This window comes from Antedon bifida, chromosome 11 (assembly GCF_963402885.1).
Source record: "Antedon bifida chromosome 11, ecAntBifi1.1, whole genome shotgun sequence".
Classification (NCBI taxonomy): Eukaryota; Metazoa; Echinodermata; class Crinoidea; order Comatulida; family Antedonidae; genus Antedon; species Antedon bifida.
In genome coordinates, this window is record NC_136236.1 from 1,329,807 (window position 1) to 1,573,990 (window position 244,184).

A 244,184-nucleotide genomic window follows, 5' to 3' on the forward strand; every position below is an offset into this window, starting at 1 on the left:
ACCAAGGAACAATCCGTAAATCTGTATTTTATCGAATAATTGTTTTTATTATTAACGATTTCTCGATAATTTCTCCGTCATACACAAGTCACAGACATTGCGTGAGAGAGTGGTGGATGTGAAAGTTTTTGGCTGACTCTGTTTACAGTGCAAATTGTCTTAATCAATCGGCAACTTTGCACTATTATACAGAGACAAGGAAGTGACGTATATTGCCGGTCACTCGCCGCTGCAGGACGAGGGATGGGATGCAGCTAAAATGCCCGAGTAGGCCTAGCAAAATAACAGCTCATTGGTTGGTTTATCTCTACAGTAGGCCTACAAGATTAATTAGAATACTACTTTTGAAACTTTTTTTAGGACGTATAATTCATACTTTTCTTAGTATTTTTCCACGGTGACCAGTTAGTGATTGCCGCTTTCGTCGTTTCTGTGTTCAGGTCTTGCTGACCTTAGGACAGATTCTTGCGTGACAAAATTATCTCTCTTATGTCATGTGATGATGTAACGACGCCAACTTCGACACGCGCGTAGTCGCCGCCGTACTGCTACATGGACGTTTCAAAACCGCATATCTTTTACCATTACTGATTCTTAACTATACTCACTTCGATAATTTAATTGTAAACCACAGTTTATAACGTAATTTCAAATTTAAAAAACTGTTTCTTATTACAACTCCCTTTCCTTTTTTATTAACCGATTTTTAAAAATGTAAGTGAATTAGCAGAACAACTGAGTCGTTGGAGACAGAAGTTTCACGCGTACGTACAACAAAATGTGTACAATATCATCATCGTTTGAACGCACGCGTACACAGTGTGTACAATATCATCATCGTTTGAACGCGCGCGTACACACTGTCAACAATGTCATCATCGTTTGAACGTGCGCGTACAAAATGTGTACAATATCATCATCGTTTAAACGCGCGCGTACACACTGTGTACAATATCTTTCGTTTGAACGCGCGCGTACACAATGTATACAATATTATCATCGTTTGTAAGGGCCACTTCCATAATCCCTATGGATAATGGTTGAATACTCTTTAATGAGTTTTAAACTTTTTTTCGTAGATTGTTTGAACATTAAGATTGCTATCTCTACTTAAAGCGTGTTATTCATCGTTTCTGTGTGAATTTTCTTGTTGAATACAAACATCGTCATTAAATTGTCACACGTTAGAATCCTTCCCATCTATCCAGGCTTGTTATCTAAAAACAACGGGATAATTTAGTGACGTAATGCGCGGATAATACGGAAAACACCGATTGAGTAATGTCAACAATTAGTTGGATAAACTTGAACGTAAAAAAAAACACAATTGAGGCCAAGTTGACCAAACAAAACAATTATTATGTCGTATTACTCAATTATACGCAACCAAATACAAACTGTGATGTTGACTTTTGTCTCATCACTACAATTAGCACACATATGTTGACGTCATCAATTTTAATGTTGATAAAACATTAATTTACTTGTTCGATTTGTTCTTGTTAGTGATTGTCTTGTAAAAGATGTTTGTCATGTCATGTATACGTGCCATACCTGTTGAACTCAGATTCATTGAAAAACCAGGCAATCTGATGACGTCATAATATCGGCGCGTGTTGATCTGTCATTTTGTATCGTACAAAATGTATCAAACTAAATTGTTACCATAGTGACGTAACAGCACTACGTCACATATTGAACATTCATCTGTTAAGAGCACGATATGCTGTAGGCCTAAAACTGTACATGCGCAACAAGCGGCTTATGTAAAATAACTGCTGCAGGTGCGCGTATGACGACATTTACACGCGTTTACGTCATCAACGCGTGGATATGTAGGAGTGTGCCGCATGTACCGTACCCTTCTATAAAATAAAAAGCGACTCATAGCCCAAACAAAATTAAGTATATATTTTGTTTGCAACTAAAAAATTAATTTTTGCAAATACGTTAAGCGTAAAAATAGTAATTATCAAATATAATAAGCTACGGTACAAAAATTCGACAAAAATATTTTGTAAATTAAAGAAAAAATACTTTCACTTGACCATGACCGCGACTTTATTTGTATGAAATTAATACGAACATGTTTTTATTTATAATTAAGCTACTCTTTGTGATCATTTGTAAAATACGCAAACATGACAACCGCAGGTCAAAGGTCAAACATGACAACCGCAGGTGAAAGGTTAAACAAATCGAACCGTTTGCCTCTTGTCACCTGGAGAGTAAAAGTGAAGTTAAGGAATGCTGTTCACATGGTAACAAGAAAACAAAAACAGCGCCAAAATCAAATAATCAATTCCTAAGGCTTGATTCCCACTGGACGAAATGAAAGGACGTTACTACAACGCGAGTAAGTTCACCAATTACAAGCGATGGATTATTTGAACTGTCGCTTGTGATTGGTCAACTCACTCGCTACGTCCATTTGTAGTGCTTTTATTTATAAATTTTAATTTTGTTTAGAAAGTAATAAAAAGTAAGAGTAATACTACAGCAAACAGTCAAACTATATAATGAAGGCTAGAAGCATCTTCTTGAATAAACTCAAAACGGATGAATGAATGAAACGGTTTACTACTACTTTGAACCATGATTGTTGTTAAGGTGTAATTATAGAGAGGTATTACGTTGTTGATACTAATTATAATTAGCGCGTGTTGTTATTGATATCATAAATTGCAATGATCGCGTGACTTTATAACGTTCATACTCACTTGTTTACGATATCTTATCGCTTTATATTTGTTTCTTTTTTCGAATTTTGCCGAATCGATACGCCAAGAATTCAACAATTGGTAAACACGTGGGCATATTGGTCAATATCAATACGTATCATTCAATCGATAACCGATCATGTTTCTTGAAGTGATTGTTTAAGCTGATTGTTAATCAATATACTTCACGGCAAAGAATTTAAAATCACTCGCGGTATCTTTTACGTAATCTAAGATTACCAATACGTTCTCCCACGCATTCGCCTACTTAAAGGGCGGAAGTGCGTGAAGGGTAACACCGTGTGGACGCACTGGTAGAACGATTGCGTACGCGCGCGTGCTTTTCTCTGTTTCATATAAATTTCGGTTCATACAATTTGCATTTTTCTATCAATTAAACGAAAGCCAATCATGCGGATATACAACACATTCTAAAATTTGTATTTTATGGGTTTTTTCCACTACTTACTGTATAAAAATATGTAAAAAACTAAACTTGTTTCCTAACATTGCAAATAGGTTAAAGTTATTTTGTCTTGTGTGTAGCATAACAAGTCTTCTAAATATTACATAATTGATTTTTCAACTTGACAGAGGTGGTAAATAAGTTCATTTGACACTAAATTCCCAGATGAACAAATTCATTTTCATTATTCTATAATAAGGTAGCGATCTATTGGACGAAGACGCAGACAATTTGATGATTGATCCGCGCTCAACATCTACAAGATCTGAAGAAGCGATCGCAATCGATCAATTATGGAATCAAATTTAACGAATTAACCAAATATATTCCGGAAGCAAAGGTGTTCAAAACGGACATACACAAGAAGGGTTGATTGTAAACGTTGAATATACGCCCTACATTCTATAAGTGACGTAATACCACACAGTGTGGTTTTAAACATTGATAACTGTCAATATTTCTATTCACATGCGCGTGCAAGTATCGTTAGTGAAGTAGTTGGACGATTTCAAAGATCGAGGGTGACATCCGGGTGCTAAAGAGACACGAATTATTGATTCCCCCTCCCCCTTCGCAACGACAAAACTGACACACGTTGATAATCAACGTTTTTACGTTAATATTATTTTCTAACCGCCAATTTTAAACTTATCTTTACCTTATTCATCTTTTTTATAGCGTGCTCGTTCGTTAAGGTTTGTTGGTTTAAGAGTCTGAATGCATAGAAATATGCCAAAAATGTCACCAAATATTTGCTTATTTGAGTACTTTTTAAAATCACCTGTCTTCCCTCGCACTGTATAACAATTCGGCGATACCTGTGTTCGATCGAGTGGTATACTTTTAACCTTTAATGAATTAGAATCAATGCTGTCGTCGACAATAACTAATTGATAGCGTTTGATGGTATTCCTTTATTAATATTTAAGCGCTTCGGGATCTTGTTATAGTACAAATATATCAGTGATTAACATATTTGTTGCTAGATTAATAATAATAATGAGTGTAGCATAGGCCTTTGGTCGTATAAAGACCTGAGAACAAAATGTATTGTCAAAGTAGTCAAGGTTGACATGCAAGCCGTGCTATTCACACCAACTCCTACAGTCCTAGTCTACATATTCAATAATTCATTTCCAGATTTTGTTACAAACGACAAATAAATGTTATTTTCTTTTCTTTTTATTTAAAAATAAACAGATTGTCCGGAGGTTTGGCTAAAGGCTTAAAGCCGAGATTGATTTCAAAGCTTTTGTTATTATATAAATACTTTGCCTTGTATAATCTATTTTTCCAATCTTTCGGCTGATTACATTTTTCTAGGATCATAAAGAACTTTTAACCCTTTGTTATTAAAGAGTTAGTCCGACCTCGTCTGTCACGCACAGTGCATGGTAACGCGTTTACGCGCACATACATGCGCTCCAATCACAACATCCCATTATAATGTATACAACGCGTTAGAAACCAATCAGAAGACACTTCACAAAATGTTTAAAACAACATTTGTAACATCAAAATTAATTTGTTATTTACATAAAAGGGGTAAAAATGCGTAACTGTCCCTATAAGGCTTATAATTTGATATTTACTTAGCCACCTTTAAGTCAAATGTAAGTACCATTTTGCAATGCTAATAGTACAGCTTGTTTGTATTGTATTTCAGATTTAAAGATAATTTTTGATTATAAGTATATACTTAAAAATAAGCAAGTCATTATAGAACCCGTTTAGCAAAAATAAAGTATTTAAACCACGCAGAAACCTTTGTGTGCACGCCTTCAAATGCTACGATTTGTTTGTAATAACGAACTCAATGAAAATATCTATCTTTGGTGGTGGAAGCCATTTGAATTGTATCTTAAGTTTTTAAAGTAATTTTTCAGAAATTAAAATTGTACAAAATCAGTAAATTTACCAATCACAAGCATCGGATATGTCGCTTGTGATTGGTCAATGAAAACTTGTGCCCACCGTTTATTGTTAACATAAATAACTCAATAAGAAGATAGACTTGTGAACAAAATATTTACAAGATAATATATTAATAATCATACAGGATATTTACTCTAGGAATAAATCTATTTTCCAAAATATTTTGCCAAAAATGAAATTATAATTGTGTCATACTTTGGCGCATGTAGGCCTACTAATCAACTGGAACGACTAAAATAGACTAACCGTAAAAACAAGTGAAAGTATGCAATGAGATTGCGTATCATTATAAGACGATTGAGGAGGGACCTGAAGAGGAACATGTTTAGCTGTTTACCGCTTCTTGATTCAAAGTTGATGATTATGGTGATCAACAAAAAACGCGGCCATGACCTCCTCGCCAGATCATCCCCGTCAAATCAAAAGAAAATCGCAAAAACAAAATTCTTTGAATTTTACAACGTCGGTGAAAACAAAGGGTTACAATAGATTTGGCATGGTTTGTAATGATGATGGGGGTGAGAGGGGAGGGGGATATGAGAGGAGGGTGAGAAGGAGGGGAGGTTGAGTAGGTGGGGTCACCAACCCAACAAATCATTCATCGAAATGGTTTACATACCGTGCCGAAATATACGACAAGGAAGTATAATGTAGTGGTGTTATCTTTTTGTGTAACCTAGGCCTAGGGGTATCACATATTTTATTTCTATATAAATAAAAAGTCTGGCATGTCTATAACAAATTGTGTTTGACAATATTACATTGTGTTGTGTACATCGTCAACTAGCACGCAACATCGTGTCAGTGAATACCAAATGGATGTTACCAGAATACGCGTGCGTGCAAATATTGATATACGAGAAGATCGTCGCATTTTCTTTGTACGCCGCGACGCGCCGTGCGGAGAACATGCTTTTTACTAGTGTGCACACGGGATGTTGTTGATTTTATTTGCTGTTAACGTTAATGTTTTTATAAAATGTGTTTACTTCGAACTATTAGTTGTTGAATAAAGTAGACTGATTATAGCATGAGATAGCATTTAGTTTGGCTCATCTCATTCAAAATCGTTATAAGTTAATCAACTTTGTTTTGACGCGGAGCACCTTTCTGAAACAAATATTTCACAGGGTTTTAAAAAATCTTCCACTAATAACAGAGATAGACGTCCACTTTAACAGAGTAAAAACAAAAACAAACACATTAATGGTAGGCCTGCAATAATCCTGTTTATGTTCTCGTGGGGATAATTCTATATTTAAACGAATTACTACCCCTTGGAGAGTTCTAACCATCATCAATATATTTAAAACCGTTAAATATTAGTGGCATGCTATAATTAGATTAACCTAATTAGCATAATTAATGATATATTGGTATAAGCCTAATGTTAATAGACATTACAAAAGAGAAGTAAAGTAGTTTTTTAGTTTTAATGATATTTTTGTCTAAGATTAGAATAAGATCTTGTTGTAAAAAGCACCTTTCTCCATACTTAGGTTTGTATTATCTTTTATATACAAATGTTCTTGACATTTTTACATAGCTGATTACATTACAGTATTTGGGAGTTAATACACCGTATCGTCTTTCAATTATTGGAATTGATAAATTTAGAATTTGGAATAATAGAGATAGATCTACCACCCACCCATTGACGGAACACCTAACTCCCAGGCTACCTTAAGATAACAAGACAGGTCATCACGGGCAGATCTACCACCCACCCATTGACGAAACACCTAACTCCCAGGCTACCTTAAGATAACAAGACAGGTCATCACGGGCAGATCCACCACCCACCCATTGACGGAACACCCAACTCCCAGGCTAGCTTAAGATAACAAGACAGTTCTTAGGTAATTATCCCATTCTTGTGAATCTTAAAGCATCAGTCAAATGATTGAACAATTTAACAACGTTAGTAATGGTCCGACGGTTATGACATCACATAAATCGATGGTTCCGGTTCAAATCTCTAGAGAGTGGCGAAATATATGAACGTTATTCGGTCTGATGCCCTTTTACCCTGTCATTATTGATAACTTTACATTTTTTTTATAACTTCTAGTTAAAAGATGGTATAATAAATTAAGTGAATCAATTTGAACGGCTAAGTACATCATTGGTTTTTCCCGCCGACCGGGGTTTTCTCAATTAATTAGATGGTACAGTTTGATGCAAAGGAATTTGATTATGGTAATAAGTAACTGCTTAATTTGTCAGTTTTCCTGTTTTCCGATTCAAATGTCTTGAAGTATTGATCATCTATCAAATAATGCGTAATTGATGACGTAACACGGTGCACTGTACTTTTAATGGAAAACAAATTAAATATTTATACTTCATATAGTACTTTTCTTTCTCTGAAACTTTTTATATTAAAATTATAATATTTCGTTTGTATATTCACACGCACGCGTACTAATGATGTACCAGCATTATCAACGTTTGTATGCGCGCGTGTCGTATGCGAATTGTTCGCATTACAGGTACCGACATAAAACACAGAGTACAAGGAACCCGGACTGACTGAGTACGGGTCCGCCGACCCACTTCGTTTTTTATTCGCACGCAAGATTCTTTATTTCTCCACAAATCACTCTTCTGTGACTAATAGAACACAAACTAACCGGTAGATATACTATTCCATTTGAACGTGTACTGATTGACAGAAGGGTTATCAATTTCTTATCGATTAATTGGTAAACACAACAACAGCAATTTATCAAATGTCTCGAAGCGTGAATGGGCGGAGGTTCTGTAAGGTTTGGGGCAAACCTGTTATTTCAAACAACAAAATGAACTATTGTAAAGAAAATTTCTAAAACCAATGCGACTGTGATATTTATAGAAAATCTGAAGTGAAGTTTAATTTGTTGGATTTTGCATTTAAATTTAAAAAAAAAAACAAAGATTACTAACTGAGAAAACTTTGCTACCAGAAAAACAACGTAGCCCCACGAAGTTTAAACAAGTAATGTAAATACATTAAAAAAACGAGCAATGACTAATAACAATATAATATTTGTTTGTCTATTAGATAAAGTTACCGGATTCATAGTTGTATTTATTATCTCACATTTTATTCTAATAATCCAGTAAAGACCATTTAAGTAATAACAGCATTTAGATATAATTGAAAATTGATTGTTGAATTGTTTGTTATTGGTAGTTGGATAACAAACGGACAAAACAATTCTCTTCAATACGCCTACAAATAATCAACAATTGTCTTTTTTTCTGTGATAAACAAGGATGAAGATTATCTATGACTAATGAATACAGTGCACAACAGATGCTGCTGAAAATAACAACAGAACTCCAAAAAAGGATTGAATTTAAATTCAACTATCTTATACAGGTATCTTTGACAGAACCATTTATGGTGTTGAATTAAACACTCATTGTCACATCACGTAGAAAATTAACTGTTCAATCATTAAATAGTATAATGAGGGAGAAGTAAGTTCTCCGTTGTATAATTGATATGTGACATGTGTGTGCTTTTTGGCAAGTAAATGATTCCAGATTTGGCGCGTGTTTCGCTTCAAATTTTCCAGAAGATGAAATGATTTTACACTTTTTAAATTACAACGAATGTAGAGTCCTGGATGTCCAGGGTTTAATCACTACAGTATCCTAGCCTAATCATTCATAAAGATTGAATTGAAAATGTTAATGACGATCTTCATCAGAAGATTGAATTGAAAATGATGATGATGATGATGATCTTCATCAGAAGATTGAATTAAAAATGATAATGATGATCTTCATCAGAAGATTGAATTGAAAATGATGATGATGGTCTTCATCAGAAGATTGAATTGAAAATGATGATGATGATGATGATGATCTTCATCAAAAGATTGAATTGAAAATCATAATGATGATCTTCATCAGAAGATTGAATTGAAAATTATAATGATGATCTTCATCAGAAGATTGAATTGAAAATGATAATGATGATGATGATGATCTTCATCAGAAGATTGAATTGAAAATGATGATCTTCATCAGAAGATTGAATTGAAAATGATAATGATAATCTTCATCAGAAGATTGAATTGAAAATGATGATGATGGTCTTCATCAGAAGATTGAATTGAAAATGATGATGATGATGATGATGATGATCTTCATCAAAAGATTGAATTGAAAATGATGATGATGATCTTTATCAGAAGATTGAATTGAAAATGATAATGATGATCTTCATCAGAAGGTTGAATTGAAAATGATAATGATGATGGTGATCTTCATCAGAAGATTGAATTGAAAATGATGATCTTCATCAGAAGATTGAATTGAAAATGATAATGATGATCTTCATCAGAAGATTGAATTGAAAATGATAATGATGATCTTCATCAGAAGATTGAATTGAAAATGATAATGATGATCTTCATCTGAACATTGAATTGAAGATAATTGAAGTTAATTATTTTAATCAAAAGATTGAATTGAAAATGAGTAAATTCAATCATTTTTATCAGAAGATTGAATTCAAAACATCGTCAGATGGCCTACACGTCAGTCACCATAGTAAACAACAATGTTATTTAACATTTGTTAACTTATAAAGTCTCTTTTACAATATGAAACGAGTTATGCTAATAAAATGAGATAACGAGACAATAACATAGCCCTCGAAAGAGGAATGAATGAATGATTGTGTTTTATTATTCTGTTTGTATGATGCCACCTAAAATGTCAGACGTACACGAATTAAAATGTCATGGGTGTTTTCTGTCGTAGTCAATAAATGCCCGATTACAATCACATATCTCGTAAAATACAGATTATAGACAAGTTTATATATATTTGACAGGTTCCCTTAGAAAGGAAAGTTAAGAAAGAATGCTATTATCACAAAGGGTAAATTTGCAAGGAATTCTGGTGTTAATAATCTACGATGCATCAATCGCTTTCTTTATATATTGCGCTTCAGGTAGATTATCATTACGTCAGACGTTTACTTCAAACAACACCGACGATAGTAAACGTTTGTAATCATCGATGTATCTACATTATTACAAATGCAATGTATTTTATACGCGTTGAAATCATCATCATCATTCGTTTTTACGACGCGCGCGCGAAGCCACTACGAAACGTTATTCTGCGCACGCATTTAATAAAACTAATGTAATTGAGTAATAAAAATAATATCGAATACGTTGATCTTCGTACGCAGCGATTTTTTTGGTACGATTTGAGGTTTGTTAAAAGTGGATTTCAATCATTAATAATACTATTTTGATGTATGTTAGTTTGATGAAGAAACTTTGTTAATTATCAGATAGCATAAAGACCAAATGAACAATGCAATGAGGGAAATGAAGTAATGATAACTGGATTAATTTCAGTGATTTCATTGTTTGTTTTTATTTAGGGTGTTACTCCATTCCAAGCTATGTTCGACGTCATTGCTTAAATTGTTCATCGGAGTCAGTAACTCTGGATAATAGAGGCTCGTGTCGAATCATAGCAGTTAAATATTTCTTTCTCTCAACCGGTGTAATAACCTAACTAACAATACTATATATTTACAGATTATTAATTTAAACAGCACGCAGACACATATTACAAATACCTTTCTATATAAGCACCAACAAAGGCTTCAAATATTCGTATTGTATATCAACCATAATTGATACAAATATTCGTACCCATTCGATCGTTATTAACTTTTTTCCGTTTTATTTGATTAAAAAAACTAATTTTCTGTTATTTGTAAGAATTATTGTAAAAGTCAAGTATTTGTGATTGTTAAGAATTTGAACTTGTATTTATAAATATTTTAGACCCTAATTAACTATTTATCCGTTTTTTTGCTTTTGTTCAGGATAATAAAGTTTAGCTATGGCGCGCCAAAGGTGCATGATGAATGATGCATCATGAATGATGTATGATGCTTTCCTATTAACACCTAGCTTATTATCATTACAACGTTGCGATATGAAGTCAATAAAATAATCCAGTTTAATGATTCAATTATGAGTAACATAAGTAACAAGTAAATTAATATTAAAATTAAATAATTTTATTAATTTTAAAATAAATGATTATTATATTTTTCTGTGTACTGATTTTTTTCTGTGTATTGACTTTTTTTCTGTGTATTGATTTTTTTTTCATTTTAGAAATTGAATCAAAATAATATCTTGATTTAAAATTACAACGTGAAAATATTAGTTATTTTAAAAATTAATATGAAGCGCGCGTGGGTGGGTTATTCTTACTGATTCCTAATCCATGCTTATCGTTGACCCAGTTTCACATTAAGTAATTCGTGTTCTATTTTTAACCCACCCTAAAGAAACAAAACCAATACAAATAAATTGTTGATTCCCGGTATGTATCAAGTCGAAAATAACTTAAAATATTAGTTTGTATCTAATTTAATTATCTAGTTATTTATTTTTTGCTCTTGGGTGATCGAATTTCGAATTTAATTTGGTGAGCGCGCGCAATACGTGTTGTTGGCACGCACACGCAGAAATCATTCAGCGTCTTTAACGTTAACGTTCGAAAGGGAGAAACGAAGATTATCTGTACTATACCAAGTAGGCCTAACCAGTAGTTCTATTAGCATGGTATTGTTAACTATATTATTGTTTTTGTTATTAGTCCACACGCGATAAACAATAGCAGATTGAGTGTATTGTTATCGTATTGATATCGTATTGTTGTCGTCCGATGGCCGCAGAATGAACATTAAATCCGTTATCCTTGGTATCAATGACCGTCGCGCACGCCATCCGATTTGGACGCACACAACTTTTCCGGAAAATAATTACGGCAAGTAGCGCAATTGCAAGTAGCAGTAACACCCTATATGTTGATGACTAGAATTGAGTAATAGCTTGTTAATAGGCGAAAGCATGAAATATCACAGTCCTTTTGCATTGACCAAATTAAGCAAAAAAAAAATCTGCTTACTAATGAGGTGTCATGGCATATTAGTTTTAGCTAAGTCTGATTAAGCGTTAAATGGACGTTAATAGCCAGACGTATTGTACATCTTCCATCGCGTGTGATCGAGTTTTTTTCGGGGCGTTTGCATTTTTGTGGTCGTCGTGTTGCCTAATAAAGGAAGGTTAATCAGATATACTGACCATAATAATCTATAACAATTAACTTTTTATAGCATTAATCTACTAATGAATGAAGAAAGTTAATGGAGATACCTTAATGTCAAAAATATATCAATTAACTTTAATTCCTAAGAATTTGTAAATTGTATGGGACTGGCTCTGTGGTTTAGGAACCGACGGAACCTGCTGCAGAAGAGCTGTCAGTAACAGCATCAATGTGCGCGCGCACGCGTTCAAATTATGGTGATACTATTTAGTGATAAAAATACGACTAGATTAACGAAAAAGTTGTTACTTCAAGAGAGTTAATTTAGAATACATTCCTATGTATTTGTGCTGAACAAAAAAGCACCGATACATACCAATGACTTGTACTTTATACTATTAAAACTGTTAGGATTAAAGTCTATAACCGGCGCTTTTATACTATTAATACCAGATTTCCTATCTCCTTCGTCAAACTATTTGGGTATAATATACTATTAGTTACAGATATAAGGGTGCCATGTCGTACTATCGTCGGAACTAGGCCCCGAATATGTTGCCCTGATATTGGATCAAGAGGTAACGCGCCGACACTGCCTTAATTAGGACAATTTAGATGAATCCCACAAAAAAAAAATCTACCACATTACACTGAGGGGTAAATTAGTAGGCCTAATAGATGATGTCATATCACTACCATATTTGGGACTATCACTACCATATTTGGGCACATCGCACTTATTTTTGTCAATGTTAATTTAAGAAATAGGAAATAATTAATCATGGTTTTGACGTAAGATTTAAGACACCAAATCATATTATTTTGATACACGCCATACGCACACTATAGTAGTATCTACTTACTAAAAATAAAACACACATTGATTTATTTTGTTGCTTCATATTTGATTGCATTACAAAATCGATGTTAAACGCATTGTGTAACGAGAATGCGTCAAAAGGCCAAGTGAAGGTGACGAATGATGCCATTGCGTTTCATTCTTTCCGGAAGAAACAGTTGATGAAAGAAACGCAAAGTGTGGCATTGAGATTTCCGGTTGGGCCAACGAATTACATGCAAAAAGGTGCAAAACAGCTGTGTTATCTTTCAGTTAAAAATGAAAATCGAAATGTTTGAAACGTCAGATATACGAATGATTCGTTACCACGATAATAGGTTCTGTCAATAGACGCGTGTTGAGGGAACACAATTGCGTAAAGAATAACAACGCATGAAATAGATGACGTCACAAAAATATGCAAATTAGCAGTGACGGCATGTAAAATATTAACAAAGGTGCCTAATATAATCAATTTTAAAGGTTCACTTTTTTTAATGTTCCTGAGCATGTTATAAGTTGATGTGAAGGTATATTGTTGTGATTACCATTTTCTCGTGATCTCCTAGATTTTTTTTATGTTTTACGAAAATCTGGTTGCAACCTTTTCCATTTTCTCATGATAGAACCATTTCAAGACTTTGGGGGACTAACACATTATTCATACAACGGATGAGGGTATCACATGTCAAACTATACTCTAATACATGACTTAAGATGCATACACTACCCCAGGATACCAACAACCACTTGACTTAAGTCATGAACTTAAGCCTGGTTACAAATTTACAAAGTTCATGAAAGGAGGGGGTTTTACCTGAAACACATGTGTGTCAGCTATCAATCTTGATATTTCAAGTAATAATGTGTGAGCTGTCATATAACATTCAACATTCATTAACTCTCTGAGGAATGGAACATTACTTGATTTAGTTTGATAAAGAGATTACTATTCTGTGGTTGACCCACTGACTACTACAGAGTGAAAAATAAACATCTAAATATAATAACTTAACAGACAAACTGACTAAGCAACTAACCACATGGCTACCAAAACATGTAAGGAATAAATCAGCTAAAACATCAGCTGAAGAAATAGTTAGGAAATAAAAACTTTCGAAACTCTCCGAACCAACTAGGAATGTTTGTTTGTTGATTTGTTACTGACTGCAATGTAAAAAAAAAACAAAGAAATATAGGTGACAAATATTTGTGACAAGTTTTATTAGCCATCAATAGTCAATGTGGTGACACATTCATGTCACCTCCACATTCATGATACACACATTGGCACCAACTCATGTAACCTGTCGTTGGCACCAATTCTCTTTTGATAAGTGTTAAATTAGAACAAAACAGTACTTACTTACCTTTTAAATCATTTCAAATTGGTACTAAGTTATAGAACAAAAACAATAATGTATTGTTGAAAAACATCCATTACAATATTTTATGACAAAAAAAAGTTTTCAGAGGTATGCTTGGAACAGAACATCATTTTGAGTTCTTTTTTTATTGTGTTTTTGACATTTATTTGACATTAATAAAGTCACTAATGTAATATTGACCCAGACAATTTAACTTTAAGAGTCACAAGGCCAGCAAACAGATATGTCATTGTAGGGGTCGACGTGGATTTACCCCTTCAATCATTGCCTCAGTGTTCCACTTCATTTCAAGTGTTTTCGTCTATTTTTAGGAATGAGATTACATGAATGGAAAAAAGATATAGTTTGTGTGATGATGTTTTAATTGCTTTATGTTGTGAAGAAATGGCCCACATTCACCATCAAGAAAAAAAATGTCTGTGTACGACAGCGTTCACCAAGACTCCTTGAGCCACAATGCACAGATGATGACGACGTTGGGAAAGTTTATTGTGAATGAACTTTCTTTTTTACCAGGTATCAATTGCAAAGTGTGTTACTTCGTCTTCTGGTATCATGTCTTGCTGTAGACGTTGATGATCTTTGTTCTTCAGATTTCCCTGTTATATGTAGTTTGAATGAAATTGTTGTTGGTGAGCTGGGTGGTATTGATTGTAGAAATATGTCAACTGTTGATAATCTTTCCTTCTATATAACTTCTTCTCTGGTTGCAGATGTTGATGACCACTGCTCTTCAGAGTTCCCTGGCATATATTCAGTTTGAATGAACTTGTTGGTGAGCTGAGTGTTATTGATTGTAGAGATATGTCAAACTTCTTCTTCCTTCTACTTTTCCTCATAGAGTCAGAAGTTGAAATTCTCCTTTCAATTGTGTGTCCGAGATATCTCATCTATCATCTCTTAATTGTGTTACATTTTTCTTAAAAAATATTTTGTAGCGCAAAGTAATTTTATGTAAAAAAATGATTGCAAATAAATTGTTTATTTTATGTATTTATTGAGAAACAAAATTGTTTGTCAGACTTAGTACTGTACTTAGTTCAATGACACTGTTCATGCCTTACAATACCTTTCGAGACCCTAAGATGACTATCTTATAATTAGCCAAAAATATTCAGCGATTCAAGATTACAATTTGTGAGAATTGTATTCACAATGAGAAGCAATTAATAGAGTGTGTCCGGGTAACGAACTCCCACCTCGCAAAAATATGCTTTTCAATAAAGTTACAAATATCATAGATATTGACAACGATAAGTTTATACCAATTATAATGACAAAGTGTGCGCTGATCCGCAACGGTACTTTATAATAATATGAACTTAAAATAGAACTAAAAACATTGTTTAAAATAAAATATGCCATAACCACAAACATATATGGGGGCAGCCCATATATCACGGAGAGACAATACATAGGGACAGCCAATATTTTCTTCAGGTGTTTATAATTTTATTGTTTTTGAAAACTAGGTGCGACTGCAAATCAGGGAGAGGACTTATCTTAAAAGCTTGTGGGAAAAATGAAGACAAAAATAATAGAAAAAAATGCCTGAATCACGTATCAAAAAATTATAACTTCCAAAATCTATGAGACAGAAAGAAATTGTTATTTTAAACATTTCAATTAACTGTACATTTTTTCGTTTCAATGGCCTGTTGTAAAGAAAATATTTTTCTTTGATTTTCGTGTATTGACAAATTTATATAATGTAAATACTTACCTTCCTGATATTATTTATATTATTCAGTTCATAAATAGTCCTACTTTTCAAGGCATGCACAAAACTCGAATAACTTTATGTCATTTATGTAAATCATTCAACCAATTACCTCAGTTCAGTTGACTTGATTTCATTTTATTTCTATGTTGTTTATTATACACTAACAAAGGTACAAGGTTTAAACAACAGCACATTTTCGTGGTAACTATTTCGCCGTGGAGGTAACTGTATTATAATAGTAGATATTAATCCGTATAAATAGTCATTAAACACCCACAAAAGGCAATTTATTTCAGTTTAAAGATAAGCCATTGTGAATGTTAAATATTTAGTAGGAGTGGTTAAATGTCGTGTAGCCAGGCAAACGGGTCAACAGCCGAAGGGACTTTAATCTCGCAATAGCTGATAATGATACTCTTGATTTTCAATTTCTTTCATTTCAATGATTTGCATAAACTAAGATACATAGAAAAATTTGATATAAAAATTGATAAAGATAGTTAAAATGGTAAAAACACAGTATAGACTGTAGCCGATTTTTCTTTGAAATTACCAAGTTAGTTGTAGTGGTAAACTAGGTATGTAAAATGTTTTTTGCTTCTGGATCATGTAATGTTCCTTATAAATACAAATTTGTCATGACTTTCTGTAATTTTCAATCATTAAAAACAATTTCAATTCATGATACTGTCAATTTTTATATTGTAATTTGTAAATATAATTTGTATATAATTCAGCCACTGTTTTATATTATAGATTTTTATTTCGCAATTTGTAAGTTTTAATTTGTAATTCCGCCACTATTTTATAGATGAATAATTACTAAGGGAATATTGTAGTGTCTGGATTAGCCACTTTTAAATAATTCATTCAAACATAATTAAAAAGTAAACACACAGTAAGTATACTCTTAAGTATAAGCTTAATCTAAATATGTATCATCATTCACTTACTAACCAATTTCTTATCTCTCTAAAAATAAAAATAAGGAATCTCTTTTACAATTATAAACATTCCAACACTTCACTTAAATTCTTGTGTCTGTAGTCTGAAATGATCTTTCACAATGATTATGTATTTTGATTGAAGACTTTATATTGTTTATCATGATCAAAATATCATTAATAATATCGGTTGTTTGATAATCATATAAGATTATGTTTTTTAAGGTGAACTAGTTATGTTGTGCAGTGTAGAAAAATACGGCAATAGCTGGAGGATACTACTTACTGCAAGGTCCACTAGTTAACCCATTTACGTTCTTCGCCTCGTAGTAATAATTTCTCTGAATCCAGTAACGGCCCTTTCCTTTCCTGAAAGACAAAAATTATAAAAGAAAAACAATTAAAAAAAAATAGTATTACTTTCAAGAAAATACAAATAAACATGAGAAGAATTGCCAAAATCATGACAACCTCAGACATGTATTCTATAGGCGTGTTTGCCCCTAGTTTGCACCCTATATCCTTGAGGGGCTGTGGTTGGTTAAATCTCCCGAGGGTATGCGGTTTGAGCTTCACGCGACGTCACTTAGAGGGGGAAATGGCTCAATTTGGCATTTTGTTCGCCTTGAGCTATTTTGTTAAACAACCCTGTAGTAGTACTCTACTACTTTATCAACAAGATTTGTATACTTTAAAATTTCCTGAATTGAAGTAAAATAAGATAAAAAAATCATTTTTAATATTTATGTAAAAATCTCATTTCAATTACTTTCCTTACTAATTGTTAAACAAATAAAAAAGATATAAATTTATTACAAAAATTAATAAGAAAAAAAATTTGCTGTCTGGTAAAATGTATTGTTGGTAGAAATATTAAACAAGATTTAGATAAACTTGAAGGGATTATAAATATTAAGGATTATAAAATAGGATTAAGAAAAGTTAAGTGAAGGACGTAGGGGATAAGCTGCGTGCAAAGCAGTACTCAAAATAGCTTCGTGGGAGATTCCACGAAAGAAGAACATTATTGCGAAAACAATACCGCGTTGTAATAAACACCAGTAGGTCAAGGCTCAGTTGTCTTCCAATGATATTTGAGAAAACTCAATTGTCATCCGAGAATTGTAATTCTTTATTGATTGTACGAGATTACAAAATGTCTTGGTCTCTAGTTAATTGTGTATGTAAGAATGCTGTCGTAACCTGATACTACACATAACGATAAATAATACAAGTAGATACGACAATGGGAATCAATTGACATCTTTTATCGTCACGATTCACGATAAAACAATTCAGATCAAACCGCTCACGTTCTGTTAATGACGTATTGTTGAGCGCGCCCAGAAAATATCTTTGACAAATGGGAAATTAAACACCGCGTTCTGACACTAACCTTACTGACTAATTAAGACAATTTAATATCTGAATGCCGCCACCCCCCAGGGCTTCAAACAAACGCATGTACTAGAATTTAGAAACCATCTTCAAACGTTTGTATTGATATCATCTCGTGGAAAGACCTCCGCGGAGTCAAGACTGAAGAGCATTGGGATACGTAGATGGAAATAGGAGATGCAACTTTTGTCAGAATTGGTTCAGTGACAATAAGAACGCAGAAATCGTCTGCTGGCTACACACGCTACCATGAAATTTAAAGTCATTTGTAATTATTTTAGACAACAAAATTAATAAGAGAACAAATAAAACGTCTGAAGAAGTCACGCAATTTGGTAGTGTAATATTTATCTTTACGTAATAATATAAGCACTGCGCATGAATTAAAACAATAACCAAAAAGGAACTTTAGTTTTAACATAAATAGTATGGTTTGAATTCATATCCAACATTGGCCTACAATTTATAATAATTAATAATAAAATATAAAATCAATTAGTAACTAATTATTAATTAATAATAAATAATTAATTAATAAGTAAAATTCAGTTATCTATTAATAATAAATAATAATCAATTAATAATCAATAATTAATCAATTAATAATCAATTACATTGTATTTGTATTCAAGTCAAAACATTTCATATACAAAATGCAGGGTTTCCATCAAACAAAATTGATGGTATAATATAACCCAGATCTAAAAATGCATTTGATTGTGTAAGACTGGGAGTCTTATGAAACTCATTGACCATAAATGATGGTTAAAAGTACATATTATTATATCTAATGCATATTTGATAAAGAAACTTCAAAAGTCCTTAGAAATCAAACTTGCTAAAGATCCCAACTCTTAAAAGCGACATTTTATTGGGTCAATTAATTTTTATTTTTGTAGACAAAATTAATGACCTGAAGAATGGCATCTACTATACTTCAGTATGGAATCAAATGAAAGTGTAATTAGGTACTGTCAACTTTCCCAATATTGGACACGCTTGGGCTGGGCTAATATGTTTTGATTTTCTAAGAATTCTAGTATTCTGAATGTGTTTTTAATGGTAAAAGAATTTTGGGACCTTTAGGAAGTTTTGGGAAAGTTTCAGTTTATTGGCAGAGTTTACTGTTGGTATCCTTGTATATCCAAGACATATGTAGTTAAAATTTGTGAGGATATTTAAGTAAAGAAAAGAATCAGATCTACTTCTAATCAAACTATTCTTATTACTAAAATATTTCCACCTTATGTAACAGATGAACATAATACGAGTACTTTACACACAAAGTGAATAAACAAAAGGCTAAATAATTGAGGGATACCTTTAGCTTAAAAATAAATATTGGATTTAAACAATTTAAGGAATAAAGACGAGATTTAGACATTCTTTTATGATAGCAACTAGAGCAAGACAAATCCTGGCAAGAATTTGTAAATAAATTTTACCAATTCTCCGGTAATCTACTGTGTCTATAACAAGAGAATGCTCGGATAATTTTCATTTAGAAAATAACTTCTTAAAAAAGTTTTGTTTGATAGATTTGGATTAAAAGAAAGGTTATTGATAATTTTTTGATTGAAAACTACAGGGTAAAAGTATACTACATTCTTGTTAACACAGAAGATTTTTCACCATAAAACAAATCTTGATAAGAGGGAAAGATTTGGACCTAAGACCTTGTTATTAGCAAGCCAGCAAACCACCAATCTACAGTGCCACTAATTACTCAACTAATGCAAATGACAATAATCATTTCCTATCAAATTGATTGTAGATTTTGCGGAAAACCCAACCACAATATACATCAGGTATTTATATATAGAGTGGTGAAAACCGGAACCTTATGTGGGTGGGTAATCTGTCTGCGTCAAACCCATAATCCCATAGTAAGGAGAGACAATAAATGGGTGTGAGGCGTTGGCATAAACATAGGATTATTGGGCTTAGATAAACAAACAACATCTAATCTATATTTTACTTACTTATATAAGTAATTATGCAGTAATTATTTTTGTTTGGTAATACTGTAGAATATTCAAAGTTATTAAATTTAACATTATAGTTTGCCATTTTAACAGTACAGTATCCTTTATTCCAGTTATTGTACCATTTTAATTCCAAAAATAAATGTAGTGGGTCCACAAGAAATGGCCACAACTGTTGGACTACAAAACGTTTAATATCAATATTGCAATAAAATCTGTATACAATAACAATAAATATATATGGAGGAGGGGGAGCATGTAGGGGTGGGGGGAGATAGATAAGAAACACAGTGCTTGGTACATTTGTACTAAGGAAAGCCTTGAACGTGTCCATGCAGTCACATGATCTAACATATCCCTAGGGCCTGTGACAAATGCCAAATTATAGAAGGTTAATACAACTAAGGAAGGGGGCAATAAAATCTGATGCGATATTTGATAGGGGTAAAGGGACATTTTTATATAATCTTGGACCTTTTAATTCAATGTTATACCCTAGATAATTTGAGTCCAGGGTACTGAAATCTTTAACAATGGGACCCTAGATTATTTTCAACAAGAACGGTTGATTGTAGGACTTTAGATGATTGAAGCTAAGCACCCCAAGTCAAGATACACCGATCTAAATCCTCAATTATCTAACATTTAAGACCTGAGGACATTGGATGATTTGAACCCAGTGCTTTACATATGTTTGGATTTTACAATTAAGGACCCTGGATTATATAATTAAGGACCCTGGATAATACAATGAAGGACCCTGGATTATATAATGAAGGACCCTGGATTATATAATGAAGGACCCTGGATTATATAATGAAGGACCCTAGATTATACAATTAAGGATCCTGGATTATAAAATTAAGGACTTTGGATTATAAAATTAAGGACCCTGGATTATACACAATTAAGGACCCTGGATTATAAAATTAAGGACCCTGGATTATATGATTAAGGACCCTGGATTATAAAATTAAGGACCCTGGATTATATGATTAAGGACCCTGGATTATAAAATTAAGGACCCTGGATTATATGATTAAGGACCCTGGATTATAAAATTAAGGACCCTGGATTATATGATTAAGGACCCTGGATTATACAATGAAGAACCCTGGTTATATGATTATGTCATTAAGTACCCTGAAAATGTATTTCAAAATTTGAAATATTTAACTTGACATAAGTTTAATAATCAACTTTTCTATAATTGAGTCGATACCACAAACGCTGACCTTAATTAAAAGTACTCCAAGTTCCAAAATTAATGCAACAATCAAATTATATGCATCAGTTCAACTAATCTTCTATGAAAAAGAATAGTACATTTGTATGTATCAGATAAGTCTAACATTGTTTGGTTTAACCATCTTTTAAATACAGAAGAATCTAAACTACAAAGTAACTCCGATATACTGAAATTTAACTCTGATAGACTGAAATTTAACTCTGATAGACTGTAATTTAACTCTGAAAGACTGCAATCTAACTCCGATAGACTGTAATTTAACTATGATAGACTGCAATTTAACTCTGATAGACTGCAATCTAACTCCGATAGACTGCAATCTAACTCCGATAGACTGAAATTTAACTCCGATAGACTGTAATTTAACTATGATATACTGCAATTTAACTCTTGATAGACTGTAATTGAACTCTGATAGACTGCAATCTAACTCCGATAGACTGCAATTAACTCCGATAGAAAAAAGAGTGTGTAAACTTTTGCAATTCTAGTGTCAAGGCTGGTTAATGATACTATTAAAAATATGATAGTTATTTAGAGCTCTTGATTTGTCTGTACTATTATAATTTTAGAAATCATTTGTATGGGGCTTAAACATCTTTCTTTCGATGGTTTTCAGAAACAAAACCTTTATTCTCTCACCTTCCCACATACTCTGCTACAACAAGTGTCCTATTATTTACAAATTTAATGATTATTTTGATTTGTGAGGCGAAAAAGTACACAAGTCCAAAAAGGAAAGAACATCCCTCAAATACGTAAGCATCTGGTTTGAACCAAAGCCCAAGAGAAAAGGAGAAAAAATTAACGCCATTCATAAAAAATTAATGGTAGACAGAGAGGCTTAGGATTTTAACCTTTGTGGCCAGAAACAAAGGCACAGTTAACATGTTGTTCCTATCCTACATTTGGGTATGCTTAAATATTTAACAGTAAATTTAATTATGAAAAATATGTTAAAGCATAATTTATAATTTATATGAAGATCTAAAAAGTACAAATTAAGACTTTTTTTAAAATAGTAAATAGGCCTACATTTTTGGTTCATTTTAGGAGATCTTTTTATCTATGCTACTTTCAATTATTATTAGTTTTGATGGAAAATAACCAAAGTCAATGAAAGAGCTAATATCCAATAATCTAACTTGAAAAAATATATACATATATAACCATAACTGAAAGGTTATTGAATTGTAAACAATCGTTATTTCACAGAAAGTGAAAAGTGTCCCCCTCTCAACACCCACACTCATCAGCGTTAGTCATAGCATTTCAGGGACATTTTATAGCTTAGAGCTTTCCATCTGGCATTTATTATTTCAATTTATGTCGTCATTTTGAATAGTTTTCTTTTGCTAATAAAAAGGATAAAGTGATATTAATAAAATTACACAATTATTGAATGAGGACTGATCAAAACATTACAACAACATCGCAATTTTATTTTTTCCCAATTGGTAAAGCGATACAGAAATCAAGTCAAGCAGCCTACCAAAATCATCGGGAACGTATGCCCTTGTCTAAATTATTACACAACGGTTTATTGCGCAATGTTCATAACAATTACGAATGAGTCAGTGACTCGAACCCATGCTGTTACAACCCAAGGAAACAGTTCACTGAACCCAGACCGCTAACCATAAGATATTGTATCAAGTACTGTTTGTTTGATTTTTAAATAAATAACAAGAAAGTAAGAAGAATTAGAGAAAAAAGTGCAAGTTGTCAGCACAATCTATTCACATGGTTTATTTCTACAGGAGACACTTTATTTATCATAACCTTGAAAAACAAATTATTTTATACAAAAAAAAAATTGTGGTCAGAAAAAAACCAGTATTGGAATTGAGAGAGCAGGAAGCCAAAAAAGGCTACTCACTCACTAAAGTACATTCAAGAGAAACTCAAAGATGTAATACTAAGTATATACTTAAAACAGTAGTTATATAATTGAGAGTGATATTTGAGCATGCTCAGACTGCCGGTATACTAAGCAGGTGGATTGCGGAGAAAGTCCAGAATTGCGTGGCACGGATTGTCAACCTTGGATAATGCCAGACGCGTAACAAGGCCGAAAAAAGCCAAAAGCAATTAACATCCACTAACACTGATAGAAAACTAGCTAAGATTCTATGAAGTGTGATGCTCCCATGGGATCAAACAGCAAGTCAGAATTTAGTAGGGGTGAACTTGTATGCGTCATCTGGCCCACTTTGTACCCCTATATCCAAATGACATTGAAGTCTGATGAGAAACTGCGGAAAACATTGTACGATTTGAATAAAACGACGCTGGACAAACACAAACATCAGATAGAATTAAAGTAGCAAGTACGAAGATCTAGGGAAACATTCTTAAAGTAATTTCCAACATTCAATCACTCTCTTATCACGTTACACATTGGAAATAAAACAGAGACCCACATGGGGCCTACCCTGGGAAAACATCGGCTCAAATTCAAAAAAACTAATTTTATCATGTGAGCATATCAAACATAAATACATAATACTAACATTTATTTGAAAATTAAAATGTTTTTGACATAAAAGAAAAATAAAAAGTAAAATTGCCAGTACCTAAAAAACAACAAATCAATTTATGATATTCTATTAACTTAAATAAAAATGATACTTAAATTTGTTAAGATCACATTCTAAATTTCTTTCCAATTATTTCAAAATATAATGTAGAGTAGTAACATTAAAATACATTAAAGACATGTATGTTATTGTTATTCTACTCATTTGGATACAGATTATTGAGAGCCCATCTTAGCCAGAACATGGAAGCAGGTCTTCATAGCCCATTTAATACCGTACTCAATCAGCTCCATAGCCCATTTCAATCCTTAAGCTATGTCTATACTATAAAACTAAAAAATATTATGTGTCCATATATAGGCACGATAAAGTCATACAGTAACTACCACATTTGGGCACATCACATTTTTTTGTCAAATTAGTTTGATAGTGTAGAGAGAGCTTTAGTTATAATTTGTAATACCATACCATTACAATACCATTAAAACATAAAGTATATCAGGGGAACCATGGAATGGAAGATGAACTCTTTTGTCCATTTAGATCCTACCCAGCCTACCTAGCTCTATAACTCATTTAAACCAAAGTTCTGTAATGTTTAAAACCATGTCTTATCCTATAGCTAACAGAAACATGGATTGAAAAGTGAGCTCCGTACCCATTTAAATCATAAGTTCTATAATGTTTAATACATGTCTTTTCCCATAGCATATCCATGGATTGAAAAGTGAGCTCCGTACCCATTTCAATCCCTAAATAAATGTTCAATCTCATTCATTACCTACTTACAAAACTATTTTAGGATAGGAAAAAAAAATCGATCATAATATTTGGAAACCCAGCTTGCTTGTATCAGTAACGCTAATGCCTTCAAACCCATTTCCTGTGAAAACTGACAGTATGGTGCACCCCGCTAATACCGCAAGCGTACAGCCTCCTGAGCACTGGCGGTATGCACTGCACACACATACAAAACAAACCATTTAAAAAACCTCTTTTAATCTAATTATGTGTATGTTGATGTACATTACAAAGGCACACAGCCATCATTTCTGAACATTGGGAAAGAATGTGATATTAACAAGGAAGAGCCACACACCAGAACTTTTATCAAGTTCATTTATGATATGAAACACTGAGAGCAACAGACAGTAAATGGCAAATCCAATATTTACATCAACTCTAATTAAGATAATGTTGGGCATTACGAGTTTTAAATTCCAGAATTGAAACAGAATAAAAGTGAATGGATTCCACCTGCTAACATTATTTATAGATTAAATCAAAAAGCAGATTACTGGAAAAATAAGTGGGTATGAGTGGTTGAGAGATACAAAAAATAAGAACTGAAAAAAATGACAATGCTTAGCAAATACAGAATCAAAATGAGTAAACAGGCAAAAAGAAATTGTGAGAACTTTCGGGGATAGATTAAAAAAAGGATATTAAGAATTGTTTTCAAATGTTTCAAAATGTTAAATACTGTATATTGTTATTTTTCAAATTAAAAAAAAAACATTTTGGAAAACTTTTTTTCAACATGGAGGGCAGCAAACACATTAACTGACCATCAGTTAAACGAATACAGAATTGCATGTGGTCATGCAGGATGACCGCTTTAACCTAAGAGTTAGCATATCAAGTGCTTTATTACGTCAACTGTTCGCAAAATGATAGTAACAATAATGGAATTGAAGAGGCCATTAATAATTGTTGAGAATATTGAGCGTTATTTAAATAATAATTTATGGTTACAAAATCTAAAAATAGATTGTCCAATAAGTAGTTCATAAAAGTCATAGCCAATTATTCTAAATGTGCTTTAATAATTAAAGTTGTCAATTTTCTGTACTGTATACATTAATGTATATGTTGGACGAATATGTATATTATGTATATATATAATATATAGGCAGAATCTGTAATACAGTATCACATATGTATCACATGTGGCATATGGTTAGATTAGTCTTGTGGCTTGTTATACTGTATGTGACACTGTATACAGACTTTGTTTATGATACTGCAGAATTAAAGATACAGTACCAAGTATTTGGTCTTTAATTAGAAGGGTTTAATAAAGGTCACTCACGCCCTATTTACCAAAAAAAAAACTACTTTAGTGAAGAGATAGTAATGCAAGTAAATGCCTTAAGATAAATGGGTGACATTCTTATCATTTTGCCTTTTTTTTTCTAACTCATATTTTTTCATGTTGAATACAGATTTTGTCAATCACATTTTCATGTCACATTTTTGGCTCAGAGTTGAAAACATGAAAGAATGTTGATGTTTGATGGGTCTGTCAAAAGGCAAACATTCACTGCAAACTTGCATTTCACATTAGGAGAACATTGCATGCGAACTATAATAGATTCCACATTGTACCAGTCGCTGGCAACACTTGTACAAGTTTGATTCAACCAAACGTAAACTGTCAAGCGACGATTGCAAGAGAGGCTGTCATAGTCCCCAAAAAATCATTCCCTAAAACGCAAGCAACCTAGAAATGGGTTTATTATTGCATTTGGAGAATGATAATTTTTTAGATAGAATATGTTACAAGATTTTTGGATAAGACCCGGTTTAAAGACTTTCCCTTTTTACCATTCATTTTTTAAAGTTGTTCCTTAGAAGTAAGGTAATGGTTAAAACGATTGATAAAAGTTCATGATAAAGTTTAGGATAAATATTATGTTCTCTGTTACTATTAACATGTTACTTTAAAGTAGGTGTAAACAATGGCCTATTCAATGCAACAAGTTAACAACAGTGAAAATACTAATACAGTAAAAAGTAATAAAAACAACAAATAACTAACAAAAAATCTTTAATTCGAGATTCAAAAAGTGGAAAAAGGTGTAAAAAAGTTTGTAGAAAGTCATTTAATATAAAGTGCACAAAAAATAATCTTTAATTTGCAATTCAAAAAGTGAAAAAAAAAAGCTACAAATTGTGGAAGAAAGTCATTTTATAAAGTGCATATTGAAATTTTCGACCACGTGAGAATTAACAAATCAAAATCGATTTCAATTAAACATACAACTGTTAAGAATGTTCGGGTAAGTACCGGTAACTGCCGCAATAACGACGGGAGGGGTAAGTGAATGGATAATGTGTTAGGCCTCTAGTGGGTTGTTAGAATTCCATCGGGCTTCATTTCACAAACGCAACCTAGATTCATCGTAATGCTTCCACCAATAATAATCAACGATTTAAAAGGGAAGCGTTTGAAATATTAATTAGGTGAGAAGGCAACCTAAATCAAAACATGTAGGGTGTAGAAAAGACAAAATCATAACAAGTTGAGGCGAGGAAAGTAGAAGTAAGGGTTGTGAAGGGAAAAGGAAATAATGACAAGAGTAGAGACAAAAAAAATAAAAATAAATAGGAATCGGGAGGGGGATACAAAACTTTAGAGGTGGGGGCTGGGGAACAGTTTCTTCTTGGTGGTTACTTTAAAGTTTTCCTTTATACATATGATTGCAGTAATATTTCCAATTCTAGTCTAATAGAGCTTCATTATTTAAGGCCTTATGTTTGGTAGTATAAAACAAATGTTAATGGTTCCCATATTTTCATTTAAACCAATAAAATAATTTATTTAGACTTTCTACTTAATTTCTTCCTTGTTTTAATTTCAAGGTTCACCATGTGGTTCCATTAACCGAACAACGGAATACATACATCTGAGGATTACTGAATAAAACACAAACCTTCAGATGAAATTAAAATCATTAGTACCACTATCACACAAAGTAGAGAAACCACAAATTTGTAAGTTTGTGTGTGGTTTGGCAAATCTAAATTTGTCTACATGTGTGAACTCTCAAACATGAAATCTTAATTAAGAAAGTACTTTGCTAATCTACCATTAATTATAGACTAACGTTGGTATTACACACAGATTTGTTTAGGCAACACTAAGGTATTGTATGTTTGAATGGTGTGTTACTGTGTTTAGTACAGGCAACATGATAATAATATATTAGATATATTATCGAATCTAAGCAAGGGATATTAAGACACAAGTTGGGAAAAAAGGAAACAGGAGCTAAACACCTACTGTATGCTATTCGGTCAACCAAAAACAGACAAGTAAAATCAATGCAAACATTTTCAACATGGAAACAAATTTTAAGTTTGCTATAGAATTTATAGGTAAAATTAAAATGTGAATGTCACATTTATAGACTGATTTATGTTTATCGATAATTTTTGCAATTAAACATTACATGCTGGGTATTTAAAATTGATGACCGGAAGTAGAATATAAGTGAATAGAACAGCATGATATTGAAAACAGGCAAACTTAATGAAGAGACAAGCAAACAGTACACTAATTAATATGCACTAAATCAGATTACGTACTTTGCAATATCATCAACCAATTAGCACTCAATCTGCTGAATAATTACCCACAAGTCAAGTTGATTTAATCAACCAATCAAAACACTTAAGTCGTATATTTAGAGGAAACGACAAAAATAAAGTTACAAGTGACTGATATAATTATAAATATGTTACATTTGGAACCTGAATAAGTGTGAAGGGGGCGATGTGAGAAGAAAAAAGCTGGGGCGACAATTTATTGATCTAATGAAGTAACAATATCAAAACAAAAATATGTGTCATTATATTGTAATGAAAGTCTGAAAAAAATATGACATCAACAGCAGCAGTACTGTTCTGACTAAATTAAATAGTTAAATTAATATTAATGTATTCTCACATTTTTTATTTCATATGCATCTAAAAAAATTATCACGCTTTTGAGGCTTAGGGAATGGAGTTGAAAGAGTCGTGTGTTACAACTCTGGCACTAGGTCAGGATTGAACCCTGGACATTGGGATTGGAAGGCAAGCATGTTAACCACCAAGCTACAGCTCCACATTCTTAGAATTTAAATATTAACTCTTATAAATACCAATAGAGACTATTATAACCCAGTGACTTTTCAACTGTACTTTAAAAACTTAAATTTTATTGATTTTTTTTTATTTTAATGTTCTTTTTCTAAATCAATTTCCTTGGTATTCACTCATCCCTATCATTCAACGTCAATATTTATAAATAAATATGAAATTCCAAATTAAATTTGACTTTGTTGCACCTTAGCTGATGATGCCGCAGACGTGCTTCTTCAAAAGCAGGATCAACGATAATATAGAAATGTCAAACATAACAGGTTTAAAACATCACCATTATTCACCAACTCATTTTTTTTCAAAAGTCAAACATGAAGGGAAGAAAGCTTTTCATTTTTCCAGCCAACATAGTTCAATGCCTAGATATATTATTGTTACCTGTCATGTCATGAACAATTATTATAATTTACTGTGAATATATTTTATGAAACAATTTCAAAATGTGTTACTGCTTGCAATGGTAGATTCAGTTCTACGCCCTTCTTTTAAAATTCAAGACAAAATGTAAATGTTTTGGATACAGTATAAAAGGTAAAGGTATTATACTGGTTCTCAAACATAACTAGAAAATGACGCAATTTGAATTAGGTCCTCCACGGATCCACAGCATCCAGCAGTGTAGCGCCTACCAGATCAACACACCGGGAGACGATCCCCTATACCTCACTGAAATCATTATGGGACCTCACTGAAATCATTATGGAACCTCACTGAAATCATTATGGGACCACTGAGGCAGGTGAAGTCAGTCAGCCCTTTCTCTTCTAAAAATATTAAGCTATAGCCTCTTTAGCCAAAGTTAATATTATACATATGTATTTTATATTTGATTGGTGACTACTATGAGATGCTTGATTGGTGGCTACTATGAGATGCACTTTCCAATCCAAGTCTCACATTTCACTGTTTAATATTGCATTAAAATCTTGTCAATTATCACCTTATGTTGATTAATTTTTCTAAATTTTCATTCAAAAAAGTGCAAAAATGTCCTCTAAATTACCACCTGTGTCCACTATTAAAAAAAACTAATCTTTTAACACTTGGTGAGTGGCTAAATATTGAATATGTTAACTGAAAAGATTATTCTTACATACCACAACAAATAACGGTTGAAAAACAATTTTCTCATTTGCAGCCTAATGTGTTGAACAGTTAGGATACCAGAGTGATGACAGGAAGTTTGTAGGTAACCAATGGAAGGAAAAAGAAGCAGGAGGAACAGCGTAAACGATGGAAAACGCTAATATTGGGGATACGCAAACTGGTATCAGAGAGTGAGAGGTGGAGAACTCTAAGCTAAAGGTTTCCTAAAGCAGTAGACTGACTATTTTGACAACAATAACTTTTGCAACCCACTATACTAAGCTTCTTTTAACTACATTCCTAGCATCCAATAAACTAGTTTAATATTTACTAAAAAAAGGTATTAAAATAAAAAAAATTGATGTTTCCTAATGTAATTCTCTCAGCATGATACTAAACAACATGAAATTTTAAACCAAATTTCATTTATGAACTATATTTTATAGTTCTGTAAATCAATTGAATCATTCAACACTTTTTAAAACATTTTTTTTTTCAACAAACAGCTAGCTAATCCATCAAAGTTGATATAAAAAAATGTTTAAAAAGCTGCAAAAAAAGAAAGATTTTAAAAGTTTGAGTGGGCATATGCCCATCAATATGTGTCAAAAACAACAAATCAATCATTAAAAATTAATATAAAAAGACAGAAAAAAGAGCAAGGAAAGAAAACAGTTGTATTTTTATTGGCACCCATTTTTAATTCACTCAATAGAAGGAAACACTTGAGATTTTAACAGGTGGCGTTTTTCCCACTTTCTTTGGCTAAATAACTTCAACATATTCAAAAAAGCAAGAGAGTTTTCGGCTGTTAAAAGTAATAAATATGTTGATAATGATTTAGAAATTCTGTTTTTGAGTGATAATAGCAGTGAATTGCAATTAAAACTTTAAAGATTTTGTAAGAGATAAGAAAAAGAAACACATGGTTACTAAAATGAAAAGTTTTTTTTAAAACAAACATCTTTAAAAACCGAAGAAAAGTTCCAATGTTTCTCACCTTTAACATAGAGGCTCTCTCAAAGTGTGTTCCTTTACAATGCCTGCAAAATAAAAACAAAACATTACTAACTTATAAACATTATGCGAAAAATAGAGGAAGAAAGAAAAATGAGGAAACAAGGAGAAAATGAACAACACAAGTAAAAGAAAAAAAAGATGACAATGAACGGTGAATAGGTGAAAAGATAATTATGATAAGATGGAAAAGAAGGGAAAGGATGAAGAGAAAAGAAATACGAAAAAAAGAATGAATGATAGAAGGGATGAAAGAAAGGAATGTAATAGTGATGAAGGAAGGATAAAGAAGCTAAAGAAGATGAAAAAAATGAAAGACAGAGGGAATGGAAAAATGGATGTAACACAAATGAAGGAAGAAGGATAAAGAAGGTAAAGAAGAGAAAAGGTGAAAGAGAATGAAAGAAAGAAGAAATAGAAAAAGGATTTAATAGAAATGAAGGAAGAAGGATAAAGTAGGTAAAGAAGAGAAAAGGTGAAAGAGAATGAAAGACGGAAGGAATGGAAAAAAGAGATGTAGTAATAGAAAATCAATGATATAATTACTGAATCTTTCAATTATGATTGATAACGTAATAAAGAAACTAAAGCTCAAATAATAAAATCAGTTTCATTAAAAAGGAAACATAAACTAGATTGCATGAATATAATCCACTCCTCCTACACAATTTATTAAAAATCAATCATCCTAAATAGATTAGTACTGCTCTAATCTCTACTCATCATTCTGCCTTTTAAAAGCAGAATCCTTAAATCATATTTTAAATGACTTTTTGAACGCCAACAAGAATATTAAAAAGTTAGTTTGAGCGGGGCAGGAAGTGGTGTGGCGGATTGGTGACATATACTGTATGTTATTGACATGTTCCACTTTGAAGGTTAAACTTCAAGTTGATTTTACAGACAGCTGAAAGATAGCTTATTTTCTCCTCGTCACTCTGTCTTTAAATGTTCAATATAAATACATATTCATTATTAATGTCATGTCATGTATTTCATTAACTTTTGAATTATGTTGTATTATGTGTATGATGTTTAATTATAATGGTTTTTTAAATATACTGTATACAACATCTTAGTTCAGCACACACATCTAGAGCAATTATCAAAACCTAATCGACACTCTTGTTAAAGAACTAAATGCAGTGTTCCTATAGTTTTAATTATCAAAAGTACTTTCTTAAGTAAACAAGCAATAATGATTTAAACAAAAACCACATAATTCTGAAATAATTAGAATCATAATAACAACATTTTTAAACAATAAACAACTTATTTTGTTTATTAAAAATGTGGTTAAGTTGGAATAAAATGACTGAAACACAAAACAACCATAAAGTGTTAAAACCCAAAGTACGATGACTTTTAGTTTACAGGTTCAAAGAAACAGTGGATAAGTTTCAAGAATATCAGATAATATTTGATACAGTATTGACGGACATGGGGGACTTAATATTAATCATGCTAATTTGGTAACTGAATCATTGGGATAGTGATGAGTTTGATTGACTAGTAGGATGACAGTGATGGGCAGGTTACAACTTGCTTAGGTAAATTTACAAACGAACATGTACACCATCCCTAAACGTATGAATCTCACACAGTACGCATTTAGACTTGACTTTATAATATAAATTTGGTTAAATTGTAGATTTAAAAAACAATATTTGATTGATTTGATATTAATTATCTTTTAAAGTTTTATAATATTATTTCTTTTTAATTTTAAACAGCAATTAATATTAGTTTTTATTTTTGTGTTTTTGGTTTTTCTTCTTTTTATTGTTAGTTAAAATGTTATAGTTAAATCATCAAATCGCATTACAACTGTGTATAAGGTATCACTTACAAATACATATTATTACATAATAATTAATGGATTAATTATACATAATTATAATCACTTGTAGGAATTAATTTTAAACTTGACATTTTAATTTTATTGTAATTTAAAACTTATTTATAACATTAATTATGAACATTACGAAACAAATCAATTAACCACAAATATTAATTATACTTCTTCATAATAATGTTATTGTGCATTAGAAGAAAATCAACCAAAATACTTGAGAAGAAATTGATTGAAGAACCCACCCACCCACTCAAAGATGACATTAATATCGCATCATCAATATCTATATCTGATGTAAACAGATATAAATATATGGTTGCCATGTTTATTAAGCGATGCTGTGAAAATTACATTTCTATAAATTGACCGAGAACACGACACAATGAAATATCATCACCTCTGAAAAAAAGAGTTTAATAGGTAAATAATGACGTTTGTTAGCCTCAACAAGAAAACAAAAGGAAGGGGTTATGGGGGAAGGAGTAAGGCGTGAAGGTGACGAAGGGTGAGGGTTAACAAAGTGGTGTTGATACCCTGACCTTGCCATGACCCACGTGGCAGGTGTACAAACTGAATTGATGTTGAGACTAGAGTGGCTTGCTATATCAACATGTTTACAACCCAGCTTAATATGTTTCCACTTAATTTTTAGTTAATTAAATTTAATTATTTAAAGTTCTTCCTACCTCGGTAGGTGTTCACCTTTTACTACGTATTCTATTCAATTAAATTCTATTTTATTTCCATAAGATACATCATTAGGTAATAACCAAAAGTACTTATGCTGGAGAAACTTAAATGATATGAAATAGTAAGTATGTCAAAGACTAAAGATACTAATCTGAATTATTCAAGAAGGCAGCGGTATAGTTTTTGTTAAAAACTTGTTCCTTGCGTAAGGACCACAGTCTAATTATATTCACACATCACATCACGAATGCTGAACGTATAATCAGAGTGATTATTGGCCAAAGTATGTATAGACTAATTTTTACTGAATTTTAATGTTTTTTTGCTGCCATAGATTATAATCTATTAACATTTTAATCATCAATCTGTATGAAGTGTCTATTTTAAAATGAAAATCCAAAATAAATCCTGTTTGATTACAGAAATACCAGACGTGATCAGCACGACATAACTCACAGGCCGAGGATGTGAAAAGGATAACAATTTGGGAAGAATTGATGTCATACCAAAGACAAGAATAACCTGTGAACCTGTCACCAGCAGCTGACATCACAGATGACCATGTATAAATGGATTCAGTCTTCCTCTTCATTTAACAAATTGAATCTGTCGTCTAATATAATAAAAGAAAACCCCCATTCTTGATAATTGAATGTATCCCGTCGCTTCTCTTGAATTGATCAACACAATCAACTTTCCGTCTGATTGGATCGATACAATGAACAAATGCGTTGCTCCTTAAAATAATTTCACCAATAACAGATAAAAAGATAGGTTATACAACAAATGTACTTGTTTTGTAAAAATAAGGACCACAACAATGGACTTCCTGGTGTGAAGTGTAAATGTCACGCGTGCAACGTACGTGCACCGTTAAGCACTGGTTTAATTTGACGTGTAATAAGAATACCTTCAATGTGTTGACATTTAATCATCAATCTCTTTCTATATTTAAAATTTATTTTTATTGCCATTTTTTTAAATTTTAATGTATAGATAGTATAAGCATTTATTTTCCTCCCAAAAAAAAAAAATTATTTCAATTGCAAGATACATTTAACAATGATTGAGAAAAAAAGGAACCCCATTTATCTAATCCTTGCTATATGAACTAAATAATATCTTACAAATAATTTATAGTAAAGTAAAAAATAATAAAAAATAAATAAAATTGGAATCTGAAATATTTTTCCATATTTAGTTTTGGATTGTTAATGAAGTTTTCGTTTATGAAAATTCCAAGACGTCAAATAAACACCTACAAAGAACAAATTCTTTAGGCAAATTGGTGAACGACAAAGTACAGACAACGGGCAGATGTTCAACGTGGAAAGAAACAACAGTTTGGCTAAACAATACCAATGAACGAAGGATGACCTGAGATATGCATTCAAAAATGCCAACTTGATGAAACTGAAAAAGTGTTTACAATGAGAGCGTGGGAAGTAAAATGAATGAAACGAGGAAGATCAAACAGATAGGAAGATGGAATAAGATGGATAGACAAGGGATGAGTGGGAGGTAAATAATTGTTATTAAAAAAAGAGGCAAGATCAAAGGTGTAATGTTGTGTAATAAATACGAATGAATAAGACACGATTTTGGGAGAGTTACTATTCTTTGCTTTATTACTAGCAACAACAACCTATGGTGTGCCAAACGCGACACAACTAACTATGGTGTGCCAAACACGACACTACATCCCTCCATCTTTTACATAAAAACTAGAAAAATAAACTTTAAACACAATAACTTTAAAAACAAAAACTTTAAACAATTCGGTTGCCAAGCATTGACAATCTGCGGTGTTATAGAAATGTTATTATGAGTTCAGATTTGTGATTATCAGTGCTGATCATTATTAATACTATCAGAGTTACGATTAACTTATGGAACATAGTCTTTGAGATAAACTGGTGGCTGTCGAACTCTTTGAGGATTGCGCCTTGCATTATTTGTTGTTATGGGATGTTTTCCGGGAGAATCATCATCTGTGAGATAGTCGTCTTCGCTGTCTGTATTTGTGTTTGCGACATGATTGTTGAGAAGTTTGAAGAATGATGAGTTTCGAGTGATCCCGTGCCGTCCTCGCATTGCGGTAATCATTGTTCCGTTTGTTTTAGTTACCTTGTATGGTTTAGTTTTATATGGTGTTTTCGTTGATGTTAGTATGCCGCTTTCTTTTACGAGGACCATGTCACCAACTTCGATTTGTTTCTTTCGAGGTTTCTTTCGTCTTTCTGCGTAGTCCTTCATTTTTGATTTTTGAGCGTTATCTTTGTCTCTGACTGCATTCTGATTGATGCTTGATTGTTTGATTATTTCTGGGAGTCTTACTTTGAAGGTATGTCTAAAAATCAGAGATGCTGGAGGTTTGCCTGTGGTGTTGTGTGGGGTGGCTCTGTAATTTCTGAGGTATTGATTGAGTGATTGTTTATAGTTAACACCTTCGGCCACTGCGGTTTTGTAGACCTTTTTCAGATTACGCATTACTCTTTCCACCTCTCCGTTTGCTTGCGGCCATAGTGGAGTTATTTTGCGGTGATGAGTGCCAAGGTACTTCGTGAATTGAGAAAACTCGTGACTGTTGAATGGTGGTCCATTGTCGGTGCGAATTATACTGGGTATTCCAAAATTAGCGAATACTGTGTCTATCTTGGGAATAACTGTCTTTGCTGATGTTGATTTAACAACTTCCACTGTGATGAATCTGCTATAGTCATCGAGAATCACTAGAAGATGCTCGCCAGTAGGGAGGTCTTTAAAGTCAATACTAATTTCCTCCCATGGTCCGTTAGGAAGTTTCGACATCTGAAGCGGTTCATTGTGGTTCTTTTCAGTCACCGTCGCTTGACATGGTATGCAGTGTTTTACTTTTGATTCGACCATGCGGTCTATTCCGGGAAACCATATTTTTTCTCGGAGGAGTTGCTTCGTCTTTACTATGCCCTGATGTCCTTCATGGGCGATGTCTATTACTGTGTTTCTAAGTGCCTTGGGTATGACTATGCGGTGATCACGTAGGAGTATGTTGTTTTTTTGGTCGAATGTTAGCTGATTGCGAACTTTGTGCATGCACTGGAGATCGGAATGGAGGTCATCTTGATTTTTTAGAGCCTCGTGCCATTTGTTGCGAGTGATGGCCTTAATGCATGTTTGTATGAGACCATCATTTGCCGTTTCACGTCGAACTTGTTCCAGAGTAAGTGATTTAGGGATTGCGTTGTTTGTTACAAGATTGACATGTTCTTCTGCTGCGATGTCCAGTTTCGTCTTGTTGCTCATTGTAAGGCTGTGTCTTGACATATAGTCAGCCGGATTTGTATTGCCTGGTTGGTACTTCAGGGTGTAGTCGTAGGCTTGGATTTTTAATATCCATCTTTCGATACGTGGTGGTGGTTTCGATGCGGGATTATTGAATAGCGTAAGAAGCGGTTTGTGATCGGTCACTACATCGAACTCGCTGCCACATAAGTACAAGTGGAAGTGTTGGATTCCCCATATGACTCCTAGTGCTTCACGCTCTATTTGAGAGTACCTAGTTTCGACACTTGTAAGCGCGCGACTCGCGTATGCTAGCGGTTGACCGTTTTGGCTCAGTATGGCCCCGAGTCCACTTGGACTCGCGTCAGTTATGACCGTTGATTTCTTTTCTGGATCAAAGTAGGCCATGACGTGCGAGCTGGTTAGCGTTTTCTTTAGTTTGTCGAATGCCTGCTGTTCTTCTTCACCCCAGAACCATGGCGTGTTTTTGTGAGTGAGTTTTCTGAGCGGTGTTGTTATGGTAGCATAGTTTGGAATGAATCTAGCAACGTATTGTGTCATGCCTAGGAGCGATCGCGTTTGTTCTTTAGAAGTCGGTGCTGCAGCCTTTTGGAGTGAGACAATCTTTTTAGGATCTGGTGATACTCCGGTATCACTAAATATGTGTCCGTAGAATTCAACGCTGCGTTTGAAGAATTCGCACTTAGCTTTATTTAAGGTAAGGTTTTTATCTCTCAGTCTTTCCATACAGGCTTTGAGATTGTTTGCATGTTCGGCTTCAGTGTTACCAAACACTAGTATGTCATCACTTATATTTATGACTCCTTTTAGTCCACCTAGTGCAGACTGAATGACGTTTTGAAATTTTTCTGCTGCTGAACAAACTCCGAAGCTTAGTCGTTTATACCTGAAAAGGCCAACGTGTGTTGAAAAGACAGTAATGTATCGCGACTTTGGCGCTAGCATTACCTGATGATAGCCTGCGTTCATATCGATCTTTGAAAACATCACGGCTCCATTTAGTTTGCCGATTATGTCGTCGATTGTCGGTGTCACGTGTCTCTCTCTGCTTATGGCTTTGTTCGCGGCCCTCATATCCACGCAAATGCGAATTTCGTTAGGTTTCTTAGGCTTTGCTACAACAGTTATTGGTGAAATCCATGGAGTAGGTTCGTTGTCAACTGGTTCAATGATATCTAACTCCTGTAATCGTTTGAGTTCGCTTTCAACCTTCTTCCTTAAATGAAACGGTATCCTGCGATGCGATTGAGCCACAGGTTGTATTTCAGTATTTATGTGTAGATTGCACATAGTGTCGTTAAGCTTACCAATACCAGTAAACCTGTCTTTGTATGTCTCAGTTATTGTGCTTTTGTTTAATACCGTTGCATCTGCGTGTTCATTCAGGTTATACGTTACTTGAATTAGGTCGAGTGCTTTCGCTGTGTTAAAACTGAGTAGCGTTTCGACTCCTTTTTCGGCTACGCTGAAGGACGCTGATATTGTGTTCGTTTTATAGGTTATGTTTGCCGTGAAAGTTCCGGCTAGGCACAGTGCTTGTCGGCTTCCATAACCGAACACCTTTGGTAGCTTTTCGGTATATAGCTGTGGTTTGTGTTGCAGGCGTTTGTATGTCGACATACTCATTATATTAATAGTCGCACCGGTATCGATAATTGCGTTGACAGTGCTACCTTGAATGTTCAGATTAACTTTGGGTTGTTTTTCAGACTCAGTACCTGTAATATGGAATGAGTATTCGTCTTCGCTTGTTGTGCTGTCGTTTTCATCGTTAGACATGGTGTCAACAGCATGTGCGTTATGTTTCTGTCTACATTGTTTAGCATAATGATTCATTTTACCACAATTGTTGCATTTTTTGCCGTATGCTGGACACGTATTTTTGCCTTTGTGAGGGTACTCACCTCCGCAGTATATGCAGATTGTTGGACTTGTGCGTGATTTTCTTGGATTGCTTTCCCTTTCCTGTTGTGTGTTTTGGTATTTCTGTTTACCTTTTTTGTGTGAACGCACTGTTCTCGCGTGTTGAGTTGCGTCGGAAAAGTCACTCGCTTTGCTTTGTTTCATTTGTTCAATCTGTTCGGATGCTGCCGTTTCTGCTCGTATTTTGGATATTGCTGTGTCTAATGTTAGATTTTCTGTACGCAGTAGGCGTTGTTTAAGGCTTGGCTTATTGATTCCTATTACAATCCTATCAAGAATGAGGCTATCTTTCAAGGTACCAAACTCGCATGTCTCTGCTAGACTTTTCAGCGAGGTAACAAAGGAATCAAATTTCTCACCTTCTTTTTGAACCCTGCAGTTGAAAATATATCGTTCATACGTGATATTGCGCTTCCCATCACAGAATTTCTTGAACTGTGCTAAGACTGGGCCGATCTTTGTTTTGTCAGTTTCGGCGTCCCACGTAAACGTGTTGTATGTTTCCAGGGCTCGCTGTCCGATTACCGACAGGAGTGTGGCGACTCGTGTTGCCTCGGGCTTCGCGTTGACGCCTGTCGCTGTTTCGAAATTATCAAATCTTTGCGCAAATCGACGCCAACTTTCAGCCATGTTGCCTGAATCCATGTCTAGAGGCATTGGTGCGGGTATCGTGAACGTCGCCATCGTCGTCGCCAATGTAATGTTGTGTAATAAATACGAATGAATAAGACACGATTTTGGGAGAGTTACTATTCTTTGCTTTATTACTAGCAACAACAACCTATGGTGTGCCAAACGCGACACAACTAACTATGGTGTGCCAAACACGACACTACAAAAGGGAGGAATTATAACAGGAAATTAAAGCAGAGAACGATAAACTGATTTTTTTTAACGTGGAAGAACAAATACTACGCTACTCCATTATGAATAATCAATCAATTGATCAAGTGGGGTTCAACCGTCACATTATTATTTGTAACGTTTCTCGTAAAGAATGGAAAATAAACAAAGCTTGTTTATTTCTAAATACTACTAACTGTACTTGGAATTTTAGGGTTTCCTTGGTAAAAAGTAAACAAGAAGTAAATAATAAAAGTACAGTTACTTTACACCTAAGTACGTACTACAATGCGAAGATATCTACCCCTAGTGTTGATGTACTGATCAAGCACCAGTCTGAAAAGCAGTAATACGTGGACAGATGTGACCATACCTCTACAAAACCCTGCCCTATGGGAAGGTTACCTTGTAATTTCGTAGGTGCAAGTGACCCCCAAGTGACCCCTCAAGGGCTAATCATCTGGGGTTGGATGTAATGTTTGGCTTAGGGATATTTTTGTATTTATTAATATTTAATGGGTTAAGATTGACTTTGACCTTGACTTTGACAAGAAATATAACATTATTTAAAACAATAACATACACAAGAGTAGATTGAACTTTATGGAACTGAGTATAAATAACAATTTTGTTTTTTCATGAGTTAAATAATGAAGATGCACAAACAATATGGATCTTTTACTATTGTATGCAAGGTTTGTGCAATAATTTGCTCTGATGATATTAAGACATTTATTTTTAACATAAATGTAAACAGCAATGATATTTTGTAACTCAGACACCAAGTTAATTCTACCCCTAATGTTACCTTGGTGCTACACTGGCTTAAGGTATTACCAGCTGTGGCCTAAGTCTGATCTAAACGCTGATAGGCAACACAAAGGGATTCAGTACAAAACAACACCAGTGGTTTCATGTTGAGTTGCTGACAATCAACTAATCAGAATTATCTCTCAAAAGTGGCGAAGATTAAATCATATTTATCAAAAAATTGCAAATCAAAACAAATTAACCTTTAAACAACCTTTCTGAGAATAAATTCAAATTAAAAATAACAGAAAAATATTGTCATCTAAATAGAACAGAAAATACTGTCTGACAGTCTTTGTAATGTAATGGTCCAGGCTTAAAAATTATACACATAACAGTGGACACACCCACAACTAGCTCCCAGTAAAGGTCTGTTAAAAGTGTTCCAGATAATATATATTGTGGTGTGCATTGTATGTCCGTCAACAACACCCATAATACCGGAAATAAGTAGAGGAATGTACAAGTTTGTGATTGAATCTTTTCACTGTAATAATGTGTGAACGTGTTAAATCAGTTAAAATGATGTAAACATTAGCCACTGGCTAAATACAGACAAACAGACACCTAGCAAAGGTCTTGAGAATGTTCACGTAAATAAAAGGCATTGAAAGATTACAATTAATCATTAATTGATACTGATTGATTGATTTATTGATATACGGATTGATATGCTTATTGATTAAATGATGATGATTGATTGATATACAGTCAACTCTCCCAATACCGGACACTTTTGGGCTGGCCTGATACTTCTGGTTTTCTGGAAAGTCTGGTATTCTGAATGTGTAAAAATGAATTTGGACACTTTTGGGCTTTGAGAAAAGTCTGGTTTTAAGAGAGTTCCGGTTTTCAAAGAGTCAGGTATTGGGAGAATTCACTGTATTAAATGATTGATTTATTGATTGATTAATTGATTGATTACTTACCTGCATGACTTGTTTGGTATCCTGTCAAACGTGATACATCTTGTTTTGCAATCCTTACAAGTAAAAAATCGCTGTTTTCCCTCGTGCCATTTTAGTTGATGGTTCTCCTTTTTGCACAGATCAGACGCCTTAAACCATGTGTATTTACACTAACAAGATATAAACAAGTATAATTTAAAATGTATTTAGTACTGTACTTCTTTCCCATCGGTTGGGAGATTCTGAACAAGGAACTTCTGGGTGGTGAATATCATTTTGGAATGGTTTTGTACCATGGTTTTGTAAGTACAATAATTATATGTTTAAGTACATCTTTTCTTCCTGTTGGGAGAGAGGGGGTTCATTCTGAACAAAGAACTTCTGTGTGTCTTTTTGGAATGGTTCTGTACCATGGTTTTTTAAATATAAGAATATATGTTTAAGTACTTGTTTCCACTTGTTGAGGTGGTAGGAGGTATCAAACTGAATAAGACACTGGTGAATATCTTGTTGGAATGGTTTTGTGGCATGGTTTTTAAAATTGCTTATTATTCCAAAGTTCTTATGTTCAAATCTCTATCTCTCTTAATTTTTTCTTGCCCGCTACTAATACTCGTAACGAGACATTAGATAAAAAAATATGGCTACAGTTCACATCGTTTAATTGGTGCTTTTAACATCCAGTCGGATATGTGTCAATATTTGTTTGATAGGAAAACTAAAACATCTTCCCAGGGTTCGTGAATTTATTAGATAAATTCAATTAGATTGTAGATTTGACATTAATCCGCAGTCACCGACTAAGTAGGCTAAATGCCTATAACGGGACAACAGGATTTTTCTTGGTGGTGATAAAATTAGCTAAGGGGATTAAAGTAGCAACAAGTAAGCCAGTGGATGGATGAACATTGCAACAGTACAGGGTAATTACTGTAAGACACATAGCAACCTATACGGCTGTTGCATTCAGTTTTAAACATTTCAACAAGTTATTTATTTGTATCATTCATTTATATATCATATATATCAGTTATGATCAGTGGCTGTGATTTACTAGTACACCGGGGTAACCCCTACTCGTCTCGAAAGATGTACTAGGTTCTTTAAAGTGCACATGAGCTAGATGTGTATACTGGACCTACGGTTTATACTCCTTATCCGAGAAGACTCATTCTACCACCAGAACCATGGAGCCAGTGAGCCTCGAACTCTTGCCGATGTTATGGCTATGTAATTACGGTTCCACTATCCTAACTGCTTGGCCAATAACTCACTCTATATAGTGAAGTATCCCATACTGTACACATCGGTTACAATCAATTAATAATAATAATCAACTCTTTAATATTCAATTTGCTATATTTCTAAAAATCAGATTTCCTCTTCTTTTCACATTTAGTTACTTTACCTTGACATTTAGGAAAAACATGTTTTATTGTAAAATCTATGACCCACTTTTTGAATTTTGAACAAAATAAATCAAACAAAACAGAAATTAGGCCAAATAAATGAAATTGACAGTGTTTAAACAATAAGAAACATCTTTCGGAAATGTCAAACCTATATTAATGTTCAGTATGGCATTTGGTTTAATCAGCGCACCCAGATACAAAGTAATTCATTTGTCACCAGTATATTACCAACTTAATGTATTTGTTTTCTGGGTAATAATACTAACACAGTTTATTTTGAAAGTCAATTAGCAAATACAATCTGATGTAGTTATTTTCAAAACAGACAATTACAATTCTATCCAATTTCAGATGGAAGCTTAAGTAATTCTTTCTTAATATGATGTATTGGTTGAGAGAAACTGGGTACTAGGTCAAACCAAGATGTCTTGTAAATCATCATTATCAATAAAAATTAATGTTTAATGTATTATTAAATATCACTAATAATTTAGATTAAAATATTCTTTATTAGTAAATACAAACATTTCTAAATTTGAATATCACAAACTGCGATTGATCAGGTCATTATCATAAGACGAACTAGTATTTATGTCATTCGCAATAGTAATGAAAAAAAAATATAAGAGCTTTTACTTATTTTTGTATTTTGTGCTGGAGGTATCAGTGGGCGTTACTGGATCCAAACTAAGAGGCTTAAAGCAATTGACATTCTAACTCAAAATCTGATATTAAATAACTGATTTCACATCAAAGACGCGAAGAAAAATTATCTCCACATCAGAATGCATACTTTAACAATTACGTCACCAGAAACATTAAAAATATGATATTAATGAACCGATTCCACTTCAAGATGCGAAAAAAATATATCTCCACATCAGAAGAGCACTTTCTGAATTACGTCACAGGAAAAATAACATGTAATATACACCTGAATTAATTACATACAAAATTGTATGTAATTTCATTAAGTAGATGTTTGTGTCTTTGAATTATTACAAAAATCAAACATCTAGTAATAAATGCGACCAGTTCTTTTTTTCTAGTTCCACAAATTGACAGTATATCATAAATTTATTATCACCTTTTAATTTTAATCATTACTATTAATTTGGTAATTTAGATTTTTTTCTTAATGCACATTTGTAATTTATATGGGCTGCCTCTCACAACCTTCGTTTCTGTTTTAATTTTGGCCCTCTTAGTTTAATAAAAATATTGTAATTTATTATTATGAAATTAAAGAGAAATAAATGTTATTTTTGACTTGATATGTTGAAATTATATTGGTTTGAAAGCTAATAATTTTTTTGTTGTATTCCATAATTATTACAAATAAAAACCACACAATGGAAGAAAATTGGTGAGGAGGATAAGGGTAATAGATTGTAAAAAAATAATTAATGCAAATACCTGTTTACATGACACAATGTTCACTTCTTTTTCTTTCACAGAGTCCATCATTTTTTCCATTCCTTCTTTCACTTCCATCTTCTTGAAATATTCTTCCTGCATTTCTAGTTCAAACTGTAACAAATGAATAATAAAATTCATTATTCAATTCAATTCATTCCGGATTTTACATAACACACATGCTAGACCCGGGCGACTCCAACAGCCAACTTACAGTATTCACTTTTGATGGGACGTTGCAGCCTGCAGTGACACACATTTACATCATTTTAAATAAGTATTGGTGAAAACAATAAATTACTTCAGTTCACATTATATTTTATTAGTGATATTAAATTTGAAAATTAAATAGATTTAACTTTCTCAAAACATGATAACAAATTTAGAATGTTCAATACAGTTTTCAGAATTAAAATGTGGGAGTTTGATGAAAAATTTTAAAAATGTCACTTTATTTAGGCAACAAAAGAATTTTGTTATAGCATTCGACTATTATCAAATACAGTTTTTCAGACGATAGAAATTAAACTTTATTTATTACAAAGATGAAATACAAAAAATCATTTGAAGATTAACTCTCCCAATACCGGACACCTTTGGGCTGACCAAATATGTCTGGTTTTCAGAATGTGTTGCTAATGTTAAAAAAAATTCTTTGGACCACAAGAAAAGTCTGGATTTGGTAGAGTTTTCAGTTTTCAAAGAGCTCGTTATTGGGAGAGTCGACATTTAAAACAGGATAGAGGGCAGCAGATAGAAAAAATGTAAGATCATATGTTAACAGATATTTGCCAGCTACTGTGTTAATTGACATGTAAATACAGCTTTTGACTCAACATAGTTGGTATGCATTACAACCAATGCATTGCAAAGCATTTTGTGATTCATCAATTACGTCAAAATAAGAACGTATTCACAATTATTAATTCTATTTCAAGTAACCTTGCTCCGTTTCTTGCTATGTAAGTTTTAAGTATCTGTTTGCAATATAATGAATGAACTTGCCTGAGATAGAAGAGAAGCATTAAGTGACTTAGTTTTTGCTATTTTCTCGATATCTTCTTTAGTGAATTCAACTTCTTGTCCTAAAATTATTCGTTTCTTGGGTTTAGATGATCCAGGACTTTCATCTAAAATTAAAGAGATACTAGATTAAGAAAACGCCTACAAATATTTAAACCAAACCTGCTTTCTCAAAAGAAAAAAAGTTATGAAAAAGGACTAAAAATATAGAGAAAGAAAAGAAAGTAAAACCAACCATTTTCTTTATCTTGAATAGATTGTGTGTCCTCGGCCACTTTGTTCATAATATCTTTTTTCGCTTTCTCAGACGTTGGTCCTTTGTACAACTTATTAGGGTTAGTTTTTGATAGTTCACCCTTAGCACGAATTACTGCCACAGCTTGCCGCTAAAAACACAAACAAAACTTAAGTTTATTGAAGATTTAACCAAAATAATTATTCTCTCAAAATATGTTTTTTAAATTTATAACTTTACCTTAGCTTCCTCTAAGCTGAAAGGAGTCTTGACCTTTCCAGGGGTCGCGCCAGATTTGAATCCTCTGCCGAGTTGAGGAGTATTTTGTTCCGGGTTTTCTTTCGGTTTTTTGTAGAATTGTATAGGTGAGCCAAGATCAATAACATTATCACTTATTCCACGGTTACTATGAGTATTTTGAATCTTTCTGTCTGCAATTTTCTTCTTCATATCCATCTTATGTTGTTTCAAAAGGTCCTTCGCTGACACCGATATCAACGGATCTTTATCTGGAAATGTTCAATAAAGAGTTTATACCAATAAAGAATTCTAGATTCCAAGGGTAAAAATTACACAAAATAAGAATTTTTTGTTCGTTTATTTGTCTCTTACCTGCAAAAATGACTTAACTTAACAATAACAACGATTTAAAAAAACAACAGTAGCACGCGACCAAAACCATAACAGCGGCAGAAATAATAGGAATAAAGAAAGATAAACAATGCTGTATCATTAGGCTCATTATGAGTATTTTCTTTAGCATTATTATTATTAAATTGAATGTTTTCATGTGCTATTAGTCTAAATAAGCTAATAACTCAATCCTATTCATTGGCTGCCAAACAAGATCAACGTCTCCAATGAAAATGATATCATTTCGTACATTTCTTAACTATTTTCCAGCGAATCTTTACGAATGATGATTCTATATCGCTGAGTTCGTTTACTTTTGTGTGGGCTAAAAATTGAGAAAGTTAATACATTCTATACACAACTCAGTAGGTATTTGCATTCATCATTACCTGCATTATAAAATAATATTACTAACACAAATAATTTTGTATCTATTTATCTCTGTTATGTATGAAATATGATAAATGTCATACTGTGACATTTTGAAGACATCTGATAGAATGTGTGGGTGCAGAAATATGTATCTTGTGTTGAAATATATCTTGCAATGCAATGAATCAAACGCATATTATACACATGAAGAGAATAAACTAATAAGTATCATTACCTAGGTACTGAAGTATTCAAAGCATATGTTATACAAATACTTTGTAACTTATTTATTTTAACTACTTTTATTCATTCAAGTTAAATAAAAGCTATACACAAACAACTATGTCACGAGGAACAAATAAAATCATAATATAAAATGTCAAAAAATGATCTTCAGGCACATGTTTACCGTAAGCAAGAACCATCCAATCTTAAGGAGCATGGTAAGGATCAGAAAAATAAAAAAATAATTTATAAATAACTTACCCTTTTCAGCTTTCACCAAATGTCTAAGAACATTCTGAGCCCCAGGAGTAGGTGCGTTTAATAGACCCTTACTGAAAATGAAAAAACACAAGATCATAGTTATTATTCTTTATTCACCACCAATGGCAAATTGGAGCAAACAAAAATAGCTTTCGCTAATCAAGGGTTTGTCCCATACATACAAATACATTGTATACAGTATGAACAATAGCAATGAAATAGCAATACATAGCAATGAAATTAACATAATAAAGGACATTTAATAAGAAACAATAAACCATAAGAGGTGGGCCACCATAAAGGGTTAAAGGGTTTTTAACAAAATTATTTTTAGATTTAATATTCTTTATATCTAAAGGCAAGTTGGTAGGTTGCTAACAAACACAAGACTACAGCAAATAAACAAACGTACAATTCTGAGGAGACTCCACCAACTTGTACCAAGGTGTCCTTCTCATCTGTTGCCTTTGAGTGCATCACCAGCACGTTCTTCCTTGATTCCTCTTTGTATTTCTCTGCTTCTTTTGCTCCAAGACTTGTCAAGGTCAACTTGCTTTGAGAGCTCTTTTTCACAAATTTTCCCCTAAAAATAAAAAAATCATATTTAGAGAGTGATACGGTGTAATGGTATGGTATGTAGGATTAGCATTTGAGAGAAATGGGTTTAGCATTTGTCTGTGTCATATTGTTGCATTCTTTGGCAAAATACTCATTGCCTCGTCCTTCGGATTGGAGGTAAAGCTGGTGATCCAGTGAACATGTATTGCACATTGCACAATAAAGAACTTTGTACTGTATATTAAAAATTAATGGGCAAACAGTTTTGTATAAAGAAAAGATATCAAAATATTCATCCAACACAAATACCAAGTTAGTAATGTTCGTTTTAAAAAACACCATTATTAGAAAAATGACAGACCTGGAACTTAAGTTGAAAGATTTGCCACCATACATGAATTGGTCTTTATTCAAACCCTTCCAATTGGCTTTTGGTTGTACACCAGCATACCTACACACAAAAAGATAAAATGAATATGCACATTAATCTAAAGCCCTGTCTACACTATCAAACTAGTTGTGTGATGTACCCAAATATGGTAGTGATATGCCCAAATATGGTAGTGATATGACAACATCATGTTTATATATGGGCACATCACATTTTTTTGTCACATAAAGTTTGATAGTGTAGCCAAGGCTTAAGTTTCTCTCAAATAGTACTAATTGTCAAAATACAGTAAAATAATGAAATGTATTGTTTAGACTTTTTTTTATTTCATGTGTAAATTACATTCGTTAAAATCGATTGCAAACAATTACAATCTGAATTAAAGGTCAAAGTTAAACATTAAACTGCTGTGAATGACGTAAATGTATAATTATTTTTCTTTTTATTACTTTTCTACAAGAACTCAAAGTATGCCATATATGGTAAATAATGTTATGGTTTTACTTGCATTACTTCATTATTGCTTTTCTTTGAACAAATCGTATTCTTCTTTGATTAGAAGAATTTAGTTTAGTGAGTTTTTTACAGTTTACTTAAAAACATGATTTAGATTAGAGAAAAATGACCAATTGGATTCAATAATTAATCTCCCATTAATGTCCGAGATTTGAACAGTTTGATTCCAAGTAATGGAACATCTTTCAGCCTGGACACAAAGCTAAAGGTTACTATGACTAAATGTCTCATACATCATAAATTTGAAGAAAAACAAAATTGATTTTTAAATTCTTCAATATAAACACAGAAAGGTATCATCAATGTAACATTTAATTTTCCAAGTCATAAACTAAATCTTATAAGATGGTTTTCATAAATCAAATCCTTTAAAGATTTCATAGGATTACAAGGAATTAGGAGATACTAAATGGGATTAACAGATCCTATGCTAATATCTTTCTTTTCTCTCACTAAAAAGCTTGAATAGTTTAGAATTTTAAAATACGCAATCTTAACAAAATGTTACCCTGTAAATTATAGAACGTTTTCCTTAAGTTTTTTGTTTGTAAATTGCATGGTAAAAATAATAAATTGCCTGAACAAAAATATTAAATTTTTATAATTTCATCTAATTTTTGCTCGTACATTGTACAGTAACGTAAAAGAATGTTGCACAAGTCACTTCCGTGGATCTCATAAAATAAAACTAAAAATAATAACTCAGGAAATGGTTGCTTCAACAAGAACTAAGTCAATTCTAAGAAACGGCATTAAATAAACCGCTTAGTGGGCTGTAAATTACAAATAACATCGCAACCTTTTTAACATACCTAAATTGATGTCAAATTTAAATTGATGTCAAATTTATTAAATTTTTCCCGTTTTTCAATTTAATTATAAGTTATATTGAAAATATTTAAACAAATAAACATGTATACGTTTTCAGTTTTCAAACCACCAAATATAGTTACCATTATGATAAAGATTTTAGTAAAATAACATTACCTGAACTAGTTACAAAAAATAATCTTTTTAAAACTACAGAATTTAAACAAATAGCATTACAAAGTACAAGTTTGTGTGGGTGTTGGCTTGCAGAGTATTTAAAATAAATAGTCCTGCTAAAAAGTACAGAGTTGCGTGAGCGTATCAATCTTAAAACAGTTAATTATTCGCACTAAATAACGATAATTTGATCATATTAATTCCTTTTAGACATTTTGATAACTTTAACTAACTAATCACAAGATATTTTTAGATGCACCTTTTGGGTTTTCAATAAGAAATTCATTAACAGGTCTCCGACAGCAATACATTATATAACCCTTAAGGATATATTATACTGTACTTTTTGTATTTAATAATCAATATGTATTCTTAAAATAAAATAAATGAGGCTAAAAAGAACTGTCTGATTTGGCATTATTGGAATTACAGAGCTAAAAATAGTAAAACAAATTATAGTGACATAAATTGTTAATTGGTTGAAAAGAAAAGTAGTTTTGAAAAAAAAAAACTTCTTTTTCTTTAATCTATTTTATCTTCACTTCTAAAACTTCAGCTGCCTCTCTGGAAAATCAAATAATTATGGAATGTATCTAGAACACTACAGGTAGAAAGCCTATTTCAACCAAGAACCCTGGGATTGGTAAGTAAGCAGACGACGGTAAGCAGACAACGGTAAGCACCAATGTACAGCTTTACTCAAATTTCCTGAATCAATTTTGAGAAAAATAAATTGGCTTTGCCTTGAAAGCTATTGTCACGTCCACACACAATTGTCCTAAAATCTCATTTATATTTGTGTTCCATGAATTTAGTAATAACTTTAATTATTGAGCTTATTTAGTCACCCAGGTTATAGTTGAGTCAATGTTTTAAAGTTGATAAAACAGTTTATACAAAATATATTAGTAATGCTTGTGATATAATTGAAAAGGGACATGAACCACTCACTCTAAAAGGTATTAAAAACCAGTCACTATAAATACAGTAGGTACAACAACCAGCCGGTATGTACAAAATAAATGGCCAAACATATGCTGTTTATGTTTGTTTTCTAATTATTGTTAATAATTTCTAATAATTTGTGATTTTGTTAATGTTTTGTTTATCATGTTAATTACAGTATGTGGAGTGTGGTACCACGTTAAACAGGGTCAGTTTGAAATTAGTGAGTGACTGCCTTCGCTACATCGGTGATTTAAATTTTAAGCTAATAGGCAACTTTAGTGGACCATGGCAATCTCCTTGACTGGCCTGTTGCTATGCCGACTACAAGACATGCCGGCAACCATACAAACAGTTAAATGTTATTTTATTTTCGTCAATCAAACTTAATTAGGATTTCTTTGAAACGGAGAATCATTAATTCAACTTTATTTGTCTGGCTGAACTTAATATCACAATACTCGCCATAAACTAAGCAAATTTGTTTGTGTAAAATTGTCTCAAATTGCAAGCTCCTTAATACGACTACTTACGAAGATTGCAACTCGGCCCGTTTGGACGTCATCTTTTGGTACTCCTTCTGAACGTGAAATTTGCAGTACTCACAACTATGTCTGAAATTATAAGTTTTTAAATTAAGATATATAATTGAAAGTCGTGAATACATTTACAAGTTCCCTTTACATTGCGTTAAGCTCTGTCTACACTATCAAAGTAGTTTGACAAAAAAAAGTGTGATGTGCCCAAATAAGGTAGTGATATACCCAAATATGGTAGTGATATGACATCATCATGTCCATATATGGACACATTACATTTTTTGTCACATAAAGTTTGATAGTTACAGTACTTGTAATCGATGTTAAATTCTCAGTTAATTTAAGAAACCTTTTGACCAGAATCACAACCAATTAAATAACATCAGCTTGAAATTGCTAAGTGCTATCAACATCTACTTATCCACCCACACCCTATCAAACGCCAAATGTTGTAAACAGAAATCATTTCTCATACTGTATTTTAATTTAGAAATGGATGTATAAAAAGTATAAAACTGTGGAAACATGAACAAAATCTAACCTGGAAAATTAATAAAATGAGTATTTTTTAACGGTGTACTTGTAAAGTTTAAGAAGTCTACTACCCACGTATAACATATAATGACGCAACATTTCGGTGCGATGTTTTGGACCTACGCACGTCAATTACTATCCTCATTAACCATTTTAATGGCTATTAATCTTAGAATTGAATTCTTGAAAGATTGCAATTGTTGAACAATTCAAAAACATTTTAATTCAAATGGTTCATTAATGTGAAAGTGCTGACAAAATGACCAATTTATGGACAAATGAAAGCCCACACAACAAAATTAACCTCTAACATAACTCATTTTATGTTGTCAGAAAAGGTCAAAACATGTGATCCATCAATCTCTGACAGAACTACAATGACAACTGCTTGCAAGATGCTGTCTCTAATGTTGCACCTCACATGAAGATTACTGGGGGAACGCTTCTAACATACGGTGGGCTTATATTCAAGGATCACTCTTAAGATCTGTCTACACTATCAAACTAGTTTGAAAATAAAAGTGTGATGTGTTTAAATATGGTAGTGATATGCTTAAATATGGTAGTGATATGACATCATCATGTCCATATATGGGCACATCATACCAACTGATACAGACGATGCTTTATCAAACTTCTAAGTATATATCTAAGCAAATATCTGCTTAGAAAAAAACTATAACAAAATAAAGGTATCTAAATTAATTTTCTTTTCATTGTCATTTTTAAATTTTGAATAGCTTTCAGGTTAATATTGCCTGAATGTTTTCGTTTGGATATATTAAATAAATATCCCAGGCACCCATTTCAACCTTTTCGTTCTCTCTTAACACAATTTATGTATACACAAAGATTCCGCCGGAACAGGTCCTAATTCATAAAGGTTCTTCAAAAATGATAAATTGAAATAATCTGGTATAAAGTTTACAAATGTCTACGACGCTAATCCAAAATGGTAATAATACAAAACCATAGCAAGCTTTATTGGTCCAGTAATGAGGTCAACCTTTATTTAAATGAGGTCAACCTCAATATCACTATAATTAAGATTCCCAACGACTCTGTTAATATGCAGGACATTCCTTTCAATGGCCGGTGAAATAAGAAATAAAACGTCCATCAAACTGCTTACACCGACAATTAAGATGTGTGCGACCACACAAAGTACTCGTTTTTGGAGCGTCGTGGGAAAGGTAACTTTCCATAGTACAACTGAGTAGATATGCTTAAGCTCTGTCTACACTATCAAACTAGTTTGACAAAAAAGGTTTTATATGCCCAAATATGGTAGTGATATGCTTAAATATGGTAGTGATATTACATTATCATGTCCATATATGGGTAAAGTGCACATTTAAAAGTTTCATTTTGGGGCCTATTGTAATCTTCATTTAAATTATTAATTAATATGTATATAATAATTAATTAAATATTAAACAAATTAAGGGTTTAGAAGGTGAAAGATTTGGAAAAAAACAGACAGAAAATAGACTCTCATTAAGAAATAAAAAATTGATCACTATTCGATCACCCACAAATGAGTTTCTTTCTTCGGGCATTTATATTGATTTTTTTTAACAAATTGTGTTAATTAATCATCTTCAACTGCATTCAAATAATTTGTCAAGCCATTTAAATGGTAAAAAAATGAAGTCTTCTAAAACAGGTCACAAGTACAAGAAAGCGATTTAAGAGTTACAGTATTCAATAGAATACAGGTCCACTCACAAATGGCTAACAAAACCTCTCAATAATTCACCCACTCTTGACCAGTCAATTTCTTTTTAAAATAGAATTCAGTATATTGGCTCAATGGGGCAGTCAAACATTATGAAAAATTACACATGCTTAAGTACAAACCAAAACAGAACTTTTATAGTAAAAGAATTTTACAGGCAAATTTTAGAGATAAATAAACAACTTTCCCATCATACTTATTTATAGTAAATCATTTCTGTTCATAATTCAAGGTGAGGAGAACTAGTTAGTATCAAGATGGTACTTGACGCTACACGATCGACAACTATATAATATAGAGGGCTCACTTGTAAAATTATACTATAGAGAAATAAACATCATTGTACACTTGGCAATTTCTAATCTTCTTGAAAAATTACTAGCAAAACTTCAAAGTTTACACAACAAGTGTTGACACCCTGATGTGTGTTAAACTCTGGAGTTTGCATGTGAAAGGGCTACATGACAATCTAATTTTGTGTTTCATTTATACCGTTATATATTAGTCAGGATTAGGAAAAAAAAGACAATGCTGTTGATTTTCAAAGGAATAAGAAGACTCACTTGTTTACAAAGTTTCCACATGGTTGTCCACTTTTCTTTTTAGCTTTACAAAAACCTAAATCTTTCGATCGTCCGAGTAGAAGCAGTTTTTGGTGGTTGTCAACCGTCAGACTTATTTCATCAGAACTCTGCAACGTAAATAATTTAAAGACTTTGTTTTATTTTCTTACTCATTAAACAACATAAACAAAGCAGGAAACCGTAAAGTTTTCCAAAACCAGACTTTTCTTGAGGTACAAGGGTCCCAAATTCATTTTTACCATTAAAAACACACATTCTGAATAGCAGAATTTCTGGAAAACCAGACATATTGGCCAGCCCAAGGGTGTTCAGTGTATATATAAATTAACGCAAGGGCATTGAGAGAATTATTAAACTTAGTTATTATTCACAGATCCGCACATCAACTGTATCAAAAACACTCTTCTCTGTTGCCTAAATATATAAGTTCACAAATTGCACAATAAGTTTGTAAAAAAACACAACTTACATTATCCCGTTGCGGTAAAACAGATGCATTTAGAATGCCGACTACACTGCCCTCCTGTGTTTTCCAATGTTCTTCGTGAACTTTTCCAAACAAAAACAAGGAAGTTGTATCATTACATGACCTGAGGTCACTCATTTTCCAAATACTGAACAATTTTCCCTAGACACGACCAAGGAAGAAAAAAATTGAAATTCTCAGTTTTTAAGAAGAATTGACTGTATTATAATGAATAAATTTTAATTGAAAAGATAGAAATGTAGCTTACATTATCATCATAATTTTTAAAAAATGTACAAATATACAGAGTAATTTATGATTATTTCTTAGAATTTCCTAGAGCTGTGATTAATTGTAACCTATGCTATGATCTGCTTGAAAAATTACTATTTACAAAAATAGCATTATTTATTTGCGTCAGAAATCAAAAAATATTTTTCAAATCTAAATTAATCACTGTCATTCCCATCAAATGTTTCAATCACTGTGACTACACTGTATATTTGAGAATGCATTGTAGCCCCAGCCATCCATAATAGGTGACTCTAAAAGCATGATGTAAAAACATTAATTTGTTAGAAAATTTGTTGACGAACATTCATCATGCATCTTTACCATGATGTTACTTGTATGTTTTGCTCAATGAACTTGGCCTCATCAAGCATTTATTTTATAGCACTGATTTGTTTTTCAATTTGGTCAAATACATCATAAACAGGTAATAGATATTAAGACAATCAAAGGGCTTCTATCCTAAAGGCTGGATGCTAAGCAAAAGGGACACTGCTGCAGAAAGTAACCCTTGTCTGGGGTGAACCTTTCTTTCCAGGGACACTGCTAAACTGCATTAATATTTTGTAATACTCTTTATAAGATAAACTTACTTTAGCACTGGTCTTTGGTGGTGTCTTAGATATTATGACCCCACAAGTGACCCAGTTTCCCTCAATTTCACCTCCGCTCAAGTACGACTTCATAATAGACATTCGTATGAATTTTCTTTCACCAATATATTGTTTAAATGTAGACGACGATATCAGTGGGTTTCTGAAAATAAATAATAATATAAATAAATAATCATAAATAACAATATGGTGGCCTGCTAATTTGTAATCAATCGTTATTTTATACCAGTACATAAATCAAATAGTTATTTCATTTAATTAAACCTCAATATATTCAATATATATATAGGTTTGCATGGTGAATAAACACTAGCAAAGTCAGGTTTGTGGTACAACATGTGATTAAAAAATATATTAAGTAAAGTTGAGAATGACATTTTGGTTGGTATGTTATTACTCCACGGTGTACCACAAACCTCACTTCACTAGTATCAGTAGATATATTTACTTACACAATTCTTATTTGTGAAAAACCATCAGTTTCAAAATTATCTTCTTCTATCTTGCGTTTTTTGACGGACAACTGGCCTTTGAGGGCGCCAGACTCCCTTGACGATGCTATTGTTCTTTTGTTATTGCAATTCAACTCATTTGCCTTACTTTGGTTTCTACTTGTTGTGGGTGTCCTACTCTGATCTGAAGGGCTTTCACTGTGTGACCTTAAATGTGCTTTAAGTGATAGTACACTCGTGAAACTCTTGTTGCAGTTTTTACATTCATGCGAAGGCTCCTTACGGTGTTGGAATTGGTGTAAATTGTACGAGTCAAAGTTGTTGAATTGCATATCACAAAGTGAACACTTGTATGGACTGGCTGTGGGTCAAGATATGGTACACAAGTGGTTAGTTAATATCATTCATATACTCAATAGAAAATTTACAAAATCCTTTTCCCTAAACTTGTTGTTACAATTGCCATATTTGATTTGGGACTTTATCGTTTAAGTAGTGTTTTTTTGTCATTGGGTGCATTACGAAACTTGAAATTCCGGAGACATCTCCGGAAATCTGAGTTATTGATTATTACTTAACAAGTTTTTAATGGTTGTATGTCTGGATTTAGTGGGGCTTTGGAGGGCGGAGTTGACACGGCAAATATGCAGGGTGCACAACGGTCATTCGGGACTGTTTAGTGACCTGTCAGACAACAAAGGAGTTATAAGCGGGTGCTTAAATTAAGGTTTATAATGAAATCATACTTTTTTCTTGTAGCACAGTTCTTGTGTTTGGTGAATGTGCTGTCCTTTGTTTGTTCTTATTGAACATTGAATTTGGTGAAGTATTTTTAGAATTCTCATCATCAGGAGGCGAGTCACTGCATTCAGATTTGTTTTCATCGCCATCTTCTACATTCCAATCATCGTCACATCCAAATAAATCTTCAGAAGTTATACCTACAATATGAAAAGAACTTTCAATATATACAAATAATGAATGTTTATTGAATTTATTCGTCTATTCAACTCTGAAAACAAAATACTCAAAATACAAAATTCCCACTAGGAACGCAATGACGTAACTGCAAGTGTATTGGCCAATGACTAGCGACAGTTTGAATAATCTATTGCTTGTGATTGGTCAACTAACTTACGTTGCGTTAGGTCCTTACAGGTTGGATGTAAATCTCACATGATTTACTAATCTACATGCATAAACAAAATTCTCACAATTTTTTAAAAAGGCTGTAACATAAGGGATGTATTAAGGAAAAAAACAAATTTTTCTAAACTTTACTTACCTGAGAGTTCAGTCATTTTGTCATTTTCAATTTTCTTCTTCTTCACTTTATTTATTTCTTTTAGTTTACATTTAGCAGTCTTCTTCTTTTCTACTTCAGCATCCATTGCTTCTGAGAATTCATTTGCTTCTTCCTTCATATTTGTTTTCTCTTTTATTTTTAGTTGCGACTCCAATTCTTGCATTCGTTTTTTCATTTTCTCCATTTCATCTAAAAAAAATTCAACAAAAACATATCATGTATATGACCAAGTGTAGCCCATCCTCAAGTATAACCCCATCCCTAATTTATGCTAAATTCAAATATAAGACTTTGGTAATCCCATAAGTTAATCCAAGTATAATGCCACCCATTAATTTTTAACAATGTTTATACTCTGTACTGTGTAGTTAACAGGTACTAGAGAAATAACATGTGTGAAACCTTCCAATTACACAATCTTCCATTTAAGGCCATTTTACACAGACGAGTGGTAACGGTAAGCGGAAAACCGCATAGCTTGTCCCACATAGAATCTGTATCTACCCTCAGCGGAAACATAGATTCTATATTTTTATTACCGTTACCGCTTGTCTGTGTAAATTAGCCTTTCCACTAGGTAAATCAATTGAAGTATCATTTGTGTGTCAGGATATATCATTTAGGAATTTTACAAAAATGGCGATTCCTGTTTTTTAACTTAAAAAAAAGGTAAATTATACGAATCACAAGTTACCAAGCAATTCATGCTTTGATTTATCTTCATCACTGCTACCACTGCTCCTTCTTTTTACTCCTCCATCTTGTTTGCTTTTGTCAATCAAACTTAGGCTAGCTTCACCATTTTTAGAAATGTCTGATTTCTTGTATTTAAACTTAACATCTGGTTTGACATCATAAGGGTTTGCATCGCCCTCGTCGTCTCCTAACAGCGACGTTAGAACATCCAGATCATCGTAGTCATCATACTCATCACCCATCGTCCTTAAAAAAGAGGAATGAATTCACCAGGTCTAGCAAAAAAAGTACATGAATAATAATAATAATAAATGTAATGCGTTTTTGCACTCACCGTCACACCATCATTATAATCGTCGATTTCTCACGCACCTTAATCAATCAATCTCTCGAGCTTACCCAATTTAAAAACATTATCCTGCTGCGAGGTGTGGTAATGGTGAGTGACCTTGAAGTCTTATGCCCAGTTAGGTGCGAAAGTACAGTAGTGCCGGCTAGGCCTAGTTAGTAGTACTAGTTACTAGTAGTAGTAGTAGCTACGTAGGCCTCTAGTAGGCTAGCTAGAGTAGCTAACCTAGGCCTAACCTAGCCTCTGGCCCTAGTTCTAAAGGCTCTTTTTTAATCTTATGTAGGTAGCCTAGGTATAGGCCTATATACTTACTTTTTGCAAATAATTGTATAGGCTTAGTTTTAATAATAAAATATCTAAATTAAAAGACATAAACTTCGCGCCAGTCAGTCAAAAATAACATTCGCCCTCTATAGTCAAAATGTTACTAAAGAAAAAATAATATCGCCCTCTATAGACAAAATACTTTTGAAAACATTTTTTATTTTATTAAAAGAACATAGCCTACATTTTGATAGTGAAACGCAATGTTAGTTGTATTTAATATTTTATTTAAGTATTACCAAAATGTTTATAATTAGACAAACATGCGTTTTATATCATTATTATTTTATTGTGTCTGAAGGGTATCAACAATGGTTATAATATGCATGCATTTATTTAATCTGTAGGTCTATATCGTATGTTTACGGTTTTCTTTTTCTTTCCTTTTTTAAACCTAAACATGTGGCTGCACCTCGAAGAGATTGTTCATTAAGTTTTTCAAAAGCGTAAGCCACTTTCAACAGTGTCTTCTCGTCAAACATTTTAGCCACTAGCATCATTCCAATCGGTAGTCCGTCTATAAACCCAGCGTTGATAGATAAAGCTGGATGGCCAGTTAGACTGAATGACCTGGCGTTGCTACCCAAACCTGATACTAGTTCAATGCAATCTGAAAAAGAAACGAAAAATAACCAGAATGACATCAGCCACAAGTAATTTTTTTTTGGACGTAAACCATTGGGTTTTTTTTTTCATTTCACCCATATCATCCACATTATCATTACCCAGAGAAAGAAAGAATATGACTATTTATTTCCTATTGATTAACAAATGTAAATAAATAATTTTCCATTTATCTTTGCGTTCTCATCCTACAGCCACTACATCCCTTCACCTACTACATCCCTTCACCTGTAGTAGAGTACCGTATCAATTATTATTAACAAATAGTTATAGCCAGGGACGAAATTAACTTCCCTGGTAACATTATTTACCACGAGGATAGTCAAAGTATAACTTTTCTGACGTTTTCTAGGAGTATAAACGGAGACTGTACCTTTAACTGACGAATCTTTCTTTGGTATCTTTTTTGGGGGAAACGGTATTGTTGGCATTGCTATGACGTCAACATCTTTAAAGACTTTATCGAACTCAGCAGCGAGAGCTCGTACCAGATTCTGCGCCTTTCCGTAATATCTGCCATTATATTCGTTTTTCATATAATCACCAAGCATCCAGGCTAGCTACAAATGTTTAAAAGATTTTTGTGTAAGTAAAGGGTTCTGTTGAAAATAATGTATTCATTTTATGATCATATCGAAATTAAATGAATGTATACCGTGACAATAGGTCTATATCCGTAGTTCGGCATTCGAATCAGTTAACTTTGTGTTAACATTCCTATTATTTTGTATTATGTCATGTTTTTGTAATGATGTAGATTGGACCAAAAAAAGAGAGACGTAATGGCCCGTTTCTACTAGGGGTGGGGGGGGGGGGGGGGACGGTTTCCGTTGAGCAATTTAACCATAAACTCAATTAATGAAACCCCTCGTTTTTTAGGCCCTTAAAGAATAAGTTTATCAAGTTTCTTGTTGTTTTTGCTAGTAAATCCACACCTTCATTGTTGGCTGTAGGTCGTTAGAGTGCGTCTTGATCCCTCTGCTAACAGCATCCGTCATGCTTGTAGAGTAAAATCCTCTACGGCCGCTTCCGTTACCTATTTTGAAAGAGAATAGAGAAAAACGGAAAAACAATCAATCCAGGTCATGGCAATCAAACATGGAAATGTCATTTTATAACTTTTTCTATAAAGAATGTTCGTGAATTATTGGCGATAGGCTTATGCTATCTGTAGCATATTATATGACAATCCTTCTACTTACCTCCACCTTTTATTACTGTATCATATTCTCCAGTAAATGTAATACAAGTTTCAAGTACTATTCCTGAAATCAATAAAGACAAATGTAAAGATATCTTGTTGAAATAATGTTGGTTTATACGTTACGGTGATACTGAATAATGATGAATGAATGAACGAAAGAACGAATGGATGAATGAATGAAAGAAAGAACGAACGGACGAATGGATGAATTAATGAACGAACGAAGAAAGAGCGATCGGACGAATGGATGAATGGATGAATGAACGAACGAACGAACGAACGAACGAACGAACGAATGAACGAACGAACGAACGAATGTATGTAATCGATGGATGGGACAAGATTTCGAGAAAAAAAACAAACTTTGGAACCGTTGTAAAGCTGTTTTTTTTTATATATATAGTGAAAATGCAATGTTTGTACCGTGTTTATGCATTGGTACCGTGACCTTCTGAAGATCAGCGCCAACTTGCTTGAATTTCCCCACAGACTCTCGAATAAGTTTGTTTACTCTGGCATCAGAATGGCTGTGTTCGAATCCCTCTTTCAGTATTCCTATCTTGTAACTACTCAAATCTGTTGTATCTAACTAAAATACTTGATAAATTAAACCAAGGCAATCTAACAACACGAATCTGATCTCCGGAGATCAAAGGGTTTATATATGACTGCGACACGATCAGTTCTCCACGCCCCCTAAACAAACACAGCGCGCCGCGGAGATGTACGTACTGTTGGTATTTGTCGCAGCCAGACGTAAGATCAAAGGACTGTTCAAAGTTTCTATCTTGGCAAGGCAAGCTTAGTGTCCTGTTATTAAATTGCCTTGATAAAACCAACAGTGCAAAAATAATTGTATTGGAGACAATCAATACATATTGTTTTTTTAAACAACAACATACCGCAGCAGTATATTTTACTTTTGAAATGTGTGTAGGTTGGCGAGCATCAAGTCCGTGGTCATAACCTGCAATCACCTAAGGAAGAGAAAGCATTGTGTTTGTGTGCAATTATGGTGGTGATGTGCCCAAATATGGTAGTGATATGACATCATCCATATATGGGCACATCACATTTTTGTCACATAAAGTCTGATAATGTTGACAGTTGTATAAGTGTGAACATTATTGCTCTTCATGAATTAATATGATTTTTTTTAAATGATAATATGATCCGATCCTCCTCACTTCTAGAAGTAAGGCACAGTCATAGACGTTGCCTGCCATTGGTCCTAGGTGGTCAAGTGATGGTTCCGCACATTGTACTCCGGTATATGGTACAAGACCATAGCTTGGTTTAAGGCCTACGATACCACAGCAGCTTGCAGGGTACCGGATAGAACCACCCTGGTCACATCCAATGGCCATATCAACTTCACCCGTTGCAACCTAAATACCAAATTAAATAAGTAAAGACAAATATATATATAGTAAAGTCTCTTAATTCGTAAGAATGAAAAATACTTTCAATTAATATTTTAACGAATCAATAGGTTTCTTGAATTATCAAGATTTTATTTACATAAGTTACCTTGAAAATATCTAATAGATTAATATTTGGATTTGTATATTTTGTAAATACACGGCGGTACTTCATTGCAATGTCGGATCCAGAAATGTTTGCACAGGAAAGAATGATAATAACAATTAGCTAGCTCTGATGAATGAATATTGTTTTCTGACATCTTGCCACTTTATAACTGTTTTACTTTACCATTTAATATTTCTTTCTGCTTAAATTTATTTGTAGAGCTATCTCTATTGAGATGCTGTAGTAAATATGAAGAATTGAGAATTGAATAGAATGTGTAGGTTAAAATACAAGAGTATATTGCCGCGCATGCGTGGAGGTTGCGCCGCGTGGAGGTTGCGTCCTTTTCTAATTCCGTCACTGCAATATATCTACTAACTAATACTGCACTACCAGCACTGGAACCACCGGCTATATATTCATTGTTGTACGGATTCAGTACCGGCCCTTTGGCGGCAAGGTAACCAGTGCCACCTCTACAAAGGTCATCACAGTTTGCCTTTCCTTTGATAACTCCACCTTAAAACGATCAACAGTATATCATTATCATTATATAAATTAACATAAGCTGATAACATTATATATATTTGTGGGACTACACGTGTTACACTGGTGCTATTTCGTTTGGTTACATAAAACATGGAGGAAATATATAGATATATGCATGAAAGTACAGTACATAATTACTACATTGATACAAATAATGTTTACTAATTTACTAACTAAGTTAAGAATCGTAGTATTTCACAAGTCAACAATACTAAGACTTTTATTATAATAAGAATTATTATTTAAGAAGTTCATGTACTTCAATTTGGAGAGTGTTTTCACACGGCCATTCTCATAGTATGGGTTAACAATCATGCATCTTGCAACCAATTCAAGTTTGGTTCCGTTCCACTCTAGTAACTTTCTTTTTGTGCGACAGGATTAAGCACGTGCGTTTTCTTTTTGTTATTTACTTCTTTGTATCTATAAATAAATTTGGATTTCTTTTGTAATTTGCAATTTTACAAGCAGAGCAGCAATGACCTTACCAGCATCAAGTATTCTTGTCACCACCGTGGCGTCGAACTCTGGCATGTACCCCTCCAAAGTCCACGATCCTGCCGTCATAGGAACACCATACACCGCAACATTATCTTTTATTGCCACCCTCTTTCCGTGTAGAGGACCCTCTATTGCTCCTTGGATCTCTGTTCTCCATGACCTATGGAAACCTTTTATTATTTCTTTATAAAAATAAAACTTGATTCACATTGAAAGAGAACTTGTATAAGGTCCATTGCGTAACGCTATTACTATTAAATGCATTTATTTTTTATTTTTAATATGGGAACAATAAAGACCCAACGCTTAAGCCAAGTTCGCATTTTGACGTACACACAACAAGAACGTAAGCGCAACGCAAGTGAGTTGACCAATAATAAGCGAATGATAATGCATTGCTTGTGATTGGTCAATTACTTGCGTTGAGTCCTAGTGGGAACCAAGCGTCAAGCTCTATCTACACTATCAAACTAGTTTGACAAAAATAGTGTGATGTGCCCAAATATGGAAGTGATATTTCCAAATATGACACCATCGTGTCCATACATGGGCACGTCACATTTTGTTGTCACATACAATTTGATAGTATAGACAGAGCTTTACTTACCAAGCATTTAAATAGTTTTCCTCTTCTGATGGCCTATATCCCGGAAGCCGTAGATACTTGACTGGTAGACTTGGTTCGTTTAGTTTCTCCACTGTACTGAATCCTTCCACAATTCCTTTCATCACCTCTCTATACTCCTTCACTTCATTGTCGGTAAGATCAAAGCCAGCACGTTTGCTCAACTCTTCCACTTTGTTTATGCTTGGGACTTGAACTGGACGAGAGCAGTACAGATCATCTGAAAATAAGTTGTGTAAAGTCAATAGGCAAGAGTGTTTTAGAGCAAAACATGGGGTACGGTGAGAGGGTAGAGGTCATGGGGTACGGTGAGAGGGTAGAGGTGTGTGGGAGAGGATGTGAGGGTGGTAGTAGGGGGTGTGAGGATGGTGGTAGGGGATGTGAGGGTGGTGGTAGGGGTGTGAGGGTGGTAGTAGGGTGTGTGAGGATGGTGGTAGGGGTGTGAGGGTGGTAGTAGAGGGTGTGAGGGTAGTGGTAGGGGGAAAGTAAAGTGACATGAAATGAGATGGAAGATTACTTACCATCATTAACAGTTTTTGTCTCGGAGGAACCACAATTCATAGTTACAAACGTCTACAGTGTTTAAAAAGAAAAACAAATTAATATTGAAGGGCCAAAATCTGTTAAATTAGGTTATGATACTATCGTCTACAATCTGCAGTTCTATTATTATTAGTGTGTTAGACCTTTATACATTCCAATTGTATATTTGGACTGACTGCTGACGGAAATTCAATTCTGGTGGTTTTCCGGTGCCAGCAGCATTTTCCAGGTGCTTAAAAATGATACGATTTTTTTTTCATTACACAGTCCCGAGTGACCGATGTCCACCATGCAAATTTGTCGGGTCAAATCCGGCCTCCACCAAATCCAAACGGAGAATTTACGGTTATCCAATTTTCTGGGGACGTCCCCGATAAGTATACACAACGCATACGGCGAAACAATTACTAATACAAGAGTACATACCCGATTCGACACACATACCCGCAGCTACTGTAGTCCTTTAAAAGAACAACGTAAAATATTTTTGTTATCACTGTTTTAACTGTGCTCATTCATCCATTTTAGTTCAATTGTAAATCAAATTCCATTGGTTGTCTCACGTAGGTCTATGATTACGTCACAGCTTCTAAATAAGTTAGTTGGCTGGCATTCAATCTGTATATTAGCACAAAGATTAATATTTTTATTATCGACATTTAAAACACAAACGAATATATGACTTACCTAATACTATACACTTCTTCTTCCACCCGCAACTTGCCAATAACAAAACAAATAAAACCAATAAACTCGGGTATAAAATAGGTCATACCACTATGCTGGAGGGGTGCGTATGTTGCTGTTACATTTGGAGTTCTCCACTCGGAAAGGAAAAGTTAATCCATGTAGGTACGAAAAAAATGTTTTCCTCTGGGCAAAGAAAACACTTTTAAAAATTTAATGGTGAAATTTGTCCATTTAAAAAGTTATAGTACAGTAATTTTTATTCGAAAAATAGCTCGAGAAAAAAAACTAGATTAAAAATATATATTTTTTATATATTTATTCACATATTATATAGAAAATACATTAAAATGAGTCTACATTCACAAATGACCTTAAATATTATGAAGCATCAAAAGTAAATGACGTGTCAGGGGTTAAAGTTCACAATATATGCACCACTGATATAAAATAACAATATTCAAGTTCATCTACCTACACAATGTTGAAACATTATTTTTCTAAATTAAAATTATCCTTTTAAGCTCTGTCCCCACTATCAAATTAGTCTGACAAAAATGTGCCCAAATATGGTAGTGATGTGCCCAAATATTCTAGTTATGTGCACAAATATGATAAGCTCTGTCTACACTATCAAAAACTTCATGTGACAAAAAATGTGATGTGCCCTATTACTACCATATTTGGGCATATCGCCACCATATTTGGGAACATCACACTTTGTCAAACTAGTTTGATAGTGTTGACAGAGCTTTATAGTAAGTTGTACTCATTTTTTATGGAAAAGTTACGAAAATAACAGTACTGCATTTACAAAAAATATATATATATCGTCTATATCGAAATCAGAGTGCATATAGCCAAACAGTATCCAGGTGCTATTGTTGTACACACATGACATGATTACTGTTTAATAACAATAAAAAACACACAATGGCCTTGAAAAACTTGAAAAGAGTTATTGTTGCCAACGGGAAAAGAAATTACCCTCAAAGTTTAAACAAAAGTTTATTTATAAATAGAGATACCAAAAATAATAACGTATCAAGAAAAAAAAAATTAGTATATGGAAATATATTAACAAGAGAGAGAGGGAATTATTACATTTTTATTATCATTATTATTGAATAAAATCTGTCATTTTTGGCATCTAACTACTCCTCACACCACTAAATATAATTTGGTATTCCTCATAATTGTTATTACATAAGGGTGAAATGTCAGGGGTGAAAGGTCAGTGTGTGAAAGGTCTATTACGTAATATATTGGTGCTTATACATTTAAACTGTATTACCAAAAACACATGACATGGTTTAGTATAACAAAAGGCATTTCACTTTTACAATAATGAATAAAACATCAAAATTGGACCAGCACTATGTTTATACGTGTAAAATAATCAAACACAAAGTATACACTGCCAGTGCTATACACATCAATTTGATATTTGGGTAAAGATTTTAGGCAACAACAATATATTGACACAGACATGGGTTTATTCTACATATGAATTACTATACTGTTGACATGACATTTTATCTATGGTCACATTTTATCTATGGTCCCATATATGGACATACACGCCCTGAACGTGTGTAATGACCTTATCAAGCATAATCATCCATTGACATAGATATTACTTGTTGAAATCCAACCATTCTTTAAAAAAGCTTTAAAATATGTAAATCAAATAATTATTTTAGTCACTCTTTCTCTTAAATGAATTCAATTAATACAGTTGATCGAAAATATATTTGATAACTAAAATTATGAAAGACTTTTGGATTAAAAAATCAACTAGCTGATATAAATAAATGCACCAATACGAACCATTTGGGTCAATTTTGAGTAAGTATATATTGTGTATACTTTATCACATATACTGCGATGATGCAGGTGTAACCCCACATCAACCACACCCACTGTCCCTCAAATTTGGAGAAAGGGTCAGATGCCATGAAATGGGAAGGTGTAGGCTGGCACAGTATCTGTAGAAGGAGTAAGTACAAATTTAATTATCTACACAGAATTACACTCTGTGTACAAAAAATATTACTAATTATAATAAAACAGTAAAATAACTTTATTTAAAATGCATTATGAAAAACACAAATAATAAATAATAATTTAAAATGAGAATATAAAAATAATCAAAACATTATATAAATATGAAGAATTTACAAACAAAATATAAAATATTATCTGTAAGAAACAAAGTGTTTAAACAGATTCAGCAATAAAATTTTATACACGCATCTGCACCATAGATCAATATTTAAAACCTCTCATGGAACAGCCACTATTTTATGTAATGCTACATTTTAGTAGGGTACACTGCCTGGCAATGCCTTTTGAACAGTAAACAGTAAAAGCTTGCTATAGTATCTATCTCTATGGACAGTACAGCTTGCTATAGTATACCTCTATGGACAGTACAGTTGGCCATAGTATCTATCTCTATTGACAGTACAGCTTGCTATAGTATCCCTCAATGGACAATACAGCCATAGTATCTATCTCTATGGACAGTACAGCTTGCCATAGTATCCCTCTATGGGCCATAGTATCTATCTCTATGGACAGTAAACTGCTATAAAGAGAAGTACATGTTATTGTATTCCACGACCAAAAAGGTTTGCATATCAAAATAAATGCATACAAAACATTAGCACACACAAACGACAGCCGAAGTCGGCAGGAACAGAAAGAAGTTGTTAGTTGGATGCTAAATTATAAACCGGGAATGTAGTAGATAATATAATATTACTGTTTTTCTTTCTTTAAAATTACATTGATTAATTAAAGATATTTTTAATAAAAGTATCAACAATCTGTTATCCTATATTACTACCACTAATTTAGATAAAACTTAAGACGTGTTGTCTCAGATAAAACATATATATATTAAATCTAGTTATTAACAAAGCTTTCTTTATTTTAGTTTCAGTCTAAAAGCAACTATGTTCAATTGTTGCCTCGTCTATTTCTATCTTTATTGAAGCCACATCATGCCTGCTGCTTGTATTTATCTCGATGAACAAGCCACGCCTACTTATACAGGGGGAGCCACACCTATCCATTATACGTAAGATGTACAATCACCAGCCCATTTACTAACAGCAAACAACTTCCAATACTTCAGTGTAACGGACAATACTTCAGTGTTACTAATTTGACTATGGCTTAATATATACTATACACCGCTGCCACAAATAGCAACAGTGTTAGTATTGCTATGAACGTTACATACTAAACTGTAGGAGATATTTCGTATTTCTTTTCGCAAACTTTCACAATATTTCACACAAAGCATATTTGTTGCAGTTTACTTTCTAGAATTACATATCTATGTGTCGCAGTGTTCTTACTTAAGTTTGGTTCCTACTGTATGTAAGTACGCTGTGAATAATTTCACAAATCATGACACGACAGATCATCCAAGCTATCACTTGTGATTGACCTTGCGTTGTACTTGCGGCTTGAAAACTTCAAGCTTCATCTGTTCTGACTCGGACTGTCTCTAAATATTTATCAGTTACAAATGCTTTATATCTAATCTGTTCTATTTGCAGACAACAGTTTATTTTATACGGTATAATCAGTAAATTCTTTTACTACAAGTGCACGTCATTATCGATGCCGTTGACCATCAAAGGTTTAAGCGGTGATACTTCATCAACTGATGCTGAAATGTCTTCCATTGGTATACAGACATCATTACCTGGTGCAGACACAGGTTTCCCTTCAAGTGGTGTGTCGTCATCATTCTTACTCGTGTTAAGTTCGGAAGTCTCATTTTCAGTTTCTTCCACCAATGTATTATTCGTATTATTAAAAGCTTCCGACTGCGGCCTAATTCTACCGTTTCCAGTTTTAGGAATGGCAGTCTCACCGTTAATTTTCTCATTGTCTTTTTTGAACTTAATATTATCAGTAATGTAGTCAGATTTTGGTCGTTCTTTTCCGCCAATGTGTGATTTATCGCGAATTTTAAATCCGTCGGGATTGTCAAATGCGGGTGAACTTGGCGTAGATTGCGATTCCTTCATTGTTGATTTCTTTTTGGATCTTATATTTCCGAGTTCGTAAAATTCTCCAGGGATCGATCCCGGATCTTTGTCCAGGTCTGCGGCGTCAAAGCTTTGTTGGGTACGTCTACGCCGATCAAGTGCCTTTTTGGTACCTTTCGACGAACGACTGTTTCTATTGCCGGTTATCGTGTGACTTCGCAACCGGCTACTATTACTGTCGCTACGACTCATCCTAACCGAGCTGACACGCTTTACACTGGAGTCTTTGTGGCTGCCAAATAACGCCCATCTGTGTTTTTCATCCACTGAGTTTTGGTTGTGTAGACTTAACGTTCTAACATTCTGCTCAGCAGCGTAGATACTTTGCATTGCACGATACAAAAAGAAATAGTCTCTCTGTAAAGATAGAAATTTAAAAATCATAAGCGGACCAAATAAGTGGGGTCTTTGAGAGGATATTGTGATGTACCTGGCAAGGCACTGTATTGCTTGCTACCAATTACTGGGTTCAAATCTGCTGACCCAAATATTGAATTTGTTATTTATTTATACTCTTCAGTCAAAGACTGGTCTCCCAGAGCGCCCAGTTATGATCAGTGGCTGTGTGTGTACTAGTACACCGGGGACTTAAAACTGTCGGTGATATCTGGTAATTGAAACTAAAAACAATATCATACCTTGTCTGTGAACATGCCCTTTCGTCGAAACGTGTAAAGTTTGGCAATCTGATAGATATCAATCGTTTCCTCGTTGTTCATTTGTTGATAGAGGGCGCTAAGTGCGCAGAACGTTCCTGCATTTGTACTGCCATATCTGAAAAACGATTTGTTTAGTAGGTTGTGATGTTAGCATATCACATTTTTTTTGTCGCATAAAGTTTGATAGTGTAGACAGAGCTTAAGTAATACAGCGTCACATATTTATCAAATGTGGCACCTGTATTTTTTGTTTATACAGGTTTGATCATACAGGGTTTATATGTGATACATATGTGACACTGTGTTACATTATTTGACTATGATACTTTACAAATAATAGATACAGTAACTTACTTGTCATGAACTGTGATTGGCCCATCGTTATTCAAGCTTCTATCTTGTACAGCTTTAATAAGGTCAAACGCTGTGTGCAATGGAGAACAGCTCTCAGGCCAGTAAGTGCAACGGTATTGCTTAACATCAAGTTCATACTCATCCTAATATTAAGTAATAACATAGCTTATTAAACAGTATATTAAAATAGACATATTCCATGAGTGTGTTAACCAGTGGCGTAAAGGCTATGAGCACTCGCTGTCTAAACTCAGGGGCAGCAGAGCTTAGAGGGGACCAATGCAGCTACCCAGGGTTGGAGTGCTAAACTAAAGCTCTGTCTACACTATCTGTGTGACAACAAATGTGATGTGCCCAAAAATGGACATGATATTTGTACATACCATGTACCAACTACCATGTTTGGGTAAATCCCATTTTTTTGGTCACACTAGTTTGATAGTGTAGACAGAACTTAAGACTGCATTACACCACTAGTCTTAACACAAAGTTGTAAATACAATACAGTATATGCATGGACCTTTAAATTAGGTTATAGGTCCATGGTATAATATGTAATATATAGTTGTAATTCAGTTAAAATGAATGAACGAATCAAGTATAAATGACCTTTGACACTAACCTGAGTCGATTCAAGAACAAACTCTCGGGTCATGAACCCTAAATGATGTTCCTCTTCCACAAAGCTTACTTTGAAATTTCCAAACACCATAGGATTGTCCCTGCTCGTTGGCCAGTACACTGGTTCATCTAGTGCCTAGGAATGTAAGCAGGACATAAGCTAATGATTTCAAACTTCTTTTAATCCTCATTTATCAGTATTTATTCATCAGTATTTGGGAGTGTTTGATTTGTGACAACCCATGGCCTAGATGTGTCATGTTAATTCTTTGTGATTTCTCGTCCCTGTTTTTGTGGATTCTAGATCCAGGCAACAAACACAACAACATGTTATGTAGGTCTTAAGTTGCCCCAAATTAAAAGCTTTCTATTTGATAAAACTGCACTACCTGTGTACTAAAATAATGTAATAAGTGTACTCGGACCTCTTTTAACTTATAAATAATTCTTAAAAGATTTATTTTTTATTTTATCTATTTATTCTTTTTTTTTATGACAATGTGCAATTTATTCACTTATTGAGAACAGTGCTGTGAAAATGTATAATCGATTTAATTTTGTGTTGAGAAAGACTAAACCTTTTCCTGGTTTGTGTTGTGATTGTGATTTAAAAAAATAATCTTAATAATATAATTGTGTTATATATCTGTGCAAAAAATGGCTATACAGTATGCCCAGGTTTTATTTTGTTATATGTAATTATAGATACTTGTTTTGGTTATATATACTTCTTTGGACTGTATACACTTGTTTTGGCTATACATATTTGTGTAATATACAATAATGCTTTGGTTATCTAGAGCTTGTAGATTTGAATCAAACAAGCAAACAAACAAAATGTTTTTTTTAAATATTTTTTATGGATTGCATCATTGTCCACATGATACTCGCTTATCAAAATGCTGTAGCGTAGTTTGTTTATTTACATACATCAAATTCAACAATGCTGTCAATGGTTTCAGGAAGTATTAACTTATAGGATGTTTGCGATAAAGTGATACTTGAGATCACGAAAAAGAAATCATTTATTAAGGATATTAATCATTAAGATCATGCCACTGTGTGTAATTAAGGTAATGCTTTCCTGGACACTTCACACATGCACACTTGTTAACATTCAAAATCATTGTTAAGTAATTATTACAAGATACCACTATTTAAGTGTCATTAAGATCAATCGTCGTTAGATATAGCGCGTCCTAATATCTTGTACTATTTATTTTATCAAGATTCAATTTTATTTTGCCAATTAAAATGGAAATAATAATTGAGTATATTTTCAAATTTTAAAATATATATTAATATACAATGTTTATATTATTTAACTGTAATCTCAATAAAACAGTTAAAGTTATATGAGAAGAATCTTTGTTGGTGTATAGTCAAATATTTGTATGTAACTGAAATGTGTTGGCTATTTTCCAAATTTACAAGTTTTACTTGTCACTAGAGTTTGAATTGTAGTGATTTGTTCCGAATTTCAATTAAAAAAACATGTATGTATATTAATCAGAAACTTTAAATCTTTTGTTAATGTTTTTTGTAAATGCATGTTTTAAATTAGAAAATTTAGGCTTACAGTTAGTTACCCTTTTATGAAAATGTGAATGTGGAAACACAATTATGTCGAAAGGTCTGAAAAAGAAGCTTGTGCTTATCTGTGCTACTGTACCACTAATATTATTAGATTTTAAACCAAATGCAAAGTCTTATCTAATGTGCATGTATTGTTGCCATGGAATTTAGTTAGGATCTGTTATGGGTTGCACCGTGCAGCAAACATGCTTGTTGCAATGTGATTGTACCTGTAGTGGATCCAAAGGAGAATCTTGTGGCAGACATGCCTCATCCTAAATCAATGAAAGTGTCATGATGATTTAAATATTTTAATAAACGAATGTTTTAAATATTTTAATGAACAAATAAGTTATTGTGATTTATTTGTGAATGTTTGTGCAAAATAAACAAATATTTCTTGTCCTTGATGGTAAAAAATAACATGCATTAAAAAATAATTAATTAGAATTAAATTATAATTCACACAACACATCTACATCAGTCTGTCTGTCTGTCTGTCTTACCTAACCACATACAGTACTTATTGATGAAACTATTGACTCACTAACATACACTTTTCTCATTGTTTCTGTCATACACTTACTCTCAAAAACATACCACCCATTAAAACATTCAACAGTGCCTCTTAACAACATAGCCACCTCTTTTAAACACTCAGTGCATGAGCAAGAAATGAATAATAAGCAAGAAATGATAGAAAGCAAGATTTTGTGAATGAAAAGAAGAAAGTGTTGTTAGGTCTCTGTGTAAAGTAGTACGTGGTATTGTATGCTATCAACGTGCTTAACTGACTTTAGTGAATTATTAGTGTAAATAAAAATTATTAAGATTGAATGTATTAAAAATCAAGTAATGCATTGCATACATTAGTAATATTGTATTAATGTATAAATATTTTCTTAAATATCTCCAATATAAGTAGTATCATTCTTTGTTATCATTATGTATTGTAAGCCATTATATATTATTGTTTTGTGGATATATACATTATTACAGACAATGAATATGTGATTTTAATAATGATTATGTACATGGTGTCATTTTATAGTATATATGTTATGCTAACCTATGCACGGCAGTCTATGCTAGCAAAAGCATCTATTCTAGATACCCAATAACCATGTTTGTTATATAGAATATATTAAAATGATAATTTAATTTCTATAACACTATTTAATTGAAAGAAAATATAGGATAACATTATTCTACAAACATATAATATTAAAAACATATAAATAAACCCCTAATACCCCAACCCTATCCACCCCCCTCGGGAAAATCAAACAATAACCCTCCACCAGTAAACAATAACAGTCATACACACAGTATACACCTGAAACAAACAACATAATTATGCCAAAATATCAACATATAGTTTGGTAAGATAAACTGATACCTCTGCATAGGTTTAAAATACTGGAGAGCTGGTTCGCACTTGTATGCAACTCAAGGACGTACAGTAAGCCCACCACAAGCAATTTGTCACTTGTGATTGATCAACTCAGTCACATCCCAGTGGGAACCAGGCTTAAGGGAAATTTAAATTTTTCAAATAATTCTAGATATTGCTTATCAATTTTAGATTCACTGTTTAAAATGAATGCACTATTCAAATAATAAATAATAATAATAATCTGATCACAATGCAATATTGTTAACTCATTATTGGTTTTGTTAATAGCTTCATTCATTTAGGATAATTAATAAAAGAATTTGATTGAGTTGATATAAATAGAATCATTCATTGTTAATTTCTTTTCCTTAGTTTGCCTGCCAATTATAGAATAGAAAGATGATGATCACAACTAAGTTATCTTTTTTGTTGAGGAAGATCACGACAAACATTATCATAAAATGATGATGTGATGATATCAATTTATGATCTATGTCTCATATCACAAACAGCATGATCATGGAAGCGATCATGAGATGATAAAGACGATTATCATGAAATGTATAATCACACAAAGACGATGAAATGTTTCAACATGATGATGAAATGTTTCAACAAGACGATGAAATGTTTCAACATGATGATGAAATGTTTCAACAAGATGATGAAATGTTTCAACAAGATGATGAAACGTTTCAATATGATGATGAAACGTTTCAACATGATGATGAAATGTTTCAACATGATGATGAAATGTTTCATGATGATGATGAAATGTTTCAACATGATGATGAAATGTTTCATCATGATGATGAAATGTTTCAACAAGATGATGAAACGTTTCAACATGATGATGAAATGTTTCAACATGATGATGAAATGTTTCATCATGATGATGAAATGTTTCAACAAGATGATGAAATGTTTCAACATGATGATGAAATGTTTCAACATGATGATGAAATGTTTCAACAAGATGATGAAATGTTTCATGATGATGATGAAATGTTCCATCATGATGATGAAATGTTTCATCATGATTACTTGATGTATCTCATCATGATTCATTAGAAATGAGCGAAAGACACAAGCGAAGCAAGACTTACAAGCGGTACATGCAAATTATTAACACCAGTGCAAGGAGTAGAAGTAGAATTAAGGGGAGTAGTCACGCTAGCCCCTTCACCATCCTCATCATCAACCATGTCTCTTAGCCTTTTCTCCATCTTGGCAACCTCCGGATCCTCATCCCAGACTCTTTCATAGAATTTCTCTTTTACCTGGTCGTCTTTACTCGATATCATCACGATTGTCGGTGAATTTGTGTCCCAGATCATACGCCAAAAATCTGAGATCGTGTTTTCCAGTGGAAACTGCGTTACTATAAACTCATTGATTTTTCTGTACCCCTAAAATAGTTGTTAAAAAATGTAAATAATGTGTTAAGATCATTTTAAAGATATTAGATTTTAGACTTCAAACCAGAGAATTATGCAAGTTGCTGGACTATGGGCTTATACAATATGGTGGGCTACCATCAGGGCTTAAATCTGAGAGCACCTTGACTGACTTTATAGACAATCCTGACTAGTTATTCCTTGTCTTTGCATGTATTGTATGTCTTGCTTAAAGGCAAAATAAATAGAATGATATCTAAGGGGGAGTGAGCTTACAAGATAGACTTAATATCTAATGAGGGAGTGAGCTTAAAGGATGGATGTGTTACTTACTGGAACATAAGTTGCATTAACGTAATCAGATCCCTCTTCTCCTGCTTTGGACGACATGTGAACTCTAGACCGTTCAACTACAAAATAAAATATGCAATAAGACCATGAATGTACTTAAATGTGTAGCACATCAGTGTTGACAGCAGGTCAAATGGCCAAGCGTTTGAACCAGAGGCACCGTTTACCACACCTACAATATCGGCATGGTTCAAGGCCGACTCATTCCTAGTTCTGGTGATGAAACAAGTCTTCTCGGATAAGGAAGTGTACATAGTTTGCCTATGTGCACTTTAAACAACCCAGTTCATCATTCAAGATGAGTAGGGGGTTCCCCAGTGAACTGGTTCAAAAATAATTTAGATTATGCTACACTATTGTCTGTTATACACACGTACCTGGCAAGATATCTGGCCTCCTATTTTTCTTTTGATTAATTTCTTTGTGAGCTTTTAAGAAATCATAATCTTTAAACTTGTGTGTATGTAACAGCTAAAAAAACAAACAAACATTAGTGATATCACACATATATATTATGCCTATATTTAAACTGTTCAGTTAAAAAAAAGTGACTTCAGTTTAGTAAAGTTCAGGTCTTCAATTAAAACTTCTTTTCTTGCATTATAATATTTATGTTCATTATCAGTTGTATACTTATTATGCTACTCTGTATTTTGCTTTATTATTTGTGGAAATAAATATTATTATTATTATTATTATTAAAAAAAGAGCTATGTATAGTGTTCTTACCAGGGAAGAGTAGAATGAAATCCAAACCATATTTTTACTGTAATATTATCTATCCCAGAAGCACCCCAGAAAGAAATGCCCTGATTAATATTATTTAGTATTTGATCACATGTTTTGCAGAAATTATATTTAAAAAAGATCTTGAAAAGTAAAGTGAGTGGTGATATTTACCTCAAAATGTTGATCTAGTATAGATCGCTTAGTGCCTTCTCCTGGAACGCGAATCTTCTCAATATATTCACGAATACCTTTAATAGGAACTTCAGAATGCTCCAGCCTCAGTGCGTCTCGTAGCACGTCATGGATAAAACAATATTGCTCCTGTACAAACAATAATATCATTAATATAAAGTTGGCTACGTGAATTAATTAATTGAAACGGATAAAGGCATGGTTAATAAATAAAACTGTGTACAGTTGTTGTAGACTTTTGTAGAATTTGTTTATGTAGAGCATCTTGTGTATATGTTTGTCTTGTGAACAGGATTGCCACCTTTAAGAAGGATATGGTTATCCTTGGCAATTTGTATAAAAACAAAACAGAGCTTAATTCATACCTCAGTTTGCACCATGTGGTTTCTCTGTCCACGAATCTTCTTCAAAAAACTACAAACATTAACCGTTTTCTTGGCTTTAATTTGTCTCAACATTGACTCTATTGTGATGTATGTACCTGTACGCCCTACACCAGCACTACAAGAAGTAAATATTATTAATATATTATTATATGTTATAAAGCTCTGTCCACACTATCAAACTAGTTTGACACAACAAATGTAAATAATGCAAACAATTAATCAATATAAAATATAAGAATAAAATATCAATTCCCGATTCCTAGGTTTAAATCCAAGCTCTGCTCTTAAGCAGTTCAACTACATAATTAGAATTATAACAACAATTATTTATATTTTAATTTAATTAATTTGACAACAAATTCACCAGTGGTTGTACCAGCAACAGAGCGCCATAACACATTGTGCACACAACCTCTATTATTCTGCAAATGAAAAATAAATTATTGGATGCACTGAAATAAAAACAATAAACAGACGACCAACCTGCAGTGTACTATCATGGGACCAGCATCAGCTGGGTTTGCTTTCACTGATTTCTTAATGAATGTATACACAGGTAGGGTGTAGTTTGGTACCCCATGGTCCGGCCAGTCTGTGTAATGATACTGTATGATAGCTCGTTCATTATTCTTAGTCTGAAATTCAACAAAAATAATAAATGGAAATTCATATTTTTAATTCAAAATTCAAAAGATCTTTTTTAATACAGTTGGTATAAAATATTTTGTATATTTTTTTAGAAGTATTTTGAATGTACTGTATTCAATATATTATTATCTTGCCAAAAAAGACAATTTTCAGATATGTTTTTAAATAAAGTGATTTTCAATTTCCGTAATATCAGGAACATTTTACCTTGAATTTTTCGTTAGTGACAATAATAACAATCTTGTAATCACTTAAATATTTAAATAATAAGATTTTATAACTAAATATGAGCATAGTATTAATTTACAACCTAGGGCATGAGAAGAATTCAATTATTCAAAATGAGTACATCCTCACAGACGACAAGAAATGTTAAAATCTCATAAATTGTTGCTAATTACTTTGGGAAGTAAAAGCTTTCCTCGTTTAGACATTCATTTGACCTTTGACATTAATTTGACCTTTAAAAAATGCATATTCACATACTTTGACATTAAAATTTTATTTTTTTTTTAAAGTTGGTGTAAAAATAATTTATTATCAAGTGCAAAAATGTATTCAATTTCACGCTCTGTTGAACACGTAACTAATCAGAGTGCACCCTCTATGGTATGACTGGATGCTTACGATATTGTGATATTTGGTGAATGTTTGAGGCGAGCAGGTAGTGAAACAAGTTGGGCAATGATTTTTTTTAGGATGTATAAACTATTTTATTATCGTGATTACTTAGAGTCTCATTTGAGGATTAGGGAGTGGAGTTGAAAAGAGTCGTGACTTAGAACTCTGGCACTATATCAGGATTGAACCCCAGACCTTGGATTGGAAGGCAAGCATGTTAACCACCAAGCTACAGCTCCACTCCAGAGGAAGGAGTGATAAAGATATTGAATCAATGATAATGATAACATAGACATGTGATGATGACAATGATAAGATAATTCTGTGCTTACCTTTTTCATTTTAGTGTTCTTTACAACAAAGTTTCTGACAGTAAAGCTCGCCATTTCATCTTCCATTTCACATGTCACTTCAAAATCTCCATATTTTTCTGAACTGCCCTCTATAGGCCAATATTTGTCACACTTTCTCTAAATGAAAACAAATAGAAAACCAAATTAATTATCATTTAATGCACACAATAGGCCGCACCGCATATTGTTGGTGCCACCGATTCAAAGGTGCATGGTCAACAAATAAATAAAATAAATAAATCAATCCTTGGTATGTTGATTGTACCAAATAAATCAAACAAACAAATACATTCATTTAATGCACACATTAATGTGAGGTAACATTTAAAGGTAAACTGTTACATACCCACCCTTTTTCCATTAGATTTGTAATCATGATTATAGTATAACTATTTTGTAGTAAACTGTTACATACCCGCCCTTTCTCCATTAGATTAGTAATCATGATTATAGTATAACTATTTTGTTCCCAGATCATTCTCCAGAAATCTTCAACTGTTGACTTTAAAGGTCCTAAAAAAAACAAGAAGTTGTTAGCTGATTATCTGCTCAAGACAGCCATCTAACTCATATTGAAGGGAAAGAGTTTCATTTTAAATATTGATAATCAAACTGAATTTTGAGTCTAGAAACTTAGTTTTGTATTGCTTTCTATATAATTTTATATATGTGTTTTGTATAGCTATTTGGTATGCTACACTGGCAAAATTATTCCCGATTTGAGTGGATAAAAATAGAAAAAATCCCAGATAATTCAGTGAAACCATAGAGACACACTAATGTTGTAAAAAGAAGACTTATTTCATATTGACAGTATTTTATCAGATTAAACATTAATATAGACTATGACTAAGTTATTTCCACATCCCAATTTCAGACGATTTCCATGCAAGTACAACATTATTGATAATAACAAGGATACAATATGGCGCGTTTAACAGTTCAGCTGTTTAGGTCCAGCATAGCGATATCATAGTGAACTCTATGGGTCCAGTGAGTCCTGGAACAGACCTTGGGTATTTACCTAATTGTACTTGATGCGATACCCACAACCAATGGACACATATCAAGTGTTAATAAATATATGAGAAATAGGAAACGATAACAGACGATATGTTTTCCCATGAGCGCTTACGACAGATGAGCTTCCATTGACCAGGGAGCATCTCAACAATTTAATTTAATTGTTCAAATTTAATAATAATAATAATAATAATAATAATAATCATTATTCTTTTTTTAAGGCTCCCCTGCCACAAGATGTTTTTTTTTTCATCTTCCAAGGCATCTGCCTTCAAACTCTGACCTCATCATTTTTGTTTTGCTTTGTATGCATATCTTTTATGTCAGAGTATGTAAATAAATGTTATGTTATGACAATTTTAATTGTCCCAGGAATGTTGTAATTTTTTCTTTTTAAATAAATATTTCTAACTAAAATACAAAATTATTCATGGACACACCTATTAAGGGGACACTTTTCTATCAATGGAAAGAAAGTACACTATAGCCAACCCCTATATTTGGTCCCAAAGGTGTCCCCTTAATAGGGGTTCTACGTTATAAATAAACAAAAGACTTGACAGATGTATACATGCTGTTTGCCACGTATATATGTCTTAGCTTCAACATGTTTTTAATTCTCTAATTCACTTCTGCTTCATGACTCACCTTGAGTTGCTATAAATGCATTTTTCTTATTGAAACCCTGAAAGAAAAAAAAACATTGAAAAATAAAGTAACATTAATGTGTCTAACTATAAATGCATTTTGTTATCAAATGCCTGCAAGAAAAACACTAAACTAACATTAATCTAAAAAGAACATTATTATTATTAATAATAAAAATGTGTTTCCTTTAGTATATCTTTTTTTATTGTAGCCCTGAAAAAGACATTAACATTAATGAGAAAAAAACAACATAATGTGTCTGAGTTGCTATAAATACTATAAATCTTAGTGAACATTACTGATACTAATTTGTTTGCCATGCTATGTCTTAAAATGTTTAAAAAAAGTAGAGACATTAATGAGAAAAACATTAATAATGTGTTTAAAGCTGGTGCTAAGTATTTGCATATCTGCACTTGGAAAAGGCTACACTTAACAAAAACCCGTACAAATTACGTTTTCTGTCTCACATATTGTCCACTAAAGTGTAAACAAATTAGGTGATAAAATTAAACAATTAATATGCTCTTATCATTTACTTACATCAATATAACTTCCATTAATATAGTGTGAACAGGGTTTATCCCTTATCATTTATTTCATGCACTTACATCAATATAGTTTCCATTAATATAGTCTGAACAGGGTTTATCCCCTATAACTTGTAGTTTCACTCTGGAATGATCATCTACAAAGAAATAACATAAGTATTAATGAAATTACAGTACACATTAAAGAAAGACATTGAAACTGAAATGTTGAGTAAAGAGTACTGTAAAGAATACTTACAGGCTACTAATATATATATGTAGTCTGAACAGGGTTTAAATACTTACAGGCTACTAAAATATATATATATATAGTGTGAACAGGGTTTAAATACTTACAGGCTACTATGTTTGTATAGCGATTTTTTGGCTTGCAAGCAGGATCGGCCGAAGCAGCGGCTGGGTAGTCATTTTTCACGCACAGTTGGATTTCCTGGAAAAAAAATAAGGAAACTCAAACTTTCACTCAGAAATAAGTTACACCTATCATGATAATAAGTCAGAGGTATCTTAAGTCAGAACTATGATGATAATATGTCAGAGGTATCCTAAGTCAGAACTATGATGATAATATGTCAGAGGTATCCTAAGTCAGAACTATGATGATAATAAGTCAGAGGTATCCTAAGTCAGAACTATGATGATAATATGTCAGAGGTATCCTAAGTCAGAACTATGATGATAATATGTCAGAGGTATCCTAAGTCAGAACTATGATGATAATAAGTCAGAGGTATCCTAAGTCAGAACTATGATGATAATAAGTCAGAGGTATCCTAAGTCAGAACTATCATGATAATAAGTCAGAGGTATCCTAAGTCAGAACTATGATGATAATAAGTCAGAGGTATCCTAAGTCAGAACTATGATGATAATATGTCAGAGGTATCCTAAGTCAGAACTATGATGATAATATGTCAGAGGTATCCTAAGTCAGAACTATGATGATAATAAGTCAGAGGTATCCTAAGTCAGAACTATGATGATAATAAGTCAGAGGTATCCTAAGTCAGAACTATCATGATAATAAGTCAGAGGTATCCTAAGTCAGAACTATGATGATAATAAGTTATCTATAATAAGACGTTACATATTTAAATAAGTCTGAACTAAAAACAGATTATTTTGAAGACTAACACGTCCTTTTTGATGATCATGCACACTTTATTGTTTAAAAAATTAACTGATAATTTTGTTTTGGCTGCGGAAACACGGCAATAGACTTACTTCAAATTCCTCTGCAAACCCGCTGTCACTATTGGCATGATTCCTGATGACATGTTCTTCAAACTTTTCAATTGGTATTGGCGGTTCTTCGGGATCTTCTGCAAAATTTAAATGTCAACAAATTTAAATGTCAACAAATATAAATAATAAACATCAAGTCATTAATTTAAATCAACAGTGCGTTTCCTTCCTGACTATTTTCATTTTAAAATGTCTTTAACAGTTAAATTGCGCCAAACTGTGAAAGTGAAATAAAAAGCCAAACTATATTAATAATTGCAAAACAAATAATGAGTTTTCAATTTGCGACCTAGAAATCATTAAAACTGTGTCGAGGGGAGCAAGGAAACACGTCCCAACATCCCAGCATGCACAGCAAAAAAACCACGACGTACTTTGGTCATTGGTCAACACAAATCAAAGCTCCAAGGTAACATTAATGATGTAATAATGTAACAGTCCTTGGCTGAACATTTTGTATCTACAGTTAAGACCATTATTTTTACAAACATTTCTTTATTATTTTTTTTAAATGCTTATTTTAATAAAACAGTTTTTAAAACAAAAATATAAACTTTTCAGAACAGAGTTACCATAAAAAAACGTTAAAAAAGAGTGTATAATATCCTTTCAGTAACATGTTTAATTTGGTAAAAATTATTTAAAAAGTGAATAATCCAACAAAATCAGATGTAATTACAAACACTTTGATAACACCTACATTTAACACATATAAACTTCCATGCAAAAGTTGCATTTCAAAAACAGATAGAGAACCGAGAAATGTATGAACAAAATACTTATCACATTTAGGAATGGAATATTGAGGTTACAGCAGGAAAGTACAATGGTTGTAAATAAAGGAAATAAATTGTAAGCTGCATTGTATGATGTAATCATATAGGACTAGTAGTAGTTGATTGATATGCTAATAGAAATAGATCTACACTAAATAGATACAGTAGCGCTATTGTTATAAATGAGGCAGTTTTAGCTTCCTTTTCACTTGTTAAATTCTGTTTTGCACGCTGCTTTTCTTTTATCATCTTGTAGCATAATAAATAATTCTTTTTGTATAAAAAATAAACTTTTCCTTTTAAATAAAAGATATTAGAAATGTTTAATTCAAAATCTAAATTAAACAAACAATTGCTTTAAAAAATAGTATCATGTTATTAAATTAAAACGACGACACATTTTCTTAAGTTTTATCATGATATTACCCATGATTCACAAAAACAACATGCTAATTAGAATACAGGAGGGAGGGATCTACTTCATTTACATATGCATGCTCCACATGCAGTCTCTAATTTGCACGCAATATTGATAACAGATGTATACAGCTTTGTAGTTTTATTTGTACACTATATAAATTAAATTATTTTTTAACAAAAAATATTTAAAACTATATAAAATGTGTAAAAAATGTTTAAAACTATTTTTATATATATTTAAATATTTTTAACCCGTTCTATTAGTGGCGGGTTTCCGGCTGTCGAATGTGACTGAAACTAAATAATAAAATAAAATGCTCCGGTATCATGCGAATATGCTTAATTATATTTCATTTGTTTTCAAAATGGATGTGTGAGTGATGATGTGAGTGAAGAAATGTGCAAAGCAAACAGTTTAAATAAATAGAATATATAATATATAATATTTGCAGACCCAAGCTACACTAAATAACTACACAAAGGATTCTATAAAAGCAAGACAAAAGGATAAGATTTTGGTTAAAGAACAACAAAGTTAAAACACTCACTATTATTACCTTTGCGTTTACCTAGTAAATCAACAATACAACCATCAACTTCAGAAGGATGAGGAATAAGCAATTAAAAAAGCATAAGGAAATACTAGTATCGTTAATTGATAGTATAGACAGTGCACTTAATCGTGGCTGGGAATTTCCCAAGTAGCTTCAAAACAAAATCGGAATAAATAGCCTCTCATTAAATTCCCATTTTCACAAGTTTCAATTCTTGTTACCAAATTTCACCCAGACAGGATGGTAGACAATCCTTCTCATCCTTGTATTGTATGAAGGCTGAGGTAATCACCTATTTTTAGTCATGAGAATACTGGTAATATAACAGCATTTGAACCCAGGACTGCTAAGCAAGCATGAAAACCACCATGCCTATATACTACCTCAACCTGTGCCGTGTGTTTTAGTCGCTGATGGGTGAAGGCCCAAATTACATACAAGGGCTACTGATAATGGCTTCTGTTAGATGACCAGATCTTCAAATGTATTAATTTAAAACATTATTTTTTCCTCAATTCTAAATAATCAGTAAAACGTTGTATTCATTCATTCATTCAATCTTTTATTTAGGAATCTCTGGTCTATAGAAAGTAAAAATTACATAAATGAATAGGAGAAGGCACTATATCAAATAAATTTTGCTTATGTTACTACACCAAAATAAGTAATTTTAAGAAAGATTTAAAAGTAAATTATTATTGTAATTATTAGTAATCAGTTCCCTAATTAAATCAAAAGGTGTAATTGTACATAATTACAGGTTTTTTACACCCCTGTAATTAATAGATTCTTTGCAAGTTTTACACCTAACAGTGAGAAAGACCAGAAGTCTATTACACCAATGTAAGTAGTGTATTAAGCTCTAAGAAGGAAATAAGGAAATAAGAATTATGTAATTAAAACTGTAAAAAAACAACCGGGAGGAATCACAAGGGAAATTCAATATTTACAATCACTCACATTCGTCGTCGTCACATGCATGTATGTTGACAAGGACACATTTTATTTTTTTAAACAAGTGATCATCATTAGCAGGAAACGCAGTACAGGATGGAGATTACATAACAAAAAGTATAAAAATCTCATTTTTTTCGAAATTGCAATGAAGTGCGCCCTCGATAGCTCGATGACAATGGTACTCTCTTGGCAAAGGAATGGAGAAGAGAAGACTGTACCAGTCAGGTAAAGCACAGATTATGAACAAAATAATGATTACACCGTGACATGACCCACAAAGGCCAACTTTTTTTTAGATAGGAAATCTCTTATTTATACAATCATTTTCATAACTTATTGAATTCGTACGTTTGTTCAATTATTTATGGCACAGTTGTTATTTGACAAATGAGGATTAAAGTCCTTTGTCTGAAATGAATAGGTTTCATTGGATCTTTACTTGTTTTACAAACAAAATAGAAACATATCTTCTCAATAAAAACAAAAGTAACAATTTCAGTGTGCAGTCAGACCTGCTTTAGAAGATATAAGAACAGGACAGATCTTTAAGCGGTTTCATTTACGGTGACCTTGGGGTTTGAGAATAGAGGTTGTTTTAAAAGAGGTACTAATACTGTACACTTACCTGGCTCATCAAATACGCTGGTTATCCGTGGACCGTTGCCAGGCTTATGCGGGTCTGACGGATCATTGCGCCGGATTCTATAAACAAAAATGTTAATGTTAATTTAAGAAACTTTGGCATAATGTTATACAGTACAGACCACATTGAAGAAATCATAAGATATCTTAGTTCTATTTATAACTGTAAATCCTTAATCCCAAAGGGATATCTCTACCAGATGATGCTGCAGAAACCATTATACACATTATAGAACTGATTCCTTTATGATTCATTATATGAATGCGAGTATTTAGAAATCTGTAGATAGCTTGTAGTTAAAATAAGTTTAGAAGAAAGTGTGATACAGGTACAAGATGCTGTCCTATCTAAAAGTATTATCGTCCTGAATTAAATAAAGTTTGTTATTGAGAAATCTGTTTTCTAATCTTTGATTCTGAAAAAAAAATAATCATGCAATTGTAAATTTCTTAAGGTTAATAGAGAAAGAGAGCAAGCAAAACCAAAAAGTTAAATTCAGGTATAAAAACAAGGAATGCATGACCTCTGACATGAATAAACTGTGAAGGATGATGGGAAATCAAACATGTTAATAATACATGCCAGAATTTTTTTATGCAAATTTGACTTTTTTTCATTTTCAGTTTTTTTCTTTACCTGTAAATAACTTTCATGATTTTCCTTCGAGCATGGTCTGATAATCTACAGAGAATATATAATCGATCAATCAATCAATAACTAATCGATCAATCAATCAATAACTAATCGATCAATAAATCAACTAATGAAATCAATAAACTTTTTTTAAAATCTAATATCAATATCATGCGCTCTAAACTATTCAATCAAAAATCCAATAAGTCAATCAGGTATCCAAGGACGTGCTATGAAGGACACCCTCATTGGGTGTGGAGAAAAGAACATACAAACAATTTGAAAACAAGTCTCATGCATTCACAATGCAATATCAATGTTAATCCTTCCCACCATGCATTGTTAATATTTCAAATACAGATAATATTAGTTATAGTTAAATTTGAAAGTAGTTCAATATTGATATTAATAATGAACATTTGTTGCAAAGATTAAAAAGTTAATGGCGTCAAAGGTCGAGCAAGTTCATTCAATTTTGTCCAAATACTCGCAATCTTGTTAAGATGCTAAATACCGGTATAAAAAGTACCTTCTTAAAATTCTAAAGAACCTAATAATAAACTGGAAATGCCTCTGGAAAAATTCCTGAATCATATTAAATAAATCCTCAAAGGAATAGCCAGAACTAAATAAAAATATTGAAAAAAACAAACAAATCTTAATTGAATATAAAACAATAATAATTGGTATTAAAAACTGTGTACAATTATACCCATCTGTCAGATTAAATTTGCAAATTGTAGAAACATGTATATTTTGACATAGTTTAACCATAAAGCAATAAAATTAGATTTTTATATGTCCATCGTTCAACCCAATGTGACACCTTGTCTGCTAGTTCTTCCTTTATTTACCATAAACATTGATATTAGGAAATGAACAATGTTCTATGAATGAACTCAAAATAGACAATTTTAAAATATACAGTACTATCTACTAACCTGTGCATATAGTAAAAGCCTAAAAATACTAACCTGTGCATATAGTAAATGCCTAAAAATACTAACCGTTGCATATAGTAAAAGCCTCAAAATACTAACCTGTGCATATAGTAAATGCCTAATACCACAATGATGACTATAATAAAGAGAAAGACAAATATCAATCCAACAGCTAGGCCAACATTGCCGTCTGATGAGTTATCATTCAACTGCCCTGTGATGGTTGTCATCATCATGGTAGGGTTTGGGTTCTGTGTAGCTAAAAAAAGAAAACAAAAAATACACCATAAAATAACGTTTTTATCATTTCCAACAGGTGAAAACTTAAACTGGGCATAATTTGGGTGTAAACCACCCACTAAAATGTTCTCAAAAGCTGTCGAAATGGATTAAAAACAGCAGAAACGGGTCAAAATTCACACCCTTTACAGTTACGTCCTTTGTTTAACACTGTCAATAATTAGTAAGGTTGTTAAACATCCAATGTGACTCCTGACAGGCTGTTAACCAGATCCTAAACGCCACCATATCTGAACAATTTCCAAACTTGTTTTTGTTGCGTTATCTGCATTTTTGTTCTGTTAGCATCGGTTTTTTTATTTTAAAGGAAGTAGAATATGCTTACATTTCACCGAAGTCATTTTAAACTATACTGATTGAAAGTAAGTGAACTTAATGGGGAGGCGATGACAATTGAAGCGGTTTCAATTTGTTTTAAACACAACAACTTTCAGTTTCCTTATGGCATAGATACTTCAACATAATGTAGCTTAATAGTTCATAAATATTTATGTTTTTTAAATAATATATTGTAAATATTTTTCCCTATGGCAGATCAATTTCTTAATGTTTATTTTTTTATTGCTTGAAGGTGTGCATGGCTAAATCAAATGTTTATATAAAGTTTGCACCAAAAGACCTGTTGAGTTTCTCAACGTTTCGATCAAGTTTATTTTTTTCAATAATAGTTTTCTATTTTATTAACAGTTACCATAAAACGTGTATAGTTCATGGGTATGAAATTTGGCAAAAAATAGGAGGGGGGGGGGGGGTGGTGAAGGGATATCATTCAGATTGCATTAATAATATAATGTCTTGTGTTCAATTTGTTCCTATTTTTTTACATGCACTTCAGAGTCAGTATTTATTTTTGCTTTTTCTTTTAAGTTGAGTTATTAGGTAATACAGTTTAACATATTTATACAGGATAAAGTATTCAATTATTAGTAATTTATAAGGGGTGCGCGACGTAGTGACTTACTGATCGTAAGATTGTGGTTCGAATCGCACTCTCGCCGCATTGCTTGTATCCTTAGGCAAGATACCTTACTTACGTTTGCCTCTCTCCACCCAGGTGTATAAATGGGTACCCGGTTAGATCAAGAAACAACTTTGTGCGGATTACTAGCTGCATTATAGGAGTATGTTTCCATCGTGTTTGGTCCAAAAAAATGACTGGGGTAATAATGTGAAGTGCTATTGTTCGCTATATAAAAAACGAATATTATTATTATAGATTATTGCACCTGTATAACTTACCTATAGGCTTTGTAACAGTAAACACTGCTGGAGTTGATTGTTCGCCATCATATGTTTTTGCATCAAAAGTGCTTTCTGTGACCGGAATTATCGTAACAGAATAAGTTTCTTCAGCAGACATATCTTTGTCGATGGCGTGCTCATAGAATTCTGTCGACACCATCGACATGAACGTACCATTGGTCGAAATATCCACACGTTTAAGTTCAACTTTGTACAGTGTGAAATTAACGTAGAAAATGCTGGGTCGATCCCATGTTACTAGAAAAAGGTTTTGAAAAACTTCTACTTTTACATTTTGGGGCTGGCTTGCAGCTAAAAATAAAAGAGAGATGCAAAATTATAGTTAACGTCATGAGGAGATTTCCTGAATGATCAAAATCAAAACGGTACTGGGTTTGGTCTAATATCGTTCCTGCTCCCAAAAGTCATCCATTCATAGAAGCACTGATGAAGAAAGTCTATCCGTGATGACTAATAGAGTGTGGTCCCGGGACATGACTATAATCTTTAACTTTAGTTGATAGAAGATTGAAATGTTTTGTTAGAGATAGAGTATACGATCTTTTATTATATTAGTGTAAAATCAAACATTAATCTGGAACAAGGGGACACTTTCCCGTAAACGAACAAATGAAAATATAGGAATATTACGGTAAACTCCTAATTTAAGGGACAACCCTATTAAAGGGGTACTCCATTGGGTCCCAAAGATGTCCCTTAAAGGGGTTCTACCATAATTCAAAACAGAACCATAGAATGTGATAAATTGGTGAATGTATAAAACATTTAGAGCTCAGTGTGCACTTTAGCATGTTGAGATACAGTTGACTATCTAACAGGAAGTCAAACTAATTATCGCATCCGTTACTATGACGTTACCTAATTGACGTGGGCTTCCATAACGTTAATAATATGTATTTTATTTTGTTCCACTCAGCTGTACATTAATACATCTCCACCTTTTAAAATTGGTAAATCATTTACACAGTAGCCATAATGTTTTAAAAAAGAACGGCTTTTCTCTCTGATTATTTTAAACTCTGTATACACTATCAAACGAGTTGAACAAAAAAAATGTAATTCACCCAAATATGGTACTGGTAGTGATATGCCTAAATATAGTAGTGATATCACATCATCATATCCATATATGGGCACATCACATTTTTGTCTCACAAGTTTGATAGTGTAGACAGAGCTTTATAGTTTTAAATTAGTTTTTTAAACACTGTTGGTCATGTATTAGATCCAGTCAACAGTCATCATTTTGAAGACTATTCAAATTTGGATAGCTCCTTATAAAATTATTTAGTTTTTAAAATGAAACTATATTATAATTATTTTATTCATTACAAAAAACAAACAAGCATTGAGGATGTTATAAACTAAATAATAAATATATAGTAGATAATTATAGCTAATTATTTTGTATTATTTCTAAACTTTTGGTTTCATAATTTCACTAAGTCTCTGGGTCATTTGTTTCCACTTTCAGCCCTGATATTCCTCAACAACCACCACCACCCCCCTCCCCTACTCCCTTTCAATAAAAGATCCTGGCATGATGCCAGAAGAAGGTTTAAACTTTAAACTATTTAGGAACCAACAGATGTTTCTGTGAAAGCAGATACTCAAAGAAGTAAATACTGAAAAATAACTTCTAAAAAAAAATATTCTATGAGCTAACAAAATGAATGCAAACTTTATGTTCTTTACTTAATTAATATTATCTTTTTTTTTTGTTAAAGGCATCAAAGCTGAGATTTGATCTTAAAAATACTGAGCTGAATACTGGATCCAAGAAAGGTACATTCTCTCAACAAATTTATGTAAAAAAATATTGCAAATCTATATATAAATTACTTGCATTCTCCTTTTATGGTGATAATTGTGAAATATGTTTTTTTTTTCATCTGGAAACATGTTTACCTTTCATAGTAAATGATTCATAATTGATCATATCCTAACAATGATTTGGAGTTTCAGTAAAGCAAGTTGATATTAACATAAAGCACCTTTTATACTGGAGTTTCAATAAAGCAAGTTGATATTAACATAAGGCACCTTTTATACTGGAGTTTCAGTAAGGCAAGTTGATATTAAACATAAGGCACCTTTTATACTGGAGTTTCAGTAAAGCAAGTTGATATTAACATAAGGCACCTTTTATACTGGAGTTTCAGTAAAGCAAGTTGATATTAACATAAGGCACCTTTATACTTTAGTTTTTTACCAACCCCGAAACCAGTTCTAGAAGTACCGCGATGGTGTCCGGCGGGGGATAGTTTCACCATGTAGTTTAAGTTCGCTTTATTTGTTGTTAGCCGAAACCATTCAACTCAAATAACAAGAAACGTATTTACTTAGTCAAAGTTGAAACGGACGTCTATATGCTAATTTACACAGACGAGCGGTAACGGTAATATAGAATATATGTTATTCCTTATGACCATTCACACAAAGGGTGGAGCAGACGGATACATACAGATTTTACGTAGGACAAGCTACATGATTTTCCGCTTACAGTTACCGCTCGTCTGTGTTAAATTAGACTTATATCTCTTATTCTCAAGAAGAAAGATGTACCTAAAATATCTATAACTATATGTCTGTTTGCATTTCTGTCTGAGGTAGAATTAACACTCAAAGAAAAATGTCCACCTAGCACATGATATGGAAGTCATGCATCTTTCTTGCAATCTAGTAGGTCTAGTGGTTGTCAGACCACCTCCCAATTCTCTAAATAATCTAGCTAGTTTCCCATATTTTGAGAGATCTCTCTCCCTCGATCTCGTTGAAAAACAAAGTGGTTTAAACAATGATGTACTTACGGCCAGTGTCTGTCTTGGTGTGAAGTATATCTCCTTTTGGTCCAATACCTATTGAATTTCTAGCTGCTGCTGTTAATTCGTATTCTTGGAAAGTTTCTACAAAAAATCAAAACTTGTTGTTAGTACCATACAATTTATGCGATATGGGTCTATTTAAAAGATAGATGAATGCTCTACTAGGTGTAGGAAGTGTACTAACTAATAGCTACCAACTACAAAAGATAGATGAATGCTCTACTAGGTGTAGGAAGTGTACTAACTAATAGCTACCAACTACAATGTTACTGCAAGGTTACCCCTATAGGACTTTAATTCAAATATTTGCTAGAGCCTTAAAGAATTACATTCAAATGATTAGTAATTTTCTGAAATCAATACAGTATCACCAACCAGGAAATATATTCTAAAGTAAAACAAAAAGGGAAACAGAAAATTAGCAATTAAATTTTAAAAATTAAAGTCATTAATGAAATGAGAACAAGCTAATGCATTCAAAGAATTACTGCAATATAAACATGAAGAAAAGAAAAGTCTAATTTATTGTCATATGATAATACTTGTAATAACTCTAGAAATACAATATACTACTTTGAATGATAAATTTGGAAAGTACCGCCCAAAAGCATTTCAAAGAAAATGAAAACCTAAGAATAAACACAAATGTTTGATATTCGCAAAAATTGATTATTTATCTAAATTGATTATTGATCTAAATTGATTATTGATCTAAATTAATTACTGAACTAAATTGATTATTGATCTAAATTGATTATTGATCTAAATTGATTATTGATCTAAATAGATTATTGATCTAAATAGATTATTGATCTAAATTGATTATTGATCTAAATTGATTATTGATTTAAATTGATTATTGATTTAAATTGATTATTGATCTAAATTGAATATTGATCTAAATTGAATCTGCATATTTGCTATATGAATATGTAACAATGAGTATTATGATAGCATTTTCTTATTCTACCCTGGCAAAATGTTCCCTAGATATGAATGATTAAAAAAATAAATGAATTTATTAAAAAAATAAAAACAAGTGACTCATTCTGCTGGCTGTAAAAGCAAAGTTTTTTTTTAAGTGACCCGGATTAGTTATGCACTGGTTTGTCTGAACAAGCAGTATCTAATTAGCCATTTATAATCATTTGATTTCCAATTAATTTATCAGCCATGACTAACTCAAAATGTTTAATGAATATTTACTATTCTGTAATTTCTAAATATTTCCTACATAATTGGAGAGCCAGTGACGTGTAGAAGTCCTGCTTTGGGAGAAATTAAAGAGAGCACACCCTTCCAAGGGAATCTAAGCCATTGTACAGTAGACCACTTCAGCCAAACTAATTGCAAAAGAATTTTTAACTACTATAATAAATTTCTTTGAGGTCCGAAGAACGCTATACTAATGATATGTAATTTTTAGAAATCCAAAATTGCTGCCTGAACTTTATCCTTTAACATTCGACTTCTAGATGGCCTATATGAATATTTTTTGAAGATCTAGAGTGGAATATTGGCCCATGAACTTTCATATTGTAAAATGGTTACAATTTGCAAAGTAATTTGCATATCAAAATAGCAGCCGACTATTTATACTGATCATACTATCTGCTGGTTTTCAACAAATTAAAATGACTAGACTATTGGTTTACTACTAGTACTACATACCACTGGAAATACTTTAAGACGTGACAGCCTACAAATGAGTACCAAACTGTAGTGTTAGGCTTGATATGATTTCTTGTTTAGTTTTTTTGATTAGTTTGTGTTGGCTTGTCTGTTCATCCTTAAGCTCTGTCTACACTATTAAATTTTATGTGACAAAAAAATGTTATGTGCCCATATACGGATGACATGATGATGTTATACCACTAGAATATTTGGTTATATCACTACCATATTTGGGTACATTACACTTGTCAAACTAGTTTGATAGTGTAGACAGAGCATTAGTTTACAGTATACATACAACCTTTAACTTTGTTGGCATACAAAATAGAGAAGTGACTCAGAACACACATTTTAGTCTGAATCAAATTTAAATTGGTATTGTTAGTGACCTCAGCTTCTTTCTGTATCAATTGCTGCATTCATAACAAAATTGATAAAACGACTAAAAGTTTAAAAGTACAACAAAAAATTACTGAGTTGTAAACGACCTTGAATAGAGGATACAGTGTACTGTACAAACATAATGACTCTAGTTATACAATTCTTTCTACTAAAATTATAACAGCATGGTATTATGATAATATTGTCGATCAATTATTATAATGCACATTGTATTTATGTTTGTATTTTACATCTGAATTGTTTACAAAACCATTCACACAACCTATTGTCTGTAACATTTACCTGCTAACATTTTTCCCACACTCCACCAATCTTTTGTGTCCATTTAAAGATTAAAGCTCCGTTCACACTGGAGTAATACTCCTTTTACATCACCTAGCCAACTCCCGAGTTTACACACACAGGGTCGTTGACAACGGCGTTTTGTATGGTGGCCGTGTGTGCGTCAACTCCAGAGTTTTGCTAGGCGATGTAAAAGGGTATAATTGTAATGTTTTTAATGGGTGCATTCGGGCAGATAGCTATCTAGGTTAGTTTTCACTTTGGTGGGAAATAACTTATCTAGGTGTAGGTAAAAATAACTAAGCCTAAACCGGCCCAATGTGCCATAGGGCAACTCAGTGAGCAAGGAACATCCTATCCAATATTATTTTTAACTACTAAGCATTTCAATATTACCTTTTATAAAATGAACGCCAAGGTACGAAGCTAAGACAACACATAATCCAATAATATCTAGCACTGAAGTATTTTATAATTCCTTTAAAATGATTCTCATTGAACCGTGAAGTAGATTCTATACAAATATGAATCTTCATTGACAAAGCACTAATCAGGCATCAATGATAACAGGCTGTGAAAATCCATGTTTGAACTATTTGATTTATTGATGATCACTGAGAAACACCAGTGGGTTTGTTTTCCTACTACCTTTCAATTTGTGACGATCGACCTATGAACGCCATGTTATCATAGTGCGTATTGTGACGCGCTTTTTCAGAAGATTAAAAAAAATGATTTTTGTTATTTAAAATCATGGTTTGTTTACACAATTCACCTGACAGCAGGTTCACCAATATGAATCCTACAAGGCCATTATCCAACAATTCAATCCTGATCTAGTGCCACGGTTAGCCTCAAATGAAACTTACTTTATAAGCACAATAAATTATAAAATAGTTTATCTATCCTGTAATTAGCGAGTTAATCGCTGTTGGATGCGTATGAATTTTTAAAAAAGTTTTGAGTGGTTGTACAAGAACTACAACCTGTACGGTCAGTCGGCAAAATAAAATTATCAAACCTAAAAGAAAGTATTCCTTTCTATTAGAGAGCTCAACTAAACTGTAAGTATGAAACCTAAAGAAAGTATACTACTTTCAAACCTAAAGAAAGTATTGAAAAACATAAAGGAAGTGTTTAACAACATAATCCACTCACTGCTTTGTACAAATATATCAAATGACAGCTATCCAATAATAAAAGCAAATAGTATTCCAATCCGAGTATTAGAATTTACTAACAGTGTTTATAAATTAAAGACATTTAAGACAACTCACCGTTAAAAAAAACATTCACAATTTAAGTTACATTTTCCTACGGCAGGAAATGCTTAGGTCTCAAGATAAGTAAGCTTAGACATAACAGAACATCCTGCATGGAGACTAAACTGGATGTGACCTCACCACTCTTTGATGATGACCTCATTCAGGATGCTTTTGTGAATAGAGGGCGCTGCATTATATTATGCCCTGCTCAGGTTATGGATTGATAGATGGCGCTATAGTTATTATAATTTGATCAGACGATTTTAGGCTACTGAAAGTTTTTGTTGTATACAACAAATTTTGTACCTTACAACAGTCGCACGGCAAGAAAAATTTAATACATTTTTTACACACTCTTCTGCACAAAAAACCAATGGCTTAACATCTCATCCAAAGGGAGAATCATTATAATATCTATTATTATTATCATAAAAAAGACAGCTGTGAATTGTCCCATGGGATTAACTGTATGACTCATTCCTTGGGAATATCCTGATGACTCATGTCTGGAAATAGTGGAATGACCTGAGGTCACTTTAGAAATGTATACTATAGGTCAAGGGACAAGGCTTCTGTACTGAAGGTTCTACATCATGGAAAATGGTTTGGGAGGGAGGGTGCTACAGTATATAAATGTTTTTCTTAAAGTACACAGTACACAGTGTTTAGCATCAATATAATTTCTAACCATTTAATTTAGTATTTATTAAATACAGTAGTATAGAACATAGGTACATACTTTCCGTACTGATTGTAACCACCTAATTTGGATGAAATTTAATCTGTCGCTTGTTGATGCTAAACAACTTGTTAGATAAGTATACTCATCGCTAGCAATGAACGTTTAACCATAGTAAACAAAGTACTTACCTAGGTTATCAATGGTGAAGATCATTTCCTTATTTACTTTGGGTATCCAAATAGTGTCACCCTTTTTTCTATAGTATAACTCATATTCCACGATAATTCCATTGGGGTTAGGAATAGGAAGAACAGCACACACAATTTTAATGTTAGTATAGTAGATTACTTGTACTTTATTTGGTGGTCCAGGCACTGCAAGAAAAAATATAATAAACTATCAAACTAGTTTGACAAAAAAGTGTGATGTGCCCAAATATGGTAGTGATATGCTTAAATATAATAGTGATATGACATTATCGTGTCCATATATGGGCACATCACATTTTCTTGTCACATTTGATAGTGTAGACAGGGCTTTAGATTCAAGTAATCTTTAATTTCCATTGGCCTAAATGTGAACAACATTCAGACAGCATATCTGGAAATTTATTCTGAATATAGACATAAATAGAAGCAATGAGTGCCTTTACTGATGCTAAATGATTCTAACATGAAATCAAACATCATTTGTAACTATACATACATGATTCGAATGTCCTGATAGGCAGAGCAATGCTATATGCTCCAAAGGCAATGCTCTCATCAGCATTGTTCTTCACAGCAACCGAGATGTTGTAGTCTGTTGCCGGCCTTAAATCATCAAGAACTGTTATCTGTTGCAAACTCTTAAGACAAAAAGAAAGAACATTATTAATATTAGATTGTTGTTGTTGCTCTCATGATTCATCGTATCATGATTGCTTAATTTATGGAGAGGGGTGTTCAACTCTGAACTTTATACTCGCTCTTCAAGGAAAATAATACTATTGTTGGTTTATCCAGGTAAGCTAGGCACGAAATAGACTATGTCCTTATGTTACGTCCAAGTGGGAACTACAGTAAGCTCTCATGATCCATTGTATCATGATTGCTAAAATTGCTTGCAGTGTGCATTTATGGAGAGGGGTGTTCAATGAATTTTCTACTTTTCGAGTATATCTCGCTCTTCAAGGAGAATAAGGCTATTGTTGTTTATCCAGGTAAGCAAGGCATGAAATAGACTACATACTTGCGTTGCATCTAAGTGGGAACTAAGCTTATACTACAAGTGAACTAACCGTGTTATTGTATGATACATCTTTAGTAGCTAGCACCATATTACTCATCTCAAAATATATATATTGTACTCTAAAGCCCACCAACACCCCTCTGATGTCATCATCTGGTGCCAACCATGTAAAGTTAGCTGAAGTAGCATCTATAGCGTGTGCCTCAACAACATCTGCTACTGCCAACGGTTCTGCACAAAAAAGGAGAATAGAATAAATATTAAGAAAGTCATGCTTTTAAAGAATTAACCGTCTTTTTTTTACAATAAAAAAGAATATTGTTAATACAATAAAAGTCGAATAAAGGGACACCTTTAGGTCCCAACAAAGTATCCCATAATCAGGGATGTCACCAGCATGTCATGAGTGGTGGTAGGCCTAGCCTTAGGTAGGATATTTAGGCGCCGCCGATTTCAATTAGTGAACAGTACATTGTTAATTTTCATTGTCCATGCGTTTTATAAAGGCGATGACAATGTTGTTTATTAATCCTACGAACCACCCTACGATCGACGCGTTGATAATTATAATAACAATACATCCTATCGTAGTAGTAAGTTACGAACAATAGGCTACGATCTACATGCGTAAATATAGTGGTGGTCGGCGTCATGAAAATGGTGGTCGGAAATTCCGAGTGGTGGACGGGACCGTCCATCGCCGACCACCGTGGTGACATCCCTAAATAGGGTGTTGCCTTGTTCGTTTCACAAGAAAGTATCCGAAATATATATAATATATATATAAATGTAGTAGGTAATATTATGGAACACTTCATCATGTCCATATATGGGCACATCACACTTTTTTTGTCACAATTTGATAGTGTAGACAGAACTTTAAATGATCTAATAAATTATAAACATATTTGACAATGACATACTTCCTGGTTTGGTTCTGATTGGATCAGACACTGGGCTAACTTTTGAGTAGCCATTGAAGAGGGCGGTCACTCTGAACAAGTACTCGGTGTATGGTTCAAGGTCAGTGGCTTTGGCCATTATTGCAGTTGGTCCCTGTCGTTGATTTGTTAGGTTTCTCCATACTGAATTATCAGCTCTCCTGTAAAAAAAACAAAAATTAATATAATTAATTATATTCAAGCATTTTACAAATAAATGCAATTAAGAAATCTTCATCGTTATGAGTTCCCACAATCACCATGTTGATTATCACGGAACTAGTTGGTGTGGTGGCAGTATTCACAGCTGGTTTTACTTTTTTTTTTTTTTTAAATAATTTATTATTATTATTTTTCTTTTTATACTTTTTTGTATTTATTTTTATAAGGGGTGACTTGAATTGACAGGGTTGTCATGCCCAAATTTAGATGTACTATTTAAACGTCTGCCAAAATGGGACAATTTCAACTAAGTCTGATTTGCCTATAGTAAGCACTCAAGTAATGTATACAGGCAATGCTTGGTCATTGACTCACCTGATTTCCACAATAAATCCTCTCAAGACATCAAGACCATTTCCAGGCCCCCACATCACCTGTATTTCATTTGGGGTCACCAGGTTAGCGACCTCTTGTGGTTTAGTTGGTGGTTCAGGATCTACAAAAGATACAATACTTTACCACTTTGTCACAAAATGAAGATAAACAAGAATTGTCATACAATACAGTATATAAGGAATTGTCATACAATATATAAGGAATAAGGTTTATCTCAAATAGTGCGCGACCAATGGTCGGAAGGGTTTGGGAGCAAACGACACGTACGTACGTGATTTGTTGTTTGTACGTACGCGTTGTGACGTTTCCTAACAAACCCTTCCCATCATGCCTTGTGCAATGACATTCCCTGCGAAAATGCAAAAAGCTATTTGCGATAAACTTTTGTCAAAAGATATGGAATTTTCACACAAGCAATTATAAAACCTACAATAAAAAGCTTCAAAAAAATGAAATGAAAATATATCAGTGAATGTGTTAAATAATGTAATGTAATATAAGTTACCTTGAACTACCAAACGAACATGAGTTGTATTACTGAGAGTAGACGTTACATTGTCAACCTCCACGTCACCATACACTTTGCATCCGTACGTCCCGCTGTCCGACAACGTCACTTCTTGAACTCGCAGTTTGTATTCATTGTGTATCTCTATAAAGTACTTGCCCATGTCCATCGACTGCGAATTGACGATCACCGAAGAATCCGAGTCCGTCACGTTTAACCACTCGACGATGGACGTCACCACGGGCAAGATGTTTTTGGCGGCAGGACACGGAAGAAACACATCTTCTCCAATGAATTGTGTCACATTTTCTGCGGTTAACGCATGGATTCCTGGGAATAAATTAATTTTAATTTTAATAACAGTTATAGAAGTGATTCATACATAATGTAAATAAACATTTTTAAAGTTATAAAAATTGATAATACAATATTTAACCTTAACACCTACTACTAATTTGTTCTTTATATTTTAGTAGTACTACTGAAAACTACAAATTATGTGACATTAATTATGTAATTTATAAGCAAAAAAAGTCAAATTGACAATGGGTTTTTGGTTGAATTTTTAATCGTTTATTTTGTCTTTTAATATTTAAGTGAAAACATTTACTTTTTTTTCTACGGAAGTGATTAACTTTATCAAAACTGCAAAATGTCCTATTTAAATATTAATTAATTGTTCATGTTTTAGGGGACAGTAAATGTCTGGAATATTTTATAAAATGGAAATGCAATGAACTTTATGATGATGTCACTTTAAATTATTATTAATATTATAATTTCATTCTGCAATTACATTACCAGCATACTGTAGATATCCAGAATAAAATTACAATTAGTATAAATATTAACATGTCGTACTACAATGTTCACAATGTTACAATTATCTCGCAATAATGTAATGTTCATTTCACAACATGAGTCATCATCCAGAAATGTCAAAGGTCATAGAGAAATGTCAAAGGTTATTTGATACAATAGATTACGCAAAAAAACTATGAAAATCAATTAAAAATACATTTTCATTACGGTGACATGATGATATTTCAATAAGCATTCAATTAATGATCAATAAACAGCGGTTTAAGGACAGGTTACATCAAGGCATATGAAAAATATAATTAAAAATTGTCGTTCATATTCCATATTAAAATTAAGTAATTAATATTGAATTACAGTTAATTAATTGTTTATAAACTTTACAATTTTGCAGAAAAATGTATATTTAGCCTACGTGTGCTTTGCTAAGATTGTCTCCAACTATTGTGGATTCGCGCTACTCCAATATTTTCGAGCGCTCGTGAACGTGAACTCATTTTCATGATCTCTGAATTATGCAATTTTTTATTTTGAAACTACTGTAATTTTTCTGAAAAAAACCACAAAGAACTAAAATTTGGAGGAGGAGTTTGGAATATGGATACCAACGCTTTGTGATTTGCCAAATCAATTTTACTAACAGCAGGCAATACCAAGAAATAGTATAATTATGCTATCACACAATGTAATCTAGTGCAGTAGATAGGCCAAGTGATTTACATTAACACCAAGATTGCTATTTTAATATTCATTAAGTATATTCATTTTCTTTCTCTACAAACTGGTTCAGACAACATGAGTGAAATAATAATTGCATTTTCTTCGCTTGTCAGTAAAATTTGGATACAGAAACATTTTATTATTAGACTGACATTAGAAATACGAATTTCCAGAAATACATACTGTACAATGTACAGTATTGTACATTGTGTGTGGTAAACCTTGTGTGTACTAGGCTTGGACCATGGTTGGTCAATAATGATTTAACTGTGTATAGCAGGATATTACAGGGTATACATTAAAACTATATAAAAACACCAACAGTATATTATGAGTCATAATACAACAAAGTATACAATAGTTGTTTGTATTGTCTAAGCACAAGATAACCCTCTTATTACAACATACAAAGGGACAGTCTATTGTCTATAACAAGTTGCAAAACACAATGCATCAAGTCAAAAATGTAAACCATGGAGCCCGCAGTATTAATATTAGATTAAACATTGTGTTTTATTTAGCAATTTTAAAATACTGTGTTCATCATGGTAATTGCAGTTGAATATTTTTTTTCATATTTATTTTATTTCTTTTTATTTTCAAAAGGTTTCTAGAGACAAACAAAAAACACAAAGGCATTAAAAAACACTTAGATAATATTAATAACAAATAAATTAAATATTTGTGAAGTATTTACATAAAATTACAAATCAAACTTGGTGAGATTTAATGCTATGATTCACACTGTGTAAATACCACAAAAACACATAAAACAATTTAACCAATTATACTCCATAAATCAGCAACGAGATATAAAATGACTCAGGATTTATGCAGAGAGCGTAGAGTGCGCAGTAAATTGTGTATTCGTCATTTATTCACGTTGGTAGTAGATATACTGTAGTGAATTGCTATTATGTCTACTACTTATATTGCTAACGTAACCACTGAGTCATCGTCGTAACATTACCAGCCGTAGAGTTCTTAAACGCAAAAATGTAATCCTTAGAAAATCAATATTTGTGATGAGTGTATGCTGGATACTTTGTATGTGAGCAAGAAAGCAAGATAATATAAATTTCATTACATATTCAAAAGTGACTATTTCAGCACATGAATTAACACTTGTGCAAGCAAGAATCAATTCATCATTTTAAATGCCACTTTTTAGTTAAAAATGCACGTTTGAAACATTTTATGGAGAATTTACATCACTAATGACAGTACATCACCATCATAATAATAATTCATGGATTAATGTACAGTAATTGTGCTGGGGAGAAAAGGGAAATATTGTCAAATATACCCTTTAATATAATTTTGCTTGATTTACCTTTTGACCAGTATGGTGAACTTCTTCCGAACTTCTTGCCTCAATTTTGTTTAGCCTAGGTCAAAAGTTGTTATTTTCAACCCGTCTGAACAGGCCCTTAGATTTTAATCCATTATATGACAGCTTGTTGATATGCCCTTCACTTTTCCCCATGGTTACCCTTCAATTTACAATTACTCAATAACTTAAGTTCACTCATAAGAAACATTCTTAAGAAATGGATTACAAGACAACACGGCAAATCTTTAAGAAAGATTTTTCGTTTTACTAATAAATTATAATAATAATCCAGAATATCTCAACGTGACTCAGTGTCTTATTACTTAAAGGTAATGACAATTTGCTAACATAACATCTTACTGTTCAGCGTCGGTTGTCTACTGAATTTTGGTACCCTTTTTTAAAGCCCAAATAACTAACACCATGCTATTGAAGTGGTTACCCCTATCATTGTCATAATGTCACAATTATTATTTTTATATGTTTGTTGTATTGATTTTGTATCTGTTTGTTGTCTATATATTCATTTTAAGAATGCACTGTGTACAGACGTGTGCCACCGTTGTAAGGTGTAGCTTCAATAAATATTATATATACAGTAATGGTACAGTCCATAATGGGTAGGTATTGTCCTAGTGGTTATTGTCCATTCACATCAAAGTACATTGTTGATTATTGTATGTAATGTAATAATTCAACATTTATTAGTTTCTATCAATGGTAAAAGCAATACAATAAAAAGAGTGGTAATTTTATAATCAGACAATACAAAAATGTATTTCACAACAAAAAGATACAGTATACAAGGCGAATGTGAAAACGACACCGATACTTTCTGTATCTACTGCCTTAAATGATAGTTTAGCCTTTAGCACTGTGTTCCTAATTTCCTCTCCAAGTTGTTTTTTTTTATGTAATACCAAATTTCCCCCTCATCAACTCCAATCAATATAGAACAATACAGTAAACTGAACGTGACATTTCTCTACTTTGTTTTCATTTTAAAGAGGATAAAATTGCTACTTTTAGACTCAACCGTACTTTGTTGATAATCGCTTGAGACATTCTCAACTGATTGAGACAATCGCAGTCTTCCCAAACCCGACATTAACCTTAAAACTCAAAATAAATTGTTTGTGTGAGTGCGTAGTATAATGACAAGTCTTGTTTTAAATGCTGCTATGCTAGTGCACACTACGTAAGCAAGATCAATGTAGACAACTAACAGCTTAACATACATTATGCTTGCAACAATTCTATACTGATCACATACTGGATACAGTAGTAATGTCACATTGTCATTTTATTTTCAGTTCCAAATTATTCAGATACTGTACTGATACCAGTAAAAAGCTCTCTCTATCAAACTTTATGTGACAAAAAAATGCGACATGCCAATATATGGACATGATGATGTCATACACTACCATATTTGGGCACATCACACTTTTTGTGAAACTAGTTTGATAGACAGAGCTTTTTTAAAGGACATTTACATTTTTACAGTTGGCCTACAATAAAGTACAGTAGACCAACAACACCGTTTTATTAATCGTTTCTTGCAATTAAACTAAACTCACAAAAAAAGAAGATCTTGCCAACAAACTCAGCAAATTCTGAGTTGTTCAAAAACGTCCCAAATTCTTTCCTTATTCTGACTAGGTCTTACTACTAACCAGTGTAGGGCCATCATTTTGATAAAACTGTCTTAAAACCAAAAGGCTGCTTTAATTTAAAATCTGCTAACAATATGGAATAAACTTACAGTATGGTATGCATTGTGTGTGATAAGTTACAGTAGCTTCAAATTATGTAAAAAATGTCAGAACTTCCAATGGAATTTAGAATCAAATATCTAATGAGCCTAATTAATTAATTAATTCAAATTAATTTGATTGATAGGATTGATCAATGCACTCACTATGCCATAACTTGTATTGGTAGTACTAGTACTGTACATTTGCTGTAATTGTTTTATTATACTAAGCATTCCACAATTTTCTATCATAATACTACAGTACTCTATAACACCTGTTTTTTGGAGGTGTTTTTTTTTTTCATCAGCTTTAGTGTATGAATTATTAAAACTGTTTTATAAATAATTTATTCTAAATTTTGCTCGTTTATTATAGTATGATTGATAGTACTGTTCAATAATTGATCATGTCATCATTAACGCTGACATGACATCAGACGTTATTATAATCTCAAACTATCTAAATACAAATTCATAGTTACTGTAAAGCTGCGTACAGTTAACAATGATAAAATTTACAAATTACTCTACTCTAAAGTTAGACTAAAGTGTAATATTTAATGTGATGCATAGTAAGCCTTAAAAATATACAGTAACATTAACAATAATGTTCACATTAACATTAATTATTAACATTAATTGATGTGCAATAAATAACAGAACCTGTTTGCTGGTACCCATGGCATTGAAAAGGCAACCTAATTTTTAAATATTCTGCGAGACTCCACTGTATTGATTTTGTTTGAATCTACCCTACACACACATACACCAGTAGCTAATCCTTGAATACGAAAAGGCAACCTAATTTTTAAATATTCTGCGAGACTCCACTGTATTGATTTTGTTTGAATCTACCCTACACACACATACACCAGTAGCTAATCCTTGAATACTTGACCATCACATGAAAGAAGATTGTATTATTTTGGCCATGTTTGCATTCCATACTCTTACAACTGTATAGTGTAGACTGACAATACTTAACCTTAAGACTAAAAGGTTCAAGGCCAATAACCAATCACAGTCAGCTCCTCATTAGCAGCCATACATTGCATAAGGCTGCTTATACAGTACTTTATAGCATGCAAGAAGCGGCTTACATTTTACCTGCAGATTTTAGGCATATTCTTACTTTTACATGCTGACTTACTGGTAGAGGTCTATTTTTCACATGCTGGGTTTTCGCATAGAGGAATTACACTAGTTATAGTGGTTAACTAGTTATAGTGGTTACAATGATGTACTTCTTCTATTCTACATTGGTTACTAATAATAATATACTGTTAGATTATCATTGAGATGGACAAACCATGAAATAAAATTCCAGAACAAAACAAACAAAAGAACAACTAATTTATGAATTTGATAAGTCATTTAAGATTGTTATAAAAATGTTTTTTAAAAATGAAACTTTGTAAAACAAAGACAGGAACAGTTTTTTTTTCAGGAAATAATCAGAGCCCGAATCAGAGCTGGTGACATTGTAAATAAATCCCATAATGCCACAAACAACGGAACAATAAACAACCAATGACAGTTGATAGATTTTATAATCATATTTACAAAGGTACTACAGGATTTAATCAACCCTTTTAACCAAACTCAGACTTCTAAAAAAACATTCAATTTAAATGCCACATTAATATAAGTAAATTATTTCATTTCCAAGACTGGACGTCGAATTTGCAGATAACATAATTTGATTAAATTTAACAGTTTAAATACTTTACTACTATGTCCAGAATCAGAATTAATTATTAACTTTAACATGTCACATCATAACATTACAGTAGGTTTGATGTACTGTACAATTATATTAACTGTTTTATCTGTTTGAATTTTATCGAAAACTTATTTTACGATACAAACATTTTAATATTGTCTCTTGTATTTTATTTTTACTGTCAATGTGTCTAGAATACAGTAGAACAAATATTTTATTTTAAATCTTAAAAACAAAATAAATACTGTAATAATATCCAAGACTGTTTAATAAAAAAATGAAATATTTTTAGTGTTACACGGGCGGCTAAAGAGCGATACAAATGTGTCTATTTCTGTACATGTGTGTGTGTTATAAGAAGTTTCCTATTCTTAATGTAATTAAAGTTTTCCGGCGCAAACACATGTTCCTTGTCATTACTTGGTGAAAGTCAGAAAAAAACAGCATGGCATCTGAACTTAATTAAACAGCAGTGTCAGACATAAAACAAGAATTCTGAAATAAAATGCTCAATTTAGCACTAAGCGTGCAGCAAACTGTAATATTATCTCCCATTTTACTAGTATATTAGCCAACATATCTTGGTCTTCTACAGTATACTATAAATTATTTAAAATAATTTACAGATTATCACAGTCACTATCATTATCTGATAGGGGTGCTCAATGGATTTCTTCTTTTTGTAAACTCTTTTTGGAGAGAGAGACCTTTTGTCAGTTGTACAGTAGACGCAAGCAATACACAAAATAGACTCCTTTATTGGGTCAGATTATTCCCTTTTCTACCACATAGACTTATTTAAACTGAGATGAGTATATCTTCCTGTAGTGTCTACTCTAACCCGAGACTACGGATAAAACTTAGATAAGTCCAATTTTTAAGTAAGCACTAACAGAAACAGAAGAACCAATTAAAATAAAAATTTACCTTTAATTAATATAATTCCTAGAACTAATGTATTGCAAAACATTGCAGCAGCTGATAGGTTAGTTGTATTGTAGAAGAGCAGCTACATGCTAGAGTTGTAGTATAATCCTTAAATGCCACTCTACAAGGTCATCACCTGGAAATAAAAACAAGAGAAAAGGCATTATGTAAAGGAAATGGTGATATATTTAATGGTTATTGGGAAATGTGAAGGTACAGTACTTTACAAACTTGAAGCTCAGCCCTTTAGTGAAGAAGCATCAACCATGACCAGCACACCAGTATAGGAATACTCAATATGAAACAAAACATGTAATAGATCATCCAATTCAAATAGTGGAAAATGAAAGCAATACAGGGTGGTTATACTGTCTGTACTGTACAATTGTTTTGTGTTTGTAATAACCTACTGTACACTATCGTACACTATCAGTAGAAAAAAGGACTGGTGGTCTTCTTAGGGTTAACCCTTTGTACAAGAAATGAAATGCCCAATAGAAAAAAGAACAAAAATTAACTGTACTATGAATAAGATTGAAAGAATGAATTAAATAACATTAGCATAACGAAAGGATATCTTTTAAGTTGTATACACTAGCAGCAGGTCTGCGATAAACTAACAAATTGCAGTATTTAATTAGTAGGTCTACAGTCAGTCAATAATTGACTATTTTACACACAGAATACACAAACACTGATCCTAAAATATTGTCCTGATTTAAACAATCTGTCTAAATTTACAATAATATTGAATCTAGTTTAATCAATCCTGAATTAAAAATTCATGAAATGTTGTATTTTATTTATGCAATGGTTTAAAAATTCAATAACGTAATATCCACGGTTGTCCTTAACCTCTAGGTTTAAATATACAAATCCCATAAGAATATTTAGCACAATTTCAAAGTTAATTTTAGTTTCTCCACTTTGAACTGAAACGTTACGTGAACTCTTTGTCTTTAAATATTTACAACTTTATTATGCATATTTTGATGGTTGTAAACAGCAATATTTCAATCAAATATTTTTACATATTATAAGGCCTAGAGTTAGGCCAAGCATACTGTATATTCTGGTCTATGTCCAGCTATAGAGTACATACTGTAATTGATTAATAAAAATAAATTAGGCCCTACTAATATTTTTTTAATGTTCTAAAAATCAAAATTATAAATACAATTATTAAACATTCAATTCCAACACAGTCCGATCAATTAATAATCAATGAACTATTAAAGATAACCTCATTATCATATCATAAATATATTATGTGCTAAAACAAAAACAAATGCTAGGCCTAGCCCAGTAGGACATTTCAGTATTTTAAGGTGTCCTCTACCGGCTACACCCCACGTTGTTCAGGTACAAAATCATCAATGTTGCCATCGTAATTTGAGAGCACAGGACACAATAACCAAACCCATCTTTTTTTCCAACGTTAAAACCAATCATTGAATACGCTTGAGTAAAATATTAACAGACTTACCTGTCCCGGTATCTTTAATAATAAACGTATCACTATTTCATCAATACAGTTTTATTAGGAAAAGGTGAATTTTAATTAAATAAATCTCTATTTTCTAGCTTCCTGACAAAAAAAAGTACTTCTACCCACTGAGGAGTCAAATCTCGTTCTGATGCATTGGGGGCAGCAGACACGATACTGCCCTTTTTTTATTTTTTTTCAACAAAATAAAAAGGAGTCTAATCATCCGAACTGTACCGCAAGAGGGGGCAACACAACATAAACATAACAATTTTATTCATCGAACGTGTAAGATTTTTGATAAATCTTTATTAAAATAACAGTTTGAGAACGTGAGTATTTTCTTTATCTCGCTAATAATACATAATTTCCAACTGATAAAGCATAACATATATTTGTTTGTGTTAAATCGTCAAATTTAAGCCTAAGTTAGGCCTTGGGTTGGGCTAGGCTAGCTATTCGAGCTACGTCCAGGACCACCAGGAGGGCTAGAGGGGCTCGAGGCCTGCTCTGTTGACATCTATTCTTTAGGCCTAGCCAAAGTAATGTAGAGTAGGCCTACATAAACTTACTAACCTAAGGCTAGGGTTGGCCATCACCTTCCTACATCATTTACTGGACCATCTAATTATTTGCTGAAAATGAAATTAAAAAATAAAATCATCCTCATCATCAATCAGATCATCATAATTAGATAGGCCTACATCATATAGAATAATAGGCCTAGACCTATAATGATATAATAATCATCAAAGCAATAACTACTAGTGGATAGCACTGCTTTTTTAAAACTAGGCTTATTTTAAAAAGTCTATAAACTTGACTGGAAAGGAAGTTGAAGCTAAAGTTAGAGGATTGATTAAATTAGTAGAGAGGAAGTATTCTCTACGAATAGTACAAATTACAAGGCCAGTGCAACGAACATTCTCATTTTAAATAATTATTGTAAGTGCTGTTAATAACCTTTATTTTCGCACACCCTTTATTATTGGGGTTTTTAAGGAGAAAAAGTAATTGCAAAACTTCTACAATTTTCAATGTATTATAATTAAATTTAATGACATTTCAAGGATTAGTAACTTTTTAATTATATGTTAAATAAAACTACTGTATCCCATGAATTCCACAAAATCAGAGTAAAGATAAACAAACTTGTATTATATTTTTGTGTTTTATAAAGAAATAATGGAAACATTTGAATAAAAATGATATAAAAAAGCGAGAATGTTTTGATTTTAATAATCGTAATAACTATTGTGATGACTAATTCAAGGATTAAATTTAATTATTTTAAAATTATATATTTTTTTTAAATGGTTGCAGATTAAATGTATAATGATAATTTAAATATTTTTTGAATAAAAACTGCCTCTATATTTAATATTTTAAATTTATTTTTTAAATGCATATGTTATTTGAAATAAATGTTGCCAGAACGGGAATTGTAAAATACCTAGACACTTTAATATTGGTATTGCTTGATCATAGAGATATTATTATCTCTATGGTTTGATAGAGCTGTGTTTGTAGACGAGTTGTTTATCTTTCTCTTTACTACATGCAACACAACATCTATTATTGAATTTACTAGTAGATTGTAGATAAGCATGTGTGCTTAAGATAAGAACGTCACTCAAACGATAAGAATATTTAATCAGAAGATAGTTATTTGTGAATGATGTAGATAACACTTAACAGACAGGGGAGTTCAACGAGTGACCTGACAGTTCATTCATAAACACGTTTCTCATTTCTTGTTGGTCTATATACTCTTTTCATTTTCATTCATTTATATATCTCATTCTTAAACTAATTTCTTTCTTCATTCACTCATTCATACGATAGGCTGCTACATCAGTACTTTCTATGAATGGATGGCTAGTTGGTAACAAGAATGCTGGTTGATCATACACAATACCGTTTTGTTTTTACGTTCATTCGGGAAACCACCTCATGAACCATATCTCATTCTTAACTAATTTTGTTCTTCATTCAATTGTATCTGTCATTCATTTATACATTTATTTATGAGCTTATATTTTATTTTTAAGGCCTACATTAACAACATTATGTCACGGTCATGTTTTCAAATAATTAAGACAACTTTTAAATTCATTCATGAATTAAAGTTTCACTTCATCTGTTTGTAATTTCTCGACATGAAACAAATTTCACTTTTAATAATTAAAAATTTACATAATAGCTTAAAATCGGTCAATAGCTGTCATTTTTCATTTAGAAGTTTCCTTAAAAATAAGAAAAAAATATTTTAAATTTCATCGAACAAAATAAGACTACATAATTACTATCGGCGATAATATCATAATTATTATTTATTATAATTAGATTTCATTTTAAATTATTGCAAGCAGATGTTTTAAATGCAATCAACCGTGACATTACGGTATTTAAAATTCTTTTTATGATAGTGGATTTTGTTCTTCAACTGCCCTATATATTAGTTCCATTTTGCGGTCATGTAAACTTGGAACAAGATCAACATATACCCTTGTAACAATCAACTATGTGAAACCAGTCTGTGTTGGAAATCTAAGTATAAATGTGGTCCAGTGGTATCATCACTATGTTACTTACCCTGTAAAGAAGAGGTCGCAAGTTCAAATCTTGTTTATCCACAAAAGAGATAATGAGCTATGTTTCATTACAATGAAATTGACAATCTAGTATTTCACCATTTTTATTTATAACATTTTATAATTGTGGTAAGAAATGTAATAATCCGAAACAAAGAATTCTGAACTTAGAAAGCTTAAACTTAAGTTAAGTTAAACTTAAAATTTAATTGTTTATATCCCGTAAGGAGAGATGTAACATGTGTCGCTAGTAGCAATATTATATTACTTTCATTTTTATACAAATTCAGTCAATTCATTGTTCTTGTCAAAACCTGACAGAGATGATGACACAATAGCAATATTTATAGGGTACAAGTTGTTAGGAAGGGGACTCATCAGGAAAGGGGGACCCACCAGGAAAGGAGGACCCATCAGGAAAGGGGGACATTTCCTTACATGATGTTTGACATTTTTTACCTTCTCCCAAGCCCATAATTGGAAAATATACCGTTATCGTTGTTCAAACTAAAAAATATATCCAAAATAAACTAAACATTATAGTTGTCCACCTTACAAATTAAGACAAATTTCACATACAAGGGGCGTAGGATTATACCCAAAGAATACGTTATTAATTATAATACTATGGAATTCTAAATCTTAAAAAAAACAATTTAACATGTTATACATTTGAAAATGGATAAGGGGTATTTATCAAAAAAGTATCGTTTTGTACTCACCGGTAATTTACAAAAACACCAAAGGGAATAGTAGATACTGTACTTCCAATAGAAAATATTTCCAATAAAAAGAATCAATCCGATTGAATGAGTGAGTATTCCAAAAAAAAACAATTCACAAAGTATGCGTAATGAAATCAGTTTGAAAAGGAAATTTTCAATTGGTTACTGTTAGATATCAAAGAGAGAACTAAGCACGGTCAAACTTCATTGGTCACTCTTGCACAGTCAGATATCAAAAGGACAAAGTAAGCACGGTTAAACTTCAATGGTCATTCTTTCACAGTCAGATATCAAAGGGACAACGTTAGCACGGTCATGACGTTCATTCAACGATTGCCATGCTAAATTTGTTTGTCAGAGTTTAGCAGTGTAGAGTACACTTCCTTCCTATCAATACTGACGATAGTTTCATTAAAGGATTTAATACTAAGGAATGTCTCGTAGTAGAGCTGTGATCAATAATTGAATTACGATTGAGAAAGGTTCCGGCGTGGTTTTGATGTAAACCACGACAGATTTATAGTATTTTAACTGATAAGACAAATTATGTGTGAAATATACACTTTAAATGCACAATATTTCATTTCTTTATTTCATTTCTTTATTTTATATAACTCTGTACAAACTACTATATTAAAATACTTAAGACGCGAAAGTGAAACATTTGTTCATGTTATTAATTCCACTGAAACTAATTAATTCAATTTTAAACCTTTGAACCACAAGAAAAAGTTTCCAGTTTTTTAGAGAGTCTGGTATTAGAGGAGTTGACTATAGTATACAAAACAGGAATATCTTCACTATGATCATATCTATTCCAACCAATCCCACATACAATGATAATTGTAAGTATATTGTTTGAGGTTTTCGTGGCAAGGAGCACTGCTGAAATGAGGTTTGCTGTGAACATACAATTCAAAAAAATGGAAACAAAATTGTATTTTGCTTTTTAAGCCACAAATAAGTTTTGTAAGGATATTAAAGGACTTAGGCAGATATAAGGATATGACCATAGGTAGTGGCATACTTGGAAAAAAAAACATAATATGAAAGCATGTTATGAAATTTGCCCGATTATTTCCCTATTTGGTGTGGCGATAGGGCAAAACATCTGACCAATTTCTCACTTTCCTTACTCAAAATAGCAACACTTTCAAAGGTGTTGTTTTTCCCAAAACTAAGAAATAGTTATAAAATTATCATCACATTATAAAATCCAATCAGCTTCTATAAAAAATGTAACTTATTCGTAATGAAACCAAAACTCAGCAGAAATAAAATCATGTTTATACATTTCCAATGGGAAATGAATTCATTCGGTTCAATGTTGTAGCTTTCAAAATTAATATCCTTCAATTTATTTCTCGTTTTGGGAAAAAAACAACCCCCTTGAAAGTGTTGCGAGATTACATATCAAAGGAATTGATGGAAAAGTGTGTAATGAATCTCCCAATCCTGTGGAATTATGGGAAGTGTTCCATTCAATGATAACGACAGTTGAATGCTTATTAGTAAAGATTCATTTCCAGTTGAATTTATTAATTTTCAAACATTTTCTAAAAATATATTTTTCATAGATTTAAATGTCTGAATGAATTTACAAAACTGTAAACTCTGTCTTCATGTTTTTACTTTTTGTTTTCATTTTATAAAATTTAAACATGATGATAAGTCTAATTTTATTATTTCTATTAAGGTTTTTTTAATTTTTTATATATATTTTGTTTGGTTATTTAATTACTGTATAAATTAAAAGACAAATAAACTGTTAAAAAAATTAATTTGCTTTATTTTGTTTAATCTAAGCTTTGGTACTTAAGAACTAAAGTCCTAAAACTCAATCACACACTAGTGCACTCCGTCCATCATACAATATATTTAAGTACGCATCCGTCCACGCTAAACTTCCTTCCTTCAAATCTGAAATACATCCATTTTTAAAAATCAAATTTTATCTGACATGTCCACCTACTGCGGCTCCAATAGTGTCGCCATGTGGTTAATGATTATCAAAAAGTCATTTTATATTTTGTACTCCTATCTAACATGTCATGGTCATCTCTTCCTGTTACAATATGTTACACAATATTTAGAGGGAAAAACTAAAATAATTTTAAATTTTTAGATTGATAGAAAATTTAAAAACATATATTTTGGTTGTAATCTAGTTTCTACTAATTGGACTTTTTATAAATAGAGTGCGATGTGCCCATATATGGTAGTGATATGCCCAAATATGGTAATGATATGACATCATGTCAATATATGGGCACATCACATTTGTTTGTCACATAAAGTTTGATAGTGTAGAGCTTTATAACTAGGATAAACTGTCAATCAAATAAGATATTTTCCTTCGAAACTGAAACAATAGAAAATAAACATTAAGAAAAAGAAAAGATTATAGGAAATTGATTCACTGTAATAGTATATTAATAGACTTAAATATTACCCAGAAAAAAATAAGGTACGCGACATTGATCGAACGTTTGTCAGAATACTAATAATAGTGTATAATAATTGACTATAAATATTTTCCACAGTTAAACATTTAAAATTGATAAACTCAATAACTGTGAAAATTAAATTCAAATTATTGATAAAATATCAACTATCCTTGTGTGGGAACTCAAGCGGTCAGCCGTGAATGACCTCATGGTTTCGTGATGTCACTGCTATCTGCCCACCCGAGTGGGTGTAAACTGCATGCCTGAACAGAAAAGCTTATAAAAAAGGCTTTTAATACATTAGTATATTACTTTATTTAAACAGTAGGATTTGTATTCCTGCCATTGTCGGGATTTTGATATGCTTGAATGGACATCAACAAATTCTCTTGTGATATTTCAAATGCTGCATAAACATATTTATTATTGATGATTCATACAGAAAAAAAGGTTAAAGATAATTTGTGTACAAAATCATCAATATTGAGAGATAGATAGGGTATGTTTAGCATTTTTATTTATAATTTGGTTGTTGTTGTTATAAATATACAGTGTGAATTCATTATTTTTAATGTATATTTGTATTAAGAACGTCAATATAGTTTGTTTGACGTCATTAGAATTATTTTAGTATTGTTTTTTTTTATGACGGCTTATAAACCATTTTAATCTTTTGTTAAAATATTTGTAATATTTCAAAGAATAAATTATCAAAGTAATTATAGAGATAATCTGTGTGTGTATTCTATTTGACTATTGCGTCTCATCAAAGTTCCGGTTGTCAAATATAACTTGGATTCCTGCCCCAACTTATCTGTAACACCAAGGACATACCGTGAGAACCGTTTAAATCGTTTTGGAAGATTAAACTTAAAAGTGTAAGCACTGAGTCAGAGGTAGTGTGAGTGGTAATGCTTAGACGTGCAGGGCCACTGGCCTTTACTCACCAATTCATCAAACGTTTTTCACTATACCCTTGATTACCAAACCCATAAATGGTTCATTGTCACCAGAAGTTGGGAATCACATTTAGTCATGTCGAAATTAACGGAAACCGTGTACGTGATTGTAACAAGTTCAGAATTTTTTTTATTTATTTTGGGAATTTTTTTTTTTACACACGACTATTTTACTTCATCTGACATTATTTTGATCCAAAAAAAATTGTAAAAAAAACCAAATTAGAGTAGCAGGGTTTTTAGGACAATCCATGACTTGAACCTAGGACCTTCATATTGGTAGGCAAGTGTGTTAACCACCAAGCCACAGTGCCATTATATGAAAATATCTAATAGAAATAATACTATTAACAAACAACCCTGACAGTAGAAGTAAGGAAATCAGATCAAAGGTACAGTATATTAATATAGTTACTATATTAATATACCATTAGCTGTTTTTATTCATATCTCCCTTTAGAATAGCCATGAGATTAGAACAATGTGTTGAGTCAAACAATGGAATGTTGAGTGTCTTCACAGGAAGTACTACTTTGCCATACTAGGCTGGCCTACATACAATTCATAAAATGAAAGTACTCCACCCAAGTCAGACAATATAAATTTAAGTATGGACGTCAAATTGACCTGGAATAAGGATAAAACTTTGATAAATAAAAAAGACTCAATTTTACCAGCCAATCTATTGAACACTTCAACTCTATGCCTGTTGTTTAATTGCTTATAATTATAACTTATTTTCTTTTCATTTTTTTTTTACTAGTAAATGGAAATTAAAGTTTAAAGGACAAAATGAATGGTAGAGGTTATGTGGTACTGAAGAACAGGTGAGAGGCACTAAGTACGGACTAGAGGCGACAAGTACGGACGAGGGCGCTAAGTACAGACGAGGGGCACTAAATAGTTGGTGAGCAGGTAAAAGTGGGAGTGCAATGCAAGCACAACTCCATCGTCTCAGCTTGAACGTTGATCAAAACTTGAGAGAAAAATCACAATTTAATGGTAAAGTTCACTTTTTTTGTATCATTGTTTGTTGATATTTGAAAAATCACAACTCAATCTTCTTTCAAATTGCTTCATTGTAAACAAATTATATGTTATGATGATGCTCTCATTTCTTCTATTATTTTGTATAGATGTGACCGAACGGATATTTCACCTGATCAAGACTGGCGATGTCGGGGAGCTTGAATACTATTTGTCCACACACATCAAGTCAGAGATTGTTAAGCACAGCCTGTTTCCCCTTCATGTGAACAGACGTCGACAGAGCGTAAGCTCTTCTGCTCCCCCGTTTCTGAATGTAGCTTGTGAGTTAGGACATCGAAGCATAGCAGCCCTATTGATGGAATATGGCGCAAACCCTGCACAAGAAACAGAAAAGGTCAATAGTCTCTTATTATGCAAATCACATTTCTATGCTTTGTTTATTTATTCAACCCTTGGAAACTTAGGTCATGGTACTTAGCATGTACATACAGGTGTACATTATGTACCGTACATCCATGTTACGGAAAACAGAGAAAACCATACACAGTCAGATATGAATACAAGTACAAAATTGGACTTTACTATGATAAACCCATTGTGTGTTTAAGTTATATAAAACGTTGCCTTGTTTAATAAACTTCTCTGAACTTGATTCTTATAGGGCACACCGTTGTATGTTGCAACTCTGAATGGCCATGAGTCTATTGTCCAACTACTGGTACAACAGAAACCAGGTATAGTGTTGTCCATCATCCTTTTATCTATCGAGAGAGAGAGAAAGCGATATAGCGTGTAATTGTAAGGGTCTTGGGCTAGCATGTAAGAGGCATGAATTTGAGACCTGCCTGTGCCACATTGCTTGCATTCTTAGGCAAGAAACTCTACTATAATTATCTTGTCCTTTGGATTGGAGTTAAAGCTGTTGGTCCTATGTATATGCATTGTACATGTGCATGATGAAGAACTTTATGCAGTATTCAAAATGATTAGAGGACAATCTCCCAAAAATATTTTCTCAACTGAAGAATATAAATTACTTTTACATCTTCTATGCTAAACTAAACTTTTGAAAATCACACAGTTTTGTTGTTTTTTGTTACTTTTCTTTCTTCTTGCTAGAACTACTTTATTCGGTTGTACTGGTAAGGAAAGCTTTGTATGCTGCCGCAAGCAGAGGTCATGTGGGTTTGGTGAGGTTCTGGACCAACAAACTGAAGAAAATGGATGAATTTAGAAAAAACCCACGATTCATCGTTGGCGATATCAACCCTCTTCAAGCAGCTCTGAAAGGTAAAGTGTCAGTATTTTTATCGTTTTTTAATATTGTGCCGAATCAGTTACTGCTTTAATTATGTTATGTTATATACCTCAGGATGAAGCATGGTGTCCGGTAACCATTTCCTCTACAAATGCATTCCACTTTAATAGTAAATTATAACTTGTAGAAATGCCCCTAGGATAAAATGCCAGGTTAAGTTATTAATAGCAGTTAATTGAAACACCTACATCCTTCCATTCTAAGTCCAACACTCCCAAACCATAGCCTCCGAAAATAGAGCATTCTCTCAAAATATTACACTACCCTCAAAACATTTTCCTCAATATATTATATGACTATCACTGCCAATCAACTTGTACCTTGAAACCAAGTTATTAAATTATGGGTTTAAATTATTGATTAATTATTTAAATGTCGAGGGAGATCATGATAATTAGTTGTTGCTATTTCATTTCAAGTCCTGCTTATGATTGACATTAATAACTTTTGAGTTCATTCTTATCATTACAAGCAACAACCCTGACATCGTGCACACAACACACTGGCGACACTTAGTATAAAACAGTATAAACATTTATTTTATTCTGTCCATGAATATTTCATTTCTTATTACCGTAAACATACGTTTTTAAAATTTAAACACAAAATGAATTCTTCAAACGCTACTTTTAAAAAGAGAGTTGGCATTTAGTAATAGGAAGCAGATAAACTAATGTGACAAGATCTTTAGTTTTGTTTTCTTTTCAAATATTAAAAATATGTATGTTAAGGAAAAGTTTAAGGAGGAAAAAAAGCCTAGCCACTTTTGAAGTTATATCTCAGAAAGCAGAACAATTATTGTGAACAAGATCTTTAGTTTTGTTTTCTTTTCAAGTATTAAAGATATGTACGTTTTAAGGAGGAAAAAAAGCCTAGCCACTTTTGAAGTTATATCTCACTTTCTTATTATAAAGAAATGCAAATGTTAAGATATGATAATGACTCATGCTAATCCGTAAGATAAGTATGAAGTTTGAACTTAAGTATAAATGTCTGAGATTAGTAACGACTTAAAGAGTTTGTATCGTCGCTCAACATTTAGTAGACTGGATGTAATCAATCGTCTCACTCAACTGCGTGTAATTGTCATATCCTGTCAGAACCAATTGCATCCACTAACCTCCGTTTTTTAGACCAATCATATCATCTCAAAATCAGTTTGTTTTACTGTATATCGTTTTCCACCTCTTATTTAAGTCTTCTTTCCATTTTCTATCATTTCCATTGAATGGGCTTTCAAGTTGATGGGGAGACAATGGGTATATGCCTTGCTTTTATAGGGTAAAGGTTTACATAAAAATGAACATAAAAATTGACAACCATAGATTCATATTCTCTTTATTTTGTGGAGTGGAGCCCTAATTTGTATTTCCCAACTGAAGATGCAAATCAAATTGTATATCAGAATGTATTTTTTAGACTAAAACCATACAATACTATATAAATACTAAATAAACCATCTCGCGATTCCTATGATGCCATCAACTTGATGAACGTTTTGTGTAATCTGTGTTTAATACTGGTCCATGGTTTTCTTTTCAACTAATATTACCATTATCTAAGTACACGTCCCTCTACAGTTATTAGTTGACAGATGATGAGGAAAAAGTTCATATTTATCAAGAACCGTTGAGTTTCCTGCCAATAACACTTGTATCTCAATTGTTGATGACAAGCGCCATCCATTGAGGAAACGTAAACTTCACCCAACTCATTAGTACTAAACTGTGAAGCGTAACTAAAGGGCAGAAAGAGACGAAAACAAAATAGCAAAATTTAACCAGTATTTAGAAAAAGAGGGGTAGTGGAATTAAATTCCTCAAAGATACAAACATACTTACTGTCACTTTAATATTATTATATTTGTGACTTAAGGTCCATTCGCACTGGAACCTTTAAAAGAGGTTCATATAATTGAATGTCTTACTTTAAACATTATGTCCATGAGAGTAATACCACATGTTTTTGTGCCTTAAGCTCCATTCACAACTAAAAACAAATTTAGTGTGTGGATTAAACTTTAGAAGTTCATCTTATTATCTAATGACAAACTATTTCTGAATGAATTTATCATTAACATTTCTGTTTTAACAAGAATTGGAACATTCACACAAAATCCGTTTTCTCTATAAAAAAAAATGTCCCTTATGTAAATTAATTAAATTTAAAAAAGTTAAGTCATACTTTGATTTGACCCATCAAGTGGAAAGATCACGTCAGCATAGCTCAGCCTACGCAATTAACAGGATTAACCATGCCCTTTCTAAGTCAACCATTTATCTTAAACTAATCTAACTCTTTCATTTTATTCACTATTTATGGAAACATAAATAAGCTTATAAATAATCTGGTCAAAATAACATTGTAAGTGCACCACCAATGTATTACAAGAAGTGCTTTCAAATTTATCCTTTTTATTTTAATAATATTTCTTTCCAAAAAAAATTTCATGAAAATTGAATCAACTAATGATGTACAATACACTCTTACAGGAAACCACTTGGAAGCTGCACAACTTATAATCGAAAATAAACTTCAAGATGTCACTTTGGAAATCATTGAAATGTTTCCAAACGAAATGACAAACTTAATGGAGAGATGGGTACAACTTTACGGACAGGAATCCCAGGTAGTATTAATAATAGCCACATTCTTTTTTTAAAATTTATATCTAAGAATCTAAACAGCAAGAAACTATGATATTGAAACTGTTAAGCTCTATCTGCACTATCAAATGTTATGTTTATGACAGAAAAAAATAGATATATGGACACTATGATGTCATATCACTACCGTATTTGGGCATATCACTACCATATTTGAGCATGTTACACTTGTTTTGCCAAACTAGTTTGATAGTGCTTTATAATCCGTCATTATAATGAATGATAGATTATTGTTTAGCCATGAATAACATCCTGGTTATAGACTAGACCTTGAGTTGAACCCAGTACCCTTGGATTTGAAGGGAAGTACAGTATGTTAACACCATGTATGGTCAAGGATTACTAATACAATAATCACGATTACAAGATACGCCCAGTGCCTAAAGCTCTATCTATACTTATCAAACTAGTTTTACAAAAAAGGTGTGCCCAAATATGGTAGTGATATACCCAAATATGGTAGTGATGTGCATATATGGGCACATCACATTTTTGTGTCACATAAAGTTTGATATTGTAGACAGAGCTTAAGGAGTGTTGATGTTTGAACAGCATAGATAATTAGTGGATATTTTAGGCTCATTCTTGTCCTACAACCCACATACTATTATGGTAAGCTCTGACTACACTATCAAAGTTTATATGACAAAAACATGTGATGTGCCCATATATGGACATGATGATATCATATCACTACCATATTTAAGTATATCACTACCAAAACCAAATAAAAGTTTATCAAATTAAATAAAAAAACTCTTAATTTATTATTTTAGAAATTGAAAGCCTACTGGAGTGGTAGAGGTCTTCATGGTTTTCTTGGAACCTGGATTAAGGAGCCTACATACAGCGAATATCTGTTTTCCATTGACCTATCAGATAATCACGACCTGCGTCGTATTCCACCTGAATTGATCTGGTCACATCCATATTTGGAAGTGCTTGATATTTCCAACAACTGGCTAGAGAGTCTGCCTGAGCCTCTTCAGCCAGACGTTTCCAGTAACTCACGGTAATTTTGACAGACGCACTTGTACCTAAGTTTTCAAATAAAACAGTAGATTAAATATTTGTAATCTCTTTCAGAAAATAATAATTTCAAGGTAATTTTAACAGAGACACACCTAAGTTTTCAATTTACACAATAGAGTAAATATTTGTAATATCTTTCAGAAAATAATAATGTATGATTTTTTTTTTCATGTAGGCTTGTTGAAATTAATGCGTCTAGAAATGAGTTGCATGCTGTACCCTTGAACTACTTTAATTTACCCAACCTACAGGAATTCGACCTGTCACGTAATCTTCTCACCACCCTACCAAAGTCATCAACGTCCGGTCTTTGGCAATGCCCCGCTTTATCCGATCTCGACATCTCACGTAATCAACTCTCAGCCATTCCTAAAGCAATAGAAGGTGCTATACAACTTGCCAAGTTGAATATTGCGTACAATAAGTTGACGTCTTTGCCGTCCAGTTGGAACTGTCCATTGGTAAGATTATATTTAATGTTTTCTTTCATTCATTTCGTCTTTATACTGATTGACCTCTTCAGTACAACACCATGATCAGCACACCAGGAGGCAATCCCTACTCGTCTTTATACTGAGTGACCTCATGATCAACTCAGGTGATTCCCTACTCGTTTGTATTGTGTACCAAGTTTGTTATCGTGCATAAGACCGATGGCTTTATGTCCCATCCGAAGAACAAGGCAATGGGAGTAAGGTATGTTGCCTTAGGACACAAGAAATAAATTCATCATGTACATTTTTGTTTTTTTTAGGAGCGACTTCACGCTGAATATAACGCAATTGAATCTCTGCCTCCTGACTTTGACAAATTCTGGAAACGAACACTACAGTACTTAAACCTTGCCAACAACGGCGTTGAAGTAATTCCAAAATGCATCACTGAACTCATAGCTCTAAACTCACTTAAGTTATCTCGCAATAAGATTGCATCATTACCCACAATGCAAGACTGGAAGGTTCAAAGGTTAAAGCACTTGGATCTGTCTCATAACTTGTTGGTGTTTCATCAACCTCAGCAAATACATTCACCTGAACAGTAAGTGGTCATGACGACGAGAAATAATTAGATTATAGAGGGTAGTATACCAATATGAAAATACACACATCAAAGAGTAATGTAAATCTCTATTTGTTGAGAACTGAACTTATGCTTTGTGATACGTGAAGTATTTTGTAAAAAAAATAATTGTGAAAATTGAGTTAACTATTAATAGCATACTAATAATAAAAGTCGTAACAATTATATTTGTTGTTATTGTAAAGCTCTGTCTACACTATCAGACTAGTTTGACAAAAAAAGTGATATGCCCAAATATGGTAGTGATATGCCCAAATATGATAGTGATATGACATCATCATGTCCATAGATGGGCACATCACTGAATGTTTTTTTCTCTTAAAGATCATCTTTATCCAAACTGCGGAAGAATTTTCTGTCGATCCGCGCTTTCAGCTCTTCCTCACCAGAAGAACAATCGTGCAATATTCAAACGCAGACTTCACTAGACTTCCCAGCTGAGATACAAGATAGTCTGACCATCCTGTCCTTAGCTCACAACTCAATAGAAGCAGTCCCAGACGGAATTAGTACAATGTGTTCCTTGGCTGAACTGGACATTAGCGGGTGAGTGTACTTTCTTTCGTAAAAATTGTACCGGACTCTCTGAAAACCAGAAACTCTCCCATAACCAAACTTTTCTTGAAAAAGTCCCAAATTCATTTTTACCATTAAAAACACATTCTGATTAACAGACTTTCCAGAAAACCAGACAGATATTACGCCAGCCCAAAGGTGTCCGGTATTGGGAGTGAATGCACATTATTGACGTGTGTAACATTTCTTTACAGAAATTCCAAAATACAAACTCTTCCAGAGGAACTTGGACTTTTAAAGAACTTGGACATCTTGCGGTTTGAAGGTGTGCGGCCGACCAATCTACCACAACACTTGATACCTGAAGCTGTGTCCAAGAAAGTACTAACAAAAGATGTTTTGCGATACCTGAGGAATAGTTTGCGAAAAGCTGTCCGCCATCTTGGAATCAAACTACTTATTGTTGGTCCGGAGGTGAGAAACTGAAACACATTACAATATTCAGCAAAATAAAAACTTGTTTCTGATATTTTCTACTACTTCTACTACGTCATATTAGGTAGTGATATTGGGTAGATTAGAACCCCTCCTTTAGGACAACAACCCTAAGGAGACTCTTTCCTGTAAAACGAATGAGGAGCAATATGTTTAACACTATGGCTAACCTGTACTGAAGGGGACACCCCTATTAAAAGGACAGTGGCTGTATTCACCATTCACACTTAGGCTAAGGAAAACACTTTTATTTAAAAAAAATCTCCTATCTAAGTGAATACAATTCAAGTGAAATACTTCAAATTTAAGGGAAATATCTCACTTAAGTGTGATTGGTGAATACGGCCACTGTGTCCCCTTAATAAGGCTAACCCGTACTCAAGGGGACACCCCTATTAAGAGGACACACAAGTTGACAGTATTAATAGAACAATGTGTGCTTCTTTTATTAGAAAAGTGGTAAAACGACTCTGCTAGCAAGCCTTAAGAAGGTCTCCAAGAAGGATGTGTTAGAGACGAAGATAGACAACTCTTGCATCAACATTGGAGAATGGAAATTGCGAAATGTTTCCAACAAAAAATCAGCAAAGGTTTGTACCAGATAGTTATAAATCATAAAATAAAAAAAAAATAAATAAATCATCTGCTTGCTAGTGTACAACATATTGCTATTAAAATGTATGGTACCACTACCTTAAAAACTGTAAAAACATGAACGAATGCAATTCATTTTAATAGATATATTTTTACTGATCTAATTATTAATTTTCTTTTCAGGATGTAGATATTATGGTTACATTAATTTTCTTTTCAGGATGTAGATATTATGGTTACCTATTGGGATTTATCAGGAGCCGAGAAATTTGACACAATTAATCAGTGCTTTTTGACACCATACGCCCTCTATCTTGCTGTGTGGGATATGACAGAGGGTATAGAAGGAATTGAGAAGCTACGACCTCATCTGCTGAATATTCAGGTAAAAACGCAAGTGTTTTTAATCCCGCATGACTCGTTTCTTTTGTATCGTCTACTAGAACCACAGTCATACTTTATCGCCTTCTTTGTCCATGTTTTTTTTTTTTTTAAATTCCTGATTTGTCTAATTTCCCAGGCAAGAGCACCAAAATCAAATGTAATTCTTGTAGCCACTCATAAAGATGATTACACCGGGTCAAACGAAGACAAACAGAAATTAATGGAGCATATCAAATCCAGCTTCATCCACAAGGATGGCTACCCCCATATAGATGGAGTGATTACTCTGGCAGCCACACAGCCCACCAGTGATGCTATTAACAAGCTAAGGGAGTTGATCTACACTGCTGCTACTATGCTAACAGATGGCAAAGAAAGGCTTCTTCATAAACAGGTAACCATTGTTAAAATTTAATTTCCTGGCCACTATTCAGCTTATTAGTAAACACTGATACCTAGTGTATGAGAGCCATATTTCCTATGATGAGCTATAAATGTTTCCGAAGTACCAGTCAGGTAACTACATTATTTTTCATTGCTCTCACCAAATCTTGTATTTTTCAACAAATCCTATTGTCTTGTAGATTCCATTGAGTTATATCAGGTTACGAGAAAAGATTCTTTCCATGAAAGAACAGCTACTGAAATCTGCAAAAGAGGACGCTCATCCTCCCGTGATGACGGAGGTAGAGTTGAACGAACTTGTAAAGCAAATACCAGATAACGACATCTCCACCGACGATGACCTCCAACAAGGTTAGTTCACCCTCTCTGATGTGACAAAAACATATGATGTGCCCATATATCGACATGATGTCATATCACTACCATATTTGAGTATATCACTCCCATACTTTTTTTTTCAAACTAGATTGATAGTGCAGACAGAGCTTTAGACATTTACTACAACTACCTTTACTAGTGTTTATTCACCATGCAATCCTTTAAAGATCTTGGCTGTAAAATTGGGATGTTCTTTTCCATTAAGACTGACAGTTTCTTTCGTTGTTTTTCAGCGGTGCTCTTTCTTAACCACACTGGAACCATTTTACATTATAATGAGCAGCTCCATGGGCTGAACACAGTCTATTTCCTTGAACCAGCTTGGCTTAGTAGCATCCTGTCTGTTGTAACCAGATTGCAGCCTCATTTAGTAAGTATCGGAAAATGGATTGTTTTTTAGCAAACTTTAGCTCAGTAGATATGGTCAGTGACTTTTTTTAGTTGTGTTCTAAATTTATAGTATGCATCAAAAATGGATTGCTTTGCGAGCATTATAGCTCACTACTGTAGCTATGGTCAGTGTGTTTTGTTATTTTATAAATTTATAGGATGTATCAAAAACAAACCTGAACAGTAGCAATTTCTTCATGTGTCATTGTACAATGTGTAGTTGTGTTATAAATATATTTCTACAATGTTATGTATTTTAGGTAGAGCAGGGAAGAATTGAGAAGAACACATTAAAGGAACTATTATCAAAAAACGGATGCCGGGATGATTTGACTGAACGATACATACAGTTGCTAGCAAGATTTGAAATTATCCTACCATACGATGATAACAAGTGAGAAACATGATGAAGACAAATATAAAGATTCTTAAATGTGTCAATTTTTGCCATTTAAAATGTTAGCTTCCTCATATTGGTCAATAAAAACAGTAAACAAACCTTTTTTAGGCTTAGAAATTTGACAATAATAAAATGAAAATGCGACAATGTGACAATTATAATTTATCAATTTTTAGATTCATAATTCCATCAAAACTCCCAAAAGAAAAACCAGGATTCATCTTGAATACAACCAAATTTGGCAAAAAGTCGCTGAAGATCCAACGACTGTACAAGATGGCATTCATCCCAACTGGATTCTGGAGTCGTCTTGTGTCCAGACTCATCGTCAACCTGCAGTGGCTTGAGAGCACCGGTAGTGGCAATAGCTCTAAGCACGTCAGAAAGAAGTTAAGAAACATGACCCTTGGAGGATCGACCATTGTCAAGTAATTAAAGCATCTCATAATTTTTTCTTTTTTACATGTAATTGAATAAACAAAACTGTTGATGTAACCTATATTCCCTTATGAAATTTTATTATATAAACTTGCAAATTGACATCGACCAGATGTCAAGTAATAAAATAATAAAAAGCATTTCATAATGTCTTTTTTTCTGAATAAATAAAACTATTGATGTAACCTGAACATGTTCCCTTATAACATTTTGTTATATGAACTTCTCACAATTTACACTTTTACTAATTTAGTTTCTACATGTATTTTTTCATTCATTTATTAAACACAAATTATCAAGGGGTTGAAGCCACAAACAGAGCAGCACTGTAGTGTCCAAAATCATGATCTATGACATGTCTGTCCAATAACGGCATTGACATTTGATTGTGTCAAGCCATCCAGTTCTTTTTATTATTATTATTTATTTCTTTTATTATGCGCTATTTACATATCGCTTTACACTTACAAAATGCTACAAGCAACATCAAAAGCAAAACGAGATAATAAATAATTTTCCCAAAAACAAACAAAAATCAAAAAACAATGCAAGTTCAGTTGTGGTTATTCACAGAAAACAATTTAAGTTTTATAAACCTTTTTCTTTTTTCCATTACAGACGGCAGTCATTTATCATGGCAGGTTTTAAATGGGACGGACGTCAGACAATCTACTGGCGTCAAGGGATTGCCGTCACGCAGGGTGGCAACAAGGGCTTCTTCATTGTCGAGCCTTACTACTTTTATCCTGACGGATCTATGGGAATCAGTATATCCATTGAAAGTTACTTTGGTGATTTCTCTCCAATGGGATTCATCGTGGATCAGATAGAGATGTTGATACAGGAGTGGTATCCAGGTAGGTCTACTGTATGTGCTATACTTGTTAACAGTGCCATAAGTAAAACATGTAAAGTAATTCTGTCGGATGAGTATCACTCTCTCCACCATTACCTTGTCTTTAGTAAGTCAGGGCGTTTAGTGTATCCAAGATGGAAAACCAATAGGATGAGAAAATTGTTTCTTCCTACTGCAATGAGGCAATTAAATGAAACATGGAAACGTTGATCATTTTATGCTATACCCTTACACACATCAATCTTGCTTGTATTTTGTATTTTAAACGATTTATTTTATGTATGCAGATGTGGAAAGGGTATGTATTGCGATTTAATGTATAAACCTTTTTCCTTTTTCTAGGGTTTAGTGGCGATGATATACTAGGTGGTACCAAGTTGTTAGAACGTCTTGTACTGTGTTCAGATTGCTTTTCAAAACAGAAAGGTGACGTGAGCGTACGTCAATCAGTATCCGACGGCGCTATCCACACTTTCACACTGACAGAGTGCGCTGTAGCTGTCTGTACAAACGCAATGTACTTAAAGTGTCCAAACCACGTTGAACAAGAAGTTCCACTGAAGTTCTTAGTCCCAGATCTGCTTCTGGAAGACATCTCAGTCACGAAAATCCATGACGACCATCTGCAGTTAATTAAGGAGTTGAATTCTGGGGGATTTGGAGTTGTTTATAAAGCCAAGTACAAGATGGAGATTGTTGCTGTCAAGAAATACCATTCAGCTCCGTCAAAATCAAAGGTGTGGAGAGAAGGAACTCACAGCCAGTCGTCATCTGGAGGAGAAGAAAGCAAATCAAGAACAAACTCTCTTGGACTGCCATCAGTGGAAGATCTCTCAGAGAAAGAAATCAATGACATCATTAGAAGTCTTTCACAACTGCGAGCAGAAGTATCTTTGATGTCTCGATTACATCATCCATTCATTGTCTCTCTTATTGGTTTATCAATTTCAAAACTTTGTTTCGCAATGGAGTATGCTCCGCACGGTGACCTCATGTCATATCTGGATGATCAGAACAGTCGTCGATGTGCTTTAGCGAAATTTGGAGTTGCCGAGCAGGGTTCCCCTTTAGATATGAAGCTAACTTATAAGATTGCAAACCAGATAGCATGTGCTTTGGCTTATCTACACAAGAAAAGCATCATTTACTGTGATCTGAAAACAGACAATGTTTTGCTTTGGTCACTGAATGTGGATGATAAGATAAATGTGAAAATGACAGATTATGGCATCTCAAAGGTGAACATCATGCAAGGGGTTAGGACATCGAAGGGTGCGCCAGGATTTCGAGCTCCGGAAGTAGAGAGAGGCATGACCTTTGACCAAAAGGTAAACGGTCACTACTAATTATTTGTTTTCCAATAATAATGTCATCTATATTTTATTCAATTCATAATAAAGTAAAATGGACACTTGAAAGACATTTCAAATTAAAAGACATTTTTAAGAAAAGAATTAAAAAAGAAGAAATATTAAAATTCTGTATACTAAATTGTATCTATAATGTCCTTGTTTTAATTGTTATTTTAAAATTACTATTAATTTTGCTTGATTTCCAGGTTGATATTTTTTCCTATGGAATGGTTCTGTACCATCTACTAACAGGTATGCCTCCATTCCATGATCAAGGAAGAGGGGAGATCTCCATGGCGATACGGAACAACCAACGACCAGGTTACAAATTCAAAGAATTCAATGTCGTACCAGAATTCCCACATCTTGAGGAGATTGTTCAGGTAACACAATAATTGATAACATTAATAATCATTAGAAATGCTTGCCGTACTGATATAGTCACTATCCTAGTATTCTATCTATTTCCTGTTTTATTTTTAATGTATCTGCTCTCGGATTTAATGACATCACAATATTATTATGCCACATTTCCTTATATGGTCATAAAATCATGTTTTCCTTAATATGGTTATTATATAAAGATTGCCTAATATGGTCGTTGCTGAGTTCTCTTCCGTATTGAGTGCATTTCGTGTTATTGCACTTAGTGCAGTAATAACTGTTGTGTTTTATTATTGTTATTACTAACAAAAACCTAATAAAAACATAAGAAATTGTTTAGTTTTGACAATTTAGTTTCTATAATTTTTATTTCCTTCTTTCTATAACCAGGCATTATGTTAATAAAGTTTAAACAGAGCATAATTGTTAAAGATAAAAGAAAAACAATTTGTTTCATTATCAAAATAATAGTTAGTAGTTGATTTAATAGGGCCTACACATTAACACTATAAAGCAATCACCAATAAGAAAAAAACAATCAATGCATAATAAACTGAATGGCTACTGGTCAAACTGACCATTACATTCTTATCTTTTGATAGGCGTGTTGGAGAGATGACCATCAAGCTAGGCCTTTCATAGGTGAAGTACTAACAGCATTTAAGGACCCTAGCTTCCTGGTAATCCAGCAAGTTATAGAGCATAAGGAACCCATTGATTGTATCTACAGCTCTGTCACTAACACAGTGAGTAAATCGAGCAAATACATAGTCCGCATCATTTGGTTATTACAATGCTACATTTTAATAGCGTAAAGGTCAGAGCACTTTTCTGTAACATATTATTGTGTCCCACATGCCAATATCATTATCACAGTTCATATTATACATGCCGCCCTATGAGAAAATATAAACATAAGGAGAGAAATTCTAAACCTCCTAGCGACAACACTAAAAATAGATAAATTTAAAGCTCTGTTTACACTAACTTTATGTGACAAAAAATGTGATGTGCCCATATATGGACATGATGATGTCATATCACTACCATATTTAAGTATATCACTACCATATTTGGGCACATAACACTTTTTTTGTCAAACTAGTTTGATAGTGTAGACAGCTTTAGCAGTGGCATTATATTTGAGTCATTTAGCCGTTGATGTACTAGGTTTCAAATACACATAACATTTGTTATGTTATTCTTTGCATAAATAACAAAATGCGTGTTTATGGCAAAATTTTAGGGAACATATGAATTATGGACTTGGACAGGAACCTCAACTTTCCGTAAACTTAGAAGAACATCAAGAAAAAAGGAAAAAGAAATTAGAATAGAAGAAAAAAATATACAGGGATCTACAGTCACATGCATGATCAAGATAGGTCAAAGTATCATCTTGGGTTCAAAGGTTAGACTTCAATATACAATTATAATCTGGCCAATCACATCCACCCAAAGCATACTGTCTCAATTTTCATCTACTCTGATAATAATGTAGAGTTCCAAGTTATAATCTATACTTATCCTAATTTACATTAATTTTCTATTTAGACGGGCAGAGATGGAGTGATCCAAGTTATGACCACCCCTGCAGGTGGAATGGAACATTCTGAAATCTTATGCAAAACCAACTTATCGTCAGCCCCTAATTGTATGACGTATGCAAAAAAGGTATTACTACTGTTTTTATTTACACACGCATCCTAAACTTTGCAAGTGAAGTCCATGCTTAATAAACTAATACTTTTCTCGAGGTCCAAAAGGTCCCAAATTCATTTTCACCATCTTAAAAATACATTCCGATTTACCAGACTTTATGGAAAACCAGACATATTCAATTTTATTTCATTATTTTTTTATTTGACTGGTATAAAATACTCAAAAACAACTATAATAATACATAAAACTAAACACAATCAAATTAAATATTTAACATTATTAAGAAACAATTAATGAATTTAAAATTTGATTCTAGCCCAAGGGTGTCCGGTATTGGTAGTATTGACTGTATTACATATACAGATATAATGATACAAAAAGAAGAGGAAGGTGGTGGTAATGGTAGAGAGGATACAGGAAATAGAACTCGAGTATGGAAAACAAGCTACAATAACTACAAATCTTAATTTCAAATATATATTATTACTCACTGTGACATTAATTTTACAATTTGTTTATTTACAGGATGACACCTCATCTTCATATTACATTTTCATTGGCCTTGATGATGGTCAGTTATCAATATTTAAGTATGAGGAAAAAGACAGTATTGATGGTCCATTGATAAATCCCCCTGATTGGACATTGGTCAAGACCATGGCCCTAAATATGGACCATGAGCCATGCAATTGTATGGTCAGTGTGAAAAGCATGAGCGAAATCTGGATAGGATCAAAGAATTTTATCCATATTATAAACTGTGTTGATCTAAACCAGTTAGAACCAGTTCAATGCGGAGAAAACGAGAATGTGGCAGTAAAGGTCATGGAGTTGAAAGACAACAAGCTATGGTGTTCTTGTGGCTTCCCTGCCAACGTGTATCAGTATGACGTCAGAACTCGCAAATGTGTTACCACCTTCCATTGCTCTGATTCAGCACAGGGCTGGGTCATCACCATGGATACAGGCAACTCTTATAAAGGTGGAAGGTTAAAGTTGAGGTCAAATGAGTCACAAGACATGGATGATTCTGGAGTCAGCGAAAGTGATAATAAAGAAGAGGAAGATCGTAAATTAGCATTTAACTTTGGGCATTATTCTGAAAACGATGAAGAACAGGGTGAGAAGCGTAAACAACCAATAAGAAATTCCGGTTCAAGTGTTCACATTTGGGGCCAGCAGAAAAATGGAAAAACATACACGGAATTCCTTAGGGAAAATTCTCATGCAGCTTGTAAAATCAAAGCATTATTAGTTGTCAAGGATACGCTATGGGTGGGGCGTAGCTATGGTGATATTCTCATCATTAATATTCATGAGGATAGTCCATTCCATTACAAATACGGGGAAGTGTTAGGGTTAATTTCGACATACAATCTTACCCAGACCGATATTGGTGTTGTTGAAAACTTTATACCAATTGGGTCGGATCAAGTGATTGCGTCACGCCTGCTGCCCCCTTTATGTGAATCCGACATGATTCAACTTGCACAACAAAACCATTCAGCAAAACCAAGACAGCAACTGCTTTATTTGAAAGCTTGGAGCAGTGAGGACTTTTATTGGTTTGAACGGAATAACAGAAAGCTTGTGGAAACAGAAGTGAATTGGCCGCAACGTAGACACATTTCATCTGAGAAGAAGCTAGCAACAACTAATCTTGATGTCACAATTTGAGATAACTTTTCAAATATATTTTAATTTCCTCTTTTAATGGTCTAGGACAACTTCTTTTAATGTTTTAAATGCGGCGTAATGTCTTTTTATGTTGTGGGTAGGGAGAGGCATTAGTTCCCAGGGGTTGGTCATTATAACTATTTCAGGTGACATTCATATAGGAAATAGAGGTAAAACAACTAAATTAGAATATTAATAACAAAGTATCACTTCTATTATGATGATAAAAACTGAAACAGTTTCAGAAATTTATACATTCAATCTTTTTATTAAGATTGCTGATACTTAATAATTGTTATAGCCTACATTGCATTAATATATAGGCGTAGAAAGTGAAATATTTGCTACACTACAATACTGTTCTTATTTATAAATTATTTATTTTTATAGTACTGTATAATCAGATACTGTAACTGTGTATACTAAACAAGTAGCTTAAGGTATTTTTACCAAATAGCCGATAATAATCATCAAATTAAAATACAAATGTTGATATAAGTTTTTGTTCAGTAATAGATTGACCTTAAAGACGTAATTTTTATACAATCTCATAATAATATGATAGAATTAATACTTATATTTTATGTCTAAAATCGCAAACATGGTCGTACTTAGTCATTCCATTATATAATTAAAGCAGTTACTGTGAAGTAATATATAATGTATATTGTGTGTGTTTATAAACTATTTATATATAGAACAATATTTGTGTAATATAATAATGGATGTTAATGTCTTATAATGCTCGGAATGTATATTTATATGTAAAGCACGCAATGTAATACTGTATAGGATGCAATAATAAATTATAAACATTCTATATTATTTCTATCTATATGATATTTTGTGTAGTTTCGGATCTAGCAAGGGACGACAGACAGCTAAACCACTTCTGTGTCTTGTCTGTTATATGGGTGTTATAGACCGGCAAAATGTTACCCCATATTCATTCGAATATGTTTCACTAGCAAGTAAGCACCGCGATGAAAAACTACGAAAACTTATCATCAATCATTTACAGTCTTTGGCTTAAATAACTATTCAAACTATCTTCTTCAACATTCGAGTGTGTATATTTCTTATGGATGCACCTTCCATTTGGTCGAGTGCCACTGTTGTAAAAGTGTAAACTCCAAATAAATTATTATCATAAACGTAAAAGATAAAACAATAAGGCACACCATTTAGTTTGCCTGATAATAATGATAAATACAGTAGTATATAATTTTCAATTATGCTATTATCGAATTAGAACATGTTATAATATGTGTACCTGATAATGTTCATAGGATATTAAGCAGGTAATGTGTTCTTTCTTCATTTTATCTGTTTTGGACATTAATATACTGAGCATCTTCAGTGTTTGTTACAGTAGCCGACTTTCGAAGATCTTCATGTTGTTGAAAACCAGTGTATTGGTCATTAATAAAGACATTTCTAATTCCATCTGTGTTTGGTGCAGTAGATGACATTCTAATATCTTGTTGCTGCATTTGATCAAGTTGAAGATTAGTGTATTGGTCGTCGGTGACGTCATTGGTGACATCCCGGGGTTTTGAACATTTTAATTGCCTGCGTGCACATAGTAGATAAAAACACCCTACCCAACTAATTACCAATAACACAACCAAACTTCCAATAACCCAATTTACCCAATTAATGAGAGTTGTTACTGTGTTATCAACTGCTTCTGAGAAGTTTAGAGAAGTGCGTCCTACACCCACGGCGTTTTCAATTTCACAGAGGAGCATACTACCGTGCATTGCAGGCGTCAATGTCAAGGAACTACTTGTGTTGTTGAGCAGCTCACAAGATTTTGTCGTGTTTGATCTATTCTGCGAGATGAGACAAAGTTTCCATCGAAATGAAACATTACTTGGATATGGAGTTGTTGTACTTGTACACTTAAATTCGCTTCCCTCTTTGATCTCTGCTTGTGGTTTTACCAACATAGACGTTGAGCAATTGACGGGCTCTGTCAACATAGGATGAAGCACCACGCACCAGAATCTCCCGCCATCTAATCCACTGACATTAACTTGGAAATTATGTTTGACGTCATCAATGGCATTTGATTGTGTTTTGTCAACTGATATAAGAGGAAACGATTGACCTTCTGCAGATTTCAAGATTGTGATGTTTACAACGACATTTGAACCGATGTCAGCGGAACAGGTTAGGTTGAGATCCTGAGTAATTTCGTTGGGAGTTTGGCTATTTAAAGCAATGCGTGGTGGTTGAAACAGTTGGCATTCAACAGAAGGAGAGTTATGTAATAAACCCACTGTTAGTGTTATGCCACATGCAAGTATATCTCCGTTCAGTTGGCAAATATAGGTACCTTCGTCTCTACGCTCTACGTCTTGTATTATCAGTTCATATGTTCTTCCAATAGATTCTGGCGTGGTGTACTTATTCACTTGTTTACCATTTTTTAGATATTGAAGTTCTTTGTCAATAGGTCTTTCATGTAATAACCACTGTACTGTTGCTCTATTTTTAAATGCTGTGCATTCTAGTGTGATTGACGGTTGGCCAACAATTGCATACACTTGACCATTCCCAACGTCTCTAATGGTACATGATAATTCAATTGTTAAAATACAGATAATAAGATGCAAATTATCCAATCTGAACTTTATTCTAGATTTCTTCATTGTCCGCTAAATTTCTTTTTTATTGAGAAACTTTGACACAGTGGCACGTCACACCACGATCATTCGTTGTGAATCATTATGTGTTGCTGGGCGTACTTTGTTTCTAGTAATTTCAGTTATGATTGGCTTAAACCGGTGATGCGATTTCCCGAGCGCTTGTTCAATATTGTTAAATAAATGTACATCAACTCTGTTTATATCCTTACACCAAGAGAGCTTGAAAAAGTTTTCAATTTTCCTATTGTTGTTTAAATTTTTGGTAAGTTTTTCTTTGTAATTGTATTTAATTATAATCTCTATGTTTTTTGTATGTATTACAGTACATGGTATTAAAAGTAGTTTTTTTAATAAACGCACCACTTGTTCTTGATATGCATGTACTGGGAGGGGACTATTTAGTAAAAGGAACATTCCTTGATGATGAGGAAACAGTGACTGATTAAGGATGTGGATTATAGGAGAGTGAACAAAGAGTACCTAGGGATAGGAAGAAACCACTAGGAATGTTAATATATGGAGTAGGGAGAAGTAGTGAAAAAGGGTTGTTACATTATTCCCTCTCTACCAAAGAAGTGTCCCACTTCGTATATTTAAAATAAAACGTAATTGTAATATAAAGGAAATTAAGTAATTAAGTAAATGCTATAAATTAAAACTGTATGCTAATTAAATTTAAAAAACAAAATCAAGTAATATCAAGTAAAGAGAATGAAATATCATTCCAAAATCAAAATATAATGATGATAATATATTACTACTTCTACTAGTAATTAAAAATATATAATACTTGATGTCACCGTCGATGCATATCCTTCTATTCCTTAATCCATTGGTTTGACGTACTTCCTCACTCGATTCTAGTTTTGGGGGATAAGGTCCCAGGTGGTTGCAAACCGCAAGCTTAGCGGCGAATAAAAGGTGGCTTACCCCTAAAATAAGCTGACTAAATATCTCAAATTTTTTAATAATTTATATTTTTAGATCCTTATTGTGTGTCAACTTTCGGAGTGTTGGTATCATGACGACAATCACCTGGGTGATTTACTTAGTGTGTATTATTACATCAACTGCCGTCGGAACTAACATGTTAGTAGTACGTGAAGGGCAAATGGCAGTCCGACTGAAGGGCATAACGACAGATACAAATAAACCTGTTTGGTGGTACCATGATGAAGTTGACATTAACAATAAACGTAAAACTGTACTAAACGGTGTACCAATAGACAAGTACGAACTTTCAGATACTTTCAATTCAGGTAGATGGACGTACAGTCTGATAATACGAGAAGTAGAACGAGTGGACCAAGGTAACTACTCTTGCCAAGTTAATGATAATGGAGCGATTGAAAAATCCCAAAATATCGAATTAAAAGTTCAATATCTCAACAGTAACCCTTCTGTGGATTGTGAATTGTACCCAACTAATAATCATAGCTTTCGGTGGACCGACACACATGACCATAATTTAACATGCACCGCTTATATTGGTTTACACATTGATGTCAATATCACGATCTTAAGATCTAAAGAGGATCAATTCATTACTCTTCAGTCCATTAACAAAACACAATCCAGGGATTTAAGGGGCATCGGTTATAGTTATCCAGTTAATGTCAGTGGATTGGATGGCTGGAGATTCTGGTGTGTGGTGCGTCATCCGATGTTGATAGAGCCAGTCAACTGCTCAACGTCTATGTTGGTAAAACCTCAACCAAAGATAAAAAAGGTAAAAGTAAGAGAATTTAAGTGTACAAGTACAACAACTTCATATCCAAGTGATGTTTCATTTCGATGGAAGGTTTGTCCCACCCGGGGTCCCACCTCTGAAAAAAGTCAAGACAAAGACTCTCGTGAGTTGTTAAACAACACAAGTAGTTCCTTGACACTGACTGCCGAAATGAATACTGATCCTCTGCTCGTCTGCGAAATCGAAAACGCCGTTGGAGTAGGACGCGCTTCTTTAAACGTCACTGACGACAACGAGGTAGCAGATCTGATTTGGGTAAAATGGTTTATTGGGTGCCTGGTAGTGTTCTTCATAATTGGTATTATTTCTGCAATGGTTGTTAAGAAGTCCGAAATGAAAATTTGTCTCCAAGAAATTGGTAAAAAGCGTGATGAAAGTACCACAAACAAGACTACCACCGATGCTAGCCAAATGCCTCTATATGCCACCCCAAACGAGAACAACATGCAACAAGGGAGCAACACATGGAAGCAGCCTGAACACTCGATATGAAATGCATGCACCTGAACCGGTATATCATGTTTTAGAAGAGTGAGTTAAGCGGTGCAGATGGATTTGTTGATTCCAATTTGCCTCTTTTTCAGCCTTGGCTGTCTGTATGATTTCTTTGGATGAATAACTATACCTTGAATAAATAACTTAAATAAATATACCTTGATTAACATTTTCTGTTTGTATAGATTTGTATGTTTTATCGAGGGCTCCTAATGTTCAGTTCTTTCACAGGAACTGGATAAGCCATCCCTCATGAAAAATAAATAAAGAAATCTTGATTTAGAATTACTCAGTACTTAAGAGCCATTGTCTGTAAGAATCAAAGAAATATCAAAAATAGTGGCAGACTCAAAAAAATGGATTTCTTTCAAATTTTGCACATGGCTATATATGTGTTAAGAGAAATCAAATATGAAGTATTTTTTATTTCACACATATATTTTCATGGCAACGGCCAAATTTGTGTTTTTGACAAATTTTGTCATTTTTTAAGGTTTTTTAAAATGGATATTGGTACTAATTTGATGAACGATATTTTTGTTTTGCTCATTTAATTATAAAAAATAATGAGTGTATGCATAATAACAATGCATTGTGTACCTGTTTCATAATTTTTTTTTTATTTTTGATTTTATACTTTGGGAGATACCATTTATTTGAAAAGGGGTGTTTTTCACTTTTTTTTAATTGTTAAATGCAACTAAACTTTACTTCACTATAACGCCCAAAGTGGTGTATTTTTTTAGCTGATTTATTAGAAATAGGTTGTTCTAAGGTTTAATAATTGATTTCTAAAATAAAATACTGGGGTAATTTAAAAATCTACAAGCAGTGTTGCGAGAAACATAGGCATTTTTATAAAAAAAAAACATGGTATTAGTATTAGTAAAAACATTTTATTTTCTTTGATTATTTGATTTGAAACTCTTTGGTCAGAAAAATGTTTAATGTTTTATATAGTTCTAGTTGTGTTGTAAGAAAAAAATAATGTAATTCCCAGTTTTAATGTCATTTTATAGGTTATATCCTCTGGAAATTTGAATAAATTATCAGATCGTTGTGAATTTTAATCTTTGCAACAGATTACTCCTCTCTTATTTTGAAGCTCCTCTTTCATTTTTTTACTTCTTTTATTTGCTAACCTAAGCAGATCCCACATGCCCATCCACCACCACTTTCGACTACCACCAACCCCCCCTCCCCCCTCCCTACCCCGACAATAACCACAAAAAGATAAACTGCAACACTTTGGTCGATCATCCACTATAGAGTGTCAAATGCATGCATTCAAGCACCACCCACACTGCCGCTACCATCGCCCAACCAATAGACGGATTCAAACTCCTCCATCCCACCCCCTCCCCCTTTCTCAAAGCCCCCACCCACCCCAAGTTAAAAATTGCAATGCAAAAGATAGGACAAAAAGTTAAGTTTTTAGACCCTCGCCTCCAACCCCCTTACTATTTCAAACTCCTGGATCCACCACTTTCCCCTCCACAAAGTTGAACCAATCAAAAGTCAATGATATACTCAGGTATGTTAATGCTACATAACAAATATTGAAGCCCTGATGTGAAATTTTATTTCATTTAAGGTCAGCATGTAAAATATCACACTTTATATTAAATATTGTTTTTAAATTCTATATTTTTTTTACTGTGATGGTTTTGGATTCATTATTAATTATTAATTAATAATTATCTGATAATTATTTAATTTCCCTTAGTTATGCATAGCAACAGTTACTATGGTAACTAAAATTGAGATATTCTTTAGATTTGTCATACTTATCTTATACAAATTTAAATTTGTAGATTATTAGCAGGCATGCCTTATTTACATTTTCAAATTACCGTTTCACAAGGTCATATTCATAAGGACTTTCTTCTGTGATTATTTTTATTCATGAAAACTCCATATTTTATTTACAGCGGGCACCTCCCGTAAGCGGCCACCTCCCTTAACGGACGCAATTTGAAAAGCCTGTTTGTTCTTCCTATCTAATTAGTGCATTTGGTACCTACCGTAAGCGGCCACCTCCCATAAGCAGCTGCGGGCACCTTTTTATACTAAAAATGAGATTTTTTGTATGATAAATGACCTCCCGTAAGCGGCCACCCGAAAAATGTGATACTTATTGCATGGACCTATGAATTAGAGGTCCATGTTTAATTGTATTTCTTTTTATATTTGCTTTATTTCGAAGCGGTTTTAAAAACATTACTGTGAAGAGATGAGAAAACTACACAGATTTTGCCCGACCATTTTTCATATGATAAAAGCTTTTAAAATTTGTCTGAAAATGCTAAAAAATACTAAACCACCTGATTATAAATAATAATACAATTAGCTGGAAAATTGAGAGGCTCTTTTCGTGTATCGTGTATAGCCATAATACGTGATTTTGGCCCTTTATCGGCAGAACCTCCCGTAAGGGGTCACCGCCCGTAAGAGGCCACTTTTCCTTAGTTACGCATAGAAACAGGTTCTAAGATAACATAAATAATACATTTTGACATAATTTGACCCAACAAATGACCCTTTCACAAAGTCAGACATTTTCTGGGATTCAGTAGGTAAGTAAATTTGGGAAAAAGTAGTAAAGCTATGTAATCAATTGTTTGTAGTCATGAAACCCCATATTAAAAATATTGTACTTAGTTACGTATAGAAACAGTTGCTACAGTACACTATAGGTAAAATGTCATTTGACCTCAATATGTAAAATATAATTTTTTTTTTGTATGAAAACTCCATATTTTTATTTAAAAAAAATTATCCTTAGTTACGTAAACAGGTTTAAGATAACACTAAAGGTCAATTTTTTACCTTTATTCAGATTTGTCAAGACTTTCTTTCTGAGATTATTAGGATTCAGTATTGAAAGTAAATTTGGCAAAAAGTAGAAATGTAAAACTATGTAGAAAAAATGTTTTGTATTTATGAAAAACCCCTTATTTTTAAAATATTTTCGCATAGAAACAGTTACTATGGTAAAATATTGACCTCATTTGACCTCAAAATGAATGAATTTACAAGGTCAAGTTTGTCATCACTTTAAGATTATTAGAATGCAGTAGAAGTAAAATTGAGAAAAATTACAAATGCAATAAATTCTTTGTATTCATAAAAACGCCATTTTTTACGGTTTTTTTTAAATTACTTTCCTTAGTTACACATAGAAATGGTTGCTAAGGTAACGCTATAGGTAAAAAATGAAAATTTTTGAGAATTTTTTATGAACTATCTTGTAAATTTTGATCAAACATTAATAGTTGTCCTGTTTTGCATTCTGACCCCTTTTGACCTCAAATGACCTTTGAGGTCAGATTTTTTGCGAGGTCTTTCTGTATCTCTTTACACAAAATAGATGTAAAAATTTATAAAAACCATTGACGCAATTATTTCAAAGTTTAACGTTATTTTCCATCAACTAAATACAGTATTTCAATGCAAAATACTGTTTTTCTGGCAATTAATTGAAATAAACCTGGCAACACATTCTCCTATTTTATCTAAACTATTCGTATGACTCTAGTAGCATTATGACAAGCCACATATACATTTTATTATTGTATTAGCCATATTTAAATTGTGTTTCATGTGTTTTGTTTGTTGATATTTTGTTTGTATTTTTTTGTATTTTTCGTATATTCCTGGCAACACAAAACCTATGTACGAAATTTACCCCAGTGTTTTTTTCGTGATTATTGTTGACAAACCTATTGACTATCAAATTACAAAAGTTCATTGATATAAAAACACCACTTTAGAAGTTATAGGTACGTTTATGAGGTATACTTTTATAAACAAATTTTTTTTTTTAAAAACACCCCTTTTTAAAATAATGGTATCAACCAAACTCCATTTTGTAAATTTTTTTTTTCTACATTAAATGGAACTCAATACATGTTGTTTACACTGCTATAAACAAAAACTGTATACTGTAAGTATTTTTGGTTAAAATAAGTATACAAGTTTGTACTTTTTCACTATAGAAAATATGTGAAAAATGGCAAAAACATCACAATTTGGATAATTGACCGTTGTCATGACAACGGAGGCTAAAAATTAAAATGAATGTTGTAGATATGCTTTTTATTGAAATGTCTATACATGGTAAAAATTTGAGCGAAATCCATTTTTTTACATCTGCCACCAAATCTTTGATTTTTACAGACAATGGCTCTTAAATACTAAGATAATGAAGAAGATCTGTGATCACTTGTGTAATAACTGTATAGGCTAATGAAACTTTGACACAGTTGCACGTCACACCACGATCAGTCGTTGTGAATCATTATGTGTTGCCGGGCGTGCTTTTGTTTCTAGTAATTTCATTTATGATTGGCTTAAACCGGTGATGCGATTTCCTGTGTTATATATATGTTAAATATATCAACTCTGTTTATATCCTTACACCAAGAGAGCTTGAAAAGGGTTTCAATTATCCTATTGTTGTTTAAATTGTTGGTAAGTTTTTCTTTGTAATTTTATTTAATTGTAATCTCTATGTTTTTTGTATGTATTACAGTACATGGTATTAAAAGTAGTAGTAGTTGTACTTGTTCTTGATATGCATGTACTGGGAGGGGACTATTTAGTAAAGGGAATATTCCTTGATGATGAGGAAACAGTGACTGATTAAGGATGTGGGTTATAGGAGAGTGAACAAAGAGTACCTAGGGATAGGAAGAAACCACTAGGAATGTTAATATATGGAGTAGGGAGAAGTAGTGAAAAAGGGTTGTTACATTATTCCTTCTCTAACAAAGAAGTGTCCCACTTCGTATATTTAAAATAAAACGTAATTGTAATATAAAGGAAATTAAGTAATTAAGTAAATGCTATAAATTAAAACTGTATGCTAATTAAATTTAAAAAACAAAATCAAGTAATATCAAGTAAAGAGAATGAAATATCATTCCAAAATCAAAATATAATGATGATAATATATTACTACTTCTACTAGTAATTAAAAATATATAATACTTGATGTCACCGTCGATGCATATCCTTCTATTCCTTAATCCATGGTTTGACGTACTTCCTCACTCGATTCTAGTTTTGGGGGATAAGGTCCCAGGTGGTTGCAAACCGCAAGCTTAGCGGCGAATAAAAGGTGGCTTACCCCTAAAATAAGCTGACTAAATATCTCAAATTTTTTAATAATTTATATTTTTAGATCCTTATTGTGTGTCAACTTTCGGAGTGTTGGTATCATGACAAAAAACCTATCCTGTGTGATTTGCTTGGTGTGTATTATTACATCAACTGCCGTCGGATATGCTACTATTGAACAAAATCAGATTTTAGTACCTGAAGGACAATCGCCTGTCATATTGCGGTGCATAACAGATAAACCGATTGTGTGGTACATAATGAAGTTGAAATTAACATTAAACGTAAAACTGTACAAAACAGTGTACCAATAGGCAAATACATACTTTCAGATACTTTTAATTCAGGTAAATGGACATACAGTCTAATAATACGATACGTAGAACGAGTGGACCAAGGCAACTATATTTGCCAAGTTAATGATAATGGAGTGATTGAAAAATCACAGAATATCGAGTTAAAAGTCGGTTATCTCAATAGTAACCCTTATGTGGATTGTGAATTATACCCAACAAATAATCATAGCTTTCAGTGGACCGACACACATGACCATAATTTAACATGCACCGCTTATATTGGTTTACACATTGATGTCAGTATCACGATCTTAAGATCTAAAGAGGATCAATTCATTACTCTTCAATCCGTTAATAAAACACAATCCAGGGATTTAAGGGGCATCGGTTATAGTTATCCAGTTAATGTCAGTGGATTGGATGGCTGGAGATTTTGGTGTGTGGTGCGTCATCCGATGTTGACAGAGCCAGTCAACTGCTCAACGTCTATGTTGGTAAAACCTCAACCAAAGATAAAAAAGGTAAAAGGAATGGAATTTACGTGTACAAGTACAACAACTTCATATCCAAGTGATGTTTCGATGGAAGGTTTGTCCCATCCGGGACTCTTGTGAGTTGTTAAACAACACAAGTAGTTCCTTGACACTGACTGCCGAAATGAATACTGATCCTCTGCTCGTCTGCGAAATCGAAAACGCCGTGGGAGTGGGACGCGCTTATCTAAACGTCACTGAACAACCTGACGACGACGAGGTAGCTGAACTGCATTGGGTAAAATGGTTTATTGGATGCCTGGTAGTGTTGTTGATAATTGGCATTATTGCTGCAATGGTTGTTAGGAAGTCAGAGATGAGAAAGTACCACAAACAAGACTACCACCGATGCTAGGCAAATGCCTCTATATGCCACCTTAAACAAGAATAACAACAAGGGAGCAACACATGGAAGCAGCCTGAACACTCGATATGAAATGCATGCACCTGAACCGGTATATCATGTTTTAGAAGAGTGAGTTAAGCTTTGCGGATGGATTTGTTGATTCCAATTTGCCTCTTTTTCAGCCTTGGCTGTCTGTATGATTTCTTTGGATGAATAACTATACCTTGAATAAATAACTTAAATAAATATACCTTGATTAACATTTTCTGTTTGTATAGATTTGTATGTTTTATCGAGGGCTCCTAATGTTCAGTTCTTTCACAGGAACTGGATAAGCCTTTTACGAGCATGAAATATTATTAAGGACATACTTAATCATTTCTATTAAAAGAAATAGGTATTTTAGTTTAGGATGACGTCACAATCTATAATCATTGTCCTGATATAAAATGATACAAACAATAGTATACTTTTTAAAGTTCATACTTAAGTTTGTTCTAAGAAAGCTTTATTTAAGAAGGCCAACAGCCATAAGTCGCGTGCTCTCAGAAAAAAATGAACTTTCAAAAAGTAATGTACTTTAAAACTTTTCTGTACATCAAAACAGTTCAAAAAGTACAGAAAAGCGATAAAACGCATAGTGATACCGGACCGACAGACAGACCGACAGACCGACAGACAGACCGACCGACATAGTGAACTATTGAGTCGCGTCCACGCGACTAAAAATACACATGTTCCTTGTCCATTATGTTTTTTTAGTATTTGTCTATAAATTACGAATTCAAGACGTTACATATAACAATAACATTTAAGGAAAAACAAGGCCAACATCCATTAAGTCGCGTGCTACAATGCATAGTGATACCGGACCGACAGACAGACAGACCGACAGACAGACAGACCGACCAACCGACCGACATAGTGAACTATAGAGTCGCGTCCACGCGACTAAAAATATAGTAGCAAAATAGTAATAACCGTTTCATATGACATTTAACCAGGAAATAGGTATTAGCAACTAAATTAGAATATTAATAACAAAGTATCACATCTGTAATGATAATAACAACTGAAAACAAAACAACTGTGAACTTTTTTGTTGATATATTATCTTTATTAAAGACTACTTGCTGATAATTTTTAAAATCTATTGTAATATTGTAATATAACAATATGCAACAACCTCTAATATATTAATGGTAGCATTCATAAGATGAACTTACATTATTCAAACAATTCCTATTTATGATGTATTACCATTTAATTGTTTATTTTTATTATAGTATAATCTTACTGTAATGACAGAAATTATATAGATGCAGATGCTGTGAGCTTTCTTTTTCATTTTATCTATTTTGGACATTAATATACTGAGCATCGTCAGTGTTTGTTACAGTAACCGACTTTCTCTCTAATGGCACATGATAATTCAATTGTTAAAATACAGATAATAAGATGCAAGTTATCCAATCTGAACTTTATTCTAAATTTCTTCATTGTCCGTTGTCATTCGTTGTGAATCATTATGTGTTGCCGGGCGTGTTTTGTTTCTAGTAATTTCATTTATGATTGGCTCAACCGGTGATGCGATTTCCTGAGCGCTTGTTCAATATTGTTAAATACATGTACATCAACTCTGTTTATATCCTTACACCAAGAGAGCTTGAAAAAGTTTTCAATTTTCCTATTGTTGTTTAAATTTTTGGTAAGTTTTTCTTTGTAATTGTATTTAATTATAATCTCTATGTTTTTTTTATGTATTACAGTACATGGTATTAAAAGTAGTTTTTTTAATAAACGCACCACTTGTTCTTGATATGCATGTACTGGGAGGGGACTATTTAGTAAAAGGAACATTCCTTGATGATGAGGAAACAGTAATTGATTAAGGATGTGAGTTATAGGAGAGTGAACAAAGAGTACCTAGGGATAGGAAGAAACCACTAGGAATGTTAATACATGGAGTAGGGAGAAGTAGTGAAAAGGGGTGGTTACATTATTCCTTCTCTACCAAAGAAGTGTCCCACTTCGTATATTTAAAATGAAACGTAATTGTAATATAAAGGAAATTATGTAATACAGTAATAAAGTAAATGCTATAAATTAAAACTGTATGCTAATTAAATTTAAAAAACAAAATCAAGTAATATCAAGTAAAGGGGATGAAATATTCCAAAATCAAAATATAATGAGGATAATATATTACTACTTCTACTAGTAATTAAAAATAAATGTAAGTAATATAAATTCGTCATCAACATGCAATATAATACGTAAGTATACGGAATATAAATAGCATAAAAGTTTTAAAACATGTAATTAATTAAAATAAGTTTATGTAAAAGTGAACCATCATTGAGAATAGAAATTATAGATTGAAAAACAGAAGTAAAGTAGAGTAAAAAGAATGGTGATATAGTATACATCGTAACATGTTGTCAAATATTTTTATAAAGGGGCATTCCACAGTATTTTTTTGTTACGGACGGGACATTTAATATAACTAGACATATCTTAGAAATAAAAAAGAATACAAGATTCAAAGTAGAATAAATGCATACATATATGTTTTCGTACAGTCTTTTTTCTTTTTTTGACTTTCATAATTAACATTGGACATATATGTATACATTTATTCTACTTTGAATCTTATATTCTTTTTTATTTCTAAGATATGTCTAGTTATATTAAATGTCCCGTCCGTAACAAAAAAAAATACTGTGGAATGCCCCAATAATAATATATCACCCGAAGAAATGATGGATCACTTACCACATCGTTAATAATGTGTTCAATCCAAATGAAAGAAATGAAAAGAAAGTTGAATATAGGCTAACGTCCAAAAGGAAGGAATGTTAATAGATGGAGTAGAGAGAAATAGTGAAAAAGTGTTGTTGACCTGATGGTCAGAGTGTTACACTACCATAAATTATTTCTCCATGGTACTGTTCGTAGGAGGGTCATGTCCAAGTGAGATATGATGCACTGTACTGCGGTTTCGTAAAGAGCCTAATACAAATGTCGTACTGTAAATTCCAAATCAAACTGACCACCATTACAATTTCTCACTTTTGTTTCTGTCTTTCTTTAATTATTTTTTATTAGAAACGCCTACAATAAATCTATATAACTGAGAAATACGTCGCTTCACTGATGACACTGTATCTTCAAATCCATGTTCCGAATGGAAACGAATAATGGTGTGACGTGCCACTGTATCAAAGTTTCTCAAATAAAAAAGAAATTTATTGGAAAATGAAGAAATCTAGAATAAAGTTTAGATTGGATAACTTGCATCTTATTATCTGTATTTTAACAATTGAATTATCATGTGCCATTAGAGATGAAGTTGAGAATGGTCACGTGTATGTAATTGATGGCCAACCGTCAATCACACTAGAATGCACAGCATTTAAAAGTAGAGCAACAGTACAGTGGTTATTCAATGAAAGACCTATTGACAAAGAACTTCAATATCTAAAAAATGATAAACAAGTGAATAAGTACACCACGTCAGAATCTATTGGCAGAACATATGAACTGATAATACAAGACGTAGAGCGTAGAGACGAAGGTTCCTATATTTGCCAACTGAACGGAGATATACTTGCATGTGGCATAACACTAACAGTGGGGTTTTTACATAACCCTCCTTCTGTCGAATGCCAATTGTTTCAGTCACCACGCATTGCTTTAAATAGCCAAACTCCCCACGAAATTACTCAGGATCTCAACCTAACCTGTTCCGCTGACATCGGTTCAAATATCGTTGTAAACATCACAATCTTGAAATCTGCAGAAGGTCAATCGGTTCCTCTTATATCAGTTGACAAAACACAGTCAAATGCCATTGATGACGTCAAATATAGTTTCCAAGTTAATGTCAGTGAATTAGATGGCTGGAGATTCTGGTGCGTGGTGATTCATCCTATGTTGCCAGAGCCCGTCAACTGCTCAACATCTATGTTGGTGAAACCACAAGCAGAGATCAAAGAGGGAAGCGAATTTAAGTGTACAAGTACAACAACTCCATACCCAAGTAATGTTTTATTTCAATGGAAAGTTTGTCTCATCTCCCAGAATAGATCAAACACGACAAACGCTTGTGAGCTGCTCAACAACACAAGTAGTTCCTTGACATTGACGCCTGCAATGCACGGTAGTATGCTCCTCTGTGAAATTGAAAACGCCGTGGGTGTAGGACGCGCTTCTTTAAACGTCACTGAACAACCTGACGACGACGACGCAGATCTGATTTGGGTAAAATGGTTTATTGGGTGCCTGGTAGCGTTGTTCATAATTTGTATTATTTCGGCAATGGTTGTTAAGAAGTCCGAAATGAAAATTGGTAAAAAGCGTGATGAAAGTACCACAAACAAGACTACCACCGATGCTAGGCAAATGCCTCTATATGCCACCCCAAACAAGAATAACAACAAGGGAGCAACACATGGAAGCAGCCTGAACACTCGATATGAAATGCATGCACCTGAACCGGTATATCATGTTTTAGAAAGTAGTCAGGCGGTAGATGCATAGGCCTTTTTTTCTATTTCTTGATTTCAAAATAATACCAAAAAAATACGTTTTATTCGTTGAATAGGCACATGTATCTTTCATACTTATCTTGATATATTTTTCTTACTCATATTCGTCAGTTCTCATCAGTACAATTTTTTAATTTATTACTTAGTATAGGCATACTTATTACTGAGTAAAGGCATACTTATAGTTTTAAAAATAGTTTTAAAAAGCATTTCTTAAAAAAATAATTGTATTTCCCACGTATTATATTATTAACGTTCTATATTTACTGATTGTTATATTTTTTCTATTTTTTTTTTTTTATAGTTGAAAAACATAAATTTTGTGATCTTTTCTTTTCTGAATTATGTTATCCTGCATAAATATGTTTTAATAAATAAATAAAATACTTATTAGGCCTACTTAGTATAGGCATACTTATTAGGCCTACTTAGTATAGGCATACTTATTAGGCCTACTTAGTATAGGCATACTTAAATTGTCAGATAATGAAGAAGAATACAAATTTGTTGTAATAACTAATACTGCATAATGCATTAATAATGATTAACTATAAGCTAACACGCAACACATACATAATACATAACTCTAGCCTATATCAAACAAATTAAAACAAGCAGGTACCTGTAATAAATTAGGTGCAAACATGTTGTGATAATGGATTTAGGCTATAGGTTAGGTATGGACAGTGTTTTATTATAAAGAGTTAACATTAGAAAACATGGTTAGGGGTAAATTAATATTATTTTTAGAATTCTTCCTGAAATAGATTAAGGGGCTAATATTTTGCTATAATTAGTGCAATAATGTTTCGGTATTGTTTACAAATGCCATGTTATATTTGTAATGCTATGTTATATTTGCAATGCCATGTTATATTTGTAATGCCATGTTATATTTGCAATGCCATGTTATATTTTTATATAGATTTTTATGAAGATTTTGTAACACTTAAACAAATTATAGGACATAAATGTTACCGTAGCAACAGTAATTCACATTTTCGTGCCTTGTTTTGTGAGCATTATTATTTGAATATTAGAAAGGACATACCTAAATATTGTTGTCTATTAAAAGGAGTATCGATAGGCCTACGTAATGACGTCATAATTTATAATCATTGTCTTATAGATAAAAATTAATATTTTAAATGTTATTCTATATTTAAATAATATATTCAGACACGGAACTTAAGCTCTAAGCCATATAAAATGATTTGAACCTTTTCTAAGTGCGAACCGACCATTATCTATAGCATATCGGAAACAATAACATATACAGAGGAAACTATTTGAGTAATATCGAAAGAGATTTCCGACGGAATTGTGTTCGTGCCAAATACAAAAACAATATTGCAAAACATATTGTTACCAAGCCAACCCTGAAATCGCAAGATGTTGAAACTAATGAGTCTACTGCCTTTGTTTGAATGGAAAATACTGATTTTGAACATTTCACGAGTCAGTAAATTCAACTATGAATTGTCTGATGTACGTATCATACTATACACTGGAATTGTTGTTATTGTTTTAAAATGCGATGGTTTGAAATAAAAGTTTGTTTAAAGTTTAAAGCTGCTGATGATCTACTATACTACTTGTCTTTCATTTTCCGTCCGAGTTTTTTTGAATTTGAATAATCCATCGCTTGTGATTGGTCAAATTACTTGCGTGGACCGTGGTATATTCTGTTATCTATGGGGCGCTATCGCCGTCATAATTGTTCAGAAACGTATGACGAACTCTGTGTATACAACAATTGTTTTTGAAAATGTTTTAATCTTGGAAAAGAGAAATCGTCATAATTTTGCGAATTAATAATAATTAATAACGCAATATCAGCAGCATCATATGAAACACTTTTTCATAAATCTGAAAAACGTAGCGTGACAAATCACATGTTTTACTTTCCATGTTAAACCACTTTCTATATACAACTAAATACTAATACAATTATTTTTCCAATAAAAACTTTAATCACTAATTTGTGTAACTTTTATTAAACATCGAAACCGAAGTTCGTGAGAAAATAAATATCACATGCGTCTATAATAATGCAATGAACCGTAATGAACATCCGGGAATGTTATAAACAACAAATAATAAAATGACAACTTGAAATTGTTCTATTTCACTTTTCGTTCATTGAATAAATGTAATACAATAGAGGGCCATGTCTATGTGAACTAATTGATAGAGGGCTCACACACGATACAAACGTACGTCACAGAAAGTAGTGACGACATCTGAGGGATTAAACTAGGTAATATTCATTGACATCTTTTGTACAATTAGTACAGAAAAGAAGATTCGTTATATAATAAGGTTTATCTCAAATAGCGTGCGCGACGCATGATGAGAAGGGTTTGGGAGCAAACGTCACGACGCGTACGTACGTGATTTGTTGTTTTTGCTCACAAATCCTTCCCATCATGCATTGTGCAACAACGTTTCTCACGAAATCAAGCTATTTGCAATAAACCTTATGGACTAACTAAGCTAAAACAATATAACATTCTCTGAATAACGGTCTAAAATAGAATATTTTTTTAAGAAAAAAGAGCACTAATTTAGGCTTAAACAGCTAAGCTAAATAATACGTAAAGTGATATTAACTTCAAAACTAATAGACAAAGAAGAAACTGACAGAATTAAGAAACAATATGCTAGACCACACCGACTTGAAATTAGAAATAAAGGGCCATCATCCACATTATGATATGTTTCTGAACATGTTGAACGGTCCTTTCGGGCAACTACTTTGGAAACTTTGTATCAGTTCAATAAATAGGCCAAATACAAATTAAACTATGGTTTACTCCGACTTATATTTATATGTAACTTTCGACCTTTTCAAGAAGAAATGACAGAATAATTCAAAATAATAAACACCAATTGGTGTGATTTTAAAAGTCGTATATTTTGGTCCAAATCGAATAGAAAAGCAAACTAATTATATGTTTATGGACATCTTTTCGTGATGTATGTTATTTTATTTTTTATTTCAAACAATGACACATACAATGTTCCTTGTGAATTATGTTTTTTCTCGAGTATTTTTCTATAAATTACGAATTCAAAGACGTTTACATATAACATACAATAAAATGTAATGACAAAAAAACAGAGGCCATATAGTAATAACCGTTTCGTATGACATTTAACCAGGAAATAGGTATTAGCAACTAAATTAGAATATTAATAACAAAGTATCACAACTGTTATGATAATAACAACTGAAAACAAAACAATTGTGAACTCTTATGTTGATATATTTACTTTATTAGACTATAAACTGGCTGATAATTGTTAAAATTGTATTATACAACAGGAACTGTTCAAACAATTCCTATTATTCATGATATATTACCATTATATTTGATTATTTATTTTGATATAATGTTAGGGCAGAAATTATAGAGATAACAATACCTTATTGTTTGTTTTATTATTAATTCCTAGTAATCTTCATCTTACTATTGTAGCAAAAATATACCAATGTTGGTGGATTCATCGGATAGTTCTGTTGCTGATAGATAGGCCTAAAATACATTCTTCATTCAAGATGCCATGGATAATAAGATCATAATGGGATTAAAGGTTTATTTTTTTAAGTCTAATCAAATACAAAAATAATGTTCGTACTTAGTCATTCCATTATATAATTAAAGCAGATACTGCGAAGTATATAATGTATATTTATATTTATATATTTAGAACAATATTTTTATAATATAATAATGGATGTTAGTGTCTTATAATGCTCGTTACAGAATATATATTTTAGCCTATATATGATATAATAATAAATTATATACATTGTGTATGATATTCTAATTTGTGGGGTTTTGGCTCTAAAAATGAACGACAGAGACAGAAAAACAACCATTTCAGTCTCTTTGTCCCCCAGGGTTCTATAGACCGTATTATACTAATACGAATATGTTTCACATTAGCCAATAATCGACGTGAAGAACACTACTAAAACTTATCATTTATATAACAAACTATTCTTCAACACTTGAGTGATAACAAAAACGTAATTTTTCAAAACAAACCTGTTTACAATAAGGCCATATTTGATAATAATGATAAATACTGTAATATTCAGACGTTTTATAACGTTTTAATGAAAATTATACTATTGTCGGATAAAATTAGAAAATATTATGTAATGTACAGTAAGTGTTCTAATCATAAGTTTTACACAGATGCTGTGAATTTTCTTTTTCATTTTATCTGTTTTGGACATTAATATACTGAGCATCGTCAGTGTTTGTTGCAGTAGCCGACTTTCGAAGATCTTTAAAGTCATGTTGTTGAAAACCAGTGTATTGGTCATTGATAAAGACATTTCTAATTCCATATGTGTTTAGTGCAGTAGATGACATTCTAATATCTTGTTGCTGCATTTGATCAAGTTGAAGATTAGTGTATTGGTCGTCGGTGACGTCATTGGTGACATCACGGGGTTTTTAACATCTTGATTGCTTACGTGCACACAGTAGATAAAAAAAACCCAACCGAACCAATTACCAATAATACAACCATACTTCCAATAACCCAATTTACCCAATTAATGGGAGTTGTTAACTTTTCATCAACTGGTTCTGTTACGTTTAGAGAAGCGCGTCCCACATCAACCCCGTTTTCTATCTCGCAGATGAGAAAACCACTATTCTTTCCGGCTGCCAATGTCAAGGAACTATTGTTGTTGTTCGGAATTTCACAGGCGCGGTTTTCCTGTGCCTGGTGAAATGATCGTATTAGATATTTTCTCGGAGGTAGGACAAACTTTCCATCGAAATGTAACTTGGGTATGGAGTTGTTGTGCTCGTACAGTTAAATCGTCCTTTATTTACTTTGATGATCGTTGGTTGAGGTTTTACCAGCATATACGTTGAGCAGTTGACGGGCTCTGGTAACATAGGATGGCGCACCACACACCAGAATCTCCAGCCATCTAATCTACTGACATTAACTGGATAACTATAACTTCCGCCATCTGCATCCTCCAATTGTGCTTTATTAACTGATTAAAGAGTAACGAAATGACTATTTTTAGATCTTAAGATTGTGATACTAAAATCAATAAGTGAACCGATGAAGGCAGCGCATGTTAGATTAAGACCCCGGATTGGTTTGTCAGTCACAACGAGGCTACGATTATACTTTAAACGAGTATTTGCTGGATACAATTTGTAGTTGACATATGGGTTATTATTGAAATAGCCCACTTTCAATTCAATATCTTGTGATTTCATTATTTCAATATTGGCAATTGTAGGTGCCGTCATCCTCTCGTTCGATTGCTCTTATTGTCAGTTTGTATGTTCTTCTTGGTGAAGAAGATGTTTCTGAAAGTATGTATTTTTCAATTTTGTATAGCTTTTCGTTTAATGTTAACTTCAACTTTATCCCGATACCACCTTGTTAAAGTCTGTTTAATTTCAGATGTTACTATGCACGTCAGTGTAGCAGATGACTGTCCTTCAGTTTTCGAAATATAACTTTGTTCAACAATGACGCCCCCGTTGACGGATGATAAAACAAGTGCTAAAATACAAATGGAAGAGTTTAATCTTTTTCGAAAAAGATTGTCTGTATCTTCTAATTTCTTCATTTCCAACTAATGACTTTTTAGTAGGCTATAAACACAAAAAAATGACCTGAAACTTTGGTTTTCATTATTCATTAGAAATTATAATTTTTATCCCGCCGTCTATAAGGTGATATAATAGTAAATCGATTTCGAACAATATTATCAGTACGACGCTGGAAGCCCTGTTCCGGTACTGTTTATTTGAAGTAGATTTACTAACTTAATTGCATTTTATTCGCAAATTATCGAACCATACAGTAAGTCAATTATAACCATGGAGGTAAAACTCCATGCTTAATTGACCTATGTGAACTTTTGATATATAGAGGGCTCACACACAAAATGTTTGCAAACGTACGTCATGCAGAAAGTAATTCCAACTGCGGGAATAAACAGGTAGGCATCAACGAGATAATTGGTAAGTACAGACAAAATGAAACTTTATTATAAACAGAAAGCTGAAAAATTGGAAATATTGACCATAAAAGGCCTAAACCAAAATGACAAACATGATGTGAACATTTGAATGGGTAAAAACAATGTAATTATCATTTATCAAACCAAGTTTTAAAAATGTGATTTTTTCTAACTAGGAATATTTACAATATTACTGTAAAGGGGAATCTTCCCACTTCTCCCCACACGAGAGTGTCTCACCGGAGGTGCTGACCGGTCGTGGGCGACCCACATTGATTTTTATTTTTTAATTGTACATATTCTATTTCAATTTGTTTTATTTTTGTTAATAAATGTGTACTGTAATTTATTTTCTAAATTCTTTTTCTAATAACATATAAAAACACCGTATATTTTACTGTATTGTAGAATCAACTAAAGTGATAATTTTGGTTGAATACCGTATTACAATAATTATACCTTACATTGATGTATGATGTTTTTACCGACATACAATGGGTTAATGGCCAGTTAATTGTGAAGTGATTTACATTAAAAGCAAATAGAAATCAGTTTTCATCGAATCTGGTCAAATAAACGTTCGGGAAAAAATATTATACATCACACTGATAACTTTGACTCGTTAAGACATATGTTTAAAACACATTCTGATACATTAGATTTAAGTGGGTATTTTGTTCTTTCTTCCTTTTCATTTTATCTCTTTTCTTTTTTACATCAATATTTATATACTGAGTATCATCATTAGTATTTGTTGCAGTAGATGAATTTCCAAGCTCTTGATATTCATGTTGCCGCTGCGTTTGATCAAGTTGAAGATCAGTGTATTGGCTACTGGCCTGTGTGGTATTAGATTGTGCACATCTTGATCGCTTGCGTACAAGTAATAGAAAAATGGAGAGAAAAACAAAGACCAAAAACACAGAGCCAATTATGCCGTACCACAAGTGGTCGTCTCTTGTTTCTTCTTTAATGGCCATTTGAATTTCTTCTTTTGTGATGTTTAGATAAGCGTATCCAGTCCCAACGGCATTTTCAATTTCACAGACCAACACAGCAGGATACATAGTGATCTGTGCTGTTTTCAAAGAATGACTTGTGTTGTTTAGCAGCTGACACGAGTCCTTTTCTTGGGAAACTGATGTTCTTGATCTTTTCACAATGGGACAAAATTTCCATCGAAATGAAACATCACTTGGATATGGAGTTATTGGACTAGTACACTTAAATGTATTTCCTTTTTTCATGATGTTTGCTTGAGGTTTCACTAGCATTGGCGTTGAACAATTAACAGGCTCTGACAATATCGTATAATACACTACACACCAGAATTCCCAGCCATCAAGTCCACTGACATTAACTTGGTAACTAAGATCAATGCCATCAATGGTATTGGATTGTGTTTTATTAAGTGACTGAAGAGAAATGAAGTGACTCCCTTTAGATCTCAAGATCGTGACGCTGACGTCAATAAATAGACCAATGTATGCGGTGCATGTTAACAAATTACGGCTCCGGGCTGGTTTGTCGGTCACATCGAAGCTACGATTATTTGCTACGTATAATTCACAGTCTACATAAGGTTTATTTTTAAGATAACTCACGTCTAATTGTATATCCTGCGAATATTCAATCGCTCCATTATCATTAACTTGGCAAATGTAGTTACCTTGGTCCACTCGCTCTACTTCTCGTATTATCAGACTGTACGTCCATCTACCTGAATTGAAAGTATCTGAAAGTTCGTACTTGTCTATTGGTACACCGTTTAGTACAGTTTTACGTTTAGTGTTAATTTCAACTTCATCATGGTACCACCTTAAAGTAGGTTTGTTTTTTAATGTCACTATGCACTTTAGTGTGACCACAGATGATTGCCCTTCAATTGCTGCTATTTTACCTTGTTCAACAAGTACACTCCCGGCAGTACATGATAAATAAATTGCAAAAATACATCTCCAAAACCATTTTCGACAAAATGCGACTCCGTATATCTTCATTTTCAACTTATTACAATTGTTACGTATGTATTTGTTCCCGGTCTGTGATGTTTATATATTAATTAAATCTGCAAAATAAACACTACGGTACAATAATTTTTCATTGGCAGGTAACAGCCGTAATGAATTGTATTCATAAACTTAAATCGTCTACTTTTGTTTACATACCATAGGATAGTTACGTCATGTAATTCATTGTGCGCATGTGTATATTGTGACTCACGTCACGTGTACGTACTCCCTCACTCGATTTCGGCGAGATATGTAACATATGTCAAATTTATTTATAAAATTAATATTTTTGAGACGAAATATTAATCGTGAGTACACAATTTTGTTTTGACAAATTAATATTATTTCTCTGGACTTCAAACAAACCTGATGAATCTATTCTATAATTTATATTTCCAGATCCCGTTTTCGTAATGTGTGTTAACTTTCGGAGTGTTGATATCATGACGACAATTACCTGGGTGATTTACTTAGTGTGTATTATTACATTAACTGCCGTCGGAACTAACAGGTTAGTAGTACGTGAAGGGCAAATGGCAGTCCGACTGAAGGGCATAACGACAGATACAAATAAACCTGTTTGGTGGTACCATGATGAAGTTGAAATTAACACTAAACGTAAAACTGTACTAAACGGTGTACCAATAGACAAGTACGAACTTTCAAATACTTTCAATTCAGGTAGATGGACGTACAGTCTGATAATACGAGAAGTAGAGCGAGTGGACCAAGGTAACTACTCTTGCCAAGTTAATGATAATGGAGCGATTGAAAAATCCCAAAATATCGAATTAAAAGTTCAATATCTCAATAGTAACCCTTCTGTGGATTGTGAATTGTACCCAACTAATAATCATAGCTTTCGGTGGACCGACACACATGACCATAATTTAACATGCACCGCTTATATTGGTTTACACATTGATGTCAATATCACGATCTTAAGATCTAAAGAGAATCACTTCATTATTCTTCAGTCCATTAATAAAACACAATCTAGGGATTTAAGCGGCATCAGTTATAGTTATCCAGTCATTGTCAGTGGATTGGATGGCTGGAGATTCTGGTGCGTGGTACGTCATCCGATGTTACCAGAGCCCGTCAACTGCTCAACGTCTATGTTAGTGAAACCTCAACCAAAGATCAAAAAGGTAAAAGGAAGAGAATTAAAATGTACAAGTACAAAAACTCCATATCCAAGTGACGTTTCTTTTCGATGGAGGGTTTGCCTAACCTCAGAGAACAAATCAAACTCGTCAATTGACTCCTGTGAGCTGCTAAACAACACAAGCAATTCTTTGACATTGATGGACGAAATGAATACTGATCTTATGCTTGGATGCGAGATTAAAAACGCGGTGGGTGTTGGACGCGCTTCTTTAAACGTCTCAGAAGCAGTTGATGACAAGGGAGCAAATTGGTTTATTGGGTGCTCGATAGTGGTGGTGTTGATTATTGGTCTTATTGCTGCAATGGTTGTTAAGAAATCGGCAATAAAAAGGTTTTACCAACGATTTGGCAAAAAGCGTAATGGAAGTACAACCAAAAAGACCACCGATGATAACCAAACGTGTCTATATTTCATCCCAAACAAGAGTTCAACGAGCAAACGTACTCGATGTGAACTGACCAGGTACTGCACATATAATTTAGAAAAGTAAGCATTGCATGTGAATTATAAAAGGAGTCTTATGACCTAACCTGTTCTTTATGCTATAGATACCATGTTTGTAACTAATGCATCTTGACATTGAAATTTCTAATAAAATTTGTAATAGAAATCTTTAAACTTTGCAACTTAAACACTCGATGTGTACCTCATGAATACAATGCGATCCTATAACTGTGTATATACCAAAACATGGGCCACCACCACACTCAGGTGTAAAATAATTATTCCTTTCTATTCAGTAGTGTTAACAAATCAATATAAGGATGATTAATATACATAAAGTGACTATCAATTAAAATTAATATCATTATTTCACAACCTTGAAATTCAAAAAGAATAGAAAATTATTTATAATCAGAAATATTAAATTATGAACTACCAAGTAATGCACTTGCATAGAACAATAAATACCTTGATATTAGTTATTTAGTGTGATTTATAATCCATAAAATAATTACATATAAAAAATATTCCTAAATTATTATAAATATATATGTACAATTTGTATGTGTTGACTTTTATACCATCTATTAGTAATTATAGTTTGATAATGTTGTTTAATGATATAGTGTACCGATGTCAAAATAAATATCATAGTTTTGCAGAAAAAATAATTGCACCTTTTTGTGTTTCTTTAAAAAAAAAGCAGAACAGAAGAATATGTAGAATCATATGCTCGATTGTACCGGAACACATTATTCAGAACTGGTAAATAACTAAATGAAAATACATAATGTAATAAAGTAATTTGTTCAGGTAAACTGGGGCACAACATAAATTAATGATGAATCCCTACCTTTTCTATAATGTTTTTTTTGCCAGATGTATCAACAATTCTATATATAATAATTATGTTTCGCACAAATTTGCCGTTCTAATTATTATAGACTAATGGATAAATTAGAATTAAAAGGTGCCCAGCTTGAACGGAGGAGATAGAGGAACACATTTTGGCTTATTGCTATTATAATATAGATATCTGAAATTGGAATTCAGTGGTGCTTATTTGGGATTGTATAAATCAAGAAATATGATTTCAACCTTTTCTAAGAACAAACATACCACTGTCTACAGCATTACGGAAAGAATAACATAATATACAGAGGAAACCATTTGAGTAATATCGAAAGAGATTTCCGGCGAAATATTTTCCTGCCGAATACAAAACTGCAAAAAATATTGTTCACATTTTTGTTTCAAACAAAACATATTGTTAGCAACCCAACCATGAAATCGCAAGATGTTGGCACTAGTGAGTCTACTGTCTTTGTTTGAATAGAAAATACTGATTTTGAACATTTCACGAGTCAGTAAATCAACTCCATGAATTATTGTCAGATGTATGTATCATATAATTGAAACAGGTTTTAAAATACGATGGTTTGAAATAAAAGTTTCACACTTTGCTGATGATCTACTATACTACTTGTCTTTCATTTTCCAATTTCATTGACCAATGACAAGAGAAAATTCGAATAATCCATCGCTTGTGATTGGTCAAATCACTTGCGTTGCACCTTACGTCCTTGTGTAATTATCCAAGCTTAAATACACCTCATGGACCGTGGTATTCTATTATCTATGGAGCGCTATAGCCGTCATAATTGTTCAGAAACGTATGACGAACTCTGTGTATACAACAATTGTTTTTGAAAATGTTTTAATCTTGGAAAAGAGAAATCGTCATAATTTTGCGAATTAATAATTAATAACGCGATATTAGCAGCATCATATGAAACACTTTTTCATAAATCTAAAAAACGTAGCGTGACAAATCACATGTTTCACCTTCCATGTTAAACCATTTTCTATATACAACTAAATACTAAATACAACTATTTTTCCAATAAAAACTTTAATAACTAATTTGTGTAACTTTTATTAAACATTAGTGTTTCATCGAAACTGAAGTTCGTGAGAAGATATTCTACCACGTGCGTCTATAATAATGCAATGAAACGTAATGAACATCCGGGAATGTTATAAACAACAAATAATACAATGACTGAACTTGAAATTATTCCATTTCACTTTGAATAAATGTAATACAATAGAGGGCCATGCCTATGTGAACTAATTGATATAGAGGGCTCACACACGATACAAACGTACGTCACAGAAAGTAGTGACGACTGCTGAGGGATAAAACTAGGTAATATTCACTGAAATCTTTTGTACAATTAGTACAGAAAAGAAGATTTAATATAATAAGCTTTATCGCAAATAACGTGCGCGACGCATGATGGGAAGGGTTTAGGAGCAAACGTCACGACGCGTACGTACGTGATTTGTTGTTTGTACGTACGCGCCGTGACGTTTGCTCACAAACCCTTCCCATCATGCATTGGGCAACAACGTTCCTCGAGAAATAAAGCTATTTGCAATCAACCTTATTGACTAACTAAGCTAAAAAAATATAACATTCTCTGAATAATGGTCTAAAATAGAATAAGTTTTTATAAAAAGAAAGCACTAATTTAGGCTTAAACAGCTAAGCTAAATAATTATATACGTAAAGTGATATTAACTTTATCTAGACGTGAGTTACGTCTAAACCAATTTAATTGCTAGACCACACCGACTTGAGATTAGAAATAAAGGCCCATCATCCACTTTATGACATGTTTCTGAACATTTTGAACGGTCCTTTCGGGCAACTACTGCGGAAACTTTATATCAGTTCAATAAATGGGCCAAATAGAAATGAAATGAAACTATGGTTTACTCCGACTTTATGTTTATATGTAACTTTCGATCTATTCAAGAAGATTCCAAATAATAAACACCAATTGGTGTTATTTGCTTTTAATTCGTATATTTCGTAGCAATCGAATAGAGAACTTAGAAACGCAATTTAAAAAAAAAAAGTGTTATGTTAACAATTCGTGATTGTGTTATTTTTCTTTTTTGTTGAATAAATATTGAACCACAATGACATTCATTTTGACAGTTGACAAACATAACCTTTTCCTTGTGCATTGGTATATACCATCAAGAACCACACGGAAACATGGAATGACACGTCCGAACGGAAATGATGCCGTACTTGACAATGCATGTCTTTCCTGTATATAACACTCGCAATGACTTGACAGACCAACACTACAGGACATACCAAAACAAACGACGATCACAACGCTGGCGAACATACGCTACGTACGCAATTAACGCGCGCGCGTACGGATAGATATTAATTGGATATTATTTTAAACGATAAAGAAATGATGAAAGAAATTGTAGGTTTAACGTTGATGTTGAGTTTTATCAGTGTAGCTGAAACTAAAAGCAATTCATGTAAAGACCAAGTGCCGGTTGGTAAGTAACTTTTCTATTGTTTTATTTCTTGTGCCTACCGTTGGATTAACTTTCTTCCTTTGGCTTAATTCGAAGGTCAACTGGTCACTACTGTCTGATATAACGATTTTTTGAACAATTAATTATTGGGTTATACCAGAGAAGAGTGAAATGTATACACTCATTCCTGCTGGTTATACAAAATATAAATTCCATGGTTCCCACTAGAGACGCAAACACAAGTACGCAACCCGGCCTACGTAAGTGATTTGACCAATCATAAGCGATGGATTATTCGAACACTGTTGCTTGTCAACTCGCATGCGTTGCGTCTCTATAGTGTGTGAACCAAACTTAACGCGCAGTATCATATGTGATATAGAACAAACTGTACATACACTACCGAGTATACCATCTAATGCTTTATATTAATTTATCCATTTGAATAAACTGTACAGTAATAATTATATACCTTAAGCCTACTCAGTTTTAATATGATTTTATTTATTATTAGGAACACCTTTTGCATTTTGCTTTGACAACTACCCAGAACTAACATCAACTGTACGAGTAAGGTATGGTTCAAAGTGGATACCAATCTGCGCAAACCCCTGGTCAATTCAATCTGCGCATTTCGTCTGCCAGAGCGTTCATGGAAGTGACGCAATAAGTCGGCAATTGGTTTCATCATCAGCAGGCGATAACAAATTCGCAAGCATTGACTGGGAATGCCTGAGCAGTGATTCGGCTGGTGAATATTGTATAGACGAGATCAACTCATGTGATGATATAGCAAAAACTGATTGTCATGGTAAGAGGGTGTTTAATTGACTATGGTTTAAAAAGTAATGGTTTCAATTTGACGCAAAACAAACACGTACGCGCAACGCAAAGATATATGGGCGAAACAAAGACGTACGCACGACGCAAATGAGTTGACCAATTACAAGCGACAGTTCAGATGATCAATCGCGTTGTGATTGGTCAAATACTTACGTCATTGCGTTGCGTCCTATGAACCAAGCTTAAAAAGTATCCATACTATAAGCTCTCAATCAATTCTGTGCCCAAAAGGCTTTTCAATCGGGCAATGGAATTAATTTAAAAAGTATCTGTGTATTACTTTTTCCGAATGTTTGTTTTATTCAGATTTTCGTTTGATTTTTCAAACTGAAGGCCACGAAAGAGAAGGCATGCTAGAAAAATATATAAACGACGAATGGGGTGCAATTTGCCCTTCAGGATGGGAGAAGCCAGAAGCAGACATAGCATGTAACCAGTTGTATGCATGCCCGGCACAGACTGCATTGCTGGAAGCTACATATGCCGGTTTTAAAAAAGCATCGAGTGTACCAATAAAAGTACGCTACTACAGTTGTCATGGTAATGAGACTACGCTCGATGAATGCGAATTTGAGCTTGCGCAAGATGACGATAACACGTGTAAAGGTAACGATGAACGCAGAGCTGGTATAGAGTGTAGAAGTAAGTACGGTAACTCAATCACTTTATCAATCATACACAGTACCAGCTGAAATTATAGTTCTTCCAATACCAATTGAATATTGAGAAGCCGCATTACTGACCGACTACTAATGATAACAATAAAGAACTTACCCCATCAACTTCACGAAATGCTTTACCGGCTTGCTTTTAAAATATCCACAAATAAACGGTTACAGTATTATAATCCACCACAATAAGACAATCTATGAATCGCAGGTCATTTATAATTCCCAATATCAATCCATAATGGTTGTTTTTTCTACACAAAGGTCAATAAATTCCACATTTTCTATGTTCACTTTCCTACTAAAGCCGTTAAGCATCGAATGGCAAGTAGGCCTACCGCATTCCACGCGTGTAGGCACGTGTGAAACTCATTTACATATTACGTGGCTATTGATGTAAACATTTCTTTTTGTTTTTGTAGCAAATTGTACGAGGCCAATAATGACAGAAAGTCTTCTGTTGGTTCCCGATAAACAGTATTACGCGCTCTCTGATAAAGTGAAAATATCTTGTGCGCCCGGGTACCGCCCTCAAGATGGCGGCAACAGCGAAGAGACGTGGACCTGTCAGACAACTTGCAGTTGGGAAGAAAAACCGTTACAATGTAAACGTACGTACGTGCGCTGTGCATCTATTTGAAAGATGTGCGCGTGTGAGTCCATGTTTGTGCACGGTATGCGCTAGGGTGATGAACTGAGTGGGTTTGGTAGGGTGTGCATTTTGGAGATTTTGGGAATGATGTATGTGTGGTAGGAGAAAACATTACTTTTCACGAAAAGAGACTCACTGAAAGTCTGATAGAAATAGCACAATAAGCGCGTGCACATCGTGTTAAGCTTGGTTCTCACTTTGGATTCACGCGAATGAGTTGGCCAATCACAAGCAACACAATGATCCATCGTGTCGTGATTGGTCAAAGTTACTTGCGTTGCGCTTACGTCGTTGCGTTGCGTCCTAGTGGAAACCCAACTTTACACCATCACTTCTTCCTTTTCAACTTTAGCTGTGTGTGAACAGCAACCGCCCGAAGTTAACAACGCTACTTTTCGTCCGGAACAAGACTTTTATTTTGTTGGTACCAAGGTGGCATACAGTTGCCAAGAGAGGTTCCAGTTAGAAGGGCTAGCTGAGGTCACGTGTGGTGAAGACCGACAGTGGAGCGCAGTATTACTAGAATGTATAAGTAAGAATTTCTTTCTTTCTCACCTAGTTTGGTCATCGGTTATGTCGCAAATGAAAAAGTGGAAGACGGTAACATGCGATTAACGGATGACGTCAATAAAAAAGTGATGACGATGATGACGATAATGATAAACTTTACTCATTTCATATATGTCTACATGATTTGTATTGAGTGTATTAATTGATTTTATTTTAAAATCATGTTTTACGTTGCTTTTCATTTTATAGGCAACACAGAGTCTAAACATAAAAAAGTTGGAGCAGACGACAGTAAGTGTTATTTTTCTAAAGTATTTTTATGCGTTTTTTGCGATGAAATCTAACTTTTGATATTCATTTATGCATTTATTCATTTATGTACTGGTCAAATTATCAATTGTTTGTTTTCTTTGCAGCAATGGGCGTTTTACCAGCGGTCGTAGCGTCTATTGTCATGGCAACTGCTTTAGCTGTGGCTATCGTATTCTTCATCGTTTTAGTCGTTCAACGGTAAGCATGATGCGCGTCAACTTATTGATGTCATCGATATTTACAACAACAGAACTGTACATGTATACTTGTTTAAAAAATAAGAAATATGAAAATGAAATAATATGAAAACAAACAACGTGATATAATGTCATTAACGTGATCATGTCACGATAAAAAAACAAGATAAAAAAAACTATTGATTACAATTTACTTTGTCAACAGGGCGAGAATATTTTTAGAATACGAAGATTCTATTGAAGGAATGTCGCAGAAAGATGACCTTTCAGAAAAGTAAGAATCATTAAAAAATAAATTTATAACTAAAATAGTAATAGCGAAATGTCAGAGAAAATTTGACAAAATTAAGAAACGAAGTCGGCACGCTCAATCGGCTACAGGAACCTTTAACCTTCTGTGTCTCCCCCTCCACACCCCGCTCCTCCACTTTCAGTGACACTTCGTGTATTTTTGTTCGCCGGAAACAATAGAAATAAATATAACTTTCAAAGAAATTCTAATTTTCTTCTCATGTTGTTGTAGACAGAGGAGTTCACGAAAGCACATTTTTTCCAAATAGAGAGACTGGTGTAACATTAACAATTCAGTCATTGTCTGTTTGTCTTTATATTCAACAGTATGAGTGTAGACAATGATATATATGAGCTGGACATGGACGATATGACGTCACAGAATGAGGAGGAGAAGTTGGAGATGAAAGAAGTGAAACAAACGCAATAAATAGAACGAATCCAGGATATAAATGTAATAACCTATTATCAACGTATACATGTAATATGGAAACGGATTTGAAATTCTGATGGCAAAGTTTACCATCAAATTGTATTTTTATTTAAGATAACATTTACCCAGAACAACGATATTTTTCATCAAAGTCCCACGGAAAAGATTCTTTCTCTCAATTACGAATTTTTATCAAGGATTTTTAAAAAACGGGTGATTTTATATTTTAATTACATAAAAGGAAAATGTAAAAATAAAATGTGTAAACGTTGTGCAATACGACGCTTGTGATTGGTCAGATGATTTGCGTTGCGCATACGTCTTAAACGCGCATACGCGGAAACTGAAGTTTGTACAACGGACAAACACCACTGTCTGCATTCTGTATTATAGAATAATGTATTGATTTGTCTGTATTCATTTTTATGTGCAATTTTTATCTAAATATAGTATTCATTTCGTTTCATCAGTGTAGCATATAATGCACCTGAATTATTATTCAAGTTTTTAATAAAATAAATAAACTAATTCACTATTTGTATTCATTTGAAATCAATAGCCTTATGTCCTCATCATCCAAACATCACGTTTACCTAGACCCTCCATCAGCACCCCCATTATTCCAGTAACCCCTTTTTATTTTAAATGTTTCTCAATCTATTTAACCTTGACAAATCGACGCTACTAAATTGTAGATTATACCTGATGCGCATGATCACAAATCGACGCTACTAAATTGTAGATTATACCTGATGCGCATGATCACAAATCGACGCTACTAAATTGTAGATTATACCTGATGCGCATGATCACAAATCGACGCTACTAAATTGTAGATTATACCTGATGCGCATGATCACAAATCGACGCTACTAAATTGTAGATTAGACCTGATGCGCATGATCACAAATCGACGTTACTTAAGTATACGTACTCAACCAATCCAAGTTTTGAAATTTCAGACATTATTGTAAGAAACACAATAACACTTTTTAAAAAACTTGTTTGAAATTATTTATTATAAAAAAGAGATATACTAGCCAGGCTCGGCGTCGGCATCTTTACACATTTCTATTATTTGTTCCCAATTTTCTGACATAACTTAGATGTTCTTAAAATTGAGGGCGCCAAACATAAAATTTACGATATCGAAAGGGAAGGAAAGCCACAGAAAAAAAAATATGGTGTGCTCCCTTGCCTCTAGCACGGTAAGGCTCTCTCACAGCCTTGGGGGTACCACACATCAGATGCTTTGATGTTATCGCCTCATAATGTGTGGTGGAAAGGGGGACGTTTAAATCTGTGAACCCCAAACACAGAAGCTCGCATAGCTTTAACTCTTTTCCACCGACCGGCATGGGGTTTGAACCCATGATAATCGTGTTCCACGACGCTCTACCGACTGAGCTATCCGGCCCTCTGGTTTAAATCAACGTTAAAACTAGATTCGTTTCCTCAAAATGACGTCATGGAAAGTTATGACGTAACGATTAGAATGACGTAATATGAAGCGCGTTTAAGAATATACTATTGTAACCCTTCATTACTCGTGTACTTGTGGCATAACGGGTAGTGCTCTAGTAACTGTTTTAATTCTCTCAGTTCTACTAGCTGGGGTTCGAATCCCTACGGATTTTTTTTGATTTTTTTTTTATAAGAGAGATATTTAGAGATTCAAGTTAATTTAGGATAGGCAGGGGATAGTCCTGAAGACTTATATTCTTTCCAATTTCCGGGCACCTAGCAACTCTATTTTTTCAAAATTATTAGCTCCACCAAACCATGGTGGGCTGGTCCTGTAGAATTATAATTTCGTTTCATATGTTAATGTATACGTGCAATTAGTTTCTTTTAACTATAACTCTTATCACCTTTTGTCAACAATAACGACTGTTTATGTTTATGCTGTTTTTGTTGGCAATAAAGTATAATTTCCGGTCTTTACGTTGCGCGCTAATGGGAACTGAAATTGTAGATTATACCTGATGCGCATGATCACAAATCGACGCTACTAAATTGTAGATTATACCTGATGCGCATGATCACAAATCGACGCTACTAAATTGTAGATTATACCTGATGCGCATGATCACAAATCGACGCTACTAAATTGTAGATTATACCTGATGCGCATGATCACAAATCGACGCTACTAAATTGTAGATTACACCTGATGCGCATGATCACAAATCGACGCTACTAAATTGTAGATTATACCTGATGCGCATGATCACAAATCGACGCTACCAAATTGTAGATTATACCTGATGCGCATGATCACAAATTGATGCTACTAAATTATAGATTCGAGGAATTTTATTTGTTATCTATGCCAATAACTGCTGCTCATTTTACTTAGTAAACCAAGACTTTTCTTTAAAAAATCTTGAAAATATCATATTAAAATAAGCAATGACCATAATTGTTATAAAGTGTCACATTTTCGTTTAGTGATAAAAATGAACATTAAATACAGTTCCTAAATTAGGAACAGTAATCTTAATTCCATATCCAATCATAAATACTATTTTAAAAATCTTCATAACAAAATGTTGGATTCGAACCTGTGACCTCTAACTTACAGGGTGAGTGCTATAACCACTGGACCACATACAATGGTACGTGTAGTACATACGATGCTAAATAAATTACAGTTAATTAGCAGTAAAATCTACTAAGAATATAAGCACTTAAAGTAAATTAAAATAAGGTGTTCCAGTAGATATACAAATGCTTAGTTGCCGCAACGATAGATACCAAGAAATGATCAAGTGCTCAGAGGTCTAATTGCTAACCCCCTTATCACATTTGAACCATGGCAAATATACCATTGCTACACACTAATGCATGTATTCTACTGTTTAGCTTCATTATTGATTATGAGTATATCAGGTTTCTTTATAATCCAACGATGTTGTTCAATTAAATAATACAAACATTATTATTATTCATTGAAGGTTCCAATTGTATAATTTAATTAAAATGATTAATAATTAACTACATAAATAAAAAGTCATAAACACTGCAGTCTATGTTCATTTCTTGTAACAACCTCACTAAATTTGCCTTGGTGGCGCCGTAACCGTTTTTCCGTCTCCAGGTGTACAAGATAGCAAAGTACTGGTCTTTAACCGAGTGCTGATGCTGTACCTGGCTCTGGTATAGCTCAGCCGACGTTAGGCCTAGCATACCAGCTATGATGTTGAAATCACCGCTGAGATGTGAAGCAACGCGGGCTAGGTCTCTTTCAGATACTCGTTCATTCGGAGAGGCTAACCGCCTTGAGGCATGGTCAACTTCTGGTTCGTACGCTGATGGCTCTTTCATGGATTCTGACATCATAACTAGAAGACACAAAAATATTGAAAATAAGATTGTACATTGTAGATCAATTGATCATCATTATTTTCACAATTCTTACTCTACTTTCAAAATTAATCAGATATAAATCCAAACTTTCAAAACTAAACCATGTACAATTTGGAGAAAGTGACTCACATTGATTTTCAGTGCACTGGACTGGTTGCTTAGGAACGCTGCTTACATTTCTAGAATCTATTAATAACACATCATACAAATGTGGATAAGTAATGCGTAGCGTTTCTAAAAATACGTAAAATGTCCGCTGATCTTGTCGTGGTAACGAGTCCAACAGGAATTCAGCACGCTCCTTCCTTGTTGCTTTCCCAATGATCTTCTGCATCTGGTCTGGAGTGAATATAAACTCCTGAATCAGGTAGTTGTTAATTTTTTCAACATCAAGATCATTCAAAATCAGTCCTCTATTTTTCTCCAGAATATATCTATGTTTTTCCTCCATGATTTAATAACTTGTATTCATCATTGATTCCTATAATATAAAGCAATTTAAATAATGTTAGCCTTTATATGTAGGCCTTATCTATATGCTACCCAGCTGAAAGTTGATTTAGAGTAGTAAGTAGTAGCATAGGCCTAAAGGCCAATTTTAATACACAGACGAGAATTAACGGTAAGTGAAAAATGTAGCTTGTCTGACGCAGAAACTGTATCTATCCTTAGCGGAGGAACCGCCTTTCCGCTCCAGTGTAAATGGTCATAAGGAATAATAAAAATATATATAAGTTAAATTTACCACTAAAGCATGTTAATATCAACCTCTATCTACTCACACATTGAGTGATACTCCAGTTGGAGTTTATCAATTATTTAATCAAGATCAAGATCAAGATCAATAACATTATCTTATCATAAAACCCTACTAGGCGATACCGGGCTCCTACCTGGTAATACCGGGACTACTGGGCGTAGATTACTAATTATAATAGCCTAGTAGGCCTAGGCTTATGTATGTCGTATTACCACGTCCTACTGGGTCCTCCTAAATACCAAGACCTACCAAGACCTACCAAGACCTACCAAGAACTACCAAGAACTACCAAGACCTGTCAATTTAAAGTGTTAATTTAACGAAATATGATATATATAGACTTCTAATAGCATTTCCAACAATAAAACCTTAATTTTAGCGCGATATAGACACCAAAAATGTTAAATAATCGACAAGCTTCGCGTTCGCGAAACGAACTGAGTTGATGCATACATTGCGTCACAAATGTCCGTATTGCGTCAACTAGTATGACCTACCAAGAACTACCAAGACCTGTCAATTTAAAGTGTTATTTTAACGAAATATGATATATATAGACTTCTAATAGCATTTCCAACAATTAAACCTCAATTTCAGCGCGATATAGACACCAAAAATGTTACGAAAATGTTAAATAATCGACAAGTTTCGTGAAATGAACTGAGTTGTTGATGCATACATTGCGTCACAAATGTCCGTATTGCGTCAACTAGTATGGCTCACTGACACTCGACGCAGTTCTCCTGTCATAGGCCAACTGGGTCGTAGGCCTACATTTAACATTTTTGGTGTCTATATCGCGTTACAATTGAGGTTTTATTGTTTGAAAAGCTATTAGAAGTCTATATATATTATATTTCGTTAAAATAACACTTTAAATTGACAGGTCTTGGTAGTTCTTGGTAGGTCATACTAGTTGACGCAATACGGACATTTGTGACGCAATGTATGCATCAACTCAGTTCGTTTCGCGAACGCGAAGCTTGTCGATTATTTAACATTTTTGGTGTCTATATCGCGCTAAAATTAAGGTTTTATTGTTGGAAATGCTATTAGAAGTCTATATATATCATATTACGTTAAATTAACACTTTAAATTGACAGGTCTTGGTAGGTCTTGGTAGTTCTTGGTAGGTCTTGGTAGGTCTTGGTAGGTCTTGGTATTTAGGAGGACCCCGTCCTACTAGGCTAGCCCTAGCCTACAGGCTACTAGGCATACAATAGGGCCTAGCTAGGTAGGCTAGCTAGTTAGGAGTTAGGAGTTAGGACTAGCTACAAAGGCCTAATGCATTTTCGTATATTTGAAATAACCATAATTACCTTGATAATTCTGCTTGTGCTTTAATGAAAATCAAGTTTATTGTTGTCGCACTTAACGACAAAGGTCCTTATTGGTGTGGCCATCTTGTTGTTGGAAAGTACCCATTGAAATGATTGCCAGAATGTGTTACTTACACTAGTATCGCGATAAAAATACAATAAATTATATATTATTGTTTAAAAATGATTTTATGTAAAATATGTATTCATATTAAGATGGAAATATATATTTCAGAATTACTACTACTGTACTTATTTCCTTATTATTCCTATTAATAACAAGATTTATAGTCAAGGTTTATAGTCTAAAGGTCAAGGTAAATCAAGGTAAATCAAGATGCATTAAATATAAGTAGCTTAGGGACTCTATGATGAACGTGCTCGTGGATGATTTTATTAGAAGAGAGGCGCAGCTCTCATCTCATTTTTTTCAGTCTTGAAATATAAAAAATAAATACTGCATAAGGGTAATTTAAATAAGATAAATTGAGACATGTAAGTTGACAATGAAAATTAGTTATTTAGGTTATTCGAACATAGATTTATAATTGTTTTAACAACGAAAATTCAGAAACGCAATTGGTATCACATCACAATTATAAATATATCACAATAAATTGTTTGTTGTTTTTTTTAATCAAAAAAGATGTATCATATTAAAATAAATTTATAAAAACAGAAACAAAAATCGATGAAATAATTATTAATTCTATTGATTCGGCAAGTTGAATAAATACTCTCAGGAGCAAGTAATAGGCAAATTAATTAGCAGCTGCTTTTAATCGATCAAAAAAGGGGGTCATCCGGGAATTGAACCCGGGACCTCTCGCACCCTAAGCGAGAATCATGCCACTAGACCAACGACCCACACATATTAAATAAACAAACATAACAATTGTAGAAGAGTATTTGTTGTCGCAATTGTACAAGCGCAATTGAATTGGTCTTTTTTTAAACACAAGATGTGTTAATTAAAAATAAATACATTTATAATAACAGAAAAAAAAATCTATGAAATAATAATATTATTCTATTGATTCGGCAAGTTGAATAAATACTCCCAGGAGCAAGTAATTGGCAAATTAATTAGCAGCTGCTTTTAATCGATCAAAAAAGGGGGTCATCCGGGAATTGAACCCGGGACCTCTCGCACCCTAAGCGAGAATCATGCCACTAGACCAACGACCCACACATATAAAATAGTCAAACATAACAATTGTATAATAGCATTTTGTTGTGACAAGTGTACAAGCGCAATTGGTTAATAATGGTATCGCAATACAATAAATATAAGTATAAGATAACAAATTAGGGGTTTTTAAGCAAAAAATGTGTCAATTAAAAATAAATAAACTTATAGAAACAGAAAAAAAAATCTATGAGATAATAATAGTATTCTATTGATTCGTCAAGTTGAATAAATACTCCCAGGAGCAAATAATTGACGGATTACCAGCTGCTTTTAATCGATAAAAAAAAGGGGGTCATCCGGGAATTGAACCCGGGACCTCTCGCACCCTAAGCGAGAATCATGCCACTAGACCAACGACCCACACATATGAAATAGTCAAACATAACAATTGTATAATAGCATTTGTTGTGACAATTGTACAAGCGCAATTGGTTGATAATGGTATCACAATACTATAAGTATAAATATAAGATAACAAATTAGGGGTTTTTAAGCAAAAAATGTGTCAATTAAAAAAAAAAAAATTTATAGAAACAGAAAAAAAAAATCTATGAGATAATAATAGTATTCTATTGATTCGTCAAGTTGAATAAATTCTCCCAGGAGCAAATAATTGACGGATTACCAGCTGCTTTTAATCGACCAAAATAGGGGGTCATCCGGGAATTGAACCCGGGACCTCTCGCACCCTAAGCGAGAATCATGCCACTAGACCAACGACCCACGCATATAAAATATTTAACATAATAGTATAATTGTTTGTTGTCACCTAATAATCTGAGAAGCATAGGCAAAGATAAAAAAACCCAAAAAGACATTCTGTATTCCTTCACCGTTAAATATAAAAAAAGTCAGATACAACATCAAACAATAAATACAATTTTTTTTTTTCCAGAGCCTCTTATATTCCAGGGAAGAAACAATATTAAATTTTAAAAAAGTATACGATTACTGTACAACATAAAAGCCTACCATGAGAGCTGAATTAATTTTAATATCTCATTTAATTTGAGATTCACTCAAAATATAGCAATAACGTTATCACAAAAACTTAGGAGAAATACGGTCAATTAATAGTATATTAATAGTTTTCTATTTAATACTATATTTATAATTATTAATATGGCATTTCCACCACCTGACGTGCATTCATTATTCAGGCACCCTAAGCTAGTGTAAGAAGTCATTTTGATAGATTTTTCGTCCAGGCTTTTTGCGGTCTTCATAAATAATAGTAATGCAACACTACTGTATGATTCTGGCAATCAAAATGTATGGCAATGAAAAGTCGCATGATTAAAAGATAAATAAACGAGATTATCTCTAACAAAAACTAGAATATTTCCCATAAACATATCTTCATGACTAACTAAATGTAAACAATGAAGTGGTCAAATAGATACAAATTTGGAAATAAATGAATAAAATGGTAATTAGTAATAATAATTGGCTGTTGGCTGCGCATACCTACCGGTCTGCGCAAAATGGGTAGCGCCCCCTATACTTGCAAAAAGTTGAAATTTCTGGGGCGGCGGAGCTTGGTACCAGACACGTCAAAAAAGTTGCCCAATCGTTGTTACGAACAAGTTTAGAATACGCGGGAGCAACAGTTATAACAGACTAACCAATCAACGAGTTGCAGCAAAAACAGTGACAACGATTTAGCCAATCACAGTACTTGAATAAGTTTATCTAAACTGTGCCAATTGCCTTGCTTGTTTTGTATTGCATTGCACAGGGCAGATTTCACATCTAAACTGTAAGGTAAGTATATGGTCGCAATATAATATTAAATTAGTCGACTTCAGGCCCTGTGACATATTAATGTTGTAGTGTACTCTAGATGCCCTGTTTATGGCATCTTTTAGCTTTGTTCCTATATTTTCAATTAATAGGCCTAGCTAGAAAATATGTTTTCTTAAAAAGTGCAAACTGCCCTCGCTGTGATCATCAACCTTGACGTGGTAGCGAGGCTTGTGTGTTTCCAAATGGAAGCCAAACTAATGATGATTCTAACAAATATATAACACATTTATTATTTATTGCTATATTAAACAAGTTGATTAATTTCAAACATGCCATGTAAAAACGAATATTACAGTCAGAAGTAAATTTCTATGAAGTTTATCGCTATATATATACGCTGAGATTGAAAAGGAAAAACATCTAATAAACTCATAACACATACAGTACACACCAGTATTGTAAAGTTTATTATAAAGAATTTAAAATTACACATTGATATGTTTTGGTATTAATTCATTTTTAATAACATTATGACCATTACACCTAAAATATGTTTTTTAAACTATAATAATAACATATATTAATAATTAATAAACACTTAATACTACAAAACAAAAGCACTTCTAAAGCTTTTACCGACTGGAAATTGAAAACTTTATAAATGGTTCCTACTGTAAACGGATTATCCTCTATTGCTTAAAACGGCCATAAAAATGTTTAAATTGTTTTCACAGAGTTAACTGTACCATTTAACATTATTAATCTATGTCATATGACATTTTTACTTTTACAGAATATCTGGTTTTTAGGATTATACATTTGTGTCTACACTATCAAAATTTATGTGACAAAAAAAATGTGATGTGCCCATATATGGACATGAGATCATATCACTACAATATTTGGGCACATTTTTCAAACTAGTTTGATAGTGTAGACAGAGCTTTAGGCTTCCTTTCATTTAGAAAATCCTATTAAAAGATAAAAATTGTACTTGGTGCAGTGAGTCCTTTAAAGATCAAACAAAGCCTCTGGGATTGGAGGGTGCAGGTGCTACAGCTGAATACTACGAAGATAACATTGACAATACTACCATATATATATAATTACACCTACTGATTGGAATATACTGAAATATAATAAAAATAAACTGGAAAAAATAAATATTAGAAAAATAAAATGAACAATAAGGATTTAGTGGTAGAAGTGTCAATAGTTCTGTCTCTGTTTGATTCTGATCACGCTTGTTCCAAAAACAGACAACAGTCATGTTTAAGTCTGTACTTAATTATGATCGCGCTTGTTCTTCAAGTCCGAGTTCAAAGAGCAGCATCCCCATTGGTGTTCGCTTCAGACCTAATGATTCCAACTTCTTTCCCATTTTATTCTTTAGATTTCTCATTCGCATAGAAGCATGAATAAACATTACTGCAAGAAAAAATATATAATTAGTATCAACAAAAATAATTGTACATAATAGTAATACACAAACTAATGAAATCTGAAACTGATCAAATAAAAGGCTACATACTTGCAATTGGGAGAAGAATTCCGATGATAAACACGAGGACTGCCCCATAGACATACATACAGAAGTAGATACACGCCAAGATTATAGATACACTCAATATCGGATGATTCTGCTTGATTTGGATCAGTTCTCGTCTGTTGTTGGTCGCAAACACAAATCCCGTAAACACCAAAACCATTATAAAAATACCAATGAGCATTGATGTTGGGTGAAGACACCTGCCATTAAACAAAAACAAAGAATACACATAACCAAATTAGGCTTATGATTAATTTACTTTAAATATATAATAATATTCCTCATCTTTTTTATTTCAAATTAATTAAATTTCAGTATATCACTGAGCGGTTTATAATTCATGTTCTGTACCTGATGTGTTTATAATAATATATATACACTGTACATTACTACTAGCCTACACAGAAAGTGAGCGTAGGCTCTATTCTATTTATTGCATTTTATAATAATTTATTATCAATATGACATTTTATTTTATTAATATTAGGCCTAGCTAGGCCTATATTATAATTATTAAACTTACCCAATAATTAAAAACATTACAATTATAAACAACAAATAGTTTGATTGGTAATATAGCATATTATCTATTATTCGGTTTGTCCATCGAATTGGATCGGTAACAGATGGAAAAGAGAATCGAGCTGGGTCCAGTAAGAAGTCATCAAGCGGCCTGAAAGGAGGAAATTCCACGTCGCCGTTCATGATGTTGTCACTCCTTAAAAACAAACACTCGTCTCACGGTGGCCTAGCACAAAGTACTAGATTATTATGTTAAATTTGACAATTACGATGTTTTCTCTCTTAAAGTAGATGTTTAGGTTCAGAAGAATTAGCAGCTATAACTAGTATTCTGCAAAACAAGGTGTTTCTGTGTTTAAACAAGCGAAAAATAAAACCAAAAAAAATAACACCAATCCTCATCGACGACTGAGGAGGCAAACAAAATATACCAAATTGGTAGGTCAAATAAGTATAGTCGACTTTTTAACAGGGGTGGTATATCGATACTAAAATCTGATTGGATAGATCGTAGACTTTGACAATAATGGATTGATCTAAAGGTTAAAGGTTACAAAGGTAGGCGTGTTTAGTTTTTAATCAACAAGCAGGGAAATCCGTGTTTTGATCCAGATGTAACAATAATAATATAATTAATATTCTGATTGTCGTCAAATATATTTATAAATTTCAGATTTAAAGGTTTCTTTAAAAAACATGGCCAATGTAGGAGGTTTCCAGCCTGGATCGGCAACAGCTAATCCTGTCACAAAGGTGGAGATCACAGTTTCATGTCGGTAGGTAACCAGTGAACCACCACCCTTTTTTACCCTCTCCAGCAGTTGACCATGTCATAACAGTCAGGGGAAAATGGCAACAGGTTTCCTACTTCCTAGGATTTTTATCAGATGATCTATATTGTTTTTTTTGTATTTGTATTTTTGGGAATCCTATTTTTGTAACATGACCACAGTACTGATTTTGCCATTTTTCCCCTACCTGATAATCTATATGTCTATGATTGTCATTGTTGTTCAACCTGGCCCACTGATATAATAAAACATTTATTAGGACTTCCAAGGCCTTGGCCATTTTAGGTCAACCGTAGCAGCTTAATTGCTATTACATTTTATTTTTTAAATTTTCTTTCAGTAATCTCGTTGATAAAGATGTCATGTCAAAGTCTGATCCAAGTATGTATGATAAATATATTCATAATTAATAAATTATAATAATAGTGTAAAAAAATGTCATTTTTCCTGAATTAAATACAAAAATATTACTAAATATACATACATATTTTATAAAGGCCTTTAATATTTTTCCCAAGACGAAACTACTATGTTTAATATTCAATTGTACTCCCTATTTTTCTACATTAACAAATAACTATTTTATTACTTTTTAATAGTTTGTGTTCTGTATACTGCTCAGTTGGGTACCGATAAATTTGCTGAGGTAAAGTTGACAAAAACTCTGGATCAAACACTAAAATCAAAAAATAAAAAGAATTGTTTTGTGAGATTAAGTTAAATTTTATTTTGTTTCAGTTTGAAAGAACAGAAGTCATCCAAAATAATTTGAATCCAAATTTTGTAAAAAAATTTGTATTAGATTACTACTTTGAGGAAAGTCAGAAGCTGAAATTTGAAATGTAAGTTACTACTCCAAACCAAACACTCGCCAGCCACCGTACCCTCGCCAGCCACCGTACCCTCGCCAGCCACCGTACCCTCGCCAGCCACCGTACCCTCGCCAGCCACTGTACCCTCGCCAGACAGCCACCGTACCATCGCCAGCCACCGTACCCTCGCCAGCCACCGTACCCTCGCCAGCCACCGTACCCTCATTCATCAAAACAGCAAACAAATCCTGTTTTTAGGCTTAGTTGTACAGTATTGAGAGTAAAATATTTGGCAATTTTAACTATAAGATTTACAGTAGCTAATGCTAACACAAATATGAGGCACTATTAAGATTCTGTTTTTTTAATTTAATTTTTTAAATTTTTATCTTCAAGACTGAATAATCACAATGTAACGCCTTTAATACACCAAATAAAATAATGATGAACCAATCAAAATAAGTAGAAATGAAAAAAATAATAATAAATTGTCAGAATAAGCCTGGGAAATATAATTGTTATATAAACAGCTAATTACAAGAAAAGAGACAATTCATAGGAAGCTGTAATTCCATGTTACAGATAGAAATGGTCAAGAACTGTATAAAATAACCATTATATTCACTTCTTTACTAACAGCTATGACATAGACTCAGCCAGTGCAAAGCTAAATCAACATGTAAGTAATAAAGTAGTGAAATTACTTGCCTCAAATTCTGTTCTTCTTCACAATATATCCAATAAATAAGAACAAGAATATCCAAGACTCAGAGCTAGTAACAAGGTGTGTTCATTAGCACAAGACTGAATAGTAAATGAACAGAACAACAGAAAGTAGAACAATGGAGAGGCAGTGAGAAACACCTATATGTAAATTATATGTAAATTAGGATACTGGTATGATAGGTAACTTCCAGTGAGTAAAGGAAAGAAAAAACAACAATTAACACACTCAGATAAGTTTAGACTAACATGATGAAATAATATGATGATTGATTGATATATAACTACAATCCCAATAATTACACATATATTTATTAAATATATAAATAAATAATACACACAATTCTAATATCTTACTATTATTTTTCCCTGTTTTTTTAAGGATTTTCTTGGGGCCGCTCAGTGTACCATAGGGCAGATTATTGGGTCAACTGGAAACCGGATTCAGATAGCCCTGTAGTGAGTTAACATTAATGTTGTTTTAGTTATGTTTTTAGTGAATAAAGAAAGTTTTTTAAAAACACTAATGGAAATGATGATTAATAACACATACTAAAGCAGTGTTTATTATTTATTTAGCGAAGGAAACAAAAAATGTGGTTCCATTCTCCTGTCATGTGAAGAACTTAGTTCGTGCAAGGTCAGAGGTCAATTGTTATACACAGCTAAAACATTTTTTTATTTAATAAAGAATAATTTTTTTTACTTGCCATTTTTTTTTTCATTTTAGGATAAAGCAACTCTAAAATTTCAAGGTAAAAAATTGGATAAAAAAGACTTTTTTGGTAAATCTGATCCATATTTGGTGTTTTATCGTTGTAATGAAGATGAAAGGTAATTTTATTACAATTTATGATTGTTTTTACGATTAAAATTTGACTTAAATTATTATATATTATTGTACTATTTAAAGATATATTGTACCCCAGAAAAATAATTTTTGAACAGTTTTTTGTTGAATATGCCATTTTAATGTCAAATACGGTAATAGTTACTCACAAAAATTGGATCGGCTTTATTTTTCTTGTTATTTTATTTGTAGCTTTACGATAGCCCATAAAACTGAGTACGTCAAGAACACACTAGATCCTAATTGGAAGGAGTTTTCAATTCCTGTCACATCGCTGTGTAACGGAGACTATGACCGTACCATTAAAGTGGAATGCTGGGATTGGGACAGTGACGGAAGGTAGTATGATACGAGTTTTAAAATAGAATTAAGAATCGTGTAATGGTGTAGAAGGTGTATCTATTAATATATTTGAATGTGGAATGTATTCTTTTTATTAGTCATGATTTTATTGGAGAGTTTAAAACCAACATGAGATGTCTGCGTGAAGGCACTCCACAAGATAATACTTACCAGGTAAAAACACTTTTTTGGCAACCCATAAAAGATAAAAACCCATGACATATAGCTTTAAATGACTTCAGAGCTGTCTACACTATCAAACTGTGTGTGATGTGCCCAAATATGGTATATATATATATCATCGACATGTCCATATACTGTATGGGCACATCACATTTTTTGTTGCCACATAAAGTATAATAGTGTAGACAGAGCTTTACACAATTTTTTCGGTCAAAGTGCATTTTGGTAGTTTCATTCAACAGCTCACGTTCAGATAACATTTTAAGTTGCTTCTCTTCTTTCAGCTCATCAACCAAAAACTGAAAGCTAAGAAAAAGAGTTACAAATCGTCTGGTATGATATCATTACTAAAGTGCCAAGTGGAGACAGAGGTTACATTCCTGGATTACATCACAGGAGGAACGCAGGTTAATTTCACTGTGGCCATTGACTTTACTGCATCAAACGGTACAGGTTTAATTTTACTACAGTACTTTATGCACTGCATGACTCTTGTGTTTGATTTTATAATGTGTTAGTAAATTAACATTCCTAACCCTTGACCCTTGTAATTGTTTATAGGAGCTCCTCAGCAACCCAATTCCCTACACCACATAGGTCACAACCGACAGAATGCGTATGAACAAGCCATATTAGCTGTAGGTCAGATAGTGCAGGACTATGATTCGGACAAACTATTTCCGGTCTTGGGGTTTGGCGCTAAAATCCCACCTGATGGACGCGTCTCGCATGAGTTTGCTGTTGTGAGTAAATTGCTAAATAAAGTAACTTTATTAAATTTGTTTGAAGTGATTGTATTTCTCAAAATGTTGATGTATTACTCACTGATACTAAATGTCCAAACTTGCTTTAGAATTTCAATGAGCAGAATCCGTTTTGTGCCGGTATAGGAGGCATAATGGGGGCGTACAAGAACAGCTTGTCACACATACAGCTGCACGGACCAACCAACTTTTCACCAGTAATTAATCACGTTGCAAGGTATAAAAACATACTTGTAGAAGTTTTACTAACCCTATTAAAAAAAGTAACAGTGGTCTAATTTTAAGGTGCATAAGTTTTAATAACCCTATTAAAAAAAAATAGTGGTCTAATTGTAGGGTGCCTGCATATCAAGCAGAAGAGTCCGGGTTCAAGTCCCGGGGCGTCATAAGGTTTCTTTCTATATAAATCTATTTTGAATAATGCTTTATATATTTCTTTCAGGTTCGCTGAAGCGTATCCAGATGGTTCCAATTATTTCATCTTATTAATCATAACGGACGGTGTCATCTCTGACATGGACTTCACCAAGTCAGCTATTGTGAATGTAAGCAATGGCTTAAGCTCTGTCTACACTATCAAACTTTATGTGACAAAAAAATGTGATGTGCCCATATATGGACATGTCATATCACTACCATATTTGGGCACATCACTACCATATTTGGGCATATATTAACAACCGGCAAGTGAGGCGATGCTTCCCATTTTTTGGCAAGCTTTCCCTAAAGTGATTTGAATCGGTAATTCTCAGGAACCCAAAATATTATAAATTCATAACATTACACTAACAAAGCTTGTGTTATATTTGTAACAAAATTATGATTAAAATCAATTTTATATAGGCCAGTAGTTTGCCATTGTCTATCATCATCATTGGAGTTGGTCCTGCTGAGTTTGATGGTAAGTTATTAATACTGTACATAAGTACTCACCAGAATACTTAACTGTAGTCTGCCTCTATGATCCTCATTCAAGTCTGTAGACCTGGATCTAAGTGTAGGCTTGATGTTTGGTCTGTCTCAAAAAGAGTGTAAATAATCACTTACTTAAAGTCAATATAAAAGAAAGAATTCTCAGGTTTGAGGAATTCACTAGTACTATTGTTTTTAATCAAATGAAAGTATAGTATATGGTTGTAAAACCTCCTAATCAAGCAAAGTTCAAACCTTGAAAAATGTAAATTTGAAATGAAGTACACTACTTATATTTTCATAGCTATGGAAGTGCTGGATGGAGATAAGCAAATGCTTTCCTACCGAGGCAAGTCAGCAGAACGTGATATTGTGCAGGTTTGAATACTTACTTTATTGTTGATTAAGCGGTAGTGATTATGTCAAAGTAAGTAGTTGTTTTCCACACAGTGTGGCATTTCAACTACTACTAACCTTATTATCATGTTATCTTTTCAATTTCAGTTTGTACCGTTACGAGATTTCGTTGGCGGTATTGGATCTAGCACAAATGTGATGTTAAGTCAGGCTAGGCTAGCAAAAGAAGTGTTAGCAGAGGTGCCATACCAATTCCTATCTTGGATGAAAAAGCATGGTATCAAACCTAATCCCGTCCCTCCACCGCAGCAACAGCCTGCACAACAGGGTTACCCAGGTCAGCAGCCTGCACAACAGGGTTACCCAGGTCAACAGCCTGCACAACAGGGTTACCCCATGGGCCCTGGTGGGTCATACCCAGGTCAGCAATCAGCACCACCTTACCCTTCTCAGGGAACACAGCCTACAGCTCCATCAGCACCCCCAGGATACTAAAGTGTCACCCAATTATACTTACCATAGTGTACACTATGTTGTGCCTTATGCCGGCCCTCTTGCGTCAGGGACCCCTTAAAGTGGAGGTATAGTAAATGAAGGCAAAGAATTTAATGGTAAAGCACTCTTTAGATAGAATACCAATCAATCTTTTCCATATAAGATGTTTGCACCAAGATCAGTTAAGTTGTGTGTGTGTGTGATAATGAGTATAATATTCAAACAAATTAGTAATTAAGTGTATTGTAAATGTAATTATGTGTAAAGGGCGACTTATGAACAGTACATTGTCAAAGATCAAAGTTGGTATATAAGTGTTTCTTCCATTGTAAGATTATATAATCATAATATTAATATTATATTTAAATATATTTCATGAAAAACACTATATTTAAGGGATATTTTTTTGAATGAATATTAAATTTTACAATATGTTGTGTATATTTTTATGGTATATTTTTATGGTATATTTTGAAAAAGATTATGAATTCTTGCCAATGGAGAACAAATAAGATTAAATAATTAACTTAAATAATTCATATATATAATTGTATACACATTTGCAATGTTTACTCCAGAAGTAAACTGGACAGTTTAGAATATTTATGGCAACATTTGCTTTCTCTTCCCATCATCATGTAGTTGGCAGATTTATAATAACAATACCATTAATAGAGGGTCTTGCAAGAAGACGTTTCTTGTCACGCAAGACCCATAAACGAAAAGAAAAAAATACATTTGTATATATTATATATAAATTAAATAAAGGTCATGACAAAAAGAGTTTGAAGGTTTAGTTTGAATACATTGATACTAAATTATTTTAAATGATTTATAAATGATTTTTTTTTTTATTTGTCAAGTCGGATATGTTTATATTCTTTGATAACAAGTACTGGTCAATTATTTTGTATTTTTATAATCAATTGCTTATTACAATTATGTACTTGGATCTTATGGCTAAGTTGAATATTTTAATTGTGTGTTACTTTTGTAGATTACTAATATGGTAAATAAAGTGTTGGTGAATTATAAATATAGCATATTATGTGTGTGTACTAAGTATACTAATAAAAGAGTAGTCAACTTTAAAAGAAGTCTTGTGTCTATTGTGCATGTGTGCATTATTTTACCTAGGCCTGTGTCAAAGATGAATGTAGTTTTTAAGATGGATGAGTTAGTTTGTCTTAACAACACATTGACAAAAACAGACATTTTGCACAAAATTATGACTAAAGTTAATATATTATTTTGTACTGTACATATTGATGATAAAATAACTTGGTTACTCATTGTTATTTGAGATCAGTTCCAGTATGTGAGTTTTGACATTAATAATATACAGTACATTAGAAATTCTGCTAAACAACTAAATAATAAATATTTTAAGGACATACAGTACAACTCTCCTAAAACCATTGAAATGTCCAAATTGCGAGTCTATTTTTATTACAGTACTTCATTTTAAATAACATTTTAAATATTTAGTAGTAAAGAATTTGAGATTTGAAAGAATTATAGGAAGTGCAGTTTCAGGAGAGTTGACTGTATAATATTAATAAACAATTATAACTTGCACACACAATATTATGTTTAAAATCTAATTCAAATTGCATCAACAGTTCTAAGCAGCATTCATGTATTTACAAACATTTATAATCACTACTTAATTATAATTTATATTAAAGAATGATTTACTGTACTTCACAAGGGAAAGAATAACAGAAGTTTAACAGGAAGGACTGTTTTAAAGATGTATTGTCCCTTGAAACACAAAAAATCAAAAAAGTCAAAATATTCTAAATTTAAATTTGCCATATCAAAGTAATATTAAAGTTATTGACTTTAAGTCCAAAAAAAAAAGAGCCAAAAAACAAGTTTACGTAATTAACAGGTAAATTAGTTTGATTACATTTCGTCTTGAAAAGTTGTTTTTTTGAACAAAAAAACATCTGTATTTCAGTTAAATGATTTTTTTTAAAACTAATTTGTGGTGAAAGTTAATAACTATTATGATACTTTTTTCAAAATCTTTTTTTTAAATATTTTTTTGGAATTAGTCAAAGTGACAATACATCTTTAACTGCTCGGTCACTTTCTGTGGAAGTGGAAGGCAGAGTGATGGCACCATACTCGATGAGCTGTACTTTTGAAGTCACAATTTAAGAGGAAAACTCTGACTCAGCATCAGCATCAAAGTTCTCCTGAAAATAAAAAGAAAATAAATTGTTTGTTTAATTTAAAATTGTATCAACAAAACAACTAGCAAAGAACCATTTAAAATGTAATTTGATGTGGTGAAAATTGTTAATTTCAGACGCCATTTTTACCGGCAAATGTAGGTTTTTTCTTAATGCAATACCCCACGTGTATGGATGCGTGTAGTATGCGAACAAACATATAAACAAACTCTCTCTTATAAATAATAAATGTTTATATAGTACTGTACCTCTTGTATACCATAAGGTGGGTCTTCTTCGATAGGCTCTACCCTACCCCCTCCACGAGGATTGTGCAGGCCAGTCTGTGAAAATAATTTCATAGTTAATTTCATAGTTAATTTCATATATTTATATCATTATTATATCATATCATTACTTTAATTTTCATCATTATTTTCAACAATAAGCAATTTTTATTCTTCCAAACAGCAGATAAATAATTGATTACACTTTCAAGACATCTATTATACCAGGGTAGTCATTTATTTTACTATATTAGACTAATTCCATAATTTGAATAGTATATAATTTATATTAATACATTTGTCAGTTTCTGGTCGACAAGGCTTTATTTTTTTTTCCAAAAATAAATTAAGAAATGTTTTTACCTCTTGAATGCCGTACGCTTGTGGACTTTCAATAGGCTGTGGTCCACATTGTTGATGGACAGTCTGTAAATAAATGTTTACATTTTTAAGATATATTGTCTGAGCAGTGATTTATATTTACTATATAAACATAATTTTGAATGAAATAAATAAAAATATATCATACATTATATAAAGTGTTTAATTACTTTAAAAAATTTGAATTTTTAGAAAGATCCACTCCACACATGGCCTAATGCCTTTTTAAGTGCTTTAGATATAAATTGTTATTTACCTCTTGAATAGGAATTCTAAAAGGATTTTCAAATGGCGTCGGCCCTAAAAAGAAAAATAGCATTGATTTACGAGTTGGCAAAAAGAACAAATGCAAAAATTAAAAAAACAATTGAAAAAAGCTATCATGCATCAATAAAAAAAAAAACAACTTCACACCTGAGGAATGCCTGCTATGAGGTTTTCTTTTCCTTTTTGATGTTTTCCGTATCCTTATGTTGTTGTTGTTCTTCTTCTTAGGTGGCCGCTGTTTGGTGACAACTTTCTTGTCTTCTTCACACATTTGTTGCATACCAGCTGATAAAGGTTCAAATTCATCCAGAAACTCTGGACTGCATCGAACACCTATAATAATGTAAGGGTAACAGTTTCACATATACTGTCATACACGGTTTCCAAAACAGTTTTCAAACTACATATGGTATGGAAATATGTAATTCCTGACCTTTTTCTAATCTACTTATAAATTTATGTTATAGATATCTTAAATTCATGTTTAGGTAACAGTTAACAACAGTAAGTCCTTTGTCATTTTCATACCGATGGAGTTATTTGTTTTTAGTGTACAGCATGAACAAATGTTTCTTTTTTAGTGCAAGGCAAATTTCATCTATTTATTTACTTCAAATACAAATAAAATACACAGCATGATAATTGTTGGGGTTTGCTCAAGTTACAGTTTATATAGAAAACACAGACCAAATTTTCATGCCAGAAGAGAGAAATGTTGTTTTCTATGGCAGGTATAGGTCAAAAGGCCACTTACCATTTACATTAAGGTTTAACATTTAATATAGGACAATGTACTATAATTATTTTAACAAAATGTAATAGTATAATGTGAACAAAATAGTTAAAAAGAGAACCCATATAAGACCTTATGAAATTAATATAAAATAATTAATACATACCTGTACATCCAGAAATTTCCATTTTCTTTGTTTCAGCAACCGTTCTTTGCTCTGGAAATCCGAATCTTAAAAAAAAAAAAAATGACAATTTCATATCTTCATGGTAGAATCTTGAGTCTCTGTGGCTAAAACATTTTTTTTACATTTATCATAATTTGGGTTATGTGTATGTGTTGCAATCTTTTGAATTAATTTAAATATTTAGAATCTAACAAAGATAAATCTTACATAGTAAACATAGTCAACATTAACATAAAACACTGAATCCAATATTGGTTTTCTACTTCGTTGTTTGAAAATTCCATTGTGAACTGTCCAGAATCTTCAACTGAAGTTTGTTGAAAATCTGGTGATATTGGTGACTCCTCAGAGTCTTCTTTTGATTCATCAGACAATCCGTCATCATCATCATACCTTTGTAAAAAAGAAAATGGAGAAATTTAAGTAAAATATGCAAAGGTTTGTACCACCAATGACTCAAACAATTTAACCAAAACTTACTTCTCCTTAATGTCTGAAGCATCAGCATTTTCCTTTTTTTCTGAATTAAAAAAGTATAAAATAGTTAAAATTAACATTACAATGTTTAACAGTAAAAATAAACATATAAAATACAACCAATATTTGTTGTTATAAATAACAACTGAAAATAATGTATGTACAAGATTATCATTATCATGTGATGGTTTAGAACTCTGAATAATATAAATAAAAACAATTCTTTTTTATGAAAACGCTATTATAAATGATTACCTTGAACATTTTGTTGTTCAGAACATGCCACACTTGCTGCTTCAGATTCATTAAAACCAGTATCAGCATCCTGCTCATTGCTATAACAAATGAATAAAAAAGGGTTAAAAGGGTAAAAAAAAATCCTTAGTCTAAACCGTGTTACCTAAAGATATACAGTACATCCACTAGCACCAAACAACAAAATTAACTATTTGACAAATTACAAATAAGAAAAATGCAATAAAATAAATTAAAGTAAACTCGGGTTTACAAGATTAAAATAGTCATGCCGCCAGGAAGTCAGGGCAAAGGCCAGTATGTAGGTATCCCTTTGGTGAGACAGGAAATGTGTAACTCTTAATTTTCCATTCAATTATGTTTTTGTACTAATTGGATGCTTAAGTGAGTAAGTTATGAAAAGGCAAAAACAATACAGTATAACAAACATTCCTTTTTAAGTAATACAAAAATACAGTTAAAATGCAATTAACAACTACTGTAGTACTATACCAACAAGCAAATACAAACTTTATAGCTTTAATTTTTTACCTTCAATAAACTATTGTAACCCCTAAAAGTGGATAATAAATCAAAATCTTATGATGAGTATGACTTAATTAAGATTTAAAGATTTAAATATGAAATACTTAAGATTCACTCTCAGAAACTGTTTCAAAGTTCAATCTGTAAAACTTACCGTATCTGGTCAGCTAGCACCTTATCAGGCAACTCTCTTGGTGGAACTGATTGCTGCTCACTAAGAGCATCAATCTCATTATCATTTCTGTCAAAATAAAAAAAAACCATCACAAGCAACTGTAGTACATTATAAATATGTATTTAACATGTTTATGTATTTCTACAGTGTCTTTACAAATCACTTACCATAGAAGTTGGTGTTGTTTTAAATAAATAAAACTTACATGGAAAGTGCATACTAAACAGTTAATGAAAGTATTAGTCCTAACACTGGTTTATTGTACAAACTTAAATATGTAGTGTATAGTATTAGCAGATTTATTTTAAGTGAGAACAATTATGTGCTATCTGTCAATGCTAAGGAATAACGGATTAATAAATTATTTGCAGATTATAATTAGTATATGTCTTGAGGAACAAAATATCTCAACTTAAATAATATGCCTATTTTTTTCCGTACTTTTTAAAATAAACTTTTATCATGAAAGTAATTGATCAAATCCCAATATAAAATAGATGCAATTTTGTTTTAATTTTTAATCAAAGTAGTCAAATGGTTATTGAATATGACATTGGTAATTGACAATGCGATATCTTGTACTAATATTGTAATGTGATACCATTTTCAAACAATTGCGCTTCTGGAATTTTGGGAAAGTTGACTATGAGGGCGAGGATATAATTAAGCATGTAATAAAAAACTGTAAAACAACAAATAATACAGTAAATACTATGGATTTGACCAACCAAATTGATTTAATTTCGTTGGCCAAATGTGTACGTTAGGTCTATAATAGGCCTACAGTATGACCTCTGAATTTTCCTGGTTGTACAACAATTTGTTAGTCCATTATACAAACTTTTAAATTTAACATAAAATAATGGTAATTAGTACATTTAAAAAAAGACTTTAAAAAGAAGAAAACAATTATCTGAAATGATAAATTAGTAAAACAGTGTAAATAGCAGTCAACTGGAGACTCTTGGGCTAGACTAAACTACCTAACTAAATGCAATTTGGAAAGAATTTTGGATGAATATTCTGATTTTGGTTGAGAATCCAATTTTTGTGAAATTAAATTTTGAAAGAGTAGACAGCAGCATAGAGCAGGGTACAGTATGTTACAAGGCACATGTTGATGTTAAAAAACAAAAAAACAAGTGCATATCCAAAAACTAGTACAGTAAAGGGGTTTTTATCCATTTAACACACAAACATTCATTATTTTGTATTTACAAATAAAAAGTTTACATTTAGGTATTACCAAATGTCAAAATGATTAGATCTTGCTAGAAAAAGTTCAGAACACTACACAGAAATTCAAAATTTTAATACAAATGTAAGTAAAATTAGTATAAACTATGAATTTAACAATGAGGGAAAAATAGAGGGTTGCAATGAAAAATTACCTTTGAACATTTTGTTCTCAGAAATCTGATAAATTGTAGAAAATGTTCTTGGTCAATAGTCTTGAATTTGAAAGGACAATATCATGTAAAACAGTCCAGTATAACAGAAATATTGGATAAACCTTAATGTTATGTTGTACTCCTATTTACATATTAGTCAACAAGATCTAAGCTGATATTATGGATTGGTTTTATAACAATTCATGAGAACTGAGAAATTATTTACTTAAATTTTCAATAAATACAGTATTTATTGTTTTCAGTTTACAGAAATGTCCAGTAAGCAGATGTAAGGCAGTTTTCTTGACATAGAAGTAACATTTCAAATAGAACTCACAGTATAGTATGTATACTTACTTAAACTCGGACATGCTCCAAAACCTAAAAAAAAAAATGTAATAGTTCAGTTGTGTCAAAGCATACAACAAAAGGTAAACCACATTGCGGTGAGGAAAGCCTTAAGGTGTTGTAAACATGTAACTTTATTATGTATTCAGGAGCACATACTTTTAAATATTCATTCAACAAGGCTGCAAATAAAATACATTTTATTAGCTAAATAATTGCGTCCATAAAAATAGTCCCTGCACAAACCCTAGGCCTCATCATTCATAAAACGGCATAAAGGTAGCAGTGCGGTGATGCATACACTCTTGGAGCTCCGCCTTTTTAACTCAACGTGAAAATGTCAAATATCAACTGTTTGTTGACATGACACTAATCAATTCATTGATAATAGTTTAGATACCACGAAAAAGTATCTAAACTATTATAAATCATGATAGTTAGATAGTTTACTTTATTACTACGTACCAACAGTGATAAAAAGCAAATTTTGTTCACAACTTGACTGCATTGTGCTTAAAACATGAACTTTGTCAAGTGATTATAATATAGAATGACTCATAAGTTGAAGTCATATAGGCCTCACATTTTAAAATACATGCATTTTGTAAATACTGCAGAAGTGTAGCCTGGTTGCTGTCTAGGGAGGTGCGAAAATTGTAAATGAGGAACTAACCGCATGATCAACCCCCTCACCCTGGGGTTGACCTAAGAAAATTTTGAAAAATAGAGTACACTGCAGCCCTCACCATAAGAGCTAAGAAAATTTAAAGAACTAGAGGGTTCGCTTGCGCACTCTCTAGTGAGTGTACCCGAATGGACCAATGCCTCTGGAAATTGAGGCTCGGGTGACACCCATATGACTCCTATAGTAACTAAATCGCACCTAATTAGTTCAATTACTAAAACAAATTGTATTTCACGTAAAGTAAAGGCTTTTATAATTAATTAGTTGAATATCTAAAACAATTCAGTTGAATCACTAAAATCACATTATAGTTCACGTAAAAGTAAAGGCCTTCAATAAAAGTTAAATTACTAAATAAAAACAAATTGTAGTTCACATAAAGTAAATGCCTTTAATCATAAACGATTAGTTGAATATCTAAAACAAATAAATTGTAGTTCACGATTCAGTTGAATCACTAAAATCACATTGTAGTTCACATAAAAGTAAAGGCCTTAATAAGTTAAATTACTAAAAACAAATTGTAGTTCACATAAAGTAAATGCCTTTAATCATAAACGATTAGTTGAATATCTAAAACAAATTAATATTGCATTAGTTCACGATTAATTGAATCACTAAAATCACATTGTAATTTACGTAAAAGTAAAGACCTTCAATAAATAAATAAACTATTACTAACTAAAATCAAATTGTAATTAGAACGTAAAGTAAAAGCCTGCCATTTCAGCCCCAATATTTCATAATACAAATTATATTAAGAGTTATTCATTTTGCCATGTATTTGTATTTTCTAGACATATCGACGAATAAAAATATTGAATGTCGCCACCAACTGCAATTTTGCGGGAAGTCACGGGACATGGAAGCCAGTTGAACAGCGCGAGTGTGTGAAAATTACCTTGTGATATCCACACATTTCGAAAGGAAATGCTAAAATTTGTCATAAAATGGAACAATAGCGTAATACTGAACACTATAATGTTATCATTCTACGTTTTGTGGTACATCTGAGATAGATCAGGTAGATATCCAAGGCAGAGATTCTCCATTGTATTCGCCTATGTCAGAATTAACCATAATTTATATATAGATGTTTGACAGAATGACCATACTTTAAAATAATTAATAGGCGTGTCAATTGTCATATCTTTTGAGCCTGTCAAATTTGAATGCTCAGAAGAAACTGACTGCCTACTGCTAATTACTAACTACCGTACCCAGGGCCAGGCAGGTACTGTGGCTAAGGATACTTCCATTAGAAAACCAGCATTGTGTCATCACATGCTGTAAAAATCAATAGATTAGGCTACTAAAAAAATCTTAAATGGTCAGTAAAGATGATCGACCTAGTCCTAATCATTGCGCAGTGACAATTTTATTGCAGAAAAAAAATTAAAATACAATTTTCCTGATCCCAGATCTTGGTCTGGTAGAAAAGGCAGTAGTACTAGTAGTGACCTCGACTGACAGGCCACCATCCTAGTGCATTAATCAGTCTAGGCCTGCAAAAATATTTATTATAGCTCAGGCTACACTATATTTGTGCTGATAGGTGCTAATTTACTAATACTAGCCTAGACCTAGCCTATCATCAGGTTAAAAATAAAACTTAATAAAAGCCATGCATACTATTTGATATTTTACTAGCTAGGATAGCCTGGATCATGTAGCTACGATACGAGTACTAGCCTACTAATAGCCTAGGCCTAAGTCTTTAGGCTAGTTAGGCCTACTAGCCTAGGCCTAGGCCCTAGTAGTAGTAGTAGTAGTAGGGCCCAGCCAGGAGTAGGGGCAGGCAGGGTTCAAAGAAAGAGTCGTGTTTTTTAAAGTAATAATTGAATGATTTACCAAAACAATTAACATGCATATCTAATGATATTAATTATTACTGTCTTCTCTAATTTACAGTAGTGTATGTTTTTACGTACTTACTCACTTTCTAGGCCTAGGCTAGGGATTTTTCTCACACACTACGCACCAGATGATTCCCGCGCGAAATGTAGTAACACTGTAATTTATGCAATTGCAGAGTCACCAATCACAGGAGAGTTGAATATTAATTGTCCAATCACCGAAGAGTCGAGTTATCAGTAAGTAAATGATACTAAAAATAACCAACACGGTCATGAACAACCACGGAACAATTCCCATTCAATTCAAAATATTACTTATAAATATTATTAATTTAAAAAAAAAATAATGATAATAATATGAATAATAATTTTGAAACTAGATTTAAACTTTGACAAATTATCTGCACAACAACACCTTGTGGATGTACACTAGAAAACGCACAATTAGGACCAGATAATATGTTGTTGGTGCTAAATTCTGTCTAGTTTGTGCCTTATAGTATATACAGTATAATACTGTATACATACTATACATACAGTGTAGTGTAGTTGAAATTACTGGACCCACTTTTAATCAAATTTTTAACATGATGACATCATCAAAATCAAACAATAATTGAAGATAACAATTTTGGAAGATAATTGTTTAGCAACAACATATTAAAATGTTGAAAAAATTCTGATACATAGAATTGAGATGCGCGCTGTTTTAAATGTGATGAACTATGACGCAAAATCTGAAAATTCGACTTTTTTTATTCAACAACTGGCCACATGATGATGTCACAACATCCAATTGGCAAAATGTTTACATGAATCCGTATCCCAAATTAAAATAGTTGTAACTCATGCGAAAGATAATTAATTATCCTAGAGAATTTTTTTAACTGGGAGAAAATGGAATACGAACAAGCAAGATGCAAAATTCATTAAAAAAAAATGTGAATGGCCATATGACGACGTCAGACTACTTGTCAAGCAACAATGTTACATGTATTCATATCTACAACTCATTAGCTTTCAAAATAAGTTAAAAAATAGTGGTTCATCAGTCTTCCTGAAGCGCAATAATAGATTTAAAATAAGAATATTTTTACATAAATGTTTATTAAATAGCAATTTTTAAGTGTACTGTTTTTAAACTTTAACATGCACATGCATGCAAGTCAAATTCATAAAAATTAATGAAATTTATCACAGAAGGTATGAAGAACAAAAATCAATTGCAAAAACTGACTTTCTATGCTATGTACGAGCTGTACGCAAGTGTGCGTGCGCGCAATGCAAAACAAATCGAAAATTTCGAAATGTACAAAATTTTCCTGAAATTTATAGAAAATTGGTTAGAAATTAATTTTGCACAATTTAAAACTTTAAATGCACGTGCATGTGTAACTTTGTTAGGAACACGCCATTTTTACTCCATAGAAAGTTTGCCCTTGATATGAATTAAATTTTCACCAAGTATCAATGCAAAATGACTTTTGGTTTTTAATCTATGATCAATCAATTTTATTCATAAGATTGCGCCCAAGTCACGTTGCGCAACTTTGATGTCATTTAAAAACAGGTGCACAACTTCACATAAATCTTGAGATGTTGAAATAAGTTACGAAATGTTATGTTTACACGTTTTAGAGGTGCAGATAACTAAAAAAGGAAAATGTTGTTAAAATTATACACTCACTTAATTGTCATTCAAAAAATGTTTTATTGAAATTGTCATCTATGTGATGTTAAGTCTAGCAAAAGAACCTGTGACCTTACAGGGTGAGCGCTATAACCACTAAACCACATACAATGGTACCTGGAGTACATATGATGCTTATAAAGATGACAATAAATTACATTTAATTAGTGTAGTGTTTACGTAGTTATTTATGTAAATAGCCTACTTGTTCTGCAAGTTGCATTACTTGCATATTGGTCTGCAGATGGTTAGTCCTTTATAATAACGGGGCATACAACGAGGGATACAATAGCGTTGGTTATAGATGCGATACATGCTAGTAGCCTACTGCACACAACGTTTGTTATATGAATGTGAGAATACAAATAAAAGCACTTGACTGGATTATTTGAAACTGTTTCTTTATTTGGTATATCACAATTAGTACAGCAGTTAAATCTACTAATAAGCACTTAAGCAAATTAAAATATGGGTGCTCCAGTAGCTCCATTATGTGTATATCAGATTTCTATATGATTCAACAATGTTGTGATTACATAATAGATAGTATCAAAGAACTTCCATATGAATTGAGGCTTCAACAATTAAATCGCAGTCACAAGTTTAAGAGGAGACCTAATATAAACAAACAAAATTCTTATACAAAAAGTGGATACTACAGTAGTAGCATTAACCGTGAGAAAACAATTTAGTTTGACAATAATAAATCACTGGAACGCATTGCCATAGTCATAGTCAATGCAACTTCTGTAAATGTTTAGTATTGGTCAAAAAAGGACTTTAATACCATTCTGGGCTTTGAAGCATAACTAACAATATTTATAATTTGATAAAAGATACTTTACAGAAATTGAGGTAGATCGCATATTGCTATTCTAATTTTTTTACAAGCTACATTTAATGTAAAAATAAATACTATAATGGTCCTATTGCGATAACTTTTTTCTTTTCTAGGCTAGACCTAAAGACCGTTCACCGTGAGATACTTAGGTTGTGCATTGTTTCTCTCTGTTTATTATAAATTACCATAAAACGTACTTTTAAGACAAAGAATGACCTGGTTTAATGTTTTTAAAGTAATATATACACATTTTTTTTACAAAACGGCAAAAATTGTAGGGAATGTGTCTTTAATTTAAGGTCATACAGTACAACTCTCCTAAAGCTATTTAAATGTGCAAATCATCATCATCATTTTAAAGTAGGAAAGAATTTAAGATTTGAAAGAAACAGTGCTGCTTCAGGAGAGTTAGACACCCAATATTATGGGTTTTTTTTCTTATAATGCACACACAAAAAAAAACATAGCAAAATATTTAAAAGCAGCTTTTTCTCAAATATTTCTATTAAATTTACAAATTTACAAGTAAGAATGACATGTGGCAGAATCATTCTACTGCCCTCGCAATGAGCACTAAAATGTTTTTCCTTCAATAGTTATAAGGAAAAACATTTTAGTGCTCATGGTTGGATGGAGAAAAGATGGAAGACTACTGGCAAGATTTGAGGACAGGTGTAGAGAAACAATGAGTTACGAGTCTGACTCCTGAAAAAATGTAAAGAAAATAAATAATTAACATTTTAATTTAAAACCAATAAAATTTAAACAATTGTTCATAGTGTTAAAAATTATGTTTGTACAATACCTCTTGAATGCCATAAGGAAGGTCTTCTACTATAGGCTCTACTCCACAAAGATTGTGAAGGCCAATCTGTAAAAATAATTTAATGGATGCATTTAATTAATAAACAGACCTCATATTTAACACACGTTATTTTTTATTTTATTTCATACGCATCCAACAGTGAATAACCTGCCTATTCCAGGATGGATGAACTATTTTATAGTTTATCATGCTTATAAATAAAGTCTCATTTGCGTTTTATGAAAAGGAGTTGAAAGATTGGATTGGATTGGACCCTAAACCCTTAACCTTGTTAACCACCAAGTTACAGCTCCACTATATTTTTTTTCATTTTGGAGAGTAAATCAATATTTGTACCTCTTGAATGCCATAATACAGTTCTTCCTCTATAGGTTGGGGTCCACATCTTTCATTCCGTTCAGTCTGTAAATAATAGTTGATACTGAAGACATCTCTTATAATGGGCGGTGATTTATTATATGTTCATTTAATTGTCAATGAGTTATATATATTGTGTGTTTATAATTTTACCAAATGTTTAATTACTAATTTGAATTTACACTCATTGAAAGATAAACTCCACATATATTTTGTTACAAAGTGCTTGGTTATTTGCTTCAGGAAGATTTAAATTAAATGAGAGTATCCCTTTGCAAAAAAGCCGTATACGAACGTATACGATTTACATACGTTTCGTATATGTTTCGTATAGGAAGTCCATTTCGTATACGAAACGTATACGCCAATTCGGAAGTTCCTGCCCGCATAATAAACATATACGAACCGTATACGATCATTTATAAACAATTTCCTAATTATACGATCCGTATACAATCCGTATACGATCCGTTTACGATACGACGCGTGTACGTATACAAACTGCATCATATTACCAAGCGAAAAGGGACTGTCCCTCTTTTTACAAGACGACGATAGCATACGTTACGATGGCAGGAGCATCTTGACTGCAGTAATTCGTGTACAATTTGTTTGTTTTTTTTTCAGTCGGTATATGTACATTAAATTCCCTATGATGATTTAGTTCATATTTTTCGCTAATGAAAAAAATTGGTGCTGTATTTTACAAGACGTTATTTTTCTATCAAGCATAAAAACCCACCCAGGCTGTTCCGTCTTGTTTATCCCCTCTGCTATTTCTTTACCTTTGGTACGTTCCATTAATAAGTGAATCATACAAAATGTGCTGTTATTAATTTGAAAGTGCTTTAATTAATTATAATGTACTTGGAAATAAATAAATAAATTTTAAATTGGGCCCGCAGTATATTAAATTTAAAACGAGTAAGTAAAATCCATAAATTACGATGTAACAAAAATGTAGAATACATGTGACTCCCTATTATATATATGGAATGATCCAAATAAATTCGCCCAAAACGTGCCTGTGTTGTGTGTGCTGCATGCATACATGCATCACATGGATGGATCAGATTTCATTCATTTTCAATCATGTGTTGTTGTCCAACAGGAAAAAAAATGGGATGTAGGCCTAGTTACAGTGGGCCAAAGTAGATAGTAAATTCGATGACTTCTAGCTAGCTAGGCTATAGGCATATTGTAATTGTATAGATCGAACATGCAGTAACTAGCTACTGCAGCAGCTCTAGTAAACTAAGAGTAACTAGGCCTGGGAAAAATACGCCAAGGAAAAGAGTCTGTGGTACACTCATTGTGAAAATAAGCTAGCTAGCTTTCCCCTATATATTAGATTTGGTTATATTGTATTATTTTAATAACCTACTCTAGCTAGTAGTAAATCAACAACGGTGAAATGGAAATACGATGCATTATGGATATCATCGTTGCAAAGTTAGGGGGTGCCAACAAAACATTCAACAGCCAAAAATACGAAAAAAGAAGCTCCGACGTTTTAAAGCATTTTACTATTTTAGGCATCAGAACTAATTGCTGTAAATTTCCTAGAGTTGTCACTGATGAATACAATTTAACATAACCTACTTTGGTACGTTCCATTAATAAGTGAATCATACAAAATGTGCTGTTATTAATTTGAAAGTGCTTTAATTAATAATAATGTACTTGGAAATATATAAATAACTTTTAAATTGGGCCCGCAGTATATTAAATATACTGTAACTTAAAAAATCCAAATGATAAATTGTACGCGAACGTAGTAAAACCAGATAAATGTTAAATACTTATTTTACATCTCCCTGGTAAACGCTGATAGGCCAAGCGGTATTTAATTATATTTTTATTGATTTAATTCGTAAATTAAAAAAAAATCGTTAATATAAATATGTGAACCTTTGTAACTTTTTGTTGTATATGCGCGGGCGCGAGATACTTAATAAGATAGGCTTTATTCATATCATATGTTGGAGTGGTAAACAACTATGAGCCTAGTTGCGAGGATACCGCTTCGTAACTACGTATTGACGTATAGACGTTTTACTATTGTATGTAATAAATTGTGTACAATATTAGTAGCTAATAGTTTTGTTGTGCCCCTCTGTACACACGGCTGCTGGATATTTGTTTATCATTTTAATGAATGTAGTACGTGTCTAACTCCAAATAAAGATATAACTAGAACACATTTTTGATCTTTTTCAAGAATCTGATAAACATGACTCATCTTTTTACATAATATACAGCATCAGCATGTACAATCTAATTTAATTATCACACAATTGAAAAGAAAGGACAAGGATTTCAAATAAACTGTTACAAATAAACAATTATGAATGAAATAGTTGGGGTATTGTTGGGTCCATGGGAAATCAACAATGTTTAGTAGACTTATTTAATTTGTTATTTACAGTTGAGGGTGGTTATTTTTTAAAGACATGTTTTATGATTTCTTAATCACCAAGCAGAAATACCGCTGAGATAAATGAAAGCAATTCAATCTGTTCGCTTAACCGGTAAAAAATTGAAAGAAATTCGATATACTGTATTTACTATAACCACTAATTTTGTTTTTTAATTTTTTTCTACGGAAGTGATCAACTTCATATTCAAAATCCGATTGTATTCATCGTTAAATAATAATTATTATATAATGTTAATGTACATATCAACACATCCCACTTCTGTTTTGGATCATGGTTTTCCTCTTCCGCATTATTTGCCAAAGTATTGTTACTCCATCTCCACTATACTACAACACATGTCGCGGAATAATATCGCTTAACATAAACGATGTAATTTGACCACCTAAAGCTCGCACGTGGTGTGACGAATTGAGAAGATCGAACGACGCGACGTACCCGATGATATGCATGATTGGCCACCAGAGAGCCGAGTCGACCACGAGTTGCAACTGTAGGCAACCGAGCGACGATCGGTCGTCGTCGGCGGCTGAACTTACTGACCTCTGTCATATTTTATAAAGGAAAACTGCAAACAACATCGTGAAAATGGCCCCTTGTCTTGTCCTTTCTAGGCCTACCTAGTAGTAGTATACCTGTTTAGCGTATTTTATTGACTTGCGAAAAACGTTGTTTGAATTTTATCGGTAGCCTAGGCTATCTAATAAATAGAAATAAATATGGTCTTATGTCCTAGCTGCTACTACTACTACTACTACTACTATACTAATAATACTACTAGACTAGTAGTGGCTGGTGCTAGCTAGGCCAGAGAGCCGGCCTACGTACGTATTTGTTGTAATGACAATTTAAATGTTTTATTTAGCTCTATTCTACTCATTACTACTATTATAATTTATAAAATGGCCTAGTTTGTTCGTATATGATTCGTATACGTCCCGTATACGATATTCTTATCATGAATAAACAACGTATACGTTACGTATGCTAAACGTATACGACGCCAACTCTTTGTGGAGCAACAGAGTGGAAATAATGTAAACAGTGAAATCGTATACGATCCGTATACGTCGTATACGTTTTCAGCGTATACGGATCGTATACGGCTTTTTTGCAAAGGGATTATCACAGTTTATTTCAATCCTATATAAATTGTTATTTACCTGTGTTCCAAATCCAATGTCAGGTTGGTTTAATTCAGGTCTTAATTGCTGGATACATCGTGAAATATGTTCATTCAGTACTTCTGCACTGCATCCTATAATAAATGTATACATTAGTTGTACTTGCCTTCGTAATTGTAGCAATTCCAAGTAGATAACAAATAGCTAATTTAATTATTCTCACAATTACTACCAAAATAAACCCATGAACTGACCACAAAAATTACATAAATACCTGTGCATTCAGGTATAGTATTGGCTGGTGATGGTTGTAGATTGTTAGCTGGCGAAGCACCAGTCTTCTCACATTTTTCTGAATAAAAAAAGTTTTAATTAAATTCAATATTATGTCTGAAAACTATACAGTAGAAAAAAATAAATTAAACAAAAAATTTGTTGGTAAAAAAAAACATTGGGTCATACAAATTGAGCTTGTCATTTTTGGCAACTGTTGATAAACAATGATTATACCATCTGATTCTTCAGAACTAGCATCTGATCTGAAAGCCGCACTTGCCTCCCCAAAACCAGTATCCGGTTCTTGCTCATTTCTATACGACAAAAAAACCCCAAATTAATTTTTGTTAACTGTTACAGCAGATAATAACCAGGTTTAAAATATAGGATTAAACAAAAAAAAACATAAATTGAGAAAATAGTAAGAATATTGGATAACGTAGAAAAAAAGTAGAGCCTAATGGGTTGTCTGAAAATAAAAAATGTTAGTTGTATATGTCAGAATGCAGGTTAGAGAGCAATAGCCTATTTTCATTTTTTCTGCTCATTTTTTGTGCTTCGCAGATCTCTAGTTATGTTGTAACTTGGCCAGCAGATGCATGTATAATGTAGTTGTGAACTTGACCTTGGTTTAATGAAAATATGGTCGCGTAACATAACTACACATGATTTTCTAAACTTCTTAAATTGAATATAAATTCAAAACTAACAGCCTTCTTAAACTGAGGGTCATCTTCCTGTATCATCAGCAAAATTTTTGAAGATGGGCTTTTTGCACAGACGCGTTTAAAAATGCTCAAAAACGATGCGCGCAATTTTGTCACACTGCTTGTACGCAGCTTAGAAAGACTGTTTTTGCACGTTCTTTATTCCTTTCATTTTTGATGAATTATGAATTAAAAATAATGACACAGTACACGTGCAAGTCAAACTTTAAAAATCGTGTGCTTGAAAATGCGAATTTGTGTAAAAATATGCCTATTTTAATCGATTATAACTCTGGGATAGTGACTTAACTTATTTAGATCAAAATTTAGACCATAAGTATGTTATGGCATCATCACATGGCCATCTGAATTTTAAAAATTGACACACTTCATCACATTCAATAAACTTATTTTTCATTTTGAAAAAGTCAAATTCAAACAATCGAATAAATGTGAGTGGCGTAAAATAAAAACTAATCGTCAACTAAACAGTTTACAATGCCAATTTTGTTAACAGTAGACATTGCCTTGCTGCGGCCTACTGTAGACTAAGCCTAATAATTAGCATAATATGCATGTTATGATGCGCTGCGCAATAAATACATTTTTTTTTTTAGTCACTGTATTGCTGCAATGCAATAATTTACTATGCACATGTTATATTATAATAATAATTGATCTGAAAAATAAATGAATTGAAATGAAATATAAAAAAAAGAAGAATGTAGGTGTATGTGCTCCCTCCCAAAAATGTAACATTCTCACCAAGCAAATGAATAACCAAGGTTAAAAGTGTTTGTGTGATATTCTAAAGAATTTACTTGAATTACAGTACAAATGATACAGTTACTAGTTACTACATCGATACTATTGCATTGCACATCGATACTATTGCATTGCACATCGATACTATTGCATTGCACATCGATTCTATTGCATTCCACATTGATACTATTGCATTGCACATCGATACAATTGCATTGCCCATTGATAGTATTGCATTGCACATTGATACTATTGCATTGCACAGCGATACTATTACATTGCACAGCGATAGCTATTGCAATAAACATTTTATTATTAAATGCTTGAATTTTAATATATTAACCACATATAAATAACTCTTATATTATATCAAATTATACAGTCAGTATACCAATTAGAGGATGACAATATTTAGTGTATAAAATGTATATAAAACAAGCTTTGTAATAGGGTCAAAGTAAGTTATTTATGAAAAGGGTGCAATATAAATTTATTATTATTACTTATTTTGATCCAAAAATCCATGCACCAAGCCACATGACCACTGAACTAAGTCAAGAGCAATCAAGACTTTTAATTTAAATAACATTTTATATTTACTTACTGAAAATTAGTGTGTTATCTACAGTAAATAAACACAAATTTATTATTGATGACATTGTGAATGTAAAATAACTGTATAATATATACTTTTCATTAGCTCTCAACGTTACAAAGTATCCAATAACTTACCGAGGTTCCTGGTTTTTGGGCAAATTTCTTGGAAGACCTGAATCCTCATCAAGAGAACTTAAACCGACCTTCTCCTCACTACTGCAAAATAAAAAATGAATTATGAACATTTGTACAATTATTTTTAGAAAATTAACCATCCATATAACCAGGTAGGTATAAATACCAACATTAGGGGTTGTCTGAACATGAATTATGCATGTAAAGTCAACTCTCCCAATAATAAAAACCTTTGGGCTGGCTTAATATGTCTGGTAAGTTCCGAATGTGGTTTTAATAGTAGAGAAAATAGAGAAAATTCTGGTATTGGGAAAGTTGACAATGAGGATATAATTAAGCATGTAATAAAAACTGCAAAAACAACAAACAATAATAATAGTAAACATATAAAAGTATGGATTTGGAAATAATATAATAATAAATAATATGGAAATCTGTAGCCTACAGACTTATTGACCTCTGAATTTTCCTGGTTGTACAACAATGTGTTAGTCGATTATAAAAACTTTTAAATTTAATGTCAAATAATGGTCATTAGTAGGTTTAAAAAAAGACTAAAAAAAATTATCTGAATAAATGAAATGATAAATTAGTAAAACATAGTTAAAAAAAACTGGAGACTCTTGGGCTAGACTAAACTACCTATCTAAATGCAATTTTAAAAGTTGGAAAGAATTTTGGATGAATATTCTGATTTTGGTTGAGAATCCAATATTTGGGAAATTTAATTTTGAAAGAGTTGACAGCAGCATAGATGTAGGGTACAGTATGTTCAAGACACAAATTGATGTTAAAAAACAAACAAAAAAAGTACATATCCAAAAAGTATTAAAGTGGTTTTTATCCACTTAACACACAAACATTCATTATTTTGTATTTACAAATAAAAAGTTTACATTGATTCATTTTAGGTATTACCAAATGTCAAAATGATTAGATTTTGAAGATCACATAGACATAACAATCTAGGAATAATGATGTTTGGGTACTCAATAGGTTTAAGTGCACACACTTCACTACAAACTCACACAAGCAGGAGAGGTGATTAGGTTATTGTTATAGAAAGTTCAGAACACTACACAGAAATTCATCAATTTTAATACAAATGCAAGTGAAAATGTGGGAAAAATAGAGGGTTGCAATGAAAAATTACCTTTGAACATTTTGTTCTCAGAAATCTGGTAAATTGTAGAAAATGTTATTGGTCAATAGTCTTTAATTTAAAAGAATAGATCACGTAGTCCAGTATAACAGAAATATTGGATAAACCTTGATGCTATGTACATATTAGTCAACAAGATAAGCTGATATTATCGTTATAAAAATTCATGAGAAAATTATTCACTTAAATTTTCAATAAATACAGTATTTATTGTTTTCAGTTTACAGAAATGTCCAGTAAGCAGATGTAAGGCAGATTTCTTGTCATAGAAGTAACATTTCAAATAGAACCCACAGTATAGTATGTATACTTACTTAAACTCTGCCATGTTCTTGAAAATCTAAAAAAAAAAAACATGTAATATTTCAGTTGTGTGTCAAAGCATACATGTACAACAAAAGGCAAACCACATTGCAATGAAAAAAGCCCCAAGGTGTTGTAAATATGTTCACCACATATTTTAAAATATAATTCATTCAACAAGGCTGCAGATAAAATACATTTTATTAGCTAAAAATGGTCCCTGCACAAACCCTACTAGGCCTCTTCATTCATAAACTGGCATAACGTAGCAGTGCGGTGACGATGCAGTATTTGCACTCTTGGCGCCGCCATTTCAGTTGTAGATAGGCTAACGTAAAATGTCAAATTAACTGTTTGCTAACATGAAATTAAATCACAATACAGTACCACATAAAAGTGTCTTAACTATTATCAATAACGATTAGATATTTATTGCTAGCTAGTACGTACAACAGTGTTAAAAAGCAAATTTTTTTCACCACAACTTGACTGCACTGTGCCTCAAAACACAAACTGTGTCATGTGATTATAGGATACCAGCGTTGCCAGCGATAAAATTTAATTATGCCGTAGCCTGTCTCAAATAAATTGGGAAAAAATAATTGCCAAATCCCCAAAAACAGCACCACCAACGGTTGCATGTCTAAAAAACGTCTGTAAAATAGGGCCTAAAATTGTATCCCCATGTCATTCAAAATGTATATTTTTAGTTTTGTGTGTAATAACTAAAATTAAAAATTCCCAATATCTGGGGTGCGAAAATGATAATTGTGAATGACACCAACACTAAAACACTTAAAATAGGAAATAAAAAATATATATTAAGTGTCTCCAGGACCTCAGCCCACCATGGTCGAAAAATGGCAGTTATAATTTAAAATAGGAGATAAAAAATATATATTATTATTCATATATTATTATTAAGTGTCTCCAGGACCTCAGCCCACCATGGTTGGGGCTAAGAAATTTTGAAAAATAGAGCTGCTCAATGGCACTTAAGTTGAAATAAAAATGTATAAGAGTCTCTAGGACCTCTGCCCACCATGGTCACTGACTGGTGGGGCTGAGGTAAGAACATTTGGGAAAATAGGGCTGCTACGATGCAAATGGGACCTAATTTGAAATATGGGAAACAATTTCTCTAGGAGACAAATTTGTTTAAATTAGAGCTGAATACTGAATAGCTTTATTTGTCCATTATCATATAAAATAATAATAGAAATTCTTCTTAAAGATTGGCAAATATATATTAGTACAATTAAAAACAGATATACATATGAAATATAAACAAACATCAAAAAATAGAATACACATATTATTGCACAAAAACTTAAGTTTAAAAAGTAGATTTTTGGAAGTTAAAAGTAAAAATACGATAAAAAGCATAAAATAGATAGATACTAAGCTGCTAAGTTACTGCCCTTTTAAGGGTTGTGGTAGGGGTGCGGCCGCTTATAATTATGAACTGAAAAAACAAAAAAACCTGTTATGTTTTCATTGAATTGTCTCTACAATTCTGGGATCCAATAACCTGCATAATCCTGAAATAGCCTCTTCGGTTTCGTTGTGCTGCCTATCTCACACACGGTAGTTTGTGAGCAGGCTTCCTATCAGAAGAGTTGATTGAGTCCGAAATGAAAGGATAGAGGAACTATTGTACGGAAAAAAACTGACAGACCTGTTTGTAAGATATATTGTGTAAGGTGATATACGAAATTGCAAGATTAAACAAAATATTATTCTTGTTCTGTGGTATGTTATTTTTTTTGGTTGTTCAAAAAACACAAAATTATGCCATATTATGCTAAAAACGGCTAAATAATGCCGCGGCATTATGCCAGATGCTGTGGGCCTCTAAATAATGCCAAAAAGCATAATAATGCCAGAAATGGCAACTATCAGGATGACTCATATTTTAAAATACATTCACTGTATTAGTATTTTTACATATTTTTTTTCTGCAGAGGCGTAGCCTGGTTGCTGTCTAGGGAGGTGCGAAAATTGTAAATGAGGAACTAACCCCCATGATCAACCCCCTCCCCCTGGGGCTGACCTAAGACAATTTTGAAAAATAGAGTACACTGCAGCCCTCACCATAAGAGCTAAGAAAATTTAAAGAACTAGAGGGTTTGCTCGCGTACCCTCTAGTGGGTGTACCCGAATGGTTCTCGAAAACATGACCAACGCCTCAGGAAATTGAGGCTCGGTTGACACCCATATGACTGAATCCTATAGTAACATTGAATCGCACCTAAATTTAATTAAGTGATTAATAAATAGCATAAATAATTGGTTAAATTACTAAAACAAATTGTATTTCACATAAAGTAAAGGCCTTTATAATTGATTAGTTGAATATCTAAAACAAATAAATTGTAGTTCACGATTCAGTTGAATCACTAAAATCACATTGTAGTTCACATAAAAGTAAAGGCCTTAATAAGTTAAATTACTAAAAACAAATTGTAGTTCACGTAAAGTAAATGCCTTTAATCAATATAATTGATTGGTTGCATATCTATAACAAATGAATATTGCATTAGTAGTTCACGATCAATTTTGCGGGAAGTCACGGGACACGGAAGCCAGTTGAACAGCGCGAGTGTGTGAAAATTACCTTGTGATATCCACAAATTTCGAAAGGAAATGCTAAATTTTGTCGTAAAAACAAAAATGTAACAATAGCGTAATACTGAAAACTAATGTTATCACTCTACGTTTCGTGGTACATCTGAGATAGATCAGGTATCCAAGGCAGAGATTTTCCATTGTATTCGCCTATGTCAGAATTAACCATAATTTATATATAGATGTTTGACAGAATGACCATACTTATATAATAGGCGTGTCAATTGTCATATCTTTTGAGCCTGTCAAAATTGAATACTCAGAAGAAACTGACTGCCTACTACTATTACTAACTACCCAGGGCCAGGCAGGTACTGTGGCTAAGGATACTTCCATTAGAAAACCAGCATTGTGTCATCACATGCTGTAAAAATCAATAGATTAGGCTACTAAAAAAATCTTAAATGGTCAGTAAAGATGATCGACCTAGTCCTAATCATTGCGCAGTGACAATTTTATTGCAGAAAAAAATTTAAAATACAATTTTCCTGATCCCAGATCTTGGTCTGGTAGAAAAGGCAGTAGTACTAGTAGTGACCTCGACTGACAGGCCACCATCCTAGTGCATTAATCAGTCTAGGCCTGCAAAAATATTTATTATAGCCCAGGCTACACTATATTTGTGCTGATAGATAGGTGCTAATTTACTAATACTAGACCTAGCCTATCATCAGGTTAAAAATAAAACTTAATAAAAGCCATGCATACTATTTGATATTAATACATTTACTAGCTAGGATAGCCTGGATCATGTAGCTACGATACGAGTACTAGCCTACTAATACTAATAGCCTAGGCCTAAGTCTTTAGGCTAGTTAGGCCTACTAGCCTAGGCCTAGGCCCTAGTAGTAGTAGTAGTAGTAGGGCCCAGCCAGGAGTAGGGGCAGGCAGGGTTCAAAGAAAGAGTCGTGTTTTTTAAAGTAATAATTGAAAGATTTACCAAAACAATTAACATGCATATCTAATGATATTAATTATTACTGTCTTCTCTAATTTACAGTAGTGTATGTTTTTACGTACTTACTCACTTTCTAGGCTAGGCCTCCTAGGCTAGTCTTTTCCTTTAAAAACAATCACCGCTCTCTCCTCACACGACGCACCAGATGATTCCCGCGCGAAATAGTAACACTGTAATTTATGCAATTGCAGAGTCACCAATCAACAGGAGAGTTGAATATTAATTGTCCAATCACCGAAGAGTCGAGTTATCAGTAAGTAAATGATACTAAAAATATCCAACACGGTCATGAACAACCACGGAACAACAATTCCCATTCAATTCAAAATATTACTTATAAATATTATTAATTTTTAAAAAAAATAATGATAATAATATGAATAATAATTTTGAAACTAGATTTAAACTTTGACAAATTATCTGCACAACAACACCATGTGGATGTACACTAGAAAACGCACAATTATGACCAGATAATATGTTGTTGGTGCTAAATTCTGTCTAGTTTGTGCCTTATAGTATATACAGTATAATACTGTATACATACTATACATACAGTGTAGTGTAGTTGAAATTACTGGACCCACTTTTAATCAAATTTTTAACATGATGACGTCATCAAAATCAAACAATAATTGAAGATAACAATTTCAGAAGATAATTGTTTTAGCAACAACATATTAAAAATTTGAAAAAATTCTGATACATAGAATTGAGATGCGCGCTGTTTTAAATGTGATGAACTATGACGCAAAATCTGAAAATTCAACCTTTTTTATTCAACAACTGGCCATATAATAATAATAATAATAGTCCATTCTTATATAGCGCATATAAGCAAGCTCTCAATGCGCTGAACATTATTACCCCAGTCATTTTTTTGGATCAAACACACAAGTAAAAAAATACTCCCAGAATGCAGCTAGTAATCAGCGCAAAGTTGTGTCTTGGTCTAACCGGGTTCCCAATTATACACCTGTGTGGAGAGAGGCAAACGTAAGTAAAGTATCTTGCCTAAGGATACAAGCAATGCGGCGAGAGTTGGATTCGAACCTCGATATGATGTTGTCACAACATCCAATTGGCAAAATGTTTACAGAAAACGTGTTACTCATGAGTATCACTTTTTATTTTGACATATTGAAATTTACTGTAAAGATGAAAATGAGATTTTTTTGATGTGATGATGTCATACAAATTAAAATATAATTAAAGATAACTAATTAACCTAGAAAAGTTTTTAAACTGGGGAAAAATGGAATACGAATAAGCAAGATGCGTTCTATTAAATGCGATGCTTAAATGAGACAAAAATTCATTATTTTTTATTTGAATGGCCATATGATGACGTCAGACAACTTGTCAAGCAACAAAATTACATGAATTCATATCTACAACTCATTAGCTTTCAAAATAAGTTAAAAAATGGTTGGTCAACAGCCTTCCTGAAGCGCTATAATATATTTAAAATAGGCATATTTTTTCATAAATGTGCATTAAATAGCAATTTTTAAGCATATTTTTTTTAGTTTTTAAACTTTAACATGCACGTGCGTCATCATTCTGCAAGTCAAATTCATAAAAATGAATGAAATTTATCACAGAAGGTATGAAGAACAAAAATCAATTGCAAAAACTGTCTTTCTATGCTATGTACGAGCTGTACGCAAGTGTGTGTGTGCACAATGCAAAACAAATTGAATTTCGAAATGTACAAAATTGTCCTGAAATGTATAGAAAATTGGTTAGAAATTAATTTTGTGCAATTTAAAACTTTAAATGCGCGTGCATGTGTAACTTTGTTTGGAACACGCCATTTTTACTCCACAGAAAGTTGACCCTTCATATGAATTAATATGAGTATCAATGCAAAATGACTTTTGGTTTTTAATCTATGATCAATCAATTTTATTCATAAGATTGCGCACAAGTCATGTTGCGCTTTGATGTCATTTAAAAACATGAGGTGCACAACTTCACATAAATGTTGACAAAGTTACAAAATGTTATGTTTACACGTTTTAGAGGTGCAGATAACTAAAAAAGAAAAATGTTGTTAAAATTATACACTCTCACTTAATTGTCATTCAAAAAATGTTTTATTGAAATTGTCATCTAATAAAGATGTGTAAGATTGCCTTTTTATGGCAGACATTTGAATAATTAAAACAAATAACACTAAAAAAATAAAATATTTTAAAATTTTTCTGCAGTTTATAATATTATACTGTAGTTATTTCTTATTTCTTTCTAAATATTGCCAACACATGTACATGTGTAGATTATAAAATCAATCTAAAACTTGAATGCATTACACACATTTTTCTTGTTTGACTTACTGTTTTTGGCCAAAGAGAAATTATAATATAAAGTACTTTGCACCCCTTATATTTACAGTAAAAAAAATATGTACAAAAGAACAAATCATTCTAAAAATGTACTGTATTACACTCATCTTGTTCGGCTGTTACTGTTTTTTGTAAAAAAAAGAAAATTATTGTACAGTAATAATAAAACAAATGTAACTTACTACTATACTATAAAACTTTGCAACCCTGATATTTACATTAAAAATTTACATTAGATCAATTATTCTAAAAATGTACTGTATTCCACTTAACTTATTCGGCTGTTACTGTTTTTTTATAAAAAGAAAATTATTGTAATAATAAAACAAAAAATCTTTACTACATTATGTAACCCTGATTATTTACTGAATCCAAATCGTTTTAAAATTACCACAAACCTAAAAATATTTATAAAAATAGATATTGTGCATAGAAAGCTCACATAAAGCTTGTTGATTAAATAAAAAAAACAATAACCAATGGTCTTCCCTCCACCCTAGTTTATACATATTACCAGGTGGCTATTTCTTCCAAGGCTTATTTTGTAAAATTATAGTACATTCGGTTCTCTCTCTGGTAGATCCCTGAACAGGTTAGTGGTTATTATGGTATTCATTCGAACCTAAGAGTACACACACACAACACACACACATTACGTTCCAGGAACATTTTTAAGCTCGACCGACTGCTGAATAGGGAGGGGGTGCTGTACCAGGTTTAATATGATGCAGCTTCATCCAAGTCACCAGCTGGTCAGGTATTTCTTCTAACACTTCTTTCGCAAGCTGCGCTTGAATCGCACCCATGTCTCGGTTCCCGGATCGGTGAACTATCTCACTAAAAGGCACAAACTGAAAATGAATAAAATATGATATTATAAAAGGTTAAATAATGATATGTAAATATAATAATATGATATGATAAAATATATTAATAATCTGAACATTTTAGTGAATAGAATATTGTGACCTCAGCATCACTAACCTGAACAATATCGTGATCAGCAACTTTGTCTCCGTGCCTCAATAAATTGTCATCAGAATCAAGATGTTCCATGGCTAAAAGTGAATTAAAAAACTATAAGTGACTGGGATCAAAACATTTATAATAAACTAATTCAACAACACCAATACAAGAAAAACTATTAAGAAACTCCACCAATATTCCTAACATCATCAATTATGTCAGACAAAGTCATTTTGAGAAGCACAAAAGTAGGGTAAAAATACTTCACCTACCTGAAAAATCAGCGTTACCAACTCCAACAATGATGATGGCCATTGGGAGTTTGCTAGCCTACAAAATTAACAAAATAATTTAAATTACCACTTGACTACATGCATGCACGTCAAGGTGTACAGTAGACAGGCTACTACCAAGCAAATAGGCCTAAACCTTACTCATATTCATACTGTATGTACTTACATTGATAACAGCAACTTTGGTAAAATCCATATCTGATATGATTCCATCCGTTATTATTAATAAAACAAAGAAGTTTGAGCCGTTCATAAACGCTTGTGCGTCTCTAAATAGAAAAATAATGAGTAAGAGATAAATAGTTAGACTTAGAAAAGGAAGCAACTTCAAATATGCAATCATATAAACACTTGTAACACACAGTCATTTACAGAAACAATTTTTTGAGTATGTAATATTTTTTAGAGAAATGTATCTCAACAACAGAATTCCATCTTGGCCGTGGTTCATATTCATATAAATCAAAAACTAGAAATCTAGAACTTAAGGCCAATTTACACAGACAAGCGGTAATAGTAAGCGGAAGACTGTGTTGCTTATCCCATGTACAATCTGTATCTATCCTGGGCGGAAACCACCCGTCCGCTCCGCGTTGTGTGTAAAAAGGAATAACATGGATTATATATTTTTGTTACCGCAACCCCTCGTCTGTGTGAATTGGCCTTTAGCCCTCTTACAAGTGCATGCTAACATTATATATAATTGGCCTTTATGATTCACTATTTAGTTTCTTACCTTGCTACCCTGTTTATGATTGGTGCAAAGTTTGTTGGTCCGTGTAACTGAATTTGAGGCAAACAATTCCTATAAGCACCAATGATACCGTCCACATTAGACACAAATGGATTCTGGTGATTAAAATTCTAAAAAAAAAATTAAGAAAAAGAAAATGTTCATATTATACATCTACAAATATCACATCAACTGTATAATTGATACTTTATCCTCTTAAGAAGAAGAATTAAGAGTAAAAGAATTAAATGAAGAAGATTACCTGATGATACATCAATTAAACAAGCAAAGAAGGAAACTAACAAGAAAGTAAAAAGACCACCAAGAAGATAAAACAAATAAAAGAAGATTTAAAAGGACAAAATGTGGACTTCAGCACAATAACAAACCATCCTGCCCAAAACAGAAAAATATGGAAATAAATCGTGGAAAGCATAATGTCTGAATAATTGACCGAAAACATTTCAAGAGCAAGAGAAACTTTATCCTCTCAAATACCTGTACTCCACTATGAAATGAGGAGTGACTTTTTCTTAAAAAACAGCTTAAATAATAATAATATTTATTCGGCAAAATTCTTAAAAGTATGTTTTACATTTCATCTTGCCAGGAGCAAGTAATAGGCATGAGCCCAAACAGGAAACTGCTCTTACTCCATCATCTATTATACAATACATAAAAAAAACTAAGTAGTACAAATTAATTAATAATGTAATTATGGTTTTGTTTCTTACCACAGGAAAGTCATGTGATATCGCTCCGTTGGGAGGAAGTTTAGCTCCGAATCCAAACACTGGGAATAGCTTATCTGTGTCGTATTCCTGGATAATTGTGCCGACTGATTGGATAGCTTGTTCATACTGGTTTGGCATGTGTGGGTTTATGTGATGTAGTGATTGCGGACTGTGTGGAGCACCTACAGAAATGGAGAAGCATAAATCACTTGAAGACACCCTGTTAAAACAAGCCATCTATAAGGTTGAAGGGTACATTTTATTTCCATCTTGCCTAGCCTATTTGGTGTATGCATAGACATAGGGATACAGACTTTAATGCGATATTTCCATACTAACCACATCAACTTTAATTTAAGAAACGATTGGTACTGTCCCGGATGCATGTGGCCTACAACAGCAGTATGACTTCTAAACTACTAAACAATGATTGACATATTAACAATTTTATTTAGATTTAAACAGGTTGATATGATCAACCTTGGAACTTATTGTTATTGAGATACCAGTAACAATAAGGTAGGATTATATAGACATACCATTGGAAGCAGTGAAGTCTATAGCCACCACAAAACTTAGTTCCGTTCCACCATGAATGAAATCCAAAAATGAATACATTTTTTGTACTCGACAGCTCATCAGTGAAATTGTACCATACGTCTTCCCCTTCTTTTTACTTTTCTCTTTTGTTAGCTAGAAAAATAATATCCAGAAATATATAAAAAAGATACGTTGGGAGATTTATTTTTCAAGATGGGTGACAAAAAGGCAAGGGTGACAAATAAGGTAGGAGAAATGAAAATGAAATATAAATGTACATAAACATTAAGCTCTGTCTACACTATCAAACTAGTTTGACAAAAAAAGTGTGATGTGCCCAAATATGGTAGTGATATGTCTAAATATGGTAGTGATATGGCATCATCATGTCCATATATGGGCACATCACATCAGTGTATTCATACCGTATAAACATTATCTCTTTGACCTCCTTCAACAAATCGCCGCATATTTGTTGTAAATTCACCAATCAAATCAATACTGCAAAAGATATTTAAACATACATAATTAAATTAAATTAATAACTAAATGAACTGACAGAAAAGGAGATCACAAAATATTACATGCTTTACAAATGTAGCCTACACTGTTTTTTCTTTTTTTGTAGTAATTCATTTACACATTGCCCTTATAGCCTTACTATAATGCCTAACAAACTCGTGTGTTTTACACAGGGGGGTCAGCATTTTGTATGGTGTGCATGTATAAATTCCTGAGCTTTGTTAGGCAATGTAAGAGGAGTATTATATGCAAACCTCTTTTTCTTACCTTCCATCTCTGTTCCAATCGCAACATTCAACTTTGATTGTCCTATCCAGATCGCCATTACACAAAGTTCTAACAGGAACTTTAAAAGGTTTCCAGGTTGGATTCAGTGTGTTCTTGAGTACATCTGTTCTATACGCCACTGTAAAACTGAAAACAAATAGTTTAGGTATTAATAGGAAGTTTTATCTAAAGCTTAAAAAAAAATGTGATATGCCCATATATGGACACGGTGATGTCATATCACTACTATATTTGGACATATCATAATCATATTTGGGCAAATCACAAAATCAAACTAGTTGCTTAGTGTAGACAGAGCTTTAAAAGAAAAAGTGCTGTATTTTTATCCAAAAAAATAGTGCTCTAAATGTTTTAAAAAAGTGTCAAACAGGGAAGTTGTATTGTTTTATTTTGTTGTAATGCATGTTAAACTGCATATATTTGAATCGTTGTTTTTCATTATTATATTTACCTCATGTTTTCATTGCATCTGTAGAATATAAGGTATGGATCAGATTTGCCAAACAAGTCTTTCTTTGCTAATTTAAAACCCTGAAATTGCATCACTGCTTCATCCTGCTAGAAGATATATAAAATGTACTAACTATTTGGAATATAAATAAAATATATTAAAAAAGCAAACCAGAAAAAGCAATTACTGTATGCAAGTAGTAGAGATATGACAAAATTTAGTATCATCACCATATAAGTAAAAATGACAACTATATAAGGTGATGTGATCACCATATTAGGTAAAATAAACACCATATTAGGTTATGTAATCACCATTGTATAAAAGTTTAACATACCTTACAAGAGCTTAATTCCTCATAAGTGATAATAATGGTTCCATATTTTGTTTGTTGTTTTCTGCAAGAAAAATAACCACAAATTGGTAAAAAAATATAAACATTATATATTTAACAATACAAGATAAGTCATGTGCTAGATTCAATTTGTACCTTAAATCTTGCACCAACTTTCCACCTTGAGATCCGACAATCTGTCCCAGGGTGCACTGTGCTGAACCAATAAAATCCTATAAGAAAAATGATATGACCTATGACATATAGAGAAACATGCAATATGACCTGAGGACAACTACAGATCTGTATGCTACAAAGACAGGCTACATGATAACTAATTCATCTTCTACTAAATGATTTTGACAATTTACAAAAAATAAGAAAATTTAACTTACATGACTCGATAGATTTCTGCTCTTTGAATCAGAGTCATAACTATAAAAAAAATGTTCAAAATCAATACAAAAAATTAACTTTGCAAACTTATCAATAAGGCTAACACTCAACAGGTTTATTAATATTTTGCTTCAATGAATAAGTAACTCACTATTTTAGTTACATAAATACACAAATTTTCAAAGTATAAACTTTGCCAATTTTTATCAGAAAGAAGCACTTTTAAATTTGGCCTGAGGAAGTCCCCAATTTGCTAATATTGAGTGCTCTCCAAGTGCGTGGTGTGACAGGAAATCAAGCTAAATTATTTATTCAACTTACACATCAAATCTTAAAGGCTGGTGTTGCTCAAAGAAATAATCAACAACAAATTTATGAGCAAAATCTGGATTTAAGTTGTTGTCAATCGTCTCTGTACGTCCGCTCTAAAAAATATAATAAATTATTATTACAATTTCTTAATGCATATTTTCTTTCCAATGTCAGTAATTTCAAAACTATACAACAAATTTAGGTTTCAGGTATTATTTGAGGTGTATACTAATCACTACAGAATTCAGTATTGGTCATTTTTTAAGCATTTAATGCACCTGAGAGAATTACACAAACAAATGTGCCATTCCTGGATTTAGAATTTAAATCAAATGGTTGTCAAAAATAGAATATATGAAATAAGTATGTGAAATGCCAGTTAAGTTATGGTTTGAAAACACAGAGCATTGTACTACTGTACACTCAGCTAAACAACTGGTTTTAATTGGAGGAAAATATTTACTTTGAATTAATACTTACTTCTTCATATTGACCAGTCCGAGGATTTACATTGTAAAGAACACAAACTGAAATAATAAATAAATATCAAAGCCGTTATGCTTTTATGATTTTGTATACAAATTCACCATTTTATGGTGTATAGTTCCAATACAGACTCAGCCAAATAGAACATTCTTTGAACAGTCTCTTTTATCAAAATTGACTGACTGTATATACATTGTTAACAATTTTGTGTCATTACAATTTTCCAATAAATAATACTTACAAGGGTCAGATTTTGAAAACACATCCATGTCACGAAGATTTCTAGAATAAAAAAAAAAATTAAGAATTATCAAAAAATAAAAAGCATTAGGCCTAAATAAAAATTGGCAAGGACGCAAAACATTATTCATTAACGGTGAAATATACAGTATTTGAATCTGTCCAGTGACTACCTCTGGCTCCTACCTACACCCCCAACCCCTTTTCCTCTCAACTTCAGTTGGCACCATGCCAAGTAAAAATAAAATCTGGGTGCGATTCAAATTGTGAAATATTTTTCATTTTATTACTTACAAAATAAAAAATAAAGCTTTTGTCCTTACGACATCTGTTATGAACAAATTCAAAGCTAGTCTAGGCCTACATGACATGACTTACTACTAGGCTAGGCTGTATGACAATTGTTAATGTTTAATATGATAACAGGTCTTGACCCCGGTCGGCCCAGCCCCACGACTTACCTGCAACATACTGTCAGCTCAACTTTGCTCACGGGATTAGCTGTGGCAGAGCCAGGTTGAAACCCTCCTGTACTCATTATTGTGGTCTTTAAACTTCAAATAGTAAACACGAAATGTTTTTAGTTTCTGTTGCAATCACTTTCCTCTAAAAATACACATTATATTTCATTCATGACACATAATTCCCAAACACATTCCAGGATCTGAAAACACAACAACACAACTGCGCATGTGTTTGTCTGTGAGAAGAAAGACACGCCCACTTTAACTTGATATGACGTCATATTAGATGAAATCGGTGACCAGAGAGAGGGGCGGAGTCAAAAACAAGATTATACTACCTGCACAAGAACTGTTACTAGTACTGTATAAACAAAAAATACATTTTTAAGCACATTGTTTACATTTTATTTTTAAATATCTTGCATTCCACAAAGAAAGATTATTAAGTAGAATTTTCCACAGTTTAAAAGCACAGTCAATATTTTAAAATTGCAAATAAACTAGATGTTTTGAAAGAAAGATTCCCAAATGTACTTTCTTTTTGTTTGCCATAATATGAACTATATCATTAAAAAAAACATTTCATCTAAAATAATTATACATTCCTGAATAAAAGTCAAATCAAACGACATATATAGCAACCTGTAAACCTAACAATCAAACAAAATGAATTGGCAGTGGCTGGGTGTAAGTTCAAAACAATAGCTATATTACAGTAAAATAAAAACACAATCAAATGAATCTCAACAACATCCTCTCAATCCATACACATTTTGTTCCCACATGATATAGCATTCTTACGAGTTTATAGTGAATCTTTTTATAGTGAATCTTTTTAGAGTTACTAAAATACCTTTTTTCTTAAAATATTTCAAAATTTATTAGCTGCTTATTTATATTAAATGTAAATAAATAAACATAAAGAGAAGAAAATTTTGAAATGAACCTTTTCTTGTTAAGCCCATGGGATTACATTCACCACATAAACCGTTGAATATCATTTGAATGAGGCCAGGTGAATGGTTTATATGCAAATAAATAAAGAGTAACAACATTAATTGCCTGATAAAGTATAAACTCAGCACCAATTTGAACATAGCTACCGGTTCTCATATGAAGCCTGGCTAGTAGGTAGGGAATAATAAAATACCTGAACTCCATTAGCTTCTGAGGTACTGTTGATGCCATCATACATATAAAAAACACTATTTTAAAGAGGTATGTCCCTGGTTCGGTATTAATAGAATCGAACATGCTCCACCCAGCGTATAGGTACATTGGTATAAGAGCGAACCGAACAAATTCGTGCCGACTGAACACGTTCTTCCACACGTAGAACGTGTAGTGACGATTATCAGCAAGCAGGTACGAGTGCACGTATGTGAAATTCGTAATAAGAGCAACGGAAATTGCTATGAGTATAGCTAGAATAAATATGTTACGTAAACATGCTTTTAGAAAAGCGATTACTTTACTGGGTGTGATCAGGAAGGGTACCCCTAAACCTAACGTAAAACTAAAGAAATAAAATATTTGCGGGAAGTTTAGTACAGCTTGGTGACTTGTACGATCACCGACCACTATTCCGTCGTTTACGTAAATAAAAATTGCAAATCCGCACATTAAAATTAAATAAGGTGATAATAGAATGAAAAGAAACATAAAGTTAGGTACTTTGTGTATATGGGTAAGCACTGACTTAATGGCTGTGGTGATGGAATGAAGTACAAATGAATGTGTAATATGTGATTCTAACTTAGTACTCTTTTCAACCTCCCTAGCTACAATGAGACCAGCGATAAATACCACCCACACGATGTTCGTTTGTCTAAACATGATTGCGCATGCTCCAAAGATAGCGGAAGAAACGTGGCGCTCTTCAAGATAGCGCAAATACATGAGCAAGATGAAGAACGTTGAACCGACATCTGTGTAGTAAAGGAACGTGAAAAAGTACAAGAGTGGCAGGCTTGCTAAGTTCACTGCTGTCATTATGTATCTTGAGTTAGAAATGTTCTGAAATGAAAAAAATAATTTAAATTATTTCCAAATGTTTAAACTTAAAAGAAGAAGGGGAAAAATGAAGATCAGAAACGCATCAAAGTTCGTTTTTCTCAACAGCTGACGATTCGTATAGCTCACATGCCATTTTAGATAACTTGGCTGAGCCAGAGTGGACTTCACTTTACACCTCCAGGTTGGTAAATTATACAGTACTTTACAAAATTAAGCCCTGCAACAAACCATATTACTTACCCTTTCATATTTGTTAATGCGCTTCTGCAATCGATATAGAAACCAAAGATTACCAACAGTGAATAACATATTAGTAGCTCGTAACAGAGAAATGTCACAAATATCTGCAACGTCCATCCTTGTAAGATACGACAACGGCCTGAGTAATGTCACGGATACGATGTACAGTCCTGGTAGTGTTGTGATCATTGGATCCCACTAAAAAAACAAATTGATACTATAGATTAGACAACAAATGTGTGGTCGCCAATATAAGAGCTACGATTCACTAATGTATCACTGTTTTACTAATTTTTTTCAATATTTGATTACTTTTCCATAATTTGTTTAAATATTTTATTGTACAAATAAGCATTCCAAGACACCACTACTAGGAAGTAGGCAGTTCTCTATATATGTACCGGGGTATGTACAGATATATGTTTTTTTATGTGGCAATTCTCTTTGTGAAATCACTGACAAACTGATTACCTTGTCATACGACCCATTACAATAATTAAGAGCCTGTGGGACGTGAAATATCTCATCCATATATGGAATTGGTTGCACATTTCTAAACCAAAGAAAAACTGCTAGTGTTGGAATAAAAAAGCAAAAAGACGCTAAATAGCCTGCAACATTGCTTTCTTTCTTCTTGTTAATCGGCATTATCTGAAAAATAGGAAGATGATTTTTATTACTAATCATTCACAGAGGTAAAAATAAAAATATTTATTAGAAATTTAAAAAAAACAAAGTCATTAATTTATTGTTGCAATCTTTCTTTCACCGAGGTATAAGTAAGTTTAGTCTGTTTTTTCTATACTTCCAAGAGAACAGACAATTTATATATGAAACACAGTAAATAACCTATTCTAAGGCTAAGCCAACACCAGCCGAGATGCACCCGCAGAGAGGAAGAGCTTTTCAACGTGAACAACAAATTAAAAGCACATATGATATGACCACCTCGGCCTAGCCTACATACCTGCTAATTTGTATCACAGCAAACCGTTTATTTTTAATGATACTTTTACAATATGATGCTCATAGTATACTTAACTAAAATATTGAGGTTTTATGTAAGTTTACTTACATTTTAAGGCAGAAGTTGCTTGGAAACAAACAATCTAAAATTCGGTCAAGCGAGAAGAAAACCTGCAAAATATGTTTGTTTTGGTAGGGTGGTAGTAATAACGAAACTAATGTGAACCAACGCGGATACTATGCTTGTTTCCGTAATCAGTTCAATGCTGTCGTATCTGCGGTGGTGTATTTACAAAACGAATAACTTTTTTACGTGAAATTTAATTTACTCTAAAAAACAACAGAAAACGTTATCCTAGCGTATCATTTTCAACTACACGTTTGGTTACCTACAAAGGGTAAGATTGGTGACTGTAGATTATAAGATAATATGATGTTTTTTGACAAATTATTAGTTTAAAATCCAAAAAACGCTAGGCCCATCAGACAGTTTACTTTTACGGATATGTTTGGCCAAGAACAACGACGAGAGGCCCCGAGAGAATAGTTTACTTAACATAAAGACATGGGCCTAGAAATCGGACAACTAATCTAATCTATCATTTTTGCTTATACTTAGCATAACCATTTCTTTAGATTCAGTTATTGATTTTTTTTTTAAATTCTCAATGATTGCGAATTATTTTTGATTTCATCATATCTTTATGGAGCATTCCATTGTATTTTACTATTATATGTAATGTAATATTATCCTTCGTTAGGTTCTTAGAAAATATGCCGAAGAATGGATTTCTGACCCCAAAAGCAATTGCCAATCGGATAAAAGCAAAAGGACTGCAGAAGTTGCGATGGTATTGTCAGATGTGTCAAAAGCAATGTAGAGATGAGGTCAGTTCTTGTGTACATCTCTCCCTCCCACCATACTTGTAAATTTTCAAAAGCAGTACTCTACTATTGATTTTTAATGTGAAACGAAATACATTATTCTTCAGTGTATTAATACCAGGGAAGAGTGAAATTAATATTCTTACCTTAATCAGATTGTTAATCAGATTGTTTATCAGAGTGAATAAAAATCATTAAATAATCATAAACTATTTGTTTCAGAATGGGTTCAAATGTCACACGATGTCCGAGTCTCACCAGCGACAACTTCTCTTGTTTGCTGAAAATCCAGATAAATATCTTGACTACTTCTCAGAGTATGTAACCAATAAATAAAACTTGAAAAACACACATTTTTGTTTGTTGCAAATTATATTAGGGCAGGTGGGAAGAACAGCTACAGATTTGTATGTAAAGCTTTAAAAAGAGAGTCTTACCTCATTTAAACAGTCTAAAAATAATGATAATAATCTTTTGTATTTTTAGGGAGTTTTTTGATGGTTTTATGGAGCTACTAAAGCGTCGATTTGGAACTAGACGTATCCATTCTAATGTTATTTACAATGAGTACATTCAGGATAGAGAGCACATACATATGACCTCAACACAATGGGAAACATTGACAGACTTTGTCAAATGGCTTGGCAGAGAAGGTGATCAGGTTTTCTTTATTAATGAGCAGGAAAAAAAAATTAACCACTAGCCTTAAGATCTGTCTACACTATCAAACTAGTTTGACAAAAAAGTGTGCCCAAGTATGATAGTGATATGACATCATCTTGGGCACATCACATTTTTTTGTTGATAGTGTAGACAGAGCTTTAAAGCTCTTTGGGCCTTTTAAGTTTGTCCAGCATAAAGTGCATTCTACTTTCTCTCATTTTTGTTATTACATATTATTATGTATCTTGTGAGAATAAATTAAATTGGAAAACTGGAGAACTCTTATTTGCCAACTGAAAAATAATTATGATTTTGCCCCTAGGTCATGTGACTGTAGACCTCACTGAGAAGGGTTGGTTTATAACCTACATCGACAGAGACCCAGAAACTCTTGCACGCCAAAAACTACTTGAAAAACGTGAGAAGGTTGAAGAAGATGACGAGGAAAGGATGCAGAAATTTATTCAGAAACAAATTGAGAAAGCCTCTGATATGGAGAAGAACAAAGTAAACACAATTGTTTTTATATCTGTAAAATTTTTGTTTAAGTGGGCAATAAAATTGAAAATATTTTACCATTTATTTATTATCAATTTTTAATACTGTATCACAGAATGAAACGGTGTATACAGATCTGCAACGCGATGATGAAGACAAAAAAATTGCTTTTAATTTTGGAGCAGCAAAATCAAGTAAGGAATCCGAGAGTGAAAGTGTTCAGCCCGAAACATCAACTAATGTCTTAAAAGCGGCGGCAGCAGAGGCTGCATCAACGAGTAAAAAGAAAGAAAAAGATGATAGAAAACGAAAAAAATCTGCGCTAGAGGAAATAAGAGAGGTGAGAGGATAGACGACAAAGATATCAAACAAAAAATAGACAGAATCTCACAACATTTTTTAATTATCTTTCTTGTTTTTATAGATGGAAGAGAAAAAGAAAAAAACAGAAAATCCAAAAAAAGATTATTGGCTTGCCAAAGGAATTGTGGTTAAAGTTGTTACGAAGAGATTAGGAGAGAAATATTATAAAAAGAAAGGGGTAATCAAAGTAAGAAAGTGTCCAAATATGGTAGTGATATGACATCACATTTTGTTGTCTGATCACATAAAGTTTTAGAGTGTAGACAGAGCTTTATAGTTATATATATTATTATACTTAATTAGTAAATTCCGAGAACTTACTGAAGCATAACAAATGTTAATTTTTTTCATAGGAAGTTCGTGATTTATACACAGGATTTGTTAAGATGATAGATTCAGGGACGACGATAAAAGTTGACCAGATGCACGTAGAAACGGTCATTCCTGCTGAAGGTACAATATTACCCCTGTTATGGTTTCAATGACAAGTATTTGACCAAGACTTTATTTTGGGGCTAAAATAAATAAGTTAGTTAATTCATGGAGAAATAATATATAATTATTAATATTTCTCCATGGTTAATTGAACTAAAGTTTGTTATTTTTTTAGGGAAGCAAGTACTAATATTGAATGGTGTACACAGAGGATGTAAGGCAACTCTACTCTCATTGGACAGCGACAAATATTGCGTCAGCGTCAAGTTAGATTCGGTAGGAAAATGAATTATTTACTAAAGTAGAGAAATGCAATACATACAGAATAGTTGTCAGTGGACTGTTGGCCAGTAGGGATTCTTTCAATTTAACTGAAATATAAATTAGCTTTAAATATTTAAACATGCATATAATGCCACAAAATATGGCAAATCAAATCTTATTTTGCGTGTACTTTTGTTTTAACAGGGACCAACGAAAGGAAGAACAGTGAACGGAGTGCAATATGAAGATATAAGCAAACTTGCGCAATAATGCCGACAATAAATAAAGCTATAAAAAACCAATATGGTGAAGGGGTAGGAAGGAGAAAGAATCGAAACAACATTCTTATTGTGTTTGATACATCAAAAACACATGTTAAATGAATCAGCAACGTTAACAAAAAATAAACCTTTGTTCTCTTTTATTTTTGTATTCAATAAAAAGAATTGTGTAAAATTTCAGACCAATGCATTTTATTTCATTTAAAAAATAAATAATCACAATGTGTATACCCTGGGTAAATAGAAACGAAATGTGCACTTGTAAATCTCTGTCTACACTATCAAACTTTATGTGACAAAAAATGTGATGTGTCCATATATGGACATGATGTCATATCACTACCATATTTGAGAATGTCACTACCATATTTGGGCACATCACACTTTTTTTTGTCAAACTAGTTTGATAGTGTAGACAGAGCTTAAGAAAAGTGCTTGTAAAGGAACCACTGCAAGATAAGCACCCTGCTAACACCTTGAATACACAGATACCATAGTCATTCAAGTTTGATGTCTGCCTTAAAAAAGTACAGAAAACAAATTAGATTATAGGCAGATTATTTGAACTAAGATATACTTTCAAAAAGCATTACTTGTGCTACCTATTGAAAACAAAATATATATTTTTAAATGTTTACATTAACTGCACACTTATTTAAAAAGTACTGTGTAACTAATTTTACTTTGGTAAAAATTTGAATGCCTAAGCTAAATAAAAGTGATTTATCTCAAATCAGAACCCTGTTCATTATGAAAAATTCACATTCAGTATACCCTGCATGATAGATATTAATTAAATTACATAAATAAAAGTGTGATGTGCCAAAATATAGTAGTGATATGACATCACCGTGTCCATATATGGGCACATCACATTTTTTTTGTCACATTTTTTTTATAGTTTAGACAAATATATTTGGAAAAGTTTCAAAATTGTTTGATTGCAAAATTTTGTACAATTCGTTTGAAATGTCAGTAATTTTTGTTCAGTAATAGGTATTCTACATTGCATATCATATTAAAATTTCCATGATTTGTTTTTAATTGAAACGAACTACTGTTTTAAATATTTTCACACAAATGTACACTGAATATTAGAAAAGTTAAATACCATGTTTTTATCAATTGTGCTATGAATTAGTTGTTTTTAAATGTCCCGAGGATGGATTTGAAAAATGCACAGCATATTCCACCAATCAAATCGCAAGGATACAGTTATGGTTTTGGTAGTAGGTATTGAAACCTAGGGTTACAGTACATGACATCTAGGCACCATCAACCTAGGGTTAAGCTCTGTCTACACTATCAAACTTTATGTGATGTGCCCAAATACGATAGTGATATGACATCATGTCCACATATGGGCACATCACATTTTTTTTGTCACATAAAGTTTGATAGTGAAGACAGAGATTTACAGTGCATGCCATCCAAGCGCCATAAACCAGCAGTCCTTCCATCATCCACATACTAATGATACTTGATATTTGTACTGGCCATGATATCTTCAACTTTCAGTCGATTTAGAATTGGTTTGTAAATGTTTTTGCCTAGTGGAATCATGACACCCTTCTCAACAATTTCACCTGAAAATAAAATGGTAGGAAAAAGTATAAAACATAAAACTGGCACCGGTTAAATACAAACATTTAGGACACCCCTATTAAGGTGACAGTTTCCTGTGAAATGAGCAAGAGAATATATGGATATATACATCCAACTTAATTCAGGGAATCCCTTATTCAGGGAATCCCTTATTCAGGGAATCCCTTATTCAGAGAATCCCTTATTCAGAGAATCCCTTATTCAGGGTATCCCTTATTCAGGGTATCCCTTATTCAGGGTATCCCTTATTCAGGGTATCCCTTATTCAGGGTATCCCTTATTCAGGGAATCCCTTATTCAGGGAATCCCTTATTCAGGGAGCCCCTTATTCAGGGAGTCCCTTATTCAGGGAATCCCTTATTCAGGGAATCCCTTATTCAGGGAATCCCTTATTCAGGGAGCCCCTTATTCAGGGAGCCCCTTATTCAGGGAGCCCCTTATTCAGGGAATCCCTTATTCAGGGAGCCCCTTATTCAGAGAATCCCTTATTCAGGGAATCCCTTATTCAGGGAGCCCCTTATTCAGGGAGCCCCTTATTCAGGGAATCCCTTATTCAGGGAATCCCTTATTCAGGGAGCCCCTTATTCAGGGAATCCCTTATTCAGGGAATCCCTTATTCAGGGAATCCCTTATTCAGGGAGCCCCTTATTCAGGGAATCCCTTATTCAGGGAGCCCCTTATAGGGGTTCTAAAGATCATTAAGATACCAGATCATACAATACCTTCAAGAATCATCTTAGCCCCGATTGCAGCTGGGTATCCAACAGTCTTTGCCATTGCTGAGAAGCCATAGGGATCACCGTACACAACAAGGGAGACCTCATGAGTCTCTCGGTTACCGTTACTCCATTCTACGCCAGCTTGATTACGCATTATTACTAAATCACGTTCTCCGTCCCCTGCAAATAATCAAACTATCAAATTATATCTGAATTTATTGTAACAAATATTTTTAAAAATTGGAATGCTATCTAAGTACTCAACAGAGCGATCTAAGTACTCAACAAAGCGATCTAAGTATGGTATGCTAAATGACTGTGCTTACTGTATGCTAGCCTCTTGCTCAGATGGTTTGATAGACTCTGTAATAAGGATCCATTCCTCTCAGCAGGTGAGTCTGCAAGGAGGCCAAGTCTACAAAATAATGAACACAATTATCAAGTAGTATAATTAACATAAATTAGTCTTTCAATGGTCATCTACAGGAGCTTAATATGGAGCTTGGTTAGTGGAAATACTCAGAATTATGAGAACAATCTTGATAAAATGCACAACATACTCATCTACTACATTAGCAGCATCTTCATCTTCTCCCAATTTCTCAAATACCATTTGTTTGAGAACGTTAGCACTGGTACCGATGTCTTGTCCAAAATGAGCACACATTAACTCACGCTATGGAAATAATTTTATAATATAGAAATAAGTGTTTAGAATACCAACAATAAATTTCATATACAACCAGTAATAAACCTTATAGTTACTTTACTTTCATGAGTACATTGTATCTGACATTGACAGTGTCCATTAGGACTATATATTCATTTTTCATATTTAATCTGTAATTAGCAGATGACGTGAAATAAATCAATGTTTTGCTCTATTCTGACGTAATTTGTACTTTATACTAAGTACATTGAGAATACTTGGGCTGGACTCGAACACACAACCTCCAGATCACTAGTCTGGAGGTCTAGAAATAAATACCAATACTTATTATTTACCCAAGTAATTGCCGGAGCTTCTTCATGAAGTGCTGGATGTGGATTATCGTCAATGAGTCCAAGTTGGAATAGACCATTGGATGCATGACAGTATCCCTGTAAAGATATAACATAGAATGTCACATAGCAGAAATGTGTAAATAGCCAATCAAGTTATCTTAAGTTTAAATAGACAATTGTATGGCAGTAACCTGCATAAAACAACATTGAATGGTCATAAAATGTGTAAATAGACAAACAAGTTATCTTAGTTTAAATAGACAATTGTATGGCAGTAACCTGCATAAAAGCAACATTGAATGGTCATAAAATGTGTAAATAGACAAACAATTAATCTCAGTTTAAATAGACACTAATTATTAACACTGTTAAAGATAAACATTGATTGTCTATGTTATGGAAAATACCCATATTAAATAGATAATGTCTTTAATCAGAATTATCATATAGCTAATGCTGAAAACTTTACCTTGTATCGAAGTGAGCCTCGAATAAAGTTATCCACGGTTTGCACCCCATACGTGAAGACGTACTGAGTCGAGTCCCGGTTAGGATAGCCTTGTAGGTTGAACCCTGGTAAGAAGTTCATATCTTTGCTAGATTTCATCAGATGACCTGGTGGGATGTACACTTCTTTTTTGTTGCGTAAAAACTTGGCATCGCGCCCAAGACCGCTGAGAACACCGTACGGACTCCAGCTGATAATAACAAATTAGATTATTGCAATTTTAGGCATACCATATTGAAAAAAAGACATCTGACCTATGACTTTAACCGGTAGACAATCACCATAACAACCAAGCACCAATACCTTCTTAATAATTAAACACTGGTACATTTCCGATGTTCCAAATATTTACATTTTTGATAACACATAAATTACATAGACTTGCCACAAGTATGTTGTTGTTTCTTGTAAATATATGGTAGTTATGGCACGCCATGTGTGCCAAAATGTTAAGTAGTAACACAATCATGTTAATTTTGTTATTATCAGGTAAAAAATAATACAAAAAAATTAATATAAACCATATTATTATGAGCACATAGAAAGCAATTTTGAAATCATAAATTTTGTAATAAAAGTTTTGTAGTACAGGAAGCAATTTGCAAAGACAACTAAAAAGAAAGAAAACAAAATGAAAGAAGCAATTAAAACCAATGTGCAGTTTATAGACCATTTTATGAAATTTGTTTACTTAAATAAAAAACCCAAATAATTTTAATCTATTTAAAATTATGAATAAATTGTTTATTTTGGTTCTTTTAAATTGGTACACAAAATGGTCTATAAGGTTTATTTGTTCTCACCTGCACGGTTCTATTAGCTCCACAGCAATGGAGTCACTTTGTAACCTATGAGGTAGGCAGGTAGACATACTATCAGTTTATGCCTATAGCAATAGAGTCATTATGTAACCTATGAGGTAGGCAGGTAGACATACTATCAGTTTATGCCTACAAGTATATCATTCTAGTGATGTAGATTTACTAAAGTATTTCATCATCATCATCGTAAAGTATTTTTGATTTGGAAAAACTGTTAAAATTTGAACCAACCTAAACTTGTAGCGTAAAGGGTTCTCAGAGTGTTCAGGAGCAGGTAGGCCGCCAGCCCATGATTCAAATGATGTCACCTGATGTTATAGAACATAAAATAACACATGCTAAATAATAAATTATATTTCAACAAAATGTAAATAATGCATTTAAGTTTTAAATACAGTATATAAGTTTGATCAATGAGCCAACTGAATGTTGTTATTTTCATGAAAATAAATAATACATACAGGCTAAATACAGAGAATATATCAATAAATAAATGTATTAAATGTGTTAAAATGTAAAGTAATGTATTTGGATATAAGTAGTTCATGTTACGTAGTAAAGAATTGAATGTTCACTTGTCCATGGTTTAGGTTCCCTACCTTTCCTCCTTTATCATGGATATAGTCAAAGCATTCCATGGACAACATGTGATCAATTCCTGGATCCAAGCCGCACTCATTCAGGAATATAACACCCGCATCCACAGCACTGTAACAAAGCAAATTGTGAAAACATTAAAACGTATTCATGACGCACCATGCGACTAAGTCAATATACGGTTATTCTGCGATAGCTTATTCTTTCAATAGTGTGACAGAGTAACCCCTTTAAATACTTACTCTTTGTGGAGGGCTCGCATTGCTGGACTAGTGTAGCTAGCTGTCACCATGTTCTTACGATGTTCTAAACAAACTTCAGCAACCATTGGATGGAATGGTATTGGTAGTAGACTAAAGAAGAAGAAAAAAACAATTAATAGATAACTATAAATACAAATAGATACATACAAGGCCTGACCTTGAATGTGTGTGTTTGTACCTGGTTGGGCAAAGCTAAACTACTGTAGATACATCAAATAATTTTTCAGCTTCTTAAAGCTCTGTCTACACATTCAAACAAAAATATGTGATGTGCCCATATATGGACATGATGACATCATATCACTACCATATTTGGGCACAGCACACTAATTTGACAGAGCTTTTACACAACATCAAAACAAAATACTATACCTAATAACAATGTCATGTTTCTTCACCAGTTGATGTAAGTGAGCTTCATGGCTCTTGACGTTAAGGTATACCGCCCTCGTGTTATCGTACTTTGATGCTAGATCCTCGGCCTCGTCTTTGATTGAAGAAGCTAAGAAACAAGAATACAATATCTAAATAATAAAGCACTTTTGTTTTCTGGTGTGGTAAGGTTTCCGGCCATCCAGCCAAACCTGCCAGTCAGGAGAGTAGAGAGGCACCACTGGGAGGTATGGCTTATGCATGTTTATCGTATCATGATGAGTACTACTCACTGTATCTTATCTGCTACGCCCCTAAGACCCTTTAAGTCATGGGTCAACTAGAACTAGAAGATTTCCAAATAGCATTTTAACTTACCAATTGTAACTTCAATTCCTGTGTCTCTTGTAAGGTATTCAACAACTGGTCCTGATACATAACCTGAACCAAGAAGTAACACCTTCTGCTTCTCAGTTCCATTTACAACGGCTAAGCTTCTGAAAGTTAAGCACATAAAACATCTTTATTAGACCAAACAAAACCATTAATGTTTAGGGCAGGCAGTCACAGCCTGCATACACTTAATCACAATATGCTGTACTAAATTATACAGGCAGCCGCTTTGTGTAACACATACTTCTATGATATAGTAAATTACTATTTTTAGTTAACATTTAGTAATTATAAACTTACGGATCCGTTTTCTTCCTGAGGTCTGCAATGTAATGGTACTTTGGTGCTAATGCACCATTTGATGCAATTACAGCCTGGAAAACAACACAAAAGATATGGCTTATTAAAATCTAAAGCAAGTTAGAACTTGCTGTTTTTGCATATGTAGTATACAAACGATGGTTGAATTAAGTGCATACTTACATCGTACACAACTCTTGATAAGTGTTGCTTCTCAAGTGGAATTGTGGCATCTGACTTGAGCTACGTGAAAGAATATTATTAATTTTTAAATGTTAGTAAAACTATACTTGTTTACTCTTCAGTAACATAATAAATTATCTGTCTTTCTGGGACATAATAATGTATAACCTATGACCTGCAAGTGAACTTACCATTTCAGGCACCCATGGTAGTAGTAAGTCTCCAAAGAAGTCAGTAGCTTCCCTTGGCAATTGGGTAGGCATGTTATCAATACTACACACAAGCACACCATCACCAGAAAACCTAGTAGCAAATATGAAGTAATAGAGTTATAATGAAAGATGTTTTACAATTGTGTGTATGGGTGCTATCCCTCTAATTCCAGATTCCTGGGTTCAAATCCTGTATATGTGACGTTTTCTAGTCTCGACTGTTTGCCTTGTAAATGGAATTGTAATAAATAATAATTAACATTGTTTAATAAATTACCTTAAACTTTTAAAGTGTTGATGTCTATGGTCAGCGTCATACAATGTAAACGGAGCTTCTATACTTGTGCATTCCGTCACAAACTCAATAGCGCCCCCTGGATCTGCCGTGATATCACAGATGGCGATCAGTCTGTGTGGTAGTCTGGGACATCCTGGAGCTTCGTCCGTCTTGGGGCTCATCTCAGGACTGAGGAGGGTCTTTGTATCCATGTTGCTAAGGAAACGTGGATGATTGACATCCCAGAAGATGCCATTGATGATACAGGAGCTGTATGGAGCAATCTACAGAGGGCGACAAACAGCTATTTGACATACAAATTAGATTACAATCTAGAAAAAGGTATCAACAGGAAATACATAGATATAAAGTTGAAGCCAAAGGGTAGTAGTTCATGAACTATTAATCATTATTAAACTGAAACCAAATTTCCTATTGAAGCGAATCTATTACTATGAAACACACTTACTCTTTCACTAAAGACAGATCTAAATCTCTCTGGATGGTTCGTATACTCCTCCAGGTTAAACTATTACTATGACACGTACTTACTCTTTCACTAAAGACAGATCTAAATCTCTCTGGATGGTTTGTATATTCTTCCAGGTTAAACTTTCCCCCATCTTTGTGCACTAAGTGATCTTTCCGTCTTACAACTGTGGCATACGCTTTTCTATGATCTATAAAATAAGATTGCATAAATCTTCAATACAATATGCAAGTTACTCACGATTTAACGATGAATAAATAAATTTAGAAATTATCAACTTACTTATAACAGTCAGTTATTCATTTTATGCTTATTAAATAAAGAAATATTTCTACAAACCTCCATTTTCAGCCACATCTTTCAGGTCACATGGTCTGACATATTCTAACGGTAGTTCAGAAATAATTTCTTGAGCACCCTTGATAAAAATAAATCAAAAGATTAAAATTTAAGATAGTAGGAGGCATCTGTCGAAGTAAGATCCAAACAGCAAGTAAAATTTACTACTGTAAACGTTACATAAAAATACAGTAGAAAAACTATTAAGGGGACACCTTTGTGACTTAACAAGTGTCATTTTAATAGGAGTGTCTCATGAATAGGGTGATTGTAGCATTAAAACATATATTGCTGCTTGTTCATTTCTTTGGAAAGTGTCTCAGAATAAACATGGGTGATTGTTATCGTATCTGTCTTTAATATAGTTGTGTATATAAAGAGTTTTTTTTATATGTTATATATTTTTTTATATGTACAATGATTACGAAATACTAAGAATAAATGAATGATAAACGGAGGGGTTCATTCTACAGGTCACTAACCTGAGATACATTTCCTGCCCCCATAAACACGAAGGTCATGGGGCCAATAGACTTAGGTAGTCGACCTAAAGCAATCTCGTAGCCTGCTTCTCGTACCGCTTGCCGTGCCATACTACTGTCTCGGTAGTTATGAGCAGCTGCTATGTGCTAAAAAATACACAAAATAAAGAATATAATTCTCCTCAAAAGTAGTGGATCTGCAGCTTGGTGGTTAACGTTCTTGCCATGCAATTCCAAGGTCTGGGTTCAATCCTGACCTAGTTAGTGCCAGGGTTGTAACTCACGACTCAATAACTCCACTCCCTCAGCCTTAGTGAGACTTAGTTTATAAACACGATAAATCATAAAATAGCTTATCCATCCTATAATTTGCGAGTTTGTGCTCGCTGTTGGATGGGTATGAAATAATTGAAATAATGGACTTCAACTAAATATTGATTGATATTCTTTATCAACAATTAAATGACCACAGTTTACAATATAAAATGTCCAGTAACATAAACTGGCTATATATGGTATTTGTGTTGTGTGTCTGTTGTTTGTAATATTTACAATAATAGCTCACCAAAAACGGAGTATGATGTCCGAGGGCCAGCAGCCGCAAACCCATTCCATGAAGAATGTTTATCATTCCCGCTAATCCTGCAAACTTTCCAAATGCAACAAGACGCTTCCCGCTATCATCAACAATCTTTTCATAATCTATTAAACGAATATTCTGTAAAAACACAGAATAGTATTAGTGATGTTGATAATGATGGTGAAGATGATAATGATTATTATGATAATGGGGATGATGTTGATGATATGATATGGATGATGATGATAATGATTATTATGGGGATGATGTTGATGATATGATATGGATGATGATGATAATGATTATTATGATAATGGGGATGATGTTGATGATATGATATGGATGATGATGATAATGATTATTATGATAATGGGGATGATGTTGATGATATGATATGGATGATGATAATGATTATTATGGGGATGATGTCGATGATGATGTTGATAATAATTAATTATAATAAATAGGGATGATTTGATATGATATGGATGATTTGATGATACGATATGGAGGAGGTTGTTATTTTTATAAATGGGATGATGTTGATAATGATGATTATAATAATGGGGATTAATACAATAAACCAATTTGACAATACTCCTTAAAGTGTGCCAACCTTTTCTAGAATAGCATCAAGTAGAGGCATGTTCTCAACTTGTGCTTTGATTGTGTGTGAAAAGAAACAGAAGGTCTTGTTAGCAACCAGTCTTGGAATCGGGACTTGCTTAACACCAAGGATAAAAGACGCCTCACTTAAGTCTTCCTGGATCTCAGCTCCAGCATTCTCATAATCCTAAAATAAAGATCATTTGTACTAAATAAACAGAGCAGATGGCTTTTAAAAGTATTTACAGATACTAATTACAAACTACAGAGATGGAAGTCAGTTAGGTCAAGTTAATAATAAACTTTTTGAGAAGGCATAATGCGTGTAATATAATTGCCATTCAAGTTGAATAAGCAATAAGTACTACCGTACAAGGATCAAACTTGTTGTAACACGGTTACTAAACAACTTAAACAACTTAGTGCGAAGATTGAAAATGATATTTTACCAGTATTTACTAGTCGTAAGATAGGTGACACCTTAAAACCTAAAGAAATGAAACCCAGAATCATTAATTCACAATGCGTTGTGTACAAATTTCAATGTGGTTTGTGTGATACAAACTATGTCGGTTACACTTGCCGACACCTTTACAAACGCATTAATGAACATAACAAAAGTATTATAGGCGATCACCTAAAACAACATGGCATAACTGGTGATATCTCGGAATACTTTAAGAGTCTTATCTAAATGTAACAATAAGTTTGATTGCCTAATTAAGGAGATGTTGTGGATCAAAGAGATAAAACCTACACTCAATAAACAATCGGATTCCATCAAAGCTAAATTGTTTATCTAACTCAGTAGGAGGAGCTAATTACTTAATTAGCCCTCAATTAGCATTTCCTGTCACCAACTTTGGTGCTTAGTGCACATAATTATTATTGTTTTGTATTCACTTGATCTTGAAAATGGTTCTATGATGGTACCGAAACGTCGATCTCTCTTTTTGTCATTAAATTTTATATTGAAAATATTTTGGTTGTTTAATAAATAAGTGCTTCTGTTACTCTAAAAAACATTAGACTTACCTGTATAGGGTACGCTCTTCTGTTACTATCTTGAACAAGCACCTTGACACCACTCTCAACCAATGTTTTAACGTGAGCCGGTCCAAGCGGCGCTCTTCTTTCCCACTGTGAACCATAATCCTCTCGACGTATTCCCATCACCTTCACACCATCGTTGTTGTCAGCACTCATGTGGCGTGCGGCTGCAAGTTGTAGGCTTTTCTTGTGACATGCTACCAGTTTTGGTCTGATACGCCACATAATGCTTGTTGATTGAGAGTTGAGTAAAATTTAATCTGTGATATTGAAATAAAAGTAAATTTAAATATATCATTATTTAATTAAATTGAATGTGAAAAAGATTACACACACAACAGTCACCTTTTGCACTACATACTAGAGGTTTAACAATAACATCCGCACATTTCCATATAGGCCAGGCTTAGAGTAGGCCTAGGCATACTAACTAGGTCACTAGCCTAGTTGTTCAGTTGGGTTAGACCTCCCGGATCGACCAGGTCAACTTGGAGTAGTAGTAGCCTAGGCCTAGCCAGCTAGTAGGTAGTAGGAGCTGGCTAGTATATATGCCACATGCTCATGGTCACAATTTCCTCATGAATATTTATTTTGTACCATTGCAATAATAATAATATTTATTGTTTGTTTATACATCTTCTTCTACTCACTTGTTATTATATTGTATTACCCTTTCAAATTTCAGCATGTATAAAATCAGCCATCAAGTTTCCATCATCAACTACCAGCACACAATCGCGGCTCTATCATCAAGGAGGAAATGAGGCATCCAGAAATCCAGCCAATCAGATACGCCTATTTCAAGTCCAACCTACACCCCGCCCACACCTGTCCCTCAATGCCGTTCCCAACCACTTCCAGGACCCTGGGAAAGCTGGTTGTGACCCACATTGGTGTCGCCGCAGAAGCTATCGCAACGTGGTATTTTTTTTCTAAAATTTATGAAAAACTGGCATAGTTACTGTATATATTTCGTAGTCTCTTTGCTGTCGTGCAGTTGAACCGTCATGCTCGAATGGTTTTAATTCTATAGGCCTCTCTAAACAATCCACTATCAGAATCGATTACATAATTTATACACTCGACCTCAGCCTGTGCAAATAAATATGATGAAATGCATTTTATAGATTGATAAATTGAGTATAAAGCTATTTAGCGTGCTATGCGTACTTTTAGAGGAGGAAAGAATAAGTATCAGAAATCCATCCTCGTATAGTATAGTATAGTAATAGTATCTGGAACTCTGACGGGCTAAAAAAACAAGACGGGAATTCCCCTATTTGCTACCAAAGTCTGTGTGGTCATGTTGAATAGCATATTTTCTCTTATTGAATCATAGAGGACTAATGGATGAGGGGACTGTAGGTAACCATCAAAATCAAGGAGAAACGGGAACTGTTTCAGGTAGGTAATGGAATCTATAAGACGTAGTGACTGTAATTGATTCATTTTTTAAGGGAGATAGACGGAAGGAAGAATGTACAGTCATTTAATAGTATATTCCTATCTATAATTATATTCATTGAGTTACTGGCGATTGTTAGGTTATCATCTCAATTGAAAGACCAAATATTCTCAACTAATTATAATAATAATGTTACATCCTGGAAGCCAAACATGTTACGAACATAGTAGTCATAGAAACGGGCATAGAAAGAGGGATTATACTAAAGATTTAAATCCTTTTTAAATTATATGTCATCATCATATTGTCTGATTTATTTTCTACACAGACATATAGGCATATACGTGTAAAAGTGTTGTTTTCTAATATTTTATAGAAATTCAAAATAAAATGGCAACTAAAGAGCCTGCAAAGATTGTTGAAGGACCATGGAATCACAGAATGGACTCTGAAGTGACGTCATCGAAAGTTAAACGAACAGTTTTTAAAAATTATGTCAATCCGTGGAAGTCTTGGACATTTCCAGGTTTAATAGACTTTATGAAACTGCAAAGAACATTCATGTTTGGGGAGCGTAACTTGATGAAAAAACCTGCTGACCAAGAGGCAAGATATTGTTTTAGAATTATGTGATAGCTTTAAATGTCATGTCATGCGAAATGTGCTGCCCAAAGTAAAGTGCTAAACGCAAACCAGAATGAATACAAAGACTCCATTATTGAATTTAATATTTTATATATAATAACTTCCTCTTTTGTACGCCGCCACTATAAAATCACCTACTTAAATTATGAGTATTGACCTTACCCCTTCATGCCAACAAAGGTTGGAAGAGGGAAGGGACTTATCTTATAGATAACTAACAATTGTATAATAATAATGTATAAAAGTTTACCATTTTATTACTATGCAGGAGTTGGAAGAAAATTTGCCTGTGGTCACACCAGACTGGACATCACCACCGGACGACGGCATAGCTGTAACATGGATTGGACACGCCTCTGTACTTGCCAGGTTTGATGGAATAAGCGTACTAACTGATCCGGTATTTAGCAACAGATGCAGTCCGTTCTCATTCGCCGGTCCTAAACGCTACCGACCAGCTCCATGCACCGTGCAGGAATTACCACACATTGACGCAGTGGTTATAAGTCATGCACACTACGATCATCTTGATAAACACACGGTCGTTGACCTTAACAGGAAGTACGAGTCAAACCTGAGATGGTTTGTACCCAAGGGTTTACGGAAATGGTTTGAAAGCGTCGGAGTTACTGACGTTGTAGAACTTAACTGGTGGGACGAAGAAGTTCTCCCCAACCATGACAATGTCAAGTTCGTGTTTACTCCGACACAACATTGGAGTAACCGAGGACTGCACGACTCCGGTTCACATTTGTGGGGAAGCTGGTGCGTTTTTGGACCGAACCGCAGCTTTTTCTTCGCAGGAGATACAGGTTACTGCGAAGCATTTCAAGAAATTGGAAAACGATACGGTCCTTTTGACCTTTCTGCCATCCCTATTGGAGCGTATGAACCTAGGTAAGTGTTCTTGTCAATTCTTTATCATCACAGCATCATCACGAACGCTGTACACCTTGCAACACAGTACACTTAACAAGATTTCTCCAATCGGAGCGATTGTTTGGCAGTGTGCATAGACTTATTAGATTTGGATAGAGCTCTTTGCGCTGGGATATCAGAGTCTAGAGGAAGAAGCTGTCTATCCTTTGTCCAACATCTTCTCTTTATCACTTGGTGCATCCTCTGTAGTACTGTAGTTCTAGTAATGTATTCAATTTTATTTTCAGATGGTTTATGGGACCACAGCATGTGAACCCTGAGGAAGCCGTCAAGATCCATCAAGATGTTGAATCCAAAAAGACCGTTGGGATCCATTGGGGAACATTTGTACTAACAACAGAAGTAAGGCTCTGTCTACACTATCAAACTAGTGTGGTGTGCACAAATATGGTAGTGATATGACCAAATATGGTAGTGATATGACATCATCATGTCCATATATGGGCACATCACATTTTTTTGTCACATAAAGTTTGATAGTGTAGACAGAGCTAATAATAATCTTTAAAATTTTAAAGTGTCCATTTCAACAAGATTTATTTTCCCATAAACAGTCACAGGATAAAAAATGTAGACCTTTTCCTTGAGTTTTGCATGAATCATCCCACAGATACGCATATATACCCTTTCCTTAGAATTGCCAATGGTCTCCCTGGTATCAAAATAAAATTGTAAATTTGATACAAGTTTTCACTTACATTTCATCCTCTTTCTCTCCATAGCATTATATGGAACCAAAGACAAAACTTGAGGAGGAGCTGGTGAAGCAGGGACTTAGTGCGGAAGACTTCTTCACCTTAAAGCATGGCGAAACAAAATATTTTAGTTAATGAATAAGAAACATTTCAGATCTCCAAATGTAGTATTAATGTTAGATTAGACAAAGCCGACTGTTGTTTGTTTACGCTGAAAGAATTCATTTATTTTGTAATTATTACATTTGTATTGAAATTATAAAGAATCAACTATAATACCCTACATTTAGATGCCAAAAAGTGGCAACAAAATCAAGTACCACACGATGTTTTCAAAAAGTGAATTATTTAATATTACACTGTATATATCTTTGTCACTTAGTCTTAGTTTTTCATTAATTTAAGTTATTGCCATCGTCTATTTTAATTTATGTACAGCGCATTGAGAGCTTGCTTATATACGCTATATAAGAATGAACTATTATTAGTCAATTTCATTGTAATGTTTGGAGAGTGAATCACTCTTCCCTGATTTGGGTCATTGGTAGTTTTAAGTTTAACTTAAGTTTTTTTACTGAACTGAAGAAATTTGAATCTGTTTATAAAATATATGTGCCAAATATTTTTGTTAGAAATATAATTTTAAAAGGAGCATTAGTAGTTTATTGTTTAGTTTTCATGTTAAGAATTCGCAATAAACAACTGCTTGCTTGAGAACTGTAAATAATCTATTTCTTTCTTCCAATTGATGACTTCTTATTTCATTTCAAGTAAATATAAATTGTCGGCAGGGACTTCATATTTAACAAGCCTGCTCACCCATACAGCAAATGGCTCAACTATATTATAGTCTTTCTCACTTGTTTTCTAAGTGTTTATGTTCACCATACAAACGGTGACCGTTCTCTTAGCACCTTTAGTCCCATTGATTTCCATTCTTTCTGTTTTATCCAAAGTTCTTGAGCTGTATCAAGGCAACTCAGTACAGCACCACCCTTCCAAACTGTGAGTCTTGGGTCCATATCCTAAATTGAAATCAATTAACATTTAATATGTTAACTGTACTTGATTATTAATGATATTTATGATGAGAAATGCAAGTACAATTCGATACCTTTGATTTACAGATGACCTCAACCTTATCAACGACAGCTCTGAAAGAGGGCGGCATTTTACTTTGAATACGATATTGAAGCATGTCTACTGCCCCCTGGAATAATCCAAGACCACCACCAACGACTAGAATACAACTATACATTTTCTTCTTTGTCTCTTCTGAAGCTGTATCACAAAAATAATTTTAATTATTATTATAGCAAACTAGTGTGATATATCGTGTCCAAATATCGTAGTGATATGATGTCCATATATGGGCACATCACATTTGATAGTGTAGACAGAGCTTTAGAGATGACTTTATAAAAGTGAGCAGTACATATCTCACTAAAACCGAGTCATGAAATAAAACTTACAGCAACAATCAATACTATGTAGTATAGCCTGGTCTATACCCAGAGGCTTATCCAGTGATTGTGACGTTGAAATGCGTCTTGATATCGTTGGTGGTGGCGCTTCGGTGGGAATGACCTCAGTGTGGTGGTTGGTTGGCGAGGTATTTCTGTGTGTATTGGTGGCTCCTTCAACATTACTGTTATTTTCTGCACCAGCTTTCTCTAAGGCTTTTGCCTTTGCAGCCTTTAAAAAAATTAATTATTAATGTACAAATCTACCAACACATGGAAGAGTTTCAATGATTGAATGGATGTTAGGGTCAAGGGTCAAAATAAACCAACTAACCTGTTGCTGAGTTTGTAATAGATAGTTTTCATCATGAATATCCTCTGAATCTCCTTGATTCCGTTGCTGAGTCTTGACCATTTTTTCACCCACTATACCAAATAACTGAGGATAAAATAGCCCCATGGGGGCCTGCAGTGTCTTGTCCCCCAGCTTCAACTGGTACATGATAGTTGAGCTGTTAGGATTGCGTACATGAAAATCTAATAGTTGGATACCATCAAGGTCCTTAAGAATAGAGAAAAGATAACAGCCTTATAAACACAAGATACATTTATTATCTAGCTCATGTGCACTTTAAAGAACCTAGTACATCTTTCGAGACGAGTAGGAATTACTCCGGTGTATTAGTACATCACAGCCACTGATCATAACTGGGCCCTCTGGGAGACCAGTCTTTGACTGAAGAGGTCACCCAGTTTAAATAAATAATAAAAATAAATAAAAGTATTTGTATATTTTTATTTTATTAAAAAGTTTGAATTCAACGTACCTGATCTAAATGACAAAAAGTTTCTTTAAGCTCAACAAGCAACAGCGCATCCATCGTCTTCTCCATCTGACATTCTCGATATGGCATGTGCGCCCTCTGGAGAAGCGAAGTGAAGCACCGTGTAACATCCCCTCCACCATAACCCATGCATAGTCTGAAAATTGATGATGAAAAAAAGAAATATAATCATTTCTACAAAGGGGAAAATGCTTTTCATCTAGGAAATTTTTAATATTTTTAAATAAATGATCAATTATGCATATTAAAACTAGGATAAAGGTCGATTACTGACCTTGAATTGCGATTGGACAGTCCATCTTCTACACAGCTAACACTTGTCTTTTGATCCCCAACATCTACAACACAAGCACTTGGTATTCCACTGCCGTACAATGCACATACTGACTCCTGTAGGTATCAAGTTACAACATTTAATGTAAAGCTCTGTCTACACTATCAAACCTGACAAAACAATGTCCCATATATGGACATGATGATGTCATATCACTACCATATTTGGGCATATCACTATCATATTTTGGCACATCAAACTTTTTTTTTGTCAAACTAATTTTATAGTGTAAACAAGTATGTATGGAAAGTTCTCTAGTAAAGCCTTCATTCTAAGTACAAACCTGATGGACGATGGCTGACCCAAATCCAAGTCGTATCAGCAGCAAATTCATTAATTCTTTGACATGTGGTCGATGATATATATCAGGAATCAGTAAGATAACTTTATAACTCTGTATTGGAGAACGAGAGCAAAGAGCATTGTTTATTAAATTTATAAATAGTATTTTAACATTGCCTTTTGATGTATTTTTCTCTGTTGAAGTTTTATTGTCTTAATTATGCCAAGCAAAATGAATTTCCATTTTAAAGTGGACCAATAAAATTTCTTCTTGAATTAGTATAGTAGTGTACAATATACAATACAGTTATCTAATGTACAGTAATGTGTTGTTTAATGGTTGGTTATTTCACTTGTCAAGCAATGATTGTACATTGTGTTTACCTTAAGGTCTTTGACAGGGATGTCAAGCAATGATTGTACATTGTGTTTACCTTAAGGTCTTTGACAGGGATGTCAAGCAATGATTGTACATTGTGTTTACCTTAAGGTCTTTGACAGGGATGTCAAGCAATGATTGTACATTGTGTTTACCTTAAGGTCTTTGACAGGGATGTCAAGCTTTGTTTACCTTAAGGTCTTTGACAGGGATGTCAAGCTTTGTTTACCTTAAGGTCTTTGACAGGGATGTCAAGCTTTGTTTCAATCACTTTACTCCATATTGTCTCCATATCTTGTAGCACGGCTGTTATACTGCCCCCAATTCCAGAATGAATGTTAAATCTGCCTTGCCTAATTGGCCAGTGGATATGATATCCTTCATTCGGGTCTAAATACAAAGCCTAAAATAACAACAAATTAAGTTCTTTTTACATAATCTGTATATTTAAATTTAAAGCATCAAATTTAGTTACTCAAATCCAATGAAATACAAGTATTCAAAGACTTTTGGGCACAAATTGTATTATAGTATGAGTATACAAACCTCTTCTCCAATGAAACAATCTGATTGGTCATCGGTCGGTGTCCAAGTCAGTCCTGAATTTTCATCTAGTGGCTGTGGTTTGACCTCATCATTGTGGTTGATGACCTACCAATAGATAGATGCTATAAATTGAGTCAAGATATGAATACTGGTAAGGGTACACATTACCCTTGACGATGACCCTTGACCCCATCATTGTGATTGATGACCTACCAATAGATAGATGCTATAAATTGAGTCAAGATATGAATACTGGTAAGGGTACACATTACCCATGAGGATGACCCTTGACCTCATCATTGTGATTGATGACCTACCAATAGATAGGTGCTATAAATTTAGTCAAGATATGAATACTGGTAAGGGTACACATTACCCATAAGGATGACCCTTGACCCCATCTCTAAGCATTAGACAGTGTTGTTGTGGATTTGTCAGTTAATAATTGTACATGTGGGGAACATGTCAAGAAAGGTGCACCAAAATGCATTACTGTTTTTGTAAGCCTGACCTTTAGATGCATTTTAACTGATAGAAAAAATTTGGAACATTCATAAACATGCATTGTCAGCTATATCTATCATTAGGTATGCTTACGTAATCCGCGTAAGATTATTTAAAACACGTTTCAATAAACTATAACAATCTCTAATCGAAAATATATTATACATTTTTTGTTTATGGGCTGCACTACGTATACATGCAATGATATATGCAATACAATGTTATTGAGTTTTAATAGTTTGTATTCTGTCGTTTATTATAAACCAATTTACAGTAGTTATTGTATATTACTACCATGTATTAAAATAACTATAGTGAGACATTTAACGAATAGGCAAACTGCCTTAAAATGTGACATGTTTCGAGAAACTATTCTCATCATCAGAAGAACAGAAAACAACGCCTCGAGTACTTATATATAAATAGGACAGGTTATATAAGTACTCTAGGCGTTGTTCTTTTGATGATGAGAATAGTTTCTCGAAACATGTCACATTTTAAGGCAGTTTGTCTATTCATTAAATGCCTCACTATAGTTATTTTAACTCATAAGTTCGGTGGAATCATTCATGATTTAACTACCATGTATACTGTAGTAAAGAGGTTGAGTTTTTATGAAATGTTAAAAAACAAGCTTTAATTCAATTGTTTATTTTCCACATACAACAAATTATACATAATGTACATGAAAGTTGTTGTCTTTTAGGAAGCTTGGGAAGCCAACTTACTTGTGTTAGTGCAACACTCTGCCTCCTTTGTCCTGACGATGTCTTCTTCGCCCATATTGCTTGCTGTACCATCTTAAGTGCATGTTGCTTTTGATTGTTACTATTAGTTTGCTATCAAATAAACAGTTAATAAGAAATAAAATAACGATATTTCAACGAATGTGCGATACTCGGGGTACAGCAAAAAAAGCTGAAATGACGTCATAAGACGGGATGTAACGTCACATACACATCAATAACCTCGCTACCAAATACGGCTATTTTTTTGCTATTTCCGGGAGCAGAAGTGACGTCACAATATCATAAATAGGTTTTACTGTATATATTCTTATTCTCCAAGTCGAGACCTTTGAAATGACACCAAACACAGCTATATTATGACGAAAATCGTTTGGCACCAAGGTACCATCTTCGAGATGTCATATGGCTGCATCGGTTTGAAATTTAATTTTATAGCTTTGGGGACATGTCCGTGTAGCATACCCATGCCAAATCCCAGCTCAATACTACAAAGAATAAGGGAGGAGTATTACTTTATAAATCGCACTTTTTTCGATTGGTACCATGTTTATGACGTCATAATTCTGCATCCGGTTGAAGTACGAAAATGTTCTCTCTATAGCCTTGTTCACCTATTACCCTAGTATGCATGCCATGTTTCAGAGCAGTCAGACGACACGTAAAGAACTAGTAGGACTTGAAAGTTGGCTCAATAGTGTCCAGATGGAAGAAGAGGAGAAGATGAGATAGTCCTACTATAATTTTACTACATTAATCATTTTTAAAATTAAATCTACAATTATATACTAGGTTAATGTGAATGGGGTCTCTCTGGAGTTTCTTAACATTTTGAATGGTCACAATCCCTGGGGTGTCTTCGGAGATCACCATGAAGTTTGATGTGAAAGGGATATTAAACTTTACTTACACTCGTCATAGATCTTATTAGTTTATCTTCATATTTCACATCACAATTCTGCTTTGGTTTCCTAGCAACAACATGAGGAACTGACACAGGATACGCATCAGTGGCTCGGCCAATTCTTATCCAATAAGATCCAGGATGGATAATGAGAATATTGTTTCCAAAAACAGGATCAGAAGCCTGAAAATATAAATGTGTTGGTCATTGTACGAGAATGGTCGTGATGATAGGCTACTGCCATCAGTCAACTATATTAGCGGGAAGGCTTTGACATTCTGTGGAAGTATAACTATTTTGGTTGTCATGTGTCATAATAATTTTTTAGCTTAAGATGAGATTGACAGTTAATTAAAGAGATACTTACATCAGTGCTACTGTCCTCTTCCATAATTAAATAATAATAGTAGTAATACGGTTACCACAAAAACACTTTCTGATGTAGGCCTCTTTCCTAGTATTAACAGTCTCACATTTTGTAACAGATTATTGGATCTGTAATTAAACATTTAAAAAAAGTTTAACACTTATTATTTATAATATATTAACAAGTTAAAATTCTATACAGATATTGGGACTATCATGCTGATGCCAGTTGATTACATTCCGACCATATCTGGCTGCCTAACTGGCTCTAGGCTAGAGTATGGTAGGCTTAGGTTAGCCCCTCAGCTAGTTGTCTATGTGGATGATGTAGAGGCTAGTGAATAGTTACGACCTCCTACCTAGCTAGGCCGGCCTAGCAGTAACTATAGTAGACTAGTAGTAGCCTAGTAGTAGGCCTAGCTTAGTTAGGTTAGGCCTAATGGAGGGCCTTCTTTTAGTTATATTAGGCCTAAAAAAGTTACGAGATTTGCCCTGGCTGAACAAGGAGTTTATAAAACAATTAAAAACGAATTAATAATGTCATAAAATATAGTTTACGATAATTGTTTATACAGTAGTAGGCCTGCCTTTTCCACAAGTTGTTTTGCGGTGTCCGCCGCCACGCGGTGTGCTTAATCATGTGTGACGAAGAGGTTATACAAAGAAATTGCAAATAGCGCCGCCTATGACATCTTTAGTCTGATCATTAAAGCTATAAGTTTTATAATCAAATCTTTCTAAATTTCTTCATCATATAAAGTTACATATTTAGTCTCTCCATTCTTTTGACTCAGATCACATAGTTCTAAATTGAAAAATATGTTCAAATCAACAACGCATAATAATAAATCAATATAATTATGATGCATAATAAAGTGTGTGTAGTATGACATGTCATAGTAAATAAAAGTGTTGCTATTGTTCATCATCCAATTTTTAATCAACTACGCATCCGATCGATACGCAAAATTCGAATAAAAAGAACTTAATGTAATGTAATTTAGTGTGGAACTAGAAATTGAAGACGGTTAAGCTGGTTTTTTTTCTTCAGAAATGAATTTCATCAGAATAGTAGGATTACTTTTACTGTATTGTTGTAAAGAAAGTTTTTCCGTTACAGCAACATCAGAAAAGTATGTTGTTTTAAACTATACTATGATGCACGGTTGGTATAAGCAGTTTAACAGAATGAACCGTATCCAATGTTTACTATTTTGCTCTCAGAAGATGTTTTGTTTTTCTGTCAACTACAATGAGCGCGACAGGGTGTGTCAAATCAGCAAACAGACGCGGACCGCCGAGGGGGATGTTGTTCATAACTCATCGTTTGACTATATGGAAAAGGTAGGGTTGTTTTCTTATTATGCGTGCGCGTAAGTACATGCGTGCGCACAACGTAATGTTCATAATCTACTATGTAGTGGTGGTGCCTAAAACAACGCGATACACGATTAGTCAAGTTTTTTGTTCGCACAAAAACTTCATATATCCTTTTTATTTATTACAAATGACGATTACTTTTTATTTTCTTTGAACATAGATTATTAGATGTACAACAATGCAATTTAAATTAGTCACATCTTAATTCGTTAGCAGCGCTCACGTGTTCAAACGCTGAAGGTACGATGCCGGCACTAAAAGACAATAATAAAGTATACAAGTATGAATATTCTAATGTGTATGTTATTACTTTACAGGTAATCGATGACGGTGATCTAAAGAAATGTAAGTAGGCAATACATTATATCCATTTTTGTAATGTTTCATATGAATTTTTTTTTAATTATTTTTGTAATGTATTTGTAAATTAAATTTTAAGTTAAGGGTGCCACAGATTAAAAGCATTGCTTGTTTGTGGTTATCCTGTTTTTCACAATTAACTGTACTTTATTTTCTTCTTTTGATATATTTTTATGAAATTTGTGTGAAAAATATAGAATACTCAATTAATCACAAATCCTCCAAATTTACAGTGATGCAGTCTGCTACGATGATGGTGTCATGGGTTTGACAAGCGAAAGAAGGCCTGTATATGTCAATATACTATGTCAGTACTATGTATTATATTATATTTGACATTTTTTTCTTTGAAAAAATCTAGACGGAATAGCTATAATGCCAGCTGTAGATAACTACATCGATGCAAAGGAAGTGTGTGTAAGTAACATGGGCTCGCTGCTATCGTACGAGCAACTGTACAACGCATTGCAATCAGGTATGGAGACAAGTTGCGAAGAAGGATGGCTTCAAACTGGTGAGATCGCCTTCACCGAGCTGACGGCAGATGAGTTCGGCACGCCGAGATCACCAGAACAGCGCAGCAATGTGTTCCCATGCAAGGACTATCTGGCCAATGTCTACTGCTACAAGGAAGATAAGGATGATTCGCTAGATTATTTACCAGATAATCAACGAATTATTCGACTAACTGCTAACAGTTCAAGAAGACTGAGTCCAGAAGACGCAGATACGTGTTGCAACTCAACATTTAGCGGCCGCCTTGCGACACCGAATGAAGTTTATAATAGCACGTTGACCAATGGCGTTGATCTTTGTGAGGAGGGGTGGCATTTTAAATTTTTGGTTGGGAACGCTTGTGTCGGAAACGATACTCCAGATTTTTGGCCTTACCCCAGAAGTGACGAATTTCGCCTATATAACTTACCAACCAATATCGAACATTTTGGTTTTTGCATTGTCCCCGCTAAAAATCAGACGATTCCGGATACTGATCCGTTCCCGGATCACCGAGTAATGAACGGAAGAGGCGACTCGCACTACTCCTTAAATTTTTACGC

General features: G+C 33.0%; 16 protein-coding genes, 1 long non-coding RNA gene and 4 other non-coding genes across 35 annotated transcripts; 5 read left to right on the forward strand and 16 right to left on the reverse strand.

Annotated features, from left to right (window-relative positions):
• Positions 1 to 15,430: 15,430 nt before the first annotated feature.
• LOC144855531 (protein MCM10 homolog) lies at positions 15,431 to 58,562 on the reverse strand. 2 transcript variants are annotated; one of them, XM_078713425.1, is made up of 19 exons: positions 58,474 to 58,562; positions 57,811 to 58,058; positions 57,096 to 57,305; positions 56,557 to 56,751; positions 55,811 to 56,171; positions 55,338 to 55,500; positions 54,457 to 54,615; positions 53,967 to 54,094; positions 51,126 to 51,206; positions 48,115 to 48,204; positions 47,608 to 47,778; positions 47,196 to 47,266; positions 45,945 to 46,213; positions 45,705 to 45,855; positions 45,452 to 45,576; positions 44,447 to 44,560; positions 41,640 to 41,788; positions 31,288 to 31,330; positions 15,431 to 17,469 (listed from the first exon to the last, which is right to left on the reverse strand). In XM_078713425.1, exons 2-19 carry the CDS (start codon positions 58,052 to 58,054, stop codon positions 17,398 to 17,400), a joined length of 2,796 nt encoding a protein of 931 aa, XP_078569551.1. In that variant the 5' UTR covers positions 58,055 to 58,058; positions 58,474 to 58,562; the 3' UTR covers positions 15,431 to 17,397. The 2 variants fall into 2 exon arrangements, with proteins under 2 accessions (XP_078569551.1, XP_078569552.1); XM_078713426.1 differs by having other exon boundaries at positions 57,811 to 58,087; positions 58,474 to 58,541.
• An 89-nt stretch (positions 58,563 to 58,651) lies between these two features.
• On the reverse strand, positions 58,652 to 64,776 carry LOC144855547 (urethanase-like). 3 transcript variants are annotated; one of them, XM_078713441.1, is made up of 12 exons: positions 64,749 to 64,776; positions 64,040 to 64,091; positions 63,501 to 63,738; positions 62,881 to 63,053; positions 62,223 to 62,362; positions 61,501 to 61,701; positions 61,216 to 61,290; positions 60,737 to 60,902; positions 60,312 to 60,374; positions 60,045 to 60,145; positions 59,483 to 59,669; positions 58,652 to 59,095 (listed from the first exon to the last, which is right to left on the reverse strand). In XM_078713441.1, the coding sequence occupies exons 2-12, from the start codon at positions 64,077 to 64,079 to the stop codon at positions 58,848 to 58,850; spliced, it is 1,632 nt and encodes a 543-aa protein (XP_078569567.1). In that variant the 5' UTR covers positions 64,080 to 64,091; positions 64,749 to 64,776; the 3' UTR covers positions 58,652 to 58,847. The 3 variants fall into 3 exon arrangements, with proteins under 3 accessions (XP_078569567.1, XP_078569569.1, XP_078569568.1); XM_078713443.1 differs by lacking the exon at positions 64,749 to 64,776 and adding an exon at positions 64,506 to 64,549; XM_078713442.1 differs by lacking the exon at positions 64,749 to 64,776 and adding an exon at positions 64,488 to 64,526.
• A 276-nt stretch (positions 64,777 to 65,052) lies between these two features.
• Positions 65,053 to 107,313, reverse strand: LOC144855530 (putative receptor-type tyrosine-protein phosphatase mosPTP-1). Of its 6 annotated transcripts, none has more exons than XM_078713420.1 (30): positions 107,186 to 107,313; positions 105,700 to 105,835; positions 98,419 to 98,751; positions 97,893 to 98,013; positions 97,338 to 97,516; positions 96,464 to 96,645; positions 95,890 to 96,031; positions 95,373 to 95,558; positions 90,865 to 90,960; positions 88,031 to 88,345; positions 86,591 to 86,750; positions 84,900 to 84,976; positions 83,321 to 83,359; positions 81,547 to 81,644; positions 80,659 to 80,752; positions 80,383 to 80,459; positions 79,772 to 79,808; positions 78,516 to 78,613; positions 78,080 to 78,217; positions 76,962 to 77,113; positions 76,458 to 76,593; positions 76,072 to 76,221; positions 75,549 to 75,642; positions 75,154 to 75,230; positions 74,530 to 74,832; positions 72,258 to 72,302; positions 70,454 to 70,588; positions 69,832 to 69,974; positions 69,457 to 69,592; positions 65,053 to 69,175 (listed from the first exon to the last, which is right to left on the reverse strand). In XM_078713420.1, exons 2-30 carry the CDS (start codon positions 105,740 to 105,742, stop codon positions 68,363 to 68,365), a joined length of 4,599 nt encoding a protein of 1,532 aa, XP_078569546.1. In that variant the 5' UTR covers positions 105,743 to 105,835; positions 107,186 to 107,313; the 3' UTR covers positions 65,053 to 68,362. The 6 variants fall into 6 exon arrangements, with proteins under 6 accessions (XP_078569546.1, XP_078569549.1, XP_078569545.1 ...); XM_078713423.1 differs by having other exon boundaries at positions 74,704 to 74,832; positions 83,312 to 83,359; XM_078713419.1 differs by having other exon boundaries at positions 83,312 to 83,359.
• A 7,278-nt stretch (positions 107,314 to 114,591) lies between these two features.
• Positions 114,592 to 161,586, reverse strand: LOC144856307 (uncharacterized). Its single transcript, XR_013614914.1, has 3 exons — positions 161,284 to 161,586; positions 115,525 to 115,661; positions 114,592 to 115,274 (listed from the first exon to the last, which is right to left on the reverse strand). It is a non-coding gene; the product is annotated as an uncharacterized LOC144856307 (long non-coding RNA).
• On the forward strand, positions 114,800 to 131,728 carry LOC144856304 (leucine-rich repeat serine/threonine-protein kinase 1-like). The gene is made up of 24 exons (XM_078714261.1): positions 114,800 to 114,912; positions 115,047 to 115,294; positions 115,562 to 115,634; positions 116,020 to 116,190; positions 118,711 to 118,847; positions 119,661 to 119,896; positions 120,092 to 120,377; positions 120,671 to 120,954; positions 121,321 to 121,542; positions 121,767 to 121,986; positions 122,460 to 122,597; positions 122,822 to 122,986; positions 123,122 to 123,379; positions 123,570 to 123,741; positions 124,002 to 124,138; positions 124,419 to 124,552; positions 124,735 to 124,986; positions 125,615 to 125,853; positions 126,195 to 127,180; positions 127,411 to 127,587; positions 128,191 to 128,334; positions 128,835 to 128,999; positions 129,143 to 129,262; positions 129,776 to 131,728. Exons 1-24 carry the CDS (start codon positions 114,843 to 114,845, stop codon positions 130,925 to 130,927), a joined length of 6,186 nt encoding a protein of 2,061 aa, XP_078570387.1. The 5' UTR covers positions 114,800 to 114,842; the 3' UTR covers positions 130,928 to 131,728.
• Positions 159,498 to 164,094, forward strand: LOC144856305 (uncharacterized). Its single transcript, XM_078714262.1, has 9 exons — positions 159,498 to 159,687; positions 160,181 to 160,477; positions 160,816 to 161,151; positions 161,600 to 161,788; positions 162,182 to 162,361; positions 162,589 to 162,630; positions 162,756 to 162,849; positions 163,054 to 163,122; positions 163,467 to 164,094. Exons 1-9 carry the CDS (start codon positions 159,594 to 159,596, stop codon positions 163,567 to 163,569), a joined length of 1,404 nt encoding a protein of 467 aa, XP_078570388.1. The 5' UTR covers positions 159,498 to 159,593; the 3' UTR covers positions 163,570 to 164,094.
• Positions 164,095 to 165,870: 1,776 nt separating this feature from the next.
• Positions 165,871 to 169,123, reverse strand: LOC144855664 (death domain-containing protein CRADD-like). The gene is made up of 3 exons (XM_078713577.1): positions 169,022 to 169,123; positions 167,071 to 167,422; positions 165,871 to 166,916 (listed from the first exon to the last, which is right to left on the reverse strand). Exons 2-3 carry the CDS (start codon positions 167,390 to 167,392, stop codon positions 166,570 to 166,572), a joined length of 669 nt encoding a protein of 222 aa, XP_078569703.1. The 5' UTR covers positions 167,393 to 167,422; positions 169,022 to 169,123; the 3' UTR covers positions 165,871 to 166,569.
• A 693-nt stretch (positions 169,124 to 169,816) lies between these two features.
• Trnap-agg (transfer RNA proline (anticodon AGG)) lies at positions 169,817 to 169,888 on the reverse strand. The gene has a single exon. It is a non-coding gene; the product is annotated as a tRNA-Pro (tRNA).
• A 249-nt stretch (positions 169,889 to 170,137) lies between these two features.
• Trnap-agg (transfer RNA proline (anticodon AGG)) lies at positions 170,138 to 170,209 on the reverse strand. The gene has a single exon. It is a non-coding gene; the product is annotated as a tRNA-Pro (tRNA).
• A 292-nt stretch (positions 170,210 to 170,501) lies between these two features.
• On the reverse strand, positions 170,502 to 170,573 carry Trnap-agg (transfer RNA proline (anticodon AGG)). The gene has a single exon. It is a non-coding gene; the product is annotated as a tRNA-Pro (tRNA).
• A 291-nt stretch (positions 170,574 to 170,864) lies between these two features.
• Trnap-agg (transfer RNA proline (anticodon AGG)) lies at positions 170,865 to 170,936 on the reverse strand. Its single transcript has one exon. It is a non-coding gene; the product is annotated as a tRNA-Pro (tRNA).
• Positions 170,937 to 172,342: 1,406 nt separating this feature from the next.
• On the reverse strand, positions 172,343 to 174,460 carry LOC144855859 (PRA1 family protein 3-like). Its single transcript, XM_078713808.1, has 3 exons — positions 174,032 to 174,460; positions 173,491 to 173,708; positions 172,343 to 173,387 (listed from the first exon to the last, which is right to left on the reverse strand). Exons 1-3 carry the CDS (start codon positions 174,211 to 174,213, stop codon positions 173,248 to 173,250), a joined length of 540 nt encoding a protein of 179 aa, XP_078569934.1. The 5' UTR covers positions 174,214 to 174,460; the 3' UTR covers positions 172,343 to 173,247.
• A 130-nt stretch (positions 174,461 to 174,590) lies between these two features.
• On the forward strand, positions 174,591 to 181,324 carry LOC144855853 (copine-8-like). 2 transcript variants are annotated; one of them, XM_078713799.1, is made up of 17 exons: positions 174,591 to 174,806; positions 175,162 to 175,202; positions 175,421 to 175,467; positions 175,560 to 175,663; positions 176,273 to 176,312; positions 176,739 to 176,815; positions 176,936 to 176,996; positions 177,087 to 177,190; positions 177,399 to 177,545; positions 177,647 to 177,722; positions 178,016 to 178,178; positions 178,293 to 178,474; positions 178,585 to 178,712; positions 178,938 to 179,040; positions 179,339 to 179,396; positions 179,712 to 179,785; positions 179,912 to 181,324. In XM_078713799.1, the coding sequence occupies exons 1-17, from the start codon at positions 174,727 to 174,729 to the stop codon at positions 180,257 to 180,259; spliced, it is 1,833 nt and encodes a 610-aa protein (XP_078569925.1). In that variant the 5' UTR covers positions 174,591 to 174,726; the 3' UTR covers positions 180,260 to 181,324. The 2 variants fall into 2 exon arrangements, with proteins under 2 accessions (XP_078569925.1, XP_078569926.1); XM_078713800.1 differs by having other exon boundaries at positions 174,600 to 174,783.
• Positions 179,133 to 232,077, reverse strand: LOC144855852 (alpha-aminoadipic semialdehyde synthase, mitochondrial-like). Of its 4 annotated transcripts, XR_013614870.1 has the most exons (24): positions 231,984 to 232,077; positions 231,319 to 231,593; positions 230,294 to 230,470; positions 229,663 to 229,815; positions 229,098 to 229,244; positions 228,616 to 228,694; positions 228,339 to 228,466; positions 227,787 to 228,070; positions 227,489 to 227,600; positions 227,298 to 227,357; positions 227,115 to 227,188; positions 226,800 to 226,918; positions 226,422 to 226,551; positions 226,029 to 226,139; positions 225,789 to 225,897; positions 225,421 to 225,497; positions 225,172 to 225,216; positions 224,330 to 224,558; positions 223,861 to 223,956; positions 223,416 to 223,531; positions 223,182 to 223,270; positions 222,859 to 223,035; positions 220,914 to 222,117; positions 179,133 to 179,148 (listed from the first exon to the last, which is right to left on the reverse strand). XR_013614870.1 is itself a non-coding variant. In XM_078713797.1 (23 exons), exons 2-23 carry the CDS (start codon positions 231,556 to 231,558, stop codon positions 222,002 to 222,004), a joined length of 2,865 nt encoding a protein of 954 aa, XP_078569923.1. In that variant the 5' UTR covers positions 231,559 to 231,593; positions 231,984 to 232,050; the 3' UTR covers positions 220,707 to 222,001. The 4 variants fall into 4 exon arrangements, 3 of the variants coding, with proteins under 3 accessions (XP_078569923.1, XP_078569922.1, XP_078569924.1); XM_078713797.1 differs by lacking the exon at positions 179,133 to 179,148 and having other exon boundaries at positions 220,707 to 222,117; positions 226,800 to 226,915; positions 231,984 to 232,050; XM_078713796.1 differs by lacking the exon at positions 179,133 to 179,148 and having other exon boundaries at positions 220,707 to 222,117; positions 231,984 to 232,050.
• On the reverse strand, positions 182,214 to 184,603 carry LOC144856061 (uncharacterized). Its single transcript, XM_078714036.1, has 7 exons — positions 184,502 to 184,603; positions 184,274 to 184,338; positions 183,522 to 183,707; positions 183,364 to 183,407; positions 183,090 to 183,152; positions 182,709 to 182,783; positions 182,214 to 182,463 (listed from the first exon to the last, which is right to left on the reverse strand). Exons 1-7 carry the CDS (start codon positions 184,576 to 184,578, stop codon positions 182,422 to 182,424), a joined length of 552 nt encoding a protein of 183 aa, XP_078570162.1. The 5' UTR covers positions 184,579 to 184,603; the 3' UTR covers positions 182,214 to 182,421.
• LOC144855720 (uncharacterized) lies at positions 192,107 to 201,743 on the reverse strand. Its single transcript, XM_078713635.1, has 9 exons — positions 201,678 to 201,743; positions 201,239 to 201,264; positions 199,763 to 199,843; positions 197,793 to 197,872; positions 197,557 to 197,634; positions 197,322 to 197,416; positions 193,700 to 193,765; positions 193,343 to 193,408; positions 192,107 to 193,242 (listed from the first exon to the last, which is right to left on the reverse strand). Exons 2-9 carry the CDS (start codon positions 201,250 to 201,252, stop codon positions 193,228 to 193,230), a joined length of 495 nt encoding a protein of 164 aa, XP_078569761.1. The 5' UTR covers positions 201,253 to 201,264; positions 201,678 to 201,743; the 3' UTR covers positions 192,107 to 193,227.
• On the reverse strand, positions 207,006 to 214,049 carry LOC144855855 (copine-8-like). Of its 2 annotated transcripts, none has more exons than XM_078713803.1 (17): positions 213,918 to 214,049; positions 213,458 to 213,498; positions 213,211 to 213,257; positions 212,740 to 212,843; positions 212,418 to 212,457; positions 212,179 to 212,255; positions 212,026 to 212,086; positions 211,689 to 211,792; positions 211,217 to 211,363; positions 210,853 to 210,928; positions 210,427 to 210,580; positions 209,888 to 210,069; positions 209,157 to 209,284; positions 208,587 to 208,689; positions 208,400 to 208,457; positions 208,146 to 208,219; positions 207,006 to 208,012 (listed from the first exon to the last, which is right to left on the reverse strand). In XM_078713803.1, exons 1-17 carry the CDS (start codon positions 213,992 to 213,994, stop codon positions 207,833 to 207,835), a joined length of 1,653 nt encoding a protein of 550 aa, XP_078569929.1. In that variant the 5' UTR covers positions 213,995 to 214,049; the 3' UTR covers positions 207,006 to 207,832. The 2 variants fall into 2 exon arrangements, with proteins under 2 accessions (XP_078569929.1, XP_078569928.1); XM_078713802.1 differs by having other exon boundaries at positions 211,689 to 211,795.
• On the reverse strand, positions 214,302 to 217,333 carry LOC144855443 (dol-P-Glc:Glc(2)Man(9)GlcNAc(2)-PP-Dol alpha-1,2-glucosyltransferase-like). The gene is made up of 4 exons (XM_078713304.1): positions 217,252 to 217,333; positions 216,648 to 216,827; positions 216,177 to 216,374; positions 214,302 to 215,936 (listed from the first exon to the last, which is right to left on the reverse strand). Exons 2-4 carry the CDS (start codon positions 216,822 to 216,824, stop codon positions 214,896 to 214,898), a joined length of 1,416 nt encoding a protein of 471 aa, XP_078569430.1. The 5' UTR covers positions 216,825 to 216,827; positions 217,252 to 217,333; the 3' UTR covers positions 214,302 to 214,895.
• LOC144855857 (DNA/RNA-binding protein KIN17-like) lies at positions 217,406 to 220,711 on the forward strand. The gene is made up of 10 exons (XM_078713805.1): positions 217,406 to 217,540; positions 217,904 to 218,030; positions 218,250 to 218,344; positions 218,514 to 218,680; positions 219,013 to 219,197; positions 219,304 to 219,528; positions 219,613 to 219,738; positions 219,905 to 220,004; positions 220,162 to 220,262; positions 220,455 to 220,711. Exons 2-10 carry the CDS (start codon positions 217,917 to 217,919, stop codon positions 220,518 to 220,520), a joined length of 1,179 nt encoding a protein of 392 aa, XP_078569931.1. The 5' UTR covers positions 217,406 to 217,540; positions 217,904 to 217,916; the 3' UTR covers positions 220,521 to 220,711.
• A 535-nt stretch (positions 232,078 to 232,612) lies between the features above and the next one.
• LOC144855858 (N-acyl-phosphatidylethanolamine-hydrolyzing phospholipase D-like) lies at positions 232,613 to 235,347 on the forward strand. Of its 2 annotated transcripts, none has more exons than XM_078713806.1 (5): positions 232,613 to 232,737; positions 233,115 to 233,344; positions 233,652 to 234,280; positions 234,550 to 234,664; positions 235,045 to 235,347. In XM_078713806.1, exons 1-5 carry the CDS (start codon positions 232,680 to 232,682, stop codon positions 235,150 to 235,152), a joined length of 1,140 nt encoding a protein of 379 aa, XP_078569932.1. In that variant the 5' UTR covers positions 232,613 to 232,679; the 3' UTR covers positions 235,153 to 235,347. The 2 variants fall into 2 exon arrangements, with proteins under 2 accessions (XP_078569932.1, XP_078569933.1); XM_078713807.1 differs by having other exon boundaries at positions 232,693 to 232,741.
• A 256-nt stretch (positions 235,348 to 235,603) lies between these two features.
• LOC144855854 (actin-related protein 8-like) lies at positions 235,604 to 241,988 on the reverse strand. Its single transcript, XM_078713801.1, has 13 exons — positions 241,945 to 241,988; positions 241,388 to 241,515; positions 241,027 to 241,203; positions 240,099 to 240,209; positions 238,867 to 238,971; positions 238,550 to 238,723; positions 237,943 to 238,053; positions 237,600 to 237,715; positions 237,308 to 237,461; positions 236,815 to 237,042; positions 236,490 to 236,712; positions 236,132 to 236,298; positions 235,604 to 236,042 (listed from the first exon to the last, which is right to left on the reverse strand). Exons 2-13 carry the CDS (start codon positions 241,409 to 241,411, stop codon positions 235,899 to 235,901), a joined length of 1,734 nt encoding a protein of 577 aa, XP_078569927.1. The 5' UTR covers positions 241,412 to 241,515; positions 241,945 to 241,988; the 3' UTR covers positions 235,604 to 235,898.
• Between the last annotated feature and the right edge of the window lie 2,196 nt (positions 241,989 to 244,184).

Excerpts from the sequence above, each read along its gene's own strand:
- LOC144856304 (XM_078714261.1), top strand. The coding sequence starts at position 114,843 with ATGCAAGCACAACTCCATCGTCTCAGCTTGAACGTTGATCAAAACTTG. Across the intron at positions 123,742-124,001 it reads CGACGATGACCTCCAACAAG|CGGTGCTCTTTCTTAACCAC; the intron begins GTTAGTTCACCC and ends GTTGTTTTTCAG. Across the intron at positions 128,335-128,834 it reads ACAGCTCTGTCACTAACACA|GGAACATATGAATTATGGAC; the intron begins GTGAGTAAATCG and ends GCAAAATTTTAG.
- LOC144856061 (XM_078714036.1), bottom strand. The coding sequence starts at position 184,578 with ATGGAATTTTCAAACAACGAAGTAGAAAACCAATATTGGATTCAGTGT. Across the intron at positions 183,408-183,521 it reads TCATAGCAGGCATTCCTCAG|GGCCGACGCCATTTGAAAAT; the intron begins GTGTGAAGTTGT and ends TTTTCTTTTTAG. Across the intron at positions 182,464-182,708 it reads CACCTTATGGTATACAAGAG|GAGAACTTTGATGCTGATGC; the intron begins GTACAGTACTAT and ends TTTTATTTTCAG.
- LOC144855853 (XM_078713799.1), top strand. The coding sequence starts at position 174,727 with ATGGCCAATGTAGGAGGTTTCCAGCCTGGATCGGCAACAGCTAATCCT. Across the intron at positions 175,203-175,420 it reads CATGTCAAAGTCTGATCCAA|TTTGTGTTCTGTATACTGCT; the intron begins GTATGTATGATA and ends ACTTTTTAATAG. Across the intron at positions 176,816-176,935 it reads CGGATTCAGATAGCCCTGTA|CGAAGGAAACAAAAAATGTG; the intron begins GTGAGTTAACAT and ends TTATTTATTTAG.
- LOC144855530 (XM_078713419.1), bottom strand. The coding sequence starts at position 105,742 with ATGTTTTGCAATACATTAGTTCTAGGAATTATATTAATTAAAG. Across the intron at positions 96,032-96,463 it reads ATGTATCATACAATAACACG|AGTTTGCAACAGATAACAGT; the intron begins GTTAGTTCACTT and ends TTTTGTCTTAAG. Across the intron at positions 80,753-81,546 it reads GGTTTGCAGAGGAATTTGAA|GAAATCCAACTGTGCGTGAA; the intron begins GTAAGTCTATTG and ends TTTTTTTTCCAG.
- LOC144855547 (XM_078713441.1), bottom strand. The coding sequence starts at position 64,079 with ATGAATTGTGGTTCCTCCGAGACAAAAACTGTTAATGATG. Across the intron at positions 62,363-62,880 it reads GACAAGAATACTTGATGCTG|GTGGAGTTATCAAAGGAAAG; the intron begins GTAAGGTCATTG and ends GATCGTTTTAAG. Across the intron at positions 60,903-61,215 it reads AAGTAAAATATACTGCTGCG|TTAGATACAACAGATTTGAG; the intron begins GTATGTTGTTGT and ends CAAGTATTTTAG.
- LOC144855858 (XM_078713806.1), top strand. The coding sequence starts at position 232,680 with ATGGATGAGGGGACTGTAGGTAACCATCAAAATCAAGGAGAAACGGGA. Across the intron at positions 232,738-233,114 it reads AGAAACGGGAACTGTTTCAG|AAATTCAAAATAAAATGGCA; the intron begins GTAGGTAATGGA and ends AATATTTTATAG. Across the intron at positions 234,665-235,044 it reads CATTTGTACTAACAACAGAA|CATTATATGGAACCAAAGAC; the intron begins GTAAGGCTCTGT and ends TTCTCTCCATAG.
- LOC144855720 (XM_078713635.1), bottom strand. Across the intron at positions 197,635-197,792 it reads TAGTTCTGAAGAATCAGATG|AAAAATGTGAGAAGACTGGT; the intron begins GTATAATCATTG and ends TTTTTTATTCAG. Across the intron at positions 197,417-197,556 it reads TACTATACCTGAATGCACAG|GATGCAGTGCAGAAGTACTG; the intron begins GTATTTATGTAA and ends CATTTATTATAG.
- LOC144855857 (XM_078713805.1), top strand. The coding sequence starts at position 217,917 with ATGCCGAAGAATGGATTTCTGACCCCAAAAGCAATTGCCAATCGGATA. Across the intron at positions 219,739-219,904 it reads AAAAGAAAGGGGTAATCAAA|GAAGTTCGTGATTTATACAC; the intron begins GTAAGAAAGTGT and ends TTTTTTTCATAG. Across the intron at positions 220,263-220,454 it reads TCAGCGTCAAGTTAGATTCG|GGACCAACGAAAGGAAGAAC; the intron begins GTAGGAAAATGA and ends TTGTTTTAACAG.
- LOC144856305 (XM_078714262.1), top strand. The coding sequence starts at position 159,594 with ATGATGAAAGAAATTGTAGGTTTAACGTTGATGTTGAGTTTTATCAGT. Across the intron at positions 161,789-162,181 it reads AAAACCGTTACAATGTAAAC|CTGTGTGTGAACAGCAACCG; the intron begins GTACGTACGTGC and ends TTTCAACTTTAG. Across the intron at positions 162,850-163,053 it reads ATCGTTTTAGTCGTTCAACG|GGCGAGAATATTTTTAGAAT; the intron begins GTAAGCATGATG and ends CTTTGTCAACAG.
- LOC144855531 (XM_078713425.1), bottom strand. The coding sequence starts at position 58,054 with ATGGGTGATGAGTATGATGACTACGATGATCTGGATGTTCTAACGTCG. Across the intron at positions 45,856-45,944 it reads TCAGCTTAGAGGAAGCTAAG|CGGCAAGCTGTGGCAGTAAT; the intron begins GTAAAGTTATAA and ends TTGTGTTTTTAG. Across the intron at positions 17,470-31,287 it reads AGAGAGCCTCTATGTTAAAG|GAAAGGAAAGGGCCGTTACT; the intron begins GTGAGAAACATT and ends TTTGTCTTTCAG.
- LOC144855855 (XM_078713802.1), bottom strand. The coding sequence starts at position 213,994 with ATGAGTACAGGAGGGTTTCAACCTGGCTCTGCCACAGCTAATCCCGTG. Across the intron at positions 212,844-213,210 it reads GGACTGGTCAATATGAAGAA|AGCGGACGTACAGAGACGAT; the intron begins GTAAGTATTAAT and ends TATATTTTTTAG. Across the intron at positions 212,256-212,417 it reads GCAGAAATCTATCGAGTCAT|GATTTTATTGGTTCAGCACA; the intron begins GTAAGTTAAATT and ends TTTTTCTTATAG.
- LOC144855443 (XM_078713304.1), bottom strand. The coding sequence starts at position 216,824 with ATGCCGATTAACAAGAAGAAAGAAAGCAATGTTGCAGGCTATTTAGCG. Across the intron at positions 216,375-216,647 it reads GTAATGGGTCGTATGACAAG|TGGGATCCAATGATCACAAC; the intron begins GTAATCAGTTTG and ends TTGTTTTTTTAG. Across the intron at positions 215,937-216,176 it reads GCATTAACAAATATGAAAGG|AACATTTCTAACTCAAGATA; the intron begins GTAAGTAATATG and ends TTTTCATTTCAG.
- LOC144855664 (XM_078713577.1), bottom strand. The coding sequence starts at position 167,392 with ATGGAGGAAAAACATAGATATATTCTGGAGAAAAATAGAGGACTGATT. Across the intron at positions 166,917-167,070 it reads CCAGTGCACTGAAAATCAAT|TTATGATGTCAGAATCCATG; the intron begins GTGAGTCACTTT and ends TGTGTCTTCTAG.
- LOC144855854 (XM_078713801.1), bottom strand. The coding sequence starts at position 241,411 with ATGGAAGAGGACAGTAGCACTGAT. Across the intron at positions 238,724-238,866 it reads ATTGTTTCATTGGAGAAGAG|GCTTTGTATTTAGACCCGAA; the intron begins GTTTGTATACTC and ends TTGTTATTTTAG. Across the intron at positions 237,716-237,942 it reads GGTCAGCCATCGTCCATCAG|GAGTCAGTATGTGCATTGTA; the intron begins GTTTGTACTTAG and ends TGATACCTACAG.
- LOC144855852 (XM_078713796.1), bottom strand. The coding sequence starts at position 231,558 with ATGTGGCGTATCAGACCAAAACTGGTAGCATGTCACAAGAAAAGCCTA. Across the intron at positions 228,071-228,338 it reads GATCTGTCTTTAGTGAAAGA|ATTGCTCCATACAGCTCCTG; the intron begins GTAAGTACGTGT and ends CGCCCTCTGTAG. Across the intron at positions 225,498-225,788 it reads TCCATGATAAAGGAGGAAAG|GTGACATCATTTGAATCATG; the intron begins GTAGGGAACCTA and ends CTATAACATCAG.
- LOC144855859 (XM_078713808.1), bottom strand. The coding sequence starts at position 174,213 with ATGAACGGCGACGTGGAATTTCCTCCTTTCAGGCCGCTTGATGACTTC. Across the intron at positions 173,709-174,031 it reads GTAATGTTTTTAATTATTGG|GTGTCTTCACCCAACATCAA; the intron begins GTAAGTTTAATA and ends GTTTAATGGCAG. Across the intron at positions 173,388-173,490 it reads AATTCTTCTCCCAATTGCAA|TAATGTTTATTCATGCTTCT; the intron begins GTATGTAGCCTT and ends TTTTTCTTGCAG.